The sequence below is a fragment of the Aptenodytes patagonicus genome, chromosome 5 (genome assembly GCF_965638725.1).
Source record: "Aptenodytes patagonicus chromosome 5, bAptPat1.pri.cur, whole genome shotgun sequence".
In the NCBI taxonomy this organism is placed as follows: domain Eukaryota; kingdom Metazoa; phylum Chordata; class Aves; order Sphenisciformes; family Spheniscidae; genus Aptenodytes; species Aptenodytes patagonicus.
This window is the reverse complement of record NC_134953.1, coordinates 60886704-61130496: the sequence shown is the minus strand read 5'-3', so window position 1 is coordinate 61130496 and position 243793 is coordinate 60886704. Positions and strand designations below refer to the sequence as shown.

The window sequence follows — 243793 nt, the reverse complement described above, 5'->3', positions numbered from 1 at the left end:
CATTAGCTAAAAAGCTGCCTGGCTAAAGAACTGGTGTAACAAGTTGGTATGGAATTGTTTTGCTCTAAAATGAAAGTTCGTTTAATTGGAGACTGCAGGAAAAATGTAAGCATATTTACAGCAATTTACATATGTAAGACATTCTATAAACATTACTTAATTAGTGTATAAATAATCAACAATTTACCCTAAGTTCTGAGTAACGTGTCTCTCTGGCTCTTGGAGGGGAGACAGGAAGCCTGATTTTCCCCTCCTCATTTTTGTCATGCCTGAAGCTCATGCCCTCTGGGTTTTTACCCTTACAGTTGGAATTCAGGGAAGATGTCAGTCAGGCTCTGCTTATTTTCACATCTAATTCATGCAAAAACCAGGTTTCCTCCTGAGGCTGTAAACTGGCCCAGATTTGCTTCAAAGTTTGGCCTAGGTTCAGTGAATGACTCACTTTAACTAAGGTACATCGATCTTCTTGGCTGAAACACAATATGGGAAGTGTTGTCAAAGAGCAGATACCCCCATAGAACTAGAGCTTACAGATTCAGGACCATAGAAACCAAAAGTAATAGCTTGTTTCATCCCCTGGTTTCCTGTTACCCAATATTAAGGATAGTGAGTGGGTGTAATAAGAACATCGTTACTCAACCCAGAGTAAACCCCAGTGTGGGGTTTTGCATGCTAAACAAGCTGCAAATGGCTGGGAGGTATTGCTGGAAACTGTGCTGGGAGGAGTTGCAGTGAGTAAGCCTCCATGGTCATAGGCTATGTGCAAAGTTCTATGGAATAAATATGGCAACAGGTTACAAATGAAGATAACATTATGGACTACTGCTAAAATATGGATTACCTTGAAAAGGCTGTGATTAAAAGGCAAAAAATACCACTGCGATCCTTAGCCCTACCCTCAACTTCTGAACTGATTCCCTTAAATAGGAATATGATATGAGACCAGTCTCTCAAAGACATCCCTCACCACAGGTGACACTAATTTTCTTCTGGTTATAAGAATAAGTTGAGGTAGCAAGAACACAACCAGCCTGTGATATTGCCTGAGAGCAATGTATTCCTCTATGATAAATTAACCTTCCAGTGGGAAGGGAAATGCTTGCAATACCAAATTGCAAATATTTTGTACTCTGAAGGATTTGATGTTCCAAAAGCCCAAAAGCCTCCATATATTTAAACTGCTGTACATTAGGCTTCCTCCTTTGCATTCATTCAGTTTTGGTTTGAAGCCCAATACAGGCAGCAGCTAGGAAAAATAGTTCTCTAGCTCAGGATGAAACAGCTGAAATCTTAATTCTGGAGGTTTTTCTTTTAAAGGGAGACATTACTCTTGGGTCAAAATTTTAAGTTTAAGTTTTTAAAAGATCATGGTATTGGTGTCAGTTTTCAACAACATTAGAAACTCAGTGACACAAGTACCACTGAGCTGATTTAGAACATGTATTTTCTCAAAGGATGAAACCAGTCACATCCACAGCTCTATCTGGGATTTCTTTCCCTTCACTAACATATTAAAACAAAGCAACTCTAACAGATATTTTTCCTCCCATATCAAGGTGACTTCCTAAAGCTTGGGACTGAGTAAATAATTCTTGGATGAGCATTTTTTAAGGCAGAAAAAGCACACAAAATAGCTTTAGATGAAACTTTGAGCTGCCAGTTAATTTAAGAGCAATAAAGAAAGCGGAAAAAAACTGAGTAAACTTGACACATGGCACTAGCTAATTGGGGAAAATTGACTTATAGCAGTAGAATATACAAATGAAGGAGTGGACAGAGTTAAAACATCATTCCCTTTGAAGGCAGCAAAAGAGAGTACGTATAAGAGCTGGTAGAACCCCCCTGGCCTCCCTCCCAAAACCCTGTCACCAGCTTAGGGGGGTCTGTACAGGCCCCTGTGCTCTCAGCAACCACACGTAGCTCTAGTAGGTAGTGTGCCCATCATGGTGGAGTTGTGCCCTGCACATGGGCTTGTTTCTTAGCTGCTGACCCTTGGTGGCTGGGATTCCATTGAGGGAAATGTTTGCAGCCCATGGGATAATTATCTGCCGTCCTAATTTCCAGTCCTGTATCTCCCAAGATGATGACTTTTCAGTGTACGTCGTGATGATGGGGACGAGGTGTCAATTAAAACATCCTATGATATTTCCATGATTACAACGTACTGTAGGTAAGGAAACTGTTGTCACATTTAAATCACACTCATAAGCAACGATCCTGGCAATTCTTGGAGAGGGTGAAGTTACGTACCCAGTCTCATACTCCTACTTTTGAAACAATCAGACATAAAATAGCCTAAAGTAAGAGTGCAGTTATCATTTATTTCCTTCCTCAATTTTTAATCTTGCTTTATAACAACATTTCCTAGCTGTGGCTGACAGAAATGGCAAAAATGTACAGTATTTCTGATTTTTGTTGTGTCTTGCTTTTTATTTCACTTTCAGTTTTTCAGACTGGTCAATGATTCAAAAAGTTGATTAAAGCTGTGATGGTTTTACCATTGCTTCAGAAAGACAAACTGTAAAATCCAAAGATTAGCAACCAGAATGTGATTTTAAAGAATGCTTAAAGCAGTTTCATTCTGCTGCTTGTGCTTAACACTGGAAGAAACTCTGAACTGCAGCTGTCTGCTGTGCCAAAAGGTTTTTTAACTTTTGCACACATATTTCTATATATGTTTTAATTTACTGATAGCATTTGTTCCATTTGATATATAGTAAGGCTTTATGATTGTCAGATTAGTGTAAGCATGCAAGTAGTAAATTTAAAATGTATCTTTGATGGTTCTATTATCTTCACCATCTTTTGCCATGTTCTTTCTAATATGTCAATAGTCTAAAGGAGTTTTTGATGTGATGCACTGAATATTCTGACTCGTAAAAGAGCTCAACGTTGGGTGTATCATTTATCAGTTCACTGCTGTCAAAAGCTATTGCATCCTTCTTCCCTCTTGACCCAAGCTTGATTAATCTTTCCGTAGTTTTGGTTCTGATACGGTTTTGAAACAGTGTGGATTTTCCCAGGAAGCCTTATTAAGAACCTAGGCATCTGCTTCATGCTGTTTAAGCACCTCAAACAACTGCAGAGGGAATGGAATAATTGCCCCCAGACCTCTGGCAGCATCACATTTCCACTGTTTGCAACCCTCCTCCACTCACGGTGCCCGGTACGTGTAGCACTGGCAGGAAGAGCTGGGGGGACTCCTGTTTTCTGGGCCATGACCTATGAAACTGCATGATTTTAGGAAAGACCAGGTTAGCTCCAGGAGGAGGGAAGTGTTATGGCTCTTTTTCTCTGATTCTTCACAGAAGTCAGAAGTTTTCAACATCAGGGAGAGCATCAGTGCATATATTCTGATTTCCATCTGTCATGCAAAGCATAAATCCAAAGCACTATGTGAGATCAATCATGCCCAAAATATTTAGTTACCTAAAATGTTGGAGAATTAACATCTTTCTTACATTTTTCTCCAGACTCCTGAGTGGTGCAGACATTCTGTTAATCCTATATTACAAGCTCAGGCAATACATTAAGTTTGGAAAATAGATTTATATAACAAAGATGAAGCAGAATTAACTGGATCCACAAATGTCTTTCTACTCACGGCTGCCTATAATTGTTTCATTACATTTCTTTGGGTTTTATCCTGTTTTGCTGTGACCACCTACTGGCAATGTATCTGTAAGGAAAGAAAAAAAAGAAAGAAATTCTAACATGTAAGACGTACAAAATAAACCCTGTGACGTTTTCTAATACGTGAGTATTCCTAAATGCCAGACTAAAACATCCCTCCAACAGTTTCTTTTACAGACTTCCCTTATTCCAGAAACTTGGCCTGAGTTAGGAGGAAACCCCATAACTGTCCCTTAAAAGTTGAATTGCATCAGTGTGGGTAAGATGTTGGGCCAAATTCTTTAATGGTGTAATTTCATGAAAATCAGAAATACTACACCAGGGCTGAATCTGCCCCGTGGTATAAAATTATCTCCCTAGAGGTAAGACTTTTGGAAACAGTATCATATTTTAATTATAAGCAGACAATTTGTTTTGGGTTGTATACAGAGCATGAAAATCTAACTGCTGTAGGAACTAGCTACATATATGGTGATTTTATTCCTGTTTCTAGTGCTGTTGGGTTTATTTGTGTATGATTTGCAGGTGGCTAAACGATCTTACAAACTTCTTTTTATGTACTTGAATGAGCCCTTGTTGAATTTAAGATTTTAAAAGATTACAGTGCTGGCTTTAGAACATCATTTGTACATTTTGCAATGAGTTTAGGAGAAAGGCTGCATGTTGTTTATAATCTGGGAAGTACAGATTCCAGTTAACAATCTTACTCTTGGAGAACAGACAATTATATTTTTTAGGAATTAATAGATGCTGATGGTACTTTGCCTCCCATGACTGCGTTCACTAGTTTCTGAATTCAAGGGGCAAAATAGGATCTGCCTTTTATAGAAAGTCCCAGTTGTGGCAAGAGGATGTGCTGCTTGAAGTGTGGTTGAGCCTTCTTCAACCCTTCTCCACGCTGACTGGATTTTGGCATCACTGCATGATATATCACCACTGTAACAAACTGCTTCACGTAAGCTGGTCATATTCTATGGAAAAAGTCTTGAAAGGATGTTGCAGAAAAATATTTAACCTCTGTTAACAGTTATTTTTCATGAGATGTAAGGTATTGTGAAATTTAAGGAGCTCAACAGATTTTCTCAGCTTGGCTTGTGAAATTCATTTCCAGCTCAACAGATTGTGATTTCACGATTTTGCACATCTGGATTTTGGCACAGAGTTATGATGAAAGACGTCTCTGGCAAATCTGCCTCCCAGACAGAGCAGGGCAGTATGTCTGCTCCTGGTCAGTGAGGAGTCCAGTCCTGTCCGTGAGTTGTAACCCGCCTGCCCTCACCTATGTAGCTTCTGTTCCACCAGGCAAAGGCTGCACAGCTGTAGTTGGCCCTGACATCAGTGACCTCAGGAATTACTTGAATATAAGTGTTAATGATAAAGTCATATTTCTAATCTTTAAGGAGCATCAAAGGATATGCAAAAGTTGCAGGGCAATCTGTACAGTGTCTTCACAGACTGAATCTGTTCTGGGGAGCAAACAGAACATTTTCACATGCTGGTAACATGGATGGGTACAGCAACGACGTGTGCAAAGACTATTGAGCACCCCCTCTGCTACACTGCAGCAGTGGGCTTCTTTTCTCGCCAAGCATTGGGGCGGGGGGGTCTTCTTAACCTAATCTGTGGAGATCTGGCAGTCTTCCCAGAGGGGAACCAGTTGATGAAAACATGACTTTAAGCCAGAATTTTTTCAGCATTCACACCACAGAAGGAGAGTTTATAAAGGTGGCAAGTCTCATGCACGTTTTCCCTTTGTGTATCGCTGTATAGCAACAAAGTCATCCTATTTTCCCACCAGGATCACACGGTGTCACAGAACTTCACTTACTCTTACGGCATTGGCAGTGTGGTTTCGAAAGAAAAATCCCCGTGCTGTCTGGAATGCTCAACTGTTGGGTACCAGAGTCAGAAAACATCCTTCCTGCCATGAACGTTAGGAAAACAGAGCAGTCCTGACTCAAGTGCCAAGTGGTTTTTTGGAAGGCTGACTCCCCTGAAAATAAAGGATATTGGTATCCAGCCAAGAGGGCAGGCAGGAACAGGCCTTGGGCAAGACACTGGAATTTTGATGGAGCCTGAAATACTGTATGCTTGTTTGTATCGGCTTCTGACTTTTGTATTAAAAGGTGAGCTACCCAAAACGTAAGGAAATGGGTCACAAATTGATAAAATCTGAATTATTTTTTTAGCTATATTAGAGCTATGTGAAACAGGGATTTCCCTTTTTGGCTGCTCTAGTATCTAACAGTAACTTAATATCTCTGTTAAAAACAGAAGAAGTCCCCCAAAGGAAATTTCCTTTTTTTCCTATTGTACACTCAAAAATCCCTTTGTGATGTTGCATAGTATTCAGTTGTTTTTTACTTCCTTATTTCCCTGTTTGAATAAATAGTCCTAGTCTAATGACTCAGTAAGCATTTAATCCAGAGTATTCCCCACCTTCTATTTCCTATACCAGTGTTATACTGCTTCTTAAAAATGAGATTGAAACCCACCCTCAGGTGCTTGTATGAACTGCCTAAGCAAGCACGTTACATGACCCTTTAAAAATCTTTTCTTCCCTTCAATTATTATGCTAATCAATACCTAAGTAAGCAGAATTTTTGAATGCTCAAAGATCCATTTCTGCTTCTGTAAGTAAAACAATTCGCTTATCTGCTTGTTTTGTTTTGGTACATACGTTGGTTTTAGATGAGGTTTTCTGCATAGAAATTCTTGAAAATGCCACACAGAAGTGGGAAAATTGAAAAAGAGGAGGGGATTGTATATAGAGATAGATTTTATATTATTCATTTCCTCTTTATCTTAAATTTAGGAAGATTGGAGAGATAACAGATTAGATCCCTTTGTGCCTTTATTTCCAGTGTTGCAAGGCAACTCAGTAGCCAGCATGGCTAGTCTCTAAGCTTCCACCTCCTCTGAAAAAGCTTAGGTAATGTGAAGTTGTCTTAGCGATGCTACTTATGCCGTCCTTGGCCTCACTGAAGGATACTGGATGAGAATATGTCCCGACAATCCCTCTTTTACCTATGCTGAAGTTTGGCACTGAACCAGTGTAAGAACTCTTTTTTTTTTCCCCTGTGGTGGTAGTTTCAGTTATCAATATGTACCCACGCTTCTGATTTGGGACCCAAAAGAAAGTCCCAAAGCCATTTCTGTTCAGCCTTTGGGGTTGAAGTGCACCCCGCTGCACTGAAAGATCTTGTCTGGTATATTTGAGAATCCTGAATCACTGGATTCAGAAATGCCAACAATTTTTCCACTTGCTTATTTTTGCAAAACGCCCTGTTGACTGCAAAGCTAGGCCCAGTATTTGCATTTCCAGCACGGCTATGGTGGGCAATTCAGCAAGACATTCTGCATATGATTTTTTACTGGGGCATCTCACTTGTGTATGCGTGCACTCCTCAAATGACGGTTTGCACTAACATTCACCAGCAGGCTGGGATGCTGGGCCAGAGCTTGCATCCAGGGAGGCCGAGAGATGTTTTTGTGTTGATCTCAGTGGAGCGGGACTGGATCTTTATTTCCTTGACAAGGCTGGAAAATGTTCATTCTGCCTCTTTCCCCTACACACACACATTTTCTTTTCTTCATAGAATAAGTAATTTGTCTTTATCTCACCATTCACCTCTCTCTTTGATTGCAGTTAATGGAATTGTCACCTTTATGTACTCATGTTCCATTTCTCAACCTGTCTGGACTTTGGCCTCCAAAGGTTACCACTGCTAGTGAAGTAATATGATTAAGTGAGTCTTTTTAGACAGATTTATGCAAGATTTCTTCTCCAGCAAGTGTCACATCTAGTCTAGTTCTGCAAAAGAGAATATTTCAAAGATGCCAACTGTCATCTAAAACCACTAAATTGTTCTGCAGTGCTGGTTGAGAGGACTGCAGGCCATCTCAGAGCAATGCTGATTTATGCTACCTGAAGCTGTATCACTACAGCTTGAAATACGGGCTTTTGTTAATAATGAAAAAAAGAACGTTCCTGTCTCACAGAAAGCACTTTTAAAATGGAATTTTCATTAGTTACTCTGTAATGAAAAGGCAAAAGGGTATATTTTAAGTGAATCTGTCCAGAATCTTGGAAAAAGAGGGAGGTTATTTGAAGCAGTAATATCTGAAGAAAAACTACAACAGCCACACTCCAAACAGAAAAAAAGTGGTCTTGTGTTCCATTTAAGGTACATACGTCTACAAGGTATTTTCAAGTTTATGGAAAGATTTTGAAATTATAGAGGATTCACTGCACACATATCTACTCTTCCTGCATTTGATACGAAACACAAATTAATCATCATTATTCTGCACTAATATAACACCTCTTAACCCTCAGCTTTCAGAATATTTCAAAGGAGTGATGAATTAAGCCTCATGTTGTCTTGGGAATATGTGATAATCTAAACTTTGATTCTTTAATTTTAAAAAAAAGCATTTTCAGGACTTTGATTTTGGAGGCTGGAAATCTTGCAGCTGTCGTATCCTGGGCTGCATCAAAAGCAGCGTGGCCAGCAGGTCGAGGGAGGTGATTCTGCCCCTCTACTTTGCTCTGGTGAGACCCCACCTGGAGTGCTGCATCCAGCTCTGGAGCCCTCAGCATAGGAAAGACACAGACCTGTTGGAGCGGGTCCAGAGGAGGGCCACGAAAATGACCAGGGGAATGGAACACCTCTCCTGTGAAGAAAGGCTGAGAGAGTTGGGGTTGTTCAGCCTAGAGAAGAGAAGGCTCCGGGGAGACCTTATTGCAGCCGATCAGTACTTAAAGGGGGCTTATAAAAAAGATGGCGGCAAACTTTTTAGCAGGGCCTGTTGTGACAGGACAAGGGGGAATGGCTTTAAACTAAAGGGGGGTAGATTCAGACTCGATATAAGGAAGACATTTTTTACGCTGAGGGTGGTGAAACACTGGCACAGGTTGCCCGGAGAGGTGGTGGATGCCCCATCCCTGGAAACACTCAAGGTCAGGTTGGACGGGGCTCTGAGCAACCTGATCTAGTTGAAGATGTCCCTGCCCACGGCAGGGGGGTTGGACTAGGTGACCTTTAAAGGTCCCTTCCAACCCAAACTATTCTATGATTCTATGATTCTTGAAAATATCTTCATCTGTCACCCCCTTGGAAAGAAACCATGTAAGTGCTAGAGAAGTGTAATGAAATGGAAAAATGTATTAAGGAAAAGTTAATACATTTGTCTGTACTTACAGACAAGATAACTTTCTTTTTTTGCTATTTATTGGAGCAAAAAGACCTGGATAAATTGAGGTACTAATGTGATATAGGTGTAAAAAAGGCAAAATAGATCCCTGTCTGTAACTAAAAGGGTGCATAGGGAATTATTATTGCCACTGTACAAGTCACTAACAAGACATCATTTTGAACATTATGCATTATGTTGGGCTTTCTGAACGAGTGTCCAGAAAAGATGAATTCTGACTGAAACAAGTGCAGAGAAAGCTTATTAGATAATACAAAACTTGCTGTTATGAAAGAAAATGTAAATGGTTAATGATTAACTTAGGAAAACAAAAGGGATTTAAATGATGTCTACAAATACACTGTGGGAGGAGAACAAGTATTATTTATATTAAAAGAAAGTGTCAGCAGTCTATGAATATATGGAGGACAGAAATAATGAAATTTGTTTTTAATGTACAGAGGAATAGGATTCCAGAACAGAACAGCGAAGAACATAGTTGGGAGGGTGAAGAGCAAGAACTATAAACTGGAGTTCAGCATGGGTATGGAAAGGTTTATAGGATTTGATTGTCAGAGATAGTAGAAGCACACTTGGGCCTACTTCTCTGGGCTTCATTTTACTGCTTTTCAGTTGAACAAAACATTTTGGTGTATCCACAGTCACAGTACTTTTTTTTGGGTCACTGAACTAACGTGAAACAGCTTGTTTGTGTCTCTGAACTTTATACTTCCTCTCCACAGCGCACTTCCTTGGTCAGAGTGGTAGCCTTACGCTACGATTTGTTCCCATGAACCAGGTGGCCGCATGCCTGGACTGGTCTGACTCAGATCGGGGTGCACACGTCTCAGAGGAGAGAAATTTGCATCCCACTACAGGAGGTGCAGACCTCCCGGAGAGCAAAGCAGAGCATGAGAGCACACACTCCCACCGCGCAATACGCTGACTTGGAATTACAGACAGGAGGGTGGTATTTTTTTTAAAAAATCTATCTATTCAAAGCAAAACATTTGGGCTAATGCAAGAAAACTCCAAATACTTCAGTTTGGGTCTAATGTCCTTTCCCTACCCCGCCTAGACACAAGGTATTCCCAACGGAAAGTCGATTTTCACCCAGAAGATTTCAGTTTTGTAGAAGTAGTGTTTTCCATCAGAAAATCATTCCAACGGAAAGTTACTAACTGGTTCTAATACAAAGTGACTAGCGAAGATCTCAGAATGATTCAGTGGTAAAGCTGGAATGAGAACCCACAGCTCCTGACCATGAACCCTGTGCTCTAACCACGAGACAACACTCATCTTTCCCTGAGCAAGGTTGTTCCTGCAGTATTTCTGCCTGGGCCAAAGTGGGAAAACTCTGGAAATGTTGCAAGAGAGCTTTTTGCTACAAGATTTCCTGCTGTAGAATATTTGAGGGATAACAGGAAAAATCCCTGGTGGCTCCCTGAGGCCTCTTCAGAAGTGTTCGGACATCATGGGAATGTGAGGGTTTCCATCCGTTCCTCCCTATGTGGGTTGTGGAGGGACGTGGTGGGGTCTGGTCCTACCCGCCATTGGAGTGTGCAGCCACTGCTGGCCTGTCTCTTTGTTTTCAAGGGATGCATTTGAGGGGATCCTACTGCCGTGTCTTCCATTTTAAGCAAACCTTAAATAAACTAAAGTTTTATTCCTCACATCAGGAATTTTCCAACTTTTCAGGTAAAACTCTCAAACGGGGTAACCCCGTGCAGAAAATCTAACTCATGGCTTGCAGTCCTATTTTATTTATTTAAAAAGCGATTATATATTTATGGGTCAAGGTGGGGGATGTCCTCAGTCCAGACATACCCTTCTGCTTGTTTCTCTGTATTTATTCTTCTGGCTCTCGATATGGCTTCTTGCACCACTTAAATGCTAAATGCTTCTGCAACCCCCAATATTTCTGCAGTCTTGTAGGGCAACAGGGCTGTGGCTGAGAAATACAATTTACCAACAACCCCTTCAATAAAAAGAGCCAAACCCCCTCCTTGTTTCTGTTTTATTAGCTTTTAAATAAAGGAGAAATACGATTCCCTTTCCGAGGCAAAAATACTCATATCGGTTGAATTCCTGACAGGGCACAGTGCACGCTCAGCTTTCCAGGGCAGTGCAGCTTGACAGCTATGCCTAACACACAGCAGATCCCTCTAACGACGCTCGGGGCGAGCTCCACACGCGGGCCCCCAAATGCAAACCAGATGCCGGCACCGGCTGGCGCAGCCTTCAAAGGCAAGCGGGGGAGGCTCAGTCGCTCCCGCCTCCCCTTCCCCGCCCAAACGGGGGGCGGCAGCGCAAGCGCGGCTGGGCCCGGGGGGAGCGCGGCGGGCTTCCCGGCAGCGGCCGGCGGTCAGGAAATTGCCCTGTCAGGAAAAGCGTGGTTTCTGTAGCCCGCTCCCTGCGCAGCTAATATAGTGTTTCAGTTTGGACAAGTAAGTGACTGACGCTCGCCGAGCCCCGGTGGCGACTAGCCGCGGCCGGGCGGGCTCCCCCTCAGCCAGGCGAGGCGGGCGCCGCCCCTGAGGGGAGCGCGCTCCCTCAGCACCGCGCGCGCCGCCGCCGGCCGTTGCGGCCGTTAACGCTGGCGGTCTGGCGTGGCCTGGCCCGGCCTGGCCTGCTCTACCCGCGCGGGCAGCCGGCCCTGCTAGGCCCCGGCGTGCGCCCAGCCCAGCCTCCTCTCCGGAGCTCCGCGCTGAAAGCGGAACGCGGTGACATTCAGAAAACTCCTTCCCTGTTCGTGAGGTGCTGCTGGTTGAGAAACCCTATCGCGTTTGCAGTGATGTTTTTTAATTAAAAAAACTGTGATGCCCGTGTGTAACACTCGTCTCCGGCTTTTTCCCCGGGGAATCCCTCTCGCTGCACCCTCGGGCTGCATGCAGCTTGTCCAGGGCGTGCATTGGCTGTGTGATTAAATAGCTCCGAATCAGTTTTGGAGCCTGGTTTTTCATGTAGCTGGTGGAATATTATAGGATTTACATGTTCATCTCCCTGCCCGGCTTTCCGAAGTTTGCTTTTACTGATGTTTCTCAACAGCACAGCCTATATATAATGCCTAAATTTAATGAGAATGGGTCTGCCCTTTCTCACAGTCCCTTTGCGTTGACAGGCTCCAGGCAGCACGGGGGGTGCACAGCGCCTGGGGAGGCACTTGAGGTTTTGCAGGGCTGGGGTAGGCACATCGCTTCCTCCCAATACCTCCTCCTGGGGAAGGTGGTGGTATAGGAGTCACCATTTTCCCTGAGCTTTAAATGGCAGCGTTTAGGTGACCTGATGTAGGCAGATGGGACACGTACATCGCTTAGGTACTTGCTTAATCTTCCAGATCCCTGGGAGATTTCCTTAAATGTATTTCTTGCCCTTACTCAATTTGGTAGTTTCCAGTCTTGTATTTCTGGCACAGGTGTCCTCTCGCTGCTTGCTCCCACCACTGCCTCCTTCCCCCTCTTGCAACTCTGCTTTCTTGCACCTTTGCAGCAGTGTCTCCTTCACATGGCAGTTGCTCCTGTGTTCTCATAAAGCTTGTGGGCTGGCATGGAGCCCACCCCAATAACCTGGTGGAGTTTACTTGTGCTCCGCTCCAGGCCTCCCTGTAATGGCTGTGTTCCTTGCTAGTCACGTGCTCTGCACCGGTTAAGAACTGGTGACCTTGCAGATTTTTTTTCTCTACAGAGGTGCCTGGGACTTGTTAGCTAGTTTAATAAATTTAGCATCAGTGCCTCTTCTCTGGAGAACACTTACGAAATAAATGTCAGGGAAGGAGAGGAGAGGGCGCTCTCATCTCTGAGGTTCTTAGAAAGTAATAGACATATTACTGTGAAGGTGGTCTCCTTGTTTTTCATCCTCATGTATTCACTCATCCTTGAAGACCATTCACTTAATTTATTGAAATTAACTTTTTTCTAAATGTACTTAAATATAGTACAAAAACATACTGAAATTTTAAAGTGTCTTTAAATGTTAATGGTCCCCTTTCCTTCAGGAATACGTACTGGCATATGGTAAAAAAAAAAAAAGGCAGCTTTTTTTTTTCCTGGGAAGGGTGCCTGGGATAGGAGGCTGAAGGAGGAAAACAGGGGGAATTGGGTTCTTGTAGGTACAGCTGTTCCCAGCTGTAAGAATCAGGGCAGAAATAAATTCATAGTGTCAGGAGAGACTAAATAAACAAGTACTATGCTGGGAAGTTTTTATATGTATTCTTAGCCACTTTTGTTACTCTGTCCTGTGTTTCTAACAGTCCTACAGCTAAGTTATCATTTGAAACTGTTGGTTCTTTTGAAAAAATCGTCCTGTTCCCAAATAGGGCTCTTACCCATTTTGTTTCTTGTACTTCCTCAGTAAGTCTGCCTTCTCTCTTTCCATAAGCCGTTCTTCCTTTAAGCATTCTTTTAATGCTGTTGGAGGTTGATCTGTTTCCTGAGAACTAGTAGATTTACAGGAGAGGATCAGAATAGCTCTCCTGTGTGTTCCTGTTTTGTATCTTGGGCTTTTCTAATGACTCACATTGAATTTTTTCCCTGGTACCTGCCACTGGAATATCAAAGAGCCTGATGTGCAAAATCGACAGTAGTGGCATGGCCTTAGTAGAAATGTGTTTCTGAGCTTCATTTTCAAAGGGGAATCTCTGATCAGCATTGTCTGGTTTTTTGGCTCTTGTTAATACCTTCTGGTTGGTGTCTTGAGCTGCCTTCGGTTTCCCCTCTGCATTTCCACATGTGAAAGGGAAAGTACTCAGACCGTTCATAAAATAAAGTTTGAAAATTTGTGACCTTCAGCTGTTTGAGGCAAGCAAGCTTACAAGCTCTTGGCTTCTGAGATGTTTTGAGAAAGTCATTGAAGGGAACTTACAGAGAGGTGTTGGCCTGATACCCTTTCAGGCTTGTCTTTGTGGGAGTTTGAAATTGTGAGACTGATAGGATCATTACAAAGGCAGATTTTGCATTGATAAAAACAAAACAAACAACCAACCCCCCCAGCTGTGTATGTAGCGAGAAGGAAGAGAACTCACTGGGTTCAGATGAACAGATGTGATTCTTCTTTCACTGTAAAAAAGAAAGGGATGTAGATGTTACACATGTATGGTCTATCTAGGTATCTGATTTTTGTGCAGAATTTGTGTTTCTTTTAACCTAAGCTAATGTGCAACCTCACTTACTCTTAAGTAGTTGTGACAGGATCTTCAGGGCTAGTGTTTTTGCAATTGCAGCCCAAATAAATGTTTAATTTTAAAATGACAGATTACTTAGGGCTGTCATTCTTCTCATGCTCTTACTATGCAAGAGTGAACAAATAGTGTATAGTAAACTCTGGATTTGACTTATAGACACATGTTTGCTTCTGGGCTGAGCATCTTGAAAGAAGTGGTTTACAGCATGTCTTTAAAAATTTATTTCACTGTTGCATCTACTGTTGGCCTAAGTGTTCCAGTATCTGCCAGGAGTAATTATAGACAGTTGGTTCAGATGTTGCTTAAATGCGTAAGCCTTGATGGGAAATGCAGTGGATTTCAGCCAGAATGCTAATTTTGATGTTTTGTCATTTCATAAAACTGTGAACTCAGAACAAATTATTTTTATACTGATCTACTGATACGTAATCACACAGCTAGTGCCAAATTCAACCTTGATGTAGCACTGGAATCTACAGATGTGATTAAAGCTAGAGTATCAGCACTACCCTAAAGTTGGCTAATTTGGTACCCACAGTAGCATAATGGCTTTATTTACCTAGGATTCCAGGTAGGCATATGTACCCTGCACTGAAGCTCATGGTGCCGAGGCTGGTTTGCTCCAGGAATGCGGTTCAAAGCTAGTGTGCATATGGTTACATGAACTATGATTGTGCCTTTTGAATTGCATTCTACTCCAAGTTATATTTTATAATTTAAACAGATATTTTTATAATTAACATTATTGTGCTAGGGATGTTTACTGTATGCTTCTTTTTTTGTGTGTATTTATTTTATTTATTTGTTTCTTCATTTCTGTTATAGCATAGAAGAGAATGAAAAAATACAAAAGTCTCAGTACAGGAATCTGCCTCTCTTCAACAGGCAATGAACGGAGATTGTTCTTTCTGCCCAGCATGGGGTAGGTTAAAGTGATAGAGATATAGGAATAAGAAAGGTCTTCCTTAGCATTAGATTAGTAAGCTGATGGATCCAGCCACCTGGATCCATCAGTAATTTTGGAGCCTGTTACCTCCTTTAACTAGTCATGAAGCTGTTACAGCTAGAATTTATGTAATAATCAGATGGCATTTTTTTTCCCCTCACAGTCAATGTAAACAAGATAGTGTCTTCTTTCAGAGCTTCAAGCATTCAGCAGTGTCATTTGGGACATGTCTGTCTGCCAGATCGTTAGCACAGCCTTTAGGGATGCATGCAGCTGCAGTGTCAGAGGAGGGAATGGATCTAAATGGATTGGTGTGCATGAATTGTATCGACTGCCGTCTTCAGGGTGTGGAGAAGAAAGGGTGCTGTTATAGACCCTCTTAATTCTTTAGGTTTTCCTGCATGAGGATTGTGTCTTGGCATAAACTGATCAACATTTCCTCCGTTTGACAAATTGTAGGTTATGGCAAGCATTCAAAATCCTGCAGACGTGTGAACGCACCTGTGACATTCACAAGTGTCAAGAGTTTAATCCTGAACTACTAATATGGCTGGGAGTTTTGCCACTGACTTTAATGGATGCAGGATCAGACCCTGCTTTTGAAGTGATGGCCCAGTCCAAGCAGGGCCAAGAGAGCCCCAGGGGGAACTGGAGCTGTTGGGTTTCCCCAATAGCATGTGTCTTCTCTTTTTTTTTTTTTTTTCCCCCTTCCTTTTTCCTGAGAGCTCCTCTCTGTAGCTGTTTCCTGCTGTTCCTGGTGTTAGACGAGCAGTGAAGCAGAGAGCGAGCTGAACTTGTTTCTTTTGTGCGGCATAGTTACAGGCTGGGGAACAAACGGGGCAGCCCAGTTTACCACTGTCATGTTGATAATCTTACAGTGATATTTGCTGGTCTGTCTTTGGTCTCACAGTCTCTGATCAGGCAGCCTGGCTGCTTTACAAGGCATGCTGCGGCATTGGTCTCGTGCCTGTTGCAATGCAGAGCCTATCAGGGCATGCAACAACCGTGTGGGTGCCTTGATCTTTCTTCCAAAGAAAACCAGAGTAAGCAGTAGCCTTAAGTCTTCTCCAGGCATATAGTTGGGAGGAGCTCCCGGATTCCTCTGTTTAGACATACTTTGAGGGCCAGTGTTTTGGGAACTGCCTGAAGTTTGAAATCCCTGGCCTTCCATAGCAGGACCTCTCTGTTCCCGTCAACAACATGTTGTTTTTCTACTGTGAGCATCTCTGAGCAGTGTCTCTACTTGCCCAAAGCGGTCTTGGGATTGTTACTTGCTGCTTATTAGTACTTACTACTGCACTGTATTATGGTACTTATTATTGCCACATCTATGAACAGTCAGAGAGCAGAAAAATGCCTTTTGACTTACCTGACCACGTTAAGATTCTGAGTGCAGCTCATCACCCATGGTCTGTAGATAGCTGCAGTGAGCCTTCTGGGGACAATTCAGAATGCGGTGTAATCATGACTGCATGGAAAAGGTAAATACAGAGCAATTGCTTAATGTCTCCTCTAGCTCAGGAACTTAGGCACATCAAACAAAACTAGCAGGTGGCATGCTCAGAACAAATGAAAGGACTTTTTCTTGCACTGTTTACACAGAACTTTATAACTCATTACCACAGTAGTTTTCAGTTGCGAAAGTTTCCCTGGATTCAAAAAGACCACAAACAAATTCAGAAAGGAAAGCCTTCAAGGTCTGCTAATCCTAAAGATAAAATTTCTGTCTCAGGAAGTGCCTCTACTATAGATAGCAGGAGGAAGAAGGTGTCCTGGGAAGTATCGCTGGATGAAAAGGACAGGCATATGCTTTTCTTATGGCTTCTGCTGTTTGTGGCAGGATACTGTACGAATTGGACCTTTCATCTGACCCAGTGCAGCCATGCTTTTCTCTTTAATCAGGGTCCAGAATGCAGTTGGTCTTATTTGATCAATGTATCAAATAAGATACAAGTTACAAATAAGATACAAACGTTGTATCTGCCAGTGTGAGTTCAAGAGAGGAACTGAAAGGCGAGCATCATTTTTCTGTTTTAGTACAAATCTCTTTTAGAGCAGATTATAAAGAAAAACAACTCTGTTGTACATTTAAGAGCTTGATATTTGTTGACACTGGTCATGCTGACAGGTTTCTGCTGTTCATAAGTGAAATATCTATGTAGGCAGAAGAAGCTGAAAATAAATAAATTTTGGATTTCATTTCTTAGAATAATTTACTTAGTCATTTTCATTTCTCTGCTAATTAGTTACACCAGGATAAACCAGGATACGTCTTGCTTTATATCAGAGCAGGTGGAAGTAGTTTGGCCTGAAAGTATTTAAAATACAAAAGATAGAATTAAAGGGCAGAAGGCAGCGATGAAGTAATGGCTTTGTCTTGGACACTGAGAAAGGAAAAAAAAAAAGATATGGAGACATTACAGATTAGTACATAGTGAATTATTTATAGCGAGAAAAGGAGGTACTAGAAAGTAGTAGAATATTTTCAGTCCTGTGGTGGGATTTATTGAGACTATGTTACAATGTTGGGGAGGGTAATTAGGAAGGTTTTGGTGGAACAATCTAGGTATTTTGGGACTGGGAGCTGGGGTCTGATTCTACTACTAAAATGAGGTATCTTCCACTATTTGCAGCTGCTTTTCCTTCTTCTAAGATGTGAGAAAGCTCCACAGAATTTACCAGAGAATGGATTTTGTTTTTTAGTGAAGAAGCATACTTTCTCCAGCTTGGTTTTTATTTATTCCTGTTTTGTTATTGTTAACACAGTCCTCACATTCCAAAGACTGAGAGATCTCCTGCATGTACGTGTTTCTGTTTTGGGAAGGGAAAAGGAGAGATGAGGTGTGCTTTTGTTCCTTGTTTTTGTTTTGCTTGCTGTTGGGTAGCTGAAAAATAAATGCTTGTTGATAGTTATAGCATAGTCCCTTGGGCATTTAAGGGTATTATTCTATATTAGTACTGCCCTTCAACGCAGTGTTAGAATTCCCCATCTGCCACCACTCTCCCACACAGACATGTGCCTTCTTTGTCTCTTCACATCCAAACAGGAATTAAAGATCCTGGAAGAGGAAAGGGAGTTCACTGTCTTCAAGAAGGGATTGCCACTCTACCACCACCAGTTTTGTTAGTTTACTGTAACCCTAGAAAGCCAATAAAGTGCTGAATTTCCAATATAATGTCAAAAATGCTTCTTTCATTTTATCGCCTTTCTACAATTGAAAAGCAGCTTTTATTTAACATATTTAGATCTTTTCACGCTAAGATTATGAAGCCTAATTTGAGCCTGTTAATCTTTTTCTCGGTAATCCATAGAAAAGCACAGCTACACTGCTGAAAACATACTGTTTATCCATGATCTCTGGGTCTGGGCAGCCTGCAGCATTCCAAAGATCAAAGTTTAAAACAGACGTGCCAGTCCTTCATAATTCCTTGTATTTAAGCACACAATACCACAAAATCTATACTTGCCGCTGATAAATACTTCTGCTGAGCTTCATCCTGCGTGCATGTGAGTGTGCAGCCTTCCAGTACTGTAGCTTTAACAGAAAGGTACGTCCTGGCAATTTGATAACCATGAAGTAAGGTAGGACAAACTGAGTTTAGTAGTTAGTTGTAATGAAACAGTCATCTGGTTACTTAGTCATTCATTTTAAATTAAAGTAAACAATGTTAAGGATTTTCTTTTTTTAAAGAAATATTTTTGCAAATGACAGTTTCACCCCTCCTTTTTTTTCATTGCCTATGTGGGAAAGCTAGCCCATTTGTTTAAGGATAAACTGGGAAGTCTGTGGTTTCCAGCACGCACATTTTGAAAAATATTTATACAGACTATTATTTAATGGGCCATATAAATATTTATCATATTCTGCAGCCCTTTGATCATAAATGCTTGTTTGAAAAGCCATTCTGTCCCTGCTGTGATTTGCAAAGAAAGAGGCCGTTGCTGTTTTAGTGCTTGGAGGGAATTTTGGCTTCTTGTCCTATGGTCAAGCTGGACATGTCTTTTAAAAATTATTTTTTCTCTCTCTCTCTGTTTGCAAATTCAAATAATAAGTTATAAATATGAGGCCCTAATCCTGCCATGGACAGACAAAGCTGTATTGAAGTTTTGGGGGCCTTTTTTCTTGGCTGTAAGAAGCCAGGCTTCCTGAGTTAGATACTTCAGGAGTATAAAAGGTAGTGGTATTATCACCACTGCTTTCCATGACTTGGGAAATCCATAAACATGCATCATCCATGCATCAAATATTTTGGTGTCTTGTTAGGAATATTGCGCTCAAGGAATTGAGCTGCCTGACTGGACCTTTAGGACTTTTTATTTCAAGCATTTTTCTGGTTCGCTGTTTTTCTCATGATTGTATCAACTGCAGAACCTGTATGCTAAGAATCCAGTAGATAGAAAATCCCAAACAAAGTTTTAATTGCACAACAAAATTTTATTTGCACATGGCAATGAATGTTCGTGTCTGGATTCCAAAGCAGGAAGTTTGTGCTGGGAACTTCCTCTACGTCTCAACTGCATTAAAGAGTTTCTTAATTTCCGATTTGGAGCCTCCTCTTGTACCAAAGGAATCTTTTGTAAATAAAACTGAATGACAGCAGTGCTCTTTAAATTCTTAATAAAGTACTTTGGCTAAATATTTTCCACCAACCTCACTGCTGAGTTCTTAGGTTCTCAAGAAATACCTTTAGGCAGAGTCCCTAATTGGTGACACTTATGACCTAGAGATGATAGTGCTTTTTGTGGATCCGGTTGACAAGTAGGTGGCATACCAAGTGATTGGTATTCCAGAAAAACCCTTGGCATCAAATGATGTTTTTGCAAGCAGATCAGATCTTATTGCAGAGACGCTATACTTTGAACAGCCTCAGTAACTTAGTGCTCGCTGTGCTTGAAAAAAGGATTAATATTTACTTTTAGCCTTTTTTTGTAAGATACTGAAGTATTTGTAAATCTACGTGAGCTTTACCCAGAGAGAGACTAGTTTAAATAGGTTTGTGGTTCTTGTTTTTGGACTCTGTCACTTAACTCTTTCTTGCTAGTTGTCCACAGATATACAGAAATAAAATAGTGGATATGCATAGACTGATATGTACTGCTTGAGCATATAAACAAACTCTGCTTCCTGCGCAGTCACTCACACATGCGCATCCTGGTTGCTTAGTAAGGAAAAAGGAAAGTAAACATTACATGGGCTGATTGGGTTCCAGGTTTCAAATGTTTGTGGGAAGAATCCGATGCAAAGCCATAATTTTAAGTGCTGAGTAGGAGGTACTGTGAGCTTAATTCTCTAACATCTGTTAAGCTTGTTCTCTAAGTAGCAAAAACACATTAATGAGCTAAAATCAAGGCTGCCATACAGGGAAGAGAAATAAAAATTTAGAGTAATATTGTGTGTGTGTGAGAAGGAGGCAGGATGTAAAATACTCCTTTTGCTATTTGTATTTTGTGAAAAGCAAGTAAGAAAGATTTGCCTACGTTTAAAAAAACCCTAAATCTGCTTTGCAGCTTGTGGTTTATTCTCTTTTTGTAAGTCAGCAGCTAAAGGCAGTGCCGAAATGAGGAAAAACAGGGAAATTTGTGATATAGTATCAGGAACAGTCTTATGCAATTTCTTTATAGTAAAATTTCTTACAAGTAGCTAGCAGCATCTGCAACCAGCCTTTTAAGCTTTGGGGAGATGGAGTGCAAAATTAAGAAGTGAACATCATCTGTTGAAAAGAATGTCTTAAAACTGCTTCTACAGCCAAGGGCTAAGAGGAGGATGCAGAGTGCTGTAAGTATCCCCAGCTGACAGATGCAGTATTAATCACTGATATCAGGAGAATTGTCCTCCCTGTGACAGAGACATTAGCTTTTGTTAGTCTGACCAGGTCATAGAGCCAGGGCCAAGAAAATAAAGCGAGCTTTCTTGCCAATATTCCTAGGTGTTAGACTCATGGCACACCATTATTTTTAGCTGATTGCTCGTCACTTGAACAGATGACCTTGCTTAACATGATTAGTGTGTACTGCACCTAATTTACTGGGCAGAATCAGAATGCTCAGAGTAGCTAGTATTTCCATCAGTACCACAATATGCTCTATAGCTTTGAGTTTTTTCTAGTTTCTGATATTGTTAGAAGCTAATGATCTGTACAACTTCCTCTAGTGACCCTGCCATGGTGCATGCAGAATGTGGTGTGATAACTGCTTTGGTTTGTACTGGGCTGCTTAGGTGCTTTAGTGATGGACAGAACTCCCTCATGCTAATGCTGTCCAACCGAAGAACAAAAAAAATAGTCCCTGGCCCCCAGCAGTGGTAGTCTGAGCATGAAATGACAGATGCAGGCAGTACAAAATTATTGTATGGGACAGGTTGTGATAACAGATCTCCACAGACTAACCACATTTCCATGAACCATTTAAGGGGTAGGATGAGGGGAAGCTGGGTAGTTTTCTTTAGCCAAGGTGTTGGCTGATGCTGTTTTAAGTGCAAGTGAAACTTTGTCCTAATTCAACTGTTACACTGCTTAATTATTATCTGGGATGATACTTGGAGTTTTCTGAGATAGGGGACTGACTTTTCCCCCCCCCTTTTTTCTTCTTTATTTCACCTGCTACCTCTAACCCTCAGTGATTTGTAATAGCCATCAACAGCAGTGGTTACAAGCCAACCATAGATGTGAACAGCCACTTACATTGTGCCAACACTATGTTCGAACTTCCACTCAAGGATGGATCTCAACCTGTACTCAAGATATTTCAGGGAAAAAAAAAAAAGGCTTGGTTTTCTGTCTTGTAGAAATGAAACAAGTAAAAAACATTGCTTCCAAAATTGAGTACAATTTACTTGGCTATATGATCAGCTGTTGTTGTCTGAAGGTAGAAAGAGAACTTTCACCGTTTTCTGTTCCACTGCTTTTTCTATCAGGCTTTTGGTATACTTTGCCACTAAACTCTAGTTATTTAAAAAAAAAAAAGGATTAATTTGAAATGTGAACTGTTTTACTAAGCAGTACTTTCCAAATCTTTCCCCCCTTGCCTATGTCCCTCCCTCTAAACAACCCATCTTCCATACACAGAAGTAATCCATGTAACGTCTTTGGGAGAGATGGGCTGTTTTTAAGTAGAGCCATTTTGGTGCTCAGTAAATACTGTGTATTCATCAAATTATAATTGATCCATACATTTTCTGGAAATCAGAAACTATGCATCAGCTGAGTTTTGTGTGTTTTAGAGGCTGATTAGGAGATTCATACAAGCACTAAACTTGATACTAGTCTGACATTTTAAATACTATGTATCGCTTCTTACTTAGCATGCTCCCAGCTTGATCAAGGACAAACTGTGAGAAATTAAGTACAGTGCATTTGTCACTGCATTAAATGTCAAATAGTTAAACATAATATAGTGAAGTAAGCAACTCATTGTGAATAATTAAATCAATTAACTTAATCTCACTTTGTTCTTACAGATTGTCAGAGAGTAGGCAGAGATTTCCTGGGATGCTCTCGTAACTCAACACATTTTCAGCACATTATTTTCTGAATCTTTAAAATTGTGTGGATTGATGGTGGATAGCTCTTAAAAACCAAACCAGTTTGTTTTTCAGGTGTTGTTTTTTTCTTTGCAGGGCTCAAAATTGGGTAATATGTGCTAGATTATCACTTGCTTATTTTAATTATCAGCATCACACTACTTTTCTTGGGAGGGGAAACTGTTTTCAGATTCTGCAGAAATTCAGCCTGACTCACTGTCTCATTCAGCAGTAATATGCCACTCATTAGCTGGTTGGCTCTATGGGAGGCAGCAGCTCTTGGCTCCTCGTTCCTCTTCAGTTCAGGGGTCAGTGGAGTTAGGCACACCACCCTTTTCACTGCTTCAGGAGTATAATTTTTTTGCATTGAGGCAATGACATATCTGTGGTGGTACTTGCTGTCTTGTCCAGAGGTGAATCCAACTTAACAGTCATCAGCAGCTTCTCCATCTGCCAGAATTCAGGAAAACCTTGGAGTCCCTGGATTGCAATTCCCCTTCTGTGTAAAGCCACCAACTCCTGACTGCCACTGAGTTTGGAACTGTACCTTTTCCTTCCCTTCCTATCTCCTTCCCTCTTTTTCCCTTTATGTAGACATGATACCATATGACCACAGCTCGATTCCTTGACTGTATGAGGCCATGAACTTTATCATGGCATGCATATTCTTACATGCAAATTGACAAATTGCTTTTCAGGTACCTCTAGTACCATGCAACTTATATACAAATATTTGAAGAAAAAAAGTACAAGTAATGCAAGACTTGAAAACTCAAATTAATTAAATAATGCCAGGTGAAGACTTGCTGCAAAAACGAGTTATCAAGCAAAGTGCCTGCACAGCATCTCTCCTGTCCTGTTCAGCACAGCTTTCCATCGTCAGTCATTTTATCTGTTTTTACCCCCTTTTTTTTTATTTTCCACCAACAGGTTTTATTAAAAATGCACAGTAAGAAGCAGGCTCCATTAAAATACTATGTTGGAATTGATGTTGGTTCAGCAAGTGTTCGTGCGGCTTTGGTAGACGAGTTTGGGACAGTAGTGGCACATGCTGATCAGCCAATCCAAATTTGGGAGCCCCAGCCAGACCACTATGAGCAATCCTCTGCTGACATATGGGCTGCTTGTTGCTTGGTCACAAAGGTATGCGAAGAAAAACAAAATGAAGGAGATATGTGTTGCAGGTAGCTCTTCAAGTTTTGAAAGTTTAAGGCCTTCCAGTCACTGGCCTTTAATATCCAGTTCTGTGCATGCTGTATTACTGTATAACTTGTAACTGTCTTTGTGTATTAAACACACCTTTAGGATATGGCTGATGTAGCCTCACAATGTCTGTTATATAGGTGAGGAGCTGAAGGCCAGACTGAAAAAAGCTTGTGCTACAACTGCGAATTGAATGAAAGGCCTTCCTTTGCACTGTTAGCTCAGGAGGAGGACTTACCCACTGCCTTCAGGATTGACATCTGTGGGTTTTGTTTCACTGGTGTATGTTCTAGCCATGAGACAGTTCTTTGAGGAGTCGAGGTTGCTCAGAACCTGGTAATGCATATATTTAAAGATGTGCATTGTGCTGCTCTGGAGTCACAAAGGCGCATTTATTGTAGAGAAGTTGTAATCTGTTTTGTGGATGGTGCCTAACATAATGTCTGTCACCTGTGATCCTAATTAAGATGCCTGTCCAGTATTATAAGACCAAAATAAATTATATACATTTGTGGGTAGTATCAAACATAAAACCACATTGAAATAAACCCTACTATAAGGGAAAATTTGTACCCTCTGATCCAGCGATCTGCCTGTACATGCTGGTGGTAAAAGTAAATTAGTGACCTTGCTTGGCAGTGCACACGTAGGCCATTTCATCCTTCTTAATAAAGCCTCAGCCTGCTGCATGTTCTAAGGTTGGCTTTTTAAATATTCATGACATGCTTGGTAATTTGCAGATGGACAGTTCACCCATTCTCTTGTTATTGATCAGCCTTTTCAAACATTCATGAGCTTGGCTCTGCAGAAATGCCCTGAGATGAAGGAGATGAGGTGAGGGGGAAGGAGGGAAAAGAAGGCAGTGACAGGAGTGATGGGGAAGAACAGCTTGATGTTAAAGCAGAACAAGTCTTTTATTCTGCTTACTTGATTTTTCTCGTTGTGAATTGCTTTGTTCTTGCTCTGGACCTCTTTAAATACAGTCTCTTATATGTAAGCAATAAAATATGGTCTCTGAAACTATAGCTTTACAGAGCCAGTAAGAGACTGGCACTGTAGCAAGTCTAGTGAGTGTCTTTTGTTATAGTACTGATTAAAATAATGATATTTTTATTGTTGCTGAGAAGTGGCAATTTATTACTGCGTTACATTTTAGGTGTCTTGCAACCTCACTTGGCACTTAATCCATGAGGGTGTTGTGGTTTTTTTTCCAGTGGTGCTGGAAGCCATGAAGTTCAGACCTTTTGGGTGGTGATTTTTTTTGGAAAATCTTCCAAAAAGTATGCTATCCAAACTCTTGGTAGCAGAGCTTTTGAAAAGGTGTGCATTATCTCCGCTACAGATTTTGACGAACTTTATTTTTGGGACCCTTCACTATTGCAAGATAAAAAGCTGTGGCACAATATTACCAAAGCAATTCTAGAAGATCGTTGCTTCCACAGGTGGGAACTGAGTGAAGTAACTGATGGAAACACTTGGCCCTAATCCTGTGTCCATGCTTCACATGGAGCTCAACTCCAAGCTTTTAGAAAAGAGAGAAAATGAACGTTGCTAGTTTTCTGCTACCTTTATTTTCTGATATTTTTGTGCTTCCTGCTTTCATCCAGGGCTGTAGCTAGTAAGATTAAAAAGCTATTAAAGAACTTTCCATGGACCTTTGAATTCAGTTTTGAAAACCAAAGAATTTTTGGTAATTTGGTCTATTTTTGATTAGAGATGTTAAAGAATACCGAATCTCAAAAATTTTGGAGTTTGAGCTTGCATTTCTAATTTGTAAGTCATTTTCTGTACTCATTAGTTCACATGGTACATACATATATATGGATATGTTTGTGTTCATGTGTGTTTTGTATATTTGCAGAAAGTTGTCTGTGGAGTAGATGCCAGCCGGATTCGAGGGGTTGGTTTTGATGCTACATGTTCCCTTGTTGTTGTGGATAAACAGTTCCAACCTTTGGCAGTCAACTGTGAAGGTAGGACTCCGGCACAAAAATTGGTGTTACTGTGTATGTTTGCCACTGGCGTGAATGAACTTACAATTTCATCCAAATACCAAGTTATGGGGTTGACTCTTGGAGATATAGATGATGGAAAATCTTTTTTACAAGAGGATTTTTTTTCTGGTTTTACTATTTTAATTCTACTGCAAAATTAGATTTGAGATGAGAATTACTTACTGTTTGGCTAAATGTTTGGCATCCTAAGATCGAATTCATTCATCTTGGCTCAGAGAGACTGCTTCTTAGAGAAATCTATGCTCATTTTTCTTTTGTGCATGTTTTCTCCTTCAGACTTTACTAATCATGACTTTCATAGTGTGTATAAATGCCCGTCCACACTAGCTAAAGGAATACTAAAAATGTAGTGTTAGTATAGTCTAACTGCTTACTCTGTCATGGAGCTGCAGGCAAGAGGTTCAGCTTCTGTATTTTATTACACTAGTGTTCTGTCTTTGTTTAGGACAGTACTAAACTTCAGAAACAGCCTGTGACCTTTTTCTAAAAATTTTAATTTTTTTATTAGTTTTTGAGTAGCTGATTCAGAAGACTCAAGAAGTCTGTGATGCACTGTTTTTCAGTGAATCCCATATAAGATTAGGTGTGTGCTAAATCAGTAGTTACGGAGCCATAATCACAATTCTGTTGATGTTCCCTTTCTGTTCTCAGATATATTTGTCATCTCCTCCTATCCTTCTCAAAAAACCAGCTTTGCCCCCAAAATGTCCTTCGCTAAATTTAGATGAGGTTATTTGTTTTTCAGTTTGAGAGTCTCTTACAATCTGTTCAATGCCTAATGATGTCTGGGGCTATTTTGGTCTATTGAGTCAAATTCAGTTCTCATTTTTTATTCTCTGATATCCTCAAGAACTTTGAGTTTACACAGTGGTGTTGTTAAATAAAAAGACAAGAATGTATTCAATACTGTCACACTGGTATGGGCTTGCAATGGTCTGGTTTCAGGTAGTCTTTTAGTTCTAAGTTGTATTTGAATCCATGTTAGAAATACTGGTGTACCTCATACTTCTGCCTTGTCTTGGAGTATATTTTCAAGATTATGCATGAGTGGCTCTGTCATGAAGTTGAGTGTGCAGTGTACTTAGCAAGAGAGGAACCTGAAGTGTCATCTGGATTACTGTTCCACCTGTCTAGCAGGTCCTCTGCAGGTTAATTTTGATAAAATGTTCTTTGCTTCTTGTTCTCATGTGTTATGCAGACTTGTCAAATGTTTTTTCATTGCACATCCAAAATAAAAGCATTTCAGCAAATTACTCCCCTGAAACTGTATTTCTGAAAGGAATTAGGGTAGTTTTTCTCATAACAATAGAAGAGGAAGGAGAATCCCTGTAACTATCTAGCTAGCTGACTAGCTGAGTTAATTTCAGTTTATAACGTAATTGCTCAGATGATGTCACATTTTTAGTTCTTAGTCACCAAAATACTTCTTTATATTTTTGACTAAATATGTGTACTTTGTCAAAAAGTTTGGGTTCTTTGAGTGACATATAGTCTATATAGTCTATAGGAGCATGGCATTTCAAAGTTCTTGGATGCTCACAAGCCTGATCAGTTTCAGTCAGCATTGTCAGTGCTCAGCCTGTCTTAAAGCTGGCTCAGAGGGCTAGAATTTTATCTTTAGATATCTACTGTGGATTATTAACGCAAATAGAATTTGAGTTTTCTATGTAGAAGTGAAAGTGTGAAGCAGCTTAGAGTCTAGTAACTTACAGTACTGAGGTGGGGTTAAAGCAGACCTAAAATAATATCTTTTTTTTTTCCCCCCAAGGACAAAACTATAGGAATGTTATTATGTGGATGGACCATCGTGCAGTCAGTCAAGTTGAGTGCATCAATGCAACGCAACACAGGGTTTTGAGCTATGTAGGGGGAGTGATGTCTGTGGAAATGCAGCCACCTAAATTGCTGTGGATAAAAGAAGTGAGTATATCTAAGACCGTGGTGCATTTTTACTAATGATTAATGCCCTTTGTTTGTTAATTTCTGAGAATGAAATTTCTAAAACAAAAGTCTTCAGCCTTAGTGTTGAAGGTGTGCAAAGTAAGGCCAGCCTTAAGTTGTGATGAAAATGTTTTGAGGTTCTTTTTTTCCTCTCAATTATTTAGAAATATCTTTGATTTTATTGAAATTTAGTGTTTCCTGATTGAAACATTTCATGCCTTTCTTATCTAATTTTAAGGTTAGATGTACATACAAATTTAGTTGCAGGTAATGAATGAGTCCTCAAAGTATCCTAGGATTTAGTTATGGAGGTGTATTTCCTGCTCCAACTACTGTAGCTGGGCATGCTTACGGGGGTGTAGGTGCTACTTCTGGGATGGATTTATAGCAATTTGAAAACAGCACCATCTCAACATTGGGTATCCTGGCCAGAGGTACTGCCTTTGAGGCATTGCATCCAACAGTGAGGGGATGTGTGTTGTCTTTGGCTGCTGATAGAGAAACTGTTCAGTTAGAGCTTCAATTTAGTTCTGTCCCATCTGTAGGAAGTAGACCATCTGTAGAGGGAAGGTACTCTGTTCACAATGTGGAACTCTACCTCTGTCTCTTGTGTTTAAATTTTGTGTGTTACAGAATGACATATGGCCTTTTAATAATAACTGTCAGATAAAAGGAAAAATGCTTGCCACTTGAATTTTTTATAACCTCCTCCAATCTGGCTTTTACATTTGGTCTCAATGATGCTTGCTGTCATTTTAACAAAGCCCAAATGTAAATTACTTGCTGCCAGTTTCAAGCAGCCAGAGTCTCCTGTCCTTACAAACATGAAACATCATTTAGTAACAAGGTGCAGATTGGGGAAGGTCAAAGGAATTAACTGGTAGAAGCAGGTACTGACAGATTAATGATAATAGAGGATAATTAATGTTTGTAGATGCTATACTGAAATACGAATATCCATCTACTAGTTCTTTCTTTCTTGAGCTATGAGTATCATATGACAGTAATTTTATAAATAATAAAAAGTGAAGCTGTAAAAACCTTAAATGAATCCATTGTGTTTAAAACATTTTTATATTGCAAGGTCTGGAATATCAGTACCTGACTGATCAGGAAGGCACAGATTGTGGGGTCTCTGAATGTGGTCACCCAGAGATGTAAGTCTATGCTATGGCCTCAAAGCCCTCTGACGTAATTGCTGTAGTATAAAGGGGAGAGCAAGTATCGCAGGGCTTTGTTCCCTCCATGAGCAAATGGGTAGGAAATAGAATTCACCTTACCCAGCATGCCAGCCAGTAGCAGAGATTGCCTGGCAGATCAGCATTACAGAACAGGGCTTGTTCATATGTCCCCTTTCAGCTCCTGACATACCAGCTCAAGAGATTATCCTTAAGAGAGGGTGTTTTTATACCTCAGTATCTGCTTGCTGAGCTGTTCAGTTGCTGATGCGACAGTTCCTGTGTCCTGAGTGGACTAGCAAAGACATCCTGTTAAACTGCTTAAGCTTACCATGCTTAACTCGGGCACCTTAAGCAACATCTACAGTAGCACCTCAGCTAGCTCATGAAAAAGAACAATAACATTTACTATGGAGTTGGCTGTAATCAGCTGAGATGTGGGCATGTAGTGTTAAACTTTTTAGCTTCGGAGAGGTATGTGATCAAGTCTGTTTACTGCTTCTATACTTGTTGCAAAGTAGGAGGGTGAAAAGAATTGTATGAAGAGTGATGGTTTATTTTCAGTGCCAATCACAGTAATGCGTCGATGTATTACATGACTCTTAGGGCTAGCAGCAAAGGTTCATGTTAGCTTCTGACAGCTGAAATTCAGCCTCATGTAATGCAAGTGTTCTCACTTTTTGCCAAGGAAGGCAAATTTTACAATAACTTTGAATGTCAGGTTCTCCAAATGGAAGCTAAAACACCAGTTTGCACATATGTTATTCAGTGGAGTGTCTGCAAGGGGTCTACAAATAATAAATTACTTAAGTCTCTTCAGATTCCTTGTTATTAATATTTTATAGATGAATAAACTATGACACAGGTATTAAAGACATGGTCAGGAAAACTACTTATAAAATGGTACTTAATGTTTCTTTCATGTTTTTGAGTTGTATCATCTTTGTTTTCTGTGTTTAGTTTATTTCCCTGCTACTAATACTGCACAGTTCCCAGAGATGCGGTAGAGTTAGATTTTGATCTAACTTATACACCACAAGGAAAAAATATTCAGGATTATTTCTTAAGCTAGTGATAATGCACGTGCTGGCAAAAAGGAAGCTTGGTTTTCATATCCCTTGGGAGAGTCACAAGATTAGCAGGTAGAAAGAAACATTTTATTTTAGCTTTTTTAACTGACAATATCTGAAGGCTTTGCAAAGTTGAAACTGGAATTCCCATTGTGCATCTATTTAATTGTGACAACTGGTATTCAGAAAATAACTGCACTGTACCTGGTTTGCGCAGGCTATATGCTGAGTCAGTTGGCTAGATGGGAACTTCATGAGCATTAAATTAGACTTTTTAAAAACGTGGCCCTCAGTGTTGCTGAGGAGAGGGCCAAAATGGGATCGTTATAAGCACTGAATGTTAGGGCTGAGATGTGTTGGCAGAACTGCCTGGGGAAGTTTACATAGTGTCTGCCTACACTGTGTGCCTGGCTGTGATCACGGCCTTTGGTCTCTCCAGCTTTCCTGACTACTAAATGTCACCAAATATGCTACCAGCAAGACTTCTTTAAAGTGTCGTAGATCTGAGTAGTTTATTTGTCTTATTTAAATCCTCACCTCTGCTTATGTTTTCTAGATCATATGGGAAATAACCTTTCCTACCAAGCTACTGCTTGCTCCAGTGAGCAGTGCAGTCTCAAAAGCTGCTTTAAAATAAGATCCCTCTCAAAGCATCCCAAAAGTCTATTGCTATATTGTATAATGCTCTCCCAGAATTTTCTGCTAACCTCTGCAAATACATACAGTTGATTCAGTTTTTTTTCTGAAAACACTTCCAGTATTTCTAGAACTATTTCCAGCCACCTGACTGCAAGTGGTACAGCCTGTTGCTTGATGCAAAAACCATATTGGGTCAGACCAGAAATCCATTTGACTCAATAGTTGTCTGATTAGTAGTGAGTGTTTTGCTCTATGAATTTAGCTAATCTTTTCTGAACCCACATGCACTTTTTGCACCTACTATGTCCTGTGGTAATGAGTTCCACCATTTAACTGTACTTTGTGTGAACAGGTATCTTTTTTTCTGAAACAAGCTTCTAAAATTTCATTTGCCTTTTAGTTCTTGAAATGTACGAGACAGTGAACTATATCATTCCTCAGTCAACATCTCCATGCCATAGACCATAGTGATGTTTTTTTCCCTTTCCTTCTTTATTCCTTTCTTAATATTCCTCCCTGATGTTGTCATATACCTGACAGTGTCCCAGAAACTTAAGGCAAACAATGGATTGGGCACATTCTTCTATGACTGGTCCTAATCAAAACTGGCTAAACTGAGGTGTATCCAGAAGCTACTTTGGGCCTTTGTCCCTTTGGTAGGCATCACATTTCTGGAAAGTTTTTGATTAGAAAGATTGGCATGGCTGCAACACATACAACTCGTAGATGTTTTTAAAACAAAACACAACAGAAAACACAGCCATACACTTTGTACAGTCATGTTCCAGGTCAGTGGGTACATCCTGGTACATGAAGATTCAATGTTAACTTTTGTCTTGAATTCCCTGGAACCTTTTTTGAACTCCCCAGGAATTTAATGTTTCTGCTGTTAAATGCTTTTGCTATTTTCCCCCATACATCTTTGCCTGGGATTGGTGCTGTGCACATTCCATATTTGCTTGCATTGATCTAGGTTTTGTGGAGAGGGTGCAGTGGGGAAAATAACTGTTTTGTGTCTGAACTTGTGATAAAATAACCTGGAACTAATAATTAAGAACAATGTATAGACCCATTGACATAACCAGCAGAATTAACTTTTGTATCACTGGGAAAATGTTTGATACTTTTCTTTTAATCAAACCTCATGTATTTGTAACAGTAAACGGCGTGTAATTGGAAGAACCTTAAAATGAGTCCTAATGAAATATGTTCCTTTCAGTGGATCCTCAGTTCTTTGGAACTCTTAACATTGTTTTCTTGAGCTTCAAAATTTATTTAGGCTGGCATAAATATAAATGTTTTGAGTTTATTGCCTAACCGATAAATATTCAAGATATTCTCTTGACTTTTCCATGTTCCATATTCGTGGAGTCAGTCATATGAAACTGCAGTCTTGCTAATACAAGATAAATTGCACAAATGTGACTGTAAACTAAATTAGTTTGTTAAAAGTAATTTAGGAGACTAGTGATTCAGGAGACTAACTAGATGCACTTTTGGACGTAAGTTATTTAAGGTATATAAGTCCAAAATACCCTTTGGACTGTTATACCTGTAGGTTAATCGTGTGTACATTGTCATCAAAGCCTCCCTCTCCCTTTCCACGATGCTAACCTGACTGTGGAAGGCCACATTAGGAGATCCTGCCTTCTCACTATTTGCCCTGGGCTCTCCTAACTGTGGTATCTGAAAACTTGACATGTGTGAGGAAGGGTCTGACATAGGTCAATTCAGCAGTATTGCTAAGTGCTGAGCGATTAGGCTGTCCCTCAAAGAAAGGAATTGAATTTCTATTACTTGAAGAATTTTCATCTAAGCAATTGGAAGTATTACTAAAGAATATGACTTGCAAATTTACTCTGAATTGGTTGGAAGTAATGAAGAGGGAGGAGAAGGGTGAGAGGGCTTATAGGTCTTTTCCCTTCCCATCATCATCTTGTTATTAGAATTGAAGTTGAAGCTGACCTCACTGACTGTGAGGAATGAGCTGACGTCATTATACGAGAAGTAGATGCTGGTCCTTATCTCTTGTGGCTTTCCTGTTACACTTGACTTGTATTTATTTGCAGAGGGATGTTGCAGTTTTTCTTCCAAGTCACAAGTTACTCTCATCTGCTTCTTTTTGATTTTTCTTTTCCATATAATGCTTTCTCTTGAAGATTTTTCTTCATCTCCTTACATTCCCACTGTACACAGAATAGAGATTTAACTAGAGACTAGAGGCTTCAGGGTGTATTCTGTTCTTCCAACTCTTCATATCTATTCCATTTTGGTTTTGAATTAAGAAACTAAACTATGAAGGCCGTAATAGGTCTTTTGAGATCTTTTGTTTGAACTGTATTGGCTTACATTCAGTTTAGTTTGATTGCTGCTTAATCATTTTACCCTCTAGTGCCTAGTGGTTAGTCTACATGAAATTAATTGGGTGGTCTTGATGTTTGTGATTGCAGATAGGTGTTCATATGACAAAGCCATCATTGGGAGTGGAGTTTGCATGTCGGGGACAGCTGTTTGCAGTAAATGATCAACTGAATGCAGCTACTGTATAGCCTATGGGGCAGTCTTGTTAAAGTGTGCACATCTGTGGTCCAGTTATGAGGAGCATTGTATTTCTCTGCCTGTGTGGACCATGTGTGGTGATAAAAAGAGTCCAGTGTTAAATCTGTAATGTAAAACAAAATGAATTTATGATTTTTTTTAAAAAGCTAATTTCTGTGGATACAGTCACATTTGACTTTTGAATGTGGTCAGCTGAATTAAGAACGTCAACTGTAGATGAAGTTGAAATAAAGAATCATTATCCTTTCACAAATACTTAGAAGCTAGCTGAAAGACAATGCTGACAAAATCTTCCTGAAGTCAATAAGATAAGTTTGAATGTAAACTTCACGGGAAAGGAAAGTAGTCCCTGGTTACTGGATCTTTCAGAATAACCAATTAAATTCACTCCTCTTGCTGTTATTTCCTCAGATTTCTTCATTGTTTAGAATTATCTTGCAAACAGTATTGCAATAGTTCTTTACTTCTGTGGCCGCAGGTACATTTTTTGCAGCTTTGCTAAGCAGGTTGTGCTGTTTGGTTGACTTTGGCTAAAGAAATTGCATGTTCACCAACTGAATGAGCGTGTAGATAGTTCTGGTGGGTAGATGCGTGCATATGAACTGAAAATGTAGGTACATACTCCTTCACTTGGAAATTATTTTGCTGCAAATGTTTGTCAGTACAACGTGACTACATGGATGTCTATGCTGTGGCAAACCAACACCACAGCAATGAGAGCATAGCTGAAACAGAGCGATGTAAAAACTGCAGTGAAGGTTCGTCCAGCTCTAGAATTAGCCTGTTAGCATGTTTTTCTCAAAGGCAGAAGAAAAAAAAAAATGTTGTTTACTAATTTCTGGCTGGAAATTTTATTGTGGCTTGTGCCAAAACGAAAGGATGCTTGTTATGTTTTCCTCATACTAATGACATTACAAATCAGCTATTTCTAAAAAATATTAGTCTCATTAAATCAGAGGTGCTGTAGCATATTCTAAATGGGTGGGGGATGCTGGGCTGGGAGCAGGTATTTGCTTGGTAACCATCTCCAAATGAAATGCAGTCTTCCTACAGTGTGCTTTCACAACTCTGTTTTTATTATGGTGCATAGGAGCAAAGAAGAGTGTTCCTTTAGCAAAAAAGTCACTTCATAGACTGAATGGCTAGCATATCATTCCTTTGCAATTCATAACTAAAATCAATAGGTTTTGAGTAATTTTCTTTATTTTTTTTTCTGGCACAGTGGTCAGTGATCTTTCTGTATGTTACTGTTCACATCGTCAGTTACAGCTGCCTTTTTATGCATCATTGTTCTTCTTTCTGTACACCCGTGACTTGCAGTGACCAATGGGATAATTTGCAGAAACAATTAAAACGTCTCTTGCCCTGGCTATGGAGGGAAGAATAATAGCGGATGTACTGGTATTAGCTTGGCAGCAACTTCTTGGTTGATGCATGTCTTCTCCCTTGCTTGCTGCCTTTGCAGCTGGCTTTTTGTTTAGTTGAATGTGACTGGTAAGATTTTGCCATTAAAATAAATAATCAACTCCATGTTAAATGAGAATGAGTCCAAGCTACTGGGTTTGGAACTGAACTCTTGATTAGAATTGTTTATAAATGCTTTAACAGCTCTGTTATCAAAATCCATTCATAGTGCATGCACATATGCATAAGTTGTACTTTGGCCTGTTGAGCTTGGCTTTTAGTTACAGTTGCTAATCAAGCAGAAGTACCATTTAAAAAAAGGATTAACAGCTGGGAGGTTTGAAGCACCTACACCTCTAAGTATGTCCTACTTAGTCTGTCTCCCAGCCATATCTCTCCACTCCATTGCAGTGTGATGAGGCTTACAACACGCACACAGATGGTCCTTCTTGCCATGTTACAGCTTCTGCCAACTCAGCCTTTAATGTGCCTGGTCTGTCCCTCTGTATCCCTTTCTGACCTGGACTCTGATGCTTGCCTGACTTGTGGTGCTATGCGCAGGGTGCCTCAGGGATTTGAAAATACCTGCACATGTCTAAGACAGTGTCTTGGTGGTAGAGATGGTGTGTTGCAGCAAGGCAGTTTTCTCCACCTTCAGCAGTAGCCTTACCCAAAAAGGTTACTTTCCAAGCCGCTCCTCGCCCCCTGCCCCTAGTTCCAGCCTCAAGATGAATCTGATAATTCAGTTAGTTAATGTTTTACCAATTAATTTTAGTGCAACTGGTAGTTGCAAAATTGATCAGTTTGCAGCCTTGGCTCTGGCAAGGATAGGATTTCTGCTCAGAGCCTATCTCGGGTATCTCTGAATAGCTCTATTGCATGGCTTGGCATCCAATCTAAAGTGTGGGAGATAGAAGTTCTAAGTTCTTGCTTTGTCTGAATCGGAGTAGGGCAGGGGACATCAGTTTCTTATATCACCATGAGTGTGTGGATTAAGTCTTCAGTTGTTCTCTTTCTTCCTTTCATACAATGTATACTTGTTTTCTGTAATTTAGAAAGAGAGAGACTGATAAACTACATAGCCTACTATTACAGATTGCCTGGGAGATTGAGATTCAAATTTGGGGTTGAATTGGGAAAAGCAGGTGGTTCTTCAGTGAATGAGTCTCTTTTCTGATTTTCAGATCACTTAGATTTTGACCTGATGTGGAACTTGACTGCTCATGCCAGCTTTCTTTTTTACACTAAATGGTAAAACATTTTTCTGCTTCCATCTGTCCCTCCTGGTTTTAATCTAGATTTCTAACACACCATTTTGGGATGATTTTTGAATTTGTGGGTTTTGGCTGATAAGTAGCCATGAAATTCAGACTGATTACCTGTGCTAAATCAGATGTCTTGCTTCTAGCCCATCTTTAGTTAATCCCATGACCAACAGGGGTCTGATACGAAGGCTGTCTATAATGGCATTTAAGATAGTTTGATTAATATTTAATCCGTATTAGCAATAACAAAAGTCAGGACATCTTTGGTGTTTATATACACATTTTACTTCTGGTGGGAAACAATGCGTTTTCACAAACATCAGATATCTGAAGATCACTTCATCTTACAAGAAAATTATATACCCAGTAAGAGTAGAAATCAAAGGTTTCCTGTACAGAAACAGACTACCTCAGACTACTAACCTGTAAAATATGAATGTGAAAGCTCTTTCAGCTTTCCCAAGGACAGTGTGCCTCAAGGTGTCTCCAAAAGATTGTATCAGATGCTGGAGCTCACGTGAAATTCTGCATGTGTGTATTTTCAGTCTAATTAAGAGATGAACAAATACACATAACACAATACAAAATTGTGCAGTATGGCTTCATGATAATCTTTTGACTTGTCAAAGAATAAATGGGCAATGGAGGCCTTTCATGTGCTCTATATCAGTTCTCCCATCCCCCACTCTCCTAGACCCTTCTTGTCTAGGAAGATTAAAAGACATTGTACTTCATAATTCTTAAACTCTTTGCCCCCAGGTATTTGGGATTATCTGTAAGGATCTCAAAAAATTATTGTTTGGAGGTACAGTTGTTAAAAAAAAAACCCAACCAAAACAATCACAGAGAGAGAGATTAAGAAAGGGGACTTCATAAGTACCCCTGGAAAATAGAAAGATTAAATTAGTTTCTTTACAAGTGAGTTTGGAGAGTCAGTCGCAGGATATGAATACAGCATTGGGAACGTTCCCGGATCTTTTCCACAGTCCTTTTAATGTGGTCACAGATTCCTGACTGTGAGTGAAAATAAATTAGAATTAACTTCAGTGAGTGTCGAAAACATGGAGACTTTTAAATTTGTTTGGAAAAAGCATCAGGGCATGCTATGATTTTTTTTGTCTGTACTAATTAGTGATGACAAGGCATCAAGATGGCAAAGAATGAATCATTTAGATGTTCATGAAACAACATATTTTAGTGTCACTAACATGTGGCTTTGGGGAATTCTTGAAGTAATAGAATCAGGATTCAAGGAGTATCTTTGATGAAACAGATTTGTTTGAGGAGGACAGTTACTCTTAATCCAATTTCTTTTCTGATTAAAACTAATAGCCAAACTACTCCTGTTGCTTCTTGAAGACTGTCAGGTATGTTAACAATACATAATGGCTTATATTATCAAAATAATCAGGCTGAATGACCTTTGTACTAAACTATGGAACACCTTTGCATTCACATATAAAGTTAAATTTGATGTAAGTAGCAGCCACATACGTCTAGGAGGTAAGCTAAACCTGAGTGATTAGGAACAGGCATCTGAAGGTTGTGCATTTTATGTTAAAAAGTTGTAATTGGAGCATTTCCTTTTTTAAACTCAATAGGAATCCAGTAAATTTTAGAAGCTTTTGAAAAACTAAACTCAAAGAAGACAGATTTTTTTTTTTTTATGATCCAAAACTAAACAAAATTTTGCTTTTTTTGTACTTACCCAGTTGCACCTTAGTTTCTAGAATTCATAGATTCCAGTTCAGTAACTTTCTGGACTTGTACGATTTTGGTTTGAAATCACATAGTATCTGAATTAAGTTATAGAGCCAAATAGTATTTCTTAAAATTGAATTATCTTTTTTTTAATTCAGCATGTACATTCTTGATACTTCATGTAATTAATTTTTCCTCCAGAAAACTGATGGCAACTTTTAAGATGCAGGTAATTTAAATTGTCATGTTAGTTATTGACAATTTACTGAATAATTTGAAAAAAAAGCTTTGAAAAGAAAAGCATAATAACAAAGCTACTAGACCCTTTGCTAAAATACTTGGGCCTCCTGCTCAACTGTGTACTGCAGGTTCTTACAGGGTTTTTTTGGGGGGAGAGGGAAGGACTTGGAGTTGCTGTTGACAAAGCTTATGCTATTAAGACTCTCTTAGTGTTTAATAGTTTTACTTCTCTAAAAAATCCTCTGCTTCTGGAATCTTGTACGAGAGTCTTGGCCTGAATTTACAGAGTAGATGAAAAAAGTGGGACCTGAAAGCTAGGAGACAAGAAGGCAAGTAAATCATCCCTCAGATTTCTTGTGTAGAGATGAAGACCCACATAGTTTCCCATCTCATGCACTTCTGAAGTATCTCTCCAGCTCTGCCTTAGCCTGCTAGATGCAACTGTTGACCTAACTTGAGTTCTTGCTGAAGCTGTGTCATCTAGCAGTGCTCCATGCCCAAAATGCCCCAGCTAGGATTTGTGTTTCTAATACAACGGCTGCTTTTACTTGAGACAACTTCACACTGTTTCAATTATTTAAAAAGCTGGTGGAGGTTTTTAAAGCAATCTTATCTTTCTGTGGAAGTCTGATTTGTGAACCTTGTGACTTTTGTTTGGTTTTGATATTCTTTAGTTATCTTAACATACTGAGGCCAGAGGTGGCCATTGGTATAGTTGTATTGCAGTGACAGTGATGCTCACTCTTTATGTCACACTGGAGTAAAATGTTACACTTGGGGAAACTTTCATCCCATTCATCATCATCTGATACCTGTGGCAAGTGTGGAGATTGTTTACGTGGAAAACTAATTTTAAGAATATGCATTGCTATCATAAGCTGAAACCAGACTGAGCTTTGGAGATAGAAACAAAGAATAGAGCCTGGCCCAGGTGATATGACCGACCTCTTGCTTTCTGGACCACTAGCTCTCTGCAGAGTACAGTGTTGGGAACTCTCTGTAAATGATCTATCTTGGTAGAAGAGGTTTTTTTAGGAGTTTGGAAGTGTCACATGGCTATCTGGAGTTGCAGGTATCGTTGGAGGGTTATCCTGTAACTGTCTTCAGTTATTCCCTCAGCTGAAGAGATAAGGCTGAACTTCTTTTCAAATAGAAACTTAGGCATTCATACTGCTTTGTGTATTGTTATGCATTTCGAGGAAATTTTGCAGAGGGGCAGAGTTTGCAAAGGTAAACTTCTGTTAATTGTTCGTGTGAATTCATGTGCATGCTGTGATGGCAGTTGTAAGGTTGTAGTGTGGATTTAAAGCTGATTGTTACTTGTTAATCCAGGCTGTTGAGAGCTCCCGAATATCCCAGCTGTAGAAAAAAGCTTCACTGAAAGCTTACAGGTTCTTATATGCTTCGATTATATTTCAGTCATTTTGAAATAGATTCGAAAGCTTTGTTCTTGTGCTCACAGAGCTGTTTGTTTTCTTGCTATACTTATAATTCAAAAATACTAAATTTAAAATGGTTTATTTTAGAAAGTAGGGCATTCTTCAAGCAAGTATTTTTTGAGAAAGTTGTCTATTGACTTTGAGATTGCTTTGACTTTGAGCAGCTGATGGGGAACTGAGAGAGCCCATGTTATTGATCGGAAACATGTGCTTCCATGAACTCTTCATGGGAAACTCTTTTCTTATGATCAGTCTGTGGTGGGGGAAAGGCTTAGTTCTTCAGGCCGTAAATAGCTGTAAAGTGAGTAGAGCAGACTGAATGATCAGAATATTGGGTTTGGAAAAATTGCCATTCTTCCATAAATGGCACGTTTCTTAATTGCATTAAAATAAGGACATGATCATGCCTGGCCTCTAATATCTGCATTTCTAAAAATTTTTTTTGTTAGAACTTGCAAGAATCATGCTGGGAGAAGGCAGGCTACTTCTTTGATCTTCCGGATTTCTTATCTTGGAAAGCCACAGGTGTCACTGCAAGGTATGTTAGTTAAAACAATATGATTTGGTTGTCTTTGTCTATTTTCTTATGTGTGTTTCTGCTTTAATTCATTTTGACTGAACATGCTGTTATGTACATCTGTCTGTAATTCAGCCTGCTCCAAAACATCTTGAACCTATCTCCTGCTTCCATTGTGCATTCCTGAACACAGTTGTTCCTGTGAGCAGTGTAATTCACAGATATGGTATGTTGCTACAACTCAGTTAATTGGTCTTGTACTCCATTTTGGAACATAAATGTGATTACTCTAGTTACTGTGAAATATGCTTCTAATAATTCTTTGAAATCTGTTTTTGTTGACAAATTTATTGACTTTTTTGAGAATTGGAAGAAAACACTTCTTTGCCATGTGGGAGGGATCTGGCAAAATCTTGTTTAAAATGGTCACTTCACTGTAAAACACAGCAGCTGTATTGCTCCCCTAAAGCGTCCTAGAATACTTGCTGAGCAGTTTAACAAAACACCTTTAAAATCTTGATTAAAGTGATGTGATATCTTGATTAAAGTACAAGTGAAGTGTATTTGCAGGTAAACTAGTCCTTGTGAAAAGTGAGGTACAGTATTATTTATTTAAAATAAAGTCTTATGGACCAATTCCATGCCCAGCTCAGTGCAGTTCACAATTATTTCCATTGCAGTTTGTGGAGCTGAATCTGTGCAAAATAGTCTAAAATGAAAACTGGTCACAGGATAGTTTTACTCTCTGGAAATTGAAGATACCTTTGCATCAGATACGGTTCTTTTTATTTGAGTGCTCTCCTTCTCCCTAGTTAGTCTCCATGATTGACAGCTATTGTTAAATATCTTGTATTATAGAGCAGGAAAGTGCTAGATGATAATTGAAAGATAGTATCTCAAATCTTCCTTTGGACTTTTAGTCAGATTCTGCTGTATGCTGTATAACTATGAACTATGTAACAGAAGAACAACTCTCTCACCAAAGATCTTGCAATCTAAGCAGTCCTGTCACCTGACCCAACTCTAACTTCAAGAGGATAAATCCCAGGCTCCCAGAAGATGTGCCATGCAGGGTTTCCATCTTGTGAAAGTGCTCAAGACTTTGATTTAGAACTAACACCTTTTGGTCAGGGGACTAGATGGAGAAAGGTGACTGCTTTGTTCCCATAAACGGTATAAGGGTGTGACAGATCAAGTGATCCTCAAATTTAGGCACAGTCATGTGTGAGAAAAGTAGCCACCTGTCCTGAAGAGAACCTTTTTGAGGTAGCTGGGGGATATGTTGATCCAGAAAATAAATGTTACTTTATTGGGTTACAGAGTCTTGCAATTTGTCTACTCATAGTTCTGTTTAATAGGACGGGGGAACATTTTCATCTGCTCTTACATGTGGTAGGGGTGTCTTTGTTCTACCCTTCTTATTTGGCTAGGGACCCTGTTTGGAACTCAGTTCCAAACACAGTTTTAATTTGGCTTTGTGGCCAGATGATGACTCACGGATGGGATAAAATGTGTGAGCAAATCATAACATGTTCACCTTGTGCTAATGGTCACCTTGTGCTAATGGCTGAAGAAGCTAAAATAGAATACGGTCCAGGTGAGCTTGCAGTCAAATATTATTTGGAATTTATTTTTAAAGGAAGGGAAACAGTTTCAGAGAGAATGGTGATATATTTGAAAGAGAATTCTTATCTCGCTTGAGCAGCATTGATGAACAGAGTTCCTGCTCTTCCCAGATCTTCCTTGATTCATAGCATATTGCGCCAGGGGAGGTTTAGATTGGATATTAGGAAAAATTTCTTCACCGAAAGGGTTGTCAAGCACTGGAACAGGCTGCCCAGGGAAGTGGTTGAGTCACTGTCCCTGGAGGTATTGAAAAGGTGTGTAGATGTGGCGCTCAGGGACATGGTTTAGTGGTGGACTTGGCAGAGCTAGATTAACAGTTGGACTCGATGATCTTAAAGGTCCTTTCCAAACTAAACGATTCTATGATTCTATGTTCTGTCTGTCTTGTTTTTAATAGTGGCAGCCATACTGTATAAAAGAAATCCCTCTCTCTGCCCTTCTCTCTCTGTCTCTCTTAACCTCCAACCTAGTGTAGCTTGTGAGAGAAGATGGAAAAGAACAACAATGCCTTCCTGCAGACTTAAAAATGTAACTGTTATTCTGACTAATTCTTTAGCTGTTGGGAAATGAATGATTGTATTGAAGTATAGGCGTTACACTAGCTATGCGGCTTTCCAAGTTGCAGAATTAATGGATTGCTGCTAACAACTGATGCTGCAGTAGCAGGGAATCTGGATGGAAACGAAGATAAGAGTATGCTTAGTACAGTAAAGCTTTTTATCATCTTCCTTTTACTTGTTCCTGAAAATTCCCATTTTGTTTTTTCACAAAACTTTTGCTAGAGTTAGGCCATGCCTGGTACTTGCTATTCCAACGTTGTATTTGTCCATCTGCTTGCTGCATGTACCTGTCAGTGGTTATAATTTCCGTGAGGTCCTTGGGGAAGGACAGGTGTTTTCTTGGGTGTGTTATTAATGCCCAGCACTGTAGGACCTAATTCCTCCTGGGAACTTCTGTTGCAATAAATATTACTAGTGACAGTGAAAGAGCAAACAGATCTTACGAACTAATGATTGTATTCCCTAGTGCTCCTCTAACCCTTACAGGAGTACAGTCTGAATTCCTGAGATTAAAATTTTCAGCCTCCTCTGCAACCTTTGTATGCAACCAAAATGGTTTAAAAGGAAGTTAGGGGGGAGTATATAGGAGCTTAGAGTGTGATAACAGAGTTCCTGTCTACTGTCCCTCATGGATGCCTTAATTTAGGAGGCAGTGTTATTTGTGGGTGTGGGGAAGGGAAGAGAAGGATGGGGTGAGAGTAAGGCTGTGGACTTAGTGTAGTGGTGCTGTCAGGTGGTGTCAGGCTGTCATGGGTTGCAGTGGACTTTGGGACTGTCTAAACTCAGTGAAGCTCAGGTTTTGCTTTGGACGTAGGTCTGAAAAGGGAGGGTACAGTGATAGCTGTACCCTGACAGCTCTTTGGTCCTGCCTGGCTTTGGCTTTGTGTTCTTAGCTGTAACTTTCTGGAGGTAAGGCAGAGAATCTCTCTTAAAGTCTCGTGAAGGATTACATTGCAGATAAGAATATGGCTGAGCTGTTAAATTGGGTAGAATTCACACACAAATTTCTCAAAGGTCGTGTGTATTTAGATCCAGCACTCTGTTTCAGGGCCACTTTCAATCATAAGCAACTCAGTGGAAAATTAGCTAGTCTCTACTGGATTTAGATGGTTTAAGGTGAGCTGTAACCAGAGATTAAACCTGTGGAGGAGGATTTGGAAACATGGAAGAATGTCAGGCTGAAATTATTGAGGTAGAGAGCGGCCAGCATCATGCTATAAGCCACCTCCCAAAATTACCAGAAAAAGTTGGAACGAACTGAATATTTGTGCAGAATAGGTTTTTTATATTATTACACTCTAGATATGTTAATAGTTGGGGAAGGTAATGTCTTACCTAGTAGAGACTTCATCTCATATATGAATGTTGACGCAAATAATTTTCCTGTGGAAATACTTGTCCAGTCAGTCTTCAACTGCTAGCCATCATGACAGGGAAAATGGTGTAACAGAGATGTTTCATATACTTTTTGGGGATCTTTTGTAAATTATCTCCTTCCAGCAGATCTCGGGATCATGAGTTTCTTCAGATAAAATCAGTTTTAGAAGAAAGAAATTCATACTGTTAATGGTAATTACAGACGGTAAAGTGGAAGACAAATGTTTGTAGTTCATAAAAAAAAAAAAAAAAAATTCTGGGAACCACATAACTAATATTAGGCTATATCTGTGTGAGAGTGATATCTTTTTAATATACAGTATATTTTTGACAGGAAAATACCTTGACAAATTTTTTTTCTTTCATTTATGAGAAAGAGGCTAGTTCCTTGGCTTGTGCATGTTTAAATAGCTGGCTCTTTATGTTAAGCAGTGATTAAGACCTTGAAGTTTATTTGTAACCTGTTCCCAGTTGCTTATCATTAGGGCTAGAGATGGCTCTGTTGTACTGATGTAAATCCAGAGAACTCCTCTGGTGTTAATGGGTTTGATGCAGAGTACGCTGGGATAGATAGAAGTAGAGTCTGGCCCATTGCTGAATTGCAATGATGGAAGTTTGTAATAAAACATTAAAGCTAGGAAGGTGCTTTTGAATCCAAGAATCTGGATTCAAGTCTCTGCTCTGTTATGTCCCCTGTGTGATTTGGAGAAGTGAATTAAATCTACATCTTCGGATGTGTTTAAGCAGCTGAATACCTTTGAGGATTTGATTCTTGTTCATTCCTGTGTTTGTTCTTCATCTGTTAAACTGATACATACATGCACTCTTATGAGGTTGCTTACTTTTACCGTTGTGAGGTATTTCGTCAGTGTGGTTAGTGGCGTCCTCACCAAATATTTTATGCAGATAGGCTGGAAACTTTGAAATAAGAGAGAGTTTGGAAAAGGAGCTTATGTTTAGAGGCGCTGTTGAAAAATCAAACTGGTGTGAGTTAAATGATTATCTGAAGGATGCCTGTGTCTTTTTAAAGGGTTGAGCAATCCTGGTTAGTGAGTTGTGGTAGCTGGAGCAGCACAGACACCATTTTTTTGGGGCCAGCTGCCCTTCCCTTCCTTCCTAGCCTTGCCATGACTAATGTATACCCTTTGGCTGGGATTCTGGCGTTTTGGCAGCTTCTTGTTTATATTTGGTGCCTACTTCAAAAGATGCCTGGTCTAAAAATTAGGCCTCTGGAAAGAAAGGAGTTAGGGAATATTTCAGAAAGCTTTCGTGATTAGCACTGCAGCCCATGTGGCGGTGAGAGTATCCTGAATTGCACTCCGGTTTTGTCCTGTTTATGAAATGAAACCCAAGACTTCAGACTTGCAGACTTGTTTGGAGAAGTCTCTGGAGAAGGGAGAATTATCTTGAAGGTCTGGTTGGGAGGGGAGGGATATGTTTTTGGACAAACAAAGTACCATGAATTTCTTGTCATGGAGCCAAAAGCAAGTGTCCCTGTGACAGTATCTTTGCCAAACAAGAAAATTCCACTTCTACCAGGCTTTTAATAAATTCAAAACATGTTCTTTGGAGACTGGTGACACACAGACTGATCCAGTGTAAGAAAATAGGAAACGTATAGCTGGAAAAGTTATCAGGACTGTGAAGGGCAGGTGCAATGTGGGCCATTACTGTTAGATTTTATTGTTTTTATTTAAAAACGACATGTCCTTGAGTCTACAGAGTAATCTGAAAGAGTTCTGTGTGCTAAATAAGAAAATTGTTAGCAGGTCTTGTTAATGTTAGCCAGGAAGCACACAGGCAAACAGGAAGCTTTAGCTATTGTTATTGTACAAATGCCCTTTACAAAATATTAGCAAAAGAAGCTTAATGTGTTTTCCACAAGAACAGGAGCCCTTCATAGTGTCTAACTGTATCCGCACAGTGAAGAAAAACTGCATTGTCCCTTTCCAAAAGCTTTGACACACATTGAGACATTGCATTTCAGAGATTTGCATTCAGATCTTCAAATATTTACTACTTCGATTATTTTTTTTTTAAGATGTTAGGATTGTTAATTAGCTGTGACAGTATCTAGCCCTTAGTTTTCTATTGTGTTCATTTGCTGCTAAAAAAAAAAGTCAGCTAGGTCAGTATAGAAAAGGATTGGGGGCAGGCGCAGTAGTAGATGTGTTACTGGCAACTTGCCACGGAGACAGTGAACTCTGAGCCAACCATGAAGTCATTTTGAACTCAGGGAGTCTCACTAATCCAAGGCGATGTGTCTTAATTTGACAAAGCAAAGGCTGCTTGATAAGCAACCCCCGCTAGAAATGCTGTTAAACGGGGGTGTTTGTAAGTTTAGATTGTGAACGAGAAATGTGGTGATATGAAAGGAATCATCTGTTTTCAGGTTCTTACTCCCCCAAGCCCAAAGGCAGGCTTGGCTCTGTTCTCCCCTGCAGTTTGGGCTGTGCAGTGGCTTGATGTGAAATTTGAGAAACATATGTAGTTTTCTATTTCAGGAAAATGATCTCAGGGATTGAATGTGTGTTTTGTTGGCTGTTAAGCTCTGATCTTGCCTAGTGTGGTAGTTCGAGAGTGTGTGTATATGTGAGTGTGTGTGTGATGGTTAAGACATTCTCCAGTGCTTTAAAAAAAAAAAAATAGTCAGGGTTCATATATTCATTGCTGTTAAAGGTCCTATTTCTTCAGTCTCAAAATGCAACATCCTACATCACAAGAAGACTCTTTAAATATACTATGTACATCAGAAAATGTTTCTGTCTTTTATTTTTCCATAATAGTCATTAACATTTACTTGAGCTGATGAGTGGTACACACACACAAGGTTTTCCATCGAAGCAAAGGAGCTGTGTTTAAACAACCCTTTCATTGTTGATCCTGTGCAGAAGCAATATATATATGAACACTGTAATTATTAGCTTCTCTGAGGGTCAGATAATAATCTCCCCTTAATAAAGTTTGTAAAGAGATGGCTAGGAGTCTTTGAGATCCGGCTTGCTGACGTGCTAACTAATGGTGGGACTGGATAACTGTGCTTCACTGAAGCTGGGGTGGGGGGGGAAGAGTGTTGAAGGAGGTTGTGGTTGTTATGGCCTTAAATTCTGAGGAGAGACAAGGCAGGAACCACAGAGGAGCTTGTTGTCTTTCAGTTCTCTTCATCTCACTTTTTTACAATCATCTCGGTTCTCTTCAGATATAGGCTGGGTGTTCAAGAGGTGTATGTTTCTTTTGCATTAGCTTCTGTGAACGCCATCAGGGATCAGACCCTCACAGTACAAGGCATGTTATAAACAATCTGTCATCTTCTTTGAACTCTTCCTTATGTGAAACACCATGGAAAGCCCCATGCAAAGCCCTTGTCCCTTGTGAGATTGGGTCTCTGTTCAGCGAGAGCAGTGTAACAATTGCTTTCTTGCATAAATTTGAACCAGATAAGAAAATAGCCATATTTATGAACTCCTGGGTCATTTACAGCCCCAGCAGTGTTTCAGTGTGCACATATATAATGCATGTATTCACAGTAAATTCTCAAAAACCACCCCCTGAAAACAATAACATTCCAGGAGTGTTCTCATCCAGTGAAGGAAAAGAAAGCTATGTAGCATGAAGTCTGTGCATTGTATGTGTACATGTAGTGCTTAAAAGTATTAAAACTCACTTAAATTTATTATTCCATAAAGGGCTCTTTCTTCTTTTTTTTATTTTTTATTTTTAAAAACTTTATTCTTCTGTAATATCTTGCATATGAAAGCATCTTAATAAATTCAGCCTTAAAATGCTCTTCTTAAGTAAGAAGGTGGCATTATTATTTTATAGATGGGAAAATAGCCGTATAATTTGAAGGGTAACATTTTTCTAAGTGTTTAGCTGAGCGTCCAGATTTCTGTCTAACTTGCAGTGAGAATTAGGTGTCCTGTTCCATAGGCATTTTACAGATCACACTGCAAATTATTTATTCTGGACCAATTCTTCCTCCAGACTTCCCAAACAAATGCTTTTCACCACTAGAGTGTTCCTCCCATCACTTTCACTGTAATACATGGTTGTAACAACAGTCTTGGCCTGGAAGGCAGTTTACTTACATGTTTGCTTTATTTTTGTTGGCTGGCTATCTAAATCTGTTTAATGTTAGTAACTTTCACTGGAAATTCTCATCGTGCTTTAGGATGACACTGATGGTGTCAGGGTTGATTTACATTATCTCTTTAAAGTAGCATTAGCTTACGTAGGACTTTTTCTCTTATTTGTTTTAGCATTCATATTATCCAGAGAGGAGCCTTTTAACTGTGAAATGTAAGTAACCTGACAATGAAGACTTCAAAAGAAAATGATTCTTTGTCCATGGCAGTGATACCAATGTTGCCAACTCTGTAACCTTTAAAATAGTGTACTTTTATGCTTGACCTGTCATCTGCCTACAAAAATAATCTTAGATCAATTATACAGTGCTTTCAAGGCTGTGTCTAAAGAAAGCAGACACTTCTACATACATGTTCTGTCATTTCTTCATTGTAGTAGACCATTTGCTGCTTTAACTATAAGTAAGATCTACTTATTGATTTGGTGTCAGTGCCTGGCTAAGCCTTCTACTTACACTGAGATAGTGAATACTTTCACTCTAGCTTGCAAATTGATGTTGCCAGATAGTGAGCCCGATATTGCATAAATATATAATGCGTTACATGAAAACACCAAGGATTTCTTTTTTCCTTCCCCTGTTCTTTATTCCAGTGCCATTCTATTAAGCTGCTCATTAGATGAAAGGTGGTAATTCAGTCTTCAGTGGATTAAATGTATATGTACTTATGGAATCAAAGACATTCCTAGAAAGGTTGTTTATTTTCTTACTACCTTCTTTAATTAAATTTCAATGGTAGGATTCTGACTGTCAGACTTGAGTGAAACAGATGAAGCAATAATGATTGCAGTGTGATACAGCAAAGATGACTGAAGTTGTTTATTGGTTGTCAGACCCTGCATGCAACTTCATTCTCCTGTGGATAGGATAGTTGAAATTTCAGATTCCATCATGGCTGTTAGTTTTATTTTAAAGTGAAGGGGGGAAGTTTTCTATTTTATCTTTTGATATCAGCTGGCTTCAGATAATATTTGGATTTTATATATATTTGGCTCAGATTGCTCACATTCAGCTTTAAATTGCCTCTGGAGCTGCTAATCTAAGTTAAAACCTGTGTTTGTCCACTTTATTTTAGTTCAAGTGCTCTATCTCAGATTTGTCAGCCTGATTTATGAGCTTGCTGGTGTTCTGCGTTATAGATGTATACTTGTACTCTCCTGAGTGGGGATTTGGAAACAACAAACATTCCTCAGAGAGCCTGTCCCTGTGTTACCCGCGGGGCTGTAGTCATCAGCTCAGTGCCCCAGAGCTGTGGCTCTTCTGCCATCACTCCTAGGCTCCATGTGCTGTTAGAGTAGAAGGGAGTCCGTGGAAGGTGGCCTAGCAATTGCCTCTAGTACCCACGCACAAGGAATTTTTGTCAAAGTGGGAAAGAAAGTAGGAAAGCCCTTCATACTGCAGAAGTTGATCGAGAAAAACTTACCTGAGGATGTGCAAAGAGAGATATGCCTGTTATATTCAAAACCCTCCCTGCCCCCAAAACCCACTTGCATTTATGCATATGTAGTACATGTTGTTAGGATGAAGGAAATAACTCCAGCTTTCATTCACTGTAGTTTGAAACTTACAATTTTGAAACTTACAACTTTGAATGATACTCTCCTCTCCTTCCAACCTAACTTTCCAAGGTGAGTTCTTTCTTCTGAAGGATGAGTCTGGATCTGCACAATAAGGTGTTTTTATATTTGATTAAAAGTGATGAGAAGGGGAGAACATGCCACGAAATACACAGGAAAACTATTTTCCTGTAGTTTCAATCTTCTAAGATTCCCTCCACAAACCTATACTTGGGAGTTTTTGATGCTGGTTTGTCATTGTATATAATGTATCTAATAAAAGCTCTTTTGAGAAAAAGCAGTATTATGATATAATTTTACTTTCAAGAAACAAAGTCAGTGTGCTTCCTGTCTTAATGGAAAAACTAGGTGTGATGTCCTTAATTCCTTGAACACAGCATCTGTATGTGAGGTTAATGCTGCATAATGCTTTCATCTCCCTATAAAGAAGGGAAAATGGGGAATGTGTAAGAGCATGATGCACTGTTGACATTTCTTCTTCATGTTTGTCCTTCATGAACAGTATCTTTCATATGTCATACTGGGTAATGCTTGTCCATGATCTATATAATTCAAATGTGTATCTCAAAGACAAATTCAAGTTCTCTAGTGTTCACCATTCCTCATGCTGATGCCCCAGTACTACCAGGTATGAATATAACGGGAGAGCTCTCTGGAGGGATTCCAGTTTGTTTCAGGCTTCCTGGTTTTGTATACTTTGTCCTGTAGCAACTCTTCATTTTGTGTATAAGGACAGTTCATAAACAGATGTTGAATCTCAACATGGTGCCTGAAATTTCCTGCTATTTCTGACCTGCCTGTAACAACACACACAATCCTTGTTTACACCGGTTAGCTCCACTGGTAATCTATCTAAGTAAATTTCCTCTTAGCTCTTTCTTTTTCAGGTTGTGTCTCTTTAAATGTGGATCAAAGGAAAGTCATACCTACTAAAAATCTTAAGAGTCAGGAGATTTCTAATTGCCTAACCTATCAAGAGACATACTAATTAATTAATTAAAGTCGATGCTCATTTGCTTTGGCACAAACAGAATAATAGGGACAGTAAAAAGAATGATGTTCAAAATGACATAGCACAAATTACCTTGTAACTATGATATCTGCTGTGCTGATGGAAATCACTTCAGGCTGATCTCTAAGACTTCATCCGCTATCTTGTTTACTTGTTGGTTTATCTGGAAGGGCCTCTATTTGTGTGTGTGTGTGTATGCACACATGTGTGCATACAATAGGGAACACAGTTTTACCTTACTAAATTTGAAACTCTGCTTGGAGGAATATTGCTCAAGAAAACCACGTAAGGCCAAGCTTTTGAAAATGCAGACTGGTTTTAGAGAAAGCATTTTAATATATTGAAGCCTCAAGCCATCTACCTCTTTGCTCCTGAGAGCTCTACCTGAAAACTTCCAGGGCTGAATAATTTAAGGTTAGGGGTTTTTTTAATCTTTCTGCAAGAAATACTAGTCTGATGTTTTATTTTCTTAAAGTCTGAACTCCACATAATTTTTTTTCAGAACTGTTTATCCTCACTCCAGACATGAACCTTGGAAAGGTGGCAGAAAAAACAAACAGCTGCTGTGTTTTTGGGCAGTCTGCATTCCTTTAAACTTTCTGAGATCAGACTTGTGCTGAGATTTTCAAATTATTTGTCCTAGGGCTTAACCACTTTCACTCCTGCTTAAAAGTCAGTGAGTTTGCCATACCGGTGCTTGTGAGAGCTGTCATGCAGAGCCTTAATGATTCAAGAACTATGAATATATGATGTGTTCTTAGGGCTTTTTATTATTGTTTCATTCCAACTTCACCTACCTCCATAATCATCTTTCCATTTTTGGACTCCAACCTTTTTTTTAACTTAAGCATTTTGCTTAAGATATTCTAGGAAATTTTGTTTTCATTTTGGTTTTGGGGTAAATTTGATGCATATAAAAATGTTATTAATGGACCAGGGTGGAGGTAATAAAAAAGACAGTCACATTCCCAAGACCCAGAGTCAGAAATTATCTTCTCCAAGCTTGGGTTTCTTTCCTTCATAAGTGGAAGAGGGGAAGGAGAGCCATCGGTCCTGTGGCAGTGTTTTGTGCCCTCTTGGTGAGGTCTCCAAAATATGTTCTGTGGAGCTTGATGTAACAGGTGGAAGAGTCAGGACAATGTGGGCTTGTGTGGTGAACTACTAAAAGTGTGTTTAATGGTCGGGTCCTTCATGTGGGTTTGCCTATGAGAGAGACATGAGGGTGCTGCTTCTACTTGTGCCTTATAAGTAGCCTAAATCCCAAGCATTTTTCCAATTCATGGAACTTCCCTAAGTAAAAAGATTGGTTGTACCAGATGGCTATTTTTGTGATATGGGTTAAATATATTGGGCAGGATGCTGAGACCAAATGTGTGTTTACTAGCAACTAGAGTTAATGGAAAAACAAAGCAGTCAATCCAATTCTGACGGGCTTTTCAGTTAACCATGTTCATTCTTTTCTTTGGGCCTCTTTCCAGCAAAGCACTTAGGCATGTGCTTAAAGTTAAAGCATGTGCTTAAGTGCTTTGCTGGTCTGGGTCCTTTATTTGCTATCCAAGCATGTTGGTATGAACAGGCTGTTGGTTGTATGAATGTTTGGGGAACTGTTCTTCTTACACTGTTCATTTTTCTTCTCTGAACTTTTTGTCCACTTACAGCCCAGAAAAGATAATTTGTGATTTCAGTATGACACAGGTAACAATTTGCAAACAGTCTGTAGGTTATTGATTGAGATTAATTGGCACTGATTATGAAGAAGTTGTGTATTTGGAAAAATCAAGGTCAGTCCACCCAGAGAAGTTTTCATCTGATGTATTGCTCCAGCTGAGTAATCTGACTGGCAGCACTTGTCATATGACAAGAGCATCTTCATGCAGTTAAGGTACTGTGGATTTAGTCCATGGTATGACACATTATTCCTTCTTCCAGAAAATTCTCTTTAAGTAACTGCTGCCTTTTAGGTGGCACTTGCTGTTATTTTTTGATCTGTATGTAGATTGATTTGTTTGTTTGTCTATTTATTTCTGTTTTTCATTACTGCAGTCCAGAGTTGTATATCTCTGATTACCGCAGGACAGCAGGTCTTGTGCTGTCCCTTCTCCTCATTCTCACACCATCCATGGCAAGTCAGGACAGGAGAGCTCAGTTAAATTCAGACCTTAAGATTTCTGTCTGCATCGTGCAGCAGTGAAAGTTGGCCTCTCACCTCTAGAGCCATCTTAGAACATCAGTGAGTTAATTTTCTTTGTGCTTTTCTTTGTCGAGGTGCAGACCCCTTTACACTAAGAAAAATGGCTTAATTATGCAGAATGTATGGCGTGATATGGCTGACAATTGCTGGAGTTAGTAAGGACTATCTAATAGAATAAGTCAAGCACAATCCTGCAGTTGCTTATGCAAACAAGTGACTTACATAAATGCTTCAGTTAATGTCAAAGACACTATTCGTTCAGGTCAGGTTACTCACACCTAAGTCTTTGTAGGACCAAGCTCATAGATAAATAGTAGTTTGCAAAATTGCATTTTAAAAAATGTGTTCTTAATTTCTCTTACATAAAAATGTACAGGGTTTCTATGAAGAGTGATCTTTTCAATTCCATGACTTAATTTGGTAAAACACACAAATGTGGAAATTCTTGCTTTTTTTTTTTCCCCACTAAAAAAATATAAAGCATTAAAGAGGGAATAAAGCATTCTTTATTTTTTCAGGCAGCTAACATAGGGATTTTAAATTGACTTCTAGTCCATTCTTCTCTGTGCTTGCAGCATTTGCAAGTGTATTTTCTGCAAGTATTGCAGTATAATTCAAATATCAAGAAAGGGAAAGAGAAATATTTTAGTGTTGTTAGAACTGCATGAAAGGGTTCATTAGAGTTTAGAGTAGTGGTAAACTCCACCCTTCTGGTTCAACCGTCACCTTTCACAGTGTTTAGTGTAAGGCAAGCTCGGGCATTACCCGGCTTACCTGGGAGGGTTAGCTTTGTCTCTGAGAGAGCTGCGGATGTTCATTCCCAGATGAAGTTGTTTTTAAGATTTAAATGAATGTAAAAACCATTGATGTCCACCTTCCTTGTGTAACAGGCTAAAGCATCTGAAATTAGCAGAGTAACATCTTTCTTTTAGCCACTCTTCCAAGAACCCGTGGGTTGATTTGTTTGATTGTTATAACAAGTCAAAGTTAATTTTGTCCAGTCCCTTCTCTTTTACAATGGCAGCAGTAATTGTTTCAGAGGAAAAAATGGAGGGAGGAATCCTAGAATTGACAACATGTTAACTTCCTTCTGGAAATAGTTCTTTTAAATCATGCTCAGTTAATGAGGGTTTATCTTCCCTTATATTATTTCTCTCTTATTATTATGAGTGGAAGCAGTCTAGATATCTATGTAATGTAGTCTTTTTTTTTTTTTTTTTTCCTGTTAAGGTTTAGGTCCCAGCAGTACCCATACCTTTTTTCAATTGCATAATGATTGCTTGTTTTGTTTGAATGAATGTATTGCCATATTCTGAGGAATAATGACACCTGATTTATCTGCTCTGTAGCCTTCCTTATTTTCTGTATTGATCTCCCATTCCTCTCCCTACTGATGTAAATAATCTGGTTTTTTCATTCTTAATTTATGGAAACTTGTGTATGCTTTTACTCACTTCTGTTATATGTTTCAGAACTCCTTGTGGTTCTACTTGGTGGGGTTTTCTTTGTTTGGTTTGTGAAATCACACAGCTATCCAAATAATACTGTTGATGTCCTTGCTTTTTTTGAGATTTGCTCAAAAATTTACCCTCCTTTTTACATGAATACAGTTCCAAAGGACTGTAAACTCGAACCATTTTTATTACTATTATTATTAAATATACTCTAGAAATAGGCGCACTGGTACTGTCATTTAAAAGATTAAAATACAAGCATACAATACAGCGTATGATGTATGTGAAATGACCCATCTTACTTTTCTTTTGATTTGTCTTACGTTAAAATCTGTCAAAAATGTTTTTAAAAATTGATACTAATGACTGTAAATTTTGACCAAATATATCTAGTATTTAGGAATGACTTATGATTTTAAGAGTCAACATTGACTGAACTGATGCTTGTGATGGGAGGTAACAACACACCTCATTGCCTGTGTAGGAATCTCTAACGTGCATCTTTGATTCAGGTGCACATGGCAGCCGAATCCTGTCATCCTAACTTGAGTAAGACTTGAAGGAGGTTTGCCTGAGTAAAGAAGGAGGGCTCAATACTGGAGTTTAGCATGTGAAATAGGATCAGTCTGCATCAAAATGTAGTTATTAAAACTTTCTTTTATTGCAGTACTCTTGGCAATTTCCCTGCTTCTGTTCTGGTTTCATTTAGGCTTTGTCTGGCCACAAGTGCATGACAGCCTAGGTTCCAGTTCAGCATAGTCTGACTAAGCTGGTAAAAACTCCCATTAACTCTACTGACATTTCTTCAGGACTATACTTGCACATATGTTCAAGTACCGTGCTAAATTAGCCTCTTAACAGTTTTGATGTTAGGAATAGATACATTATTTGCTCATGAATTAGTAAAATGTGTCTTTTTAGTGACCTTGGGAAGAAATTTCTGGACTAATAGTTCTCTCTCAAAATATCACTGTTAAGGTTGTAAGGGTGTTTTTTTCCCTCACGACTCTAATTCTAACCAATTATATGAAAACAGCACAAACCACATCATGAAGTGTAGCACTGCTTATGTGATTTGCTTTACTAGTCAGTGTATAGTGTCAGCGTTCACGTGGCTGCTGGCCAGACATTGCCCTCAGCATGCCACACTTTCTAAACCACTGGAAAAAAAGTCCACAATACTTCCTAAGTCATTGTGCTCCCTAAACGTGGATGTTGGTGGTGCCTGTCCCATGTTTACTTTTCACAAGTAGAAGGACAAAGTGTCATGGAGCTAATAAGTGCAATCTTCCTATAGCCTGCTGATGCCAATCCTGTGGAATAATAAAGTCTATTATAATACAGCTAAGAGATGTGAGGATATGTGTGGCCACATGAGGACCAGCGGCTGAAGCACCGACTGTACTGACAGATGTGTTAGGTGATGCACGTGTGGATGTGAGTAGTGGTGTGCTGCCATTATGGAAAGGTTGCTGTAAGGGAGTAATCTCTCTCTATCAAAAGCCATATGGTGGTGAGGGAGCTTGCCTGAAACCTGACTTCCTTTTTCTCAGTTACTTGTAGTCTTTGCTTAATCTTCTAACTTCATTGAGTGTTTGGTGAAGCCTCGAACTATGGTAAATTTGTTCAAGCTTAGACTTCCAGAGGAAGGCTGGCTCCGTATACCGATACTTCCAGTTTTAATTGTGTAATAGTTTTAACTGCCTGAAGAAGGTAACAGGAGAAGATATGTTTTTTAAATACAAGCTCTTAATTGAAATAGATATTTGACTTCCTATTGCAGAGTGGTTTGCTTGAAATACTGAGCTTGAAAGAGTATATTTTTCTGAATAAATTGAACTGAAACACTGCTGATGTTGCATAATGGCAGGAGGTATGTCCAGAGGGCAGGCTGCCGGACTGGAGCGGCTAGATACATGGGCTTTATTTCCAGTTTTGCTTTTCATTTGCCTTGCAATTTCTGGATTATTTTTTTAACCTCTCCTCTGATTATTAAGCTTTTAAAACTTACAGTGACAAAGAGATTCAATTTTATATATGTGCATGCTTCTTGTTACTCTCATATTTAAATATTTAGGCTGTAGCTGTGCATAGGAAGATTTTTAGTATGTTCAGCATCATAGTATCTGAATGGTGTCTTTCTGCCTGGGTCTCTAGACTGAGTCTCTGGAGTTCAAGATTCAATTCAGGGGTCTGAGGTTTACTCTTTAACCCTTGGCCAAGTCATTCAATTTCTTGCCTCTGTTTGTCATCTTTTAAGCGAATGGATTAATATTTCCAATCCCACATGCTATGTCTGATTTGTCTAGACAATACATTTTTGTGTCTAGGACTGTGTCTCATTATGTGTTTTTCAACAATGCCGAAGACAATGGGCTTGAATCTTGGTTGGGTGTCTGTAATATAATACAGAATGAAATTAATAAAAAAGCAAGCAGTCTGCTGACTGTTTGCTTCCCCTGGCCTCATGACATGGTGAGGCGTATGTGGGTGGATAAAATATTCTTGTTTTCTACTTTCTGGTCCAACTCAACGTGTTTAGCTAAATGCATCTCTGGTATGAATCCACTGAAATTATTGGATGTACACAAGGGATTAATCTGACTTGATATGTTGCACTTGAGATGGGTGTTTCCCTTCAAGTCTGATGACATAACTTCTTCTAGGAATATTGAATTTAAGAGTCTAAGTCTTCGAGTCTTTTGATAGTGTGTTCCTAAAGAGAAACACACTTTTTTTTTTAATTGGACTCTGTTACAAATAGTAGAAGAAACATAATCTCATTTTAGTGTGATTCACTTTTTGTTGTACGACTTTTTTGACATTTGCAGTGTTTGATGCATTTATTTATATTTTTTAAATGACAGGTTTAAATAGATTACAGCAAACAATTACAGACAGGTACATTCTCCCAATACAAAGTAAGTATCTGTATGTATATAAATACATGTGTGTGTGTTTGTATTTATGAAAAAGTAAAACATGCCAGTTTTCTTACATTACTTATATATCAAATGCATACTTTCACATCTCTGGCAAGATGTACAAAGGTTACTTTTTTAAGGTACCTTGTCCAACACAGCATTTTATTTATGTGGGTTGATCCTTAGAGTCTCAGTGTCACAGAAGTGGTTTTCCCAACAGTCTGTCATTAAGTTTGAGGTATATCTATATAATAGAACATCAGTCTTGTAACTCTTCTGGAGTACAGGAAACATCTACACTTTATACTTCTCAAGAGACTTCTGTGCTTATTGTGGTGGTAATTGAGGTCACTCTTAAGTCTCGTTGGGGTGGTCAGTAGGTTGATACCAGAGTTTAAAGCACTTTGCTGCTTTGAAACCTTGTGTTGCTATGTAGTCTTTGAAAATGATCCTATTGTTCTTTTTTTCCTTTCAAAGTAGCACCCAGGGTTTAAATATAACATGGAATTTTGTCCGGGAGTGGCTGTAATCAGAGGAGATTAATTATAGATGTGGGTGTAGAAAATTGCAAATGTGAATTGTATTTTTCATACAATAAAATCTATCCCTTTAAGTAAGCAACATATTTTCTTAGAAAATTCTGTAATTTAAAAAGCCAGCAAAAAACCTCCTAAGTGTTACAGCATGAACACCAAATACTAGAGTGAGGTATGAGTTAATTACTCCTTTTTCCTCTTTACAGAAATAATTTTAACTTTTTGATTTACTAATTGACAGACTTACTTTCCTGCTCACTCATTGTTGCTGAGGTCTGTGAGTGGGACTTCAACATGCATGTGTGGTGGTATGTGTTCAGAAGAGTCAAGAGCCCTGCTTCTACATGCTGTATCCTGACAAAAGACCTAAAAGCCCATGGTAATACGTCTGCCTTGAAATGCCTCCTCTCGCTGAGGTCCTGGAAATAATCTGCAAGGAAAATATGTTATGATTGTACAAGAAATTGTTTCCTTGTATTTTCTTCCTGGATATTGTTGAGAACTAATATGATACTGAAATGATGCTGGCCAGCAAGTGGGCATGGAGACAATATTTGTGAAACATGCTTAGCCAGTGCTTTTTTTCACATGGTGCAACTTTTGCCAGAGTTGGAGCTCCTGCTTACTGCATGAGAAAACCAGTTGTGGCCCTATCTCTCTGTTTTGCTTGCCCCAGGACAGCTCCCCTTTGAGGCATAAGGACCATTTTTGTGCTTGGATCTGTAGCGTAGGTTTCCCTGAGCAGTGATGAAGTCTGATCTAACACCTCACAAGTTCGAAAGAGAAACTCTCCATTTCACCTCAGTGGAAACTGGACAAACCCCATTACCCCTTACAGCCCCATGCATTTCCTTGTCTGATAAATAAGTTTTGAAGTACTGGTGTAACGCCTATGTGTGTTGGTCAGAGATTTGATGGATACCAGTCCCTCAAGGGCTGTGATGTAGCTGCAGTTCCCTAAGAGCCTTCCTCTTACCTAAAAGAGTATGTTACTCTTTCATGGACTGTGCTTTGGCAGGGAGATTTACGGTAGAGGAAGGGAGACCTGTTTTACATTTTTAAACAAAAGCTGTGCCACCAGTCCAGTGAGGATTCTGACTTTCCAGATGTGAGGCCAACAGAGCTGCTGAATACAAGTTCACAAATTTTTAAACCAAAATGTAGTCTTGTTGATTGCGAAGGAGTCTTTTAGGACCAAGACTTTTAGTTCACTGAGTCAGCAGTGTTCAGAAAAAAATGGAATAGTGTATCTTGAAATTCAAACAAATACTTTAAAAACAGATTTTAAAGAAAAACTGTGAAATCTTTAGGCCAAATGTAGTACTTCAATATAATTATTTTGCAACAAAAAAAGTTTGGCTTCAAAGGGTTTGGAAAGGTATTATATAGTCAAATATCAGTATCATTAGTTTCAATGTATCCAGCTTATAGGTTATGAGCTGTTCACTGTCCTTTGGGTTGGTGACTTTGTGGATTGGTATCTTCTACCAAACTTCCACACTTGTAGTAAAAAGAAATCTTTCCTACTAAAACTTTATATTTTGAAACTGAAGAGCTATTTTCTGAGATTCAGTTTTCCTCATGGTGAATTCAATACTGAAAATGTTTAAAATGAGATAATGAAGACTAAACAAAAAAAGAGGAAGACCCAAATAATTTTTGGAATATTAACTCTTGAAGGCTGAGATCTGGAGTTTAATCCTATTTCACCTGTGAAATATGACAAAATTGCCATTGACGTTAATGTTAACAAATACTGGCTTTTCATTGCATCATGCAGAAGGAAGGAAATTCAGACTGGAGTTTTATATCTATACTTACATATATTATAGATCTTTTTTCTTTGCAGTTAATGAAGATTTCAAAGTGGAGAGAAAGCTTTGATTTTGCTGTGATATTTAACTTCTTTAAAAAATCTAAATGTCAGTCAGACTACTTTTTATTATTTATGACAAATATAAGTGTTATCCATCGCACAGAAAGGATGACGCTAGTAGAATTGCTAACGCTGATTACCATAATTTCCTTGCTACCTTTATTGGCTAGGTTTAAGTCCTCATACATGCAAAGACGGAAAGCCGAGGCCTCTGAGTGCAACTGGTATGAGTCTGCTAGTTGTCCCAAACAGGCTTCCCCACCTGTCTTTTTTGTTTGGCATGTTTAATGTTTTGCTAGAAGAAGAAAACCCTTTTCAGGCAAGAGTCGTATTGCACTGCTGTGCTAAGACAATGGGTTTGGGCAGGCAGGAATTTCATAGGCTTTGGGTCAAAGGCAATAATAATAAAAAGTGTTGTGTTGTAAATATTAGGAACTTGGGATTTGCACGGTTGGGTAGATGGAACAGACCCTGACATGTTTCGGTTTGTGTACATGCAATTAAAGAGCTGTTGAATAGGTGAAATGAGTAAAATGCAGACAGCGTATGTGAAATAGAGCACACCCAGACTTACTTGGCCCTGTGGTTTAAAACTAATCTGCCTGAGAGATCTACTGTAGTAACTGAGTGACAACAGGTGCAGCTCTTCTTACACCTCTGTGAACTCAACCCACTGCTCTGATTCTTTTTAGCAAATGCTTAACATGGGCAGCATCTCATGCATTTTATACATTTCAAAACTAAATGACTAGGTGTCACATTTTTTTCTCCTATTACCTGAGAAGTATTCCCTTAGGACAAATTGCTGCCTCCTTTTCTCATTTCCCCCAAAGCAGCCAAATACACCAGGCAGACAGAGACATTGGTGTGACAGGTATAAATACCAGCGGTGTATGTGGATCTAATAATCTGGTTCTATTTCAAAGGTCATGTATTACTGTATATGGCATTAGCCATAACGGAGCAGAGAATAATTACGTTTCCTATTGCTCTGTGGTAACCTCTGCTGTATTTCAGGGTCTTGCAGTACCAATGCCCAGTTCTGTTTAATATAAAGCTCGGATGCTGAGAGTAAGTGTGCTGTGTCTTAATTTTTTGTCTGGAACATTTTTGCAAAAAACATAGTCAGATCTGTGACTGTGTTAGAGTGGTGAATTGCTCATTTTTGTAAAAAGCCTCGAGACTGTGGGGTCCATAATTTGGGAGGACATTGACAGCTTGGTCCAGATGTCAGTATGTGGAGAAGTTCACTTAAGCAGAACGTAAGCCCTGGTTTTCAATTTGAATTCAAAATCTGTTTCAAATTTGAAGTTTGCAGAACAAAAGGAAAAATATGTTTGATGTTGTGACAGTCATGCTCTGTTGTTTCAGGTCTCCTTCTTGCCTTCAGAATATCATACAGCTTTCTTAGTTCTCGATTCTTTGTAGCTTTAAATAAATCTGGCCAACAGACCACAGAAAGTCACTTTATCCTACTGCATGCTGTTCCTTTTGGGACCTAACTATACCCTATCCTAACTTCTGTAGGACTTAGCTTTGGTACAGTCCTCAGCAGGTGCAGTTGATTTTAGTTCATCACCACCAAGTCATTCTCAGTATGACAGCCAGGTTTCAAGGACATTTTTCATGGAATCAAGAGCAAAGCTTCCATTCACTTCAGGATGGTCAAGACAGGGTACTCTGCCTTTAAAGCTGGTAGCTGACTCATATTCCAGGCTAAACCCTCTTGAAGGGAAGATCATGTATAAATACCTTACAGGGTCACTTTTCAGGGAAAAACTGTTTCTTTTAGTAACTATCCGTGTTAATAGGACTTTTATATTAACTTATACTCAAAATTAGGATGACTTCCAGAAGACTACTGCAGTTATAGAATATGCCCCAAACTGTGTTTAGTTGTCAAAGATAGCAAGTATTCTCCCAGACAGGGCAGAATCTCTGCAGAGTTGAGAGTCATGTCCTTGCTTGCTTTATCCCTTCTGGAGTGTGGGAGATGGTGTCAGCAAAGAACAGACCAAAGCATAAAGCTGTGGTAACTCTTAAGTAGGTGTGGAGAAGTTTTTTGTGACCTTTATCTTTTAGATAAATTTTTATGCAGATAACTAAGACCATACAGTATTTCCCATTTTTTAATGAACGTATCTGACTTCTGTCTCTCCAAGAAGTACAACAGAGTGAGAGATAATACTCAGAATGGGTAGACAATGTGGGAAGAGCCACATATCAACTAACTCCGAGCACTTGAGTTGCTCTGGCCACGAGTCTAGTTGCCCTGGATCCTTTTGAAGGTTAGCAGGGTTAAATAGTTGCTTCCAGACAGCATTCGGGGAATTATCAGTGTGTGTTCAATCACTACAGACTCCCTGAACCTCATGGTTTTCTTATGAGGACATACTGCTGGTGGGTTTTTCAGAATGCTGAGATTCTGGTCATACAGGACTTCAGCACATTCACAGCCAGTCCTCAGCAAGAGATGTGTAAAAACTCAGAGCTAGACAGTAATAGAAAGGATTGTGTAATATGCTGTGCCAAGCCAAATCTACTTTGTAATGAATGTGGCAGGGATTTTTTTTTTTCTTGAGGCTGTTGAATGCAAGTAGGATCCTATAGTTCTTTGTAGACTAAAATTTGTAAGAAACTCTAAACATAATCACGTTCCTGTTGAAAATCTGGTTTAAATAAAATAAAAGTTTTCCATGCAAGAGGGTTGTTTTTTTCAGTAGGAGCATTCTAAGCAAAACTTTTTGTTCTGAACAGAGAAAGGAAATCTTTCATTTCATTGTATCGGGATTATGCTTGAGGAAAAGAGTCTTCAAATTCATGGTATTTCAGCCTAGCTACATATGGCCTGTGCTACTGAGGGGTTCCACACCATGTCTTCTCAAGTCCTGCATTAGATTAGGTAGTCGGGAGAGGACTGTTGCCTAGATGATTGCCTATTAACTCAGCACCTTTGAACCCAGCTGATCCTGGTAGTGAAGTAAGGGGAACATTTGCTTCTATCCATCTGGTTCATCTAGCTTCAGCTAGTGCAAGTCTGGTGTTTATGGCCAAATAACTGAGGCAATACTGCCAAATAGTTAGGAAAAAAGGAATATACCACAGTGAATATCAGTACTGTTTCTGTTTAATGTCCACCTTTCATCTCATAAAATTTAGGCGTTACTGTGAAATACAAAGGTTTCTAATAGTTGAGGCTGGCTTTGTAGGTGTAATGATTTGGTTCCTCGGCTTCCTCTTTACCATGTCTTTCTGGATACAATTTTTCCAAGTTACGAGTCATGCTATCACTTTCTCAGGGTGATACTCTGGAGGAGAATTTATGAGCGATTGCCCATAAAGCTAATATATATCTACGCCATTGGTATTCAAAGGTGAAAAACCATGAACAAACTGCTCTCTACATGTGCCTACAGCTCCCTAGGATATATAAATTGAGCAGCTGTGTGTAATTATTAGAGCACCTCATCAGGTAAGTGGCAGGGATTTGAGTTCAACACATCCAGGTTCTTTTGAACCATGTAGTGAAGTTAATCTGTCATTACGGGCATCTCAAAGAAATCCTTTTTTCTTGAACTATTATCTAAGAGACCAGAATGCCTTTCTGCAGTTTACTACTTTCTCTTAGATACTAAGGATTTATATAAAGCTATATTGTTCAGTTAAACATGTACTTTTTACATGGCAATTGAGTAGCGGCAAGGGTGGAATAAGGAGCTTAAATCCCAGAGGAGTGTAAATGCTCAGACTGTGTTTACAACAAGCATTTTGAGGTTCTTGTGGCTATGAAAATAAAACCTACCATCATAATGGGTTAGCGTTTTAGCACAGATTTGAGGTTGGTCTTCATATCAGAACCATCTACTTCTAGATCTGCCAGTTAATTCATTTGGGAAGAGTTGTCCTTCCCAGTTCGCGTTTTCTATATTGTATTAAAAATTCAACCAGAAATCATCTATTTATCCTTCTTCTGTAAGCACTTTACATTTATAAATCTACACAAGTAGGATGAAAATGCTCACAGCCCCATTGCCATTTCATACTAGAGTATGTTCAGTCCAGCCATATCCAGTAAGAGAGCATTGATATGATGGAATTCAGTGGATTGGCAAGGGCCGGTCTGTCCCTGTTCACACTGTTTCAGTGGGCCTGTATATGTAGTGTGGTGTTGCTCAGAGTGATCTGTATGGAAGAATTGGCCTCTGTTTAAAACATGCTCTTTGGAGTCCAGCAAGGCTGCTCTGGTTTCTCTTTGGATAAGCATGGAGACTCAGGGGGAGTTGCTTTGTGATCTTCGAAAGTGGGGAGCCATAACATTTAACTCAGCCTTAGAGCATTTTTAGGGTGTGGCAATAGTTCATAGCATTGATCTAATTAAAAAAATACATGTTCAGGTCTGATGATAATTTGTTATGATTAGTTATTTGGGAAAACTTGATGCATTATTGTTTCACTCTTTACATCAAAATTTTTCCTAAAGTGATGAGATGACCTTTATTTCAAATACTCGGTTTTTATTTTTCCTTTTAATGAGAGGTTTGAGCTGATTTGGGGAAAATGTTTTTTTTCTCAGTATTTTTTTCAGCCTAGAATTTATTTATTCACCCAGTTTTTGTCAAAGGTCCTAATTAGATTTCTGTGCCTGGCTTTTAAATCCTTGGAAATTGGAATTTCTTATATCAACATTGTCATTGCTGTAGTTACAGGTCATGTGCTTTTCTGTTTTCAAACCAGACACTGAATTGTAATTGTCTGATCTATTCTTAAACTGTTTAAAAAAAAAAAAGGGGGGGGGGGGAGTGTGTGTTCAAAATTGTTTGAAGAGTAACCCTGAAATAATCTCTGCAGTATTTATAAGGGTATAAATAGTTATCTCTATTTTTTTTTTTCCTCCCAAAATGTGTAATGTTAATAAATTCTCTTGTTGCAAAGAGCAAACAATGCACCTTTATAAACAGTGGGATTGCGAATGAACATCACCAGTCTGGTTGTAAAAACATGGTCACTCTAAAAGAACAGAATGAAATGAAACATGATGCATTTAAAATACACATTTCTGTCCTGGAGAAAACGGGAGTACGGGGAACCTGTATAATTACCTGATCTTCTGCTCAGTGTCACATAAGAGGATGTACACTGAGAACAGTGCCTTTAGCTGTGTCACCCTGTGAGAATCCTGCTCTCACTTGTACATCTTTGGTTCTCGTTGTAAACCTCCAAACCATGGTGAATCCGAGTTCCAGATAGTTTTCCAGATGTGTGGAAAGGCTCTTCCTGTTCTTATTTGGCTTTATTGTGTGTACAGTATCAGTGTCTAGAAGCCTTACCTTTGATTTGTAGATAGTAAATGAAAACAGCTTTTCTTTTTCTGTTTATTTGCTGATTTATTTGCTGGTTTATGTTACTATGTTTTAATGGAGGAGAGGCACTCACTGTTGCTTTGTTTGTGGGGTATTTCTGTATAAATGAATGGGAAACTATGACAAGGATGTTTGTCAAGCTTGAAAGCAGCAGAATCCATTCCCTTAGTGGCCTCCTCTTCAAAAAGACCAGATCCTTTACTGCATGCTTTTTGCGACAACTGTAAAATAAGAAGCCCTACTTTGCCTAGATAGGAAAAGTGCAATGGGATCTGTACTAGCACAAGTATTTTATGTGAAGTTTTGTCTCTCTCCCTGTGACTGAATACTTAGTATTTTGAGCATCTAGTTGGGTTTGATTGTGTTTTATAGGTGTGGGTTGTAGGTGCTGATATGCATGACATTCTTTGGGACACCTCACTGTATCTGACTTTGAGCTATGTTGCTGTCTTACTTTTAAGTTTCCTGAAGGCAGCAGTCTTCCTTCTTTGTTCAGTAATTGTACTTTTGCTGTAGATGGTGGGGTCATTGTCCAGAGCTGGTTTTCCTAGGCATTATGGTAATATAAGTAACAATATGTAATACAATAATAAGACTTTTAGTTTAATTCTCCTTAATTAGGTCCCTAGTTAGTTCACTTGGATGAAAGGGAGGGTTTACTTTAACTCAAAAAAATATTTTTTGTAGAGAGGAATTTTGTTTGGATTTTACTTATGCAAAACTGCAAGAATAAGTCAAATGCTTCAGTAAAATTCAGTTTGCTTTGAAGATACACGTTCAAATTGTAACATCCTAATAAAAAGAATATGTCTGTGAAAGCACACCTTGGCCAAAAATGAGTCACAAATAAGCTGTCTTCTAAGACAGCAAAGAAAATCCAGCTCTGAAAGGGGTTTCTCTTTGAGAACAGTTATGATATTGTGTTTCCCTGAGATGCATCCGAGATGTCTTACACTTCATGGTACAGTAGTAGTCCCAAGACTACAGGTAGCTTGTACCACCAAATTTTCAGTGGTGTGTAGCATTTTTAATACCTTTTAGTTTATTGACTTTTCAAGCAGAATTAAATACTAATCTTCTGAGATTGGTTCTTAGTGCTCAGACAGACAACAGCCTGTTGAACACTAAATCTTCAGGAACATTATTTGCATTTTGAGGAGAATTGGAGGAATAGAGATATGGATCATTTGAGGATCTTTATGATAGACGTTTCTGCAAGTGCTCTTGTCTTTTGTTTATATTCTGCTCCTGTAGTCTGCCCCGTGACGCTGTACTGTCACAGCGAAGTTCAGCATCAGCTTATCAGGAATGAGGCTTGAAACAAGAGCTTAATATTGCCCTCAGTTGCATCATGGCTAATGCTGTTTCAGCGTGTCACTGAATTGTCATCAGCTGCTACTGAAATACAGACCTAATGATAGTGGTACTTGAACACATGCTATGCAGAAGCTCTGGTAGTTGGATGCGATTTTGCCTGTACACATTCACCTGGTAAAGGCATTTTGTACCTGCAGGTATTGAAGCAGTGCCATTTAACCTAATTATCAGTGCATATATAATCTCCTGTAAATCGTAATTCAGCTTGAACATAAGTAAGAGAAAGTTTTTCTAAGGACATACTGTGTGCAAAACATTGCTTTTTAGGTACAGCCTGGAGAAGCAGAAATTTTTCTCTGAGCTGCTTGCTAAAGAGCTGTTATGTTCATGCTGTGCTGTGTTCTAGGTATATGCATGGCCTGTTATTTGACTGATTTATGCAATGAAGTGGCGAGACCAGGAATTGTTTCAGCAGAAAAGAATCTTAAACATAAGGGCCTTTTAAGGTATCTCAAGACGTGCACTCCAAACAGTAACCAGTTGTTTTTTTTTTAATGTTAGCATTATGCTTGGAATCTTTGACCACTGAATGAAGAGATCATTTTGGACAAACTTCTTTCTAGTCACAAGTTTAAAACCAAATGTATTCATTTTTCTGATTCTGTGCATATATTGTCTCTTTTCTAGGTCCCTCTGTACAGTAGTGTGCAAGTGGACGTACACTTCAGATGGAGGTTGGGATGACAGTTTTTGGAAAATGATTGGTTTGGAAGATTTGGTGAAGGATAAGTATGAAAAAATAGGTATATCAGGGTGTTGTTTTGTTTTATATATATACATATAAAAAAGATATATGCATATAAATAGATCTTTTGCTGTAATATTGTGAATGTCAGCAGAAATGTAGCAGGACTTGATGAAGCTTCAAATGGGTTGATAACAAGGCTGGATGCCCATAGGTAACAGCTTTCCTCAGTATACTTTTTACTTGGCGTTGTCATGAAAAACTGTGTTTAAATTTTATATCTTCTACCCTTCTGAAAGGCCTAGCTAGCCTTTCAGTACTGCTCAGTTTCAACAATAGAGAAGTAAATGGGAGCCTCAGCAACTAATTACATGAAGGAAGCACCTGATAGGGACATATGGGATGGCAGGCTATGAAAAAAAGCCACAACGTAATAATTTATAGCTGTCACTGATAGCATGTTTTGCGACCGGTACCAATCTCCCTTACAGTAATTTTCAAAAAAAGTGCTACTTCTGCTTGTTATTATCTTCATACTGTTCTTTTTCACTCTCGTAGAGCCTAAGTTTAATTAGAATGTTAGCCTTGCTAATAGCAATTCCTACAGCAGATATTCATTAAAAGTCCATAATGTTAATATACCAGAAAATTTCCAGGATAACTTTATTAGACTTTCCCTGTTAAGTTAATGGACTTTTAATGGATGTCCTAAGCAGACATGTCATTAACAAGAATATTACCAGACATGAATTAAAATATGCTCATTCATCAAAGCTAATTATCTGAAATTTCCTTTGATTTTTTTTTTTTCCTAGCACTTTGAACAAGTTTGTACAGCAGTTTAAATGCAGCAACATGAAATGGAAATGGTGTAGGGAAGACTGTAGTGAAATGAAATGTAATGAAATCTATAAGCTTTTCTGATCATCACAAAATATACTATAAGTCATTTTTAGGTTATCAGATAATTGTACTTGAAAGCTTCCTTGAATAGACTTCAGCTTTTCCCCCTGCAACTGAAACTGCTTATGCAAAGATATAAAACCTACTAGAGTATTAGGCTTTTAGCTTCCTAAGGTTTTAGTTTGAATACAATTCTTAAAACATCTATCACGTGGCTTTTAGCAAATCTTCAACAAGTTAAAATAAGACTTGCAATAAATACATGTTTTTACCAGAAAATTGAACATCGCAGCAGCTGGTGGTCTCACGGAAGAGTATTTTTAAAATAAATTATTTATGAAGTGTAAGCTAAGGCTTTAATACAATATTTATGCGATGCACTTCAAGGACAGTGCAAAGCAATTTACCATTTTAAGTAACTAAACATATATGTTTTAAATGATAAAGTAGCCATTAATAAAAAGGGCCTTTTGTTGTGATGGAAGCCTCATAAAACTAATCTATATATGGCTTAACATTTAGCAGGACAAAAATCATTAATTTCCAATATCAGGCTTACATTTTTGTTAAAACACAACGTTTACAAAATAGATCAGTAAATTAACTTCTGTTGATAGGCATTTCTTGAAAGAGAAAAATGTTTTCCTGAGTTAATGGGGAAAGTGTCTAGTTCCCTGGGCAATGGCATTGATTTTCAAGAAACAAACCATAGAATACCTGGGTGCATCTCAGCTGGAATTGGAGAAGCAGAATCTGACCTCCAGAATTGCACCAAACTGTAGGCTAGAACTTGAAGCTTCCGAAAAGTACATACTTTTACTCACCTTGAGAAATCCTTTGATTTTCAGATTCTTGGGCTGATTACCTTAGGTGTATCCAAAGTATAAGACACTTTTTGTTTTGCATAATAATGCTGAAACCTGGCCTTAGGTAGAATATATGCTTATTTCCATGACCATTTGTCTAACCTTGCCTTTTTTAAAAAGGAAGGTTTACATTCATTATATTTAGCTGTGTGATAAAATCACAAAAAAGCCGGACAGTGACCTTAATTCATGTGTCTATGAAGAAGGAGTAAGGAGCTCTCTGCATGACTCTGGAAACCGGATAGCAACTGCTCCTTTATTCCTTTGAGTTTATCTTCTAAACTGGGCCTGTTGGAGTCTCTTGGAAGGGTTTAGCTTCAGAAGGAGACAAAAAGACACCAAAACTAAGCAACTCACTCCCCACACAGAAGCTACTTAACACTGCTGAGGTCTGTGTTGAGTGCTGTGGAAGTGCTTTGCTTTCTGCCACTCCTAATCTTATCAGTGTCCCCGTACATGGGAAAATGGGAATAGTAACATTGTTCCAATGGAAGTTTGGGGGGTTTGCTTGTTTTAATGAGTGTTCACTGTTGTTGGACTTGGGAAGAGCACTCTGAATAAGCTCAGCTTTCCTTTACTTAATTTAAATTAATCAGGACACTGTAGATCCACTTACCAGGAAGTGCCATTCAGTCACTTGGGCAGCACTGGTCAAACTGCAGGTGGAATGGTCTTGTATAGTGCAAGACTCCCAACACCCAAGGTGTCGGCATTGGTAGCAAGGCACCATCACTGCATAGACCTCTTCCCAGGAGCCCACGAATGCTACACTGAGCACAACGAACACAGGATCACGCCTTGCACAAACTCAATTCAAGCTATATTTATAATATTGCTTCAGTGTGCTGTCCCATAAGTGAACAGTCTCAGCTGCCGTTAACTTCAGCACATTATACAAAAGGAAGGCAATTTGTTTAGGTAACTCATATGGACAAACAGTCAGAGTGTGTGCTTCCAGGAGGCACATCATAGTGTGCTACGGCTGACAGAAAAGAATTTGAAGCAGTAGACATAGCTGGCTTGCCGATTAAGGAACTCGAAATTGCCAGATAACCTAGGTAGGAGTAGGTTGAAGGGAGATTGTACACAGTCAAAAACTCCTCCTAAAATGAAAACAAAACCAAAAACCTAACAAGTCTGAAGTAATTCTAGTGGAATTTCCTCTTCTGTTCTCAAGCTTGTCCAAGTCCATGTATGTCTGCTCAAGGTTTGTTTAGCTCAAATACAAGGATATATTTTAATGCCTGCACATTCCCCTTGTAAAGAGAGATAATAGTATTTTTCTCACATATCTCTCCTAAAAGATTAGCAGGTTCTGAATCATTTCTTTCTAAACAAAGCAAAATGTCACAAGATAAAATTAGCAAAATTTTCTTACTGTAACAAAAGTAAATACATAGTTTATCAGTTTAAAATAGGCAGAAAAGCTATGTGTTTTTTTAATCTCTAGTGAAATCATTGTTGTTTCCAATCAGAGGGAACTACAGATGAATAATTATGACTAGACTTTTTTTGAAGTAGCTTTAACTTTCATGACACTGGAAATATTTATGGAAATTACCTGAAAACACTTTAAAGTACGTATTTCTTTATTCTGATAAATACACTTTTAAACATCACTTTTAAAATGTCTTGCCCTTTAAAAATATATTTACTGTAATCAGTGGTGCTTGTGGTTCCAGGTAATAGGCTTCTCTTAGTTTCAGTTTAACTTAACATATGACCTTGCTGATAAGGGAGACCCTTACATCTGACCTTTAGGATCTTCTACAAACCTTTCCCACATCAAGGCGTGGGTTCACATATGAAAATTCCCAGGCCTTTGACATTTTACATTTCTCAGAGCAGACTAACCTTTCAGGGAATCCACATAATAAGTTGTTTGTGGTCCCTTCTGTACATCATGAATTTACTGATCACATTTGTGAAGGTAGAGTGTTATCTGGAGATACTACGAAATTTATTGATCCCATTAATTTGGCCACCAAGAGAGTAGAAGATGGCTTGTATTCAAAACCACTGTGAAAGTGTTGTGTACTACAGGCATTAGCATTTATCTGCTGTGGTGAAAGCACATGATGAGTATCTCTTTGTGGTATTATAAAACCTGGAAAGACATTAACAATTCCGTTAAAATTTCATGTACTATAGACCTCTTAGGGTACTGAAGCGTATATTCCATTTGGAGGAAAATGCCTGATAAATTTTCACCACAGCCCTCCACTTCAGGGGCTACTTAAGGGACCAAATAATGATTTTTTATTGAATGGTAATATTTTATGCCAGGTCTTTTTTTGGTTGAAGATGGCGCCTTTGTCTGAGAGAGCATTGCAGGTACTGCAGAATAGGTTTTACTGTTCTTGTAGATTGTGTGTTGAAGACTAAAATGCTATCTTTTGTAAAGGGGCATTTGTCAACTTCTTTCATCTGTGATGGAGCAGCACACTGATTTTAATGAAGTATTTTTTTTAAAAGCAAGCTTCATACTTGGAAATATAGCCCTTCAACATGATAAGGATTTCATAAACCCATTTCCCAGCTTTTCCTGAGTAGGAATTCACAGCCACATCCTCAGAAGTGAATAAATACACAGCTCATACGTATGGGATCTTTATGAACATCTGAGGCAAAACTGAGAAAAGTATTTGGATTGTTTAAATCTCACAAATTTTATGGAAATTCAGTGCTTGCCTTGAACTTTGAGTGCTTGAAATTAATAAGCTAATGAAAATAACTTTGCATGGGCAGATTGTGATATCAGCAGATAGGGTTTTGTAGACAACCATCATCAACAATCCTGTTCACAAAATGATAAACTTGTTCTTAAAATTACTTGGATTTTTTCCCCTTAAATTTTCATATGACTGGATAATATGGAGATCAGAATTTTATGCCTGTCTTCAAGCACCACTTTTCTCTCTGTTTCATAACTCTAAAACTGTAGCTTTGCTTAATTTGCTTTAGCATAATACTGGTAGAATTCTTTCATGTTTGATTTTGACTTTGCAGGTGATGGTGGTGTAAGGAAGAACACCCTCTGGTCCTTATACATCTCTCTACTTAAATCCCACTCTGGGTCTTTTACCCACTTGTCCTTTGCCACCTTCAAGAAGAATTGCCTCAATCCATCTCCAGTAGGATTTCTTCTGATTTTTTTTTTTTTTTTAATTTTGTTGCTGTGTTTTCAATTATGAAGGGCTTGGCTTGACTCTAAAGTGCATTTATGGTTAGTGGTCTTTACTCCCATACATCAATACAATAGTGTCACCCTCCCGGTTCCAGCACTCTGACTGTGCTTTGGTGTACAGCCCTAGCACTTTGCAATCTCGTCTGTAACTCTTCCCTTAATTCCAGGACTTTGGGGACTAGAAGCTTGATGTTTCCATGTGCCTGGGCACTTGTGTATGCCATTTTTTAATGCCCTGAAAAGAAGGATCTGTAGAGTTGTAAGACTGCGTGGATGTTCTTTTCTAATGCTCTTTCATTTGTAGTACTTATTCATAAATTGGTAATAAAGAAAATCATATATGATTTGGGACTCAGACAAGATAGCTGTGACTCTCTTGATTGGTGCCCGCTGTCATTCTTACTGTGCACAAGCTTTACAATATGCTGGGTTTTCAAATGTAGGTGCAGCTCTGTGTTCCTTTAGGCATTCAAACAAGTGACAAAACAGCAGGCTGTTTATTCATGAACATGTTAGTATATGAATGGTTATATTCTTGCGTCTGCCAGTGTCTACTTCCACATACAAAACTAATGAAGATAATGGTATTTTATACCTCACTTTTTACACTTAAATAAAGTCTGCTTAGGTTTTGTATTTTGTCAGAAGTAGTCAGTTTTAATACTTGGAAGTTCTACTCATTTATTTACATTTAGGCTGGAAATGGAAGATTCAGTCCAGGGTGGGAGGATACAGTCAATAATAACTTATGCTACAGCAGCTGTGAAGGGAATGGTCAATCCATTGGTTCTGCCAGTTTTCCATCTCTTCCAAGGCTTTTGGTGCCACATGCTCTGGAATATAAGAGGGATTTCCTTGAAGGCTGAGAGAAAGGGATGATTTTTTTTTTCAGGTTAGCTTGTAGCTGCCAGTTCTTCATAAAACTGGATTGTAGCAAAGAGATTTAAACACCATGCTTTGCAAATGGTAGAGAATAATAAGTAAAAAGATTCTCTTAATTATGGGGTATCTTTGTCTTTCTTTTGTCTTCTCCTATCCCCAATAAATTACAAGACGTTACAATTTCAAACAAAATTAAAAGGATGAATCAGAGGATATTTACACTTACATGCTGTCAAAATCCATGCAATTTACAAGTGAAGAGTGTTCCAAATATACTAATATTTTTCTGGCTTGCTGTCATTTCAGTCTGTCCAAGAGCTGTAGCAACTGTAAAGGAGCTGAAACTGGCACAGTGCAAAGAGGTTTTAGGGTGTCTCCTTCCTCAAAACTTGAGGCATTATTTCATAATATGTGATTCAGCAGTAAGAAGTTAGAAAGAATTTTTCTCAGAAAAGCTACATGTTCCTGTGATTTCTATTTTATTTTATGTTTTTTCCGTCTTGAGATCAATGAATCACATGAATGGTTGAGGTTAGAAGGGACCTCTGGAAATTATCTAGTCCAGCTCCTCCTGCTCAAAGCAGGGTCACCTACAGCAGGTTGTTCAGGGCTGTGTCCATTTGAGTTTTGAGTGTTTCCAAGGATGGCAACTCCAAAATCTGCCTGGGCAACCTGTTCCAGTGTCTTGACCACATTTCCCCAATAAAAACATTTTTTTCTTTTGTTTAAATGTGATTTCCTGTATTTCAGTTTCTGCGCGTTGCCACTTGTACTGTCACTGGGTGCCACTGAGAAGAGTCTTGCTCCGTCATCTTTACTCCCTCCCATCAGATATTTATATATACATTGATAAGATCTGCCCCCACCTCCAAGCCTTCTATTTGCTGGGCTTGAAGTCTCAGCTCTCTCAGTCTCTCCTTGTACAATGTGCCTCTGTCATCTTTGTGGTCCTTCTCTGGACTTGCTCCAGTATGCCCATGTTTCTCCTGTACTGGGAAGTCCAGTATAAACCACAGCACTCCAGATGTGGTCTCCTGAGCAGGGAGCAAGGATCACCTCCCTTGGCCTGCTGGTGGCACTCTTCCTAACGCATCCCAGGAGGCTGTTGGCTGCAAGGACACATCACTGGCTTATGTTCAATGTGCTGTCCACTGGACCTCACGGTCCTTTTCTGCCAAGCTGCTTTCCAGACAGTCGGCCACGAGCCCGTCCTGGTGCATGGGGTCCTTCCACCTCATGTGCAGAACTTTGCTTTTCCCTTTCTTGAATTTCATGAGTGTCCTGTTGGCCAATTTCTCCAGCCTGAGATATTCTTCCTCTTTCCAAGAACTGTTTAAAGTTTAACAGGCTGGGCTAAACTCAGGTAGCTCAATTTCTTTCACAGTGTTTCCTGGGTGACATTTTCCATTCCTTTTCTACTGTAAGGAAGGGAACCATCATTCACCCTGCTTATCATCAGGTTGAGTCCTGCTGACAGATGGTACCTTTCCGCTTATCCCTCCTCTCTGCTGCAAGAAGTGAGGACTACTGTGTGGTGTTCTTTCATCCTCAGGCTCTGTCATAGGTTAGATCAACTAATAGTAAAAGGTTAGAGCTTTCAAAAAATAATAATAAAAAAATTTCCCACTGTCCACTTCTAGAGTTCTGGTCTCAGGCTCTGTCTGCCTGGGGAATCATTTTCTTCTACTCTAGCAACATTGTGGACTTGTGAACTTTCTCTCTAGTATGAAAACTAGGAGCTTTTTCTTTGAATTTCTGTTTTTAATAGTCATAGGAGAAGCTTTGAGCAGACTTTAAGCCTGCTGTGATTTTTTTTAATATTTAAATTTCTCAAATATTATTCTCCTTTCTTATTCTTCATACAGTTCTAAAAAAAAAGAAAAGCATTTCTCAGAATAGTTCTGGGTCATTTCTTCTTTTTACCTGACTCCTCCTCTTCCTGGTCCTGATTTGTTCTTCATCTTCTTTTTTTTCTTAAGCCTTATGCTGAGATTGCTTTTAAAACAGAGATGTCTGCTTTATGAGTCAGGATTCATAAAACCAGAAGGATTATTTCAAAGAATTTGCCAACTTCCTCCAAGTTAGAGGCTGTTGGACACCTTAAAATTAATGTTTAAGTAGTTTAAAGTATATCTTAGAACCAATCTTGATTTTATAATTTCCTGTGATGGAGAGCCCACTTCAGACTTAAAGGTTGTTGATTGTTAGTTGCTGTCATTTCTCAAAATTAATGAATTAATTAAAGAATACACTTCATTTTTCATCTGAATTTTAACTTCCTACTCCTGTCTGGCAGATTGTAGTGACATGCCTGACCTGCACAGACTGAAATTTTCTACGTTAAAGGAAAACACTGAGCTGCTTGAGGTTTTTCACCAAAACTCTTATGTGAACTGTCATACTTGTCAATCCTTGTAATTGCTTTCCTGACTCATTTCTGAACCCTTTATAATGCATCAGTATCTTCTCAGTATGGGTATTAGAACTGGATACTGTGTGAATGTGGTGGGGAATAAGATTGTGCAGGTATCAGAAGCTTAGTTGAAAGATTCAAGAGAGTCCTTTCAGTAACTGATCAGGTTATTTTTAGTCTGTCATTTCTTTCGGTTTTGAAGAAGTGGTAATTATTTCTTCAAAGAGGAGTTGCTATCATGTGAATTATTAAAAAAAATCCAGTAATAAAAAACATTCTGTTAAGTAATAATCCGTAATTAATACAAGCTAAATTGCCTGTGCAATCTTAGTGATGTACTGCACCAAACCAGAGTCTGATTACTTGCAACTCTGAAAGTATAGCAGTAGTCACGTCATCTACATTGATGATCCTTCTGTTTAGAGAGACTATTAGGAATACTGTACTATAAAATGCCAGAAATCTAAATTATCAGCCTATTGAAATTATTGTTTGCAAGCAAAAACGTGAGATCAGGTAGCTGAGTTTGGCTGCAAATACATTGCATTTAGTTACTTAGCAAGACATCCAAATATACATATTGTATATCCACATGCACGTCAGCATAGTGAGTAGTGAACCATGCATTACAAGAGATGTTCATTCTGCACTGTTTCACTGAAATCTAGTAATGAAAACTCAGTCACGTCTGTCAGTGTACATGCTTAATGATCCAATGATGCAGAATGCTTTTTTTCTTTTTCTTTTGACCTTTAACCAGGAAAGCTTATCATTTATACATGAAGTAGCTCTTTTTCATTTGGACAAGAAGGCAGTAGGCTTTGTTGAAGTAGGCACCTATGGTCTGCAGACCAATTTACTTTTCAGCTTAATGAATCAGGATCTGCCTGCACATAGGTTGCTTGCTTTTGCCAGTATTTAGCAACCTAATATATCTGCCTTAAATAATTACATGTTACGTAGTTGAGATGTAGTTCAGCCAAAGATAAGCTGTATGGGAGAGTGGGATGGAAAGGACCCAAATTAGATTTGCCTCAAGCTACTGTGGCAGCTCGCATAGACAGAGATGAATTTTGAACTGAAGAAAGCCAAAGTGATTTTGTTTAACCAACTGTTTTTCTCACTTTTAAATAAGCTGACCTATAATATCACAATTTGTTTTGGTTTTCCTGAATGAAAATTCTGAAGTTTTCAACTGCCAACTAGGAAATCTTATGGAGGGTGTTTCCATGTTAAAAAAGCCCCAGATCTGACTGTTTCTAACACCCTTTAACAATGCATTGAGTCCTAAGAAAAAATTAATATTATAATTTTATAGTCCGCATCATTATCCTGCTTCCTTCTGATCTTAGCGCTATTTTTGTTAATCAGCTGGGTTAAAAATTGTAGGACAATCAGCCATACATATCTCAGTTAAATGTGAGTATTGTATGTAATTGAGAGGGATATTTGGTAAGGTATTGTATGTGAGATAGGGTTGGGACGATGTATCAGAAGAGTTATAATATTTATTCAGATTCCTTGCATATCCCAGACTTTTGGCATTGTGTGGATTATTGTAAAACACAAAAATTGGAGATTGTCTACAAGCTTTGTAATGAACAAAGCATCGAGGGGGAAAATCCCTTACGTGGCTTATTAGGAGAACCAATTGGATGGATGGTGCTTCTTTTTATTAAGGTCCTGTTCCTTTGATGCTTATTTAGCACCATTTTGTTTAACTGGATAACTTCTTCAATGCATGTTATATACCGCTTATTTAACAGGGTATCTGTTTTGTGTATTGTCTTTTAAATTAAAAAGCATTTAGATTGTCCAGTTTGGGGGAGGCTATAAAATGGGAGACAGGATGTACCCTTTGTTTGGGTTTCTTCCTGAGGTTGCTGAGATTTCAACAAGGGATTGATATATCTAAGTTCAAGTTCGCTTGTGTCAAGTTAGTGGAGGAAAGGGACATCTCCTTTTGATTTTCTTCCTTTTGTATTTACAGCCAGATATAAGTGCTTATGAATTGCAGCCACGTTCTGCATGATAGATGAAAAGCTGTTCTCAGTGAGTATGTCATAGTTGAGTCAGCTGGGCCCCCTGCTGCGCTCTGCTTTTGTTGTTTTTTAAAAGGTCTATGTCCTAAATTACCTAGTTCTGTTAAATATTAGTAAGCCTGTATAGTGAATTTTGATTACTAAAGTTGACTGAAGATGTATTGTCTGCCTTGTGTGTTGTGTCTGGTAAATAGCTGGTTGCTGTCGTAACTGCCTAAAAAGGTAGAGGGTCGTTGGTACCACATAAATTCTTTAAACAAAACCTGATCATAGCAAATTCTAACATTTGCCTTCAAAGAAGGATAAAAGAGGAGGAAGAGATTCAGACAGCTTTTTCCTTTTGTAAACTCACTGCTTTATAGGGGAAAAAGTAGCTAGAAATAGTCTGTCTCGTACGAAATGAAAAGGTTGTGGATTAAGGCATTGCATTAGTGAAACAGCTGTATGAATGTGAAACAGAAAGTTCTCCAGCTTCAGCCATTATGGGTTTGTTTGGTTAGGTCTAATTTTGGAAGTCATTATAGCAAAGGTAAATGACTTGTACAGGAGACTACTGTAAACAAAAGACTCGATACATTTACTTTGGCAGGAGCCTTGAGAAGACTCAGTCCTTTCACTGCCTCTTTTATGCAGCCTTCTGTAATACTCATACTGCCCACCTCTGTATGCAGGCGGTTCTCATTTCCCTTCCTCCGTCTCTGACAGCTTCTTTCCCCTGACAGGTAGGATTTAAAGGGGGCAGCACCTGCCGTTGAAATGCTGGTGTGTAGCTGTAGAATACCTTTATTTTTATAGTAGCTGTCCGTTGACTTCTAAAGCCACTGTGTTTTGCTCAAGTAAGAATCCATTCATTCTCTCCCGCTCTAGTACTGGAGTACAGTCTGTTTCAAATGCTTTACTTTTTAATTGTGGCTCCTCTTTGGTTGCTTTTTGTGGTTTTTTATTTTATAATTTAATAGCTTTATACGTACAGATTCTAGGCATACTGACGCTTAGCTGAGTTTTCTAGTTTTTCAGTGAAGAGTAAACCATGAGAATTATAACTCCCTTTCCAGGTCTCTACCCGTGTGGTTAAGTCAAAGCTCTGCCCATTCCACACCTACTTACTCACACTTGTGTGGGTGGGGAGGCAACTTCCATGATGACAGAAACAGTGCCCGTGCAGAGCCTGCTTCTTCCCTTTTACAAAGCTCCTCATGAACATATCGTATGGGTGTAGCAGAGCTTTCATTGATTTGTAAAGCTGGTAGGATGAAGTAGAGGGGCAGAGTCAATATCCTCTCCTTGCTGCACTCACTTGCTGGCACCTCTTTTCTGCTCTGCCTGTCTGTTGGGTGACCTAGGAGACTCCTCTTCGCAATCCCTGTCATGGGTGGCTTCTGAGTGGTGTCGCTTTCCAGATTGTCAGGAAGTGCTTTCAGTCAATAATAGTTCAGGTTTACCTTGACTCCTAAAACAGGTGGGGCATACTCTACTCTTAATTCATTTTTTTTAAATACAAGGTTATTATGCTGCATCTTCAAATCACAAGAAACTCATCCCTGCACGTTCTCACACACTTTATGTCCATGGGGGATAGCTATGCTGCTGGTCGTTATGGTATATAACTAGTACCAAAGGAATCTATAGGGTCATTTTCTGCTGCTGCTGTAGAAGAGAGGATTATCTTTATCTCTGAAATTGCTCCCTTAGGTGCTCGTTAACTAGAAATACAGTAATTGAGAAGCTGGTAGGAAAAGATTTTGTCTAATAGTAGCCCTGATCTCTAAAATGGAGTTTATCATAGAATCATAGAACAGTTTGGGTTGGAAGGGACCTCTAAAGGTCATCTAGTCCAACCCCCCCGCTGTGGGCAGGGACATCTTCCACTAGATCAGGTTGCTGAGAGCCCCGTCCAACCTGACCTTGAATGTTTCCAGGGATGGGTTTAACCACATAATAATTACACACTAAAATGTTTGTCCAGTATGACTGATTTAGACAAGCCAACCATGGAATTAAGTGCCTGGAAAGAGGTTTTATTTCAGATTAATTTCATCTCATGCTGTATATACAAGATATTTGTATGCTTTCAGGTCAGGTGACTGATTCTGAAGAAAAAGATGTGGTTTTAGCTGCATGAACTCTTTTGAACTTCCTTCCACCTGCAGGGTCTTTGAATGTCAGGAGAAGCAGACAACTTTGTTTTACTGGTGTTATTCTCCATTGTCTTAAAAAACCAGAAAGGTAATACAAAAGTTCTCCTAAAGAGAAGCATCCTGCTGTCCAACTTATTGGGGAAAAAAATGCAAAAGATATACCTCTTGAAAAAGCTAGCACAAAGTCTTGACTTTACACTAAGAATTAATAAAATACAGACTTTTTTTTTCCTGTGAGGAGATAGTTTAATGTCATCACTTCCTTCTGTATAAGCTAAATGGTGAGGTGTGGTTACTGCCCCCAATATTTGAATGTAAACCCAAAGTCAAGTGCAAAAGTTTTGGCTATACATACTCGTTTTAAATTTCCAGTATGAGGTTCAGCCTAGCATTTCAGAGGTGGTGGTGTGGCTATCAATAGAATAGAAACTCTTGGAGAAACAAACCAAGAAGTTGTGTGTGCTGTCTAATCACAAAGGGCTCCATACATTGCATCCATCAGGAAGTGGGCACCTTCCTTAAAGTGAAGAACCAACATCATTTACAGCAAAGACAAAGATCTAAGTTATATGTAAAATTGAAGACACATTTTCCACCTGTGAATTTAATATCGCAACCTTCTTTTCATCTAACTAGTAAGGTAGTATAACTGTATTTCTAGAAGATTATGCTCATGGGCATTAGTGTATTCCTGATATTTTATGAGGTGCTATTCCTCTTAATCTCTGTTGTGGAGGATGTTTTACTTCCTTTCTACACATCAGAACGTGCTTTAGGTGTAACATTCTCAATAGAATTGACTGTGAAAATAGGCTTGTTTTAAAGGAGTTCTGTCAACTCTGCCCAGAAGTTTTGTTGAATTTAGTAAATGCTACAGATATGTACTAAAACCCATGGTATTGGCAGGGAGGTATATGGGAGCTCCCACTGTGCCCTTCACTGCCTCTCACCCACCAAATCCTTAGATAAACAGGGAAGTGTGTGTGGTTCCAGGAGTTGTCAGTCTCATTGCTTCAGCTGTGGTTATACTCAGCAGCCAGAGAGGAGGCTGTTGGGGGGGTGTCCTTAAATTCTGAAAGTTTAATGAATCTAGATTTGTTCTGATGTCACCAATGATTCTTGAATAATTTGAAAATTGAAACAAATCTCTTTTCGCAAGACAAAACAATGTGCATTATGGTAGCGGAAACAAATGCAGATGGGACCTGCCACCAGGCTCCCTTGTGACAGGACTGAGAGGGAAGGGTTGCATTGCTTGTGTTAGGGGCGACCATAATATTCTTCGTAAGGCCAGTGAAGACTCAAAAAGGGATTATTTAAGTCTGTGAGGAAATACAGCTACAATAGGAGGAATGAGCTGCTTAAACCAGTTTCTTTTTCAGAGTTTCTGTTACTATAGCCACCTTATTCCTAGTAGAAAGGATGGAAATGGAAAAAAAATTGGCCCCTGCCTTGTGTAACAGGCGCAGTTTTCAGTTGTGAGCATGGGCTGAGCTGAATCTTGTTCACTTGCACAGAGAATGGCTGCAGGCAGCCTAGTCAGTACCACAAGAACTTGGGATTTCTGCGTAAGTATTTCATATCTCTTGGAAAGATGCCAAGCAGAATTAATTGCTTGTGGTGAAATCTTTATTTGTGGCTAGATAGGACATTGAATACTTTTGAACTTTCAAATTGCTATGGGACAACCTGATCTAGCATGGTTGTATTTAATATACAGACAGATAATGAAATATAACTTCTTAATCAGGTAGAGTTCTTTGATGCACCTTTTTGTTTTAAATATACCACACTAACTTGAGGGAGGGGAAGGGAGTTCTTGTAATAACACACATTTGTTTTTTCTGTTTAGTAAATTGACAGGTGTTTGGTTTTCCTTGTGTCTGCCCAGGAAACCACGTCTTGTCTCCTGGAGAGTCTGTTGGAAAAGGTCTAACGCCAGAAGCTGCAAAAGATCTCGGTCTCCCTGCAGGGATTGCAGTAGCAGCTTCTCTCATTGATGCACATGCTGGAGGACTAGGTACTCAGTCATGTATTTACTACTCTTGGAAACAGGAATGTATTGAATTAATTTTAGAAAGCCATTTTTCTCACAGCCTGTTTTGTATCCAGCAATTTGCTCTGATGCTATTCTTATGGAATAGCATAACTAAAATTAAAAAAACCCTCACAATAACAGCTAATATTGAATATCTGTTTATAGAAAGGGGCTATCACTGTTTATTTCTTTTCAGCTGGATTTCCAAATTGTTTATTAACTTCTGCTAGTTCCACTTTGAACTCCTGAACTGAAACACCATTGTGTTGGCATGCCAACGTGCTGAGAGTTTGCATCTTCTGTTGCTCAAAACTTTGGGGATAGGCAAGAAAAAAAAAAAAATTAACATTCTAAGGGAGAAGTTTCATGTCTGAGGCTTGTTCGTAGTTAGTCTTCCTTCTTAGTTTTAGAAGCGATTCATGCTTTGTTTAAATAATGCAATAGAGACTTTTTCACATACATTTATGCTAGCACAATGTGGGATATATACCAAAACCGCTGCTTTTGGTCTAGGGACTTAGAATATGTAAATAACGTGTATCTAAACTAGCAAACAAAAGTAGAGGGGGAACTGACCACTGCACAGCATTCCTCTTCTGCAACTTTGAACTTTTTATCCATAACTGGAGTGGGAGGCCTGATGCTTAGATTGTTTTATTTTCCGGCACAATATTCTGATATGCCCAGTTTCAACTGTGTTGAAATATATTTGGTGGGGCTCAATAGCTTCATTTTCTCACTATGCTGTTTGGTCTTATCTAAATACAGTCAATAACAAAGTAATGTAATGTAACTTTTTCAGCAGAAAATTGAGGGTTTTTTTTAGTTTCATAGTTTAGAAAAAAGTCTTACCTCAAAGTTTCAGTTATTGAAACAGTACTGTTCAATGGAAATCTATTGCTCATCAGAGTGTTTTTCTCAAGATCGAAATGAAATATGATTAGCTGCTAAAGTACCAGTTTTGTTTCAAATATTTTGTGGTGTTTTAAATCTCATTTGTTCTTCTAGAAGTTGTGGCCTGGAAGTTTTAAATGTTTAAATCCATTTACTTTGCTTCTGATAACTGTTTCTGATGAGGTTAAGTAATCATGTAGATTGCCTTTCTTATTACCTCAGAAGGATTAGAGATCCAGCTGCAAAAAGGAAGACTGAGTTTAGTGTCATAGTTGTAGATATGTTGTGTTCCTACTGTTGTGACATACTCAAAAATCTGTTTGTGACAATTAGTATCCTAATTGCATAAAAATGTGTTTAAAGCTATGTGCCCTAGCAGTTTTGTGTTCTTGAAAAGGTTGTAATAATAAGCTGGCCTGAAGTAATGAACTTGCTGAAGAACTGGATTGTCACACTGCATGTAAAAAATGGCAGTGGAGGGTCCTCGTTTAATTGGCATCATTATGTGAGTACTGGATTCAGAGCACAAAAAGTTTGCCCAGTAAATTTCATGTACTGAAATCAATGAATAGAATTTAAAGAAGAATAGAGAACTGTTCATTTGCTATAGTCTTTTGTAAAGAAATTCTGACATTAGAAATATATAGCTACTGGCATCCAACAGAGTAAGACTTCAGAGGATAGAGACAGTCTGCTTATGCTAGTCCTGTTTATCAGAATATGTTTTCCCAGATGGCACCACAAACACTAGCAGACTACTGAAATCATTGCCAAGAGAAAAGAAATGTATAGGTTGTTGTTAGAGAGGGAGAGATGCATTACAGAGGGAAGAGTCAGTAACGCAATGGGAGAACCTGCATGCTAATCACACGATAACTGAGTAGAGTCTGGGAAAAGAGCAAGATTTAAGATGGAACTCATCCTTCTTGAATCTGGGAAGGGTAATAAATAGGTAGGGAAACTAGTAGAAAAGACAGTAAAAAGGAAAAGATTTGGATAGCAAAAGAGACAGCAGGAGAGCTGGAGAGTGCAAATGTATGTAAAGAGAATGAATAGCGTGGCTACATCTTGAATACTGAATAGCTCTCCTTCATCCATAGCTGTTAATAACAAGAACCTTAATCTTTCTCAACTCTAGTTTAACCTACAGTGTGTAGAATACAGAGCTGAAAATCCTGAAGGAAAAACAGAAAATCAAAAGGAGAACACAGATAACAGAACTAGGAAGTGAAATTGTGTTCTGGTTAGAAGATATTAAGGATGGCAACGCACTGAAGCATATTAATCTTTTAATAATGATAAAAGGAGCACAGAAGAAAAGAAAATAGAGAAGAGATTTGAAACAGTGAATTAAAATGTGAAAATATTGGAAAGAACTCTTGTAGTTGATTTAAAACTTTTGTTTTGAAAAGGTACTGATGTGTGTTTTAGTACTTACTCTACTGTGATCTGTATTGAAATATTGAGATTTACAATTTGTTTGAAGGATATGACTTGTATATTAGTAAGCATTAGATTAGTTTGTGGGACAACAACATCCAGTGGGTGTCATTATTCTTATTCTTGAACACATTCTGCTGGTTGTTTTAAAAATAGTCTGTAATAGCAGAGTAATGAAAAGGGCTCTTTCGTATCCTACAGGCTAAACCCAAATGACATGATGGACATCTTGTTTTCGGTGTTAATAACTTTTGATGCACTGTTCAGATCTGCTTTTGGCTGGATATAAATGTGTTTTTGCTGGACAGGTTCCTGAAGTTTATAAAGGCTTCAAAGTTTTGAGTAAAATAAGGTGAAGATAAAGAATCGTGTAATATGTGTGCCTGTGGAGGTTATCTATGACTCCTGAATCAGTCTATCTGATACCTATTACGGAAAAGTAAAAATCTAAAAGCCAAGTAGTTATGTCTTACATTTTGACCTACTGTACCAATTTAAAAAAGCCTACAGATAAAAATGTGAGCATGGGAGGCCAGTCTTTTGGGACTGGCCTCGTAAAAATAATGTTTACATTGCACCTTTTAAAAAGACATCAGCACTGTTTCAGCAAAAGTAGATAATTTGTTGTACAGTATCTAAAATATTTTGTCACTGTGGAAGAGATCCAAAAATACACATGCTAAGCATTTCCTGCTTTTCTAAAATCTCTCCTACAGTTTGTGTGGTATACAGACTTCTTGACAATCTTCAAAAGATTTTGAGTCTGCCTCAGAGTATGAAAAATTCCAACTAAGTTAAAGGTGAAGGTGACTTGTTACAGCAATTAAATTATTTTTAGTGAATAAAATATCTAAGCTTTCATTATTCTGAGAATGTTCCGGACTTATTTGCTGTCTGACTTCAATTAATCACTAATAGGAAGACTCTAGCAACTGTAAACACTAGTAAAGCCACTGACAAAATCCGAGTGATTTCAAAAAGGCCCCGAATGCATATTTTGCAGAATGCATATTTTCTTAGTGATTAAAAAATCTGAACATGAGGCTCTTCAATTTTGTATTGTTTATGAAAATATATTTGCAATATATACTGACAATTCAGTTTAATAGATTTGTTCCCTCTGAAGTGTGAACAATATTAACTCCTTTAAGAAGTTCTATTACAATGTTGCCTAGTACAGGAAATTGCCTTTTAGACAAGCCTATCCAAAATTCTTAATATGAAGTCATGCATGTCTGTGTTCGAGCAGTGAAAAATAAAGCATAAGAGGTAGAAGCCATACTTTTAGTTTTCTTTTGTTCTTTACAAATAAACTGTGGATGACAGCTATGCTACTACATAGTTACAAACCAGCTAGGATAAAGGGACATAAGGACAGATTTTTAAAGGCTGTACAGCTTTAGACTTTAATTTTCTGATTATTTAGGTAACTTCCAATGATGATACCACTATGATAACCATGGCAACCATGATAAGACAAACCCCAACAGACCGATTTAATAACAGAATCTTGCAGTGGTGACCTAAACAAGAAGGTGTTAATGAAATGTAGCATACTAACCAGCAGTAACATTTGGCATCTTTCACAATGTCCAGCAAATGCTTTCATGTTCCTTCTACAGTGAGGAGAAAGATTTTTTTTTTTTTAGCAGGATTGGCAAACTGGTCACCAGACTGTGCATTGCAGATGCAGATGCAATGCACAGTCTGGTGACCAGTTTGCTAGTTGAAAAGTAATGCTCAAGAAAAAAAAAGACAAACAAAAGAATATTACTTGTTGGGCTGCTGCGTTTTGCTGGGTGCAGCACAACGTGATGCAAGAATTCAGCCTAGGAGAGGAGGAGGAGAGGGCAGGATTTCCACTTTAGCCTCCCCTTAAGTGAATTAAGCATGATGTGATACATGCTGAAGCTTGGCTGTAGGTCTGCCCCATTCTGTAAGTAAGCTCCTGGCTCCTCTCTGGCGTCGCCTGGTGTATGTTTCTGCTGTGGGCTGAGTGCTTGCTGAGTTTGTCCTCCTTCCTGTCCTGTCCTGCACACAGAAGCTCCTCAAAGCCAAGCACAGTTCCTCTTAGGGAAGGAGTAATCTTCCTTCAGATGATTCTGTCTGACATGGACAGAACAGCAGCAGCAGTCAAGACAACAAAACTGGCAGCCTTCCAGTCTCCTGTGAAGTTACCCCTTTCTCCAACTCGTCCCCTGACAAAACACATCATACAGTATATGCATGATAAACTGTGAACAAATAAACGTATCTGCAGTCTACCGTACTGCCTTTCACAACAGGCAGTCTTTTATTCTGCATGTTAGTGTACTACCTAAGAGAATAAAGGTCAGGTTATAGTCAAAATAACATTTAAAAATTATGATGATAAACATGAACATAGAAGAAATCATCTAGTGTCCTCATGTATCTGGAATAAAAATACATTTTAATCTGATTTGATAAAATAACTTTGTTTATTGACTAAGTAGACTTTTTTTTATTTGTGGCAGTGGTGTGAGATACTCGGCAATTATTTGTGGGTGGAAAAACTCTGTTTTGTGAGGGTTGGCTTGCTCTTCTTTAAAATAGAATTTTAATTTTATTTTAATAGGAGTAATTGGAGCAGATGTGAAAGGATATAACCTGCCATGTGAGAACCAGCCAATTACATCCCGAGTTGCTATGATCTGTGGAACATCTTCATGCCACATGGGGGTAGGTTGTATGCGTAGTCCTAATTTGTACAGAATATACTAACTAATGTTTTTGAAGGGAAAAATGACCTTTGTCCTTCTCACCCTTTTGCTTTTCCTTGATTTTTTTTCTGGCGACTCTATCTTTACCTTTGGATATTAATTATATATTACCATGCATTTGCTATTAAGCAAGAACTTTAATAGTAGTAGAAATCAATACTGAAAAATGACATGGAAAGTAAAAACCACGATGCTGGAGTAGCTTAAAGAGCAGCCTGAAATCTGAGCCAAAGACTCTGAGCTTGAGTTATCCATGACAAGCCTGTCACTAATGTGTTACAGAATAGTGTCTTTGGAGAAGGAGTGCATGTCTTCAGTCACAGCTCTTCTCCCCCACCTCTTCACTTAATCAATATAAATCCTTCTACCTCTGAAAGTTGCCATGATGTACAGAATTATGATACGTATCATGACTAAAAAGAGAGAAAAACCCCAATAAGCAATTTTCACTTTGCTAATTTTTCTCAGTGAATTAATACAAAAGCTTTTTCTGAGATTGCAATTAAAATTTAGTGTCTGCTTTTGAAATTTATACCTTTTTAAAATGTATGAGTCTGAAAGCATTCCATTTAGATAAGTACCCTTTTCCGCCACATTTTTTATTTAAAACTCATTTCGGTCTTAAATTTAGGCTGATTATAACTTGGATTTTTCCAAAACGAGCAAATGGCAATGGGAGTGCTAGAGGTGTTAAAGAGGACTAACATGCTTCATGGAGAGCGCTCCAGTAGACAAAAAGGAAGGAAGCTGACAATAAAACGTCAGGCTTAACAGTAAGTTAAGTTGTCTTCGTGGTAACAGCATGAATACGTGGTGATCTTGAGCATGAATAAATGGTGATCTTGTCACATGGATTGTAGTTCAGCAAAGCATTTAAGCACATGATTGAATTTAAAGATGTGAATAATCCCAGTATTGTGAAACAGAGCATTTAACAAAAGCTTACATCCTGTAGACCAATTGGAATATATTTGGATTCCGTCCTAAACAAAAGTTTCAAACCTCAAACTCCACCACTCTTAGCTTACTCTGTCTCTGAAAAATTACATTGGTATCTCTTTGTCTATCACAGGGCAGGTAGGGCACCCTGCAAATACCGGCTCTGGGGGAGGAAGTCACCCTTCAAGCCTGCCACTTCTTTTATTATTTCCGTTTTTTTGATGGAGGTGTTAGCCCTTTCAGAAGAAGCTGTTTGTGTGAACTCTTCCTAACCTGTTTCATTTAGCTGAGTTAGTTTAAATTGTTAAAATGACTTGGGTTAGTAGAGACATAATACTGGACCGAAATGAGCTGAGGAGCTTGCAGACAGTTTCCCCAAAAGTTCTAAGGGCAATGTTGAGCAGCTGGAAATGGGCCAGCTGGCTCTAACTTATTCTTTTAGTATAACTAGCCCTGGAGGAGGATATGTGTGTGGTTATTTATTAATTTTTAATATATGTATATTGGTAAGTTTTAACATAGACCCAGTTCACAACTATAGATTGTTTTGCTTCCCAAACTAGAGCATGGCATATCAGTATAAACATTTTCACGGCACTTTTTGTGTGCATACTCCATGACCATGAGAGATGTGGCGCCATTAAATACGCTAATGTAACAGAAGTGACATGATAAAGTCCATGTTGATGTTAATCAATGTTCTGTTCTGTCATTAAAGCAACCCCAAAGTCGTATACAGACTGCACACCGTAGACAAGGTGGAACCTTTTAAGGCTCTTAATCACTTGAATGCAAACTCGGGAATAGATGCTTGTGCAGTTTTTGGCTAGATTTAAGTAGATTTTTATTTAAATGTAACTACTCAGCATTTTATAATCATTTCCTTAACTGCCTTCCTTCACTCATCTGCTCAGAGGTATAACAATCTCTAGCCAGCAGACAATAAGCAAATTCTAAACTTCTCTGGATTTAATCTGTTAAAGGACTTAGGTTTACTGTTCTTTTATCTATTACCTGCATAGTCTGCATGAAGTGAATGTAGAGCACACAGAGCAGTTGTATTTGTGTTTTAATGAGACCTGTATGCAGCTGCATTTGGCTGAAATTAGCTGTTCCTTTTTTTAATTAGGGCTATAAAATGAAAGTATATTATACTTGTGTTTTGATAGAAATATATATTTTCTGTCTCCGTGTGCACCAAGGGACCCTCAGGGCTACAGAGATTAATCATCGAGTTTAATTTAATGCAGTGGGAGAGAGACCTGTGTGGTCAGGCGGGCATTAAAAAGTGCCTTTGATCTGCCTCAGGTGCACTGAGCCCCAGTGAGCCAGCAACAATAATACCTTTGTGAGATGATCAGAGACGAGAGAGGGAGAAAATGGCCTGTGTGGAAACTCAAGGCCGTCCTTTGTTGTGGTTCTGGCAAACGAAAGAGCCAACTGTCAGGAGAAATTCAGAAAACAGAAAGCAGGGTGAAAGTACGGTTGGATTTCTTTCAAGGGATTGTAACAGGAAACTGTTCAAACTAATCTGCTATGCTTTTCTTCCCCCCCCCCCCCCTTCCTCCTTTTTTGGTGAGGGCAGGGGTACTACTGTTGGTGTATGTGTGTTGGTACAGTATTTCCATTCTCTAGACCAAATACTCCATGAGTCACCGAAGCAGGTATTGCTTGAACACAGCATTTACTTTAAACTTTAAGAGAAACTACTCCATGACCCAGTTTTCATTACCTCAAGGACTGTAGAGATCTTGAACAAAAGACTTTGCTAATCATGCCTTTGATATTTTAGAAAGTACAAATGTGGAACCTAATTTTACTCATGGCTATAATAGTTTAATTTGTGGTAGAACTACCATTTTTAAGTGAGGATACGCTTTTGGAATTAGCCACTGACAGTTCGGGGTAATCAGACACATACAAAGCATTTTGTGTTTGTGTTGAGATACTTGAATAGCCCATGAAAGAAGCAAAAAGCATGTTGTAATTAGGTTACTGATCCAAGTCCAGGTCTGAGTTGGTAGTTGCTGAAAGTCACTGCCACCTCAGGGCTCATCCATTATCCATGAGGTAAAAGAAAAGACAAGACGGTTTTCTGAATATTTTTGGACAGTTATTCATTTTACATGATTCTCTGCTGCCTCCTTTGCCCTAGCAAAAGTCATCAGCAGAATTTGCATTTGGAATGGCAAATAAGCTGTCCTTTTACTTGTGAAGGATTGTCCCTTAGTTTAGGGCTGGGATTCGTTTGCTGTAGCTTTGATCTGTCTGTGCAGCATAGGTATTCCTTTCAAGTGACAGATACTCAGCAGCTGACTTTTCTGAGTAGGCTGCTGCATGTCATCATGCTTTGTAGACAGGGTCTGTAAGCTCCAGCACCCACATTTAGTTTTGGAACTTTTAGGAGACTTTCCTTGTGTAGCCATGGCGACTACACAAATGTGTGAGTAGTTTTTCACAGTAAAATAGCAGCAGGTTTGAGGCCTTGAAATAGGAGCTTGCATGTTATTCCTAACTGGTAGTTTGCATGGGTCTAACAGACATGCCCCAACTTCTGGGAATAAGGTAATTGGTTTCCCTAAAAACCTGTCTTCCTGCCAGTGTCTTACGCGTTTTATGGGATATTTTAAAGGTTTCAAAAATCCTTTGTTTTCTTCTGAAACCTTTATGTGATCAGGGGGATTTCAGGTACAGATATCTGTATTATCTTGTCCCAGTCCTGAACACAAGCATGCTTGCCCTTTTGCAGATGTGTAAAACCACAAAGAATTGAGGTAACTCTCAGGTGCTACTTAGCAAACAGCAAAACAGTGATAGGAACAAGCAGTGTGACAGGGTACTTGTATACAGAAATTTCCTAGTATTCTTGGAGCAAATGCTCCAAGAAGCAGTACTGCTGCTTCTTTCTGGTAGTAAATCTTGCAGTTTCCCATACCTGATATCAGCATAGCACTCTTCTTGTGGGCGCTAAATTCCCATAATAAACTTTGGTTTTCCTCAAACTGTAGGGTTTTTGTCAAAGAGAGTACAGGTTTGAGTAAACCTATGTGGCACCTAACAGACTAGGACCAGACTGGGACTGGTTTTTGGTTGTCAGAGGTTGTGAAGGGAGTATGAAGTAATTTAAAATGGTAAGCAGAAATAAATGATAGTTCTGGAGTGGAAATACTGAGAGTGCTGAGGGTATTGGAGTCACTATGGCATAGTGCCTCTCCCGCAGACTGGGACTTTTATGGAGGACAAGAAGGACATGCATACAGAGCTGCAAGATCCAGAAATATTGAAGCCCATTGTGAGAGAGAGCAGGGATCTTCTTTTGCAACACCCCATCTTCTCTTTTGTTGTCTGCAGTATGGGGTCCTTGCTAATCCTGTATGTGTACAGGATATGTGCTATTTATGCATATTGAATAAAGTAGGAGAGATCCACATAAAGTAGCCCTGTTCCTAAAATGTGTATAAACTCTCATTTCTGCCTATTTTGTGGTGAATTAGGCTCACTTAGAGATCAGTGTTCTGCTTTGCACTTGTCCCAGAACAGTTTTTCCATTATGAAAATATTTGTCATTCTTGCTCTAACACCTTTTTGGATTCACAGCTGAAGGAAGTAGCCAGAGCAGCTTCTAATGGGAACATTGTCTGGCTTGATTTCAGCTTACCGAGACGGGGGGCAGGGGTGTGTGTCCGAATTTGCTGGCATTTTGAGTCCCAAATATACAAGTTTTGTGTTCCTTCCTATCCAGAGTCTCTGATATTTTTTTCTGTCTTCATTTGGTGATGTGGTCTGTGTGCTTCTTCAGTCATTCCTTCTTCTTTATCAGCTCTCTGTACTCAGAACTTCTTTTTTGGGATTGTCAGGGAATCTTTTCAAGTTTAGATGGAGTATCTTCCTTTGCATCTGCTTTTGTTACTACTCTGACTCTTGTCATTGGAAACTGACTCACCTGGCTTGGTATGCAATTCTTTTTTCCCCAGGTGATAATGTGTATGTGGTTTGAAGCTTATAATTTAGTCATTTTTTAAATTGAAGAGGCACAAGTAATTTATCTTCTGTCTTTTCAGATTTACTACATGATCTAAAAAAAAGAACTTGAGCAACTACACGAACAGCAAAATGGGCAGATCATTTTGTTGTCCCAGTGTTTAGTATGGATTATTTCAGGAAGAATATCCCATAGTATCTTTTACCAAGCCTGACTAGTCTTTGCCTGTTTTCTGCTAAAGGAACTTCAGCCCAATTTGCTTATTCTAAATTTGTTCATTTGATTCTCGTGATGACTGGTAAACACAATAGAGCTTCTTTGCTCCACAATATCCGCCCAAGCTGCCAGCTTTGTTCACACAAATAGAGTGTAAAGCACGTTTCCACCCCCAAAGCATGCACAGTACGTGTCCTTTGCAGTACATCCTGGAGTGGAGACTGCAGAGACATGCTGGCTCAAAGTGTTCTCATGGCCTGATCTCTGTAATCTCGGTGGGAGCCAGACCAGCAAGTGGATTCAGTGTATTTTGGCTCTGATACGAGAGTCTCCTCTTCAGAACATGCCACGTTGTTAAAGCAGCAGACTTTTGAGTAATTACCACACAGGGACTCCTCAGCTGCTTGAAATCATCTGTGATGAGGGGAAAACTTGCAGGGACTATATAGGCTGGTACTTGCTTTGCCAGCTATATTTAATCTAGTGGGATGGCACTAAGCAACATGTTTCTGGAGAGTGAGTCGGAGGACTGCGTGCAGCACTTCAGCCTCGCACTCTTCAGTCACTGCTGCACATGCATCCCTGACATGAAACGTGCAGTCTCCGAGGGGACAGGGCCAGAAGCCCAGGGCAATGTGTCTGAGTGCCAACTGGCCGTGACCCAGGGTTTAGCAAAAGCAGCAATTTGTCCTTCTCCTGACCAGGGGAAAGGGGCTGGGTTTGGGAGGGTCAGGCGAGTGGGGAGAAGGGGGAGGAATGCAGTAGGAAAAAAAATAAAAACAAAAGCAAACCTACTGAAGCTAAGGCAGCCTAGACAAGTTTTTGAAATTATCTGTGCGAGCTTTATGAAATTGATAAGTGCCTGCCCTCTTGGTTTTTTAATATTCTTCTCTTCTGTAAGGCCTGTTCTGCACATGAGTCACAGAGCTAGTGTCTTTCAAATGGGAGAAATAAATTAGTATCACAGGAACCTCTCCCTTGCTCTGTTCTCATTCAGTTCAGTTCTGCTGGCTTATGTATTGCATTTGGCAGCAGTCACAGTGCTGACTTCCCAGCTAATGAAGACGTTTTACGTTCAGGGAGGGCTGCATGAAATGAAAACCACATTTACTTCACGGCTGTTGTTACAGGTTGCCCGTCCTTAGTGTACACAGATTTAGCCTTCTGAGGATAAGGTCACAGAGTCTATTTACGTGCCTTTTCAGCCTACGGCCTTAGAAGGGTTATATATCCATAAAATTGCCGCCACCTTCTACTTGTCCCTCAAAGAAGTCCTCCACATCCTTTTTTAATGAGACTGTCTTGTTCCATGTTCTAGCATCCTGGGTTTGAAAAAGAAACAAACAAAACTGTAATATCCCCTTTGCTGGCATTATTTTGACATTGTATGCTTTGTTCGCTTTGTTTTGTTTTTAAAAGGCGAGAAGTAAAATATTTCTGCTAGCAGGGTATATAAAAGATTGTTGCTTTTCTGACCTCCTTATTATATTAATAAAAGCTAGGAAGACTTCAGTAGTGATGGGAGATCATGTGCAGGCAGCCTCCAAAACCCAAAGCACTTACTTGCAGAACTAGTAAACCACAAAGCTTAAGATCTTGAAATGTAAATAGGAAGTTGGAGAGTTTACTTTAGAGCCAGCAGTGGTGAGTCTGTATAATGTTTATTTCTGCTTGCCTCCCAGCCTTTCCTAAAGCTTGGCAGAGATGAAAGGGAGGCTTTCTCAGTAAATGAGTTATTAAAAGTTTTTCTTATGAGCAAGATTCCTTTGTTCCTGGCCTGATGTTAATTCAAAGCTCAGGTATGCCTTGGTGACTGGGAGAATGGGACATTCCTACTTAGTGTATGCCTGTCAGAGACATCCAAGTTTCACGCCCCATCACTTTGCTGGTAATCAACCTGTTCAGGGGAATGTAGCTGAAAGCAATACAATCTCTATTGTATGTAAACCAGATAATGCTTAGTAACATGTCCATAAAACTGTGCAGTCAACTCTCCTTCCCTTTTGTGAACAGATCATTTGAGTTTAAAGACTCAAAGAATAGATGTGGACAGAGCGAATGCTTTGAAAAATATTCTGCTTGGAGGTGATATGAAGGCTGATATTCTAGAGACATCTCACTGACATCAGTGAAAACGCTTGCTTTGAAAATTCCAACAGACATGGTGGTTTCCATACTGCGGTTAACTGTAACCTACCCTGTGTGACACAGAGCAATGTATTATGGTGTCAGATTTGTAATACTAAGCCTTTCTGCAGTGTCTTCTCTTCAGTGGTCTTGGGGATCTTTGCAACAGTGAATGAATGGGGTAAGAGAGTAAGGACTGTTACTCTGGTTTTATTAGGTGGGAGACTGAGACACTTCATAGTTTAGTAGGTTTGTAATTGTTATGTCTTTACTTTTACAAACTGCACCTATGCAGTGCTTTGGGAGTGTATGACATCTGAGTTGGAAATTTTGCCTTGTATATTGCAAGGTTCTTCCGTGTTCTAAAATGAAAGCATTTACACACTACAGACAACAGTGTATTGCACTGTATGATAAACAATGTGTAAACCAGAGATCTGTTTTCTTCCTTCCTTGGATTTTCTATTCTTTTTGATGTGAGCACAATGGATATAAAGGTTTATGTTGGGCTTCCTCCAGGTCTGACTGCTCATAGGGCTCCTCTCGTGTTCCTCACTCCTTCTCCTACATTTTGCCTTAGAAAGGGTGAGCACGAGAAACTGAGCTTCTTATGTTGACACTAGTAAGATTTATCTGCTCTGGCTGCCGGAAATACTGGGCTGCCTAATTTGGGCCTCTCTACTTAAAGCAGTGTGGGATTGAAGGTTACCTGTTAGTAGGTCTAGCTCTAGAAGCTAGTACCTTGCACCTTTATTTCCTAACTATAACAGTTGTATATTTTAATACGGTTTGGGGTTTTTGTTTCTTCTGTTGTAGGAAGGAGATTGTATTCTGGATTCTGTAGCTAGGAAAGTTATAAAATTGTCTTCCTTCGTTGATGTTCAGATAGCATAGCATCACTCCATTGTAGGGGACAGGTTAAAGCAACTTAATTTTGATTCGTTCTTTATGTATCATTATTCTCGTTTTTGTTCATGAAAGTCCATCAGCAGCAGCGGCCCTTCATTGCAACAGAAGATTTTTATCCTTCCTTTTCTATATTCTTCAAAGTGATGATATCAGATTTGACAGGTACAACACCCTGATCAATGCTGCAAACCAACCAATTCTGATTGCTCCTCTCTAGACCCAGAAGAATGTATTAGCCTGAAGCCCACAGTCTTGAGCAAACCTGAGTGTCTTCCTGGAGTGTTCTGTTCTGAAGAGAGCTGGATAAGGGATTTCCCTCAAATCACAAGCATATTTACGTATAATGAATGGCCTTTCCAGATCCCTTGTTTATATTGCTTTTGTGAGTAGGCATGAATTTATTAAACAGCCTGCTTATTCTGTGTGTCTAGATCTCAGGGTGAACAAAAAGGACTCCTTTTTGTGCTCCTTTTCTTACAAGAACTTAACTGAACTGTAAAAGAGTAACTAAAATACAAATGAAATGAGATATGATAAGGGATATCCATGGTCATCAGTTAGGCTGTCTCTGGGCCCTGAAACAATTAAATATAATTTTCAAGGAAATACAGTAATTATATGAAAAACAACTTAGTAGTTTTCTGTCAGTTTTAAAATTTTGGAATTAGCCATATTTGCAATGATTAGTGTGGAATTTGGGGTCAAAATCCCAGATTTTGTTTAGTGTTGCTGGTTTGCTGTATGATTCTGTCAGATTGTTGCCTTTCCTTAGTTTACCCACTTGCAATATGAGCATGAAACTGAAGCTGTGCAGACAGAGATCTTTCTAATGAAATGTGTGATATGTGAGTGCTGGGTACTAAGGACTCCATGGTCCAAAGTGACATGGATGCAGTGATATTTCTAAGTGTCTTTTTACTTTTCTTAACAGCAACAAATCCCCCAGTCAGGCAAACTTCATCAGTATTTGGGCAGTAGGCCTGTTACTGAGGCTTTTTTCCTCCATTTCCAATTTTATTCAGCCTCTCATGAATCAGTAGTTCTTCATCTAAGTTTCCTGTTGCTGCTCCAGCTGTGGGTAGGGGAAGATCTTAGAATGGGCAAGGTTTATTAGGGAGAAAGTAAATCTCTCATAATCATTCTGGAAGCAAAATTAGGAGAAGCATTAGCTGCTGCTTTTCTCCCAGCGTCAGCTGGGAATCACAGTTTATGCTGAGTTCATTGTTTATAACTGTGGGTGAAGGCCTGAGGTCCTCTCTCAGTGTTTACTCTGTCCTTGGGAGTTTGTCTCAGTAAGTAGGGGCTGAATAAACACCAAGTAAGGTTCTCAGGATTTACCCATTTAGTTATTCAAATGTTTAAAAATATGTTTAAAATAGTGTGTGATAGCATATCCCATATAATGTAAATCTGCTTCCTGTAACTCAGGGGTATTGCAGAAGAAGATTTATTTTACCTGTAAGTATGATACTATTGTTGGTAGTGGCCTTCACTAATATAGAAGGAATACTTACCTAATGGTGAAAAAGAAAAATAAATATCTAAAATGAACTGTATTATGCAATAAATAAATAAGAAAGGCCTTAAGGTACATAGGAACGGCATCCAAAGTAAATACACCAGACCTCATTTGATAAGGTTTTGGTTTTCCTTGGTATTTCCCATTGATTGCAGTAAGAACTGCAGGTTTCGAAGAATAATTCTCCCCCATAAGTAATAAGGTTAGGAATAATACCTACATGCAAAAACCCCTTGAGTTTCCTGTTTAAATGCCACATCTGAGACTTCTTCCCCAGCCTTGCCTTGAATTTCTGTCACATCAGCTACTAAGCTCCCAAGTTCTTCAGGATTGTCAACACCCGATACAGTGAGTTGACCAGATTGGGATTATCAAGACTTGGACTACTTAGCATGCATATTAGAGGTAACTGTGAAAATACTTTTTGAGAGAAGACAAGTATCTTGCGATACAATCTCCAGGAAAGGGTATGAGACAGGATAGCTCGTATCTTCCTACAATTGACAATTCTGCCATCAGCTCTTTGGGAAAAGGTCAGTGCTAGAAACCTCTTGTAGAGACCCTCTGTTCCTGTGCTGACCCAGCATGTCATGCTGCTGTCTTCTAGCCACAGTGACAAGGACTGGGCCTGCCTTGGACTACACAAAGAGCTTGGCTGGGAGGCTTGGTGGGGTTTTCTTAAGTATTATTTGGAGGTGGAGTTGTTTTTGTATCTGGTGAGTGAAGTGCAGCATCCATCAGTATTTGTGACACAGCTGTTCCGTGTGCACAGTTCCTAACCTTTCAGGTTGGGATGAGGTCTTGCTAGTCTCGTAAAATAAGATAGTGCTGCAAGTGGTATCTGAGGCGTGCTTCTTTAGGAACAAGAACTGAAGTTGAAGGGCTGTGAGCTAAAGGAGTAATTCTGAAACACTTAAAAAACTCCAGTGTTCTTGTAAAAGAATTACATTGATCTACAAGTCAGCATTATAGTAAATTTCTTTTCTAATGCGCAAATGGAGCTTTCTACTGAGAGATTACTAAGGTTCATGAAAAACATGTTTTGTTTGCAATCTCAGACAGTCACTTTTGAAGACTTGGTCTCTTGTGCTGGTTGGAAGTAAGAACAGAAATTTGCTTGAACCTCAACTCTCTGCAGGCTTGGGAGCACATTCTGGGGAAGAATTATTGTATGTTTACCCTGTTCCTATGTTCTTCCCTAAGGCATCTGTTACTGGCCACTGTTAACAACAGGTTAGCGGGCTATATGGATCTTTGGTTTGACTTTTTGATTTTATTTTTTTAAAACATTGAGAAGAGTTAGTTCATATTGTGTTGAGCTTTCAGGAATTTAATTTACCATAGCAGCAAATTGTAGTGTTATAAAGTGCATATTTAAAATGGCCTGCAGTTGTCTGTGCTGGAAGATTTATAATCTTCACATAAACTGGCATTTTGTGACAGTAAGTATCTATCATTGGAAGAGAAGTAAAAATAAATGGGTGGTATAAATTGTTCTAGCTCATTTGAGGCCCTATATCCCCAGTGAGCTATTGTTATGAGAGGCACAGAAGTAACTGCTGTGAGTCATGGAGCAGCATTGCTTTAGAAGGGTACATAATAGCATTTCAGCAGAGGACACAAGTAGAAGCTATGGTGTAACCAGACAACCTCTCAGTCCATTTATCAAAACACTTGTAGTTCCCATTTCAAGGAAGGCGACACAGTAAATATGAGCAAAAAAAAAGGTTAATCTGTATATCTGTATCCAGACATTTCACTAAATAAAACAATAAAATAAATCAGTGCAGAACTGCTAGTGCTTAACTGCTTAGCAAAAAGCTGCTGAATCCATCAGGAATGTGGGCTTTTTTTTTCTGTTTTGGATCTTGAAAACAATTTAGCAGATTAAAGGTCTTTTTTTGCCAATTTATGTAAGAAACCTTGACCTTTGGGAATATAAAGAAAGGGATGATATGCTACTGTGCGCCTGTTGTATACTTTCCCAAGCTGAAACATAAAATATGCTTAGTGTTAATGGATACTGATAAAAGGCAGAAGTAAATGTATGTGAACATTCACACTTGGAACAGTCAAAATTCATCTAGTTTAAAGGTTTTGTTTCAAAGCTGAGCATTTGGTCAGGGTCCTTGATAAGACAGTTGAAGTTCTTGCATCTCTGATTTAGGCAGATGGAAATGGTGAACACTGAATGAGTCTGGAATGATTACCCATGAATTCATTCTTATTTAACTTCTTCCAGAGCTGAAACTCTCAAGTTGTCCCAGGCTTAGTTCCAAGTTTGCTTCCTGGAATAAACACAGGTTTACAGGGAGGTTAACCTCACACCCAAGGAATAAAAACTTACAGGGGTGCAAATTTTCTGTGGAGGACACCACTATTGTTTTTCTGTGTCTGGGGAGGGCAAACCGAGGGACAGTTCTAGAGGCAGATGCTGTGCTTAGACTTCTCTCTGCTCCCATTGTGATCTCCTGGAGACCTATCTCATATATGACTGAATGACCTAACTGCTAATCTGAAACTACTCTGTAGACCCTCCTGGCCTCACCTTGTACTGATACAGAAGCTGTTTGATCCTCTTGCTCCAGCCCCTCTCTGGGGACGGTTCTCAGTTCTTGGGTCCAGTGTCTCAACCATCTGACAGTTCCTCATAAAACTCTTCTTTCTACAAAGAAAACAGCATCATTCTTCTACAAGGAAAACAAGTACATCTACCCCCCTAACACCTTTTAGTTTGTGATATCTTTTTAGAAGACCATCTGTTGGATCACAAGCAGCCTCCCCAGCCCATTGGTCTCAGGAGTACTATTCTACCATCTTGGTCTTTTTGCTTGTTGCTCAATTCGAAGGGTAGATTTTATTGCTCAGATTTTCTGTTCATTGGTTTCAGTTTTACCTGAACAGTGTTCAGGACTTGCCTCTTTATGACAGGAGTCTCAGGATCCAACTTCCAAGATGGTAGAGCTACCTAACCCCAAGCTGCCATTCTCTTCCATCACATGTGAGGTTAGTGACCCTGATTCATATATATGACTCGGAGTTTTTTAGTGCTTCATGGGTGGATTACCCACATGAATGCAAATATGAGAGTCTGCTGCTCATAGTGGGTCTGTAAAGTCATCACTCAACTGTGAGGAGATGGCTGACAGAAATCTGCCAGCTCTCTGTGGATCTCATAGAAAGTTGAGAAGTTTGTGTCTATTCCAGAACACTGATTTTATTTTTCTCCTCTCTAATTGCTTGTCTCACAAAGTGGCTACAGGTAACATTGTAGCATCATTACTTAATGCTCCTGATACAGATACCATTAAGCCATGCTCCTCTTCTAGCTTGTGCTGTTACTTCCAAACACGCATGTCCTATTACAGCTCCCATCCTTTGCAAACAGCAGGCAAATTTCAGGAAACAGTTGAAACAGGACTTGAAGAACACGTTCAGATGTGGCCCTCTCAGCTTCTGTGGCCACAACGCTCTTGGGTAAAGATAAGATGAGGTGGCTGAGAGATGCATTGCATCTCCTAACACTTCCTTGCACTTGTTTTCCATGGTGTATCATCTGCTTTTAAACAGTAGGTCATGGATCATGTGTTTGTGTTATCTCTAATCCGCCTCACAACTCCTTTATTATGGCATAGAGAGAGATAATGAGAATATAGGTTGTAGGCTCTCTCTTATCCTTTTATCAAAAAGTACATGGAGGGACAGGCTCCATATGTACAGCTAGGAGAAGATTTGTTTGAATGGGAAGGAGCTACAAGGACATTGCTGGTAGCCTTGTGAGAGTTTGATGGCTAAGTATCGTACATTGTTTGGATTTCAGTATCATTTCTGAACTGGAGCACCCACTCTGGTTTTGTTCTGTCGTGAGGAGAAAATTAATCGGGAAGGTTTAATGCAGCCCTAACAACTTGACTTTGTTACAGTTGAGTTTCCTGGCTCTGATGAGGTAGGCAATATATAGTGAAAATGAAATATATACTCATCCTATTTGACAAAATCACGCTTGAAATTTTGTTCTCTCTCTCTGTCTATCTCTGTCTCTCATTTTGCTAATATCTTTTCCGGGCTGAAAAGGAGATTTATAAAAATACATTTTTTGGCAGAGAAGTGATATATTATTAACATTTCACCATTTTTAAATAGATAATAGTAAGGCAAAGAAAATGAAGGACATTTTGCTTCCAATATAATTTTCATTTTTTCCTGTTTTTATATTCTGCTTTTAAATATGGAGTTTTGAGTGCAAAGAGACGAAGTCAAAAGTTTACAGTAGGAGAGGTAGGTACTGTATTTTCCCCTCAGGAAAATGGCAGAATTTCATAATGCGAAAAATACTATTCTTTTTAAAACAAATCTCAGTTGTCTGGCTTTGCTGGTTAATACTTGGAGGCTGATATCATTGCAAGCTTCTTTCATAAGATTAGTATTAAAAGAAAAAAAAAAATTAAAATCCTGTTGTATGATCAAGTAATAAGAGTACAGGCAGATGAAGAAATTAACTGAGTAATCTATAGTCTGTATTTGCACGATGTCAGCAACTCTGCAGTAGCGCTCCTGGTCCTGGTTTCCTGTGGAATGTGCAAGGTCCCTGGGATCTGTCACATGATACACCACAGAAAGATGATGAGTAGAGGTGGTTTTGCCGGGCAACTGACCTCCTAGTTTTGCCCATAATAATTTATTCATGTGGCTGTACCCTAAGACATACTAATACCATACATACCATTGGCTGAAAACTGATGCAGCGTATTGAAAAAAAAGGCATAAAATACCCATAGTCAGCTCAGATGAAGAGGCTGGCCCTGGCCGCTGTCTAAAAACGGGCTGCCTTGTAGAGGGGTCTGTTGCCCTGTTAAGGAGTACAGTGAGTTAGTTAAGCCCCATAGCATCCATTGTCAGAAGGTTTTCTCAGAAATGCAACTTCAAACTGGCTTCTGGTGGCAGACCTCCAGAAAAGCTGCTTATGAAAGTGCAGCCTGTGACCTCTTGCATTCCTTGCTCTTGGCAAGGGCCTGATCTATTGCATTTTAAAAGGTAAAATAAAATATAGCTGAGTAAAACAGGGGGTTTTTTTGCTAAATTTGATTTTGTTGTTGTTGTCAGTTTTAAGCAACATTTTAATTGATGTGTTTAAGTGTTTTAATAACCAGGATCCTCTGGGTGAGGGGGGAAACCCTAAACACTGTCTTATAGTTTCTGCTGGTGGATTATTTTTAAAGCAGTAAATGTTTGAGTATGTGGTCATCCCCTTGAATGAGGAGCATGCCTAGTAAAGTCATGTCCAGTTCTCAGTTTTTGAAGCGTGCCTAAGGAGCTAGTGTGATGTTCTTAAAGACAAAGTGCTGACTGCAGGAACTGTCTTCAAGAACTCTCTTGTTCCCTACTTTTAGAAAATGAAGAACATGAACATGCGGAAGCAAGCAGATTTCCTTCTCTGTATCTAAGTATCTCGTTTGAAGAGGTGTCTCTCACCTGTATGGACATTTGCTACCACTCTTAATTATAGACACTAAAAAACTAGGGCCAACATACTTCCTACGGGTAGGTGCCCAATTCCACATTTGGATACCTAAACAGCTGGCTTCATGTTCTAAGTTTCTAAGCCAGAAATCAATGGGAAATGGGAGTCTTTGGCTTTTTTCATAATCGGAGTATTTATTTAAGTGTCTAAATACAAGTGTTAGCCCAGATCTTCAGACAGTATAAATCAACAGATCTCCATGGAAGCTGATGGTTAATATGCTGGTTTGTACAAGTTGAGGCTTTGGCTCCCAAGGCTGGAAAGCACCGGTCCAGATGAATTTCTCTTTATACACTTAAATATCAAGTACAGGTTGAATAACTAAAAGTATTGTGATTCATCATATTCTTTCATTAAAAATCATAAGATTTAAAAAATTTTCAAATACCTTTCCTTATTTAGCCTTTAATAAAAAAAATCTCACAGTGGAAATGTTTAATAATCTCAGTCCAGTTTTTCTCTAATTAAATTTTGTAAGATATAAAGCCAGGTTGTGCAGTATATAGTCCCATTGCATAACTCACCTGAAATATTTTCAGAGATGAGGCAATCAAGTTGCCCTGCGAGTGTGGTTTCTTTACTGGGCATTAATCACATACCTTGTTTGGTCTGTAGTTTGCAGACCAGTTAATGTTTTATGGAAAATTTAGAAAATTAGAAATAGTTCTGCATGCATGTCATTCACATTTTGCTGCCCCTCTCGTAAGGGTTACTATTTGGAATAATAGCTAACAGTAGTCCCTAAGAATTCGTCTGTGTCTCCTACTTTTAGGTTGTACTGAAAGTTTTGTCTGGAAAATAACTAAAGCAGGGATTGAACTGGAATACTAGCTCCAATTCATCGTCAGAGATTTCAGATCCCAGTCTGCATTTTGATGCATACTATCTGTATGTTTCTAATTCCAGTAATTTTTACTTCAGGGTGTTACTGTGGTTGTGATTGGTTTGCTTTTTGTCATAAAAGTTTGTGATATTACCAAGTGCAGAATAAGCAGCAAAATCAAAAAGTTGTTTATTTTAATATTGTCATACATGTCTTTTGTGGGTCTACTGCACTTGCTGAGCTGCTGGACTGAAATGTGCTGGACCTGTGTTCTTAATGTTATTGTGGTGTGTAAATAAGCAGTATCATTGCCTTCTCCCTCGGCCTCTCAATTACATTTTCTGGGCATGAACTCTCCTCTGAGACCCCTCGGGCCAATTACCTCAGGCCCTGCGAGCTAAATAGGCACATACGCCTCTGCCAGAGCTCCACTCCTGCAGGCAGTCGTCCTTTACACTTACCTCGCATGGTACTAAAGGCAGTGAGGGGACCCGGGTGACATAAAAACATGTCTTTACTACAGCCAACACAAAAGAAACCAGCTTGGGCAAAACAATAATACTGAATACGTGTTTCTGCTTCAACTTGCCCACTACAGGCCACTCTCTGGCCGTAAGTTTACGCTCTGGGCAATGCCCAGAACCCTTTGATTCTCTTCCATGATTTTTTCTGGTTTGGATGATATCTGCCTTTCTCTCTGTCTCTTTCAACCTTGCCTGGCTCCACAGAAATCTTACCTTGCAGCATCTTATACTGCAAAAATATTGCCTGATGTCTTTGAATATTTTTTTTGGTTGCACAACCTCGATAGACATAGTTGGACAATTTTGTTTTGCTTTGATTCATTCTGTTGCCATTCCCATAACCAAATGGGAGTCTCTAAGGTTTAGTAACTTTCCAGGTCTCTGGGTTTGGTAAACCTGTGACATAGCGTTGGCAACTAATGATGGAGCCTATGTTCAGCAAGGCATTTATGAAAATGATTTCATCACATAAGCCAGAATTCTTCAACTGCATGTAAACAGATTACCAAAATCATCTGTGGACAGATGTGTTCAGGCAGAATCCTGAAGTCCCTGTTCTGTATCTATGTTGTTGTCGCTCAAGTAACTTCCATGCTTCCAGTGGGATAAAGTTAGCTCTGTGCAAAAATTTTTGTGGCCTAGTCTTAATATCATTGCAGAGCAACTCTGTCACTGTGGATGGCCCACGGGATGCCAGCCTGTCACATGGAAGAGAGCTATGTGACTTGCCACCACAAGCTATGCAGCTACATAGCAAACCGATGATGGCCAGGGGACATAAGCTTAAAATATAATCAAATAAATTACTGGTGGTATATGACCTATAGGAATTGGAATATTAATAAATTTTAATTTCCTTTGTGTTCTGAAGTACATTTCTTGTGTCCCACGACCTTATTTTCTTAAATATATTTTACATCAGGTTAAAGCTTGAATGCTGTTGCATGTTTAATACGTAATTACTGCTAATAATATTTTAACAAGTTGACTCTACTCACCATAGTCTCAACCTAGAGAATTGCCTCCAGAGTTATGGGGAAGTTTGGTTTTAAACCCATTTAGTTCTTGAGAAATAATGCCAGGATGGCAATTTTAGAGTAGGCATCAGTTCACTGAAAATACAATTGCATGCTCCAACTCCACCCAGTTAATATATATGCCACCAGAAAGTGCTGTTATTAAATCACACATTCAGTAGCTATTAATATGACCTAAGTTTGAACCAGAAACCTAGAAATGAAACATTCTTGGGGTTTCCTTTGAATTCTCTCCTTTTTTTATGAATCTCTTTCATTCTTTGTCAGAGAGTTGTGGTCAAATAGCTATATAAGACCCATCTGTCAGCAGAAGCAAAATTATACAGTTTTCTTAATACAGGATTTTATGCATCAATGTAAAACCCCTGAATTGAATGAATGTCAGTATTCTCAATCCACAGTCAGTCAGAAAGATTGAAAGTTAAAAGTCAGCAGAGAAGTTAATGAAAGTATTTGACTTGTCAGTGATCAAAGTCCAGAACTGTAAAGAGCATTTATTAGTTGGTGACTGATACAGTGCTTTTCCTTGTTTCTTTCCCTACTCTGCATTAATATCTTACATCTTTTTTTCATACCTGCCTTAGCCTAACAAAAGCAGCTGTTATTCTGAATTTCTGGCTATAGAAGCTGATAAGTGAGGTGATTTTCAAACAGGTTTTCTGACCTAGCTTCTCATTAGCAAATGGTTACTCTAAAAAAGTTGTGACAGTAGAATGAAGGCTTAATTTGGCTTTCATGTAAGTGATTGTAAGTTAAGAATAGTTCTACTGAAATTTTATTTTCTTTCTCTATTGCATACCGCAAGTAAACAGAATCTGATAGTGATACTAGAATGCTGCCAGATATCAGAGGCCCAATATTAGGAAGCAGAAATAAAAATGGAAGAAGATGGATATACAGCAGTATACCCTGTTAATATAAAGATTTACTTTTCAGGTAATAGCCAAATTCTCCAACAGTGTTATTATAAGGAATTTGTGTAAGCCTCCACCAGCAACAGATGGTGTCAACTAAGGAAGAAAATTCTGCTGAAACTCATGCTTCCATAAAACTGCTCTCACCAGTGTGGCCTGTTTTATTTTATCTTGTCTCTGATTACCGTAACATTTACATAAAACTGAGGAGGAAACACAAGCATGTGCCTGATGATTATGGCTAGTCTAGCAAAACAAAGCTAAGTAAAATAAATCTCACATTGCGACTTGCTCATTTTATGGGATGGCTGTATGCCTAGGTGATTCTCATCTGTGAAGTTCTGTGTTCTGTTCTGCTCTTTGTACTAAATGACAGTCCTGAAAGCTGAACTTAGTTTAGATTAAGGGCACTGACTCCTTTGATTCACTTACATGAGCCTATAAGCGGTAAGTAGTGCTTTTTTCCACATAGTCGTCTACAATAGAGGTGGATTTTTTTGCCTGTTTTTGTTTTAGAGGGAGAGGCAAGTGGGAATGGCTAAACTAAGTTAAATACATTACAGAGCTCATATTAGTGCCATTTAAGCAGGTCCTTTCATACTTTAGCCTAGTTCTATATAGCATTATATATTTTAAAGACATTTTTCATTTCTGTGGGCTGCCAGATGTGCTGCTGATACCTTCTGATCTTAGATAGTTTGACATTGATTTTCTTAGCACACGCCAGGGTTGAAATCTGGTCTGTAACTCATCCAAATGATCTATTCATAACAAAAAGTGCCTTCTGGCAGTTGCACCACAGCTGAATATTGTTAAACTGAATTCATCATTTCATTTGTTTCTGATTGCTCTATAATGTTTACATATCTTACATATTAGTATGATCTTTTATGAAGCACACACTGAGGTTAAATCCTCCCAGATAGAACTTTTTTCTCCTTTTTCTCCCTTTCAGAAGGTGTTGAATTCTTTTTTTCCGTTCAAATGAGCAGGAATCTTGGAACTGCTTAATGCTCATCTCATCTGAAATGATGGGCTGAGCAAGTAGGAATGTGTGTGTTGGAGAGACATGGAAAGGTGACATTTTCCTACACAAAAGAATTCTTCCCCGTCCATAGATAGAACAACTGTGAGGTGGAATTGCTTGTCTGAGTATACTACTTCCGTAAGTAAGCATCATCACAGATGAGGGCAATAGTCTCCGTGTGAATATGTTCAACTGACATTTATAGATGCTGCTTATGACTTAAAGTGTGAATAGGTTCAGATTCTTTTCATCTCCCGTCTTCAAATTCCTGCTGCAGTAATTGTTGTGCAGAGGTCATTCTAACGTCTAGCAGCGGATATCCTCTCTGTGTTTCAGTTTCACTATATGTAAAAAATAATAAACGTTAATATGCCTCACAATAGGAGTGTGTCACAGGATGAATTTAAGTTAAATAGAAGGCAGAAAATGTGAGGCTCCCTTTGAATACATATTTTAACTTTCAGAGAAGGATGACATCTCTTATTTGCTTTAAAAATAAAAATCAGTTGCCCATAAATCTAAAACAGATGTTGTTTTTCTACTAAAAAGATTAAGGATTTTCTTAAGCTCATTAAAGGAAAAAAAAATAATGACACCACATTGATCCTCCTATATCATCATAAGAATGTCTGAAGGCAATAGAAAGCTATGAAAAGGACGTGGTATTAGTGTAACAAAAATAGCTCTGAGTCTGGCAAATTGTGCTTATCTTCTGGGTTCTATGGCAAACTTTGCCCTATTTCTCCAACCTTACGCTTATGTCTAGTCATGTGTTTTAGTGGGATTGGGTGGTATGTATACTCAAACAGAATTTGGACTTTTTATTATGAAAATACAAATGCCAGCTGCTGCATGGCTTGAAAAACTTAAGCATCATCCAAATTAGTTCAAGGAGGGGAAATGGAAACCATTTGCTATTTCTTATGCATATATCTACGGAAGAATGTTCACCCTGTTGCTTCTCAAAGATTCTGTGTCTGTTTGGGGGAGTGTGTTATTTCCCAATTTTCTCACTTTCCATGTGCATCAAAACCCAGAGTCTGCAAAATGTGAATTAAACTCTTCAAGTGGAAGGAGGAAACAGGAAGTCTGATGATGCCATATGTAGTACCAATAAAGCCCAGCATGATATCCAACGTTCTTTATTCCAGTTAAAAATTCCCACAGCAGAAAAAAATGATAACCTAATACCCCACTGGCTATATTCATCAGTGTGGCGATACGCAGCTCCCTCGTTGCTCTGTTTATGTGTTGAAAGTTTGCTGGAATGCGTACAAACGGTACTTCAGTAGTAAGATGATTGGAAAGTCTCAGTGTAATTTGAGAAGAGCCAGCACGGAAATATCCTGTCCTGGCAAATTCCTGTGGTTGTCCAAAATACTAGGCCAGAAGTACCGGCTCCAGGGAGAGTTTGGTCTTTTAATCAATCTAAACCTTTGAGTGTTATCAGACATATGGGACAATTTGGTAAGTTGTGGACTAATGACAGAAGAAAGATATTTTTATCTCTTTTTTAAACTATATTGACCTTCTCGATGTTTAGAACTTCCTGTGTGTTCACAAAGCATCTTTGTGCCTTTAATATCCTTAGACTAATTGGTTTCTTCAGACTACACAGCAGTTGGATTTTAAGCTTGATACATCTAGTGTAGCTAGATTCTTCATTCAGAAGTCACCATAGAGTACAGAATACTGCAAAGTTTGCTGCATCAAAAATATTTCGAGATGAGACTTCAAAACCCAGGCCCCTTCTGCCCTAACTGTTCCTTCCCACCTGTAGAGACACGCCTTGTGTCCACAGCTATAGGATGGGAATGAGATGGGACGCTTGGGTTCTCAGCACGCTTCCATCACTAGTTCAGAGCAGACACTAACTAGGAATTTTGACCTTACGCTGTGTTCTCAGTAAGGTCAGTGATGTGGAATTGGTCTAAAAATCAGGTTATTTTAGGATTTGCTTTCTGTTGCACTTCATTTTGTTATTGAAATTGTAAAAGAAGGCTTGCCCCATAGAGGTGTTGAAAACTCAAAGCTGTATTAATTTGTAGTTTTAAGAGAAAACAAAACAAAACCAAATGTCTCTGCAATGTTTTTGACGTAGCTTCGTCCACTTGGAGTCATAAATGCCTTTTTAAATTCAGTGCAGCTATTCTTGCTCTTTAATGGGTTTAGCCAGCCAAAATCTTACGCAGACACACAGGCACATGTGCACGCATACATCTTTTGCAAAAGTAAGTCAGCGCATTAGAGCTGAGAGCAGAGAACTGAGCAAGATTCTCGTATTTGTTAGATGCGTACCTAAGAGAAATCAGGATTGCTTAACACTGTAGTGTTGTATTTTGAGAAACCAGTTTTTGTTGTTTTGTTTTCCTACTTAACTTCATGACAAGAATCAGCTGTAATGTAAGTTTATGGCTTGAGCAGACTATTGTTTGTGCAGCAACCTCCCTGCTGGTGTATTTACTAAACATGTGTGATACACAAACGCCAGTAAACTGCATCTTGGAGCATATTCCCTAGTTGCTAGCAAAAACTGTCTTTAAAGTTTGGCCTGTTTAAATATAGGGAGAATGTGCATCCAGTTTAACAGGAACAGGCCTGAATTTTTAATTACTCCTCCTCAAAACTATTTTGACGTGAAGTCCGGGCCTTATTGAAATCAATAGCAAACCTCAAGCATCCTAGAATTTTGCTAATGGAAGAGCAAGTTCCAAATACAAAAAAGCGTTGTCCCATTGACTAAGACCTTTCTTTTTTGCTGTTCCAGCATTGCAAACATACATGCTTATTTTGTTAGGGAATTCTAATTTTTCCTCCTCTTGGAGCACTTCCCACCTTCTAGAGAACAACAGTTGCAGATTTAGACTTCCCATTAACATGGACTAGTGGGAAGTGCATTCATGCATCATGTGATGGTGTAGGACTGCACTGCCATCCTCTTTTCCCAGTGAAATCATGGCTGCATATACCTAGAATGTATATACCTCTGTTGGTCCTGGAAGAGAGAACATGAATCATGATTCAAAGAGAAGACAAGTAGCCTGCCGGGGGAGTGGATGACCTGTCTTCTCCAGCCCTGCTGCAAGAATTATTAATGTGTGCAACCAGTGCAGAATACATAACTAGTCTTTGCAGCAAGTACTAGGACCCAAGTTCCACTGCCCCATTCCCCGCCACGTGCTGTGCCTTACTTGCTAGACTAGATAGCATACCTCCTTACGCTTTCTTTCTCGACTAGAAAGGAAGTCTAGAAAGTCTACCTAGTCTATTGAAAGTGGAACAGCTTTATAAGAGGCAGAAAAATGCCCTCCACCCTTAACAACTGGTAATTTACATCTTCTGAAGCAGAGAAAGGAAATGAACCAGTGTCTCCCACATCCTGAGTGGTCTAACCACTAAAATATTGCATAGGAGCAGGATATCACTGTATATGTGAGTGTTAGATTTGTATGCAAGCGGTAGAATACAGCCCTGTGCAGTTTTTGGATGGTAGTGCTTAGATATCTGCCTTGATGAAAGGGTTCACAGGTGTGAAGGAAGGAGAGGTTTGTGTAAAGCTAAGCGTAAGTAAGGGGCAGAATCTAATGTTTACCCAGGCAAATGTTTCCTGTTGGCTAACACAAGCCCAGGCTTGCAGCTTCTACCCAAGGCACCTAACGCTCCTGACAGCGCTGTGAGAGCACTGGAGCTTGGGGTTCCACTGCAAGCCTTGGGAGTTGATGGCAGATCTCGGGGGACCTTGCTGTCCTCTGTCAGCAGGATTCCCCCTCGATTCTTAACTCTGAAGACGTACAGAATGAGTGGTCTGTAAACACTGGTTCCCAATTACATTGGCTGTATTTTCTGATGATAGTCAAGCAGAGTGTTGTATCCAACTGTTCATTCTAAGTAAGGTGTTTTTCTGGCAAAACAGGGCAGTTTCTTGCTCCCTGTAAAATACAGTTCCTGTTCCTGAAATTTCTTACTTTCTGCATGGCCAGACCCAGCTGTTCTGTAAATGGGAATCAGTGGGGGCAGTTGTGCAGTCAGTAGCTGCAGCTGTGTCATCTCATCTAAAAACAATGCAAATGGGGGACATATTTCTCCACATTCTCCTTAGAATAAATCTCTATCTAAACATCTCCACTCTTGTTGGTAACTCCAGTGGAGGAGCAGGAATCATTTCAGTATTGGACTCTGATAGCTGCCAAACATTAGTTGTGAAGTACCTACTTTGAGAGGTAGTTTGATTCACTAGAGCTTTCTTTTTGCTCTTCCAGGTCAGTGAAACACCAATTTTTGTGCCTGGTGTTTGGGGACCTTATTTCTCTGCAATGGTACCTGGATTGTGGTTGAATGAAGGAGGTCAAAGTGCTACAGGAAAACTGGTAAGTGTTTGGAGACACAAACAGACTCCAAGGTGGGAGGTCTGCTATAACTGCTGTCATTCAGGATAGCTTCACTGTCAATTCAGCCAGAGCTCTGCCTGAAACACCTCCGTAAGATCATAGGAGAAACCGTGCTGCTGAAAACAATGAACAATTAGTTGATTGATATGCCTTTTACAAACTGTTCATTTGCATACTGATAGGGGATTATATATGGGGCAGAGCACTAAGGGCATGTCTTCCTTTTATGATGATGATTATTGTTATTATTTTACAGGCAAATAGGCATTCATTCTTTACTTTAGCAGGAGGCTGAGATAGACTTTGAGATAAAGAAAACTGTACATATTGTGTTATATAGAACAATTGTGCTCATTGATGGGCATGAATGAAAGCTGTATTGTATGGACAGAATAGTAATATATTAACATGCTATCCTGTCTAGATAGATACTGCATATATTGTTACCTCAATTCTTTCCATGAGCGCAAAGAGTCTGACTATATTAGGTTAATGTAATTTATCAATAAAAATTAAAACCAGACTGGATCCTCTAAAAAGAATTTTTCTTGCTTACAGGGAGGCAGTCAGAACTAAAACAATTAAGTCAAATTTAAAGAAAGCCTAGATGTATAAAACGGTATTTAGGCAGACTTTAGCTGCTCGAGTCCAAAAGTGTCAGCAAGACCTCATTGGCTGCTTAACCTTGGAAGCTTCTAAAGCTCCTTTCGTGTCTCCCTGCTCAGTCTGTAGAAATACTGACTGCCCTTAGGGGTGAGGTGCCAAGCTCCTCTTGAGAAACTACAGGAGGCGGGCCTAGTCCTGTGGGTATCCTCTGTAAGCTCAGCAAACACACAGGTGGATTTGGCCTTTCACAAATTGCAGGTGTAATTGCTGTCTTACTCAGACCTAGCACCACCCACCTTTTTAAAAGCCTAGCGATCATAGTACATGTCCAGGAAGTAGTAGATTGGGGCATCACTGCATTTATGCATTCCATATGAAACAGTCACTGCGTGAGAAACAAATAATCCTGGATCAGGAAGCCCAGACACACCCTAAGCATTGAGCTATGAATTGGTGTTCCCTCCTGTGCTCTCTCCTTGGCCTGGTGAATCTGACATTCCTCTCTGTACAGCGTCACAGCTTCAGTGGGAGAGTTATCCCTCTTCCTCTCCTGCAGCCTCTGCTTCCCTTCCCATCTCCAACCCATCCTTAGCCTCATAGCTAAAGTGCTCTCGTAGCAGGTGGGATGTGTGTGCTTTAAATTTTTCGGGTCAAGATGGGGCGAGAACCAAAGTGTCCCATTTTATAGGTAACCGCTACAACCAGAAGTAAAATTAAATTACTGCTCGTAACACCACCACTTTAAAAGGAAAGTGGCAAATCTTGTGTGTTTCTTTGTAAGAACACTTTTGAGAGGAGAAGTCTCTGTGTGCTTAATCCAAACTGGGTAAAGACACTTAACTAAGCTCTAGAGAGGATACAGCAAGTCGGTGTTTTTTCTTGGCTGGCTCAGGGTGGTTCCACACTTAAAATGTACCGTGAGAGTTAAAAATCCTATCCATTCTAGTATCAGAGAACAAGATGTTCCTGAGTCATGAAAGAAATTGCTGGAAAAAATGTATAGACTTGTTAGGACCCATAGCAAAAGTCAGCTTTAAGTACTGTTAGGTATATTCGGGAAGCTGTCTTATTAAAACATTCTTAGAATATCTCATGTGGTTTTCTTGAGGTTGTACGTACAGAAAACACTAGGGAGCCATAGGAGGAAACAGTGTATGTGCACTGTATGGAGGATAGGTTGCATTCATTATCTTTGTAATTTTAAAGCTGTAGTCTTTTTAAGATCCTGCTTTCTCATACTTCAAGCTTTCTGAAAATAAAAAAAAATGGACATGTTTTGGGATTCTTTTCATTGCTTGATCTATGCCCAAAGGTGAATTCTTTTCATGAAATTTGAACAGTCTGTTGAACTTCTTAAAAGTAAAACTGATACACTTCTCTTTAAAAATCTCTAATTAATTTTTTTATTGATACAGCTGTGAAAAAAGTCTGTTGGATTTTGAAAACTGGTTCAGATAGAGTACAAATGAAGAATTAAGAACTCCGCTTATTTTGAAAAAACTTGTTTGTTTGTGTATTAGATGGGCTTTTGCACTGGATTTGCAAAATTTATATGAATAAAGATATTGCACAACAGAGACAAAGGATGGCACGACATCATTACAAACTGTAAAATAAAGAATAGCAGAAAAGGGTTTCTAGATGCAACCCTCATGTGGCCATGTCTTGAATTAAGGGCATTGAAATAACTAACTTCATAACTTCTGTAACATTTTTGTGTAAAGTGTTTTCATCGCACACATGTATATGTGCTATTTATTTACAGATTTATTTCTGAATTTATGAGCTGCTCCTATGTTCTAAAGAGATTATGTAAGATTGCAAAATTCAGGCCTGAGCTTTGTTTCTAATGCCTGCACATGTTTGAGTTTTGTCTTTGATGCAAATCTCAGAAAGAACAGGCATGCACTATTTTTATTGCTAGGTTCAGATGTGTACGCTTCATTATATGTTTTTGTACACTGATTAAGGGCTAGACTTCTGCTGTTAAAAATTAAATACCTAATGTGGTTTGCTGCCAATAGGTGTTGCCAAATATACTCAGTGCTTTTGCGTAGCTCTAGGTTTGCCTCCTTAGCTTTTACTGTCACCTCTGATGGGATATTATCAAGAGGCCACAAAACCTGCTCAATTATTGTCTTAAAAGCCCGTGTTATTCTACCTGATACTTTGTTTTGTGAATAATGGTAGCCACTCTGGAGTGAAAGGACAAGCTGATTTATAAATTTAGTATAAGACAGAGCCTATATTGATCTTTTTTTATAGCAATAATTGCTTGTCAGGGTATACATTTTGTTTCCCGCAATGAACATACAGATCATCTATCAGGACAACAACACACCTCGTGTTTTATTATAACAGTGTGATCTAGAAAGATGTAGGGATTTGGGCCAAGAAGATGCTCCTGGTAGAATTCCAATGAGGGTATGCATGCAAGAGAATGGGAAAGACTAGAGGACATGCTCTCGGGTAGTGTTGGACAGGAAAAAAGTCATCCTTTCAGCTTGCTCTTCTGTCTGAGGAGCTGCATGCTTAGCATTTTGCCTATTTTTGGTGCAGCACTGGTTGTTTTTTCTTACTGTTTTTAAGCCAAATCCTCAATCCAGTAATGTCAGTGGGAGTTTTGCCATTGGCTTCACTGGGACTAGGACTTAACACCTCATAAGTAATTTAGAAGCTCTCTTGTCTTTTTAAAGTTATGACACTGCATTACCCTTTTCCGGAACTGAATTTTTAAGATGTAATCCTCCCAAAAATGTTGCTTTCCTCTTTTTCAGATAGATCATGTGGTCCGAGGTCATGTCGCCTTCCCAGAACTACAGTCAAAAGCTGCAGCCAGGTCACTGTTCTTATTCCTTTATCACATACCTGCCTTACAAATTGATGATATGCTGTATTCCCAGCAGTGCAGAATTGCACTGCTGTATCCTTACTCTGAAACAGGGGAATTAACTGTTCATAGTGGGTTGGAAGTATTTACAAAGGCTTGCCAGGTGATTGCTCAAATATGAAAGCTTTAAACTCCCCTCAGATACCTTCGGCATATCTAAGTGGTGATACTAACTTTCTGCTTTTCAACTTTTATATTCAGCTCAGGGTATTTCTTGATACCATAGCATCAGCCCTGTTCAGCAGACCTTTATGCCTTGGGCTAACGATCTGTCTTAATTTGTATTAAGCACCAAGGATGAGATATAGCTTAATTAGGAATACATTATTCAATATTTTTGCAACAGTCATCTAAAGGAAAGTATAGCCACTGTATGAAAAACTCCTGCATGGCAGCACAAATAGAACAGAGAAACCTAGGATGAATTTTCAGACAAAACTTAAGACTTAGGAGTGAATTGGAGGTTACTCCAGGATTCCTTAAGCAGGAGGCTGTGCACGAAGAGGAATTTTAGTTTGGTCTGCTTTAGAAGTAGATGAAGACAGTCCAGACACTTCTGTCAGATCTGGAGTTTCTCAAGCTATTTTGGCTTGGATTCCTTTTAAGATGGTTCATGTCACTCCCAGAGAGATCTTAGCTGAAGGGTTAGGTACACTGGATGAAAATTTGATTCTCTCTTAATTTCTTTTTCCTCCTTAGATTAAAGAAAAAAACCAGCAAACTTGGCATTTTATCTTCAGTTTATCACTCTGGTCTAAAAGGCAAGGGTCAGGCCTGATGTATTAAGCGCATGCAGTTATACAGTTATTTTCAGTCCTCCCTGGGGGGATAAAGCTACCTGGTTTCTCTGGATGACCCTTCCATGCTCTGTAGTGCCCAATGCCTTACTTGTTTGTTAAGAACTTGACCAGGATTCCCAGAAATGTATTGGACTTCACTCAATATGAAATAGATTCATGCTTCCTAGAATTCTCTTTATTGTTCTTTAAAAAAGGAAATCAGGAAATAAATGCATCTGTGTATGTTTGCAATAAGGATTGATCTGGGGTTTTTTTCAAATTTTTGGCTTCCAGGACATTTTTCCGGTGCCCCCATATGAAGCACAAGCATAAGACAAACAATTAGTTTAGTCTGTAATGCCAGGATAAACCATTTTTTTTGTGTTGGAAAAACGAGTATAGAGTAGCCTGCTTGTCTATACTAGGTCTGATACTGAACTGACTGACCACAACTGATTTCATAGTGCAAAAAGCTTGGATTGTGATGTGAATAGGACACTAAATACAGAATATCGGGAATAGAACTCCATGTTATTTGAGTGTATGGTGTCATAACTTTGGATTTGAGTCTCCTGCAGTTAGTAAAACTGTGGAGGATAGCATTGGTAAAAAGGGTTATAATATTTTATAAAAAGGGTTATAAAATTTATAAAAAGGATGATAATATTTTATAAAGTTAATTTGCTCAATGGTATTTTTATAATGCTTTCCAGATATTAGTCTCCTAATGCAATGTTTGGATAGCTATAAATTTAGTAAACAAGTCTCTTACTAATTCCCCCATCCCCTTTCTCCCTATCCTTCTCAAATATTGGTTAAATTTAAAGAATTTAATTTGAACAAACAAAAATAAGGAACTTTGCAATTTGAACTGAATTTTTCTCCTTATTTCTTCATTTCTTTCTACACATGGAGCACAAGCTTCAGCCTTATCACAGGGACTAGTAGCAGTAGCTATACAAGTATGAGGCATTTTTTTAGTGAACAGTGTTGGCCCAAACTTTGGATTATGAGTTTACTTACATTAAGTCATATACTTAATAAGAACATAGTTTCTTCTTTTGGGGGATTGTTGGTGATGATGATAAATTATTTGCCTGGAAATCTCAGCAGAATATTTCAAAGAATCTGGTTTATTATGTTTAATGTATTCTCTGTGTGGGTGTAGGAATTTATATCTGTTCAGCCATTGTAAATGGTCATCGAAAGAAAACAAAATGAGAATTCCATACTTAGGTGTGCAATTGCATATTACCTTTACTTCCCATGCTAGGTGCAACACTGTGGAGAGTTGGGCTGGTTTTGTAGTGACAAAAAGCACATGCATGTCTGGATCATTAAAAAACATCTGAGGTCACAAATCCGTGCCTCTTACTTGCTGCTGCCTATCACCTACTTCTACCTTCCCAAGCCTGTCTTTCCTTTCTCCCAGGCTCCCAACACTGCTAATAAGAAGGTTCAGCAATGGCAAACTGCCTGCTGAGCAGCTGATCTCGGAAGCTTTACTGTGCAGACTTCTGTTCCTTTGCCTATACCAGGAGCAAGAGTTTGCAAGCTGCGTTTATCACTGTTTCAGTAATTTGTGGTAACTTGTTAGGGTGCGAAGACTTCTAAGAAACCAGCTTCTACTGACCACTTATGCCGAAGATCAGTCTTGTGCAACCCTCCCAGTACTATTCCTATATTCTCTTTTCTCTTCTTTTACTGGAAGTGGAGAGGGTGGAATTACATGAGGATTGTCTGGACAGCTGTAAATTTAGCAGTTGGGCTAACTAATTGGCATACTCTGTGAGCAACAACAAAACTTGGTGTCTTTCATGCAGAAATTGCTTTGTAGATAGAACATTTGGTCTTCAATCTATGCATTGTGTAGGCTTGACACCTAGCCATTACTGATACGGTAAAATCCAGTATAGGTAGGCTATAGTAGGAAATAAAAAAAAGAAATAATATAATCATTTATGCTTTAATGTTTAAATACTTCTGTTTCTTAGAATCACAGTTTCTAACTGTTTGACAGCAAAGATTATATGCCCTTTGGCGCTTTGAGTAGTGCTATGTTTTAGGACAGAATTGCCTTTGTTTCACTTCTCAATGCCATTTCCCCATCTAAAGAGATAGGTCCTGGAAAAAAAGTGGTGAAGTGACACACACATTATCTATCAACAATTCTGAGATCTTTTAAGCAGAACATAATAATCATATTCGACAGTTCTATGTACCTCTAGATGTTTTAGAGCCCTTTTTTTTAGATTTAGAAATCTAAAATTTTTAGATTTGTTCCTGAAAGATACCTGCTGTCATCTTCCAGGATTCCTGAACAGATTAAATACTAACTTCTTGTTGCTTTCTGAAGTTATGTCCCTAATCTGAACATAACCCTGGGCAAACTTGCATTGATTTCTTATTCTCCACTTTCAACATAGTCCTTTTTTAATAGCAATAGCTTGTGCTCAACTCTGCAAGTCAGATCCAGCTGCTACTGATACCTTCTCATAGAATTGAATAGAAAAAGCTCCAGAGAGCTGATGGTGTAATACTACATATAACACAAACTTGGTAGAAACTGGAACCGGCAAGTGTTTGAAGGATTTTGCCAGTCCCTCAGTCCAAATGTAGTGCCTTGAACCCATATCTATGTGTAGAAAAAAAAAGTAAAACGTGTGGAAAAAAAGTGTAATTCCAAGGTTATGTGGGTCTTAAGCATATTTGGCTGAACTTCAGCCTTTTTTGTACAGTCCTTGTGTTCTGTCAGAGCTGCATGAATGGCTAATCCTTGCGAGAGTGATCAAGCAACATGGAGAACAGATAGAAGCTGGGATGTCTGGTAGGTCTGTGGTTGAGTGAAGCTTTCCTTTCTTTTCCTTCGCAACAGTCAAGCCATGATTTAGACTGGAAATAAAATGACCTTGTCCTTAGCATGTACTGCTTATAGTGCAGTCTTTAGGGATGTAGAAAATAGGGCCACTTTTATAACAAGGGGGAAAAAATGATTGTGACCTCAAAATTATCATAATTTGGGTCCAGGAAGACACATAAAGTACATTTTAAAGTACATGAATAATGATGTGAATTAGTTATTTTAATGTCTTCCAAGTGTACTTCATTTTGAATGATATCCTCTGATAGCATACACATGGTAAGGTATAATTGAAAAAACATGCAGCTGAATGGTTGAACGCAAAGTATAAATATACAGCTGCTAGCAGGTCAGAAGTCAAACTAGTAAAGCATATGCCAAATTCCCTTAGGGATCTCATTAGTGCATGATTGAATATACATGTAGAGGCTAAATGAATATCACTGTTTGGGTCTACAGTGGATGAGACAATGACTAATCAATTGTAATTAGGGTTAGATGCTGTTATTGACCCACATGTCTAGAATTAAATGCCCCACCTGGAGATTTCCAAGGAGTTGAAAAATATATATGAATCTGTTTATGATAGTATGAGTGTTTGAAAAAAATATACTGAGCATAACTGCAACATTTTTTAAATGGAATGTCACTAGAGTAATTGCAAGCCAAAGCACTGAAGAATTCACCGTTAGTCCTAAGATTACTCTTGGTCCAGGAAAGAGTCTGTTGGATATTGCGGAGTTGGGTGTAGTATCCGAACTTAGATACAATCATATTTAGGCCCATGTTTAGCTCCTCCCTAAAATAGCAGCCACTTGCTTTCTGTCCTCCACCCTTAGTGCTGCATTTTAATCATAACACACACTGAAATAATTATGGTTTAAAAAAGGAAAGCTCTAAGTCCAGTGCTATTGATTAATCAGAGAAATTTTTAAACATTTGTAAAGGAATTTGATTTTCATTTCTGTCTGGAACTCTCCTTATTCCTCTCTCTCAGCTTTCTTTCCTCTAGCTTTCTCTTTCACAGTGTCAGCACCTTTCTGTTAGAGACAAGCATCATCAGCCCCCAAAATATCGAACAGCTCTGGCTCATCTAGGGACCCGTAGGAGTCAATGTACAAACTCAAGATCACAAACTGCCATTATCTCCCCTCATCCTGTGGGATCAAGCAATTCAGATGGCCTGCTGAATGGACGTGCAGATAGACATCCCCACTGCCTACACCCTGCAATGCCATGGGTCGTTTTTGCCTTTCTCCCCCTTTGTTTTAAATTTGGGATTTGGCATTCTTTGATGGGTTTCCTGCATTTGATGGTGGTACAAATGTTTTATGTTTGATGAATAACCTCCCCCACTCTTTTTCCAACTTGTTTTTCTTCTAGTGCTCACAGTATATATACATACTTGAACAGTCACCTGGATCTGATTAAGAAATCTTTGCCTGTGGGTTTCCTCACTGTTGATTTACATGTTTGGCCAGATTTCCATGGTAACAGATCTCCCTTAACAGATCTGACACTAAAGGGCATGGTAAGAAACAGCCTGTCTTTGCAAAAAGGTCAATACAGGGTAAAAAAAAAAAAAGCTTGGAAGGAGCTTTTTTTCAATTTTGAGCATGCTTCTCCTTAGCTATTTAAACTATCCCATAGGATTTGTGTTTCTTGCTGCATTTTGAAGTGTGCTAATGTTTCAGTAGAAAACCAGAGATCATTGTAGTTGAGATGTCACTACAGCCACATTTATTTTCTAAAAATATGAGGAGTGTTGTATGTGTCGCAGTACCTTTCCTAGGAATCACATTTCAGAGCACTGACTAGCAGCACTTGCTGTTAACTCACCTGTCTACAGAATTTTGCATATCTGTTGAAAAGAATTTCAATACAAATTTGGGTATGCCTGTCTGGGAAAGGACTGGAATATTCTGAGGAGAGATTGCTTGATTTAAACAGATAAATGTTCAGTAAATGTGCTGTATTAGAGTTGTTGGGTAGTAAATTTCAACAGAAACTGAAAAGCTCCTCTGGTTATTGTTAAAAATGGGCATAGATGCTCTTATGATTGGAAATATGCAACCATGGTGCTTCATACATCTTTGTTCAAAGGTAAACCTGATCTGATTCTGGCTTGTGGTTTTAAAATTGCTGCTTTTGGAACTTAAAGGGATTGAAATATTGTGTTCTGTACAAAGAAATTTTCAGAGCATTGCAATCTGGGACCAGAAAGAGCAGCGTTTGGAAGCTCACCAGAGAGCCTCTGCTGGGGAGATTTTCAGCCCATCTTTAAATGTTTAGATGTTTCTCTTCACTGAACTTCATGGTGGTAGATCGGCTAAGTCACAAGCCAGGATGTTAACTGTGCAGAACTATAACAGAAGAATATCATAAGGGTATAATTTGATAATATCAGAATACCTGGTGATTAATGCAAAAATGTACTTCAAAATGGCATATTGTCCTTGAAGTGAGCATCTCAAGCTACTCACCAGCACCAAAATCTGCTGTATTTGAGGTTGAGATAGGAAAGGGTAGGCTTAAGCACTGCAACATGTTTTAAACCACGAATGAGGGAAACATTAAAAAAAAATGGATGGCTTATATATTTTTGGGTCCTAATAATACATGTATTATTTTATGAAAGAAATATATGCTGCAGCAGAATCAGAATTTCCTTGGTATGATGGCTGTATGCAAATACTGGTAATAGCAACACATTTTTTCTGCCACAATTATGGCTGCATTCAGGTCTTGCCTATGCTGATGTTAATCCAGAGCAACTACAGTGCAGTATTGGTTTATGTCAGAGTAAAGGAGGTTAAGATATAGTCTTTAATTATTAATTGTGTTTCAGTGTTAGGGTGCTTGGAAGGGAGGGGGAGAAATGCTTTTAAAAAGTTATTTTTATGTAATAGCATCTTCATATTATTACATTAAATACATTCACGAGCAATATCCGAGTCATAACATAAAACTGTCAGAGTTAATCTATCTCTAATCCCATATAATATGCTGTTTGTTCTTTATTTGTGGTTCTTCCCCAGATCGGGAATAACATGTTTAACATAACATTATGTGTACAGCTCACAAAAGTAGGGCTTAGAATTAGCACTTAAAACTTGCTACAACAAGAAACCATAGAAAATAATAGAGTTTTACTATGGCTGGATTTGTACATTTTCTTTTTGATCTTCGCACAGGTTGTTGGACTAACATTGTCTCGGGGTCTGGATGAACTTGCCCTTATCTACTTGGCCACGATTCAAGCCATTGCTGTAAGCCATTTTAAGTGCATAAAAGAATAAATGAATTGTCTCATGTTCTGTGGCAGACTGATCATTCCCTTCTGCTAAACAGATTTCTAATAATAGATGAATTCACTTAATGGACTTCTTAAAGGAGCAAGATATTGTTTACGCACATTTGTGACTGCTCCCTACTGTAGGATAATTGACAGACTGTGGAGAAAATGTTCCCCTAAAAAGTTTTCTCCTTATGGCAATTCTGTAAATGGAGCTTTTGCCTCTAGTGCAGATGTGAGGAAAGAGGCTGATACTATATGGGGCAGCGTTAACAGCATGGGCTGTCTAGAGTCAAGCTGAGAGGGTGGAAAAAAAAAAGCTTTGGCAATTGTATGAAGGAACTTGTGCTCCCCTAAAATGCCTCAGCTTCAGATTGTTCCATGGATTTCCCCTGCTTGCCTGTTAGATGAGTCAGAACTCTGTACCACAGCGAGTCAGAGTGGGTCTGTGATTCAGTTCATAACGCTACAGACCGAACAGACCAGATCTCATTCCTCCCTCGGTTTCCCTGCTGCAAGGCAAGCAGTTGTCTCGTGCGTAGCATTTCCCACCCGTGGCTGTGTTTCTGTAAAAGCAGGCAGAGGGACCATCTTCACGAAAATGTCCTCGATGTTTGCTAACATGCAGAGATGGGTAATTTTATTGGAATACTTTTTTTTCTGCCCTAATTTTCTCTGGAACCCAGGATTTCACAAGAAGTTCTATTTTGAAGTGAAAACCTGGGTCAAATAAATTGTTTTGAAAGTCTGGTAGGGTATTTTCAATGGGGTGTGCTATCCCCAGGCATTCGGTGACTGAAATCGGCGTTCCTTTGACATCCTTTTTGTGAATTTTTTTTTTTCTTTAAAGTTTGTTGAACTTGAGGTGTTTTTGCAAAACATAAACAGTTTGATGAATTGGGGAGTTTTCCTGACAAAACTCTGTTCAGTTGGAAAACTTCCAAACTCCTCTACTGGTTAAACAACAACTTTGCTAGGCTGGGTCAGCCATCTGGGATATAGAGGGTGGGTGGCTGCTGTAAATTTACTGTGAACTGTACATCTTACATGTTAACCTTCCCTCTTCAGCAAATAACGAGAACTTAACCCCAGCCTGGAATGCATTGTTGTGAGTTTTGATCCTTTTTAAGATGAATGTAGCTTGGTTATACCTGATGCTTCAGTATAATCCCACCATTTAAATAAGAATGTCTAGGAGAGTTTAAACAATGCCAGCAACTGATACTGCCCCCTGAAAGAAACTTTCCAGTATCGAACAGGTGCTCCATTATTATATTGTGCTAACGAAGTGGAAAAGTTCTCTGCTGGAAATCCTGGGAAAGTCACCTATTATCTCATTATATGATACAACTCAAATTTTATTGTAAGACACAAATACTGTGTTGAACACTAAATTCAGCATCTGCATATATTTTTGATAGCTAATTGCAGTGATTGTGAGATTTAATATAAAAAGGCCATACTGTAGTTTTCATTGTAAGTTAACAGAAATTTATTTTTCTTAAAACACTGTTGAAACAGTAACTAAATGTAGACAGAGTAGACTTGGTTTTGACTTGATATATTTACTAACTGCTAATCTGATACCTAGGAAATTTAATTTTCCTCCCATACACTGTCACTCCCAATTTTAGCTTCACTTTTGTTGCAGGAAACAGTTCTTGTTCAGGACCGCCCCAATCCTGTACCATTCGCTGTCTTCAATGGGTGCAAGATAGACTTTAAATCTAAGTAAAAATCTTGTAAAAAGTGTAGGCCTGCCCACAGAATGTTAATCTCTAGTTTTCTTTTCAGCAGGAGACGCTTTTTTCTTTTCATATAAAATTTGCATTTGAAGCCCCTCAATTTGCATTTTCTCCAATCCAGGATTAAATTAGTTCCCCCTCCACCCTCCAGTGAAATAAGTCTGGCTTTAATTTAAATTGCTATGTGAATACAATTTTCCAGGCAGGTAAACACAAAATAATTTTCACAGCATGTTCTTTCTCAGGGTCTTTGACGTGTGTGTGTTGTGAGAGAAGTTGTTAATAAATTTGAATTTCAGAAGTAGCGAAAGAGAATATCCTTTTAACTATTCATTGCAAAATGTGATGCAACAGTTAGACTGATGAGAACATGATCAGAGATATAATTGTGGCCGTCAAGCCCGTTCTGAGGAGACAGACTCTTTTTAGAGCAGTTTATTTTTCCATAATTAAAATTGTGGCTGTGTCATTTGGAAATTAGCCCTTTGTGTCAATAGGGAAGCGATGGATTTAGTCAGCTGGTGTTGCAGCTGCTAAAGTTCCTCATAACCGCTTGCCTGAAAAACCAAAATACATTTGAAGGCCTATCCAGAGTGGTGCCAGTCATGGTCTGATGAAACTCTGCTAGCTTCAATTTTCAGTAGCTTTTATTTGAAGAGGGGTTTACTGCAGGCTGCAGACCTCTTAATGAACTTGCAGCATAGCATAGAGAAAACTTAAACAACAGTTTGTGAAAACTTTGACCAGATTGTGTTTTGTGGGGAATCTACCTACAAAGAATCAGCCTGGGCAAAATTTTGGCCTGAATTTGGCATTTTGTCAAGCCTGAGCTTCAAATTAACTTCCAAGGTATTATCAAGAGCTGGGAATTATTTTTGGATGAATAATTTGTCAAAGAAATGGAAAATGTTCTTGCAAGAGGAAAGAGGGAGAAGGTTGACTTCAGTGAGTAGTTGGAGGCAAGCGAAACAAACAAAAAGAGAAAAGATTTTTTTTAAAATGGCAAAGCATTTTCTTTCATCATTTGTGGAGCGGAAGACTGAGCTGTTCTAGTTTGAGTTTCTCAGAATGGAAACTGTAAATGAAAAGTTTAAAAATATGCCTACATTTTAGATGTTTCAATTAATCCTGGCATGAAATGGAACATTTTATTTTGCATAGGGCAAAGGCCAAGAGAAATAGTTAAGCCAATACAAAATTCTTCAGGTTTTCCTTTTTGCTGAAAAGACAGAAAATACAGGGTTTTATTTGCTCCTTTTTTGTTCTGTTTTGCTATTTGGCTTCAGAATTGAAATCTCTTTACTGAGACTGATTTTCAGATGCTGTTATACAAAGTAAACAGAAGCTTTTGGTGGGGATGTCTTTGCCATGTAGGTTTTAGTTCTGGATCTGGAAATGTTTTCTGTACTCTGCTGCGTTTGGTCACAAACAGCTGCCTATCACTGCCATCAATTTTTCCTGGTGCCCATTTCTGTGGCTTCTCTGAATCCCTGTCTTCACCCTTGTCGGTACTTCCCTGTAAGCCCCATTTCCCTGTGTTATTGTGTACTGGTACGTCTTCACTCCTTCAGCCAGCCCCAGGATGTTTACTGCAATATGCTGTGCCCATGTACTGCCCAATTCCTTGTGCCATCTGTTTGATTTTTCTAGTTCTTAATTACAATGCCTGTTACTGGCTGGAAGCTAAGCAGAGGCCATATCCCTGCAGGTCTGTTCCCAGCCCTCAGGTTACTGGTAGGGGCGGTTAGTAGTATCATTCTTTTTAGCAAATTGTGCTTTAAGATCTCTTCCTGTGGCTGCTCTCCTGTGCTCATCTGTTTTTTGGGTTTTTTTTCCCCTTTTTGAAGTTAGGAACAAGACATATTTTGGAAACTATGCAGGCTGCAGGGCATCATATCAACACACTGTTTCTGTGCGGTGGGCTGAGCAAGAACCCTCTCTTTGTGCAGATGCACGCTGACATTACTGGTAAGTTAGAGGAAGTGCGGGGAAAGGAGTGTAAACTACTTTATTTTAGGTGGCTAAATACTTTGTCTTTGGAAAAATAAATACTTTCTTTCTATAGAACTGTATTTTGCTGGTTGGCCAAAAAGTGTGTAATGAAATGTTACTTCCTGCAAGACTGGATTTCCTGAAATCTAAAGACATTTGAATAACACAGAGATGCGGTGCAAGCAAAGCTCCATACTTCGTATTGTTAGAAAACAGACTTCTGGAGAAACCTCCAGCATGATTTCTAATCTGTGGATCTCAGACTTACAGGTTTTTTAAGAAAGTGTGATTGAATAAATACTAAAACTTGGTATGGAATTTTTAAACCCAATATGTATAAATTACCTGTCAGAGATGTTTTTCACTATCAGATTTTTATTTTTAAAAATTACTTGAAATGTTCTATAGAAATTATTCCATTCAGTCAGATTACAAGAAGTTAGTTAGACGAGGATAATGCCCAGTACATTTTGTGAGCCTGTTTTGCATGAGATGTGTTTTACTAAAACCTCTATTAGCTTCATTCTGTTTGAATTCTGTTGGACTTCTCCTGACACTTCCTGCTTATGCTGGACATTGTATCCATTATATAGAACAATTCTTTTCTGAATTACTTCCATGTCTGTATCATTAATATGGTTTAGGGGACAATTTCTGGATCCTTGCTCCTGCATGGTGTTGCATGTGGTTTTGTAGAATTCCCAATGGGTGGAAGGTCCTGGGTATGTGGTTCATTACAAGAGGAGGTGTCAGGCTTGCACGGTATTTTTGGTATCCCTTTAGCCTGTGTGTGTTGGACATCTTAGCACACCTGTGAGTCAGTTGAATATACTTTAAAAAATGTGGGAAAACTAACAAAATTTAGTTTAAGGGACTACAGAGAAGCTTTGAATGATGTGTGTTTTGGGCATATTTCAAATTAAGACCAGTTGAGCTGTCTTGAATGAAGTTTAAAGGCTCAGATTTGGGGCATTTGGTCTGGAGATCTGACTTGCCCTAACATCAAACCATGCTTCATAACCTTGATGCAGGAGGGAAGATGAAAATATGCGTTATGTACTTACCTGAGATGAAAACAGAAATAGAGAAGCAAAAAACGTAATGCCTATTGACCTTAAAATTCACTAAATACATTGTAGTCAAAGTGACGCTTTCTGTTTGTGAAAAATGATGTTGTCAAGTGCGTGCTTTTCCTTATATAACTCAAATGTTTTAGGTGAATTTCAGCTATGTGTAGAGTTGGGATGCTGGTTCATGATGTATAAAATAAAAGATCTGTGAAAAGGTATTCTGATTAAAATGTAATCAGAAGTTCTTTGACTGTAACTAATGGCCAAGTACAATTCAGTACAAAAAGGCCTTTTTGCAGTCTGGAGTTCTCCCCCATTTGTAAAATCAGTGACTGACAAGGGATGTCAGAGTTCATCTAACTGAAATGCTCTCAGTTGTGTTGAACTCATTAGAGCCTATCAGATAAAATAACTAACATTCCAGGATCAATCCCCCATTCTTTCCCGAAAAGAAAAAAATCTGAATATATTATTGTTAGCTGCAAATGCTCATGACTCAGCCATGCAGACATCCAATAGATAATTTTGCAGGCCACTTAAAAAGTATCTTGATCTTTTTGTTTGCCAGTAAGAATTCTGTATTCATTCTGATGATGCGGGAAATGTGCAGTAAATTTTAGAGCATGCTGAAAACTGCTTACTGCTTCAATGCCTGGCAAACAGCCGTGTAGCTGTAAGCTTGAGTTTTAGATTGTCTGCATCTGTTCGAAGTTGACCCAAGTCCTGAACTGTGGTCCATCTGAACCGGAGGAATGCTCAGGTGACTGATCCTACACTAATGTTTTTAAGGTGGATTTGTTTGGTCAGAGAAATTTAAAGGATGCTGTAATTACAGTAGTTCGCTGTTAGTAGTCATTCCAGCAATCAAGCAACAAGGTCTCACTGTATCTACTTTCTTTCCCCGTCACTCTGCCTGTGCTAACTGTAGGAAGAAATGGCATAAAGACCACTGTGGCACCTTTATGTCATTGAAAGTTGATTGTAAGGAGTTTTACACTGGTGGAACAGTGCAAAGTTAGTATAATGTAAGTGGATGCTTGGGGTGCAAGGTGCATTTGCTTTGTATCAATAATTGTTTCTGATACTAATAATTTTATTTCTTATTTTGAAAAGTGTGTATTTGCCTTTTCCTCTGTAGTTGTTGTTCCTGGCTCCCTTTAGATCTTCCTCCAAATTTCAGCTCCTTCTAATCTTACAGTTGGCTCCCAGGAGCAGCATTTTTGGGGGCATATCATTGAGGCCCTTCACAGAAGGAAGCCCTCCTCCCACCACTGTGTTTGCATCACCATTCATTGAATGAAATTATCTCAGTAATGGAAATTTAGACACGTGCCAAATACTGTAGGAATACTAAATTTGTTGGCTTAGTGAGGATGAACATCTAAAGTGTAGCTAGAAAAGTATTTAGACTTATGCTATTGTTTTAGGTTTTTTAAGGAGAATTAAGAAAGCAGGCCAATTTTTATTTGTTTATTACTCTTTTTCTTGCTTTTTTTACATTAATAATACAGGTCTTAGAAAACTTTGTGTGAACCAAGGGAAATTATGTTCATGACAGTACCCATGGGTGATGAAACAATAATTTTTAATTCTACTTCAGAATATAATTGAGTTTGTTTGTTTTTCCAGTGTTTTAATGTTGTTTTTGAATATCTTGCACCATTTGGAAGACAAGATTTCTCTTACGATTTCATACACAGCTTGTGAAAGTTTACTACTCATATTTTCATGTCTTCCAGCAAAACCAGACTGGCTTTGTTGGCTATATATTTAAAAACAAACACAAACAATCTTTTTTTTGTTCATTGCAAAAGAAACAAAAAAGATACCACCCGGTTTTCCCCTCGAGGTCAACTTTTAATAGGCACGTGGGTTTGGAGGGTGTGGGTAACAGGTTTATACCAAGCCCTTTAAGATAAATAGCCAGTGTCAAAGATCTGGGGGATTGTTTTTTGTATGCTTCATGTTCTGCATTAATATTTTGCTGAAATTGTTTTATTTAAATTCTGCATTTTTCTTGGAGCCTGGAACCACAGAGCAGAGAGATTTACATTAATCTACAGTAGACTGTAGCTCTGAATGGAGTTGTGAACATGGTTTTCAAGTACTTTTTGATTCCTTTTTTCTTTGTATTTTTTGCTTTAATTATTTACTGTGCTACTGGTGCAGTACTGCTATATTCTTCCTAACAGAGGCATGGCTTTTTCTTTTATAGGCAAGCCTGTTGTCCTGTCCAAAGAAGTGGAGTCTGTTTTGGTGGGTGCTGCTATTCTTGGAGCTTGTGCTTCTGGGGATTTTGCGTCTATACAGGTATGCAGTACCTGATTTCCCCCCCCCCCCCAGTTTTAATGCATTTTATACTTTGACATTTGGCACCATGTACAGACTTTAATTCAAGTGGAGAAGTTTGTACCTTCTGCACAGCCGGACAAGAGCCAGCATCGCTTTCTCTCCACCCTCTTTTTAACTCCATATGTTATTTAGGTGTATTGAAAATTCATTTGTCTTTTGACTGTAGGGACATGCAGTAGAAGCTGCTGTCTATGAAGTTAGGTCATGTAATTTTACAGATGAAAAAAGGAATTTGGCAGGGCTCCGATCCTGCGAGAAGGTCACACTTTCATCTCAGTTATATTTGTTCTACTTTCCTTCCTTCATATTGAGGAATGTTAAACATAAGAAACAACATAGCATTATTTATGCAGTAAAAAATGACACACCTATACCTCGTCTTGCCCACAGTGAATGCAGAGTTAATAATGAGGATGGAACTTCATGTTTATTCATGTTATTTCAATCCATTAACAGTTGTAAAAGTAGCAGTAAGGCTTTTATGTTCAGTGGATCAGCCAAAGCATGCATGACTTAGCCTCATTTATATAAACAACAGTAGTATACAGAAACCTGAAGAAGGGACTGAATGCCCCAAATCATATTTGTCTTTTCACCTGGCAATTCCACTGGTATAAGACATGTCCTCTCCTCATGCTACACAAGGATACTAAACAGTGTCCCTGCATCCACTTGGACAAAATTATTTATCAAGATGGTCCCTATGAGGCACAGATATTTGTATATGAAATTTTGCACAAAAACTTATCGGAATGTATTTTCTGAAGAGGGGGTCAGCTTCTCAACCTAGTTAGATTGACACAGTTCCACTGGAGGCAATGAACAGCTCAACATAAGCTGAGGAACTGGGCTGTGTTTGGCAGTTTTCCAAATGTGAATATACTACAGTGCAGTATAGGTTAGCAGGAAGAGCAGTTTCCTTTCATAAGAATTTTTCCATTAAAGTTAATCCCATTGCAACAAATACATAGTACAATATATATCTGTATTTAATAATTCTAGTGCTTGTAAGGAGAACTTGTTTTGATAAACGTAATTTCAGTAGCAACTTTTGGTGACAGGACTTCATATTTAATTCTTACTCTTCCGCTAATCTTCTGCCTTCAAATACACAGATATTGCATTCCAAGGTTAAGATGTTTTGCACTATTATGCAATAACTGCACATCTCAAAACTGATTTTATTAAGTCTGTCTTCATAACCATTAGAAAAATCTAATGCTGTGAAATTTTCTGTGATGTGTTTTTATATAATTTTGGTATATTCATTTACCTTTAGTTTTTAACCCTGCCCTGATATATAAAAATATTTCAGAAGCATGTCCAATAAAGTCAGAACAGATATGTATATTTTATACATATGTACATATATGTCAGTCTGCATAGCACACTCCTTCAGAAATCTTTTTCAGTGAAACTGGATCCTTTGAACCAGTCACGCCACAGACTTTTTAATTCAAAAAGTGTTTACTCTTTTACTGTTATGATATGTCAGGAGGTTCCTGCCCCTTTGGCTGTGGGAATATGTTTTGGCTTGTCATAAGTACAGTGCAGATTCTGTGGGTCTTCCTGGAGTAAACTTCTCCTAAGTGCTTACCTGTGACTGTCGGGAGCCGGATTTGATGACTCCTTATGCTCCCTTCCCATCTTTGCTTGAATCAAATAAGTTAATACCAGTACATAAAGAAAAAGAATAAATACACATTTCAATCCAGTGCCTCAGCACTGCATAAGGAGTCTGATTTCCCAAATGCAGCCTCTGCCTTTTTCAGTGCTTCAGCAGCTCTTTGTGTAAGGTCTGCTTCCAAGGGTTTTGCTAGTCAGCAGGAGAGTTTCCTTTTGTTTCACTGAGTTACAGGTCAAGCCCATGGGCTTCCCTGGGATATCTCTGAAACAGAAAACAGGAAAGTAGTTTGGAAACTACTGCTATTATACATCCCACTGGGCATTTGTTGCATGTTTGTTTCCATCATACTGCCTGTGGTGATCACTGGGAGGCAGGTGAGGCCCTGAATTGTATCCAGGATGCCACAACATCTCTGCAGTGTGAAGAAACCACCTGCTAAGTGTTTTGGCTTAGTGTGTGTTCAGAAGATTGTTGTTAAAGAGGTGCCACCTGTGGAAATATCAGTTATATCATGCAGCAAATATTTTAGATTATGTAAAAATATTTTTTAAAGAATTCAGCTACATGAAATCAAGAAACAAGAAACTGAACAAATGTCTTTTGGTGGAGGGGGGAACGTAAATGCATATCTAGCATTGCAGTTCCATAGCCTTGTCTTACATTTATTTTTCTACCACACCTTCTGAAACAAACCTTACTTAAAGGTGTTGCTGCAAGTATTCAGCATTGTTGTAGGCTCTGCAAACAACAGAATTTATTATCTGTCCTCTAAATAGATGGTTTGTGCTTAATTACTGTGCTTTCCAAAGCTCGTTGTTTGCTCAGCGAGCAACAACGAGCAACTGTCTAATAGTAATGGAGAAAATTGTGTGGTTTTTACCCTCTTTCCTTATGTGTATATTTGTTTGAAGGAGAATTTTTACTGTATTTGTCCCAGTGATTTTGGTCACATTTCTCAGAATCATTTTTGGACATTTCCACTCAATGTCAAAATCAAAATGTTTAAAAGCTATCTGGTTTTCTTGGGTTTGCTCAAAATCACTTCTGATAATCTTAGTCTGGCTTTAACATGCTCTGCTGACAAAAGGACCGGCTGCTGAACAGACACGTGAAACCCACTAGTGATAAGCAATAGAAGTAGTGCTGCCAGGCTTCTGTCAGGGAATCTCGTATGGAAATGTGTGCATGTGTGCTGTGTAGCATGTGCACAGTGAGTGATGCTTCAGGGAGCTGGTGAGCCTACAGAGCAGGGCTGTCTTGTGTCTGAATGCTAAATCTGATGCTTTGGGGATGTAATGTGCATTAGCTGTTAGAGTTGACCTGCTTGTGCATTCTGTCAATGTGGGGGTTTTGGGGCATGGGGCAGCCAAGTCAGAGCCACTGCTCCAGCAATCTGCTCTTCACTTAGAAAATCTGGGCACACAGAGAAGATCCTCAAAATCTACCAGGGCATCACTTTTCAATAGACGAAAGAAAAGATGGGTCATCTAGGGAAGACCCAACTCTATGGTAACCTTATATAGTATTTAGAGTATTTAGAGTTAGGCTTTATTTAGCTTACAGTTAAGAAACGCATTGGCATTGGATAGTATTTCCTTAGGGGTAAAGTATGTGGATGTGATGGTTGCTGTTACTCTCATTCTCCTGTACTATCCTGATGCTTAGTCCTGTGGCATTCCATCATTGGGATTTGGAAATGGGGAAGTGTCTGCTTCAGAGACATTTTGGAGGATCGTTTTTCCAAGGGCAGGCAGCTTGCTTACCTACATATCGCTGTATGATGAACCCAGTCAGAAGTGTACATGAGACAACAGGATTCTCACCCTTCACTTTCTTGGGCAATTGGCCATAGTGGCTGGAACACAAAAGAGCTTTTCCTCTATCCTTTGGTATCCCTGAATAAGTTTCTTCTCACAAAGAAACAAGCAGCAATGTACCTCCTGTCTCCTTTCCCCTTCTATAATACAGCAGTGACTATTTGCAGGATGCAGCATTTTGTTCTAATTCTTAATTCTCTTATCTTTTTATTCTTATTTTGAGTGATTTGTAGAGTAAAGGTTTTCATGCTTTCTATTGACCACATCTGTATTAGTACCAAAATTCTCAGTATGCTGAGCTTTTGCAAAGAAGCACTGGAAATGAAGGTTATTGCAAAATTTGTAACCATGCAGGTTAGTTTGCTAGATTCTGGTGTGGTTTTAAAAGCTCAAGCCCCTTGAAGCTGCAATGTCATCTTTAGGTAATTCTGTCAAGGAAAGATTTATAACCTCCATCTCTCATGCCTGGTCACCATATGTTGTTGCTTCAAAGAATGTTGACTTCCCTATTTTCCTCTTCATTTACTCTCTCTGCATTTTTCTCCTCTGTGGTAAAACTGAATTAAAACAATTGGTCTATCCAAAAAGAAAAAAGAACATGTAGTGTGGTGAGTTATTCCTCATTTCATCTTTTGGTTGTTTAGTCTCTAGAATCTCTGGAAAGGGGAGAAGAACTTCTGAATTTCTTCTAGCAATTTGGGTTATCTTTTCATTTGCCTCTACAAATGCTACACCTTTTTTCTTTTAGTGGTTTTGTTATGTTTTGATTGTTGTGCCTATGAACCGTAACACAGCCTGGCTGAGTCAAAGAAGACAGTGCTGTGTAAAATAGTATGACATAAGGATTTTTGAAATATACACTATATTTTTGGGTTTTGGATTTTTGAAATATGTGCTGCATTGAATGAAATAACATTGCTGGCTTAGATGGGTCAATTTATTGATTCTAGTGATTCCTTTCATGCTGAGCAGCAGGATCCTGGTTTTCTATGTGATTGTTTCTGTAGTAAAAATATAGTTTCCGGTTTAGCAAGCCAGCAATTCCTTCTCAGTAAAAATGTTCGATAAATAAATGTCAAAGTTTCCAGCATATCCTCGTTACTCTGCCTCACTTCTATGTAATTGAAAATGGGAAGAAGGTGCTGTTTGATTTGGCAGTCATCCAGCTCTTTTTTTTGGATAACCTACTCCTTGGGACAAAGCTGTACACCAGGGAATAGGATTATTGCCTTATAAAATCCTGCAGCCCACTGACTATTCCTTAATTACATATTAAAGCAATTAATAAAATTACCTGTATGAAACCAGATTGCCAGATTTATTTTGGGTTTGCTGTCTTAACGTGGGTTATTGTTACTGTCCGATATGAAAGAGAAGAAATTTCGTATGATTTACTAGAATACACTTTACTGGTAACTTTCTGTAATCAGCTTTCTGTAATCATTTTTGGTGTAAAACGTGGAGCTAGAAATTAGAGTCTACATGACTACAAGATTTTTCAGGTATAAAATTGACTTTTAAGGGAGGTGTAGTCTTTTCTTTGTTAGTTTTGGTTGTTATGCAAGTTGGTGGTATATTCCGCAAAAAGAGAGGGAAAAACTTTTTCATTGTTTTTATAAAGCAGATGGCAGGTACATAAAAGTTAGCTGGACTCTATAGAAAGCGGTATTAAGTAATTACCTAATGTGGATTAGCTGAATTATTTAGCAGCGGTAGCAGCTGAGCAAGTTGAAGTACCCCTTAGGTACAATTTGCATCCCTGGAAGCAGCCCTAGAAGCTATGTGGGTCAAGGTCACCTGGCTTGTCTTCAAGATAACGGACACAGAGGCCGTAACTATGAGGGAGATATATTACAGACAGGGGTTTGACGTTGTGGTGGTGCAGGTGAAATGATTCACTTCCAACTCTGTACTAAAGGAACTCGGAAGAGTTTTGTTTGTGCACTGCTTGATTATGCTTAATTTAATGGACGTCTCCTTTCAGTTGTCTAAGGAAGTTGTTGGGTGGTATAGCATAGACGATGAAATCAAATAACAAAACCCACAGATAACACAAGGTTTATAAAGATCAGCCAGGAAGAGCATGCAATATTCAGTGTATTCACCTCCTAACAATGAAAATGTTATAGACCATCATGAATGTGAAGAAGTTCTTTAGTGCAACAGTTAGTCCACAACCTTGGTAATGGACCAACTGGCAATTGTGAATAGACAACATTTCATAAGAACACCTGTAAATAGTACTGGGCCATACTCAACATTTCTGCTGACAGAACTGGAGGGGATTAGGCTATTTCCATTTCTGAATCAGTCTCTGGCGTAATTTTGTTCCGCTTATTTCAATGGACATGCTTCAGTTGATGATCTGATCCTCTGTTCCTCTTCCAAATCATTACCTGTCAGGTCATGGATTGAAATTAATACAAGTGTCTTGTTGCTTTCCATATTTTCAAAAGCAAGAACTGAGTGAAAGATCAGGGAGGGGATAGTTTTTTCCTTAGAAATGGTAATAACTTGGGAAATCAAAAGAGGAAATAAAATTACTTCTCCCTGTTGAGTTAGGGAATGTTGCCTTCCCTCATCTCATTAAAAATTTAAAGCACTCTTGTTTTTGAGCAGGGTGAATTAGTAATTAAGTGCTATAATCAACTTGTGTAAACATAATATTGAAGGAGAGCAGCAGATTAATCATTTTGTTAGCTTGCCTTACCCAATTAATGCACCTTTTAGTAAAGGCCTTCCTGCCATGTTGGGATGGTTTTTTTCAAAATCAGAGGATTTTGGAAAGGCAGAGGAAGGAGATGGTTGTTCTTAGGCACCATGCTGTACACAAGGAGTGTGTTAAGGTGCTGTGATCTTGCCTTCCTTTTCTTCAAAAGCTCCAAATTTGTACATGTACAGTCTGAGGCCAAGGTTTAGCAGAGACCATCCTTGGGCAAGGCTGGGTGACAGCTTTTGCTTTTCTGAGTAGTGTTTTGGCTGGGTATGGTCTCTTCATCTAAGTGATTTTTTAAAAATTCCTTCTGGATGTGTATATCATCAGTCTCAGTTGACAGGACATGTGCTCCATAAAAAAAATTACTTTAAATTTCAGTGCATAGCTTATATACCTACTGTTAGAGACAGTATTCTAGTGATGAAAACAGCTAAATCTTCAGTCCATTCATTTGTTGTTCTCTCACTTCTGACTGGCAGCAAAGTTACCAAGGGATGTCATGGACAGTTCATGATGTGGACTCTGCTGCTTGCTGAGAACCAAACTTTTTTCCACGTAAGCAGCTAAGATGTTCGATGACTGTGGAGTATATTTCCAACTAACCAGGCCTGGACTCAAAGCAGTCAGTTGGCAGTAGAACTCTGTCCCTTTACCTCTTCCTTTGGTGTTTTGATGCTGAAATCCATCTTTGCCTAACTGAAAGGTTTTTTTTCCTTGCATAATAAAGTTAGATTCAATATGGCATGCATGAAACCACCAAGATACCAGCAATGCCTCTGGCTTTTGTATAGAGTCAGCTGCCTTCTTACCAGAAATCTTTAGAGAAATATAGATGAGAGAGAAAAATTAAAAGGCAGTGATTTGATGGCCACTGTCCAGTTCCTTGTGGCTAGTGTTTATGGTACAAAGAGTGCCTTTTTAGTTAGCATATTTTGGCCTTACTGTCAGAAATCTTTGCAGTAAGGGTAAAAAGCGGATGAATCACAACTACTCTTTTGCCCTAAGGATGATCCTTCTGTATTAAAGCTGAGAAGTATAAATGCTTGTCTGTCTCTGCCAAGCACAGAATGAGCTTTCAATCAGTTTGAGAGTGTGATTTTTATTTTTTTTTACTTTTCAAGCTGCAATAAGTATACAGCAGCATTTCTACTTTCTTTCAGCTGACTTCAGTGGACAGTATTTCCATATGGTTGGAAATCCTCTCTTGGTGGGAGTTAAATCACGCATACAAGCACCACCACTTAGAGAGTCAAACAGCTGAGATGCGGCTGTAGCTGATAGCATGATGCTTTCACAAAAGTGCTAAGAAAAGTACCCTCTGTCTTGTTGCTGTTTACTGACATGTGATACTGGCTGACATCTGTTGCCCTTCTCATTTGAGGAGTGTTTGCTTTACTAACTTTAACATTTCCACATTGCTATGCTGTTGAAGTGCAGATACACAAATCTCCTTGGAGTCCCCAAGGTCCTTTTATGAGAAGCAGAGCTGCCATCATTTGATATCATCCTGCTGGCTGCGTTTTGTATTGGAGTTGAGAGAAGATATTCTGTTGCTGTTAAATGTTCTTGGTGGAGTGCAATGTCTAATGCTATATGTTGTCATGCATTTGATGTATTATCAGATCAGTACATGCTGTACGGTAGTGTTTGGTACATTGTCACATTAGATGATTTGTAGTTATGTTATATCACTTGAAATTATTACAGGTAAAAACTTGTCTAAGAAAATGTCAAAGTTTGTTGTAGCAGGTCATATAGCTACTGAAATGACAGATGATCTTAGTCCATAATCATAATGCAAAATTCTCAGTTAATGTAAGTCAGTATTGCTCCAGGATTTCAGAGGAGTGACACCAGTTTACTCCAGTGCCCTGATCCAATCAAGCACTTAGGTACATCATCTAACTTTCAAGTAGGCAAGAAGCTCAGTTGAAGATAAGCAGGACTGCCCATGTGCTGAAGTACTTCACTGGATCAGAGCCCAAACAGGAATCTGACACACAGTTCATCGGTGGATGACACATCTTGAAATGCTAAAGGCTATTACAGCTCTTGCAATTGGTTCATATTATTACCTATTCAGAAACAAGTTGTGGATGCTATAGGTAATAGGATACAAAGGCGGCGTCTTTTGTTAAGTGCTGTCCTTTTGTGGGAACTTAGCATGCTCCATTTTAAATGTCATCCAGTACACAAATGTTCAGATTTGGAATTTCTCAGTAACTCTTTAATGGCAAGGAAAGGCAGCTGCAGTAAGTGTAACATATTGGCTATAATAGAGCGACCCATTTACATTAGCTGAGTATTTGGCACAGAAGTACTAAAGTTGGAGGCAACAATCTCAGAAATCCAGTACTTAAAGATGTGGCCGTATTATTTTTTCTAAAAGTAGGTGGTTTAATGAAACAGCACACTAACGAAATGAAATGAAATGAAATACGGCCTTTTATTTGGGCATCAGTGGCAGGAGATGGGGCACTGTGTATTGGGTTATCAATGTGACTTACTTGTTTATTAATTCTGTCCGAGAGTGGTGATAAAGATTTTATTACTTATTTTTTGACATTTATGAGGATGGACTGAAAAGGTAATAAAGACCTCTCAGATACTCGAATGACCAAAGAAATCTATTTAATCCTCTGTCGTTATGCTGAAGGTGCAGCCAGCTTTGCGCATTGGCATAGCTCCATTGACTTCACCCAAGTTCTGTATCTTGTGTGCACATACCCGATTACCGTATTAGAAGCAACCATATGTATGCAAATACAATCTCTTCGGTCTGTAGGCTCAACACATATATTGTCATGCCTTTTGCTTTTAATAAACTCACATCAGCTGATGTTGGCAAAGAATAAGATTTAGTGTTTTGTTAATCTGCAGAAGTTGAGACTCTTACTAAACCAATGGTATTCTTCTCATCTGTCAGTAAGCCCAAGACCTGGCAAGCAGGAGAAAATATGCTGCCTAGAATAGTTCAGGTTCTGCTGCTGCATATTTTTGTAACAAACCATGAAATGACCGTGGTGGAGTTTGTCTAAGGAGATGTACAATTAGTTGATTTCTTTCAAGCAGACTAAGACTAAGATCAGCTTGTAGAAGTTGTTTAATAATATCACAACCTTACAGTTTTTCTAGCTTGCTGGCCCTGTCTTTTCTTGAGGAAAACCATAAATATGAGGAAACCATAAATGTGTCTTTATAGTTGATAGATACTTTCTTTAAAATGTACTGTCATCCATCTCCTTTCTATTTTAAGGACGGATTTTACCCACATACTCGGAGACACAGCTGAAGTCATTTGGACCTTGGACTCCCCTTCTGTCCAGGACATTTAAGCAGGGAAAAGTGTTTTATAGGAAGGATGAGTACAGAGGATACCATGGATCCTTTGTAACTGTCAGTAGCCAAGTAAGGTCCTTTTCAGAGCGTGTCTTGCTTAAATGATGTTTGGGATGTCAAACAAGTTAAAGTCTCTCTGCCCCTCACCTCTTCAATAGCTGAGCAGAACAACCTTCAAGTTATGCACTGGAGAATTGGAAACTCAATCTGGCTACATTGTGAGATTAATTTTCCATCTGGGATTTGCACTCTTGCTATGTCAGTGCAGGGGATCAGACTGTTCTGTGGCAAAGCACAAGCATGTAGAGTCACAGTGCTAGCTGTCTGAAATGCTTGAGGTTTTTTCACCATAAATTTTTTGAAGGACATTATGATCACTTAGTTGTGGGATTTGATGCCAGTAGTTCATACCACCAGGACATACTTTTGCCACCCTATATTTGAAGAAGTTTTCTAACTTGCATGTACGATATTGTCCTTTCTCCTAAAGATGTCTAGAGGGGTTTGCCCTATCTGTATAGTTTAACAAGACTGTTTACTATCTAGGCATTTCCAATACATTTCATTTTATTGTGGTTAACAGTAAAGACATTTTTCTTTATTCCCTTTCATATAATCATGGATCTGAAATGGTAGAGGAGAGATCCCGTAACTGTTATTAGTTTTATTAGCAATAGAAGGCAGTTGCTTTATTAGCATACTGGCTTTCCTCATCCTCAGAATTGGAGTCCAGTTCTCATTCTCCTTTCTTTTTTCAGCTAAGTCATAGGTTCTTGTTTCCTTGGTTTCTTAGATATAGACATATAACAACCATTCCCAACCCTTGCTTGCTTTCTTGTTTTGAAGCAACTTTTCACACCCACTATGCTTAAACATTTCTGAGGCACAGTTTGATACTAGAAATTGGGCAGTGACTTGTAGAGAGAATCCATATGAAATTGCTTCATGGCTCTGTTTTGTTTTTATTGGGGCAAGTGTTCATGTAATTATTAGCAAGACCATAATTGTCACTCTTGAGGGAAATCTAGGCAGAAAGGCTAACCACCAAGTGGGCATGGGAAAGCATAAGTTGCAGATTTTTGCACAAAGATACTCCTCCATATGAGGGTTGAAAAACACTAGAAGAACATGAATAAGAACCACTGTGCCTGTATCTTGCTGTGCCTTATAAGTGTGTATAAGCAGCAAAAGTGAGTTGGATTGTCATCTTTCAGAAGTGCACTATTCAGCTAGGAATAATTTATAGGGGATGTACTCAATGTGTAGTACTCCTAGGGGTTGCATTCACCGGAACATTACTAACCTTCAGTACATAAATATATTTTGACCCATGTAGAGCCTGTTTGTGTGAACACCTGCTATAAGTTGCTGTTTTCTGCACAGCTTCCAGATAGTCCTTTACCAGGTAGAAATTTTAGGTAGGAGTGTGGGTGTGGAAGCTCTGATGGGAGCACATTGTTTTGTCAAGGAACAGAGCAAAGTGATGTGGCAATGCACTCCTTGCTAAGCAGAGTGAGGAGTGGTTAGATCTCACCATGTCACTTATTTTGGAGCTCTGGAAGCATAGGGGACCCTCCAAGGGAAAACACTCTGGAAAATAAACCAATTTCTAATCAGTATTTTCTCCTCTGAAGAATCTCTCCACAACAAGAGTATGTGTGGAGGGCTGTACCATCACCAAGCCCAATCTCTCGCTCCCAAAATTGTGGGGTGGAGGATGATAATGTGTCACATTTGGAAGGTCCCTTCATTGCCCAGTTCTGTAGCTCAGAACTGAGCTAAACACCTTGGATATATTGAGCAAAATATTGCTGAGTCTAGCAGCCTTTTGTCAAACTTCTTTTGCTTTCAAAATGTCTGGTAAGACTTGATTTTTGCCTAATTTTCCCAGACTAGTGTCTTTCTATCTCTTGTCATGAAATCACTAAACTCTGTTAACTTTAAGTAGTTTAGATACTGAATCCTGTATCTTTAGACTAGACTGAGGGAAGCAGTGCTCGAGAGTCTTACAGCAGATAAATTGGATATGTGTTAGCCTCTTAAGTTGGAAGCTGGCACTTAGCTTAGGTGAAAAGAGATGAGTGATGGCCCTAAAGATGCTAAGCTATTTGAAGCTCTTCTGATAAATGGGGTCTTTTTGTGATGAGCTATCCTCACTTTCTTTGACTGGTTGGTATAAAAGCTTTGTATATACAAGCACATTACTCATTATTTACTGGTCGTGATTGTAAGGTTGTTTAATTTTGCAATAGTCCCATCTAAGGGATGATTCTTGCATTGCATGAAAGGGAGACTAAGCAAGCTTTGCTTTTCATTTGCTTTATATAACTTTGCCCCTGTGGAAACACTGGAGAGCCAGCACATTTGCCATAAGACACAAAATGCCAAACTTGTGGCTTTCTGGACATGGAAGTTCCACTCATCCCAGAGAAGAACCAGAGGACTGGTGTGGAAAAAGAATAAAAGAAACATGAGAGAGAAGATAGGTGTGGTGGAGAATGGGGCTTTTCTTTTTTGGCACTAAATCCCCGATATCCCCACCATCTCCCTCTCCCTACTCCCACTCTGATGTTACTCTTCCCTCTTGTATTCTTGCCACCTTCTTGTTCGTGCCTCTCTTTTGTTTATTTTTTCCACTTTTTATTCTTTTCTCATATCTTGATTATTATTCTCCTATTTCATCTTATTCCTCTTCTTTTGTTTTCTTTCTTTCTTTCCCTGCTCTTTCCATATCTCAGTCCCTTACCTGCATCCTCATGTAATAAAAATCAAAGAGGAAGGGATGGCTTGTGGCTCATTCAGTGCTGATCCCTCAGGTCTACTCTCAAGGCTTGTAGGACTTCAGTAAAGCGTTGTGGTGTATCCTCTGTTTTATGGGTACAGCATATCCACGCAGCACTGACTGGGCTGTGCCAGTGTTCTTGGACTGGAAGAGGAAAGATTTATGATGGCATTGATCACAGTGCTAAAATAAACTGCCCTCCCTGAGCCAGAGGAATATGAGTTTGTAAATGCCAGCATTTTATACACAAAATGAAGGACACCAGCTAAGGAAGCCAGCTGCCTAGGTTAGCTGTTCAAGATCTGAAAGTGGCAACTCTTTAAAAGCAAATAGACAGGAAAAGTAATTTATATTAAAACAAACTCTGTCATGAGTCATTTGACTTCTTTTTCTCTTGCGCACATAGTTTATGTCTCAGGCCTTCTAAGGCCCGAGTAACATCTGATACTCTTTAGGCTGAGCCGGCTCTAATAGGAGTAGGTTCCTGCTTCCAGTTACAGTGTACCACTTAGAACTCTATTTAATTTGAGCCTTGTGTTTACAGGCTGTAACTATTACTTATTTGTCATTTTTATGGTAATAGAAAAGATTGTTTGTCTGTGATTCAGTCCCAGCCATGCTGTTGAATAGCTCTGTGTCCTCAGCAGCAGCAGAGAAAAAGTGACCTGAGAGGGGCTTTGACTTTTTGCCTCATTCACTTTTCTCAGGCGGCTTCAGTTGTGCAGGTCATGCAGGTCAGCAGGCACGAGTGGGGATGCAGGTCCCTTGCCATCCCTCCCAACCACTACCTCAGTCTAACAACATCAGCAGAGCATTGCTCCACAATTCTCACAGTTTGCATATAAGCTGCATGTGATTTTTCTTCCCTTCTACTTTAAAAGAGGTAACACCAAAGTGTACACTGTCTGAAAAATACAGCTTTGCCTTTTTTTCCCTTTTTCTTTTTTTGGTCCTCTTCCTTTCCTTCATCCCCTCCCTTCTGCTCCCAGGTTTTTGTTTAAATATTTTTACCAAATGCTTCAGGTGTGAAAATAGTTAATTGCAGCTAGGAAATATGAAAGGTGTACGAATTCTTCAAGTCTCATTAACTGCTTGTGCCAAGGTCTATACAGACCTGAAAGCGGAAAGTTAAAAACAGCTGAAGGTCAGAAAAGCTTACAGGGCAGAAAAGCTTATGGTGGGGGGAAGTGTTCAAACACCCCAGCCAGCTTCCCCGAGCAAGGATAATCCTCAGGGCCCACTGCTGGAAGTGACTGCACCTTAATTAAGCAGCATGACTCTTGTTCCCCCTAGTGGCTAATTACATGGGATGTGTTTCACACGAGCATTTCATTTAGCCGCCTTTGAACTTCCCTGCCTAATTTTCCTCCTATCCACGTTTTTTGCTATATTTTGTAACTTTCTCAATTTCTCCGAATGATGGCATTTGCCATTCATTTGATTGTGACTTCAGGAAGGAGGAAAATGTGCTATAGATAGGTAATACCTTATATCTGCAACGCAGCAATAGGATTTAGGGTTGGAGAGGTTTTTGCACATATTCCACCCATGCATGCTGGATTTTTTCTGCAGCATTAGCAGTAAGGGTTAAAGAAGAAGGGCTTTTCTTTCTTTGTCAGCATCCCTGTTTGTATTGTAACTCCTCAAGTATGAACAGATACGAATGTCCAGAAATGTTAAGACACCTCAAATCAGCAGGCTTGTTTAATGTCCTTGAGATAAGAACTGAATTGCCTGGCTTTACAGATCAAACAAATACCACATAAAATGTAGTGTAGTATTTCTTAGTGACAGAGGGAAAAAACCCTGTATTTTCCCATGTAGTTCTTATTAGCAGCCTGGTAATGGGAGATAATGCATATATTGGGTGAAACTCATCAGCTGTACTAGTTCAAATCTAACATAAGCCACTAGTATCAAGTTCTTCTGAAGTTACCTCGGTATAAATAAAAACAGAATTTTGCCATGAGAAAACAATGTCTGTTACCTAACTTGAGAGTCAGAGTACATGGGTTTTATTTCCAGCTTTGCCACTGACTCTGTGACTTTGGGCAAGTTGTTTAACTTTGTTCTTCATCCAGCTGATTTGTGAAGAAGATCTAGTGATGTTTAAGTACCTCATAGGCTGGTTTTATATTTATATTAAAGGTGATAGAATGAAAAGTGCAAAGAGAATGTATGATGATGCTAATGGTGTTGCTCTGGTGGATTAAAATAAGTAAGAATGGAAAACCCGGTAGACTGACAACCCAGTTGCACGTAATTGGAAAATATTTTGACTTCTGCAGAAGTAAACAAAAGCTTACTTTAGAACTGCAACCAGTTTATTATGTATGGGAATTTTCATTGCCATGTATATAATATGAAAGATGGCTGATACAGTATGACATGACTACGACTCAGAAGTTTATATCATTTTTTAATATTTAGAGCATTCATGACTTTTAAAGGTTGTGTTATACATTTACAATGAAATGCATTTCATATGCAGAATTCTTGGTTTTAGAAAATATTTGGGCAGCAAAGGTAGACCAGATCCTTTAAAGCACAAATTCACTCATGGTTTGTATTGGCAATTCCTTAGGAATAACAAAGGCTAATTCAAGATCAGCATTTTCATTCACAGGCTTGTAGCTGTAGACATCTAATGCTGTATCTAACATGTAACTGAAAGACTGGGTGTTCTTTTTGCTCAAGTATGGAGCCTTCTAAACTGCAGTTGAAGACGTTTGCTGGAGACTTCTGAAAATCAGATGTTTTCCTTTTTTGACTGCAGTGCAATCAGGATTAGCAGAAACAACAGATGCATCTTGCGTTGCTGAGCGTTTTTTGACTTGCATCTGAAACTGGTTTGTGACAGGTCAGTAACCCAATGAATATAATGTAAAACATTCAACAGGATAAGACCTCCTTGTTAGAACTGTATCCTTTTTCTTGCATGTCTGGGTTGTATTTTTTTAATTAAGTTACTGAGTTGTAGAATGGCCTGCATTCCTTCTATTCCTGTAAAAATGAAATGACTGACAGCTTTTCAGTTGCACATGATCCTACCATTTATTAGAAGAGGAAGGGGCAGGATGGGATCCTACCAAATTTTTCACGTATTAAATATAGAGAAAAGATTATTGAGCATGAGAAAACTGCATCTTATCGAGCAGTCTGTTACTGATCTAGTCTGATGTTATATAGATCTGCACAAATTAATCTTGAGACCAAAAACCAAGCCAGAGCAGAACAACGGGTAAGTGCGTTTAGAAAAGTTGTATAGTAAAATTAAGACTTTCATCAGATAAAAGTAATTTAATTTCCCTCCTCTCATCTATACTTGTCACAGCCAAAGAAATACCTTTGAATAAAAACTAGCTTTTTTTTTTAGATTTGCTGTATTAAGCAATTTCCAAAGTACAAAATTGCTGCTAATGGAAAAGCGAAACAAATCTGGGATTTTGAGCTAGCACAGTATTCGTGCAAGTAATTAGCCTGTACAAAAGGAGCATTCATCTTGAAATGACAGATAAGCACTAAGGACAGGATTGAAAACTGTAAATATGTTAGCACTTTAAGCGAGAGCACAGCTTCAGCACTTGTTAGACTCATCAGCTGCTGTAAACAATATGGATCTTTGAAATGATCTCTGCTGAGATCTCAGCACATTAGATAATGATATAGTTGTTCATTTTTGCTTCTTCTATTTTGTTTTTTCTTTCAGAAAGTACTTTCTGCAAAGAATAGGCCTATGATGCTGCCAGCACACACACTTATCTTTCTCCATGTGTAGACCCAGTGAGGGCTGCAGAGTCACTGTGGGGAGTAAAGAACAAGCCTGCAGAGCTGGGCTCTGCCTTTCCCGATTTATGCACGAGCGAGGAACAGTATGTGCAGCTGCAGTACAACTTTCCTCTCATGGCTGTGCCTCTACCCAAGGCTAGGAAAGGCTCTTTGAGGTCATCCAGGCTCAGTTCACAGTTAGGATGCTTCTTCAAGTACAATTTTAAAAGGCAGGCTGTTCAGGTGGTGGTGGTGGTGGTAGCAGTTTCTCTTATGTAGCTTTGTGAAGGGTTAACAGTGACTGAGCTGTAACAATGGAGGGTTTCATGTTGTGAAAACTGCATACAATAGAAATTAATTTGAAACCAATAAATCCGCTTTGCAAAGGACACTATAAAAAGCTTGCATACCACGATAACTTGCAAACACTCACTGACCTCGCTGAGGTTCTGATTGGTGACCTACAAGTGAAAAGCTCCGTGAGCCATTTGAGTCTCCGCTATTCATCTCTTCTCTCAGCTTGCTGTCTTGAAATGAAAGGCCAGATCCTCAGCAGCAGGAATTGGCTCAATTCTTAGGATCAGCTGAATCACAAAGCACAAAATGTTTTTTCTTCAGTTGTGTCCCACATTGGCTAGATTTCCCTCCTAAGTGTTTGATACTAATCTAGTGGTGTTATTGATTCCCATGGAATATATGAGAAACTGAGGTGCAGAAAGCTTGCATGACTTGTCCAAGATTAAAATTCAGGAGCTGGCGTACCCGACTGCCCTCCTTAGAGTCACAGAAGTTGTGCTGGGAAGAGCTTTCCCCCATAAGCACTTGAGGAACAGTGGGTTAGAAATTTCTCATTAAAGTGAGTGAAGGGGCAAGGTTTGCTTGGAAATAGGAGCCACAAGGTGCAGCTCACTGGGGGCTTCTTAAAAAATGGGAAATGGAATGGAACAGCAAAGTAAAAGTAGGAATGGTGACCGCCTGGGTGTTGTAAGGTGAGAGCGTCCCTCTGGAGGGATTCAGTGCTATTCGCCTTTCTTGGAGATAAAAAGGACACCTTATAAACAAGCTCACCAACTCTCCCACCTAGCCAAAATTTGGAGGTGGGAAGGTGGATTCTGTCTAGTGTGGTCTTCTCTGCAAGATCTCTACTTTAAAGATAACCCCTGGGGCAGGACGGTGCTATATTAGATCTCAGGCTGTGAGCCAGCCAAACTCCGCTACCACTTGATGACTCACTCACATGCTAACTGCACTTTTATTTCTCACTGGTGTGTTTTCGGACAGAACCAGCTATTGTTTTGGGCACAGTCAATTATAAAATGTGCTCTTTTTCTATTTGCCAAATGAATACAAATGCTTTCTTAGAAGGTCTCCTAAGGAAAAAGATGCCTCAGATACCTTTAAAAATTCCTGCTGGCAATGCTGGGTGGCAGGTTTAGATTTGCTCATTAAAAGAGGTTATGTAATATTACTGTAATCAAAGGCTCTTTTATGGCTCTGGGGCAGGTGGGGATTAATAGCCCTTGGTTTTGGTTTTGTATAGAAAAATGTCAGGCCTGACAGATGATGTCAGTGATGAAGGTAACTTTTGACATTTACCAAGAAGAATAGTTTCTTCCCAATGAATTTGTGTAAGTTGGTGCCTACAGGTTTTTCTATGCAATAAATGTAATTGCAGTACACAGAGAGGTTGTCCACATAAAGAGGTTCCTACTTACAGGGAAGTTTTAATGCTAAAGAGAACTGTATTTACCATTTGCCAATGGTCTCCAAGAGATACAAGCCAAACTTTTTAGGAGTAAGGGGAGCAGAACACCTATTTTGATGTGACTATTACAGTTTCCTCATATAAATCTCTCTGAATTCTGTGTCCACAGGAATCACACAGTTCAGGTTGGGATTCTCCCTTACTGCTGTTAGAGCACATTTCACAACAGACTGGCCATCCCATCTGTCAGACCAGGCTTCCCAGTTTTCTAAGGAATCAAGAGCTTTCTAAAATTTTGTAGCAGTACGTATCCAGCATTTAAAGTGCTTTTTAGGAACAGCCCTCTTCTGAAAGGACAGTTTTAATGGCAGAAGAGCAAATGAGAGCAGTAGCTTCTCATCCCTGGCTGCCTCTGATTTTCAGACTTAGACAAGAGACGGTACCCCTGTTTTTAACAAAACAGGACAATATAATCAGCTGATCAGCATGCCTTGCTTCAGCTCTCACTCAGTTTAGTCACTTGTAGCCTCTAATTTGGGAAAGAAAAATATTTTCTGGAACAGTGTGCTAGAAAAGGTTGCTAACTCCTTGTCTGTGGTAATCATGGCAAGGAAACCAAATGCCCTCTGCCATAGACAGCTATCTTCTCTGTACTGTGCTTCACAAGGAGAAATGGCTATGAAGTCCCATTCTAAACTCTTAACAGATTTCTCATTTCTTCTACGTTTTACTCTCTACCCGCCATATGTTGGATATCTATAAAATATCAGTTTTCTCTTAAGTGATATTTTAATTTTTTGTTGGAGATAGGATGTCTGTAAGGTTACCAGAAAGGCTTTCTTCATATTTTAATGCAGTTTTACTCTCTGTTTTAACATCTCAACCTTCTACTGGTTTACAGTAGTGAAATACTTTTTTTTTCAAAGGTCTTGTGCTTTTTATGAGCCCCTGTCCAGCGTAATTTCCCAAATGCAGTCCAGATTGGGTAAAATGTAAGCATATTTCTGAGGTATAGTTTTTTTATAGTAAACCACACATCAGATTAACGAGATAAAAAATAATCCCAAATCAAAACTCAGAGCAGGGATTTCCCTCATGAACCTCAGGTAGGCACTGGAGCATGGCAAAAAATATATTTGAAAGATGAGGGGAAAAGGAAAGTCTCCTCAGCCAGTGTTGGAAAGATGGAAAGAGTAATTAGATGCAGAAGAGTGAAATGTCGCTAATAGTTTCATTTTCTTGATGGACTAACCCTAAGGCAAAGTGTAGGCAGAAGTTGTTTTTATGACAAAATCCCAGCTAGATACCCCAAAAATGCTAAAACCCACCAAGTGGGGAAATGAACAGAGAGACGTGTGCAGATTAATTAGATTGAAAAAATGTTTTGACAGCATAAGTGAACATATGGAAAGAATTGAGAGAATCTGATCCAGTTCCCCATGTGTAAATGATGCCTTAGCCATAGCTCATAAAGCAAATACAGATGCAAAAAAAAAAAAAAAAAAGGCAAAAAAAAAGCCCCCTTTCCTATCCCCTCCCCCCAGTAAACCCCAATCCATTGCCAGATGGCAAATAAAAGTTTGAACTCAATGACTAAACATGAGGAAAGCTGTATGTTCAGCGTGAATGTGAAAAGAAATCAGCTGAATAAATCTGAATTTTGCACCTTAAAGGAAGTGGTGCAGTTCAACTAAATATTGTGTCAAGTACACAGCCAAGTGTCAGGATATCCTGTGCAGATGCAACTTCTCTGTTTTACCCTCCCCTGTCCAAATGACTCCTTCTGCTTTCTGTCCAGCTCATTTCTTTTGTTGTGCAAGTTGGCGTGGAAGCACACACCTGCCCTGCCTGTCCCAAAGGTTTTACCACCTAAAATTGAGGGTGAAAGCATTAGGACAGATACTGCAAGCAGAGGGTGAGAAGGGAGTCAGGCTTAGTTTACTCCATCACCAACAGCGATGAGTATAGAGAGGGCTGATTTAGCTTACAGCTATAGTGCAGTCCCCTGCATCGGGATCTGATGTAGGAATCTGCTCTCCTGACTCCCAGGTGAGCTTACTTTCTGTTAAACAGAGCTGCCTGTCAGCATAATGTTTCCAAGCCTAAAAAGTGGGTTAAATCAATATATTTTCATGTGGTTTATATGGACAAACCTTCTTAGTCTATTGTAACAGCGATGCTGTGTGTGGTTAACAAATTTATTCCACCTCAGAAGGGGGTGAGGGAAATGTACTGTCTGTCCCAGTTGGCGGTGTAGTCAGGGAGTCTCCCCTTTGGTAACGAAGCTGCCAGCCATGGCATCACCACCCACAGTGCAGGACTGGCGAGGAGGCAGAGTGGGCTCCAGGTTGTGGAAACCAGCCTGGTGGGCAGGCTGGGCAGACCTCTGTGCTGCTGTGGTTGCATCTTATCAGTATCTGTGCTAGCCGTATTAAAGCTATCTTGGATCTTCATACACAGACATTGTAAAGTGGACATACACTTCATGAATAATCTATACAAGCTCATGTCAGGGTAAGTGCGGCTAAACCATGCCCCAGCTCTGGCGCAGACTGCTTAGATGTTGCCCACAGACTGTTGATCCGTGGCACCCAGTGCCAGCAATCTGTGAAACTGAAACAGGAGCTGAACACTTGGGCTCTTTCCATTGCCCAGGTAAGCTGAAACCCCTGCTAAGCTGTCAAGTTTGCATCCAAGCAGCCTTGGGCACTAAGAGGTGCCAGCAATGGAGCCCTCACAAAGCAAACTGCTTAATTATTTGATAGTCAAAGGCAACTCAGGAGAGTGCAGAGTCAAATCAACAACAAACCAACCTATATTTAGTAGCAGTGTGGCTGGAGCTTAGACCCAAACATAGTTTCCAGCTGATAGATGATGTGGCAATCATAGCTGACCCTCATCCCATTCTAAATTTGGTCTGCGGAATAAGTCATTAATATCATCGCTAGCATGACAAGCCACCCTTTACAGCAGCTGCATTGCCACTGCTGCTCCTCTTAAGGCTTTGTCTGTTGGCTGACCAGCCTGGCTGAAGCACAAGCTCTGTCTGACACTGAGCTACGGTGGCCACACTGATCTGACACTCAGTGTAGTCACTGAAGCAGAGTAAAAGTAGGTGCTCTGGAGGTACAAGTGGTACCGTGGCCTTATCTGCACTTGTCTCTGCTGTTACATGATCTCTCTTCCATTTGTTCTTGTCTTTGATACTAAGGAGTGAAAACCATGCTCCTACAGTGCAGGACAGGTCGACCGATACGTACTTTAATGAGGCATGGAGGGCTGCAGTGGGATTGAGAGCTCTGTGTACCACCTATGATGCAAAATTAGGGACAAACCTAGAGTTTACAAACTGTGTGTACAAGCCAGACCAAACCTGGGGGAAAACAATGGGTGCAGCCTATTTCAGAGAGAGGTAACTGAAAATTAAAAGAGTAAATTACATGTCCCAGATAACTTGGGGAATCTGTTGCAAACTTTTTGAATCCTGATTCAGTGCTTGAACCAGAAAACTATCTTGTCGCAGTACTGAGGATCCATCCAAGGCCCATCCAGTTGGCCCTGTCAACTGAAGTTGGATGGTTTAGGGGTAGAATAATGTTGGGCTTCTTCTAAACTACCTGCCTGATTTCCCTCCACCACAGTAACAGTCTTTAATAAACAAATGCATAAAAGATTCCTCTAAGATGGGCCAGTGCTGTTATCTAACATATGGATAGTGAGATTCAAAAGGCCAGTGACTTTTCCTGGAAGACAGACTTGAACTCAAGTCCTGAGCTGGTGACCTGCTCGCTGGACCCCCATCCTTCCGTCCTCTTCTCCCTCCTTCTCTGTAGTCTCACTTAACACAGACAGACAGAAACTCTCTCTCTTTCTCTCTGAGGTTTGATACAAACACAGAAATCTATGTTGGAACAGAGCAAAAGGAAAATACAGGCCTGTGTGAAATTTTCCACCTTTTCACTAAATGAATGAAAGCCAAATTTTCACACTTTGGTCTTAGGTGTGAAATTTTTGCTCAGCTCTAATATTTATCCATAATGTGTTTTAAAACTTGGCTTGGTCCATTCAGAATACCACAGAGAATTGAGTTACAGATTTTGGGCTTTGTGCATGCTGCCAAGATCTGCCCCTATAACTCAAACAAATTTAAGGGGGGAAAAAACCTACTAGAAAAATATTGTATATGGTCCATCACATGCTTTCTTCATGCAGTCATATACCACTAAAAAATAATGTTCTGCTAGGGCTCTGTTAAATAAATACATTCATGTAACTTCTGTAAGCATAGATAAGACGAATTTTGCATCTCCAAACTATTGAGTAAGCAATCCCTAAATAAAAGCCTATAAGAAAATAGCAGCCTTGCTTACAATTCTTAGAAAAGTTTAAAAGTATTTCTTGAACATCAGCATTTCAAGAAATCTGTTTGTTCCCCTCAAATCCAAATATATCTGTGACTGGACTTCTTAAAATGATGTTAGTTAGCATCTGTTAGTCTCAGCTTATGTGTGCAGAATAGCGATGAGTGAGAGAGGTTCTTTCCTGTTGAAGAACAGTAAAAATGATTACATATAACATTATTTACTGTATTTGTTATGAGGACTTAGAAGTGTAAAGAAAGTCCGTCTGTTAGTTTGAAGGTACTTACACCTGCTGAATTCTGCAAATCAGAACAAATCTGGTGGGAAAGAATGTTCCTACTTTTCAGTCTATTGTGAATGGGGCAACTTTTTAATTATTATTCCTCTGATGCTGGATCTGTGACAGTAGAGCTGTACAAAACCACCAGAGAGTCGAGACTGACCTGAGTGGAAGTCTGGGTAATGTTTTCAGGGTAATGAAGGTGAAATTCATGTTGCCAAGCTCTGTGTGGTTCAGAAGTCGAGACTGACCTTCCATGCATACACTCGTGTCATTCTCAGGAATATGTGAAGAAGCACGTTTGCTGGTACAGATTTCTCACTGCGTTTGGCTGTAAGAATGGCAGCATTTGATCGCTTGGCTTGTATTGCCACAATAAAAATGAATATAATTTCCTACTTTTGCATAAGTACTAAGATAAGGTGAATTAACAACTTCAGCTTGGGAAGAAGAAGAGTAAGCCATGCATCTCATTCCAGCTTGTTCTGAGATTCCTGAATCAGTTATGTTATAATTTATGATCCAAAACTGGTTTACAGCAGAGTTATTTTTCATCCTTCCCATCATTCGTAAGCCAGTCATTCTTGGTGCAACAGAACCATGGCTGTCACTGGACAAGCCATAAACCAGCAGTGTTCATAGAGAAAACTTGCTTAATTTGCATTTGAGTACACCTTTTGGTTTTCATATTGTCTAAGGATCCTTCCTCCAAGTAGCTGGCACGCTGTTGCTGTAACTGGAGCATGGCATACCCACACAATTTGGTGAGCTTTGCTGTATGCTTTTGTATGTGCAGGCCAAATGCTTTCAGCCACTGAAATTGTACAGTAAAACTTTAGATGATATGTGGTTGTTTTCACTGTTAAGTTAATAACTACACTAGGTAAAAGTCCAAAGATTTCTTGGGATTATCAAAACAAGTAAGTGGGGAGAACACAGCTGGGAAATTGCATTTGTGCCCGAATGCCTCATCCGTTTAACTTTGGATACAATTTTTAAAGTACCTAAATAAAGCAAAAGCCCAAATTCTTAAGGGGACTGATGTTCCCAGCTCATTAATTTCAATGGGATTTAGTTACTTGTCTTCCTTACCTAAGGCTGACGTTCCTATATCTGATTTCTCATTTGATGTATGCTTTTAAGAGCCTACATCCCATTAATTTTCAGTAATATTCAGCCACGTAAGTCCTTGAGTCACTACTGAAAATCAGACTTAGGGTCTCTTCGCAAGTGGGCTAATCTTCCTTGGCTCCCTCTGTAGTCCCAAGGGAGGTGGGCTCCTCTTGTGGGATGAGCAGGATCATGCTGGGTGTTCTGAGATAGCCCTTGCAGGAGCCCATTGACTAGGGAATAGGAGAAGACCAGTCTCCCAATCTAAAGCTAGCCCCTGTAAGCACCTCCTGTGGGCTCCTGATGCCAGGCTGACATGCTTTTCCTGGTGCCTCCTGGCGTGACAGAGTAGCTTGCTGCACTATGTCTGTCACACACTGTTAAGAACCTTTTCCTTTCCATTATTAAAGGGACAACGGTTGAAATTTCCAGCTTTTACGTGCTGTGTCAAAATAGGGTTTCCCTAGGAGATAGGGTTTTCCCTGGGTTCCAAATAGGGTTTCCCTGGGAGATCTACTGCCTTTTGAGATTACCCTGGTGTCTTAAACTTATCCCCTGCCCCAGATCACGCTGAAGAGCAGAATTCAGCCACCAGTACCGAATGAATTTGAGTGACTACTGACCTTCCCAGCTGGGTCGCCCTTCCAGCAGCAAAATGGCACCTTGTTCTGAAATCTTGGTGGGCCTTGGAGAATTTGGTTCCCTGGGCCTGTGTTCCTTCTGTCCTGGGCAGGGTAACCCCGTTTGACTAACTCTCTCCATGGTAAGCAGAGTGTTTACTGGCTTGTATCTGTCTCAGCTTTGACACTCTAACAAAAGGTTAGGAATCATGAATGCGTCCCTTTATTTCTGCTCCACAGTGCCTCTCTTTTTTTCTGTGTAAACCCTTCACTTGCTTCTTGCCCAGCCTTTAGAAATGGTGATCAAATGCGAACTTTCAGGATTTATTTATAGCATAGTCTTTATGGAAAGAAAGAAAAGAAATGATTAAAAAGCAATTTTACAAAATATTTTGTTTTAAGAGAGAATTCATTGTGTTTAAATCACTGTATTCATTGTACTGTCTAGACTGGCAAACAGAGAAGATAGAGCGTCATTCAAATTAAGACTGTGAAATTCTTGGTGACTGGAATTATGGATTTGGATGTCAACCCTCAAACAAACTATTTCTGAACAGCAGTATTATCACTTTGCTATATTTAAGGCTTTGTTGGAGACAGAACAGTGCACAAGGTTGATCTGATTCAGTAATGCGATTCTAATGTTCCTTTGTTTCCGATTTCATTATAAATTCATATTTTCAATGTTCTGTTCCTCTTTGTCCCCAGAAAATTGTTGAAAAGACTCTCCTCTGGGAGTAAAGTTTTTGTTCAAACTAACAATGACCAAACTGACTTTAAAAAACAAAAAAAACACACAACCGAAATGCAAAATAAGAGAGGGAATTCATTTAGGATATTTTGAGCAACCTAGAATGAGTGAGTTGTTGAAAATTTTTGGCTGTGTATTTTTTTAACGTTATTCCACATTACCGTGGTAGTTGCTGTGAGATCTTAATGCTGTGGATTCTCAAAGACCTATGTATTTCCAGTAGATTTAAAAATACAAAAGCGTTTACCTGATAAACTGGAAAGACTGCTTTGGCATCTTCCTCCTTAGCTAAACGTGGACAGATGGGCAAACCAGCAGAAGAAGATAAGCAGCAGCCAGGCCCTGTTTCCTAGTTTAGATCAGGGCTTGAGGGACCAGTTTTCCTTTAGGGACCTCTCTAGCCTGTCGTGATCCCGGCCCCATCATAGAATCACAGAATCATTTAGGTTGAAAAAGACCCTTAAGATCATCGAGTCCAACCATAAACTCGGAGCAGCGGCTCCCTCCCTGGCTGCCCATCAGAGGATGGGGCCTCTGTGCCAGGGATTTCAGGTTTGAGGAGACCTCACAGGGAGCATAGGAGGCTTTCATCAGCCTTATGGAGACTTGGTTTGGCCCTTTGAAGACCACTGCTGCAAAGCGCTTGGTCTGAAAGCTGGAGTGTCGCAGGTGCCCCGTGTGGTGTTGGGCCCCAGCAGGGTGGCAGAGGCACAGGTGGCGAGCGAGGGGACGTGCGGGAGGGAGCCCGAGCCAGGGCCGGGGCTGCAGCGGCCGGTGGGACAGCCGTGCCGACCAAGGCTGCCCTCACACCTTCCACACCTGGTGGAGTCGGTGCTGGTGTCTGTTCTCTCTTGAACCAGCCTGAGGAGACCTGTAGTTAGATGAGTAACAGCGTAAAAATAAAACCTGTCTGAAGATACGTTTATCTCAAAAGGCTGGCTTATTTCCCAAAGAGGCAGTAATGCATTTTTCAGCACTGGAAGTCGTAAGAGGCCCCAGAGTAAAACAGAACATGAGTGTATAGAATACTTACAGCAAAAGCAGAACATGTCCTGGGAACGGCGCTGTCTGTGTCCTGTTCTCTTAACACGGCCCAGAACGGGGCAGCAGCAGGCAGATCCTGCGTGTGCACGAAGGGGGTGGATGGCAAAGTTTGGCCCTCCCTTTCACTTTTGTTATACCTGAGAAAAAAGTGGATTTGTCTGAGACGTTTAGACCCTTAAGATGTCTTGGTTTTATTTTCGTGCAGTATCTCCAAGGCAATTCAAGAAGAGATGTAAAGCAGGGAACAGAGAGCAAGGCGACTCTTTCCATTAGTGAGAGTGCTTCGAGGGGCTTTGCCTTTGCCTTACGTTTTCTGTAAGACACAAAACTATCTATCTGGAAAAGCAGTATTGATTGTAACAGAGGGAATTGTCTTTTACTTTGAGGGGTTTTTTTCTGTGTGTTCATTCATTTTTTTGGGTAGCCTCTAAATCCAGCTGGCCATGTAAAGGAGTTGTAAAAGATAGACTATTGTAAACAGGAACAATGCTTGAGCAAGTATCACCTGTTAAAGAACAGGGAATAAATGCCCATTTCTCTTACTGGGAAAGATATCAACCTTTCCGTGCCAGTATTTTAATCTGGCTGATGTGCAGAGTCTCTGTGCCAGCAGGCTCACATGTCCCAGAGGAAAGAACACACTATCTCACTGGAAGTGTTATTTCAAGGGTGTTTCTTGGGCAATCTAAGTCCAATCAACTTCTGCACGTATGAAAGAGTGTAGGCATATGAGTGCACAGAAATACTCCCTGCTGTTTTATCAGAAGCACTAACAGAGTAAATCCTGACTGCACCATCACTGGCAGCGCTTTTTACTTTGGTAGAGCCACGATTTCATCCAGTATTCACCACCTGAAGTTGACAAATGTAGAAAGTAGGTGTTCCACATTCTAGTAGCACACTTGGACTGGCGGTATAAAAGGACGTGTTGATGCTGAAGGATGAAGCAAACATGCCCAGAACATGCCAGGTAACACTGCAGGTTCAGCCAGCCAGGCAGGGCTGGGGACCGCCTGCTGCTCTGGCACACAGGTGGCATCCCAGGCACTTTGTGCCTAGCTGAGCAGACACTGCTGTGCATGGGAGAAAGAGTACCTGCTCTCACGGCCAGCCCACTTACATCCCGGCATTTAGGTCACAATCGTATTTCTTTAACACAGGGGAAATGGGAAACCAGGAGATGTAAGGTCTGCCGGTCATCTTGCTTATCCTCAGAGCCTCCCTGCTTGTCCTGGGCCAGTGAAACTGTGCTTACATTCCTCATCTACGTTGTAAAGTTCCAGGAGATCCTCAGCTGTAAAATGCTGGATTAGCGGGAAGCAAAGATTTTACTACAGCAGATATTACAGCCTATGAAATCATCCAGCCCTTTTAAAAATCTAGCCATGGTATTTGACTAGATGGCTTTCAGCAGCAGCACAGGCTGACTGTTCTCCAGGGGTCATTCTGATACTCTCACAGTGCTGTGCTTTAGGCACTAACATTAAAACCGTTTTAGGGTCCTGCTTAGAAACTATGAACACCGACAGAGATTTAGTCAGACACTGATTCTTGAATCCTGATCTTCTATGTTTAGCACTGTTCCATCTGAAAGCTATTGCTTTAATGCTCCTTGTGAAATAACTTCCACTGAAAATAGCCTGTGCCTGCTGCCTCCACCCTTGCCTGAGAGCTTGATCTTCTATTAACATCGGCGATTAGTGTCTCATTCCGGTGGGATTGCTCAGGAGAATCCACAGAAAATCAGAATCTCAGAGAGATCAGGAAAGGAACCGAATTATTCGGTCCTCTCCCTTCCACACGGGACTCTGTCCCACAGACTCCTCCTGCAGGGGATTCTGCAAGATCTCTTCATCTGACTTTGTTTTGGCCAAAAGCAGAGCAGGATCAAAGTCTGTCTCTTACACCTTTATACTGGAATGTGAGGGCAGCTGTGGGCTCCGTAAGAGAACTTTGCAAGTTACCTTTAGCTTCTGGAGCGCACACGAGTCCTCCCTTGCTGCAGGGAATTGATACTTTAAGAATATGATTAAGGGATCTCATGTAAAGTATCGTTTTATTTGAGAAATCTCCCCTCCAGGGATGCAGTGTTTAACATTTCCTTTGTTAGTGTAAATAATAAAAGATAAGTCTGTTCTGCCTCGGACTCCCAGTAAGAAAGAGGAACAGATTTTGGTTTACTGAGGGGTCTGCAGTACTTTGTTCTCATGACTACTATATAATGGGATTGAACATATTTTATGCCATCTGGCCTGTTCAGCTGAAACAAAATACATCAGTAATGTTCCGATTGGTTTTGAAACATCTTGTTCTTGTCAAAAAGTATTTTAAATCAAAACAGGCTTTTCCAGTTTGTGTTTGTCTTTTACTAGGAGGCCATGGCGAAAATGGGGAAAGTTGGGAGAGTCGTGCAGCCTAACCACGAGCATAAAAGGTAATCCTGACTTTCGTGTGTTCATCCGTGAGAATTTACTGAAGATGAAGTTAAGGTCTGTCTCTTTACAGCTCTGCTTGAATGCAGTAGTATTTATCACCCAGATTTTCTAAGGATTATATGGGCATCCAAGTCTTTAACCTGGCTGAAGGCAGTCATTTGCTGTCAGTGGGATGCGAGCACCGTAGCCTGTAAGTCTCTGCCCACGCCCGTGGCTTTCCGTGGCGAGCAAACGCCACCAGCGCCGCGAGGGACGGTTCCGTAGCTGCCAGGAGGTCAAAGCAACCGAAGCCGCGTTTTCAGAGCGGCGGCAGCTCCCGACTCACTGAGACCTTTGCGTAATTTCACGTCTGCTTCGCCAACGAGCTGTATAACCCCGAAAGGAACCGGCGCATGGGGGCGAGGCGGGGGCCCGGCGCCGCGCTGCTGCCGCCGTGCCCGGAGCCCGCGGCCGCGGCGGGGCCGCTCCCGCCCGCGGCTGCTCCCCCGGCGCGGCCCCCGCCCGGCGGGGCGCGGGCGCCCCCTGGCGGCGGCGGCGCGGCGCTGCGGGCGGCCCCGGGGGACGCGGGGCCCGTCGAAAGGGCGCTCCAGGAACCGGGGGTGGGTGGTGAGTGGATGGGGAGCCGTGAGCTCTCCTTTGCAGAGCCTTGGGGCTCTGCCAGTGGGCATAAATGGGTAGACGAGCAGCGAAGCCCCAGTGCCTACCCGGTCCCGCCGCAGAGGACTCCGGAGGAGAAACCGTCTGAAAAGCAAAGCTGGCCATAGGGTAAACAAAAGGTGCAATTATAACTTGAAATCACTTGTTTGGGTGGAAGCTGTACTCTGGCAGCATGCGGGACTCTGATCCTAGTAAAACTTGTAATTAGGAAAGAGTCAAAGCTTCTTTGATGCTAAGTGAAGGAAGTAAACATGTATATTACAGGGGATTTAAATCTTAGAATCTCAGGTTTTGTTGAAATTAACTTTCTTATACAGATTTTATGACAAGAAATATGAAGTATTTTTGAAACTTGTGGAACATCAGAGAGAATATCGCTCCATCATGAACAGCTTCTAATCCAGAGTCATGTAATCTGGGAACAGCAGGGATAACGAACTTCCAGATACTTGCGATGAGAGTAATTTCTTCTTACTGTACTGTCCGTGTTAAAAATATACTTTTATCATTTAAAGTGTACATTTTAATTTTTAATGAGAAATAAAATGCACTCACTTCACTGCGAAGCACTGGGTATTTTCTGTCAATAATCCCTGCACCCCAGGGACAAGGAAGAATCAGTTGCTCCAGTCAGAGAGGACAAGACAACCAGCTGTGGGTACCCCAGTGCCGGTATTTAGACTGGCCACAAGCAGGAACAGCACAAGGAACAACGTAACTGACTCGGATGGACTTGAACCGCTGCCCTTTGCCATGTTTTTCACAGGTAACTACACCTGGCATCACACATGGTCCTTTTAATTTTACTATCTGCTACAGCTAAGACCCAAATGTGATTTCCATTGGAAAGTTCTCTTTGGGTTTTTTTTTACTCTGATTACAGTGCTTCTTTGGTGGCTGATATTTGAGAATCACTTTTGCAGCTGTGCAATCTTTTTCTCTCTGTTTTCTTCTGTTTCCTGCTGTCTTTTTTCTGTCTCCATTCTTGCAGCGCAGTCATTTTGCTATCAATAATTTGTGCCATTTTGTCCTTTGCAAGTAACTCGCCCTCAGTGCGCATTAATCACTGTGCAGATGTGAAACGGCCCACTGTTGACATTGAAGGACTAGGTTGAGCAGACACAGTCGCTGAAAATGTGTTCGTAATGCAGGTGCATTCCTTCCATCCTGCCAGCTGCCTCGCGGGGATCAGCCCTGAAACAGCCCAGCTCTCCCTTGTCCATTCCCATCACGTTGCTTCAGCCAGACCCAGCTCGGAGCATGTGCGTCTACACAGCCCGCCAGCTGCAGGGCTGAACTCAGCGACAGCAGGCACAGGGAACGCAGAGGGAGAGAGAAAGGGGTTTCCTTCCTTAGACTTGCATTTGTCAAGGCTCGGAAACCTTCCTGGCTGCCTGCTGGCCAAATCCAGTCAACAAAAGGCTTTTGTTTGTTCCCAGGTGATTTTGAAGGTTGTCCTGGGTAGTTAGTCCTACAAGGTACTGCCAGGCTCACAACGGCAGGTCGTGGCACAACGGGGCTGTGGAAGGAGAGAGTTTGGACGCTCTGGTTGTATACAGCAAAAATGTTTCACCTCTGACAGTACAAATTGTTTTGATCTTGCAAGATCCAAACACTGCCAGTGCCTTCAGTGAAATTCTCACAGAAATTCTTTCTTTCTCTGCCATTTGTCTGTTACTTCTTAATAAAAGCTACTATTCTGTTTAAAAAGCAAAACCAGGGTCCCCAGCTGAAGGAGAGGATTAAGCAAGGGGTGACAGAACAGAGGAGCATATTCGGATCAACTACAACTCTGCTACAGGTCACTCATGAGAACTCTTCTTTTCTTCAAACTGCAAACTGCCACCCTCTTGGTGAGCCTGTATTACGCAAGAGAAACAACCCACAGTCCCTCTCCACAGAGTCAGTATTCTTATAGATGGACTCCATCTTTATACACTTAGCTGGATAGAAATTCCATTATTTACTATTGGCATAGGCTGTAATTCCCAGTTAAATGCAAACAGAAGTTACACAATAACAAAATTACACTTCGAGAACTCGGAAAATAATAGTTTCTGGGTTTTTTTATGTTAGTAGTCAGCTCTCAAAAACATCTGGTAATTTTTTTAAAGAAACAATGCGCTTCCTGCCTTGTAGTTCATGGAAAAGCAATTGTTGCCATTTCCAAAGTACCCATTGTTAAGAGAAACAGCTTTACAAGTTCAGGGACATAATTAAAGACAATGGAAGTCGATGGGAATAAAATGAAGAAACATCATAACAAAAAGAGTATAACGAGCAAGAAAACGACTGCAACATAATGGTATATCATAGCTTACAATTCAAGGGCACAATAAAATATGTCAGCTGAAAATGCGTGGAAGGAAAAAACAGTTGGACACCAGTGTATTGTGAATAAATATTCATAAATTTTAATATCTATTTTAACATACAATTCGCATGTAAAAATGAAGTCCGCTGACTCCAAATACATAGCAAATGTACAGATTACACAGGGACAGATGTGTAGAGTTGTCTGGCACTGTACCAGCATTTTTAACTCTTTGCAGCTCAACACAGACAGACATGCGCACACACACACCCCCCCCAACTTCGGCAAACTTTCCATAAACTTCCTGCTATTTATATCATCATCACGAAATTGGCCTTGATCTCTCTGGCTGAACTGGTACCAAGACTTACAAGGAAATCACAAGGAGTGTAGGAAGTCTAGAAAGGAAACAAACAGTCGTGCTGACTGTTAAAGCTTAGATGCACAGAGTTCAAGGAAGCTGTGTACCTTGCACAGGCTTATATGAAAGAGTTACACAGAGATTTGTTCACATTTCTTGCATAATTTTTTAATGCTGTTCTCCCCTTGTAATACTTCCACTTTATAGTGGTGTTTTTGTTCCAAGCCAGTGTTACTACTGTCCATTTTAGAATCGGGGCTGTACTCACTGCAGAGCTGTAAAAATCTGTATTCCGATGGATGTGTAATCAGCTGTGATAACACAAAGCACTGCTACAACATTTTGTAGTGATGCTATCTTAACATTCCTGATGTTATACAAGACTTAGCAAATTGTACAGTTTGCTAAGTTCTCAAATTAAAATTTTATTCAAATTGAGCCAAGATGTAAAATGTTAAAGCTCAAGAGTTCTAAAACTCTTCAACTGCAAGTTGATTGGCATTGTAATTTTAGGCTCTGTTCATAGCTTTAGACATTTTCAACTCAGGCACTTTGTATGAAGTTACAGAAAAGTGCAGCATGAAAGAGTCTAGCAAATATACAGTGGCGTGTAAAACTAGCCTTCTAAGCGCTTGCACACCGAATCACTTGGCAATGCCAGGTATTGCTGAGTCCCGCTTCAGCCTTTGTCAGCAGCAGAATGACAAATCCATCATACGCTGCCCCAAAGCAAAGAGAAGCCTGTCATCGCTTGATGAAGTTTGACCAAGGAATCCAAGTTTGAGTCAGTCAGGACTCTGACAGCATGCTCTGAGCTGCAGACCTTGCCATATTTACCCCATTAGACGCAATTTGCTGACAAGTGTTTATCATGCAAATTAAAAGAAGGGAAACAACCACCATGTCATCAGCTGTTCCAAGGGTCCTACAGAGAGGCCCAGGCTTCATGTCAAATGGAGAAGACAAGCATATGATAGTTCCAAAGGAGCAAACAGCAACTCTTAGGAAAAAAATCCATACGAGACCACCCCAGGTGAAGATTCCTCGCAAGGCAAGAGTCAGGAATAATGGCATGTCATAAAGGTAATCTGCAAACTAAATATTCAGATGAGTTACGTTATTTCGCATTCTAATGCACGCAGTTCTTTCAGTTCAATGTGTCTCTTAAGCACTTTTAGATTCAAATCTCTTGAATGCAGAAACTTTCTGTGCTGTCCAAATCCACCTACACTGTTCAATTATTTTGCAGTATCTAGAGGCACACTTCTAAAAGGAATCCCCACTGCCCCAGCACTTTCAAAAGTATTGTGCTTGACGTTGAATCCTTTTGGAAACTGGGCCTTAATGGCTGCACTGAGTATATGCCTGTCTTTCTTTAAAATCTGGCATCAAGTGTAGGCTATGAATGCTTGAAAATGAGGCCTCAAGCCTCGCCTTGGTGTGGACAGGAACCATAGGACTGAGTGATTATTCCTCTTCATTAATGCTGGTTTGTTGGGTTGAAAAATAATATTCCCCTCCACAGCGGTTAGTTTAGTCCATAGATTGAAACAGACTCCACAGTCCTTTCAGGCCCCCTACCAGGATGTGACAGGAGAGGAAGATTTGCTTTGGTGATATTCTACACCCTGTCAAGAATGGGCCTCACTTGTGCCTTCAGCCCTCGTCTTTCACATCATTCCCACTCCCTGTCACGTCTCTGTGCCAGCTGGGATTCCAGCTTTAAGAAAGTGCAGAGCTGGCGTGGACTGTTCGAATTTGGCAATACCTGGGGAAAAAAACAGCTGCTTTCTAAGCTGGAATCTGATTTGAAATTTTAGAGGCAAGTTAAAATCCTGGAGTTCAAATCTGAGTTTGTATTTGAAAGTTCCAGCCTGACCATCTCTAGTTCTGCTTTGCTTCCTGTATTTCATCCCACACTGCTTTCTCCTCCCTGCCAGGATGACTGCAGAAGGACTTCTCTGAGCTAGGAACTCCGAGAAGCACCTTTACTAGAAGGTACTGGACCCAGCAGTGGATGGTAACACTTCCACTATGACATTGCCAATAAGTACATGGAAAGGTAATTCACATAATGATACAAACTAGTTGTCATTGCTGGGTCTCTTTCAGTCCTCTGTATGTGTTATGCACTACTAACTAGTGTTAGTAAATAGTTTATAAATCTTTTAGTTTATAAATCTACTAATGTAGATTTATAAATACTTACGGGTAGAGGTTGCCCTGAGAAACGCTTGTTGTAACCTCTAATGTCACGTACAGTTTGTTTACTTGGCTTATCTTGTTGCTTTTCACAAGAGATGTTCTCCAGAAGAACCACCTTCATAAGAAAAGAAGATCGGCATTAGCATGGTGTATTTTAATCTTCCGTATAAAGGATAGCGTCCTGTAGTACATGTCTCTCCATAGTCTCTCTCTCACAGCTGGACCTTTGTCCAGCTCCAGCAGTTCCACAATAGCAAGAACATTTTCCTTTTATAACCTGCATCCAACCTTCCAGTACAACAGGCAGGCTCTGACTGGGGTCAGATGAGATTAGGAGCTTCCATATTGCTTTTTATGGAATGTTATCCCAGAGACTCAATAAACTATACAAAAGTAAAATGCTGAAGGCTTGTTTAATATTTCACAGAATTGCCTGGTATGACATGTCAAATGATAAATGCGAATGGCTGCAGGGTCATTCAAGTCTAAGTGGGTTTTGAAATGCTACAGAAAATTACAGGATAAATAAAGTTGATCCTAAGAGCTCAAGCTTGTCATTTTGTATGTATCATAATGCAGATGTGTACAAGGGAGGTAAGTCTTACCTTTTGTCTGCAGAGAGGGCAGGTTATTGCTGCTAACCGGGGACTATGTTTCCAGTATGTGATCAGACAGGAACCTTCCAAAAAAAAAAAAAAAAAGAAATTCCATTAAAATACATGAAATATATTTGAGGATATTTAGTGTTTACAAGGAAGTTATCAGAATTAATATACCCTCTTTCTACAACTGACTGTAAAAATGAATGTAATTCTTTGCTTTCATTTTAATACGTGGTTTTACTCTGCAAAGTGAGTGTGTAAAAATGGAGCCTTAGCTCTTCTGCACTGGTATACACAGATACGTGGACCTCCTAAGGGAGACTTTGATTCAGTTTCTTTTCCTGTGGAAAGCATCTTATTCTTGAAGCTCCCCTGACTGTGGTTGAAGCGCTCAGGAATACAGGCACCCTTCAGAGCGCAGCGTTGGCTGCTGCGGACAAAAGCAGTGCAGTGGCATAAAGGTGGAGTTCCTCCAGAGCTAGTATGACTTTTAAGGATACTGAGGGCCAGTTATCCCAAACAAACCAACATGCACAGCCAAGGGACAGCCTGGTGATACAAACGCCTGGTGGCACAACGTGTATCGTGGTGATGAAGTATCATACATTGGGCTATTTTGCCTGTTTGCTCCCCCCGGCCTCCCTTACTATATTTCAACTGTTACCCTTCTGGAACTGCGTAGCTCTGGAAGAGCGAGTTGCTGCATTCTTTTTGATTCTTCTTGCCCAGACAACTGCTAACTGATTTCCAAATACAACATACTAAGGTCTCAGGTGTGAAAGAGGGCAGAGCCTGAGGACAGTAAGATTAGACTGCGCGTGTAACTGACAGCAGTGGTTGACATACATGAATGTCAGTGCTGGCACTAACAGCAAAAACAGCAAAGCATAAATAGCATCTAATCAGAAGCAGCACAGCTTGTCTTGCAGCTCCCGGGCGCAGTGTGCAGTGTGACAGGTCAGGAAAAAAAATCTCTCAGCATTTAAACTGGTCAAATTTGACAAGGAGCCCAGTGAAAACAGAAGCGGAATGCTGCGCTGCCATTTTGATGGAATTGTTTTATTGAACTGAACAATGCTCTTCATTCTTAAAAATAACCAGCAAGTAGTTTCTTGTAAGCAGCATTATAACAAGAAGTCTTCAGGAGCCCTCAGTGCAGGGTTTTTCTGCACCCAGACCGACTTTCTCTATTGTCACTGAAAAGGGGAATATTGGAGAAACTGTGTTTGAAATCAAGTATAAAAATGTTCACAATGCTACCAGTTACATCTTATATACTAGGACTAAGGATGTTAAATTTGGCCCAAAAATATTTTTTATGAACCTCGCTCCGACTTGTGCTTTTTACTTTTGTTTTCATTTGAGTGCTGGGGTTTTCTTTATGACTCTTCTATTTTGTTTGCGTGTACAGACCAGTTGGCTGGGCACATGGCTGTGTTTAAATCCCCATGCGGTATGTATAAACTCAGTCTGGCAGCCAGCTTCCAGCTTTCGCTTGAACTTTTGCATTTGACAGCCATCATGCCCGACTTCGGAAACTGCTTTGACCCTCTGGGTCCAGATCCTGTATCGTGATGCACACGGCTGTCTTGCTGTGCCTGTGCTCAGTCCCAGTGATGACGGTGGGGCACTGATGGATCCCATAGTTTTTCAAGGGCTTTCAAAAAAGAAGCCTGTGGAAATTAAAATTTGCTGCATGCGGAATCCTTTGTTTAGTAGAACAGGAAAGGAAGGACTCCTCTGAAGTTGACCTATTTGTGCTTCGGTGCATTTTTCATAAAATAGACAAAGTCCTGTTTTAATCTAGCCTGCTACACAACCTTCTGAGGGAGTCTGTAGGTTTCTCTAAAATACCTCTGTGGTTATTGTTAATTAGAAAAAAATAATATTGCTCAAGGATCGCTTTTCAGTTGAACTTCCTGAACATATGGTTCAAACTGAAGCTGAAAAGGAAAACTTCAGGACAAACTGTATGAATTACTACTAATAATAAAATCAGACATTTTTTATAAGTCCACATTAATCTTCTTTAAAAGGTCTAGGTTGACCACATTTTTTAAATAAAACTTTTACCAGAGCGGAATTTATTAAGAGAGCTCAGCATTGCCTTAGCTCTGTTCCACAGGGCATCAGGAGAAGTTTTATTACTGATTTCAGTCACAACAGACCTAGATCTATGCAGAATGGTTTTGATAAGCCCAATGTAAAGTTTTATTGGTTTAGGACATGAAAAACAGACATGTTACAGAGGCTGCTTCTACTATATAAACATAGTCATAACATAGATAATGCATTGCACTGGAATCAGTGCTTCAGAGTGTAGATGATGATGTACTTGAGGAAAGTAAAGCCTAGCTAAATATATACAGCTAACAATAACAATATATACCAAGCTTGTATATAGTACTTCTCCTCTGCAGATCTCAAAATGAAATAAAAATAAAGTCCATATCATTATGTCATATTCACAGTTGGAAAAGGGAAAATTAACCAGGCCAGAGAAAGAGGAACGTTGATGGTCTCTGTTGTTATGTCTATCTTTGTACTTGAAACTGTAACTACTGTGACATTATTTGAAACACATTTTGAGGCCGTATGCTTACTGTTTGTCCTGGAGAGAGTTATATTCAAAGCATCCTTTTCCTGTATGTTATAAAACACTGTTATAAAAACATGAAACAACCTGAAGTATTAAATGGTGTCACTCATGAGGTAGATGAGCCCTACAAAGTGTCCCTAGCTGTTGGTGATCCACTGATTTGTTGTGGTTTCAGAGGATGGAGATAGTGGCACTGGCGATGAGGAGTTGTGCTGTGTGAGCATCATTTCAATCTAGAGAACAATGACGCTTCCTAAAGATAAAAATGTGCTTTTATTGCACCAGCATTAACAACACGGTCCCTTGTTCTCATTTATGCTCAGGTCTTTTTGTAACACTCTTACATGGTGAAAAAAGTGTAAATGGCTTGTAAATATAACTTGCACTTGCTTTAAGGTCTCTGTAAATGCCAGAGCAGTAGAAGGGAGCTTTATGGTTCTGACCAGTGTCTTCTGATGCGTCTTGCTGTTGCGGTATCATATAGCACTGCCTCCAGCCGCCTGCCTGCCCCTCTGCCAGACATTACTGATCTCATGCTGCACGGTAGCCCTGAAGTACCTTCATGGGCAGTTTCAGCCTCATCAGATCATGAACTCCAGTTCTCTTCTGCCAACCCTGCTGTGGGGATGACAGCATTCAGCAAGGAAACTGATAAGCAGCTGGGGCAGTGAGGTTGTAAACTGCACCTGTAAATTCACTGGATGATGTTTCTCAGAGATCTGAGAGAATGTTCAGTCCAAGTCAGCTGGTGGCCTTATCCTGCTGCCTTTCGAAGCAGGTGCAAAGCTCCCACTGGCTCTAGTGGTGCAGAATGTGGGCCTTAAAAATCCTGAAATCCCCTTTATAAATGCATTTATGAACATAACTCCCTCCACTATTCTAGGCTTCATCCTTGTATTCCCTTTGAAAAGTAATTTAAATTTTGTAATCCTAACCATATGGCTTAGCAGCCTCAAAGAAGGCATTCAGCAGACACATTTATCCAGAGAATTATGGTTTTACGTAGATTATCCAGTGACTATAGATGCACTGGGGGAGGACAGGAGACCGCACCACGGGCAGCCTCAACAGAAGGACCCTCTCAATCTGGATCTGTCCCTTTCCTGTTAAGACAGATTCCGGACTAGAATAAACAGCTACTGAGCATGCCTCGTGATGAGATGTCTTTCAACATTTTTCCCCTGTATGACCCCACAGATTTACTTAAAAAACAATAAACAGATTAAAAGAAGGTTTATACATGACTAGAAACTCACTCTTTGAATTGTTTAATATGTAACTTCCACTATTTTTTTTTTTGTTTAGAAAGCTTTTACAGGACTACAAACCAATGTAATTATGCCTTCTTGCTCTAGATCACTTCTGCTTTATTTTAGGCAAATGTTTCACATGGGAAGCAAGTCTGTGGAACAGAATCAGACCTAAGCCCAGTGTGTCTTACTCCCGATTTTCACCAATATAAATACAATCAGAATTAATTTTATGGGATAGCTGGATTTTTATGCTGTTGATTAAAAAGACAAGCTGTCTTCCCAGAAGTGAGTTCATGCTTGAAGATAAGACTTCATGTTTGTTACATCTTGAGCTTTCAGTTACAAACTGTATGATTATTAGACTGTTGATTTTTATAACAGGATTTTTTTGCATAGTTGAATACGAATTGTGTGATTTTCTGGTGCATTTTACCGATTCCATGAGTTTGTGTTTTAATTTAACAGTATCCTGTGAGATGATCTGTTACTTCTTGTTGTCTTAAGACTTCTTGGGCATTTCAAAGTGGCACCTTGTTGATGTGAAAGCAATGAGCAAATAAAAATACTGTTACTGATTTTTTTGGGGGGATACAAAGATGGGACTTCTGCTTCTAGTGAGAGCACTTACATTAATTCCAGGGAGAAGGGCTTGGTCCTGGTTCTTACATAGGACTTGAGATTTCTGTGAGAACAGTGCTTTATTTAGTAGCCTGTATAAGCACTGCACTGTCAATCCAGAAAACTTACCACAGAATAAATGCCCACAGTTGGTTTCTACTGGGAGAGTAGCTGTCTGGAGACAGATGGGGCAGCTGAAGTCACTGTGATTACTAGGTTGCCAAATTTGGAGTGATTCCTGGAAGGGAAGTAGTACAGAGTCTTCAATAAATTAGTATTTTGATTGACATATTCAGTTCATTAATAATAATTTACTATGATTAGCAGAGCGTCATAGAAACTAAGGATAGATGTCATGCATAACTAATGGTTACCTCAGCAGATAATGAAAATTAGGCACAAAGAAATGAAGTGCTTTGTGTAATCCTACAGAAAAGACCAGTGTCAGAGGTAAGATAATGATGCCACGTTTCTGCTTCCAGTGATATATCCACACACCACTGGATAATATTTATGTTTTGAAAGTCAGTTGAGTTTGCACCACTGGCTTGTCTAGCTGTCATTATAAGTCAGACAGCACCTGACGTCTGCCTCAGTAGCTTTTGGATCTTTTTCCTCCTCCTTTGTAGTCATGTCTATCACTTAAATGTACTGAAATAAAGACCGGTGTGTTCTCCGCCTTCCTTGGGTGGCAGAATGGTATCCTTAGTGTGTACCATAGGCTACGTAACAAAAAGACTCCCTTATTTAAGTAAAAAGACTGCTTCCAAACAATCCTTCCCTTTGCTTAGCAAAGTCTATAATTAAGAATAATATTAAGCTTTGTTTTTTAGAGCGGGAAGATAAGAATTTTGTAAGCCTCTGAAATGCTAAAGAGGCACTTTGAAGCACATTTGTATTACAGTATTTCTGTAGGGGAAAGGCTGAAGGATGTACGTTGGTCTTCCAGACTTTGCTCCTAAATCATTACCTTAAAGCAGTAAAAATCTAGGTGGCATCTATGCCAGGATTGTTTGCTACAGTAGGAGATAAAAAACCCCGTTCTTACTTGATATTGATTCCTTACCACATTGAAAGTTTTTGCTACCTTTACTATGATGCATTAGATGATAATCTGTAATGGATGATGGACCTGCCTACTTTGTCTTAGCACACCATGGAGAAACTTGCATTTGACCGTGTATTCAATTGCCATAACCACAGTGAGATCAGTCTTTGAAGAAGATGTGATAATAATGTGGTTAGTGTCCTTTCTTTCTCAAGATAAAGTTATTTCAATGTTTCTATCAGTCCCAGAAACACCGAGCGCTTCTGAAATTGGGAGGGAGCTTCCAAGGAAGTTCCTCCACTTTAAGGCAGAGTCTTGAAGGTTATTGACTGTCCTCCACTGCCTACGCATGTTTAGCGAGGTTCAACAGGAGATGGCATCAATTACAGTTTTATTTTGTATTTTGATCAAAAAATGATGGACTTCACATGTTTCTTAATGACCACAGAGGTCCAGCATTATATGGAACGGGTATTATTTCTCCATTACTGAAGTAAGGCATTCAGATGAGATGGTGGCATACTTTGGGATTACAGTATCACTGTATGCTTGCTGTTCCTTGTTGCCCAATTTGGATTGCTTATTTGTTTTTCAAATACCTGACTGGCATCTGTCTACATGATGGATCAATGAATACACTTCCAAGTATTTGACCTATTTATAGAAGTTTTGATAAAGAGAAGATTGAATAAATTCTATATTTTGCATGTCAAATACTGGAAGATTCAGAGTGACTGTGAAGATTCTAGCTCATTTAACAACAGACAAAGATTTTATTTAAGTAATTGATTTTTCTAATGTAATAATTCCAAGAAGAGAGGTCATCATGTAGGTCTGCCAAATGAATGAGCAGGAAACTGGGTCTCTTGCCACAGCCATGTCTAAAATGACGAGTTCGCTAAATTAGTTATTTTAAATTAGCATCTTTAATACCAGTCTTTTCTTCCTATAATGAGGATCTGTAAATAAGAAGAACTGGAGGTTATAAAACAACATGCCAAAACTACTGGAAAAAGTCCTTCTCCTTTGCGGTTTGTGAAGTTACAGATGTATTTGTTTCTGATTCTCAACAGAAAAATTTCAGATGCTGAAGGCGTTTACACTGTTTTCAGATTTTCCTCTCTACACTGAAAAGATTATCTCCTGCTGAGATAACAACCCCACAATAGCCCAACAAAGCTGGGATGACTGGATATGAATAACTAAAAGGTAGCAATGATCAGATTCAAGCCCAGTACACTGGCAGGTGAACTTCAGGAAAGCAGGTTTTAACACAATGCTACCCAAAATTCATACGGCACATCACATTCCTGTATTTTGACTTTCCATGCAATAGTGATGGGGTATTTGCAGGTTCGGAAGAGTATTATTTCAACTGATACACGCTGTAATAGTTTTCATCAGCTGAGGAACTGCCCCAGAGCAGCTGTGTTTGTAAACACTGCATACATGACATAAGCCGATTAGGTATCTACTCTTTATTTGTGCAAGGTAATAACACAGACATTTCTTTAGCTTTGTCTCATACAACAAAGGGAACCAAATGTGTTTCTGATTATGCAACAGATACTGAGTCAAGGGAAACCCAGCATTCCCAGACCATAACCGATGGAAATTTTGAAAAGCTCTCTTGCCCTCTGCAACTTCAACAAGTTGAAACTGCTCGTGTATTTTGTATTAGAATGTGTTGTACAATAATTAACTTACTATATGACTCCTAGGGGACAAATGATTACAGTTTTTTTCCAGATGACTCATCTTCTGCTGACTTAATGAGCAAGTCTGCAGAAACAGAGTTTGTTCTGTTCAGAAAATAGGAAAATTGAATGTTGCTGTGTTGCCGTATGATACCAGTTCTGGCTGCTGAGGTAAGCTACCATGCGAAGGCACTGGAAACTCGTCAGCTGAGGGCAAGTTGCTGTTGAGACCTTGAAAATGCTCTCAGAGCATTTGAGTTAGAGTTCGGACTCTGAATTAAAGCAAAGACCCAGGCAATGATCCTATACTAATGACACTAGGTGAAGAATACGTGCATGTAAACGGTGAAGAAAAATCATTCAAACTCGGTACCATGAAGCAGTGTTTTTTATCTTCTTGTAATCTCTCTCTCACTGAATGAAGCAAGGTGGGAAACTCGACCAGCTCTGGCAGTATGACTAACAGGTGGCAAATTCTGAGGACAAAAAAATAGGCAGTTCTTTACAATTAAGTGGGGGACGTTCTTGTTATGGATGCTAGAAATTTCTGAGTTCAACAGATACTGGGCAAAGGTAGTACCTCTGACTGAGGAAGTTCCTGAACCATAAATTGCTAGAGAATGAGAGTGTTCTGGGGAAGCAGAGTGTTTCTTTATTCTTCTGTAGGCATCCATTGCTGCAGAGAGGGCAAGATGGCCCTGGTTTTACCTGGTATAGCCATTCTTACATCAATAGAACATTTTTGGGGAAAAAGAGACTCGAGTCACCTTCAGCCAAGATATCGATGGCTTAGTCTTGTCCTGAGTAGAAAGGCTAGGAAAAATGTGCCAAATCTTTCATTTATTTTTAATAGATTATGTGCACATAATCAAATTTCTGATTTATTTAGCCCAAGCACTCAAAATGGTGTTCAAGTTGGCTTTATCCTAGTTATAAGGGGACCGCCCAGCTGGATCTGATAGAAAGAGAAGATAGATGACATCTGACATAGCTATAAGTCTGCCAGAATTAATTTACCTCTTCCAAAATCTTGAGCCAGCCTTTGAACATTTGAACTAGCAGACTGAATTAGAGATTGAAGTAGTGATTATGGCAGTTAGTATTTTGTGTCATGAGGCTGTGAGTTTTTGATGGCATTAAATAGTCTTAATAAAATATTTAGTGTGACTTTGCCTAAAATGACAGACTTTTAGGGAGTTTCCTCTCATACAGTAGTTCTACACATAATTACAAACAGTAATTAAAATTGTCATTCCTGTTAACATCTTAGGCTGGAAACTTTGAGAGTGCCCATGAAAGTTACTATTTCATAGCCTTGTATTTGGATCTTGGTGCCTATCTCACCTTTGAAAATCCCAGGCCTGGATACACCATACTGATACTGTAAAGCAGCTCTGATGAATAAAAAGGGGACTATGGAAGTAGTTTTCTATGTAGCATCTGGAAATTATGCTCCTGTGCCAGGAACATCTCTGCTTTGGGAGAAGTGGGGCAAACTTGCACCATTTGTCACCAGAAACATCCACTCCAGTAGCTTGGTTATCTGCAGTCAAGTTAGCAAGTGCCACAAATTATAGTACAGAAAACCAAGTGTGGAAGTTCCTTTAGGATTCATACTGCTCACACTGGTGAGGTCTGAAATGAGTTTGTTCCCAAGTCTAAGAGACAGAGGGAAGCTCAAGAATTCCTCATACTTGAAACCACAGTATTCCTGTTGTTATATGAAGGAAGATACCCAAGTCAAGATTTTTCGTAGAATTTTCTTAATGCTACTTTGAACACCTAATACTAGCTTTTGTCTAAGATTCATCTTTAAAAATCCTAAAATATTGGTGTTTCTAACCCATATGTTCTTGGGAACCATTCTACAGCCAGAATGGGACGGTAAAACGTGTACTCCAGTAGAAGTCGATTTACTTCAGTTGGAAGAAATGGGGGGGAAAACCACCCAAAGTTCAGAAGCAGATTATTCTGAAAAATGGACTTGGAATCCAAAGATCCAGAGAAAGCCTTAAACTCTGCCACCTCAAATTTTAAGTGCCACAATACCTATCTTTTAGGTATCCCTCCCACCATGAATTCCCTCATCTGGAGTTACTACTCCCAAGCACCTTATATAGGACAGAGAGAGACTGAGACATATAATACCCACATCACCCAGGCCAAGTACTGGAGATGCCTACCACCAGCCGACAGTAGTACTAAACACATAGGTTATGTCTAAACTCTCACCATTTGCAAGGAAAATCCCATCATGTTGGGAAGCTGGGGGACACAGCATCCTCTCAAGTGCACAGGAGTATTCTTTGAAAGAACTGGGCAGGGCTCAGCATTTTCAAGGAGTGGCACTGGTCACCTTTTAAATAATCCTCAGTAGTGAAAGCTTTCACCCCCGTAGGGAATGCTGGCATAGTGCTTTCACTGACCAAAGAGATTCAACCCCCATGTCCAGTGAGAAAACCCTCACCACCACACCAGTGGAGACCATCAGCAGTTTTCACCAGACCACGTGCCTGAACTAGCCAACGAACATGATGTGATTCCCTGTGTAAAAATACTGAGGGAAAATGAACCCACCTCAACAAACTAGCAAGACAGTGACTTGAATGTACTGTGACATACATGCTCATATATGACACAAATGGCTTTTGAAGACTTAATGGATGACGATGTACAGTGCTTCACGTCAAATTTTAAATTTCCTGGTTGGCGAAGACCATGGGAAGTTTACATGTTTACTTTAAATACAGTTCTAAAATCAGGTCCTTACGTTTATATTCCTTTCTCAGTGAGCACCACAGGTGTTACTTGCTTTTGGGGTTAAATTTGCAAAAGAATTCTCCATGCAGGTACCTCATCAGGGGCCAGGCTTTGAAGCTGTTCAAGCCCAGAAGTTCCCTATGTGACAGATTTTTGAGAAAAAGGAGATCTTTTCAAATCCAGACAGATCTTTTGGCTTAAAATAAAAGCTGAGCATTTCAGAAAATAATTCTAGTAGACTGCAAAATTAAGCCTATTGTTCTAAAATGCTGCCACTAGATTTGATGCATTTTTAATACTTGTATGCCAAAGAAAGGCATGAAGTAGTGATCAGGTCCTTGATGATGAAGCCAGAAACCTTCATCTCTGTGACACAGCTCAGCTCACGACACCTTTCAGTTTTACCACAAGGAAATTTAGTTTTAAAGCATCAGTGATGAGTCCATCCTCATCAGCATGTTTGAAGAGAAGGACTGAAAGTTTAAAAGCACTTAGCAGATTCGAATGCTAACAAACATTTCTTCATTTTTCCATGAACACGTGCCATTATTTAGAAGTAAAATAGACCTTGCTTTGAGGTTTAAACTTGTTGGGAAGGCATGATAGTCTGTGACCTCTTGGTCAGATTCCTGTGATAGGTGAGCAGCTGCTCTGTATCTCAATTACAAGGCCAATTAAGATAATCAGGGAGGATACACTAGACAGCTCATTATTTGACAAGACATATTTAACCTAATCACAAGCAAATTAAAAATACGACATATTTTAAAGGGAAGAATTGATTCATGCAAATTTTCCAAAAGTAATCTAATGATTAAAAGGATAAATAAATACTTCAATTATTTATTCATAATTGTTCTAATGAACACTTCCTATCGTGGTTCAGAAGACCTACATAAAGTTTGGCTTACCATTCGTCTTTCCAGAAATGTTTGAGAGGAGCTGAGTAGGTTATACCAGCTGACAGTGTTGGTGTGGAATCATTCATTAAGGCCAGCTATGCATCTTTGTCAATTATTAACTTAGTTGCCCAATGGCAAGGGTCTGTCAGGGTTTTCTAAATTATGGTTATGACAGAAACGTGGTGTTTTTTTCTTTTTTCCCCTCAAATAAAGCCAATCTGCTAAAAAAGCAGACGACTCCTGGGAAAAAAACCAACAGCCCTCCCTTTCTAAAACATCTAAATAAATCTTCTCCCCCCAGAAGATGTTTAACATAATTGAAAAGATACCTGAACCTAATAAAAAAACTGATTACTATTTTTAAATATTAACTTGATCAAGGGCACACTACAGGTATTTCGATCATCTGATAGAGTAGCAGCTTATCAGTACTGTTGTGAAACAGGCTTAAAACTTGCCAGACACTTGTGATTCTTTGGAATTGCATAACTGCAGAATTAGATTGTGTAACACAATATTGTCCAATTAATCAAGTGAAGTGTAGAATTTAAGCAGAAGGTTAACATGCTAAAATAATTTTAGTGGATGGGCATATATACTTTGTAAGGTATTTATTTTTTGTCGTGCTCGATGGTCCTTAAGAAAGGCTTGATTTCTGTAAAGATGTTCTCCAATTTAATGCAGCAAAATTAATAAGGAAACCTGTTAAGGGCTTGGTTTTGTGCAGTGTTAACCATCCTGATCCTGATTCAACAAGGCATTGAAGCACGTGCCTAATTTTCAGCCCTCAGGTAACACGTAACCTCGTATGGAGGGGTGGAGTGGGAGTCAGTAATATTGGAATAGAAATGCACTTAGAACAAAAATAATGCCCCTGGCATTCCTGCTGAAGCACTGATAAGCTAAACAAAGCACTTTTCAAAGACTAATAACAGGATGGGATTTGTAGCATAAACAATGTTCCTTGTTCGTCACCAGTCCCCAGGGCATCTTCCTCACGTTGTTACAGATAAATTGGCAACAAATGAAATGCTGTATGCGATTTCCTGCCCTGGGTATGCAGGCGTGCTCGCATGCCAGTGTGATAGCTGTCATTTATTATTTATCCAAGTATGTATACAACTCTACAGTGTGATTTAATTACTTATTAAAGGTGCCAGACTGACGATGCAGAAGCTGGAGCCATTTCTTTATCCAGAGAACTGACAAAGTGTAAGCAGTGGCATCCTTTCCAGGCTGTTCTAGTAAAATGCTTCACCCCAAAGGACTCCCTAAGTATCTCAGTATAGCTCTTTCTCTCCAACCTTTTCCCAGCTACTCTGCTCAACATGTTAAATTCATGAAGGCTGCTAACAAAGATGTCAGTTATTCCTCTGATTTTTAGACAGGAATGTTTATACATTGGAAAATTGAACACATTAAATCTATTTTGGCTAGGCCACTCGAGTGTTTGAGTAGTACTAACTCAAAAAAGGATCTGAATGGTTTTAATACAGAGGTGAAACCCCCTCTAACTAAATAATAGCAAAAAGATTATAGACGTTTTATAAAGGTGAAATGAGCCCAGAAGATTTCCTTTTACTTGCCAAGGGCTGTATGCATAGTGCTATGGCTCTTTTGCAGTCACTTATGCCCTTACCTAACAGACACGCTAGTCTTGGAAATGGGATGCTAAATTCTGCATTGTTTCAATAAGCAGGATTTTGGTTCCATTTTTTTATGTCACTCTAAACCTATTATTGCTCAGTTACCATTACAGTTCAAAGCACTTCTCCCCGCCCCCAGGCACAGCTTGATGCACACTCTCACTCAGCACCCAGTCTTTAACAGGGAAACTGAGATTTTTATTCGGCTTAACTCATTGAATTTGACCATACCTGTTTGCCAGAGAAAGACTGTTAAATAATAGCAAAGTTCCCTTCACATAGCTCCAGAATATTTTGAGAAAGATAACGGACACAAGAAAATCTCTTAAACATCTATGAATATATATGTTAAATCAGTAAAAACATGATTGCCTATTCCTATTGCCTTGGTAACTTTTTTGGTCCCAGTACATGCCTGGAAGTTGCAATCCTGCATCCATTTTGTCTAATTGTAGGTTGGGCTTTTTTGGTGCTAGATCTTTGGTTGAGGCCTTAAAGCACAACTACAGTGCAAGTAATACTGTTTACTGGTAATAAGCTTGTCATTTTGGCTTTGGAGTTTGAGCTGGCAAACACTTATGTGCCTGAGTTATTCTGCATAGTCGAACAGTCTCATCAAAGCCAACAGGTCTGTTCATGCCAACCACTTATATTATTGCATTATTAATTCCCAATTTTACAAATAAAGTTTCTTATTCTACTCCACGAAAGCCCAGCTAACCAAAAATTGGGCCTGAGAAGTATAAAGATGGGATTGAGAAGTATGAAGATGTGAAATAACACTTCCTGGCAGTGTTTTGGAGCAGGGCCTATGAAATTGCATTTGACACAAACCAGGGGGGTTTCAGCTGAGATGAAGTTTTGCATTATGCACTCTCAGTGTGTCCCAGCCGTGACCTAATTCCGTCCTGGGACGTAAGAGTGGTGGCTGCTGGCTGCTGGCTACACAGGCAGGCTTCACAGTGTTCTGCTAAAATGAGGAGCTAAGGTATCGGAATCGCTGTGAACCTGGTTCCTCTGCAAGAGCAACATACCAGGCCGGCTGTAAGTGAAGAGCATCAGGAAAGCAAGAGAGAAATCTCTTTAAATGGAAATATAAGTGAATGGCTAGTAAAATCAGACAATCGTAACTTTTATCTTAAAAAATGATCTAAGCGCAAAATGTTAATTTTGTTAGAAATGCCCATAAAAGTAATTGTAACCTCCCTGGCACTGCTTAGAGAGAGCAATCTGTTAAGAAGAGGCTTGATCCCCCTGCAGTAGGAGTTGGCTTTCACTCTTTGGAATATGCTATATCAAGAGAACCTTAAAATATGAAAGAAAATGTGTTCAAAATTGTTAGGCAAATTGAAGCTTATTTTCAAAGAAAAAAAAGAAAAATGACATTGATAGAAAAATGATGGGAAATCTGAACTCAGTTTTGACAGGTGCATGCTAACTTGCTTATTTAATATATGAATGTTGCGGTGAGTATAAGAACAATTCATCTTATGCTTTACATACCTATAGCTATCCTACTCTGTTTAGCTATGGTTGCGTTTTAGACATTTCTGTGTTATTTAATAGCAAGTGATAGCTATGACATTTTCACCTGGTGTTTCTATTTTTGAACAGAGACTTTTCTTCTTCAACTAGAGAATACTATTTAAATACTCCATTTAAAACCACGTCTTTTAGTGATTTTTCACACCAACTTAAAGATGTTGAGAAAGGAATACTCTTTAATAACTTAGCTGTTAATTTTCCACTTAAAAATAATGAACAAGTTATTAACATTTTATTCAGTGAATCCTCTATACTGATGGTAACATTTCTGAGTAATACGATAATGGTATAGAATAGGTACAATGGAACATAGAGTTTTGAAAATTATTTTGTGTTTAGAGAGTTCAGAGCTATAACCATAATTAGTTTCTCTGTGCAAGACTACATACCAGTACCCTGGCACAGAATCAATCTAAAGGGATTAATTCTCTTTGGAAATTAAGTTTGTGACTTCCCTGATCCTGAAAAAAACATGCTCATGAGCTTACTCATGCAGCAATCCCAGACTGTGGTGAAAACTGGAGGTATTTGGTGCACAATATTAAGTAAGTGCAAGGATATTCTCAGGATCAGAATCTACAAACTAAATGGTCTTGTTGGGACACAAAACCACCTGCCAAACCGGTGCCTTAGAAGCCACAACATGGCACTGCCTTTTCAACGCACCTATGGAAACAGGATTTGAAAGTGTGAATGTGGATTTGTTTGTGACAAATATGTCTCTGTCATAGTTCACATCCCAGTACTAATTTTTTTGTTACTGGCACCAGCTGAAATTATATCTGAGAAATTTAATACATGTGAACTTATAAAGCCAGGAGCTGCTACCATGACAGTGCAAACAGTTCCATGATGTCAATTAATGTCAGTTAGCTGATACTGGAATTGCCAAAGCCCTCTTTCACTTGTGACCTTGTTCACTGAAAAAAAGACAAGAGTACTAAAATAGAAGTGCAGATATCTGTGAGAAAGTAAACACAAAGCCAGAAATAGAAAAGCATAGATACGAGATTGACAAATGTTAGAGAAACAACCCAGGCAGCGAGAGAGCATGCTATGAGGGAAGGTTACAGTGACAAAGTGAGCTCTTGTTGGGGAAAAATGATGTCGTAGAGGGGTAAATCTTTTATCCTGCTCGGGTCACTGTTCATAAAAGTTCCCAATTCTGAGATGTTTCCCTGAGATAATTGAGGTAGATCAGTCCTTAAAGATGTTAACCATTTATTGTCCTGCTGTATGAAGCCAAAAGGTAGAATTACAAAGATCTGGTCACAATCTTTTTATAAATGTAGGTAGGTAGTTTTCTACCTCTGACCTGCTTTGTTGCCAGTATAGCTTTTTATGGAATTTAATGAGATATCGCGACTTTTGGCTCTGTGGCATTATTTCCATCTCTTCTCTAACCTCTCCCATGCTGCGAATTACATTATACTAAAGCAGAGATAATCTGTCATTCTCTGCACTCATCTTTTCTAGTTCTTTAAGGAGTGACCAGGTAAGGTAGTCCTCATGTAGTCTATCTTGTCTTTTTCTTTTTGACCCTGCAAATTGAATTTCCTTTCCCCAGGAGAATTTAGGGACAGTGGACTGCTTAGAGACACTCCCATATATAATTTAAAAAGAAGCCACATTTCTGCAGAGCCTGTGGCTCTGAAGAGTACTGAGGCAAGTAACTTAACAATTGCTTCAAATCAAGTCTAAGCAGCCTCTCTGTCCATTCAGCTCCTTTACCCTTCTCTTCTTTCTCCAATAAAAGATAAAAAACTGTCTAGGTTTTGTTTATTTGTCTTGCACATGAGATTAACAATAGATTCCTACTTTGCAATTTAATATTCTCTGTAATAAAATGTGATCTGCGTAGCTCATGTTAATATTGTTAAAGTAACATCTGTTTCAGTTTATCAATGCCAACTTCACTGACATATGATAAGTCTTAATTAATATTTTTATAAGTACTTGCTATTTTTTTCTGAAACTACTATAATAAACTAAATCTACTAAAATAATAACACAATAATTGTGTTATATTATTCTGTGTAACAGGTGTAGATGCATTGGTACTCTATATACACAGTCACTGTATCACATGGGCTAAGATAACTATACCTGAAATTTTGTAACCAAGGACCCCAGAATTACTCCAGTCAAAACAAAATTCATTGTAAGCCAGACTAGAAATGCCAGTCCAAGCCTTCATGGTTTTAATGAGAGGACTATTTCTTACCACCAGTACGTCTGTGGAGATCAAAGAAAATGTTCATTGAGTTAAGATGTGCTAAGAAAAGTGTAAAGAAGAGCATAAATGGCTCAGGAATTCCAGGAATCCCACTGGCTTAAACAAGTCTTTTATTAAAAGCGAGTGTTCTCATAGTTGAATGACTTCCAAGAAGGGCCTCAAGTGATGAAAAGTATTTCCATCAAATGTGAAAATACTTGAAAGATGCTTATTCCATGTGAAAATATTTCCACCTTTCCAAAAAGCCTGAATACAAGACTCCTTCGATGAATATACTCTCGTATAAGGTATTAATTTTCAGAATTAATATACAAAATATCCAGAATTCCTACTATTTTTGATAACAGATACATTATAGTGACTTTCATCTCCTCTAACAGCCAGACAAAATATTTCAGAGTGTTTTACAAAATAGATACTTCAGTTATATAGTGAAAAATTTTACATTCATCATCATGACATCGCTCTCATTTCCCTCAGGGCATAATTGAGCTGGAAAGTATTGTAGACCATCTTCAGAGAAAAAGCAATGGGATCTCCTTCAAACAGATCACAGCACAGGAGTCAGTCGTGTTGGCTAACCGTGCAATATAGACATATCCTATTACCCTGTATCGTCCTACCCACCCCCCCCTTATCTAAAACATCAGTAGCAGTACCTCCTGCCCTCACCAAAAAATCATACGAGTGCATAGACCAGAAACACTGTGAAATGGTCAGCTATCCCAGTAGTATTCAGCCACCAGGACTGTCTCTTTTTACCATTCCTGGTTTTACCCTTTCTTTCCATCTCCTCAAGCTGTTTTTCTCAGATAGAAATAAGGAGGTAAGCCAGTATCATGTGCCCAAACAGCTCCTTTTCAGATCATTGTTAAGATTTTCTCTGTATCTCAACCACTCCCTGCTCTGGTAGTTACTACTCTTGTAAAATGCAATTCATGGAGAGATTGGAAAGCAATCATGAAATAAACCGGTCATGTTGCACACCCCCCCTGCCCCATTCTTACACCTGAATGGAGTAAGCAATGAATTGGTATGACTTACAGCTGACACAGGTCTTTTGGGTAACTTTCTAAGGAGCCGTCAGGCCCTGGGGCTACAGCAGTAATCACCAGACTGTGAGTGCTGACTGCCAGTGACCTGCAGTTTTTGGAAGCCTGTTCCGTCTCTTGCGCAATCAGGAAACACAAACCTGCGTGAGACCAGCAAGGTACTGATAATCAGCCAGTCAAATAACTGCATTCACATTAGAATCATGATGTGTTTTTTTTCTTTGTATTTTATGATTTTTAGGTGTTCAGTTATGCTGAATAATCTTTATTTGATTATAAGAACTTCTAAATTGGACACATTTGGGGAACAGACAGATAGCCAATGCCTTTTGCATGAAAATACAGTAACTTCCAATACACACAGAGCTTGATTCAAAAGGAAGTGGGAGTGTATATGCCAGGAAGATGTAAGAGATTATGACAGGACGTGAAGGGATGTGACCCAGGGAATACAGCAGGTATCAAATCAGTTTGTATTGTGTAATAATTAACTGCACACATTTTGGCAATTGCTTAGTTTCTAGTTTCTGCATCTGAAAAATTCAAATATGCCTCCATGCCACAGAACATCATGAGGCCTATTTGGTGCTTCTAAAGCTTTTAAAAGATGCTCGGGAAGTACAGATTTCCATAAACCGTATCAGTCAAGCTACTAAATATGACTGAAAAGCTGACAATAATTTTTCATCTCATGTATTCTAATGGCGAGAAATGTGCAAGTTACATAACTAACCACCAAGTGTCACTGTTTGGTATTTTTACATTCTGACGTCTTTGTTTCCAAGTGCTTAGAAAATCCCTTTTAGATGCAGCCCTGTAAATGAGGATTTTCCAACAAGAATAAGAGTATTTTTAAACTACAAGAGACATGCATATCTGCCACGCAAGGTACGGGAAAACCCAAGTGCCTGGATATGCGGCTTTCTTGAGCAAGCCACCAGGTAATGTCTGAACTAAATATTGTTCATATTACTGGATATAATAATGTAAGTCCCACCGAAAATAAAAAAAAACTTAGGAATCGGATTTTATTTTTAAGCCTAGCAATTTAAATTATTGTAGCAAATGCCATTCTTCTTTTTTGTTAAGAAAGGTAGACAGCCCTTACTGAAAGGTTGTCAGATACTTTGTCAAGAAGGCAAAGGATGCACTATCAAAGAGTGAACACATTTCAAATAAGTTCCCATTGTAAGAAGTAATTTAATCTGACTTTAAAATGTAGGAACAGCGAACATTAAACATCAGGAGATTGAACTGCAGTCCTGGCATGAGGTGCCAAGCTAGTCTTTCCTGTTTCTATAATGTTAATATAGGTCATAATCTTTGATAGACACAAAACTAGAATTTGCTGACAGACATTCATGTCAGCTGCAGCTCATGAAGAAATTTCCAACCAATCTTAAAAAAATAAAAACAAACTACCTTACTCTACGTAACTTACATAGCTTCCCTTTGTTACTACTTCTTCTGCCCCCCAGCTGAACTCTAAGCACAGCTTGCCAGTGCTGTGGTGGTCCTGTTGTGCCCCTGTGTAGCTGCAATTGAAAAGATGTGAAATAGCTGCACAGATTTCCACATATATTTGTATTGTAGTTTTCTGTAGAATTCGGTATGCCATAAGCGTAACATTCCTTAGAAAGATGCTTGCTGTGTACTAACACTGGTTTATCTGGGTGAGCACTCAATCATTTGGAGTCAGCCGGCTGACGTGGATGCAACAGCTAGGAGTGCACGGACGAGCCATCTCTTCTGACATAATCCCAGATTACCAAACCTGTATAGCCTGCCTTTTATTTCAAATGAGTGCCTCTCCCACAGATCTCAGCCAAGCTCCCTGCACTATCGACAGTCTCTAACACTTTTCCAGCATAGGCATCCCTTATGCATAATAATTTCTAGATGCTTTTGAATGAGGAGCAACCCTGAAACAAGGGTATTAGGCCTTGGCTGGATCTGATTACACTCCACCCTTCTCTCCTGTCTGCACTGTATAGCCCTCTAGTGGAAAACTGTTCTCTGCAGTAGTTTTTGCATGTATGGAAGATGACCCCACTGAAACAGAGTATGTTGTGAGGGCCCCGAGTGCACGAATAGACCTTAATGGCCTCACTTGGTGCCTCCATCCACACCCTCTGCCCATGGGCCACTCTATTTAAGCTCAGCCCTAGGCCCTCAGCAGTCACAGTCATGCCTGTGCCTGGCCATGGACTCCACTGATCTGGACTGCGACCTGTGGGCTGAATACCTAGCTTGACCTCAGAACTGCTCGGTGATCATGGGACTGTGCCTGACTCTGGTTAACCTCGCTGGGCCTGACCCTGACCGGCGGTTTGCCTTCCGGGCTTTACCTTGTACTTGCCTCATCACCATGAACTTGCCCGACCATCTGAACTCATGGCTGAACATCCCTGCACGTCCCCTGCTCGCCTTGCTCGGATAGTCTGGGATGGGACCCTGGCTTGTGAAGCCTCTGCCCTGCTGGCTGCATTCTTGTTCTTGGCTCCATGTTCCCTGGAAAGCAGCTGGCTTCTGCTGTTCCCTGGCTTATGTAGCATAAACCCAGGAAAAAAGGAGTTGCCTGTATAAACTGTATAAAGAAAGCGAGTGTGTGAGCGGTTGAATCTGCAGAGAAAGAACATATGAAATCAAGAAGTTGAAATGCAGAATTATACGTTTCTGTGAAATGGGTCATAGGAAACCGGGTAAAGGTTGGTAGGAAGTGACAGATGCTAGGATATGATACTTCCTGAAAGGGAAACGACATAAAATTACAGGAAAAAAGTAAGTAAATGAAGAGGGATAAAAGAAAAATTAACAAAAGCTAGTAGAAATTATAAAAGAACAAAAATATTTAAAAACTAAAATGAGCATGCTCAACAGTACAAATCCTAGCACAGAACTCCGTGGGATTTTACTGTAAAAACCTTTTATTCCTTATTCTGTTTTTAATAAGGATTTCCGATAATCTTCCATGGCAACCAGATCTCTTTAAGAACCTTTGGTGAAGGAAACAGTCAAAGGGTTTCCAGAAATCCAAGTTCACTCTCGAGCCTTTATCAATTCTGGACAGCACCATGGGGCAAAATAGTCATGTAAATACTGTACATGCCATCCACCACAATTTTAATCTCTGTGAGTCAAAGTAGAATCAGTAACAGAAAATTAAAGCATGTACCTTAAAGTAGAATAGCCAGAAAAGAAGAGCATACGATGCCTATAACAGCTATTATTCAGGTTATTTAGTCCACTCTTAGGATAACCTAAACACTGAAGTGTTTAATGCCATCCTGCACATTCCAGTAACAACAGGCAATGTAAGAATCTTCATAAAACAGAATCAGCTAACAAAAAATAACGGTTCAAAGCAATTACTAAAAGAAGCTGTTGGAGAGAAAAGTTACTGAAGTTCTTGTGCTGAAACAGCAAAGGGACAGAGTAATTGTATCTTCTTAGTATAAAGTACTTAGACTTTTCTCTGGAGTGTCTGAGGCAGGGTATTATAGAAGACAAGATCCTGAACCAGGCATACCCAAGATCCAATCAAATAAGGTAAGTTTTTCCTATGAAACAAATATAGCAGAGGAAAACAAGTGAAAGAATTTTGGTGTGTTTTTTTCTGAAACAGAAAAGATCAAAGTACGTAAGATGAAAAGAACGTGCATGGTGCCTGTCTGGTGGCGTTTGACGTACTGTGCAGGCAGTCATTACAGGGCCGCCTGTGGAGACTTGGGCAGCGTGCCCTGCGCACTGCCAGGTGGATGAAAGGCTTGCTGGGGAGGAGCAGTTCAGCAGTGCCTCTCGAGCTGTCAGGCCTCCTTCACCCTCCTCGCTGGCAGGGTGCAGACTGCCACCCGTGAGACACTGGAGTCTGGTGGGTTTTGGGTAGTACTAACAACAGCCTCTGAGGCTGAGGACAGAAAGAAAAAAAGACAATATAAATTAAAAAGAGGTAAAACTGCCGTAGCCCTTCTCAATCCTACCTGCGCTGTTGGAGGGGGGCATGTTGCCCCTTGTGGAGAAGGGCTAAACAGTTGCTTGTCAGCCTCGTGCTTAAGCACTTTCCATCCTTCGCCTCCCCAAAAGAAGGAATTGGTATTTTTGCCTCATTTAACAATGGTATTTTTTAAGCAATTCTGTATCCTGCTCTGAAAGCAACATTTGTGGCTGGTACAGGTACACTGACCTACCAACACCTTAGGCACAGGTAAGTCTGAACCACGCCAGCAGCTCTTCACCCCGTGACCTCCACGGCCGGTCCGTCCCCGGCCTACGGCAGGTGCTGTGACAGCCAAAAAGCAGCCGCGGTCCGGGCCGCCAAGGCGGGAGGCGGCAGCGGCCGCCATGTTGGCACAGTGCGGCGCCTCCTGTGCGGGCTCGCGGCCGCGGAGGGAAGGTAGGGGCTGTAGCTGCTGACTCCCCAGGTCCACGCTTCACCCCAGGGCTAGGTGACACAGTCCCGCTTCGCCCACATACCCCGTTCCAGAGGCCGCACGCAGTGGCGGCGGCAGCGGCGTGGGCCGCTGAGGGGAGCCGCCTTCGAGAGGGTCGTCCCCGCCCCTAACGAGTGCTCCCCGTGATTGGCGCGAACAGCTACACCTCCTCCCCTGTGATTGGTCAAACCCGCTGCCACTCCCGGCGTTTGAAGGCATGGGCGGGCGTTGACGTGTACGTCCTGACATCTTCCCCCCCTCCCCCAACCTCCCCGCGCGGACGTGGGCGCCGCTCGGAACGGCGGGGGCGGGGTGGGCTGTTCTGTCACGTCAGCTGCGCGTTGTTCCGGGTGTAAGCGCGCTCGGTGCATCGGGTGCTTACGCAGCCGCCCTGAGCGGGGGCGGCCGGCGGGGGGAAGAGGCCGCCGCCATGGAGGCGAAGCCGGCGGACCTCCTGCTCTGTGACAGCCTCATCCTCTGGGTGAGTGAGGGCGGGGAGGGGGGCCCTCATACCTGCGCACCACGCGGCACCGCCGCCCTCCTCCCTGCCCGCCGGTGGCGCGTCCTTGCTGCCCCCGAGGGGTCCTCCTGAGGAGGAGGCGGCGGCGGGGCTCCCGCAGGAGCGGCCTCCCCCGGCGCAGAGGGGCTTTTCCTGTCGGACCCGCGGAGCGCGGCGGGCGGCTTCGCGCCTGCGGGGCCGCGGCGGGGAGCGGCGCGAGGGCACCTGTTGGGTGCGCGCCGTTGCCGCGGTGACGGGGCGGCGGTCACAGGCTGGGGGAGATGGCCGCCGCCTGCGGCGCTCTGCGCCCGTCAGCTCTGCGGCGGCGGGATGGGGCCTGCAGGGGCGGGTGGGCGCCCTCCCCGCCCGGGGGAGCGAGCAGCCCGCTCGTTGGGGCTCCTGTCGGGTGTTCTGAGGGGCGGGAGAGCTGCCCAAGCGGCAAGCGAGCAGAAACTGGAGGCGGCTGGGATACAAGCATGGCTGCAGTAATGGGGCCTGCGTGAGAAACAAGTGTTTTTACAAGCAGTAAAATGTTCTTCGAACACCCTTGAAGTGTAGATGTGGTCTTTTGAATATCCTATGGGCCCAAGTAGTGGCTCTCCAGCAGTAGCTTCAATGTGGAAACTGCTCAGTAATTAACAATAAATATATGCAATTAATTAGAATTGAGTTGACAGGAGCAGAAACCTCAGAACATTTCATACCAGCTTTTAGTTGGTTAAAGCATTTATTAGTCAGGCGCAGCACGCCTAAATGTGTGGTGTTGCCAGTGCAAGCAGCACATATTTAGAATCACAGAATCATTTAAGCTGGAAAAGACCTTTAAGATCATTGAGTCCAACCATATTTGTTCAGTTCATCAATCAAGCTTGCTTTCTTTTTATCCCTTGTTCTTTCCAAGTTTCTTCTGCTTCCTTGTCTGTAATTCTGGTCTTGCAGATCCAATATTTTTGGTGAGAGTGAGCTCTATGCTAAATAGAACTTCTGCATGAAATCTTGGCAGGGAAGGCCGCAATTACCTGGCACGAAGGGTTTCTCTAGAAATAGCAGGTGTTTTGCCTATGTGAAGTGTAAATTAGGGAAAGAAGGGAGTGTTTTTAGAAGCATTGTGGAGATCCAGGAATGAAACTGGCAAAAGTGTTAGCAACAGCTACCAGAGTCGGTGTTCCTTTTACTTTCTACGTGACTGTACAGAAGTTTTAATGAGTTAAAGTCTGTAATAAATCACTGAAAATGAATTTCTTCCTTTATTTTCCTCCCTCCGTTTTCCTTTTAGTGACCTTGTATACTTCTGATGTTTTGTTGGTCTTTAGAATTTCAGTTGTCTTATGCTTACCTGTCTGGAGTTGGATATCTTTTGTTTAATCTATGCATACTTTTCTTTGTCTTTTTTGGGGTCTTTAACTTCCTATTTTTCTCCAGTAGTAAGGTAAGAATAACTCCATCATGATTCAATTGCAAAATAAATCAATGCATTTCTGAACTCTGTCTCAAAATCCTGTCAGCAGTGCTGAACTCTTTCATATTCTTTACAATTTCTGCTTAAAATATTTTAAGCCTAATTCTCATTTTTAGTATCGTCACAGTGCATAGCTGTCATTACATCATGAATCTTAAAGGGAACAGTAATGGAACTTCACTAGCTTTAAACTGAAGGAGCTGTGTGTAGTGTCATTGATGTAAATGAACATCTAACTCTGTTTGTTCAGGTTTTGTATACAACACTCAGCAGATGCATTGCCAGATGCATGTTTTTAGATTTAACACCCTATTTCTTGGACCTTGTTTACAACTTAGTAGAAACCAGTAGTTAACACTCAAGATACGTTTCAAACATCCTTCCAACTTGAACTTCACACTGAATAATAGGAAAAAAAAATGATCTTCTGAAGTTGAGCATATTTGGGCAGGAGGGAATGAAGTGCTGTATATCTGAAAAGGGTTCTGTAACTCTCTGGTTCTAAAGGTTTCTCAATTTATTTACTCATTAATATAATGAAGAGGTGCTCGTGATTTTCTTGTGTTCTGCTGCCAGATCTTGTATTTTTTTTTTTTATTTTAGCAAATTCTATATTAGAAAACATGCATTGTCCAGAGAAGAAGGAGAAAATATGGATAACAATGTTATCTATTGGTTCTGCAACCCAGGTGTCATTGAATTTAAAATTTTGAGGATGTTACAGGAAAAACATAATGGAGTTAGATTAAATTATAGGGGAAACGTATATGAGTTTCCAAGGAAAATTGACTTAAGTAACTGTTAAGATTGAACTCACAAGTCTGTTGCAGAAATGATTTTCTAAGTCAGAAAGACAAACTTTGGTTAGTATATGTGAAGTGAACCTTAATATTTTCCGCCTCTGGGTAGAAGTGGAGCGATAAGAGTAGCAGCAGTAGGCCTAGCGATGCAGTAGTATCTTCTATGGTTAGGTGCCATTACAATAGGCGTTTTCTTTACTGTAGTAGAGCAAAAGTTTCCTGAATGTCTTTCGGTACTGTACTGCTCTGAGGCTGTTCTGTCTTTGTCTCCAAACTAGAGACTAGATGTACAGTAACATCTTAAACAGAAGGCTTTTTCCACAATAGGTGTACCCCTGTTTGGCACTGGCAACATTGGTAACGTTAACTTTGCCAATGGTAAATTATTCTATTAATATTCTGGGATTAAGAATGGGAATGTTTATTGTTACTTTAAAATCTCTGACTGACTCTATAAAACTTCTGTCCCTAGTATGTGTAATCTGGGTATAAAATGGAGAACCTCAACTACATCATCTGGATGAAATTGAGAGCATACCTTCCCAAGAGTTGGATAGGTTGATTTCTACTGGGTGATGTGAACAGTCTTGTTTAATCTACAGCTGTTTGGTGGTAGAGCCTTCAGCAGATCCAGAGAAGAGGCATTAAGTGCTACGTGATATAGAATTAAATTTTCAAATGTATATTGTGAGCATAGTAGCTGTATGTCTGAGAGAAAAATATTTGCTCCTCTCATAGCAGCAAGAGCAGGGTGCGTTTAAGCTACATTTCATGAAATGGTCTCCATCATGAGTAGCAGCATGTACTTGAAGCTATATTTAGTAAAACTAATCGAATTTGAAAAGAGATTAGGAGTACTACATAGTCCTGAAGTCTGTGGCTGCTTCTGCCAACCTCTTTCCCATGCCCATTACCTTTATTGTTTTTGTAAGTACAGTAAAAATCTGTTTTGAGGAAATGATAGAGCTGGCATGGGGTTTGGAGAACCCATAATTAATACTACATAATTAATATTATTTCTAGGCACTTATGTAACTTTTAAATATATGGAGAAACTAAGACTCTCAGTCCTGCTTTTTGCTTAATTTTAATTACCTGTTTCTATTCTGGGAGATATTGTCATACATAAAGCAGTGTTGCATGTCACAAGGTTTTCTAAGGCTCTGTTCACCTGCTCCAACAGGCTTGGGTGAAATGGTAGTACCTGTACTTAGCAATTTCTTTGGTTTACAAGGGGGTATATCCAAATGGCAGCATCACAATATTGTGCCATAAAACTCTGCATTCTAGCATGCTTAGTCTTGACTTGAAGCTTGCATGCCTGTTCTTGCGTTGGCATTAAGGCTGTGTACTATTAGAAACCAGTGCTGTCAATCACAGCTGCTTCAGTTTGTGTTCTTTTTATTTAATCTTTTATGTAACCTACCAGGGATTACTGACATCTCACTTGCTGTAATACAGGATTTAAAAAATACTTTTTTAATTGAAAAACAAATGAAAAAAACCTCACTCTGCATATTTTTCTCTTGGCTTGATTAGACTCTTTTTGAAGCAAGCAAACAAATATTCGGAGTATATGGTCATTCTTTATAAACATAGAATGGATGACAACTGCCTCAAATTCTGACAGCTGGAAACTCTGCTTTTCCACTGCTCTTGTCCAAGTAGCTTCATTTCCCAAACACACTTGACAACGTCATTCACCAGTGACCTCTGATGAAGCTTATGTTTCACAGGATATTTGGGAAAGCCCTCTTACAGATGGACAGGACATTATAAACGTAGTAAGTTTAAGAAGTCAATTTGCTCAGTGGACAGAGATTATAATAGTATTAAAAGCAAAACTTTCCCTATTTCATTCATTGTCGTAAAGAAGGCTGAACTTAAAAGAATTGCTGATGAGCTCTTATTTTCCTGAGTAACCATGTGATAAACTGGCACACATGTGGAAACAGCTCTCTCACCTAGAATAGTTAGCTCCGAGCTGATTGGTTTTTTTGGGGAATAAAATATTGCAATTATAACAGATAATTCTGTCAAAATGTTAGATACAAGCTTGGGGATAGTTTAAAAAAAAATACATGATATTCAAAATGGAGAAACATTTTTAACATTGAGGTAATCCCATCCTACAGGTCTTAAATACAGGAAAACCAGAAAACAAAGAGGAAAAAATGACTGCCCTCATGGGAAGTATGGAAGAGCTTCCATATGAGAATTGGCTGAATAGATGAGGACTGTTGGTCCTGGGAAAGACACAGTGGGAGGAGATGGGTATGGTAAAGGTCAATACAGAGTTGAGCTCCTAAGGAGGTAACTGGGGAAGAGACTGTTCACCATCTGCACAAGAAGTGGGGGAGATGAGGCAAAGCTAGCAGTTGACAAACTCTGACAAGAGGGGATGTCCTTCCGAATCTGCGAATGCTGAGTTTGTGGCTGCAAAAAGTGCCTCAGCCAAGTTCATGGAAGAAAACTTGGGGACTGTTAAATAGAAACGTACTGTGTCTGTGCTCCAGGGGTTCTCCAAGACGCAAATTCCTGGAGCCTGATGGAGTATTTTGCAGAGTTTGCAGTCACTTTTTACAGTCTGTGGAGTGATCCAAGGACCTGGGTACCTCCGCGTTTAAAGGCTTTATACATGAAGCAGTCAGAATAGCAAGCAGAAATTAGCAGGGCAGCAGAAGAGCTGCCTATGGATGTGTAATAAGCTGGTATTATACATCAGGTTGATGATGGGGTTCTTATGTTTAGAGCTGTCTGCTGGGTGTTTATTGCAGTGCTCTGTAAGGATGTAGACGTGTTGAAGGTATTCATGTCATTTGAGTTGCTTTTGGAGAAGCTAGCTGCAAAACACTTGAGCTATTACATTTTATTCTTTAGGATGGGAGTTGTATCTTACTTGTATAGCCCTACTACAAAGGAACTGGAACCACCAGTTAGAATACAAAGATTGCATATAACAATTCATATAGAATAGATCGGGCAACTTATGAAATGCATGAAATGCTTCCATCTATAATCTGGTTTTGTAATAGAGGAGAAGAGTGAAAACTGGGGCTTTGTTGCTTAATCTCTAGACAGAAATGTGTAGATGGGATAAAATTGCATCTAGCCCTGTGTTTGAACACTAGGTAGCATGATGCTTGGAAAATAACAGGAAGTGTTGTTATTAGTGGAAAATATGTGTATATATTAAATATAAATACCAGGAATAATATATGAATAAAATATGATTACCAGGAAAAGATGTATAACTTCAGGTTATAGTAAAGTTTCTTGTGTTTACAGCAGTGTTTTGAAGTTGCATATTTAAATAGGAACATCTTTAGAGTAATTTTGGAATTCCTGAATTGCAAAGAAATATGTTGCCAGCTCACAGGACTTGAAACGATTCAGTCTTTTTCAGCTATCTTCATATCCTTAAAATGTGCAGTAGCTCTCAGACAACCATTTTTTCCCCTGTTTTTGCATAATTTTCTCCCTTCCATTCTTAACCCCCAGATAATTTCAGGGCTTTCTATTGGTGTCATGACTTCTATTACTAAATGCTTGTAGTAAAAGACTGGATTTTTTTTTTTTTTTGCCTTCAACTTTCACCTGTTCTTCTGATGCCATTTTTTGTTTAGGTAGTAATGTGTCCAGGGCTAAGTACTCCAACATAATTTGAGGGGTGGATAAATATGACTTTAGTATTCCCTAGTCTGATTTACAATAGAAGGACTAGCATGAAAAAGCAAAGCATGGTAATACTAATTTATTAAGCTACTAGTTATAATCAACAGTCACACGTTTTGAGATAATTGGGTTGGCTTAAAAACTACATAGTTCAAAAGGATTTCAGCTGCCTCCAGTAGAAAGACATCTTGCTAAATGCTTGTGCCTTAAAGAGGAAAAGAAAAATGGTAACTAATTTCCTGTACCTGTCTACTGGGCGAGAAACAATGTTTTTTCCCCTCTTTTTAGTTGCAGACATTCCATACTGCTGCACCTTGCAGAGATGTTCAGGACTTGACTAATGGGGTTGCCATGGCGCAGGTACTTCACCAAATGTAAGTTGATACTTATTAAGTTTGAAGAAGAGGTATTTAATTTCTTGAGGTCTTTGTGTTTGACATGCATAGTTGCTTTCTGCTACCCAAAGGTTTTTTGTACAGTTAAAGTAGACAGAAACTTAGGGTAGACAGTTTATAGCAGAAGATAAGATATACCTTTATATTGTTGTTTTGGGATGATATAATAGTTGAATAATAATGTGGTAGAATGGAGAAGGTGATGAGAAGTTATTCTAATACTGCAGTATTAAATTCATACTTAAGGGTAGTTGGGCAAGAATGATATGATCTTTTTCACTTTTCCCATCAACACTATTTCCATGGATATCCATGCTTCAGGCAAGATGTTCCTCTTTGGAACGAGGAACTAAAAATTCAAAAGGCATGTCTTTGTGTTCTCTTCCTCTTGGGATTGCTCAATTGATTTAGATTTAAGTTCTAGGATTTAAATGATAACTTATTATTTGTGTGGAAAAAAGAATCATAAAACTTCAATGGCAATTTTATTACTAAAAATAATAGTAGGCTAAGCAAAAGCAAAATCATTCCTATTTTACTGGTGTGATAACAAATGGTACTGGGTTGAGTGACACACTAGATTTGAAATTTGCAATTACTTCAGAGGGTTGTAACTTGAGTTTTATTGAAGGAGTATCATGCTACAAGTCATCATTGCAATTTTATTGTTGTTGTTGTCTCAGATAATAAAGGAGAAGTCTGAATTACCATCTCCTGCTCAAACTATATTTTTGATTACGAAGAAATTATTTAAAACAAACATCACCCCCAAACAAAACAAAACAAAAAAAACCCAAAAAAGCAAACCCAGAAACCCCCCTGTCTGCTTGAAAAGGTTTTAAATGTGCTGTGTAAAGACAGAGCTCACCCTTTTCCTGGGGCATGGCAAAAATTGATTTAGGATTGATTAGTGAAGAATCACTGAGGGTCACTTCCCATGTGTTTATGGTACTAGCCTGCCACAGGCTTTGGACAAACTTCTTTACAACCGAGTTGGTTGATATGCAAGTGGGGATAATAGTCTTTTATTAGGTGCTTTGAGACCAGTGAATAAGCAGTATGGTGTAAAAGTTAAGATATTGTTAGATATGCTGTAATTGTACTGTTAGGCAGCTCAGTGTGTGTAAACAACTCGCTCAGCAACTCATCCTTATTTATGCTGGCAAAGTGGGAATTATGCTGCCCAGGAGAACCAAAGACGTAAAAAAAAAAATGAAATGCCAGTAGTTTAAAATGTTTTTTTTCTTGATAAGTGCCTTTGACGAATTGTAGCGAATGTTGGAAGATCCAAATGTGCAAGAGTAGGTACCAAACTTAATGTCAGCACTAGTCAAAAGAGGATGTTTCTTTACATCATTATGATCACTTTGTCAGGTATAAAAATTCAGCATGACAAAGGCCTTCACATCCTTCTGTTCCTAGCTGTAGCTAGCTCAAGCATATACAGAAATTCTTCCTGCCCTGGAAAGTGGTGTCTTAATTCAGCCAGCAGGATGGAAATTTCCTGTGACATAGGTATAACTTGCAATCTCCAGGAATTCATGCCTTACTAGACACTGTAGTCAAACATCTGATGATTTAATGCTGGGAAACTGGTATCTTATTTAAGTGTGTGCTTACTGATATTTAATCATTTAATTTTGTTTCAGAGATGTTGCTTGGTTTGATGCATCTTGGCTAAATCGCATTAAAGATGATGTTGGTGACAACTGGAGAATAAAGGTATTCCAAACTGAAGTTAGTGAAAGTTTGTGGGGTTGGATATTGTGTCTGTCCTGAGAGTAGCAGTCCAAAAACTACAGAATTAAGCTCAGCCTTTTTTAGGTTATTTTAAATGAACTTAACTGTCTGTTGATAGTTTAAGTGCCTTCCAGCATTGTTGCACGGGGATTTTCTGTTGCAATATTTCTCTTCCACTGTCATTATAGGGTTGTCTCGTAGAGCTGCTATGTAAACATTTTATTATAAATTATTATTTAATTTCAGCAAAATCAAGAATTTTAATAAAAGCCTGTAACCTTATCTTTCATGTACAACAATTAGTCCAGTAACCTGAAGAAGATACTGCAAGGAATTATGGACTACTATCACGAGGTATGAAAAAAGCAGCAATTTTTTTGTTGTTCTAATAATTAAACGTGATGATTGTTGTCCTTCTTCACCTAGCTTTTTTTTTTTTCTTGACAAAGTAATTTATTTTAAGGACTTTTTTGGCAGAAAGTGTATAATAATTATCTGGTTAAGTGGGAGGTCTGGGTGAATATAAAATTAATTTGAGCAGGTGTATTTTAAATAAGACTCTTAGAGTATAATCTGGAAACCGTATCTCTGTCATTGCCCAGGTGAATGTCGTAAGGACTTGAGCTGCAGAATCCTGTTGACTTTTGTGTGTGCATTCATATTTGCTCTTGTCTAGTGAAGTTTTAATCCTTCTCTACACAACAGAACAGATTCGGCAACCCTAGTCTAGGTTTTATGATAATCACTTTTGAGTTTTAAAAAAAAAAAAAAGCTGAATTTTGTATGGAGCTTGATTACAGTTATGTGACGGATATGGCATAGAAAAACTTGCCAGATGATCTTATGGCTTCCTGGGCTTAGTTGTGATAACATGTGCCAAGCCCTTTCATGTTGCCAGGGCTGAGGCGCTCTGGCAAGCCCAGAAGTAGAACTTCTTTAAGCTTATGAGGAATGCTTTGAAGGATTAAGGAGCAACTGAATTTGGAAGCATTTTTAAGTCTTTTTTTTTTTTAATCATGTTGGTAGAATAAATCAATTCTCTTATATTTGAGGTCTAGCCCAAGAACTTTTAATTTACTACTGTCACTTTTTCTTGTATAAATGGTCGGTTAACTAACCCCCCAGTTAATAGACTTGCGAAAATTGTGGTTTTGCCAGAACAATTTTATAGAACTCTTACTAAAGTGCGTAACTTCATTGCACTAAATAATTGCTAGGTGTTTTGCATATAGTTTTTAATGCTGTCTACTTTAGATTAAATTTAGGCCTATTCAGAGAAAAATCTGAGGTGCCAAGTGTGGTAAAGGTCATTGGCTAGCAGTGGATTGAGTACCCCTTCCATCAAACACACATCCACACTGAGGGATGGAGACAGACATTTGGAACAGTCTCTGCTGGCCCAGGAGAGGCACAGTGCATGGCATCTGGGTTTCATGTATGAAGCCCTCTAACAAATGAGTTAAGAACATCTGCTTTATCTAGGCTTCTTCAGATTTCCTAATCTGATACTGCTACCTATGTACTCTCTCATAAGCCAATATTTTTAGTGTGTATCTCCACGTTTAATGTTTAAAATCTTTCCCTTCCGTAAGTGTTACGGTAACAAACTTATTAATAGACCATTTTCTCTGGATGGCTTACTGAGTCCAGATTTCTTACACGATACCAGATTTTCATGTTGTACAGAAGTGGGAGTCTGCTTTCTCTCTTCTTTTTTTTTTTTTTTTTTTTTTTTTTCCAGTTCTTGGGTCAGCAGATTTCAGAAGAGCTTATTCCGGACTTAAACCAGATATCTGAGAACTCGGATCCCACTGAACTGGGCAGGCTTCTGCAGCTTATTTTAGGTTGTGCAGTTAACTGTGAAAGGAAACAAGGTACACACTACCTTAATCTGTTCAACAAACAGCAGACTGCCTGAGGTGATTGTTAAGGTGGAAGAGATGTAGAAACTTTTCTTTATTATGTATCAAAAAGTCTATTGTTAATATGTTGCATGCCTATGCTGAAACTGGAGTTCACTTAAAAGCAGAAAATCTATGGGAAACTTATGTGAATAAAACTCAAACTTTGCTCAGGGTAGGTTTAAAAAAAATAGTCTGAAGTGTGTGTGGATTATTCATACTTGTTAAAATATGTACCAAGACCTAAAACTTACTGTTCAAATGCAAATCAAGCAAATTTAAATTAAAACCTTATATTAGAAATTGCCTTTTGTTTATCTGCAGAGGCTCAAGACTGAATTAGTTGAGCTTTCTCTCCCCTTACCAGAGCTAATGCTCAGTGCTCTGATGGCTAAGGAATCCTCAGCATGATTCTGTTAGTAGAATAGGTGCGATTCCTAGGTAGTCTGAAATGACTGCATCAAAGAATAGAATAGAATCATTTAGGTTGGAAAAGACCTTTAAGATCGAGTCCAACCATAAACCTAACACTGCCAAGTCCACCACTAAACCAAGTCCCTAAGCACCACGTCTAGACATCTTTTGATCATGACTCAACCACTTCCCTGGGCAGCCTGTTCCAATGCTTTCAGTGAAGAAATTTTTCTGAATTGGATTCCTCATATCCAATCTAAACCTCCGCTGGCACAACTTGAGGCTGTTTCCTCTCATCCTATCACTTGCTACTTGGGAAAAGAGACCGACACCCACCTCGCTACAACCTCCTTTCAGGTAGCTGTAGAGAGCGATGAGGTCTCCCCTCAGCCTTCTCTTCTCCAGGCTAAACAACCCCAGTTCCCTCAGCCGCTCCTCATAAGACTTGTTCTCCAGACCCTTCACCAGCTTCGTTGCCCTTCTCTGGACACACTTCAGCACCTCAATGTCTGTCTTGTAGTGAGGGGCCCAAAACTGAACACAGTATTCGAGGTGCAGCCTCACCAGTGTCAAGTACAGGGGGACGATCACTTCCCTACTCCTGCTGGCCACACTATTTCTGATACAAGCCAGGATGCTATTGGCCGCCTTGGCCACCTGGGCACACTGCTGGCTCATATTCAGCCGGCTGTTGACCAACACCCTCAGGTCCTTTTCTGCCGGGCAGCTTTCCAGCCACTCTTCCCCAAGCCTGTAGCGCTGCATGGGGTTGTTGTGACCCCATTCAGCCTTGTTGAACCTCATACAATTGGTCTGGGCCCATCGATCCAGCCTGTCCAGGTCCCTCTGCAGAGCCTTCCTACCCTCGAGCAGATCAACACTCCCGCCCAACTTGGTGTCATCTGCAAACTTACTGAGGGTGCACTCGATCCCGTCATCCAGATCATTGATAAAGATATTAAACAGAACTGGCCCCAAAACTGAGCCCTGGGGAACACCACTCGTGACTGGCTGCCAACTGGATGTAACTCCATTCACCACAACTCTTTGGGCCTGGCCATCCAGCCAGGTTTTTACCCAGCAAAGAGCATGTCTGTCCAAGCCATGAGCAGCCAGCACGCTCATAAAGAGTGGGAAGTAAGTGTCAGGGTGCACTGGGAATGAAGATGCTACCAATTACTTTTTTTCATTAAGTTTTATTTATTAACACAGTTGCAAGCTTGTTGACTCTTACGTATGAAAAACGAACCATGGAAATACAGATGTCTTAAAATTTCCTTGCTTTATTATGCATAGTATAAATTTGTTCACTTAAGAGATTATAATCTCTTATCCTTATCTACCATATTACTGGATAATAATGTTGTTGGTTAACGGTAGTGCTCTGTATAAAAAGACTGCTACCTGTTTTGAAGCAGCTTTATAGAGAATAGTTTCTTCTGGATCTTTCTGCAAACAGTATGTCATGTTACTCAAGCCATTAAGATGAACATTGTCATGAGTCACTACAAATTCTTTTTCACAGAACACATACAGAATATCATGACCCTTGAAGAGTCTGTTCAACATGTTGTCATGACTGCTATTCAAGAGGTAAGTAATAATTCATAGCCTAATGCTGTCAGTTGAGAAGTCCGAATATCCATTTGTTGATCTTCGTGAATTCTTTCATCCAAGCAAAGGTCTGGGAAGAGTGTAAGTACTTCCCTAAATTATCTGGGAGGATCAGGACCAAGAGGCCCCAGACCCCAACCAAGGGGTTTTGATTTTAGTCTTGTATGCCCAAACATACAACTTGTGGAGTCAATAAATGCTTAAGAGTTCCTGTTTCACACAAGAAATGTATCTCGTTGCCAACTGCTGATTATACTGGAGTCAGGTTCTGAAATTTCTGTCCCAGTGCTATAGTCTTGGACCCAAAGTTTAACTGATCATAACTGTGAGGCTACGTTGTTCTGACAGACCATTCCAGCATCTGATTTACAAACTCCCAGCTGCATCTCTTCTATTCTTGTCATGGTGTGCTCCCCTTGCTATCTTAATTTGTTCTTAGTTGGATCATCTTAGTGATCCAGCTCACAGCTTAGTTTTACAGTCACTCACATCTGTGAGCTTCAGGACTGTGAAGCAGAGTGTGAAGGGAGGCAAAAACTAAATGCCAACTTTGAAGAAAATGTAACGTGTAATTGCATCCTCATCAAGGTAACAGTGGAGTTGGTAGTAGGCTTTAAAACTTAAATCTAAGTTGATTATATAGTCTTTAAAGCTATGTGTCCTATTGGGAGAAATAAATCCATAAACCTATTGCTTGTTGTATTCTGACTAATCAAACTTTCTTTTTGAAGAAGGTCTAGAAACAATACTGTAATTCTTGAGTAAGAAGTAAAGCCCTTTAATTGTTGACAAACATACTGTGTACATCTTTGTACTGGAGATCAGTGACAGCTATGTTAATGTTCCCATTGTTTGCTTAATGGCAATTAACGCGACACAAAGAAGTGTGATAGCTATTAAATTAATTGAGTGAAATCCCATCCTCTGGTTCACTGCATTTTAAATTGACTAGGGGGTAGCAATAACTTCAACAGATAGCATTAACATCTTATTGGATGGATCTGTGAACTTGGTTCATTTGGGGAGGGCGGAGGTAAAAAAAAGTCATCTTATTCTAGATTTGTTTAAATTCTTTACCAACCATGAGGTGTTTTTTTTTATTATTATTAATCTGTTTTGATATATTGAAGGGATGCAAGGACGTGGTGGAAAATACAATTGGTACTCAGTAGACAGTGAGCTTAAAGATATTTAACCTCTAATCTAACCTTCTTTTCCTGTGGTCTCTTTCTGTAGCTCATGAGCAAGGAGATAACGGGTCCTTCCACAAGTGATGCATCAAGTGAAATGGAACAGCAGGTAACTGCCTAATATTTGTTGCTTTTGTAGGTCAAGCCTGAACAATAAGTTGGTATCTTGCCATCTCTTAAATGAAGACAGCTGCTCTTCCCCTCCAATTCTAAAAGTTTAAAAAAAAAAACCAACCAACCTCAACAAAAATTGCACTCTTTTGTCTTCTGTCTACACAAACTGCTTGGTCTGTTTTCCACTCAGAGCTGATTTGATTAAACCACACTGGTTCACAAAGGGCAGAGCAACATACTGATGTAGGCAGAGAATATACAATAAAGTAGTGCTATTTTTCAGTGCTAATTAAGTGAAATTATGTGCTATTTTATAGCTTCTTTAAAAAAAAACACAAACAAACAGTGACTGCTATGTCATCTTCCTGGATGGGGTAAAACTGGCCAGTGCAAACCTACATTGTGAGAAGAGCTAGGGGTACATCAGGGCTCAGCCATGTCAGGCTAAACACTTCAGGTTATTTTTAAGGGGTCACGAAAATTCTTTATAACCTGAACACTACAAGGTGTTGCACATAAAATGAAGTTGTCTTTAAAAGTACCTGCCCATAAAGGATCATCACTCTTTCTATTCTGAGATGAAGGGCATTTGATTTAACAGGCAGGGATTTTGAAATTGTGACAACATGAATGCTCCTGTGTTTGGTTTTGTTACGCTTTTAGCCTAAGTTGTTGTGTTGAACCTGGATGTTACTGTGAGTTTCAATAATTTACTTACTACATGTGGTAGTAATTTAAAATGCAGGTGAAATGAACAGAGATTTTGATCTAACAGTGTATATATAGGTTTCTGTGTCAGTGTACCTAACATCCTTCTTAAACAATTGGTATAAGCAATGGAGACATTTTGGAAGCTAGAACTGTGAGTACTTTAGATATGGGCCAGAATGATCTTATTTTTTATTTTTTAAAAGCTTAAAAAAGCTTTGGAAGATCTTCAGGAAGCACTAGCAGAAAAAGAAGAGTTCGCGCAAAGATGTCAAGAGCTAGATTTACAGGTAAGAAACACCATGTCACTTATTTCTTTAATATGTAGTGGTGCTGCTATTAAGATGCAGAAATTCTGAACAGCAAAGTGAATTTTGCATTTATTTATGTTTCTGTGAGAATCCTTAGCTGTTTGTGGGGGGAAAAGCAATCATTCTGTACTTCAAAATGCAATTACTGGAAATAGTTTCTGATGGAAGTGTAAGCTGAGCTCCTGTGCCAACTGTTAACTCAAAGGTTGGTTGGTCTGCTAGCTTTTATGTTTACCCTTAGTAGCAGGTAGCCATCAGAACAATGTTATCATGCCCATTTAATTTTTAGTCACTGCTTCCTCTAGTCTTCTGAACTGTGTCCAAAAAATCCAGTTCATGTAATAATCAGTCATTAGATTTAATAATAGGAAAATGATACTGTTTTCAATAGGAGTTGATGGAAAAACTAAAATTTGAAATTTATCTAAAATTTACTAACTTTTTCTTGAACACAGTTGCAACATGGGGGATATTTCAGGAAATAAAAATCATGGAAACTAATAGATCCTTTCAAACCACACTGATAATAGGCCTACTTTTTGTTTTTAATGGATATAGAAGTTAATCAAATCACTCTTTAGAAAAAGAAGAGAGGACTTCATAATAATAAACAGGAACTTGCATTTCAATCAACTTTTTAAAGAACAAAGAAAAAAAAAATCCATTTGTTAGCCCTAAGTCTGATTCCTCTTTTATGGCACTATAATCTGAGAACAGAAAGAGGTTTATCTGGTAAGGCAGTTCAACTCAGATTTCATTCTGTACAAAGGGAACATTTGGGTGGCATCTTCTTATTGGAGCCAGAGTGCTATACTGGCTGTATTAGTCTCTGAAAAAATCCCCCACAAAACCAGAGGCCAGTTTCACATTTCTTACCGGTAATGACGACTGAAAAAGTAGAATATGTTTATATATAAAGTAGCTCATAGCTAATTGCCATGCCCAGGAAGCTGTTGGTAGAACTGAATTGATATTTCATTGCCTGTTTTCTTGAGGCAGTAGTAAGGCTTCCTAGTGAAAGCAGAGATATAAAAATGCTTGTGAGCAGAATCTGCAGGAGAAAATGATTTCTTTTAAATGGGCAAGAGGATTGATTTGACAGCTGAACTCAGACTACAGTTGATAAACTTCAAAAAGTGTGTTCACTGTTCAAAAGCTCTCACTTCTAGCGGTGCTGGGATAACAATTTACTTGCACTTTCTGCTTCCGTTGAGAGACTTAGTATGTCTCACTAGAGAAGTCCCAGGCTTTGTCCTGTCTCCCACAAACTTCTCTTTCGAGATTTCTCTATTAATTAATGATAGGTTATACAAAGCCAGTTGCTCATAACATAGCATGGGCCAGGTGAAGGCATGAAGTGTTTGAGGGAAAGGTACTGCTGAGTATAAACAGATGAGTTAATGACACCATAGCTCTTTAATACTGGGACGTGTTTTTAAAATATCTCTTCATAATTTGTGTTGACTTTGACACCACTTCTGTTATGCTGAAATAATAGAAAAGAAGAAGAGAAAGCTATCAGAAAGGAACTGAGAAAAGATGAAAAACTTGCTCCGAGTTGTATGAAAGTTTTTTTTGTTCTTGTTTTTTTTAAAGTCCGAGACATTATTCTAAAAGTGTGAATGTTGTGCATGTTTAAGGAGTGGCTGAACCTTGAACAGGAAGGAAGTATTATGCTGAGCAAGGCTCAGATATGCTCTCTACTCACAGGTGTTTGTGTGTGCATGTATATAGTAAAGTGACATCTGGTATGTAAAAAGGAGTGAACCTAGAAAGCCAGGACCTAATGAAGTGGTAGATTAGTTACTGTTTTGTTTCTTACGTCTGTTTGATAGACTTTTAAATTATGATCACAAACAAATGGTTTCTTAATATTGCATACTGTAGGTTATATCTGATGTTTAATCTAATAATGTCACCATATGTTTTTTTAATTTTATTTGAAGCCATAATATTGACTGATGCTTCTCATTTAAACTAATTCTTAATAAATTCACTTGTAAGGTCTCAGTCTTCCTTGATATTTTCCAAGAGTTTAAGAAAGGTAGGTTTTCTTTATGATTCAGGAAAACATAACCCAAAAAGCATATTGTCCCTGTTTAAATGCCAGTTAACTAACACATGCTACATGCTCTTATGTTTGACAGGATGTTAAAATTAACACAACAGCTTTCACTAGAAAAACTTTAAAGGTTCTATCCTCTTAATCCTTCCCCATTTTATGGCTGTTAATATACTCACTGTTTCAATAGTGTTGTATTCTCATTTGCTTAGCTATGAACACTTTCGATATCAAACTTGTTTGATTGTTGCAAAAAATGCATGCTCTATATGAAGCTGTCTAGGTTTTTTCTTTTGTGTGTGTGCTTACTAGCTTATGGCGCCTGAAACCGCTTCTTGCGCAACCATTCACTGCTGAGCGCACGGCAGTACTGTGTTAGTGTGCTAGCCAGTGCCATCCTGCTTTTTATTGTTAAGCACAAGCAAGATGGAGAGTACCTTTACACCAGTACTTAGTTTTTTGTATGGCGTCCATGGTATCCTTTTTAACGAAAGTACCAGTTACTCTCTGTATCACATTGTCTGCCTTTACCATGGTTTCAGTTCCAAAAATTTGTCTTTTTTTAGAGGGACTTTTCCTTTAGTGCTTCATAACTGTCATACACTAAAGCATCTGTATGCTCAAGTATGCTATGTAAATTACATTCTAAAATTTCTAAATGCTCAACCTTTCTCATAAACTAATTTGGTGACATACTGCTGTCTTGCTTCAGTTCTTTCCAGTTGGACGGGTCTTACAATGTTGATGCTGTTTTATCTGCACTAGGTGGCTGCCCTCCAGGATGAAAAAAACAGCTTGATGTCAGAAAATGAGATTATGAATGACAGGCTAGAGCAATTAGATGACTCTCTTGATGATCCAAATACTGTGGTTGCAAAAAAGTATTTTCATGCACAGTTGCAGCTGGAACAACTGCAAGAAGAAAACTTCAGGTATGAAATGATTTCTCTCAAAAATCCCTCGCTTGTCATGTCAAATATATCCTGAGAATTTCTGGTACTCTTTCAGGATTTTCCATCTCAATTTCTTTTGCTATAAAAGCTTTCTAGTACTGTATAAACATATTTTAAAGACAGTCCTTACCTTTAAAAAGAAAAAGAAACTGTTACTTGTTGTAGAAAATAATTACTTTGTAATTGCCATATTGTAGCCATTTGACACTTCGAAAAAGGTGATGGAAGACAGAAAATGCGCTCCAAGTGATTTGTGTGTAAACAAAAAACCCCTAACGCCCCCCCCAAACCACCATATCTCTTTACAGTACTGATTTCTTTTCTGTATTAGTCTTTCTCCGTGTGATCCCTATGGGGTAAAATTCACTTTTCATGTGATCCCTTGATATTGATATGGTAAATTTGCAGTGTACAATCCATTATGATTTAACAGGTAGACAATAAAATGTTCCATGCTTACAGTACCATTTTTCTGGCTACTTAAATCAACAGGTTTCCTTTGTCTTACTTATTTTTAGTAGTTCTAGCACTAAACGAAAAATGTGTAATAACAAGTTCTTAACAGAGTTCCTGTTTTTGATCTGTTAGGCTTGAAGCTGCAAAAGATGATTATCGTGTCCATTGTGAAGACCTAGAAAAACAATTGATTGAACTGCAACATAGAAACAATGAACTAACCTCTTTGGCAGAAGAGTCTAGAGCCTTGAAAGATGAAAATGATATTCTTAGGTATGTAATAGAGAGTGCTCCCCATACACACATTAGGAGAATTTAATGATTAAATCCAAGGCTTTGTATCTAACAAGATTTTTTTCTGAGGCGTTACTTCTGCAGATAGTTCTTATCTGAACGAGATCTAAAATAAGGGCCCTTGGAAAAGGGCCCTTTGACAAAGCAGAGATGGAGTGCAAGCTTTCAGGCATAGCCTCTATTGTTTGCGTAATAGCAACATGGAATGTTTCTGTGAAGCAGGATTAATGAATACAGAAATTATTATTCTTCATGTGGGATGGAAGGCTGAAGTTCTGCAAGAATTAAGAAAATTTTAGGGGGGGTGTGCGTTGTTATTAAGGGGACATTTGTGTTGGCAAGAGGCTGCCTTTTCTGATGTAGAAAAGCATATATGCGGCTAGAACTTCAGAATTCTAGGCTAGATTTAGGTTAGGAAGATGATTAACAAAATGAAGATGAAATACACAACAACCTTGATTAGAATTTAATATAACATTCTAGCTTGTGTAAACTAAATACCAGACCACCCAAGAAATATCCAAAGCAAATCATATTGCAAAAGCAGGTCTGCTATTCATAAAATAGTATGAATAAAATATGGAAAGAAAAGTGGTTTCAGGTGTTTAACTTATACTGGTTCTCAAATAACATCTGAAACAAATCTTAACTATAGATTTTCTTCCATAATTTTCTTGTACTAGCTTCTAGTGATAGAAGATGGCAGATATTAAACACAGATATTAAAATTAATTTGTGTATTTATGATCCAAATGTTTTCTTACCACGTAGATTTTTGTTAATGATCAGTTGGTAATTCTTGGTCATATCTGCTAATGATCATTTTCATAGTGCAATTATGTTCTAATTATGTATAACCCCGCAATGAGAACATCTGCGTGTTTTTCCTTACCAGGTACCAGTACTTTGAGATGACTACCTAGCACAGGATGTTGTGGTGCGTTTACATTGCACCCCACAGAATTCCCTAGAGATATTTCACATACTATACTAACCCTTGCTTATACTTCTGGCATATGACTGTCAGTCTTACTCCCACTTAAACCCTGTAGTGATTTCAATTTTTATAAGCAAACTTTACATAATGCAAGTTTGCATTGATTATGCATTTAAAAATAAAGCAGTAAGATTTAACTCTGCTGTTAAGCACGTTGCATCTCTCTTTGAAAATAGCTTGAATGTGCATGAAAGCAGAATTTGACTTTTTTTAATCTTTCGAAGAAACATACTCTTTCTTCTAATTCCTGTTTATACTTTAAGGACTACTGCAGACAAGGCAAGTAAGCTGGAATCAACTGTTGAAGTGTATCGTAAAAAGCTACAGGATCTGAATGACTTCCGCAGACAAGTCAAATCTCTGCAGGAAACCAACATGATGTATATGCACAATACAGTCAGTCTGGAGGATGAACTGAAGAAAGCCAATGCAGCACGTGCCCAGCTAGAAACCTACAGAAGACAGGTAAGGCTGAATCTATACTTAAGATGTTACTTTTTCCTCAGATAGTCATCTTGCCTAAATAAAATTATTTCAATTATGTTTTAATGAAAAAAAAATTGAACAGCTTAATTTAACAGTCCACGGGCTTAACCTGTATTGTCCCCTTAGAATTTCTTATTTGTGAAAACTCCTTCATACTCTGCCATTCACTTCTTGGTTTTCCCTGTTTATTAAACTAGCAGGCTTAACTGTAGTTGCCCCCTCAACTGATTGGTTGTCCATGGTTTGCAGGCTTTTCTTCTTTAGTTTAACTGATGTAATTTGTGTGCCTGGGAGAGGTTGTTCAGCTATTACTGAGATCACTTACGTAATATTCTTAACTTTCTTCATGGAAATTTATTTTTAACTGTAGAAGTTTTATTTCAATTTCACTTATTTCAGTAGTAATTAAGAGATGCAGGAGCTAAATATTTAAAAAAACCCAAAAGACAAAACAAAAAAACCAACAAACCGCCCCCCCCCCCCCCAACACACAGGCCCCCGTTCCATCTCCCTTCCCCCAGGCATGGAGGACCAGCTGTTTATTTTGGCTGAACTGGGCAGGAATGAAGGTTTTAGCATAGCTTTTAAAGGTAGCATCTTGCAGTATTCATGTGCTGAATATAGTCTTTTTATGAAAAGGTCCAGGAGCTTCATAACAAACTGTCTGAAGAATCAAAAAGAGCTGATAAGCTAGCATTTGAAATGAAGCGACTTGAAGAAAAACATGAAGCTTTAATCAAAGAAAAAGAGGTAAGTCTCTTGAACAAGAGTTTATTTGAACACCTAATGAATCTCTCTCAAATGCTCTGCTTGAGGGAAAGCCTTCCCAGAAGTAGTGCTACCATAAAAATGAAGTTTAGCGCCTTGTGTGTCTGTGTTTACACACATATAAAACATAAAATATGTCTTAAAAATGTGTGTGTGTCAGTACTATTCCTGATTAATGTTATTTGGTCTTAAAGTGGTGCAGTATGACTTAATTCCACCTCAAATATATCTTCTTAGAGACTGATAGTACAGTGTGATGCATTAAAAGAGACAAATGAAGAGCTACGGTATTCACAGATGCAGCAGGATCACCTGAGTCAAACAGGTATTGCTTTATCTTCAGAGACTTTTTTATGTATATTAGTGATTTCTTTAAGTTCGTTAAATTAAACTTCCCATGCCATTTCAGGTGCATCTCGTGTTAAAATCCATGAGAATCTTGCTGCTGAAATTCTGCCAGTGGAATATAGGTAAGACAAAAAGGTTGAGGTTGTTTTGGGATTTTCATGGGTGGGGCATAATATTGTCTCTGTGAAAGTTCAGTATTTTCAGCAACATGACTCTGTATCCCATTTCTTGTTTTCCCTCAGTGATGCTTGTCTGGACCTCCGTGTAGCTGTTAATAATTATTTCTCCATGCTGTAATTACTTTGCATTCTTTCTTAAAAGCATATCAGATGGCTGTATATAAAGTTTGGCTTGAAACATCCTCTTTAAGGAGCGAAACAATCCTTATCTTGCCACTGGCAGACAGAATAAATAAATAATACACAGCAATTAAGACAGAACAGCTAAAGGCTAGCTAATATTACTTTTAAAGTCTGACAGAGTGAAACGTAAAGGCACAATAAAATCTGGGTTTGGAGTGACTTAATTTAAAACTTTGTTCATATCTCTTAAAAAAACTATTGTGATGTTTGAAAATTGTAAGTTACCTTTTAATAAAAAAATTGCATTGTTACCCCAACTACATCCTTAAGCAGAACTTGTTTTGTTCACTTTAAGGTTGGGGGAGCAAACAGAAATATTACCTCATAGTCTTAGGCACCTTTTTCTTAATTAACAGTGACTTTTTTAATTGTTTTTGATTCAGAGAAATGTTTATTCGGCTGCAGCATGAAAATAAGATGCTTCTATTAAAACAGGAAGGATCAGAAAATGAACGTATTACAGAGCTCCAGGAACAGTTGGAGCAAAAGCATCGGACAGTGAATGAACTAGAAACTGAGAAAAGGTAATGGGTGAAACAGCAACTTAAAATATAACAAAAAGTGATTTCTGGACCTTCAGAGTGGCCTTGTGGCTTGCATCTGTAGCGTAGCACTGTGCAGGAAGCCAGCTATCCTTTTTCTTTCACCAGTGTAATCATTAACGAAGGGTTATGAAGCAAGCAAGAAGGAAAGTAGCTTAAATGTGGCGTAAAATGTGATAGATCTGTATGTAGCGTACTCTGAAGAAAGTGTTGCTTATAGGATGCTCTTCTTATCTCTGAATGATTCTTGGTAGACCAAGAATGGATGTCAACTCTATTTCTAGAACTTCAAACTAATCATGTTGTAACACTGGGATATGGTCTAAATTTCTCTGTCAGTTAATGAATGCTGAAAGCAGTTTACTAGGATATGAGAATTTTGGGTAGTTAAGTTTTCTCAAAACTTAAAATGATTTTAGGTCTTCCATTATAAAATGTTTAATAAAGCTGCCATGCATTTGTGTCAGCAGAAGTTCAAGTCAAACTAAAAGCATTTGAATTTAGTTTCTCTGTGGCATAAGTCCTGCTGGGTAGACCCTCTGAAAAATTATCATCCAGACATGAAACAGAAAAATCTGTCTGTTGTGATCTATTTAGATGGGTAATAACTGTCTTGCCTTCTCTTCCGTAAAGGCTAAATGAAGAGCGTATTGGGGAGTTACAGCAGCAGATTGAAGATCTGCAAAAGACTTTACAGGAGCAGGGATCCAAGACTGAAGGAGTAAGTGAAAGTTCAGGCTTCTTGACCTTGAAGACATCTTGCCAGTTTTGTTTAAAATCCTTCAGTGTAACATCAAGTCCTTTGTTTAGATGGGCCTCTTCTTTTTTTTCAGTGTCTAGTGCTCATAACTACTAAGAAGGCAGGGTTGTGGTTTGGTGCTGCTTTTTTTTTTTTTTTTTTTTTTTTTTTTTTTTTTTTTTTTTTGAGTTAGTTTGAAACGCACTAGTTTATGCAGTAGTAAGAGTAAGCAAGCTCTGAAGCCCCTTTGGGTCACCCAACTCACTCCTCCTCCTCGCCCCCCTGGCCCTGAACAAACACACACCTTTCAAAAGACCTTACAAGCAAAGGTCTTAAACAATTGAGGCTGTTCAATGCATTCTAAAAACTCTCTCCTGCCTGAAAACAACTCCCTCAGTTTAGGTAACACAGACTTGGCTCCACTGTATTCGGAGCAGATGAGTTTAGTCTCTGTAGTATGAGAATCCACAAGACCTCCACACCAACTGCATTTCAGTTGAAAAGCTCATGTTTTATGTGATTCCTTCCCCCTGCCTTCATTAAGGAACTGTAACTCTTCTACCTTCTACTTTACTTTTAAAAATCTCTAGTTTTATCATTAAATGGTGGTATAGTGAGAAGGATAGCTTCAAAGAAAAAAGATGCCGGAATTGGTATCTGTGTGATGCAAAAAATATGAATGCTGTTACAGAAATGCATGGAAAAATGCAGTTTTCTTAGGATTTATTTGGTTTGATTTATTTAGGTGTGCTAAGTATTCTTGGCTGATTTGTAAGAGCACTTCAACATTGCACGCTATGAAATACTGAAATATAACTGAATTTTAACTCTTTCCTTTCGTAGTCTAGCAACCTGAAGCAGAAATTGGCAGCACATATGTAAGTAAGGCACATGCATCCACAATAACGTATTTATGCTAAATAATTTGACTGTTGTAGCACAGAAACTGCCTGAGTCTTTGTAGGGATGTCTTGTTTTTCTAAGCCACTGATTTGAGAATCATGCATGTAGTGAGTTAAGTGTTAGCGTTCTAGTTTTGTCTACTCTGATCACGATAATCTTGTAATACTAGGATCCACTTAACTGTCTCTTCATCACCAATAGCATTTTAACTGTTCTGATTCTACAACAGACTGCTAAAACCATCACTCTTTCTGGACTCAAAACATATTTCATTCTTCTGAAATACTTCCATCATTTCAACAGATGTAGTTCCTGCTAGGGAGATGCTAGAGGGGTTTTTTGTTCACTTTCTTTTTTGTTTCTAGTTTTACGTAAATGAGACTGAATTCAGAAGTCACAACTTTATGGTTCTTCAAAAATACATACTAATATTTCTATTTAAACTCAAAAGAATTGCCAGAGTTTAAAATAGTTGTTTAAACACTTCCACATCAAGTTTTGGCTTTCAGCTCTTAAAACTGTGCATGGAATTATTTGTGAGTTTAATCCTTAGCCCAGCCTTTCATTCATAGGGAAAAGTTGAATGAAGTTCATGATGAGTTACAGAAGAAAGAGGCTGATCTTGCAGAACTCCAGCCTGATGTTAGTCAGAACCGTAAGTTGTTTTGTGTGGGTGTTTTGGGTTTTTTTTGAGACTATGTTAAGTTTCTTCTGAAATGATTCCCATAGGCACTGGGCTATGGGGTACTTGTCTGGATAAGGCTTTCTGCTAGAGCTTAGCTTTAAACCTGAAACGGGGGTGGGGGGAGGGTTTTTTTTGCACACGGTGGTGGGCAGGGAGAGGTTTATGAGGGCTTAGTTTTGTTGAACAATACTCTGCAAAATGGGAATTCAGGGTCAGGTGGGACCTTATGGTACAACTGAAACAAAAACAAGAACTTAGGAAATTGTGTAGTAGCTAGAAAGTTTATTTGGGGGGTGGTTAAATCAAGAGAACACAGAAGCCTTGAAAGTACCATGTCTATTTTTTTTTATGTCTTTGTTGATAATTTCTGTAAATAGCCCAGAAGATTGGAGAGCTGGAAGCAGCTTTGCGAAAAAAAGATGATGATATGAAAGCAATGGAAGAAAGATATAAAATGTACCTTGAGAAAGCAACAAATGTGAGTGGCGTATTTCTGAACATATACATTCCTCCCTCATAAATTGTTAAACAGATTGATTTGAGCCCCCCCCTTCCACCTCCCAATTAAAATTAGTGACTATATGTTGAATTTTTAGTCAAATTGCTCAACTGCAGTCAGTTAAGTGTATGAGAGAATGGGGTTTAGGCTAAAGCATGAGGTGCATTAATGATTCCGTTGTACACTTTATCTTCTGTTGTACAGTGTAACAGCCTAGTTTTCATCATAATTGCCTGACTTGTGCTCAGTCTGTTTTCATATTTCTACTGTGAGCAAATGAGATGCAGAGCTGTTGAGAATCAAACCTGACTTGTAATGCTTTTGTTTTGCCTTGTGCAGGTGATAAAAACCTTAGACCCCAAGCTAAATCCAGCATCAGCAGAAATTATGTTGCTCAGAAAACAGATAATGGAGAAAGACAAAAAAATCGAAGCCCTAGAGGTAAAAATTTACATATATTTAATAATAACTTCTAATAAGTTCTGCTGTCTCTGATATTAGGCACTAAAGTTACTGTTTCCTAATGATCCAGTACCCTTCAATGCTGCATTCCATTAGAAACTGCACAGACCTTCAAACCTAGAGATTTTTAGTTTGGCTTAATTAACCTTGTATCCTAGTATAAGTCTGTCAGAGCAGTTTACTTTTCAACAGTGTTTTTCAATGTACAGCTGGAACTCTAATTTGGATTCTTTCTAAACCCTCTGAAAAGCTGTAAGTGAAATACTTCATAAGACTAACAGTTTTGTCGTGTTACGGTAACATGTACAGAGCTGCAGAGTCTGACCTTTTTCAGTAGTAATGTAACTTAGTTTGTATGAGGGACTAGGTATTTGAGCAATAACTTGTTTAACTTACTAACTTTAACTCTGATATCAGTGGTTTCATGTACTGGAATTCTTGAAACTATATAGAAGAGTAAAATCTGCTTGGCTGAAATCCTGAAAGGATTGTTGACAGTAGTCCCAGGACCAAAAAAAATGTGGGAGATGCTGCAGTCAGTTTTATAGCAATATTGATGGGACTGGTTAGAATAGTTACCTGAGCAGATACAAAATTCCTCAACACGAGTTAGTAGGCTGAAAGGTCTGACTTTATAAATGCTGTGGCCTCAGATTTCTTCTATGTGTATGTACTAGGTAAGTATACTATATAATAGCAATTCAGTAATGTGATAAGAATATTCAGCCACTAGAGGTACGTTCTTGTCTTTGCCTTTCAGGTAAAAAAATTACTAAATTATTTATAGACATTCTGATACACCCTAGACTTTCATGCATTTGCCCCCAACACACACACACCCTCAAAGTATGCTTCTAAGTTGAACTGCAACTTGTGTAAAGTTTAGCCTCTTCTTGAAGTAGTCTATAACTTCTCTCATAGTCATTTATGGAAGTATCTTTATTTACACTTCTAAGTCTTCTAGTTATCTTCCATATTTAAGCATTTCTGCTGCATGTGTTTATTTCACTCAATAGACTGCAATAAGTTTATGCAGATTATTTTTGTGTTTTAATTGAGATTGTCTTCTCTATTGTCTGCTTGCAGGCTGAATACAAACTTGCTAAGTTACGTGATTATGAGGAAAAGCTAATTGTAACTGCATGGTATAACAAGGTGGGTCAAAAGTTTGTTGGTATCTCAGAAATCAGAAAAACACATTTTCCTAAATGTGACAGTTAAATCTTACATTTTCTTTCTTTTTACATTCACTATAAACTGGTGTTTAGGAGAGAAAGCTAGTAGTTTAGCTACTTGTGGCAGAAAAATCAAACTTGCAGATTAGCATGTCTTCATGTCTAAAAACAGGGAACTAAGGAAAGGAACAAAGCCTGAGAGTTCCAGTTTAAAATGAGATTACTCTTCCGCTTGCTAATTCTGACTTCAAGCCAGAATGCAGACTTGAGTGAGTTCTAGCTGGAATTTCCAATCCTATTGAGATAACTTGGGAAATATCAGCATCAATATTTTTGATAGCAGCGTAAAGGGAAAATACTTGAACAATCAACTATTTCGCAAAATTATTTTGTTATATGTTTTCTGCTTGTCTTCTGTGCTTTGGAACAGGAGACTTAAAATTTGGCATAGGCCATGACTTCCATGTTAGTAATGTACTATTTGCTGCCACAAGCTTCCATCTGGATTTAGCAGGCTAAATTCCTGCATGTTCAGTAGCATTTGTCGTTGAAGTTTTTGGGCTTGAGACAAAGGGAGGCCGTGGTTCAAAAGGTTTCCAGACTCCTGGTTTAGATGTTCAGTGTCTTTAGCACAGTATTTGTGAAATAAAGCTAGAGCCATCTTCTCATCTTGCAATACTGTTGCAAAGGTTGTTAAAACGTTTGACGTTAGATTGCTGTGAAAAGGACTGGAGAAAGTTGTTCATCTTCATATGAAGCAATGTTTAAATAGAGTTTCATAAAGAAAGACTGGAATGGGAAATCAAAAAAGGAAAGTAAAATTAAATGGCTTACTTAATAAAGGAACAACTTTACAATAAGCTAAAATTAACACATTCTATATGAATGTGAATGAATCTTATTTTCTTCAGCATTGGTTCATACCTTTTTATGGCAGCAAGAGGGTATATAAGAAATACAGTAAAGGAAATTCTGTGTGCATACTAAGCAAGCATAAGCTTTGTGTATGAAAGATGGCCAATTTTTTTCTTCTGCTTTTGCTGTAGTGTAAATGTTGTTTAACTTATTTGCAGAGCCTAACTCTTCAGAAGCTAGGCATGGAAGCTAGACTGGTTGGCAGTAGCGGTGCCTGCAGAGACGGTCCCGGACGCTCCTTCCTAGCTCAACAGCGTCACGTCACCAATACCAGAAGGAATCTCACTGTTAAAGTACCGGGTGCAACATCTGATTAAACCACAAGGACCATGAGGAAAACTTACATGCTAAAGTGTCCTTAAATGTTTTATAGCTTCCGCTTTAACTACTTGATGAAAGAGGAGGTTAGAATGGTTGGCAACTGCGAATTCAACATCAGAACCAATCAGGAAGTGATTAAGTTGATCAGTGGTGTGTCTAGAAGGTAGCACATCGTTTTCCGAGTAGAAGTAGATTTAATAACTGCAGTATGTATTTACAAGCACAACTTAAAAGATTTATATTTGCCTTCAGAATATATTGTAAATATAAAAATTGGCACTATATATTTAAAACTTTATTTAATGGGTTTGGGCTAGAAAGCTGACTTTTTTAATGGGAAGATGTTATGCAAAAATGTATTTCAGGAAACTGGCAATATTGGGCATTTTTGCTGGGCTCTTCTAAAAATAAACTTAAAAGATTGGTACCATGTTTTAAAAAATACTTTTTTTAGAATACAAAGTACAATTTTAAAAGCAAGAAAATACTTGCATTTATAGAAAAAGAAAAAAATAGGTGTAGTACCAGTTGACTTGTTATAAAACAGAAGACAGGATTTGTTTTGTCATCTCAAGTGAGAAGCAAAATTACTCAGTTTTATCTGAAAAAGAAAAGATTAAGTTTTTTGCGTATATTAAGGAGAACCTGTCTTTAAGATGTTGAATTTACTAAAGCCAAATAAGCTGTCTTTTCCTGTGTAAGAAAAAAAGCTATTATAATAATTCAAAAGTCTGGGCTATGTTTTAAGTCTGGCATATTTGTACACTGCATTTCTTTGCAGAAAGGTGGTTAGGTGGGAAGGAACCTCATTTATTTCCAGTTATTTGTACAACCCTGTGCATAGAAATTGATTTTCCTCTTTAAATGTAGTTTCACTTCCGTTATTCTGAACTGACTGTGCTAGGCAGATGAATGAAAGATAGCTTTGGTAGTTGTTGGCAGCAAAGCTTGTTGGCAGGGAGAAAAGTGCATAAACTATAATAGTTTTGCAGTATCTAGATTGAAGAAGATGAAATGGGGATTGATATCTGAAATTTGTGTGCGGGAAGTTGCTATCTTTCACAAAATTTGTGTCACTTTATTTACGAAATGTCTTATTTTTGTTGTGAACTGTATTTTTAGGAAACTCATTAATGTCCATTCTTCTTTGCAAACTGTCTAGAACAAATTCATTATACCCATAGTTAAATAAAATAAAATTACAGCAGCCCTTAAAATAAAATGAATACACTTAAACTAAGTATTGAGGGTGCTGTACCAGTCCGTGATCTAATATAAAACTCAACCATATGCGTGAATGAAAGCATATGTCTGTCTTCACCGTTAAGGCCATCTTTAATTTGAGAGCGGGGTTAAGCTTTGCAGAATTTATGATTTGAATTGTGAAATTTGAGTAGTCTTCCGTTTTGCATGCCTCTCAGTATGGCTTGTTCTTTGATTTCTTCCTTCCCTAGCATCTTAAATTCTTTATTGGGCATTGCATGCAATGCTAGAGAAAAGGGAAGTATTCATTTTTAATACTTAGTTAGCGTTGCTTCTTAGTTGTGGTGATAGTTTTACAGCGCTATACATCTAGGCATTCAACGGAGATTTCCTCTTTCAAAACTTCTGTCTACACCAGGCATTGTTTAAAGGCCAGTCTTATGCTAAATGTGGTATGAGCAGAGAATATGCCAGACAAACTGCCGTTGGACAGTTTTGTCTGTCAGGTTGTGTTCTTCAGGACTCTACGCTTCTTTGGACTACCTCTTGGGTTTTGAGGTCTTGTATTGCTGCAGTGGTATTATTGGGGTTTGTATTTTTAAGATACAATTGCTTGTTTAATCTGCTAGTGGTGTGGGAGATGGTGGTGAGCAGTGGAACAGGAGACTAAGTCTTAGCAAGGTATTTACATTTCTAAAGCCTGGTACTTCGGTGTGTTCTAGTGAAATGTGAAACTGTCACTGGTGGTGTTGAATGGATCTCTTAACCCTTGTTCTTTACAGCATGGAAACTTTTCATGGGCGTCTTTCAAATACTCATCTAGTTAGTAGACTTGATGCATTTGTCATACTTCTCACAGTAGTAGAGCTGCGTCAGTAGTCATATCAGGTGCTGAATAGTGAAAAACTTGGAGCAAGTGTCTTTTGATGTAGACTTCTCAAAACTGCAGACCCTGGGACCAAAAACAACCAAGAACCTCCCTATCATTTAGTTGGAAGCTTGTTTTCTGACTAGCGATGGAAGAATTTAAATACAGAACTACAGACAGGGATCAGGCTTTTTCAGGGCATGATTGTCCCCAATAGTCTTTTTGGGGTTGCCAAAAATGAATCGGGTTTTCAGGTGTTGGATAAAATTTTACTTATTTGGGACTTTTCCAGACTGTTAAAAGTTAAGCCTGTGCATATAATTTAAGCGTTTCTTTGGGATTGAGAACCTGTTTGAGTGGCTGGTTTATAACTGGTTAAACTTGGGTTACGTACTATGAATGAGGAACTGATCTGTAGAAATAAGTATGTGATTATAAGCCATGGTGCTGTATTCACTTCGGCTCTCCTGGGTGTGCAGAAAGGATCATTAGAATAAGTATCATTTTAATGTTAACTTCATTCATGTCAAACAAAAAGCTACTAATAGCATTGCTGTGTTACAGCTGAGTTGTATGCAACACACAGCAGCAGAACAATACATCAAAGAACATTGTATTGACAATGTGCACCACTGCTGAGGCAGGACAAAGAAAGAGGCTACTTGTCTCTGCTGCAAGATGAATTTGTATCATGCCCAGACAGCACAGTTAGGAACAGATTCAAATTACAAGATGAAATCATTGAATATTGCTGAATTTAATCAGCATTATTAGTAACTTTAGCCACTTTCCAGTAAAACGGGTAATATAGATCCAAAGAAACAAAAATATGTCTGATTGACATATCATTTGTTAATATTTTTTCTATAAGATTAAGAATAACCACTATGGAAAAGTGTGTTGTAGCAATAATACAAATTTTGGACTCGTAGGTTCTTTTACTCAAGGTGGATCAGGTAGCAGTTTTGAGAAGATTCTTTTGCAACAGCTGTATTGTAGTGGATTAAGAAACGTTCACTGAAAATAAATTTTCACCTAACTGATTTTGTTCATTAAAAATCTATATATGGGTACTCTATTTTCAATATACACTTACGTGGAAATAAGTAATATAAGCAATACTGATGTTTTATCTAGGTAGCCATAAATTGTTTAGGAATTAGGAAATGAAAACAATTGTTTAAGAGTTGGTAATGTCTAGTAAAGTAATTTTCTTAACTTTTTTCCCTTCCCCCCACTAGTCAAGCTAGAGTTAAGGTTTTCAGTGTATCAGTGTCTACATCTTCTGTTTAAAACAAATGTAAACACTGTGTTGCATAGAACTTTAAAAATTGCACTAATTTTTAAACTTTTGGTTTTATTTTTCTTTGGAAAGAATTCTTTTATATTCACATAAAGATTTTTAAAATTAACTCTTTGGTGTCATTTTTCCAAGCAATGCGTTTAATGGTCCCTAGCTGATGTAAGCATCCATACTTCTGGTCAACACATGAACTGAGTCTGCATGTTGAGATAATTACACCATCTAAAATCATAGAATCATTGAGGTTGGAAAAGACCTTTAAGATCATCGAGTCCAACCGTCGACCCAACACCACCATGCCCACTAAACCATGTCCCTAAGTGCCTCATCTACTCGTCTTTTAAATACCTCCAGGGATGGGGACTCCACCACTTCCCTGGGCAGCCTGTTCCAATGTTTAACCACTCTTTCAGTAAAGAAATTTTTCCTGATATCCAATCTAAACCTCCCCTGGTGCAACTTGAGGCCATTTCCTCTCGTCCTATCGCTCGTTACTTGGGAGAAGAGACCAACACCCACCTCGCTACAACCTCCTGTCAGGTAGTTGTAGAGAGCGATGAGGTCTCCCCTCAGCCTCCTTTTCTCCAGGCTAAACAACCCCAGTTCCCTCAGCTGCTCCTCATCAGACTTGTTCTCCAGACCCCTCACCAGCCTCGTTGCCCTTCTCTGGACACGCTCCAGCACCTCAACATCCTTCTTGTAGTGAGGGGCCCAAAACTGAACACAGTATTCGAGGTGTGGCCTCACCAGTGCTGAGTACAGGGGCACGATCACTTCCCTACTCCTGCTAGCCACACTATTTCTGATACAGGCCAGGATGCCATTGGCCTTCTTGGCCGCCTGGGCACACTGCCGGCTCATGGTCAGCCAGCTGTCAACCAGGACCCCCAGGTCCTTCTCTGCTGGGCAGCTTTCCAGCCACTCTTCCCCAAGCCTGTAGCGCTGCATGGGGTTGTTGTGGCTGAAGTGCAGAACCCGGCACTTGGCCTTGTTGAACCTCATACAATTGGTCTGGGCCCATCGATCCAGCCTGTCCAGGTCCCTCTGCAGAGCCTTCCTACCCTCGAGCAGATCAACACTCCCGCCCAACTTGGTGTCGTCTGCAAACTTACTGAGGGTGCACTCGATCCCCTCATCCAGATCATCGATAAAGATATTAAACAAGACTGTCCCCAAAACTGAGCCCTGGGGAACACCTCTCGTGACCGGCCGCCAACTGGATGTAACTCCATTCACCACAACTCTCTGGGCCCGGCTGTCCAGCCAGTTTTTTACCCAATGTTAATGGCATGACAAAATGTCATGTTACAGGATATGTAACACGTACGTATAATGTGTGTATGTATGTTTTGCTGTAACAACAACAAATCAGAGTTGTGCTACCTTCCCCTCCTCTTTTCAGTTCATTCCCACTTACAGTTCTGCTCCCACCCAAAGCTGGATACCTCTGCTCGGTCTGCTGACAGTCATCTGAAAGCAGGGCAAGGGACCTTGTGAGGTGGAAAAGACTAAAACCCACCACAAATTAGCTGTCAAGTGACTTCAGTAATTGCTTATTGCTACTGAAATAAGTGAGGATCTCTGCCCACTCTCCTCAGCCCCACCTAAGGACACAGAGGACAGCTAACACACTCCTAAATCACCATGCTTGTTGTTATTCGAAAAAGAAAACTGACTGCCCTCTTCAGTCTGCTTTGCAGGTTATTTATGTGCCCAGTTCTTAGTCTCGTTGACAGCTTTCTTGTTCCCTTAGCACAAACCTCAACCCAGAAGTGAGGTTGGGAATGAGAGCAGGCAGCTGTTCAGCCCTCCAAAGTGAAGATCAGCAAGAAGAAGGTGTCACAAGTTTCCTTCAGGGGCCCTGTTTCAGACCTGTTTTTACCACAGACCTTGGTTTTCCCTTTCTCTGAACCACAATTCTCACCCTGACTAGAGCCTGACACTAGTAAGTAACCGTTATTTATTGCCTTGGGCTGTTACCTCTATGAGGATTGGGAGCTGCGTGATACCTAGACATGGAAGGGCCTTTGCACTGGTAAAGTGTCCCAGTGAGCGTGAAGTGAATGGCCAGATACAAAAGAACCATTTTTCCTTCTATCTCAGGCTGGACTTAAAAGCATTTTCAGACACTGAAGAACAAAAACTGCAGGTGTGTGTTTGAGGGAGAAGGGAAGGGAAGAGGCTCTCAGCTGTGCAGGAAGCCTGAGCCAAGCTGCAGGATGTTTTCAGCCTGTATGTGATCTGTCACAGCACACACACCGATAGCCACCGCTGCCTTCCTGAATGCAGAAGGAGCGAGTGAGGGGTGGTGTGTGCAGGGCAGGGCTCCGTTTCCAAGTGCTTCGTCACGACAAGCTATGTTCAAATGCAGACTGCCTGTGCAGAGCCTGGGTCTGTGACCCTGTTTGCTTATGGCTTTTCTGGTAGCTCCTTAAGAGCCAAGCACTGCAGCAGAAGGTTTGTATGTTTAGGTAAGGGGTATCCCTGGAAAAGAGATGTGGGAGTACAGCCCCGAGCGCAAAGAAGGGGAGGAGGTGAGGTCAGCTGTGCATGGGAGATGGTTTTGGTGGAGGGGGCAAAAATATCCAAGGAGCCCCTGTGCAAAACGGTCCTCTGAAGTGTGCTCTTTGCTCAGAGTACAACTAACCCAGCAGAGACCTGGGGAGGAGGGGGAGGAAGCTTTTGGATATAGCAGCAGCCTGGGAGAGGAAATGGGAATCTGAGCCAAGGAGTGGGAGAAGAAAAAAAAAAAAAAGGTGGAGGACACCTGCAAACTGGAAGTGCTTTGGGAGTAATGCTGCACACAACAGAAACTTGTCACTGCTCCCCTCTCCTGTTCCCAGTCAATTCCAGGCATGCAGCCTGCTTCCAGCCTTCCCCTTCTGCTTCTCCCAAGGAAGAAAAAGAAAGAACATAAGGTCTAGAAAGTCAAATGAACTTCCTGCTGCGAAGGGAGGATGTGGGAGCCCCTTGCCAGGAGCAGGTCAGGAGGGCAACTGGCATGGGGAGAGGAGGAGGGGTGGAGAGCTGGGGTTGGGGATGTCTCATCCCACTTCTAGTGAGAACCGGGTCAAGTCTCCTGCGTTTTATAAATAGGTTGGTTTGGTTCCCACCACATGTTCTCACGTCTCCACCTTATGGATCTGCGAAACAGGAGCCTCAAGTGCCAGAAATAGCATCTTAGTCCAACCTTTTTGTCTGTACCCAGCTGTGCCTGGCACAGAAAATCAGAGGAGGGGACAGAGCCTCCCCACCAAGGCCTGTGCTTGAAGGAGCCTTGCCAGAAGCCGTGTTCACCTGCTATAAATTTTGCTTTATGTTGAATGGCTGTGCTTGGCCCCAGTGTGCAGCTGTGGGGCCACAGGGTGTGTCTGCCCTTTTCTGTGCAGGTCTGCAGGGCCAGCCCAGCCTTCCATGCTGCCTTCCCTCTGCACTTGGAGAAGAAAATGCAGGTTAAAATAAAAGGATTTAAAACCCACCTGGGCATTAATGCTTGCATGAGAAAAGATGCTTTTAATTTCTTCAGGAGGTGACTTAATTCTTGGAAGAGACACTGGGAAAAATTTTCTTCCTCTAGGAACACACAAAAAGTACTCCAGGAAAAACTGAAAATGAACAGGAAAAGATTGCTTTCTCCTCGCTTCCTCAGCAGGTGAGCAGGAGCTGGAGGTGTGTGTTACCGGCACTGCGTTGCGCTGGGGCTTCCTGCCAGGCGGCCTCCCTGCCCCGTCGGGAGCTGAAGCTTCTTGTGCCTGGGGGCCTTGCTGAGGTCCCACAGTGTGACTGTTACTTGGTACTGTTTCACCTTGCATGTGATGGTTTAAAATAATAGTTATTTGTTGCTGGTATGTTCTAGGGGACCCTTTTATTCATTAGACTATTGTGCTCAGCAGGCTTAGCTGCACATCCTGCATGGCTGGAGCTCAGCACTCCACCCCGCAGGCCGCTCAGTGATGCTGGGCAGGTAAATGGGGAGGATTTAGCATAGTCTAGGAAGCAGGACCCACGACTTTTAGAGCTACAAGTACAGATGTTTTATAGAGAGATCTGTCAGCGTGGAGAGCACTCCCTGTTCTCCATGTGGGTGTTACACTGTTAATTGCTGTGGCACGCCAGGACCTGGTCACAAGCTTTGGTGGTTTCATTGCTGCTTTACTCATACTGTCAGGGTCATTTATTTTCATCAGTTCCGTAGAAATTGCCTTCGCTGTTACAGTGCCAACCTCTGCTAATGGAGAGCAATGCCGCAACAACATGGGTCAGGTGCTGTGTGGCTGCCCCTGGCCAGGGGGGCTCACAGCCCCCTGCCACCCACTGCCCTGAAACGCGGGGCATGGCTGAAGGCCACAGCCAGCACAGCCACAGGAAATTGCCTGTGTTGGTCTTCACTTTGCAAAATGCTTCATGGCAAAAATGTTTCAGTAAGGATTTATTGATGCACGAGAAAAAGAGAGTTACTCTACACCATCTCCTAACGGATTATTTGTCAAGGTTAACAAAATCAAAAAATCTTGGCATTTACTACTTGTATTAAAGTTAAAAACAGAGGCTGGTACTACTCTTCCACAGTACACAGCCACAGCCTGAACACTGCATTCTCTAACGTGTTGCTCGTTCTCTTGCCACTGTGAAGCGTGGCTATCCATCATAAAATTAGGAAAGCTCATTCATTTGCAGTGCCGTATTGCAAACCTGAAAGTGCCCTAGCCGATCCCAGGCTGATCACCTTTCTCATGTGATATAGAGTGCGAGGTCCGCTTGTAAAAGAAATTATTTTGCAATTGCTTTAAAAGAAACAAACAAACTGCCCAGCCTCTCCCTGGAGCCAGGTGGTTGTTACCACTGTCCAGGGGAGCAGCCGAGGGCTCGTTTTCAGCATCCCTGCCAAAGGATTTTCACTGCGAAGATGGTGGCCAAGGTTTCCCTACCGAGGCACGGCGCAGATCTTGTAGGGCTGCGGGGCCATTGTGATGCCCAGCTTGAACTGGAGGCTGAGTGTGGTGTCCGGGGGCGCTTGGAAGGTGAATTTTTGGAGCAGAGCCGTGAAGAAGAGGAAGAGCTCGGAGCGGGCCAGCACCTCGCCCAGGCAGGCACGCTTCCCTGCAGAGACAGCCACCCATAGCATCCTCAGCCTGTGCTGGCCGCCCAGCTGCTTTTGCTGCCAAAAAAGCCTCTGCCTTCCTTTAGGACTGTGGTCCAGCTGTGTTACCCCCTTCCCAGGATGAGTTTTGCAGCCCAAACTAAGCTCCCCAATAATGGCATTGGTGTTACAGCATGTGCTGCCCCCCAAATTGCATGACTTTGTGAGGGCATGTGTTTGTAACGGTATGCACAGGCATTGTATCCTCCCCTGCTTGGATAAGCTGTGCTGACACGCGCGGTCTGGATGTGCCCATGCTGGCAGAGGTGGGTTGTTTGAGCTACACCAAAGAGAGCTACCAGAGAAGGTGTGTGATGCTGGTACAGGAAATGGGTTCTAAAAGCAATCTCTCCGAGGAAGCTGCTGGCTGGGGTACCCTGTGGTGGCAACAGTGAAGCCCCTAATGACCTCAGCCATGTGGGAGCAGGAGCACAGAGCAATGCTCTTGCCTTGGTGAAGTTGTTTCTAGGGTCTCCGGCATTTTTATGGTCTTATATGCATCCTCATCTCTCTTCTGTGCATGTGAAGAGAGACAAGAAAGCGCTCAGAGTGTGGTTGTGGTGCTTTGGGGTGAGCACTGCTTGAGCGGCACCTCCCAGGGTGCAGCCAACATCTGCCTTTTGCAGTTTGGTGCTTCCTCAGCACGGAAGCACCAAAATCCAGCAAATCTTACCTATAGAAAATGGCACAAAAGACTCCCTTTTCCAGAACTGACCATCCTTCAGGAAATGTCTAGGGTTAAAAGTGTCGGGGGTTTCCCATTCGTTCTTGTCAAACATCACGGAGGTTAAATTTGTGAGCAAAACAGTGCCCTAAGAGGAGAAAAAGAAAAATAAATTGCACTTTCTCTGTCATTGACAGCAGGAGGAACATTTTTGTCTTCCAATCTCCTCTCCATGAAGAACATTCGTAGTCAAATTCTGCTGCAATTATTTGTCCAACAACCCCTGCACGGCTGGTTTGTCCTACTTCTTGTCTGTTTGGAGGTGCAATGATTATATACCCACATTTTTCCCTCATCAGCATCATTTTTATCTGCTGTAATCTTGGGCCAAAGTTCCTGTAAAAGCTGTGTGAGATGAGATCTGTGCCTCGATGAATGGTGCGAGACACCCCCCGCACACACCAACGTGCCAGAGAACAGACTGTTGTTTGGATGACAAAAATATGTGTTCCATAGGAGTGAACTCTGGACAGGGCAGAGACGCTGTGGCTCTGCCCCTCCTGTCTGTGCAGGAGGGACCTGGCCTGGTGAAATGTGCCTGGGGAACTGGAAGTCTCTTGCTAAAGTCCCAGCGCTCAGGAGTGGGGTTACCTTCGGTATGTGGAAGCCATCCAAGACCGTGTCCTTCACCGTCAGTCTTGGCACGTTGAGAGGTATGATGTTGCCTTTCCTCTGCACTTCGTGGATGACGGCATTGGTGTAGGGCATGTTGTTCCTGTCCTCCAGGGCTGGCTGCCGTGCCTGCCCAATGACCGCGTCGATCTCAGCTTGCACGCGGGCTGGTGGGAAAGAGCAGGGATCAGCAAAGGTCCAAGAAAAAAGACCCTTGGAACAACGCAAGGTGGTTGCTGTGAGGGTCCCCCAAAGACCGACCTGGGACACCTGCCACTGTTTGCACCTCTTTGTGTGAGTGCAGGGGGATTTCCAATTTTTCTCTCAAAAAAGAGAGTCTTTCATGAAGCTGTGAGGGCTAAAAGCAAGGGAAAACACTGGCCTTTTGCTAATTGTACCTTGAATTTCCGGATATACGGCCATATATAGCAGAGCCCAGCGGATGGTTGTGGAAGTGGTCTCGGTCCCGGCGAACAGCAGATCGAGTGCACATGCCACAAGGTTTTCCTCCCGGAAGCTGCCGCCACCATTGTCCTTCACAAAAAGGTGCATTAGTGCCACACGAACAGCGAGGGCTGCCCTGACACCAGGTTTAGTCCAAGTCAACCCCAAGGATTTTGGCAGAAGCTGGTGGCCCCCTGCACCTCCATCCCGCTGATGGGTGCCCTGAACCTGATGTCTATCCTAAGCTCATAAATGGCCACTCAGGCAGCTCAGATGGAGAATTTGGGCTCGATTCTCATCCCTCCTGATTTCTAAGCCCTGCTGCAAAAGGGTTTGCTCCGTGTTGCTGACCTTGGCTATCTCCTGCAGGTAGCTGTCAATGAAGTCCCGACTCTCCAAGGGGTTCCAGTCCTCCTTGTGTTTGTTGATCTTCTCTTTCACAAAACTTTTCATCAACCTCCAGTTTTTAAAAATGGTTTGGTGGGATCCGGGGAAGAACTTTATTATAGACGGGAAAGAGTTGTACAGCTTTGGACACAAAAGGAGAAAGGCAAATTGAATACAGGACTGAAAAAACTCTTCTGTTATCAAAACTTGAGGAGCCTGCAATGCCACGCTTACTAAATTGCTGGAGTTGGTAGAAATAGCTCAGCTCCAGAAGAGCGCTACAAGGGATTGGTATTCGTATTATGGAGTGACTTGTGCATCACCTGGCATTACAGCAGGCAGGTTGGCAGTCAATGGGCAGGAAAGGTGATGTTGGGTGAGAGAGAGCAACATGAGCATTTCACAGCTTGAAAATAAGGCAGAAAGAAATTACAGGCAAATCTACCCCGTGCAAAGAAATAGGGAATGACAACAAAGTTTGGTGATGAAAACGCTATGAGTTTCGAGGTTGACTCCAGAGAAGAAACTATGGCCCTGCAAAACTGCACACTGTCCATGTTGGTGGTAGGAGGGCTGTACCTGGCTCATGATGGTCCCGTGGAGGCTAACTGTCTCGTCCATCAACTGCAGCAATTTTTGGAACTCCTTATCATGGTAGTCAAATCGATTGCCAAAGGTGATGGAGCAGATGATGTTTGAAATGGCGTTACTGATTTTAAAGTGAGGGTTGAAAGGATTCCCTGGAGAAGGAAAAGGGAATGATCAATTCTCTTCCAGTCTTCACAGAAAAGGAGAAGAAAACACAGTTGTCAGAGGTAAAATATTCAACAAATACGAGTGAAATGAGTGGCCCCTGATGGGCACCCTCCGATCTCACTGCTCGGCCGGGACGCCTCACCGCCCCCACGAGCTGGCCAAGCTAGGCTGGGCAGCTCCAGCAGTCCCAGTTCAATCAGATTATGGAGATGTTTGTTTACTTTGGAAAGCAAGGTCTGTAGAAGAGCAGACGTCATTTGAATTCATTGGAAACATCGGTGTTTACACACACATGGAATTTTCCAGAGATCTCCAAGAGGGCAATAGGCTGAAGGTGGGCTATGGATAACGCTTTGGGTGTTACCTAACTGCATTCACCAGTCAGTTTGAAGGCAAAACACCTGTAAAAGGGAGCTGGGATGCAGGCAGGGTGCTAGCATCGCTTGCCAGGTGAGGTATTTTTCAGCATGCAGTGAATCATAGGTGAAATTATAATAGGCCATACCCGTTCCTGCCTTCAGCACAGCTTATGAGGGCCATGGCACTCACCTTGCTCATCCCCAAACACATCCACAAGGCCTTGGCACTCCTCCTGGATGCGCTCCTCCAGGCCCCTCTTCCCCAAGCCGAAGTTTCGGAGGGTGGTCAAGGTGAACCTCCTCTGCTGCTTCCACAAGTTCCCATTGGAGGAGACCAGTCCTGGCAGAAACACCCCACCGTGAGCCAAGGCAGATTCCTCCACTGAGGGGAAAAAGCTCCAGGGCTCTGCCTTATCTCCAGCCATCTTGGACCTCTGCAGGGTCAATGCTTTGACCTTACAGCTGAGATATGTCCCCTGAGGGATAACTCACCTATGCTGCTGAAGACCTCGCTGTCAATAGGAATTTCAGGGCGATCTATGAAGTTTTCCCCTTGGTTTACAAGAACTTCCTTAACCATGCGCAGTCCATTTATGAACACAAACGATGTGCTGCCCAGCTGCACGCTGAAGATGTCCCCGTATTTTTCAGTAAGCTGGGAGGGGGGTGGGAAATAAATAAAAGGGGATGCATTTGCAATGAATCTGTCTGTCAGGACATGGACAGCCCTGGTAGGGGATATGGGTGAAAGTAAGGGAAGCTGAGCACGGGAAGGGAGACGGGGTGTTTGCACAAGTGTCTGCTTGTCTGTGTATGGTCTTTTTTCTTTCCTCTTTTCCCAAATCACTGATCAGGAGTTGGTGTTAATTGGCCATAAATCAAGTAAAATGCTCTAGGTTTGATTTTTCAGTCCTGTGTTATCCACCTTTCGTTTCACTCCCTTCCCAAACACCCTTCCAGTCCCTACTCAGACCTATGTGGCTCCTACAGCCGTGACTGCACCCGTGGTGTCATGCTGTGCTCTTTGCCCAAAGGATCACTCCACACTTGTCCCCCTCCTCGTACCCAGGCAAACTTTATCCATATTGCTGCTGACCAAGGGCAAACCTCCTGTCCATCCCAGGGTGGGCTCCTCCGAGTCCTCATGGGTCATGGGATTTGGGTTAACCCCCTCCCCGCGCTGCAAAGGTTGCGTAGCCACAATCCCCTCTATCCCCTTCCCCGTGGTGCCCACCACCCCCATACCTTCTGCACCATAATTTGGGGATTGCTGAAGTTCAGCAGGTGGATGTGCCCCACAAAGGGGAAGGAGAAGGGGCTAGGAGGGAAATGCTTCGGCTTTCTGTGCTTCATGTAGTCGGCGATGAGCAGGAAGACAATGAGGAAGACAAGGAGCATCTGGAAGGAGATGCTCTCCCAGAGGAAGCGCAGCATGGGTGGATGGTGGGGTTCCGCAGGGATGTGTCCCGTGGCAGGTCAGGGCAGGTTGAGCTCACAGGGCACCACCGAACCCCCCAGGGACAGGGGGAGATGGGCAACGTGCTGCCGTAGCTGTGGGCACAAACACAAGGCAGCATGGAGTAGCTTTTATTGACCTGGCCTGGAGGCTGTGTTCAGACTCCTGCTTTCCCAGGTTTCAGCAAGGACCGTTTGATTAAACCCCTTCTTGATGAAACTCATGCATTTCCTCTAATGTCATTAAAAAAACCCAAAACAAAACACAAACCAAAACACCCCCAGCTCCCCCTTTCCCTTCCCACCTCCCACTGCCGCTTTACAAAACCCCAGTGATCCGTGTCCTTGTCTAAAGGACAGAAACGAGCTTTGCAGAGCTGGGATTAAAACCTTCCGGCAGCCTCGCTATGCCGTTCCCACGAGCCCATGGCTCAGTGCGAGCCCTGCTCTCTCCTCCCTGTGGTGCCCTCACCGTGCCACGTCCCAGCGTCGGCTTCACAGTGCCGGGGAGGCTCCAGCCGCTTCAAGCACCTCGCGCTTTCCTCGTTTGCAGCTCATTCACTGGTACGAAGAGTCCCAGATCGAGCCCTAGGTCAGTGGGGACATGTGAGATAAGGTTGCACAACCCTTTCACAAACCGTCTGACTCATGGGTTGAGGTTTCGGTGTGTCAGGGTAATGTGGCCTGGCAAACAGCCTTCCAGGATCTGCAGCAGTTTCTAAGCACCGTAATTTTCTGATCTCCGCCGGACAACTGCAAGCAGAGCAACCTGCTCCAGCCATGAGGTTGGCCCTACCCCGAGCCCTCCAGCCATCTCTTCCCACCTGCCTTGGCCTTTGAGTCTGTAGCCCGTGCTAAAGCCGTGCCCAAAGCCCGACAAGGCTAAGGCAGGTGCTGAAAAGCCAAAGCAGATGCCCAGCTCTGCGGGCTGTAGCCCTTCAGTGGTAGTTGGTAACAGGCTGTGCCGAATTTTCCCATCTAAGAATGGCTCTGAGACAGGTAGTTAATCATGCACATACACCACATTGAATTTTGACATACATGTTGCATTTTATTGTGAAAGAAGCAGGGGCATTTGCAGCAGCAGTTTGCCATTGCACCATGCGGCTCTGCCGTGGCTGTTTGCAGTTGTCAGCTGTGATCTCATGCTCTGGGGGATGATTTGGCTTCATTTTCTCTCTTTTGGGGAGAGCAGTCGTGGCCGTTGGGGTTGTCCAGAGCTGAAGACAAGGCACAGAGATGCACCAGCACCACTGGAGCAATGCCATACGCACGAGAGCGAAGCTGCTGCATAACCTTTACACCTGAGAAACTTGAAAAGTTAAATCACTGTTTTATTGTGGAACTTAAAGGGGAAAAAACTGTTTTCAAGGAGAATCTCTCTTACCTCTAGCTTTTAAGCACACTTAGCCATGATTCTGGGGAGATGCACGTGTTCCCCTTCACTCACATGAGATGTTCCACTCAAAAAATAAACAAATTCATGCCTCCTGCCTTTATGGTATAGGATCATTCCATTTAAAAATGGGGGGTGGGGGGTGTTTGGTTTTTCCCCCAACTGATTTTAAAAAAAGAAGAAAAAGAAGACGACTTCAATCTTCAATCTTCTCCATGAGTAAGGAAGGAAACCCTAAAGTAACAGGGAAAGGCAAGTTTGAAATGGAAGAGGGAAGAGATCAATATTTGTTTACTAAGCCAGTGCAAATAATACAAGCTGTAGCCACATACCAGAGGTCAGACCTACACCAAAGTGAATAAAAAAATGGAGAGAAACCAGTGCCTAGTCCTGAATGGCTTTGAAAACTTGATAGGTGAAAAAAAGTCCACAGATCTTTTATGTTTTCTTTTTTAGAAAGAAAAAAACCCACAGGAGCCTGTAACTGTGAAACATTAATTAAAAATGCAATAGGATTGAAGTGATCAGTTAGAAGGACAGCTCATTGACAAAATCCCTGTGTGCCCAGTGTGGCAGGGATGTGATGTGCAAAGGACTCTCCCATGTGGCATAAATCTGCCACTGCACAGTGATTGCTTTGTAACGCAGCAAAGGTGGTTATTGCCAGAGATGGAAGCTAAAGCCAGTGGAAATGAAACGTGATTTAATCCTCTTTTCCTGTTAACTATTCAGTATCCTTCGTGGGTGCCCATAGAAAAGTCACTTATGAAAGGTGAGAAGGAAAAAAAAGAGGAGAAATCCCCAATCTTTGCTGTGACTATATTCCAAACAAAAGCACACAGGAGACAGCATTTCTAAGCATTAATGCTTGGTCACATAAATGGAAAAATTCTCTACAAGTTGCATATGTAATTACTTCTTTTCCAAAGAGACCCTGGTATGGGCAGAAGCAGTGTCTCCATCACAGGCGGTGCCATGCCCCTGACCCACCTCCTTGGCCCCACACTATGGACATGCCTGTTGCGCATGGCCACAAATCTTTGCCAGAAGTGGAAGGGAAGCGGGCGAGCTCATGACTTCCCACCGCAAAGCCTCCGCACCGCCATTTCCTTCCTGATGGCCAGCAGTGAGCCGCCGCGGGCACGACCCTTCCGACATTCTCTGCTGCTTCTTGTTCTGTTGGGCTTTGGCTAAACTACTCCTGAGCAAGCCCATGCAATTATTTTTTTGCAACATTTCTTTCCCCTTGTGTATTTTACTACCACAAACCTTTTTGGATAAACCTTTCCCTCATATAGTTGCAATATTGCATTTTTATAGCCATTCATGACCTGGAGGCACAGCTCCTCATGCCATCCCACTTAGGTTGGTATATGGTAGAAGCTGCTTCTACCACCCTGTAGCCTCCTAATTAAAACTTCCATATATGTATGAGATTTAAAAACTGCATGCTCCTGCTCCAAGGATCTCTATTTCCATTGCAAAGCAGGAGCAAGGTGGTATGGGGAACGTACACCAAACCGAGGCCAAGGCCACCTGAGCCTCAGGATCGGCCATGGCCACCTGGAAGTCCAAACTGGTGCTGAGGCATGAACCCAGAGCTTGTACGTCCAAGGCCAGCTGCCCCCACTGACCAGGGAGACCTCAGAAAACACAGCCCGTGGCCATTCAGGGTGCTGCAGCATTGGGATTTAGGGGTTGCTAAATGATCTCTGAGCGGCGGACATATCCTCTGTGGAAGAGCCACCGTGGACCCAACTGTGCCCATGGTTTTGCAGCTGGCAGACACCTTCCTGGGAGGTGCTAACGGCAGAAATTAAGTAATAAGGCTTTTAAATTCATGCATTTTGTCAAACTGATAGAGGGGAGGATGCAGGAGGTGAAGGCAAAAGCCCCAAGGGTTGTCCTTGTTGCAGTGTGCAGGATGTGTCCCTCCTGCCCTTCCCACTGTCACCTGCATGTGGGTGAGTGCTAGACATCTGTGGCCCATCATTTTGGCCCAAAATCTATGGGGCGGATAGGAGAAGGGGCGCTTTCCAGGCTTGCGGTGGGCTGAAGCTGGGGGGCGCGGGGCAGCCCCACGCCGGCCTCAGTCACGAGGCCGTGCGCAGATCTGGAAGGGCTTGGGGCAGCGCGTGAGGCTGAGCATGAAGGCGAAGGTTAACACAGAGGCCACCGGCGCCCGGAAGGTGAACTTCTGCAGGAGGGCTGCAAAGAAGATGAAGAGCTCGGTCCTGGCAAGCTGCTCCCCGGGACAAGCCCGCTTGCCTGGAAAAGGAGCAAAAATAACCCCACCGAGTCCCGAGCGAGCTTCAACCACCTCTCAGGCTCCTCTCTCACGCGCCGCCTTGCACAGGCTGCAGGAGCTTTTCTTCCTTGAAAGGTTAGGTGGCAATGTTCACCCACACATTTTGCAGAAATCTTCCCCAGAAATTTACTGCTGAGCAAACTGCGATGGTTGTTCGGATAGATGAAGAGGGGAAACTCGTCGAAAAAAACCCAGTTATGCAGCTTGCGCAAGAGGAAAAAGCCTTATTTTTTCATCCTGCGATAACAAATTGATTTCCCTCCTGCTCCAAGCAGTCAGTATTAACTGTTATAGGGATTTACACTGTGGGAAATGCTGGGCATGGGCTGAAAGCTGGACAAGGAGCAGTAACCCCTACTCTGGAGGGGGTGTCTTGGGGAATAAAAAAAAGCATTGCAAAGAGGAAAACCAACTCCCCATCCATCATCCTACCTGCAGAGAAAGGCAGGAAAGCCTCCCGCCTCCTATACTGGCTGTTTTCCAGGAAATGTTCAGGATTAAAGGTGTCTGGAGTCTCCCACACATTTTTGTCGAACATTATCGAAGTCAGGCTGGTCATCAGGGTGGTGCCCTGCAAGAGGTGGAGAAAACAGGCGATTACATGACGGAGAGGAGCCGATGTGTTGTCAGACTCATTTACTATTAGCTCTGTTCCACACACAATGTAAACTACATTTTTTTTTTAAGGGCAAATTTTTTTTTCCTAAGCTATGTAATTAAATGAGGGTGAAAGCCTACAGGATTGTTCACTTCTGTGCTCCTCTATATATCATCACAGTGTTGATCCGTACCTTGTGCTGCTGTCACTGGTGATGTTAATATAAACCATCTTTAAATTGATAACATTGTGTTCCCATAGGAATTTGAAGCAATTTAACTAACTAACTTTCAGTTGATCCGCTTTATTGTGCTTTTTTTTTTAAAACCTGATCTGGTTTATTTCCACATCCTCCATCAGAAAAAGAAAAATATTTTAATCAGTGTGGAGCAAAATGCCCATATTTTTTTATCTTTAATTTTCCTTGATGCAACCAATCATATACATGGAAGAGACTAGATATATCTAAATTTCATATTTGCTTTCATAATGCCAGAACAGTGTGTACGCATCAATACCTATTACCTGGCTTTTACCAAGTGCTACTTTTAATAGATGATTTTTAATACTCTGTGGAATTAAGAAACTCAAAGTGTTTGCTATCCTATGTTTCTTGGCCCTCTATTCCCATAATGCCTGGAGGGCGTCTTGTACAAAATTTAAGGGATAAACCTTGTAAAACTGAAAATTTTGACCAACACTGTGGGATCTCACAATTCTCCTCCGTAAGGAGGTGAGACCCATAAGAGCCCTATAGCATCCATCAGGAGGGCTTGTATTTTCTATATAACTGTGATATCTCCATAAGATCCTACTGGTTGTTTCCCCTCCAGATGAGATCTGGGACTTGGGCCATGAAGACCTCGCTCTGGTGGGGCAATGGGAGGGCTGGTGGTCTCCACGTACTTTGGGCAGGTGGAAGCCAGCCAGGGTGGTGTCGCTGGTGGACATCCTGGGCACCCCCAGTGGCACAATGTTGCCCATCCGCAGGACCTCACTCAGCACCACGCTGGTGTACGGCGTGTTCTCTTTGTCGGCCATGGCAGGCTGGCGGAACTGGCCGATCACCGTGTCGATTTTGAGTTGCACTTTCTCTATGGAAAGAGAGAAAAAAAAAGACCTGTGCTCAAAAGGTTCCCAACAAGAAAACTGGGGCATAGGCATGTCCAGCATGTGGTAAAGCTGGAAATACTCTGAGTTTCACTTATCTGGTTTTGGGCTAGATGAAGGACCCATCAGTGGCCCCACCCTGAATGTGGGGGTATGTGGCCATGTAGAGCAGAGCCCAGCGGATGGCGGTTGCTGTTGTCTCAGTCCCGGTTAAGAAGAGGTCCAGGGTGGAGCACAGCAGGTTTTCCTCATGGAAATATGAGCCGGTGTCACTCTTAAACTTGGGGAAAAGCATGGCAATGAAAAGTCTTATTAGGGAGGAGATGCTTTCAAGAACCCAATCCAAAACCATCCATATATAAGTCAAGTCCTGCTGCTATTTTATTATCCATCACCCCTGGACTTGGAAATTTCTACCCCTTACTTTCACTTATTTACAAGCCCTGCGGAATGCTTTGAAAGACACTCTGTTTGCTGTAGAGCAACTTTTGAAAGCAGGTAGCATTTTCAAATGTGAAGTTTCACGATAGCAAACACAGGCCTGCGAGCTCTCATAGAAACGTGAACATGTTCCGAGAGTCCTCCTACGCCGCATAACAGAATGGAAAATGGAAGAAGACAAAGTGCAAATACTTTCAAATGAAAAAAAAAATCTGTGTGTTTTCAAAGTGATCAGGCTCCTGCTGTTGCTAAAAGCTTGACGTGGAAGAGGTAGGGAGGAGAAGGTAATGTGGGAGGCACAGGCTCCTCTGACAGAAAAGCCTTGAGTCTCATCTGCTCGTTTCTTGGGTTAAGCTTTAGGTGACTTTAGGCATTTCCTTCTTACCTTTTCTATTTCCTTCAGGTAACAGTCAATATAATCTCCTGCCTCGCACTGGTCCAAATCCTCCTTGTGCTTTGTGATCACTTCCTTCACAAAATATTGAAGTTTCTCCCAGTGCCTGAAGATTTTCCTAAAGGGTCCTGGCAGCCATCTCATGACCAAAGGAAAAGCATTATACAGCTGGTGAGAAATCAAACAGAGCAAAAGAGCATTTCTTGAGTTAAAAAAAAGCAGGTATCACAGTTGAGATGGTAGTACAATTTATGAGTTCTGCTTGCTACCAGGAAAAAAAATGCTGCAAAGGTCAATTTAGTTACACAGATGTAAACAAGTACAAACAAGATAAGAATTGGCCAGATGTTTTCTGCTGATAAAGTTCTCTAATTTTGGGTGGCCAAAGCTGTCACCTAATGTGAGGTGGCCACTGGAGTCATAAATCAGTGTGGATGCAGAGGAGCCCCTTAGTGCTGGAGTCCGTGGAGGGGACAGAGATCAGACCTGGCCCATGGTGTGCAGCCATGCAGAACCTATGTGCAGTCTGTCCCCAAATCCACCTACTTTGGTTATAAACCTGGACTCTCAGACAGTTTTGTCATAAATAAAAGCTATTTGAGAAATTAGTTGGGAAAGGGGTGGGGGAAAAGAAGGGAATTTTCACTGAGAGTGCTACTAATTGACTCTTCTTTTTGTAGAAACATAGATATTTTTAAGGTTTTTCCATTGCTCTTCAGTTATGTCAGGCATAAGATTGGTTTCACAATCCTGCAGTGTTTTTTCTCCATGTGCCTCAATAATTTTAACTTGCTTTCTTGCTTTCCTGATGGATTTTGTGTATAAACCCAGTCTAATGTAAAACAATACTGGTGGTCATTTCCCTTATAACGTGACTCTGTTTCTACAGGGAAAAGCAGATTACACCACTGCCCTAGAAATTCCAGTTTCTGAGCTCTTACATGCAGCTGAAGCTAGAAAAGCTTTACCTGGCCCCAGAAACTTCTGATTAGCAGCAGTGTTTCAGCCAGCAAGTGCAGTAATTCCTGGAAACGGTTGTCATGGTAGTCAAACCAGTTCCCAAAAGTTATGGAACAGATGATGTTCGAAACAGCACTATTAATTTTATAATGAGGGTCAAATGGTTGTCCTGGAGGAAACAAAATGAAAGACAACTTTCTTTTTTTTTCTTTAAAGTCTCAGTCAAAACCACATTCTCTATCAGATCAACAGTTGTGAAGTTGGGGTGAGACCTCACCTACTTTTCACCCATGGTGATGCTGAGGCTTCACTCCGAGTCCTGGGGTCCCCACCACCCCCATCACCTCCAACATCCTGCTGGAGGTTGGACGTTGTGTGCCACGACATACTTTCTCCAAGGACATCCCCTCCCGTCTCCGGCCTAGGCTACTGGCACACACCAATGTTAGCGCAGAGCTGCTGAAGCAGGGTTTGAACTGTTTTCCAGGGAAAACAACCAGTAGGATGCCACATTATGGCTGTCAGGTTTGCATGCTCCAAAATGTTTTTGGTGTCGATTTTAAATGCCAAGAGAGGGTCCCTCAAAGCTTAGCCTGGGGCAGGGAGCTCAGGACTAACCACACTGCAGAAATGCCATTGCACTGGCCTTTAACTGTCCACCACAAAGAAATCAAGTGGGATGGGAGAGAGGGGAGAGGGTGAGGACTGCAAGTCTTTGTGGCCGCCTATAAAATCCAGCAATATTTCATATGGCCCATAGATGTGATGCACATAGCTCCTAAAAGAGTAAAGTGTCGGTGTGACGTTCATCACGTCTGCATTCCTTGGAAGAGCTATCGAGCAGAGACCGCCATCTCCTAGGGCACATTTAGGCAGCCTGGAGAGCTACTTGCCATGATATGAGAGACTAATATCAGTAACGAATCCAGTCCAGCCCTGAGCTGCTGTTGGTACGCTGGGGAGCATCGCTTTGAAATGCAAGGCACTCTGCACAGGACTGCTGATCTCTCCACTGTTCAAGAAAGTAATTAAACTGGGCTGGTGCTCAGATATTAGAGTGATGGACATGATCACTATTTGTCATTACTAATGGGGAGAAAGGCCCAAAACAGCAGCTTAATTAGTTTATTGATTAGGACTATAAAGGACTATAATCAATTGGCAACATGAAGTATTTGGCCTGTTCAGTGCAACAGCAATTGAAATGGAGCAAGTTCAGTATATAATTTCACAATTCCTATTTAGATCTTTCTTGTTTACTATATATAGCTCCATAGAATTAGCTAAACCCCATCTGCTTCTATTTAAAGCTGAAGTGCAACATCACCCATGTACCAACATACAAATTATTCTTACTAATATCCCTCTGGCAGTTCTTAAAAGCTGGACCATAAAAGAGCAAGGCACACGCTTCATCTGTGCATGATACAAAAGGAAAGCCTGACTAAACAAGTTTTAAAATACTTTGCAAACCAAGGACAAGCAGAGGTTAACTAAGCCTCTGAGCATACGTGCCTGATAGCATGAGAGCTGTGTTTATTCCTTCGCAGAATACAGGAGAGACTTTCTTAGCCATATAAATATGCAAGTTTTAATAAACACTTAGTATATATTTGCTTAATATTAATAAGGAAGAACTAAAATAGTAGGCCTGAGGTCCCAAATAAGTGCTAAAAGGCACATTCTGGAAGTATAAGATAGAGATTTGAGCGACTGAAGAAATGTTTTGCATGTTAGGAGCTGCATCAGAGTAAGAGATTTACTTCCCGCTGTTCATTTAGCTGGAAGCTTTGGGCACGGTGCTGTACCTTAACCACCCACCTTTCTCCTCCTCGATTGTCTCCACAAGGTACCGGCTCTCCTCTTGCACTTTGTCCTCAAAACTTACAGCAATGCTTTTTAGTGTTGCTGAAGCAAATTTTCTCTGTTGCCTCCATATATGCCCATTTGATGATTTGAGCCCTGTAGGTGGAAAAAACAAGTGAACAAACCTCGCTCTGGGTCATGTACGAGTGATAGGATTCAGAAATGGCCATTCATCTTGAAGAAAGACCCCAAACCAAAGCAAACAAACCCCACAGACATTGAAAAACTATAGCTTTGCCTGGGAATTAAAATTCAAGAGTAATTGGCTTATGCTAAAGATCTAGCTTTATGGATTTGCTTTAATCTGCTACTTTGTCACTTTGCGTGGGAAAAAAACGTGTAAGCCAAAATACTATAAGTACTATCACGCTGTTGGCAGAGCTGCAGGCAGGAGCACCATACCCCGTCTCTGGAGCTATATGCAACTGGGGGAGAAAAAGTAAAGGAGAAATTAAAACCAAGGGGAAAACTCTTCAAGTGTATCGATCGCTGGGCAGCTTGCATTTATTTCTGTTCTTTCATCAAGACCTGACTTTGATCCCATCATCATCCCTAAATCCCAGAGAGATTAAAACATACACCTGTGAGATTATTAGACTGAATTCAGTTTTTGCTTTCCTCTGTGCAATCTTTTATGGGTGCAGTTAACAAGGGTTGAATTCAACCTGTTTCTTTCACTCTAATTGTTATCATTGCAGATAGATGAAACATTTGTACCAAAATCCTGGTAGCTGTGCTTACCAAAGCCTCTAAATATTTCTTGGAGGAGTGGAATATTTGGCCGATCTGTAAATATTTCAGCCTGGTGGACAAGAGCTTCTCTCACCATCTGGTACCCGTTGACTACCACAAAAATCAGACTTCCAAACTGCACGCTGAAGATGTTCCCGTACCAACCAGTAAGCTGAAAGAGAGTTCATCGCCCTCTGAGAGCAAGAAGGTGGAGATTTTCAAAACTCACCTGGACAAGACCTTGAGCAATGGCATCTAACTTTGAATTTAGTCCTGCTTGGAGCAAGGGGACTTAAGAAAAACCCAAACCCAAGTCTGCAGGTCCCATCCAACCTAAACTATTCCATGAAGGCTGGAGATGGCATAAAAAGTGCTAGAGAGCTGTAGTGTGGGAGAGATGGTTTGCTTATATTTGTTAGTGGGTATGACCTGGGTTTCACCAGGCAGTTACATCAATTTAACTTGTAACAAGGACATTACTTGCTTTGTAACTGATGGGCATCTGCTCCATCCCTCTTTTTCACAGGAAGGGTACTAGAGGTAGTCACCACCTGGGTCACCACGCCCAGGCTCTTGCTGCTGAGGGCAAGGCACAACAAATAATCCCTTTCATCAATTTTGTGTCTAAAATAGTGTGGTTTCTTGTTCCAGCTATTCCATTTAGAAAGTGGCTCCAACTGCTGATGGCTAGAAACCTACTTCTAATTTTAAGCCTGAATACATTTATGGCTAAATTATAGCCATTTTCCTTGCATGGACTTTGCTGACATTACTGTCTCCTGTGCAGCGTTCAACTCCCTGATGTGTAAGAGCAAAGGGCGATCATATCATCTCTTGGGCCCCGCTCTGCCAAGGAGCTTGGGCCGTCTTCTTAGTATGAGTCTACATGAAAGGACACACATGGTCACCCTTAACTGCCATGGTGATTCGTGAAACCAGTCTGGGGCCAAATGGGTGTCTCAGTCATTGTGTGCATGTAAATGAATGTGACTAATTTTATTAATAATAATTGTGTGTATTGACAAAATATCCTGAGCATGCTGCCTCAGCCTTCCCCAAGGGTTCCCCTAGGGGACACCCATGCTAGTGGCCTGTGAAAAGCCAGGGCAGATAGGCTGGCGTCAGCCTGCTAAGTAAAAGCAAGAGAAAAATAGTCACCAGAAAGGATATTTGCAACCAGCAAGTCAGAACTTCTCCTTCCACTTTTTCAGAGAAGCATACTCAGCATGTATAAAATATCTCTCTTCCGTTGGCTTTGGAGGGAGTCAAAGCTCTGGAAACCTTTCCAGAGCAATCACTGTCTCTTTCTGTGACACAGAAGCCACAGGGATGGTTAACTCAGGGTCTTAGATGTTTCTTTTAGATGTAATGGGGCAAATCGTTGGCCTCTGAGCAAAGACAATGACAATACAATTTCCAGAGGTGATGTTCACAGTCCAAACAGTTAATTTCTCACACAGCGCTTGCCATCCCTCCCCCAGCCTGGCCCAGACCCTCCGAACCCTTCCTGGGCTCCAGCAGAAAATGGTCATGGTCAGATGGGAAGAAAGAAGAGGAACATGTAGGTCTTCTTCCATATGGGTTTCTTTCCCATTGGACCTTCCTACTCCCATGGAAGAGGAGGTGATACTAAGAGAGAAAACCAAGAAGGGTCGTATCTCATACATGGTTATTATATAGCTAGTTCTTCAGAGGCTGCCCTTGCTTCGCAGGTTTGGTGACAAAAGTCACTGGAGAGGTAAAATATTGTTAGTAGGAGAAATGTCCATGGAGCTCTTACCTTCTGCAGCGCAAGATGAAAGGGCTGCTTAAAGTCCACAAAGGTTCCCATGAGAGGAAACAGCTGTGGCCCTGGAGGGAAATTCCTGGGACGCCTCTTTATCACAAGGTCTATAATCAAAAGAAATGTGATCAGAACCACCAGGGGCGTCCAACCATTCAGTTTTTCCAAGAGAGAAACCAAATCGGGCCAAAACTGAAGCTCCATCTTGGCTGATGAACTCACGGATTTTCGTCCCAAGAAGGGACTTGATGCTCGTGTTACATTTGCTAAAACAGGAGTGAGAAAGGACTGGAAAGAAAACAAAACAAGATAAGATGCTGATAGCTTACTGGGGACAGGACTTGCCATGGGCAAGCTGCTTTCTCATATACAGCTACTGCCAGACCACCTGCTGAATAACTAAGTTTAAACACCAGGATCTCCAAAACCAACCCCAAACCCTCAAACGTTTGGCCAAACAAAAGCAATCTTGCAATCCTTTAGCTTTACATCTCTGTCAACTCCCTAATTTTCTTATGGAAGAATATTCCTCCCTTCTGCCCTTAACAAGGAGCTCCTTTATACAGACACCTAGCTGGGATTATAAGCGTTACAAACATTTGAGGTTAGGTGAAAGCAGCTTACTTGGCTAATTACATATGGTGGGTGTTGCATAATTTAAAAAATGGTAAGGCATCTGAGGTGATGGACACCATACAAGCTGCTAAGGGGCTGATCCTGTTAAGGGCTAAGTGCTGTCTGCAAAGGGCTGGATGCCTTCAGCGCCCACCAAAGCCTGCCCGGCTTTGCCAGAGTCATCAGGTGAAGTTTGGACAAGGGAAGCACTGCAAGAGCCCAGGGCTCTGCCCAGCCACTTAAATGAGAGTTAAAGGAGCTTAATTTCAAGAGTGAGAACGTAGGCTCATGTGCTTGCCAGCTAAAGGAGAGATTGGAACTTATGCATTTAAATCTCCTGGGTTTTCCGAAAATCTCCTTTGAGAAAAGCTTCATGCTGTCCCGGGCGGAGGCTGCAGTGGACCGACAGTGACCTCTGTGACTGTGAATCAACCTTGAGTCGACTGCCAATATTTTAGCTACAACTTGTTTCCAGGTCTTTTTTTTTTTTTTCTTTTAAGAGATTTACTTTGCAAACAATCTAAACTTATACCAAAGCAAAACTCAATAATGATTTTTTAAATTATTTGCCTAGAAGTTATGGTGAAAAGTTCAGAAGAATGGTAAATTTTTATTGTCTTCAACATTTTTCAGAAAGTTTTAATTTTTCAGGAAAAAAAGGAAATTTTCATAGGAAATAATAATTAGGAAAAATTTTGGTATTCTCCAGTCTTTCACCACTTTTAAAAGCTTTGCTGTCCATGTCTTTCATTACCTTGGTGACTGCAGTGCCAGCAGAAGCACACACAGGCTGTATGACAGACCTGCACCTTAGTTATTGCAGGAGTCCTTTTTAAGGGTAATACCTACCTGCAATCCAACACTTCTTGGTTTGAAATATTATTTACAGGTTTCTGGATGGTATTAGGCACCAAATGTGGAGCAGTAATGGGAGAAACATCTCACATGACTGGTCTATAATGTATATTTTACATATCACTTTAGCACAGCTGTGAGCAGCAGTGGTTGGACATACTTTGCTTGTCCCCATGCCAGTGCACCCGTGATGCTCCTGTACCCATTTGCATCAACACACCTTTTCCACCCTTCCCAGTGTGGCAAGCCAAGCCTCGCTTACCAGAGGCTAAATCAGGATAGTGGGCTCGTGCTCTTCATCCTGGCATCGGGGAGATGACTCGGTTGGTGGAGGTGTCAGCCTACAGCATGCTCAAAGGGACTGTGATGATAAGGCGTCAACTTCTGCTAGCCCAGTTTCACTCCTCTGTTCTTCGCTATGCCATATGATTTGTCAGCATGCACACAGAGTGCAGATCCCTCTACCACTTGTGGCTGCTGTGAATCGGGCTACGTGCAAAGCCAAGGTGTTAATGTGTTCTTCTGGGTGGTGTTGTGGGGGTGGATGCATCGTGGTTGACAGGAGAAATGTTATTTTTAGCAGGAGGAGCACATTTTGCATGTACTCACATGTGTCTTGTCAGTCAGAAACCTCAAGCCTATTACTTTGCCTTGAAGCTTCACATGTCCAAATGCATCTCTTCACAAAGTCCTTAACATGCCAGATTTACTAAAGATTAGGGAAGAGCATTCCAGTATTACCAGGGCTCTTCTAACCTCAGTAGACAATAACACCAGCATGTTACCAAACCGCATTGTGACAATGCTATTTTGGGTCCCAGGCTTTAATCAAATCAGTTCCCAGCACATGGTGATGTGCAAATCCCCAAAGCACTGAGGAAGTCATATTGCTGCAGCGCATGGGCAGTACAAGAGTGTTGGACAATTCCTAGTTTTGCAGTCTTGAAAAGACCTTTAGCTGCAAGATCCTGGTCACCTGGAAGATGAACCTGTGCCTGTGGCCAGCACCACAAACACAGGAACATAGGTCTTCTGTGGTCCAAATAACCAAAATGTGAATTAATATGAGATAAGGATGTACACCCACACATCTAATAGGGAGTGGGATGTAAACCCACGTTCCCCAGTTCTTCCTTGAATACCTCTTCTGATCACAGTACACAACTTTTTGATCACCTCACCTGAGCTCATGGATACTGGGCAGATAAATTATGCCATATTGCATGGACACACACACATCACTGCTTGAATATTAAGGCATCTTGAACAGCCAACAGACAGAAATTGGCCCATATGCTTTGTACCTTCTTCCCTGGCTAGATGTCTAACTGTGTGCAGAAGGTTTTGAAACACAAAGAGAAACATTCTGTTAAAAATGCAATTACCATTTGTTTTTCAAGATATAGTATCCCATTATTTTTTCCAGAGAAGTGAAATTCAATAAGGTTACAACAGAATGTAGTCCAACAGTTACCGTACTTTCAGAGCATTATTTAAGCTACAGAATTTCTTAATGATTAGAAACATATGTAGGAAAAATCACATGCAAAATGAGAATGACTGGAGACAATTTTCCCCCCAAACACTTTTTTTCAGGCAAGTAACAGCTCACCCACCACTGTGGTTCCATCCACCACATTGGAGGTGTGAGACCCCCACCCAGCCGGGGAGCCACGTGCTCAAGTCATGTCAACTGACAGGCTCCATCAAAGTCCAAGGAGCCATCCTGATTTACATCAAGGAATATTTTGCTGTTTCTTTCCTCCTTATGTCGGGCCCAAGCGAGTGATGCCATTTTCACCACAGGCAAGCTGATCAATGGCAGCAACCACCCTGATGTGCGTGTTAAGGCCACGTCCCAGAGAGCTTTCACACAGGTGTAGCTGCCATTTCACGATCCAGCCCAGGTGAGTCCTAATGGACCCGGAGGCAATGGCAGCTCTGGACACTCATTTCCTTTTAGGATTTGCTTTACTGGATCAAATGAAATCTACAGGAGATTTGTAGTTGCAGAAGGCGAGGAATGGAGAGTGCTGGGGCATCCGTACCTCCCGGAGCAAGTTCAGGAAAGACATGCTTGAACCCAGTCCTTAAGCTTAAAGTTCCTCACTTGGGGTGATTTCACTGGGACATAAGTGCTTCCATGGGAGCTCAGGGCTCAAATATCTCTGGGAGTCTGAATCCAAGCCCCAAAATCAGGAAGCCAAGTCCATATTTACTGCTGTGCATGTGGCGAATACTAAGGTGCCTCTAATTTTGCATCTTTATTCTCCTACCTAAGACTAGATGCAAATATTCTCCAGGTTTTCCTGGGACTCACACAGATCTCTCAACTATAGCCTCCTGGCCACAATAACGTTTCCAGTACTAATTAAAGCTATAAGGCAGGCAACTGTGACCATGAATGGGTAAACTGAGGCATTATGAGCCTAAGCCAAGTGGTGTGAGTAGACCTACAAAGTGTCCTATTGTGCAATCCAGGAGGGATCCCAGAAGACAGGAGGCTTGGTCCCCTTCTGTAACAGATCAAAATGTCCCTTTTCTGCTGTAGAAGACAATTGTGTTGAAGGGATTGCATTCAGATTTGTCAGCCAGATAATTAAATGTAGGTAGCAGAAAGTGCTGCAGGGAGCACTCCCCGTACCTCCAGACACTGGATCACCCCCTGACTTTTTGGTCTTTGGGCCAAGATTTTATTCCCTTCACAGCCAGGAGCTGCATCGCCTTTGCCAGCCCCGCGCCACCCCGCATGGCAGACCCCGTACGGATGTATCGAATCAGATTTCGGGGGTGCCGGTTGCTTCCCCCCGAGGGGGCCGTGCTTGCGGCGCTGCCGGTGGCAGCCACCCACGATCCCCCCAGCAAGACTCTGCCGCCGTCTGCCGCAACCTGGCAGAGCCGGGGCTGCAGCCCTGGCTGTTCACACGGGGCGGCTTCCCGCATCCGAGCTCTTCCTCCGATTCTCCATAAACCTCTAAAATACTCTCCTTTCTAAGATGCACCTTTTCAGTATTCACAGAGAAGAGTACAGTCACATATTCCTCTCAAAGCCACAAGGACTTGACTAGAGCTAAAATGTCATTTATGTACATATCACAAGCGTTTTTCTAGGCACAGATGTCTTTCTGGTGCCAATATGCTGTTTATGTACTTATCTGTCACAAGCACATGTCTACATACATATGCCCTGCTGGCAGAGGCACAGAGCATTTTGAAACTCTTATTAGACTGCTAATGAATAATACGCATACAAAGGAGAAAACAGAAGGTGGATCTATCAGGAACAGCCTCTTTCTTAACTACCTTTTAATTGTAGGAGAGGAAGAAAAGAGATGAATTTTTATATCTTGGCATCTGTGAAGGCCTACTTAGCAGCATCAAACGCCATCATTTTAAAAGCGGGTTTTTCACAGGTTTGGGTATTTGGGGGGGGGATTTTTTTTTTCTTAAAAAAAAAAAAAAAACCACAAAATTTTGACACTGAGAGTATTGCAAATCCTGGTGCCAATGATGTACGATAGTGTGATTGTCACCATGGAATGCTGAAAAGCCCGAGCAGCTGTTTGGCATATTGACAGTGTGAATTCGGAGCGTTTTAAATGCAAATGACAGTATTCAATTGATCGCATGAAAACAATGGGTCATAGCCTTACCTTTCCTTGGCTACGCTCTGAATAATCAGTCTGCAAATCCATGCACAATAGGGATATTGTACATGTTCTGGGGATTTTATTCCCCATGTAGATGGGGGTCAATAAAATGCTTCTTTTGGGCAGAGCTGAAAAAGAGGCGCTGCTGCACTGCCCCGGGGCACCGGGATGGGGTGAAGTGGAGAAAGGGGTGTAATTTGCCCCAAATCCACCACGTCCTAAGTGTCAACCTGTTTTTCTTCTCTTCTATCCTTTTCTGCTTGCTCTTTAAGGGTGGCTGGCTTTCTGCCTGACTTGTCTCCATTATACCCTGCTGCAATCAATATGGCAAGCAGAAATCAGCAGGAGAAGGCATGTTCTGCTCTCAGTGAGAGCCGGTGGGAGGGAAGGAGATCAGGCCAGCCAGCTGCAACCCCAGCCCGGCAGGCAAACCAAAATCCAGCCGAAAAAGCCGCCGCCAGACGCCTGGGTCTTGTTTCCTTCATGGTGCCCCCTGCCTGGCAGCAAACAGCAGGTAAAGGTCTTCCTCCCTCTCCCAGCCCAGGGAGGGCAGGCAGGAAAATTTAACCGTGGTAAAATTTCCACTGAAAGCAGCTTTTTTGCAGTGGTGGAAAGAAGAAGGAGAAGGGTCCTTCCAAAGCAGAAAAATCCAGGATGGGGGACCCAAACTTTCACCCTCTGCAGGACCTTTACATATGGACACTGCTGAGCTCTTGATGGTACTCACACTGGTTCAGGTCTTCAAGGCTGGCCATTCTAAACTGAAGGCAGCCACTGCCACTCCTGAATATCTCTAGCCATAGCTTTTTGTTTTCAAGACCCAGATTTCTTTAAAAACAAGTTCAAAAAATGTGCAGGAGTGCCGTGGGTGAGGATATCACCCAGACAGTGCTATCTGCCCATGGCTTTACCTTACAGGATACACATATGACATCTCCCTCCAAGAATTTTAACTTTGTGAATTTCTTCCCTTTCCTTATTTTGTAAGCCTGAAAAAGCTTTTCAGGGTCTGTTCCCACTCCTGCAATCCCCTGATTGCAGCTAAATTGTACCAGTGATCAGTGCTTTTCTGTCACCTGTGCTTCCTTCCACCCTTCTGGTGTTTCAGTCACAAGCATTTTAGGTCAAGCACTGTTTTTTTTGGATCTTCTTGACCCATGGGTTGTGTGCTCTGAGCCAGCTCTGAGTGCTTATGCAATACAACCAATATACAAACAGCATCGCAGTTGCCAGAGCAGTTGCTGAGATGTCTGTGAGATGCCCATGCTCAGATTTGCACCTAGGATCACAAAGTTGAGTTGAACATCACAAATGGCTGATGTTCTTGAGCTGTCTGAATGTGGGGTCTATGTGGTGGGCTCCTTGCACCAGAAATCAGCTTCTCCAGGGAGTTTGCCAATTAGAAAATGTTCCATTTAAATGGGGAGGTTCATGAGGAGTTGGAAGCTGGAGACCATGTGGCTAATGTCATCCATTTATGGAGTCATGTTAGGAGGCTCTACAATTTTTTCAGGCTTTCCCAATCTTTTCCAGCAATCCTGCCTGGGTATGAAAATCAAGTGACTTCTCTGTACAGCTAAATTACACCTATTTCAGCATTCAGCTTTTCAGTCTCTGAAGGAAGGCAATGAATAAAACCTAGCATCGTTATTACCTTTGCCTTCCTAAGATAAATCTGTTTACCTGTAAAACAGATGCATTAAAAAACAATCAGCCAATAGAAATAATTAGTTACAACATAGGCATGTGATTTGCTCAGCCTCTGGAACAGGGTAGTATCTTGCTTAGCTTGAACTCATTGCTGATGGATGCTTGGTGAAAGGTCTTGGAGACTATGTACTCAGCTAATCGCTGGGGAGACAGAAAATGATTACTTCAGAGAGACATTGCTCAAGTCAGCTCTGCAAGAAATTCATCACCAGCAGCATTGGCACCACACATGAGCAGCGGCGTATGGAAACTGAACTGTAAAAAGTAATAAAATAAGTGAACAAAGGGAATATCACATACCATGAGCATGGGGGAATGTATCATTACCCAAAGGGAGAAACGTTCTTATTTAGCGGGCCTTTGTTTAGTTAAAGGAAATGCTTGTACGTGGGGATTTAGCTGTGAACACAGAGCCTTTGTTTTCTGGGAACAAAGAACACAGGTTGGTAATGGATAAACTTTCTATCAAACTATGCTGAGATGGAGCTTGCTATCAAACATGCAGGACTGGCCTCTTGTGCCTAATATCCCGTGGCTCAAACAGTTGCCCTTGGAAGTAAATTTATAGCTCATTTCTGCTTAGCTCTAAGTGGCCAGAAGACCACCCTAAAATAAAGCCACTGCCAAGACCAAGAGGAGGGGCTGATGCAAAAG

The 243793-nt window shown here is 40.2% G+C and overlaps 5 protein-coding genes and 1 long non-coding RNA gene across 14 annotated transcripts; 2 read left to right on the top strand and 4 right to left on the bottom strand.

The window, feature by feature from the left end:
* Positions 1–3522: 3522 nt before the first annotated feature.
* On the bottom strand, positions 3523–16406 carry LOC143161259 (uncharacterized). Its single transcript, XR_012995491.1, has 3 exons — positions 16324–16406; positions 13850–13883; positions 3523–3679 (listed from the first exon to the last, which is right to left on the bottom strand). It is a non-coding gene; the product is annotated as an uncharacterized LOC143161259 (long non-coding RNA).
* FGGY (FGGY carbohydrate kinase domain containing) lies at positions 11173–156977 on the top strand. Of its 8 annotated transcripts, none has more exons than XM_076340055.1 (16): positions 11173–11276; positions 23405–23617; positions 25539–25650; positions 27461–27612; positions 39578–39666; positions 66287–66402; positions 80667–80795; positions 85744–85847; positions 109686–109793; positions 113198–113259; positions 118333–118480; positions 120144–120218; positions 123837–123957; positions 127267–127361; positions 155696–155757; positions 156733–156977. In XM_076340055.1, the coding sequence occupies exons 2-16, from the start codon at positions 23417–23419 to the stop codon at positions 156812–156814; spliced, it is 1656 nt and encodes a 551-aa protein (XP_076196170.1). In that variant the 5' UTR covers positions 11173–11276; positions 23405–23416; the 3' UTR covers positions 156815–156977. The 8 variants fall into 8 exon arrangements, with proteins under 8 accessions (XP_076196170.1, XP_076196176.1, XP_076196172.1 ...); XM_076340056.1 differs by lacking the exon at positions 11173–11276 and adding an exon at positions 18398–18503; XM_076340061.1 differs by lacking the exons at positions 23405–23617; positions 27461–27612.
* A 1833-nt stretch (positions 156978–158810) lies between these two features.
* LOC143161254 (E3 ubiquitin-protein ligase RNF170-like) lies at positions 158811–172817 on the bottom strand. Its single transcript, XM_076340054.1, has 5 exons — positions 172784–172817; positions 166497–166605; positions 161901–161974; positions 161300–161410; positions 158811–160185 (listed from the first exon to the last, which is right to left on the bottom strand). The coding sequence occupies exons 1-5, from the start codon at positions 172784–172786 to the stop codon at positions 159880–159882; spliced, it is 603 nt and encodes a 200-aa protein (XP_076196169.1). The 5' UTR covers positions 172787–172817; the 3' UTR covers positions 158811–159879.
* An 11228-nt stretch (positions 172818–184045) lies between these two features.
* HOOK1 (hook microtubule tethering protein 1) lies at positions 184046–214584 on the top strand. The gene is made up of 22 exons (XM_076340050.1): positions 184046–184164; positions 190405–190490; positions 192161–192233; positions 192555–192605; positions 193993–194125; positions 196092–196159; positions 197417–197479; positions 198399–198482; positions 201331–201497; positions 202107–202247; positions 203529–203730; positions 204391–204501; positions 204757–204844; positions 204929–204989; positions 205613–205753; positions 206405–206492; positions 207354–207388; positions 207986–208068; positions 208476–208576; positions 208937–209038; positions 210146–210214; positions 211308–214584. Exons 1-22 carry the CDS (start codon positions 184114–184116, stop codon positions 211464–211466), a joined length of 2157 nt encoding a protein of 718 aa, XP_076196165.1. The 5' UTR covers positions 184046–184113; the 3' UTR covers positions 211467–214584.
* On the bottom strand, positions 210208–225276 carry LOC143161252 (cytochrome P450 2J2-like). 2 transcript variants are annotated; one of them, XM_076340052.1, is made up of 10 exons: positions 225194–225276; positions 224512–224817; positions 223759–223921; positions 223457–223606; positions 222731–222891; positions 222116–222292; positions 221719–221854; positions 221300–221487; positions 220658–220796; positions 210208–211023 (listed from the first exon to the last, which is right to left on the bottom strand). In XM_076340052.1, the coding sequence occupies exons 2-10, from the start codon at positions 224698–224700 to the stop codon at positions 210983–210985; spliced, it is 1344 nt and encodes a 447-aa protein (XP_076196167.1). In that variant the 5' UTR covers positions 224701–224817; positions 225194–225276; the 3' UTR covers positions 210208–210982. The 2 variants fall into 2 exon arrangements, with proteins under 2 accessions (XP_076196167.1, XP_076196166.1); XM_076340051.1 differs by lacking the exon at positions 210208–211023 and adding an exon at positions 218338–219944.
* A 2930-nt stretch (positions 225277–228206) lies between these two features.
* Positions 228207–236513, bottom strand: LOC143161253 (cytochrome P450 2J2-like). The gene is made up of 9 exons (XM_076340053.1): positions 236307–236513; positions 234536–234698; positions 233750–233890; positions 231937–232097; positions 230960–231136; positions 230272–230413; positions 229930–230117; positions 228858–228996; positions 228207–228385 (listed from the first exon to the last, which is right to left on the bottom strand). The coding sequence occupies exons 1-9, from the start codon at positions 236511–236513 to the stop codon at positions 228207–228209; spliced, it is 1497 nt and encodes a 498-aa protein (XP_076196168.1).
* Positions 236514–243793: the final 7280 nt, after the last annotated feature.

Coding starts and splice junctions, on each gene's coding strand:
- FGGY (XM_076340055.1), top strand. CDS start 23,417: ATGCACAGTAAGAAGCAGGCTCCATTAAAATACTATGTTGGAATTGAT. Junction 25,651..27,460: donor TTTGGCAGTCAACTGTGAAG/GTAGGACTCCGG, acceptor TTTCCCCCCAAG/GACAAAACTATAGGAATGTT. Junction 27,613..39,577: donor AATTGCTGTGGATAAAAGAA/GTGAGTATATCT, acceptor TTTTTTTGTTAG/AACTTGCAAGAATCATGCTG.
- HOOK1 (XM_076340050.1), top strand. CDS start 184,114: ATGGAGGCGAAGCCGGCGGACCTCCTGCTCTGTGACAGCCTCATCCTC. Junction 202,248..203,528: donor GATGAAAATGATATTCTTAG/GTATGTAATAGA, acceptor TTATACTTTAAG/GACTACTGCAGACAAGGCAA. Junction 204,502..204,756: donor CTTTAATCAAAGAAAAAGAG/GTAAGTCTCTTG, acceptor ATATCTTCTTAG/AGACTGATAGTACAGTGTGA.
- LOC143161253 (XM_076340053.1), bottom strand. CDS start 236,513: ATGGAGCTTCAGTTTTGGCCCGATTTGGTTTCTCTCTTGGAAAAACTG. Junction 233,891..234,535: donor AGAAATATTTAGAGGCTTTG/GTAAGCACAGCT, acceptor TTCCACCTACAG/GGCTCAAATCATCAAATGGG. Junction 232,098..233,749: donor GACAATCGAGGAGGAGAAAG/GTGGGTGGTTAA, acceptor TGTTTCCTCCAG/GACAACCATTTGACCCTCAT.
- LOC143161252 (XM_076340051.1), bottom strand. CDS start 224,700: ATGCTGCGCTTCCTCTGGGAGAGCATCTCCTTCCAGATGCTCCTTGTC. Junction 223,607..223,758: donor CGAGGTCTTCAGCAGCATAG/GTGAGTTATCCC, acceptor TGTTTCTGCCAG/GACTGGTCTCCTCCAATGGG. Junction 221,488..221,718: donor CGTATATCCGGAAATTCAAG/GTACAATTAGCA, acceptor CTTTCCCACCAG/CCCGCGTGCAAGCTGAGATC.
- LOC143161254 (XM_076340054.1), bottom strand. Junction 161,975..166,496: donor CTGTGGGCATTTATTCTGTG/GTAAGTTTTCTG, acceptor TTTTTTTGGAAG/GTTCCTGTCTGATCACATAC. Junction 160,186..161,299: donor TCTCAGGGCAACCTCTACCC/GTAAGTATTTAT, acceptor CTGAATATTTAG/TTTGCAGATTACCTTTATGA.